Below are 288,358 nucleotides of genomic sequence, written 5' to 3'. Positions count from 1 at the left end.
ATTCTGAGACAGTCTACAAAACAACTGGCCTGCACTCTTCAAAAATGCCACCATATGGAAAAGTTAAAAAATTAAAAAATAAGTCACAGGGATTGTTCCAGACTAAAAGAGACAAAAGAGACACAATAACATACAACTATGAGGATACTTGGAGTAATTTGACTAGGGACTATATATATATTAGTTAAAATATATGCACTATATAATAATATATGTTACATAGTATATAGTAATGATATTGTGGTTATGTAAGAGAATGTCCTTGTTTTAGAAAATACAAGCTGAAATATTTAGGGATAAACTGTCGTGGTGTCTGTATCTCACACTCAAATGGTTCAGGGAAAAAAGTGTGTGTGTGTGTGTGTGTGTGTGTGTGTGTGTAAAGAGAGAGAAAGTATAAAGTAAGTGTGGCAAAATGTCAGCCACTGGTGAGTCCAGTGGAGAGCTATAAAAACTTTTGTTGTAGTATTCTATCCACTTTTCCGTGGGTCTGAAATTTTCTAAAATTAAAAGTTGGGATTAAAAAAACGTGTCAGGGCTACCCGGGTGGCACAGTGGTTAAAATCTGCCTACCAGTGCAGGGGACATGGGTTCGAGCCCTGGTCCGAGAAGATCCCACATGCCATGGAGCAACTAAGCCCGTGTGCCACAACTGCTGAGCCTGCACTCTAGAGCCTGCGAGCCACAACTACTGAGCTCACACACCACAACTACTGAAGTCCACGTGCCTAGAGCCTGTGCTCCACAACAGGAAAAGCCACCACAATGGGAAGCCCGTGCACCACAACAAAGAGTAGCCCCCGCTCGCTGCAACTAGAGAAAGCCTGTGCATAGCAACAAAGACCCAATGCAGGGCTTCCCTGGTGGCGCAGTGGTTGAGAATCCGCCTGCCAATGCAGGGGACACGGGTTCGTGCCCTGGTCCGGGAAGATCCCACATGCCGCGGAGCGGCTGGGCCCGTGAGCCATGGCCGTTGAGCCTGCGCGTCCGGAGCCTGTGCTCTGCAACGGGAGAGGCCACAACAGTGAGAGGCCCGCGTACTGCAAAAAAAAAAAAAAAGACCCAATGCAGCCAAAAAAAAAAAAAAAAAAAAGAAAGAAAACGTGTCAGACTTCCTCCCAGGGCCAGTGCCCTGAAAGAAGGGAAGAAACTGAGAGAAGGCAGGCAAGCCAGGGGGTGGGGAAAAAATGCTGTTTTCTCTGGGGGAGGCTGACATCTTGGGCACATGCACAAAGGAGAATGAGATCTTGGAGGCCAGGCTAGACAGATAAGAAGGCCAGAGGAAGACACTCCCAGGTTCCACTCTTCTTAGAGATGGGACTAGAAGAGAGGCTCCCTGGGACCCGAAGACTTCTGACAGAGAAAGAGAAGCCACATTTCCAATGCTGACCAGAGCAATGAGGAGTGAAGGACTCAGCACTCAGGAAAATACCGATAAGAACCTCTTAAAGCTTCAGGTGGTACCCATAACTGGAGCAATTGGGATATCATCTTAAAGACGGGGGAAGTTGTGGTACAAACTTCCAGTTACAAGATAAATAAGTAATGGGGATAGAATGTACAGCATGATGACTGAGTTAGCACTGCTGTAGGGTATATTTGAAAGTTGCTAGTCTTAGATCCCAAAAGCTCTCATCACAAGGAAAAAATATTTTGTAACTATATGAGGTAATGGATGTTAACTAAACTTACTATGGTAACCACTCAGCAATACATGTCTGTCAGGTCATTATGCTGTATACCTTCAACTTATACAGTGCTGTATGCCAGATATATCTCAATAAAACGGGAGAAAAAAATGTTTGGGGTTATGTGTTCCAAGAATGTAGAGAAAATCTGGACAGATTTGATCAGGAAAGTCCAGCAAGTTCCTTGCAGCCTGTTTGAAGCATCACTGGGTTCATTTTGAGATGACAAAGTTACCAAGAGGGTGGATTTGGGGGCATGTAGGTGGGTAGGATGCAGAGGGAAGACAAGAATCCAGCTAGGACAGACATAAGTAGAGTCCCGGCCAGTTTAGATGGTGGCCCAATGGGAATCCCTACCAGATGGGCTTATACACTTCAGCCTAGTAAGTGGAACAATGCGTGCTTTGGGCAGACCCAACAGTCCTTGACTTTGTATCTGTCGCTCTGGGGGCTTCCCTGAGAAGCGTGTTAGAGACAAAGGCTGAACCTAAAGATGTAGAACAGTAGTTCTCTCACATTAAATGAGCATTGGAATCACCTGGAGGGCTTTTTCAATCCCAGACTAATGGGCCCCACCCAAGAGTTTCTGATCCACAAAGTGTGGGGAGGGGCCCAAGGATTTGCATATTTAACAAATTCCCAAGTGATGCTGCTGGTCCTGGGACCACACTTTGAGAACTGCTGACACGACATAGAGCAAAGGAAAAGAAAGGAGCCAGCTGTGTGAGCCCCGTGCAAGATGGAGAAAGGAAAAGGGACCGACCTCTTCCTGAGCAGCCAAAGAACAGATTAAACGTTTAAAATCTCAGTTGAGTTTTTTTAAAAAGTTGCGGGAGGGCAGTGGAGCAACAAGGGAGGAGGGTGTTCCCTTGCTGCAGAAAGAGAAAGAAACATTGCTCGTGGGGTGGGATTGAAAAGTGAAGGAGGACAGCACAACGAAGAGCAGCCACTGAAGGACCAAGGCCCCTGGAGGCATGGGCTCCAGTTCAGGGACCCGCCAAGGGCAGCACCCCACAGACGCCAACAGGAAAGGCGACGGGTTTCCCAGGCCTGAGCTACGCCTACCTCCCTCAGCCAATGAGGCTGACCCCTGAAACCACACAGCCTGCTTCCTCAGGCCTTTCCTGACACCTGTCCCAGGTAAATAGCAGCTAAACAGCAGGTTAGTAAACTGGCTTATCACACTAAATCTTATTAAAATATGAGCTACCGTTGATTCATTGTTGAAGTTAATGGGACCCTCATTATCACACCGTGAACTGCATGATTACTCATATTACAAATAAGAAATCTGACACTTGGACAGGTTGAGTATCTTGCCCAAAGTTTCAGAGCAGGGATGAACTTAGATAATACTGCTTCATCACTTTTCCTCCTGGAGAGGAAGTTCCCCCTAGGAAACAGGAGGTATGCGGGCATAAACCTAGAGAGGAGAAGGAATGAAGTGCAGGAAGGAAAACAACAGCTGCCACTGCAAAAGGAAGGCTTCAGCGTTCATGCAAACCTGGCCGTTCCTTGTGAAATCAGCCTATGAGAAAATCTTGCATCCATAAACTGACCTATTTTCATTCTGCTCTTCAGAGTTAGAAATCCCTCATAATGTAAAGCAAATAAAGAAGAATGCCTGACTCATATTCCTCTTAAAACCTGCTGCCTAACCAAGGAGACTGTTTTCAGTTCAAGCCTGTTTTCAGCACACAATGCCCATAACTGGACCCCAAGCATATCACCAGCTGGTGATCCTGTGAAGGAACGAACACAGAGTATCTTCCGTGGATCTCACCGAGGGGCTGAGAGGTGTACTTGCTTGGGAGAGGCAGGCAGGCATCACAAACATGAATAAAAGCCTGCAGCATAGGCTTTAAAGAGCTTTGGTCTGTTTGTAAAGATGGTAAAAACAGCTCCACGGGAGCCAAAGCCAAGTCCAATACTGTAAAGGAACATTTACTAGAGAGCAACTTTCCTCCCAGGTATACATATTTGCATGAGGTGTAAAATTTCTGAACATCTGAAGAAGATAAAAGCTGGGAATCTTATGACTTAACTACGGTCACACTAATGCCCCAAGCCAAGTTTAAAACAAAAACAATGCCTTCAGCCTCAACCACTGCCCCAAGTATTGCTACAGTGAGAATTTGTCTTCTCTAGACCCTTGGTCACTATGAGCAAAAACAGAACCATATTTATATATCAACTGGGAAGGAAAATTTACTTCTTTCATGCTGTTTTTGATGACAGAAAGTCAAGCAGAAAGGCATTCCAACTTTTTACAAGTGAACGATAATATTTTATCTTGAATTCTTACCTTGTAAATGATTGGTTTCTTCTCAGGGCAGTGTTGTTCCTGGGGAAATAATGGGAAAATACTGAATAACTGTAAAGGGTTAATATCAATTGAGCTAACAAAGCATTGGGGTGCTTGCCCTGGAACGGGGCCCTTTAACTCTCCCAGTACTTTCTCAAAAAATAAATGTCATGAAAAGTGCTTCATCCATCATGCTGAGTTTCAGGGATAGCACGTTACCTCAAGAGAACCAGGAAGATACTGCTGGCCCCTAGCATTCAATGAAAATCAATAGGTAATGAGCTCAAAAGGAAAGCAAGTTTGATATTTTCTGTTCTATTTCGGTACCCTCTGCTATATTTAGTTTTATGGTTAAGACCTATGTGATGAGTCTATATAGTTTTATTCGTGGTAATTTCTATTTAGTCTATCACTTGATCACATGCCATGAGATTTGGAAGCAGGTAGTGGGCCCCAAATTGCTGCAAAAATGATGTCAAGCTCATGAGGTAAGAGGCTGAAGGAGAATGTCGTGAAAAAGAAGACCTACAATCATATTAATAAGGAGCACAACCCATTAGAAAGAGATCGTTGCTTCTTAAATATTTTGTTTTGCAGAGCAATAACTGGCAGACTGAGATACAGGTTTCTTAAAGCCATTAGTTAACTCACTGCATTCAAATCTTCTTCCAAGTCATTCAGTTAAGATATACCTTAGGGCTTCCCTGGTGGCGCAGTGGTTGAGAGTCCACCTGCTGATGCAGGGAACGCAGGTTTGTGCCCCGGTCCGGGAGGATCCCGCGTGCCGCGGAGCGGCTGGGCCCGTGAGCCATGGCCGCTGCGCGTGCGCGTCCGGAGCCTGTGCTCCACAACGGGAGAGGCCACAACAGTGAGAGGCCCGCGTACCGCAAAAAAAAAAAAGAAAAGGGCTTCCCTGGTGGCACAGTGGTTGAGAATCCGCCTGCCAATGCAGGGGACACGGGTTCATGCCCCGGTCCAGGAAGATCCCACATGCCGTGGAGCGGCTGGGCCCGTGAGCCATGGCCGCTGCGCCTGCGCGTCCGGAGCCTGTGCTCCACAACGGGAGAGGCCACAACAATGAGAGGCCCGCGTACCGCAAAAAAAAAAAAAAAAAAAAAAAGATATACCTTAGAGATCACTACTGGAATTTCCAGTGGGGGTAGCTGGGAACTTTCCATTCCCCAGCAGTGCCAGGTCCTGCTGCCCTCCGCTTACTGCTCCCAGGAGGTGACAGGTCTGCTGTGAGAGCTTGGGAGGAGAAACTGACCACGCCCAGCACTGTATTTAGCCTTTCGGGAGCAGCCCGTTCTCTGCTGGCTCCTACTTGGCCACTCTGTGTGCCCCCAGCCTGCCAGAGCGGGTGGGAATTATAATTCGAGTGAGGAAATGGTAAGAAGCCCACTGGGCAACAGATCTCCACTTGTTTACTCATCAGCATTACCTGTAAAAATGCAGATAGGGTTTTTTTTTTTTTTTTTGCAGTACGCGGGCCTCTCACTGTTGTGGCCTCTCCCGTTGCGGAGCACAGGCTCCGGACGCGCAGGCTCAGCGGCCATGGCTCACGGGCCCAGCCGCTCCGCGGCATGTGGGATCTTCCCGGACCAGGGCACGAACCCGTGTCCCCTGCATCGGCAGGCGGACTCTCAACTACTGCGCCACCAGGGAAGCCCAAGGCAGATAGTTTTCATCGAAGTCTCTCCCGCGGAGGACAGGTTGTCCACTGCCACAACTGCTAAGAAATACAAACACATCCTTTTCCTTTATAGGCAAAATGGTGCAATTTGATGTAACTGCTGTCACTACAGATGGGCCAGGACGTGGCCCACTGCACCTTACCCTTTGCTGAGAAAGGACATCCTGCTTGCTGAGGAACACATGTTAGTTCACACCCTGTATCCATGCCTGTGTCTTCCTGGGTCAACTTAAAACATTGCCCATGCTCAGGCCCCTGGCTTCCGCCCATTTCTGTTTGCCATTCAGCACAGAACTGTATATCATGCGCTCCTCTACTCTGCGGTCCCATGCAGAGCAGTGCCAAGCAGCCCTTCCCATAAGAGAGTTCAGTTGCATTTCAGGAACACAGCATGGGTTGAACCCCTTTGCAAGCCTAACTTGCCAAACTACTCCAGAGACTAGAAATGACATTGTTAACAGCCCCAAGCCTCGGTCATGCCTACTTCTTGGACACCTCAGTCTGTTAACTCACACTTTGGTCTTTATACCACACTACCTTCTGGGCTTTCAAAGACTGACATAATTCATATTAAATACATGAGAAACTAATGTGTATTTAATAATGTTTATGGAGTACCTATAATGCACCAGGTGGAAACATGGACCCTACATACAAGAAGTCCATAAGGAAAAAATAATATACAAACAAAAATACAATAATGTTTAAATGTCATAATAGAGGATGAGAGACATGAGCTGTGTGGCATTATTCCAGATCTCTGAGACAGGGTGGATATAATGATACCTCATCTCTCAGGTTTATTGAGGGGATAAAAAAAGAACATGGCATAGAGACAGTACGTATTATAGATCACTCTTTTTAGTCTCCTTATTGTTCCCACCACCTCTCCTACACCATAACTATGCCCAGATAGGATTAAACATTTACAAGAGATGACTGATTACTTGGTCTTCCCACTTTTGGTACCAGCATGTGTACTGCCATTGTCAACTGGAGTTTATCTGCCCAAGCCTTTGATTCAAGTAAGTAAGATTAAGTGTAAATTACTGAACCCACATTATGGATTAGAACCATATACAGGGAACTAATGTACAACCATGTATACCAATTTATAAATAGCATAGCTTAGAGCACCATTATTGCATGAAATTCCATTTTCCTTTCACCAGGAATTGCTGGAGCCATACCAGGTATGACTAAGGAAACTGTCCCTACTCTGATCTGGCCCAGACATCCTTCTTGCTCTTTCATCACCGGGATCCACAGATCCTCTTCTATGTGCCTATGCTGCCTTAGACCCAGGTAAAGGGCCCTGCCTTGGACTCGGAACTTTAGAAAAGCCCATCCTGTCCACCCCATGGGGCATATCTGGAGCTCAGGCCTCCTTCTAGGTCCCTCTGTCAGTATCCAGGACCCTGGAATCCCCTCCTAATAGCCCTGAGCCCACTTTCAAGCTGTAAAAACTTCTTTCTTGGGCGGTCTTCTCCACGGTAGGGCCTTGCTAATGGTGTGTGTGCAACCCCAATGCCAGTGGTGTGGTCAAGGGGTGTGGCCAAGTGGTGACTCTTGGCAGGGGATGTGGCTGGAGCTTGGATATGCAAGCTGGCCATGTGTATACAGGCGGGCTCCTGCTATGTGGGATGGAGACTGAGTAATAAGAAAAGGAAGTAGGTCATAGGCCTGAGGACAATGCGAAGTCTCGATTTGAACCTGACCTTCCTATTTATCAGAGTCGGGAGCTATAACATATTTTATTCATCAACTTGTAAACCTGATTAATAGTTTCAAAATATTTAGACATATAGTATGTGAGCTTCCCGTTGTACTCTTGTCTGGACCCTAGAAATGTTAGGAGGGAACCTGCCGTTCTGGCCCCTTCTGTGTACCTTGTGATTATTTCCTTGTATCAGACTCCTCTTTACTAACCCCAGAATATTCTCTGTGTCTGCAGCAGCTCACAGTTCAGATTTTATATATAGTCCTTATCAACTGTGTTTGCTTCCTCTAATGCCTCTAATAAACATCTGCTGCTTATCACTTGTGGCTTTTTATATACTCAGGGATTTAGAGCTTAGAGTTTAGTCTCTTTCTTGGTTCCTTCTATTTTCTACTCAGTCTTTTTAGTGGGAAATGCAGTTTCCAAATTGAGTCTGAGCCTCCAAAGTCAAGGGAACATGTTCTGGTGTCGCTAACGAATGCCCGTGTTGGCTGACGCAGTATGGGCTTCACAGTTAAACCATTTCACACCCCATCCCTGCCCTTCAGCTGCCCACATGCTGTGGGATGGCAGAGGAGGCCCTGTCTACCTGTGCCTAGGGATCCAGAAGGGAGGGAGAATTTAAGCTGAGACTTACAGGGATTTCCCTGTAAGGTGAGGAGTGCTAAGATTATATCTCCAATTTATGATGCACTAGATGGATTAATTATAAGCATAAAAGCAAAAAAGTCACATGCATATCTCCTGGGGAACTCCCACATACAGCCTAAGATTTTAATCCATGATACAGAGTTGAAAGCATTCTCTGAGTGCTGATTCCTACATAGCAGAGTGGGGATACTAATCAATAAAGCACTGAAAAAAACAAGAATTGATTCTAGCAAGCCCCCTGTGGCTCTGCCATACTCTTGGTCATAAAGCTAATTCACTAAGAGATTAAATTAGAGAGAAGACAATTGTGGAACAGGATTATTGTGGCATTCACAAGTTTTGCATCCCCCAGTCCCTCCATAACCCAGAAAGATGATAGTCGTTTCCGAATTTGTATGCAAATTTTTCCTCTGGTAGAAGTATCTGAAAGCAAAATTGGTCCATTGAGTTAATCACTAAACAGGGCACTTCAGTGTGCTCTAGTTCTGACATCTAATCAGCAATACAGCTGCATTTAAATACGGAAGATTTAAAGGATTTTGGCTTCTGAAGCAAGGGATTTTCTAGATAATCTTGCTTATAAGGTCCTTGACTTGTGCAGTCAAATGCTGCCAACTATGATCTGTAGGAAATTACAGTGCTGTACTTATATATGTTTTTCTCCTGTGTATATTGTTAGGAGTTTTTCATTATAATTAGCATTTGCTAGTGAGAAGCTTGTTTCTCAATTTCGCTGTTGACTTAATAGAAACCACATTTGCAAGTACACGTGCCCGCCCTCTCGGGCCCTCTGCAATTAACTCCAGTACCGGGCAGGGCACCGGGTGGCACGCAGCATAGCAGCCCTTAAAATGAAATCAGGAGGTTCTGCTGAAAAACTTCCTAGGCTGGAGCTCAGGCCAAGGTTTTGCTTCTTCTGTGATTGGAAAGAACCTAACAGAGGGCTTCCCTGGTGGCGCAGTGGTTAAGAATCTGCTTGCCTAATGCAGGAGGCATGGGTTCGAGCCCCAGTTTAGGAAGATCCCACATGCCGTGGAGCAACGGAGACAGTGCACCACAACTATGGAGCCTTGCTCTAGAGCCCGTGAGCCACAACTACTGAGCCCGCGTGCCACAGCTACTGAAGCCTGTGTGCTACAGCTACTGAAGCCCGAGCACCTAGAGCCCATGCTCCGCGATCAGAGAAGCCACCGCAGTGAGAAGCCCACACAACGCAACAAAGAGTAGCCCCTGCTCACTGCAACTAGAGAAAAGTCCACGTGCAGCAACAGACCCACTGCAGCCAAAAATTAATTAATTAATGCTAATTAATTAATTTTAAAAAAAGAATCTAACAGAGCAGAAACCAAAATTTTAAATTATGCTAAATAAAAATGCTTCTAGGTTACTGTGGTGTAGATTATGCAAAAAAGGATTCATTACAATAAGGCAATCAGTTTCCATTAAATAAGCCTAAAATAAGGAGCTGGGTGGGGGGAGGAGGAGGAAAAAAAAAATTAATAAATAAAAAAGAAGAAAAAAAAAGACACACTGAAACATTGCTTTCGGTGCCCCCTGCTGGATTGCTGGTAATTATGCTTGTTGGAATATTTAGCATAATTAGTCTTCAGCTGCCCATTTCAGTTTCGCTCAAGACATAAATGTCAAGTCAAAGTTATTAAAAACCATGTTCTTGAGAAATAGATACTCAGAAGGAGAATTGCCCAGGTAGCAAAGGCACTGCTGGAAATCACAAATGCCACTGAATATTTGTATTGTTGTGCTGGCTGGATGCACTAATTACCATAATTCTCTTACAGCATATAAACTCTGCACTGGTTGATAGCCACATAAAATTTATTTTTATGTTAATTCGTCTCTCATTCAAGTGAAAGCTAACCAAAGTCACGAACTCTGCCCTGCCCATCTTTTGTATGGGTTGTTTCCTCTCAAAAGATTGGCATGTGTGCCCTAGGTTAGTATCTCCTATTAAGTGGCAGGGTTCCTCTTGGCCTTGAGCTACTGTAAACCAGGCATATGATTTACTGTCCATCATCTCAGATAAAAATAGATTTTTTTTCACAGGCAGCTTGAGTATCACTGGCTAGAGTCAACAGAAAACACAGTCAGGTGTCACCAGCTGAGCAGAGGTCCCTTGTGCTAGTTTGCATTTATCATGGAAGGGAGCCCTGCCCCAGGCAGGGACAGGAAGAGGCTCCTGGGAGCAGGAAGTATACCAGGGGTAGGGCTCTGGAATTTATAGACTCCCAGAAGCTTAAATGGCCTTTCCTGGCTCCTCATTTTACAGGTAGGAAACTGAGATAGAGGACTAGGACTTTCCAAGAATTGATGACAAAGCTGATGTAATGTGTGTGTAAGGGCTCTTTTTATCACGTCCCAGTTCACAAAAGTAAGAAAGGATGAGGTCTCCTCTGACCAGTTGACAATCAAGGAAACATGCCTATTTGTTTAAAAAAAAAGAATAGTATTTTGAAAAATTTGCAAAAAGGAGCTTGGGAATAGGGTACAAATGTGAGCATGAATAAATGTGGCTCCGTAAGTAGAGGGAATGAAAATATGAGAACGGGAGGCCAGATGAGAAATCTGGCACCTTTTTCAAATAGAGCTCAACCTTTTGGCTGTCTAAAATTTCTTTCAGTTATTTGCTAGATTAAGTTCCACAAACCTTCTTTAACATATAGAGAATTTGACCACCTTCAGGCTTAGAAATAATGGGTGACTGAAGGTGGTGACTGAACATATAGGATGCATGCTTTCTAGAACTGCCAACGCGTACAGCCCAAGCTCTGTAAATGGGATCCAGGGTCCTTGTCTGGTCACAAACCAATTAAGTGCTACTGAAATTGCTTTTTATCATCTAGATAAGAGGCAGTTCACAAGTGGGATACAATACTTGACACATAGAAGCTTATTCATAAGCCTGGGCCTGGTGACTTAATAGTCCCACTAAGACCTATGTAACACATTTGTGAGTGGAAAGTGAATTGTTAAAGAATGGTAGCACTCTGGGGGATCACAGATATTAGAACTGTATAGTGGTTCCTCCTTCTCCATAAAATTCTTTAGAAACACCAACTGCAGCCCTCTAACAATTCCTTTGACGACCATGTCTGCTTGCATCAAAGGAACTGAATCCCATCTGAATGGCTGGGCTGGTGGAAAAGGTGCTGGGCCGCCTCCCATGGCAAGGTTCAGCCTTAGCCAAACTGAACAACAATATTGCCTCCAGCCTGGAACAACCAGCCGACTGTTGCTTTTTTCTAAAATCGCCATTTCCTCTGGGGAACTACTCCCACAGCCCTTGCCCACGTGGGCAACAGTTCTGGCTGGTTCCTTCAGTGTAGCATGGGACCGTGCTCCCCTGGCCATGCAGATAGGTTGTCATTCATTTTTCCAACATTTGTGGAACATTTCATTTGTGGGGGAGTGGGCTTAGCTGGGTTAGTGAGACAGCTACCAGCTACCAGCTTCACTAGGGACCATCCAGCCTTCAGACTGAGGTCACACTCTTCTCAGGTGGCCCCAGTCAATGACTGAGCAAGGCAGGGATAGCCATGCTCACATCCTTCTTGAGGTCCCAAGGTATGAGGGCCTAGCCCAGAAGTCCTCAAGCCTTCTCAGTTCATGGTATCCTCAGAGTCTCAGTAATCTTTTCATGGTACTCCCTAAGCCAAAAGAGATTGCCTCCCAGTTCCATTTATTAAATACTTAGGTCCAAACAAGGAATGAGTAGCAGTTTGTAGGGTATCTGACAGATGTTACTTTTTTTCCCTGGAAATTTAAAAATATTTAAAGTTGCAGGATACAAAATTAATGCACAGAAATCTCTTGCATTCCTATACACTAATGATGAAAACTCTGAAAGAGAAATTAAGGAAACACTCCCATTTACCACTGCAACAAAAAGAATAAAATACCTAAGAATAAACCTACCTAGGGAGACAAAAGACCTGTATGCAGAAAACTATAAGACACTGATGAAAGAAATTAAAGATGATACAAACAGACAGAGAGATATACCATGTTATTGGATTGGAAGAATCAATATTGTGAAAATGACTATACTACCCAAAGCAATCTACAGGTTCAATGCAATCCCTATAAAATACCAATGGCATTTTTTATGGAACTAGCACAAAAAAATCTTAAAATTTGTATCGAGACACAAAAGACCCCGAATAGCCAAAGCAATCTTGAGGGCAAAAAAAAAACAGAGCTGGAGGAATCAGACTCCCTGCCTTCAGACTATACTACAAAGCTATAGTAATCAAGACAATATGGTACTGTCACAAAAACAGAAACATAGATCAATGGACCAAGATAGAAAGCCCAGAGATAAACCCACGCACCTATGGTCAACTAATCTATGACAAAGGAGGCAAGGATATACAATGGAGAAAAGACAGTCTCTTCAATAAGTGGTGCTGGGAAAACTGGAGAGCTAAATGTAAAAGAATGAAATTAGAACACTCCCTAACACCATACACAAAAATAAACTCAAAATGGATTCGAGACCTAAATGTAAGACCGGACACTATAAAACTCTTAGAGGAAAACATAGGAAGAACACTCCTTGACATAAATCACAGCAAGATCTTTTTTGATCCACCACCTAGAGTAATGGAAATAAAAACAAAAATAAACAAATGGGACCTAATGAAACTTCAAAGATTTTGCACAGCAAAGGAAACCATAAACAAGATGAAAAGACAACCCTCAGAATGGGAGAAAATATTCACAAATGAATCAAAGGACAAAAGATTAATCTCCAAAATATATAAACAGCCAATGCAGCTCAATATTAAAGAAACAAACAACCCAATCCAAAAATGGGCAGAAGACCTATATAGACATTTCTCCAAAGAAGACATACAGATGGCCAAGAAGCACATGAAAAGCTGCTCAATATCACTAATTATTAGAGAAATGCAAATCAAAACTACAATGAGGTATCACCTCACACCAGTTAGAATGGGCATCATCAGAAAATCTACAAACAACAAATGCTGGAGAGGGTGTGGAGAAAAGGGAACCCTCTTGCACTGTTGGTGGGAATGTAAATTGATACAGCCACTATGGAGAACAGTATGGAGGTTCCTTACAAAACTAAAAATAGAATTACCATATGATCCAGCAATCCCACTACTGGGCATATACCCAGAGAAAACCATAATTCAAAAACACACATGCACCCCAAAGTTCATTGCAGCACTATTTACAATAGCCAGGTCATGGAAGCAACCTAAATGCCCATCGACAGACGAATGGATAAAGAAGATGTGGTACATATATACAATGGAATATTACTCAGCCATAAAAAAGAACGAAATTGAGTCATTTGTTGAGACATGGATGCATCTAGAGACTGTCATACAGAGTGAAATAAGTCAGAAAGAGAAAAACAAATATCATATATTAACACATGTATGTGGAACATAGAAAAATGGTACAGATGAACTGGTTTGCAGGGCAGAAATTGAGACACAGATGTAGAGAACAAACTTATGGACACCAAGGGGGGAAAACCGCGGGGGAGTGGGGATGGTGGTGTGCTGAATTGGGCGATTGGGATTGACATGTATACACTGATGTGTATAAAGTTGATGACTAAAAACAACAAAAAGAGTTCTACTGATCAATTATATTTTTCTCCCCCAAAGTATATCAGAAATTAGTAGCAAAATTTCTGACAGAAAATAAAAATTTGAGGGGAAAGCTATTTCTCTATTAGTTGAGTGTTTCATCATTGACCTAGAATGCAGCTGATCTCATCAGTAAGATTAATAATAAGTAGATTGGATATCTTTTAATGTGTAGGAAACCCAAGTGAATTTCACAACCCAATCATTAGTGGATGAAACCAAGCTTGAAAACACAACTAGACAAGAAGTTATTTCTGTGCTCTGTAGTATCTGTCCCCAGGCATCTTATTGCCATATTTAATATACATTACAATAAACACTTTAAAAGTCTAAGAAAAAGGACTTTTAATGAAGGTAAGCCCAACTTCGAACACATATCCGAAGAAAGAAGAGTGCTTAATTCTGTTTACCAGAGAAAGCTCTTGAAATATCCTTATTGTACGAGCAGGGATTTCTCTCAATCAGATTAGAAATACGAAAGGGATCGATTTGATTTGGATTTCCATATATACCAGTTTGCCCTCACCTTCCTGGCATTCCCTGTATCATCTAGAAGCAGCATGTATCTGAGAGTCCTCCTTATAAGTCAACCCAAACTGCACTTCTATGAATGTTAAATGCTCTTTTAAAACGAAAAGAAATACAATAGACAGAGCTTCAGGAGACTCAGCCCTATATCTCCCCTCCCTTCGTAGCCTTCCTAGAAGGCAGCAGGGGAGAGCTACCTGTACAATCATGGCCTTATTTAACACTTCAGTCATTCTTCACACTCTTCTAGAAGCAGGTCTGGTTTTCAGCTCAGGTGTATCGCCAGATGCCCTGGGACTTCACACCTGCTGTGATGAAAGACATAAACACAAGTCAATTAAGTCTATTGTTCAAACAGTTTGTTTCTCGCTGAGGTTGACTACTTCAGCACTTCAGCACAATTTGATTTCTAAGAGGTAGACTGCCACCTTCGCTCAGGTGTGAGGACCTCCTTCTTTAGGAATTCATTTCATTTCAGAGACTTCTAGGTCACTGGCAGAGTAACAGAAAAAAAAAAAAATATATCGCTAATGGATGACAAGCTGTTAAAAAACTAAGTGGTGCTGGTATTTTTTTTTTAATAGCCGTAAAGTTTTTCAGAGTAACATCACTAAGGTGAAACTGGAATGAGTCGAATGTTGGAGATTTAGTATTGTGTAGCATTCTTACTCAAAGTTGAGCCTGAAAACTGCTTTTGAAAGGCTTTCATAGTCTCTCTGGCAGAGTGAAGCATGGAAAATGAATGGAAGGTTTAGTCCAAGGAGGAAAATGTAGGCGAGAAACACATACATGGAGGGGGGTTTTAAAGCATGCTGCTTTGTTTTTATACAAAGGGATCAAAGGACATTTCTCACATTAATTGCTTCTAGTTTTGAATTGTATCCTCATTGTGCTTCCATTCCTCCTCTCTAACTGATGTTCTGGGAACTTTTTTTTGTCCTTGTTCCTCCCTGGCCACATGCCACATCATTTCTCTCTGGGATCACCTGTCCTCGCTCTCTCATTAGATCCTCTACGACAGTGCAGCAGCCACCCTTGTGGTGCCCTTCCCTGGGGTAGAGATGTTCCTGGGCAGCAGCTACCCAGCCTGGGACCTCATTTCCCAGCCTCCCTGGCACTAAGTTGAAGACAAGTGACTGAGTTCTTCTTATCTTGAATGTGAGAAGGATGCACTCTACTTCCAGACCTGCCCCATTACACCTTCTGTGCTCTCACTTTCTGCCTCAGCTGGCTGGATGTTGATGCCCTGGGCCCCTCCATAGTCCCCCCACCACTTATCATTCTTTCTCCCACCATTGACTTTTCCATAAGCAAAAATAAACTTTTTCTGTGTTGTGCCATTGAGATTTGGGAGATTACTATTGAAACAGATAGTGGTATCTTAACTAATGCATGAGATTAATGAAAATAACCAAAGCCGGCTACATATAATTATTCATTCTGCAATATTTATTGAGCACCTACTATATACCAGGCCCTGTACTAAATTTGGGGGCTATAAGATAAAGAAAACAGATCTAGCCCAACCTTCCCAGAGCTTACACAGAAGCCCCTTAATTTTCAAATCATCTTGTCTTCTTAATAGCATCTGTTCTGTTGAACGTCACCTGAAATCTCTGAAGTAGGAAAGCCATTTATGCCTATTTTACACACATTAAAAACTACAAGCCAAACATGACATGGCATTTAGGTAAGCCAAATCCAGATCTCTCTAATACAGCATCCCACACAGCAGATCTATGGAGCCACCAAGAAAAGTAGAACTGGCTTTTCCACAAGTCCTACCAAGTCAAGAATGGAACCAAACTCCTCAGCCACTAAACACATTAGACCTCTGCTGCTCACTCAGTGATACATTGTGGGTTTGAAGCAAAAGAGAATAAAAGTCAATGGATAGAGATAATTTTTTAAGATACAAGAGTCTGGGGTTTTTCTCTTTGCCATCTCTTTATATGACTTGAAGAAATAGTTCATTTTAGGAATCACCTGCATTTAGCCATTTGTTTTTGCAACTAAAAAAAAAATAGCCTATACAAAGAAAGGAGGCATAGCTAACCTAGACAAGGATGAATCCAGATTTGTAAGACCTGAAACAAACATTTTGGAGACTCCTTTTAAAGAAAATAATATAAAATTCCACAGGCAAATTTGGTACAGGGCCTAGATAGGGCTCTGGCAAATGAAGGACTGTAAAACTTAAGTTTCATTAGTTTTATAGCAAATCCACATGTAAGCCACATTTAAAAAATCAGTTGATTAATTGAAAGAAAGACTGCGAATTTTTAAGATATATTTCCACTTTGATCCCTAGCTCAGGTAATCACAAGTTGGTTGTCTGAAAACCATCAAATGTGTTTTTGAACTATTTTCTGAACTATATATCATGTTGCATGCTTCTGTTTTGATGTCTATTTCTATCTACTTACATAAGAGAAGACAACATGATTTTTTTAGTGTGAACACTAGTATGGATACTGGAACATAAAATAATGATGATGGAAGGCTTTTCATAAATTTAGGAAACTTATTTTAACCCTAGTTGAAGAAAACTGTTCTTCTCAGTGATCCTCAGACCAACGGCAAAACCACCATGCCATTGTGTATGTAAATCAGTCAAGTACTGTAATTAGAAAATAAGTTAACTTGGTCCCTGATTTCTACCCACTCCCAACAAGTAAGATTTCATTTTGAAAATGTCCCTTTCCCATCCTCTAAGAACTAATGACCTTATGCTTTGTTGACTTGGGAAACCTCAGTTACCAAATGAGAATTGTCTACCGTGAACTGTTGGCTTCTAGCTCTTTAGAATGTAACTCAGGGAGCAATTAAAAAGAACATATGCCCTGTCTTTGCCACCAGGGGTCTTGGGAAGCCCAGACCTGGAAGCCTTCAGCAGATAATTATATCACTATGAGTTAGCTTCAGGAGTAAATTTGTAACCTGGTTAGAAAGCACACACATTTCTGCAATTGCCAAGGTAAATGTTGTCCTGTTAAACCCCTAACTATCAGCCACAAACTTGAGTTGACATTAACAAAAAATTTTCTTCTAAGATCCTGAAAAGTAAAGGGCTACCAAAATCTTTATTTTGATTTTCAATTGAATTGAGGCAAAGCTATATATTTTACTAAATTATAAACTCTTACCATGACCAAAAGTTCAGAACAGTCTATTCTGTATGATCAATGTATAGGAAACCTCTGTTAGATGACCCCACCCCAAAGGACCTGACCCACAGTTTCTCTCAAAGAGTCAACACATGGTGAATATGATTTTCAATCTGCAAAAGACAGGCTACCTCACTTTAAAAGGTAGGCTACCTCTCAACATACCAGAAGGGCAGGTACCAGAAAGAACAACTGGGGCTTGGTGTAAAAGATTTGCAGCCTTCTCAATATCTGAAGAAAGATCATGTAAACTTTTAAAAAGAATGGTCTTCTTTGAGCCTAGAAGATTAGAAAAGAAAGAATTCCATGAATTAAATCACTTCTGTTCACACCATATATAAAAATTCACTTAAAATTGATCATAGACCTAAAAGTATGAGATAAAACTATAAAACTCTTTGAAGAAAACAAGTGTAAATTTTCATGACCTTGGATTGGGCAATAGTTTCTTAGATATAACCCCAAAGTACAAGCAACAGAAGAAAAACTTGATAAATTGGACATCATCAAAATTTAGAACTATTGTGCTTCAAAGGCTACCACCAGGAAGTAAAAAGATAATGCACAAAATGGGAAAAAATATTTGCAAATCATATATCTGATAAGGAACCTGTATACAGAATATATAAAGAACACTTACAGCTCAATAATAAAAAGACAAATAACGCAACTGAAAAATGGATAACGGACTTAATAGACATTCTTCCAAAAAGATACAAATGTCCAATAAGCACATGAATGCTCAACATAATTAGTCATCAGGGAAATGTAAATTAAAACCACAATGGATACAACTTCACAACCACTAGGATGGCTAAAATTAAAAAGATAGACAAAAATAAGTGTTAGAGAGTATGTGGAGAAATTGGAAGCTTCATACATTGCTGGTGGGGTTATAGGAATTTTCAGTCATTTTGGAAAATAGTCTAGTAGTTTCCTCAAAAAGTAAAACATAGTTACCATCTGATCCAATAATTCCCCATCAGATATACTCTCAAGAGAAATAAAAATGTATGTCCACACAAAAACTCATACATGAATGTTCATAGCAGTGTTATTTATAATAGGTGAAAAGTAGAAAAAACTCAGATGTCCAGCAACTAAAGAGTGGCTATGTTTATGCAATATATTCATATAATGGAATATTATATGGCAATCAAAAGGAATGAAGTACTGATTCATGCCACAAAATGGATGAACCTTGAATACATGGCTCTAAGTGAAAGAAGTCAGACAAAAAGGATCACATGTATCAATTCATTTATATGAAATGTCCAAAATAGGCACATCCATAGAGACAGAAAGTAGATTAGTAATTGCCTGAAGCTGAGGGGATTGGGGAATAGGAGTGACTGCTGATGAGTATGGGATTTCTTTTTCGAGTGATGAAAACATTCTAACATTAAATAATGGTGATGGCTACACAACTTTGTGAATATACTAAAATTTTACACTTTGAAGGGGTGAATTTTATAGCATGTAAATTATGTTTCTATAAAACTTCTTTTTTTCTATTTTCTGGCCACACTGCATGGCATGTAGGATCTTAATTCCCCGACCAGGGATCGAACCTGTGTCCCCTGCAGTGGAAGCATGGAGTCTTAACCACTGGACTGCCAGGAGAGTCCCTAAAACTTATTTTTTTAAAAAAAAACAAAAACTCACTTCTGTTCAGAGAAGAGGGTCATGATCCCTTTTAGCAGAAATAGTCTAGACAATGGAGACCATCATGGTGTGGTGCCACCAGTCAACAATGCCTCCCAAATAACTCTTTGCTCTGAATCTGAATGTAATTTGGCTTCCCATTTTCTCACAGAAAATAAACTTCTATCAGTGGAAGTGAGCATCTCACTCCCCTTTCATTCATGCATTTGACAAATATTTTTGAGCCAAGACTTATGTGCTGTGCACTAAAATATGCACATGGTACAGAACAGTGAGCAAGACAGATACGGTCCCTGCCCAGACAGTTCTCAAAGTCAGAGGCGCAGGGGGTATAAGTTAAAGAAGAAGGAAGTAAGTCAATAGTATTTTGTTTCATTATTTATTGTCTCACAACTATTTCTCTCCCTAACCAAACCTATTTATAGTCTTTATATCTCAGTATAATTACTATACTATACTTAAATCTGGGTCTGCCTTTATCCTCTCTTTGAACCCTACCCCTTAGGAGTGCCCCAAGTACATTCACCCTAAGCCTATTGTATTAGGTAGGACTCATTAAGATAATACCTGTAAACACTTAGATGTGCCAGGCACATAGTAAGTGCTCAGTGACCATTGGTACCTTCTGAAGCAATGTTTATGTTAATGGCATTGTACCAAATGAGCCTGAAGAGGCCTGGTCTCCCTGAAGGGAGTGGAGCCTCCTGGTGTCCATCATCACAGAAGGAGATTTCAGAGGAGACCAGGAGGAGATTTCAGAGGAGACCTCCACTCTCCGTTGACCTCATTCTTTCAGGCCTGGATTTCAAGGACTTTAGCTTGTGTTTCCACAATCTAGCTGATCTGAATACTTGGGGGAATTTTTTTAAAAGATTCTGGACTCGAACCTAGGGAGCTCCTGATACAGTAGGCCTGGGGTGGGTGTGCCCGGGGGACTCCTGAGTGGTAGGATACAAAGAGAGGATAGAGGCAGACCCAGATTTAAGCCACTCCACATCCTACTGGGGACACCAAGCTGAGGCGTCAGATACACAGTATCTGGCAAGCCACATTATCTGAATTATCCAACTCATATTCTCCACAGCATTGCTAAAGGACAGGCTCCCCACCTGCTCTGCCCAGAAGTACTGGGTGGGAAGTTACAGCAGTGGCAGGGAAGAAGCCAGGGACTGTCCAGGAGAGAAGGAAGATTCAATCTTTGGCAGGCCTGCCCCTTCCCAGACAGAGATTCATATCACATGGCCTATCAAGGGGTATGGGGAGCAGGAGGGAGTCACTGGACTGGGACTTCCCATTCACAAAGGAGATTATGGCTGTGTGATTTAAAGAAAATTACTTAGCCATTCTGAATGTCAGTTTCTTCATCTATAAAAATGGGAGTAATGATAGTATTGACATCAGGTAGTTGTTACGAGGACTAAATGAGGCATTTAAGACATTGAGCCTGGCACATGACTAACCCTTAATAAATGTTACTTAATAGTAGTAGTAGTAGTAGCAGCAGCAGTAATAGTAGTAATTTTTGAGATAGTAGTAACATCAGTGATTGAGCCACTTTATCCAGACTCTGAATCTGTCAAGCTTAGGGCCAGACCTCAAACCATAGTGACCTCACCATGCCATGCCAGTCAGAAGACTTCCCTCTTAAACATCTTTGATGACTCTCTCTCTAAAGCAGATTCCTTATTTACAAAAATTAAGCCATTAATATTAATTCCTTACAAATTTCAAGGTAATCTTTTTCCTCAGTATAAGATATAGATAGATCAGATATATGATAGACAGATGATAGATAGATACATAGATAGATAGGTAGGTAGATAGATAGATAGATAGATATAGACACTCAATGGTACAATGTTAAAAATATTATCATTTGGTTGCTTGGAATTTTACCATACCAACTTTCATGCATTCATTCCCTCCAACAAATATTTATTAAATGTTTGTTATATGTGAAATATTTTACTAGATGCAGGGGATTTGATAGTGAGCAAAGCCAAGCATGTTCCCTGCCCTCATGAGCCTCCAAAAAGGGAGTGCCCTGGATGTACCCAACAGGGCTGTGCTACATCTAAGCAGGTGATCTGTAAGATGCATTCCTTTCTAAATGTATAAATCCTTTTTATGTTACTGCAAGAAATAGCATCAAATGATTGTTATCCTAATTCTCCAGAATATAAATCACTCTAAGAGAAAACTCCTGTTTTGGAGATCGGGTTTTGCTGGGTATCATCCATCACTGCCCTATAGTGGGAAGTTTACAAAAGGACATTCTCAGTCACAAGTTCTTAGTGTCAACAATCACTTAAGAGGTCATCAGGTTCACCCTTGCTCCTGAGGAGGGAAGCTCCCATTGATATGTCTGAGAAGTGTTCTTCCAGCTTCAGGAAAATAGATTTATCTGCAAAACACATTGCTCCCAGAAAGTAGCTTTTCCCTGATGGCATCATGCTAATTACTTGGAATGACTAGCTTTTCGTGAACATATTGCAATAAAAAGATAAATTCCCGTAGGCAGACATTTATCATTAATCATTTCCTATATCTTGGTCATGGACCTCATTGAGCTTTGTCAGTCGACTCTACCAAACAAATGAAATTAGATTCATGACCTTTGAAAAAGCAACATGATAATAACCGTCATTCAGAAGAAAATGGGGGGAAAGACTGCTCAAAAAGATGAAAGGCAACAATAAAAAAAAAATTAAATCCACAAGTCCAGCTTCCAGCCGATTGAAAATATATTTATTTATTTTTAATTTTTAAAAAAAATTATTTATTTACTTACTTATTTTTGGCTGCATTGGGTCTTCTTTGCTTCACACAGGCTTTCTCTAGTTGTGGCAAGAGGGGGCTACTCTTCATTGTGGTGTGTGGGCTTCTCATTGCAGTGGCTTCTTTTGTTGCAGAGCATGGGCTCTAGGAGAGCAGGCTTCAGTAGTTGTGGCACACGGGCTCAGTAGTTGTGGTGCACAGGCTTAGTTGCTCCGTGGCATGTGGGATCTTCCCGGACCAGGGCTCGAACCTGTGTTCCCTGCATTGGCAGGCGGATTCTTAACCACTGCACCACCAGGGAAGCCTGAAAAGATATTTAAAATAAACTGAAACAAAGAGCATTTAGAAAGTTTTAACCCTGATTTCACTTCAAATTAAGGGACAGAAGATGTTGGGGGAAAAAAATGTTCAGTTAAAGCAATTGGGGGATATTTATTATATGTTTATATATATATTTATATTTATATATTATTCCTAAACAAGCACAAAGCCCTGATTGAGGCCTAATTGCTCCTCATGCCTGCACTAGATCATCACTAAATCCTTCTTTGTCAAAACCTCTAGGCAAAACAGTAGCGTCTTAAAGAGAAAATCTAGGAGAAGGGAAGGAAATGAAACAAACTATTGAGTACTGAGTGATTTTACTTTAAAAGAAATCTCCATGTGCACTCGAAAAGGTAGTCTAAATCCTATCATCACTAATGTGAGTTCTATAAGCCTTTAGTTTGTGTTTTTAGAAAGCGCTTAGTTTTCATCACGTTATTTGAATTTTTCATCCATTTACCTACAGTCTCAATAAGGCAGATAATTGTTAGACCAAACATAAAGATAAACGTACCTTCACAAGTGCAAGATTAACTTTTTGCATTCCATGTTGGGTTTTCATTTTAACGTGCAATGTAGACATTTAAACACCAGAGGACAGTCTGTGAATGAAAACAAAGTTCAATTACTATTCATCTAACTCAATTCATTCACTTAGTACATCAAAGTAAAATCTTAATTTTAAGTGCTTTTCCCCCAAAGACATTTTATGTCATTTCATGCTTCAGAAATTAAAAGTAGAGGTTGATAGAAATGTGAATCATGAGATCAACTAATCAAGTTAATTTGAATCATAATGGAAATTAGAAAGATTAATTTCATAAGCAATCGTTAATAATGGAAGCTCTCATGTACAAATAATCAAAGCTTTAAGTATTATATGGTAATTAATTCATTACTATGGGTTGCATATTTTAAAATAGCTCAAATCTCCCTTGCTTTTGATGTGCTTATTAATAGCAATCCTGAGGGAAGGAAAGCTAAAAGGTATCTTTAGAAAAGTTTTTTGTATGTGTCTTTAAATGGGCAAGAGAGAAACTTGAATTAAATGATAAACAGGTTTGTTCATTGGTAATTTGCCTTCAACCATGGAAGAAGTCAATTGTCAGCCCTTTGTGAAAGAGGGGAAAAATCTTGACAAAAAGACCAAAGGTGAAGGATTAATTGTATTATTTTCTTGTCCAATATGAAACGAATATTTTGTATATGTTTCATTTCATTTAAAAATGCATTTGATTTGGGGCTTGATTTGGAAAGTGGTCTGATATGCACTCATTATTTATCACAGCATATGCTTAAAAATTAGCTAGACAGTTCTATTTCTCATTTGTAATGCCCTGTAATTTTTCCATAATCAAATTCATACGCAAAACACTTGTTATATGAGTTATCCATGAAAAATCAAGGCATAAATGTACTTGGAATGTACTTTCAAACCTTATCTCATCTTATCTTTAGGAATATTTTAGTATTGTCATAAAAGAATTGTGAAAACTTATACAGCTTCTTAGGGATGCTGTGATCTTTGAAGTATAATATACCTACCATATGTTAAAATGATATTTTATGTATAATAACCTTCTTATATATAAATAGACCTGAGCTTGTTTTCTACATTTCCTTCCTCCATTTTGCTGAGTTTTCTAGGTGATGTGGATTTGCCCTGGTCTTGATGATACTTTGCTTACAATATTCGACTTCTTTAATGCTAACTGTATTCATTCCTTCAGCCAACAAGTATTTAGAGTGTCCACCACATCCTAGTCACCCTTTCTGGTACCGGACATATCAAGGCAAATAAGACAGATTAGATCTGGGGAAGGAGTCCTAGGCAGAGGCTTGCAAAGTCTCTGGTTTTCTGAGAGTCTAAAAGAAGACCATTATGACTGACTCGCTGAATAGTGAGTAGAGGAGAAATTGATAAATGCTGTCAGGTGCCGTAGGGTCCTGGCAGGCCAGATAAGGGGCTTGGAATTTGTTCTCACTGCAATGGGAAGCCACTGGAGGGTTTTGAGTGGGGATATGCTTTGACCTGATTTACCCTTTTAAAGTATCATTCTGTCAAGGAGGCAAGTTCAGAGGCCATTACAAAGATAGGATGGTGGTTGGACTAGGATTGAGCAGTGGGATTGATGGGAAGCAGACAGACTTAGAACATATTTGAGAGTTAGAGGCGACAGGGACTGCTGATGGATTGGCCACAGCATGTGAGGGAGAGAGCAGAGTCATGAAGGCTCCTGGGTTTTTGGCTGAGAAATCTAGTGATGGAGAAGCCTGAGTGAGAAGCAGGTTTTCTCGGAGGAGAGGGGAGTTGTTTTGGCCTTGACAAATTTGAGGTGATTATTAAATACTCAGGTAGAAAAACTGAGTTGAGGTAACCGAAGCTCAAAGAAGTAGTTAGGGCTAGATGGCTAGATATAGATACCCATGAAACTTAACAACTAATGGGAGGAGAGAAATATTATATTAAGCAAATAGTATAAGTAAGAGGTCTTCTGAAAAAGAGAGTGCAATAGGAGAATCATATGTAAATGAAAGATTCAAGACAGGCTCTTTGAGAGCTGAAGGCCCTGACTTCTTTAACAGCATCATATTAAAGATCTTACAAACAGGACCTTTACCTATAAAATGGTAATTGCTTAGGGAAATAGATCCATAATTACATGCACTTTCTAATTCATATCAGCACCGGAGACCGCTTTCCTACCAATTACAAAGATCATCCCTCATAAATATTATATGGAACATATGCTTCCACAATGGATTATGATCAAGAACTAAGCCCTTGTTGTCAGCTCTTTGATTTTTCTCATTTATAGTTTTTTTGTAGGAGAAAGAGGGGAGAAAACAGCTTCTAGGAAAAAGGAATGCTATATATTGACATAATCTGTATCATATATATGCTCAACCTCTCCCTCCCACACCTCTCAAAATTACAAGTTTTTTTTTTTCTACTTTGAGTACCCATTATTATTGTAAATTGAGGCCAATAGTTAAACCTCATTTTCCAATTGCTCTTTCTTTCTTCAGGAGCCTTAAGAAAAGCTCTTACTACAGTGGATGTCACCTTGGTCCCAGGTAACAGGGCTCTCGTGTGGCAGGAATTACAAAAGAGCAACTTGCTAAGCCTCACCTGCCACATGATTCATTATCAAAATTTTTATCGTTTTCCTCTGGAATAAGAAGTTGTACTTTAGGAAAAAAAAGAAAAAGAACATTCCAAATAATGGTTCATAATTTCCCTTTAAACTGTAACCTTTGCGAGGCCAAAACTGCCACTTTCAAATCAACTTACTCTACCAAAATCTCCTCCCCACTCAGAAATTAATGTATGAACACACACAAAAATACATAAACATACATACAAACAGACTAAATGGTATGTATGTATTTTTAAGTTTTAGTTTATGCTGTTCCTAGAAGCAGTCACAAAGGAACTAGTTGAACAATAAAAATATTGAGCATGTAGTTATACTTACTGAGTTGATTGAAGCAATTAGTATGTTGCCTCAGACTCTAACAAAGCTTCTTAGAGGCTTTCTAGCTGGTACTCACTTTTTTCATGAGTCTGTGAGTTTCTAAACCATAAAATTTGACTAGTCATAATTTTATTTTTCTTTTCTGTGTCTTTGGATTATACCCTCGCTCTGGACTGGATCCCTTCCCACTTAGCCCCTTTCTTACAACACCCTTCTGCTTACCCTGTAGCCTCCAGACCCTTCCTGATGCAATCTTTCCTGCAACTCCATCAGATTACTCTTCCTTAATTATCACTTTATGTCACTTCCCTGCTCGAACACGTCAGTGGTTCACCAATTCTCCATGAAGTCCAGACTTTTAAATATGACACCAGCTGACACCTCACTTCTCTTATACAGAGACCTTGCTAAGTCCAGCTAAGCCGAGTTATCCCCATTGCTGTGCCTTATTTGAAAAGAACTTTCTGTCCGCATCTTTACAAAAGTATTAGGCTTCCTTTAAGGTCCAACTCAAATGCATCTTCCAATGATTTTCCTAATCACCAATTCTTGAAAAATATCTTACGTTCTTTTTAGCTATTAGTAGACATCCCACATAGTGACAGCTGTTAGGTGTCACGTACCCTTGCATTATAGATCCTGTGTTTGCATAAGTTTTTTGTTTTTTTCATCTTTCCCACTAGACGTAAGGTTCTTGAAGGCAGCCTCTCATTCATCACGCTGTACCCAAACATACAGCAGGTGCTCAATAAATATTTGTTAACTAGGATTATCTAGATTGTCTGAAACTTTAGCAGTGATGTTAATCTTATCCTGATCCAAAGAACAACTGTTTTTAGACCGTTCACATGGAAATAATGATCCTATTTCCTCTCTCTTACTAACTGAAAGTTTTCTTGTGGCTGTACATTTTCATATTTGCTTGCTATTCTCATGCATTCCACAAGAATAAGCAGGCTGTTGGTTTTAATAAAAAAGAGAACCATGCTTGGGAGGTTTTTAGACAGACCCCCATCCTGCTCCCTGATAAATCAATGGTTAGGCAATAGGAACATAGAGATGTGCTTTTTAGGCTGTAAGCATTCTACCCACTCCAGGACTTAACTTGAGCCACAGGAGAAATTTACCTGTTTCCGAGTCTCTAGCTAATAATGTAATCTATGACGTCTTTTTAAAGCCTTAGATGTAAGAGACACAAATTAACTAGCATCCAATCATGTCAGTTTTGCAAAACAAAGTTAGTAGACCCATGGCAACCAAGCTTATAATGTTTACACCAGAGATTTCTCTCACCTGAGTGCCTTTTAGCCTCCCCACAAGGGGCTGCCAGTGCTACGTTTGGCCAAAGTGAAACCACAACTTGAGATTCTTGAGATTATCTAGGTTCTTCCACCTCTCCGTTTCTGTCTCTCTCACCAGTAACATACTGCCCCCACTCTGATTTGCATTTAACTATACATTACATCAATGCCCAGCAGGAGGCCAGGGTCAAACAGCTCTCCTGTACTCTTTATTTTTCTACAAAGATTGTAGGATGCATGTGGCAACAAAGGATGCTGAACTGGGCACCGATTTCAAATTTGAGAATTTTGAAAACAAAGAGATTAAAAAACAGTATTCACCAGAGGAAAAAAAATATTTCAGCTCTTTCCAGCCTTGCAAAAGAAGTAGCCATCGCTGTGGGGATTGTTGGGGAGCTCAACTCAAGGCAGCAAACAACCACAGGACATGAGGGAATGTGATAGGCTTTTAATCGAGTGAATACAATTTTTAGATTTTCAAGTCTTTTTTTTTTTAAGTGTGTCCATTAGCTTCTGAGAGATCAGCTCTTACTGACCCAGCTGCCACTTTGTTGTTGACACAGCTGCCAGGCTCTCCCTAAAGAAGGACTGAGGGGAGTCTTCTTGCAGCTCACCCCAGGCCCCTCCACCCATGCACCTTCATAAAACATTCAGATATTTCTCTGCTCGACTATCTGTGTATATTCCACTGTGCAGTTATCACTCTCCTAACCAGATGTTATCTCAAATAACCTCAATAGCACTATTGGAATAAGATATGGGGTTCAGCCAGGATTGCACAAGAAAATTTTGGCAATAGACCCTGTCCTGAAGCCAGGAGTGATTATTATTACTAATAATAGCTATCATTTATTAAATTCCCACCAGGTGCCAGCTGTTATATCTGAAATAATGATGAAAAGTAACATTTACTGAGTTGCCTGTTATGTGCTGGGTACTGTTATAGGTTCTTTACATATATTTACATGTAAATAGAATTTACATGTGTTTACATTTACATGTATTCTTTACATAAGAAAGTGCAAGATTAAGGTAGATACAGTGGACATATAAGGAAACTGAGGTTCAGACAGATTAAATAACATGCCGAGGTCACACAAGGAGTAAAAGCCAGAGCTGGGACATGATGTCTGGAAGCTCCAACAATCATACCCTTAACCATCTTATTTTATCTTCCCTGTTCAGCCACTTTTCATCCTTGTAAAAATTCTACTTTTATACCCAGTTAGCAGATGAGGAAACTGAGGTCCAGAGATGTTAATTAATACAGGTAGTAACTGGGGTCCTCCTCAGATCCCTTGGACTCCAAAGCCTTGGCTCCTGGGCATTGAACTGTTTTCCCAGAAATCTCAATGGGTGTCTGGCCTTGAAGTGTCTGCCTTGAAGTGGGTGTCTGAGGTTTTCTCGAAGAGCTGCCACCTTCTCTCTTTTCCATTCTCTATCCCCTTTCTGTCTCTGAACTCTCACTGCAGCCCACAAACCCCAAGGCATCATCATAAAACTGCCCCCTCCTTTGTCTCCTTGGGGGAGAGGCTTTATAAGGAAACTAATAATTTATTTATCCCATTCTAATTTTTCATGGTCTGAGGTAGCACTTTAGAGTGCTGAGTCTGCTGAAAATGCAAATCCCAGGCTCTGATGAGGTAGAACTGGGTGTGGTCCAGATATCCACATTGCCATATTGCCTTTCTAGTAAGCAACCTTGATTCAGACCCAGACAGCCCAGCTCCATTTACATTAGTCCAATATTTCATTATTTTTTGGCAACAGATTTGCACGGTAGAGAGGGATTTTCCAGTGGGAATTTCAGGCCAGGGTGGGTGAGATATTTTACATCAGAGAGGCCTTTGTTTTTTCTCCTGCTATCATATAGGTCACTCTTGGATACAGATTTTATTCATAGAGATATTAAAGCAAGGATCTTTAAAATATTCTTCTCATATCAAATTCAAAGAATAGGTCTTTTAAAAAAAAAGAACAAAAATAAAACCTCAGGTTTATTATCATGAAACTTACTAAATAACCATTTTTCCTTTTTGATCATTATATATCCATATATCATATATATGAAATAAACAGTATTGGAGTTCATCCTTCCTATTAATCACTCTTCTTTCCCCACTGCTCCAAAGGATGTATCCCGAGGAATAGTGTAGAACTTTTAAAGACACACTTTTTTCCCAATATCCTAAAAGTTATGTTTTGAAAGATTTGAGCATATATCTCTGTATTTTAATGCACTTTCTTTCAATAGTATTCAACACGAAAGAGCTAAAAACAGTGATGATAAGAAAAATTATATACAGTGGAGAAAATAAAGAATTAATTCTTAATGCTAATAGAAGTTTGAACATTAAGAATTTTGGACTGTTAGACATCATACAAAGGTTGAAGAGACCCATCCCAAGGAGATTTAACGGTTGACAAGGACAACCATAATATCATAAATAAATTAAGCTTGAATAAATACTAATGTATGCCCTACCTCCTCTGAGTGCAGAGCTTTCTCACAAAATTCTTATTCGTAATAAATTCCCTTTGCTACTACGGTGACCTTATAGTTTAAAATGCACAGTTATTTTTTCAGCCAACTTTGGACGTGTTCTGCAGGTTTTATCTGAACTTTTTTTTTCCCAGATACTCCTCTGTCTAACATTTGCATAGTCATTTGCATAATGTTATTCCCGATAAAGCCCTGGTTCTCTGAAGAAGAAAATTAGCAATTATTATTTTGCCACAGAATGAATTATACCACAGGATGTTAGCTACCAACCTCGTTTAAAAACTTTTGAAACAGGGCATAAAAATAATATGAAGACATGTACTATTAAAAAAATTACCATCTCATCACACATGGCACAGACTTCTCTTTCAGTGATTAATGGTGTCCACTGAAGGTCCGGGGGAGCTGGGGAAGGAGCAGAGCTGTCAGTTGCTAGAAAGGCAGGGAGAGCAGGCAAATTATTCTGAGCAAACCATTTAATGAGGGCTTTGTTAGCATGGAGGGCTGCCATGCTGTATGACAGCTGGCACTTAAGAGTCACGTTATTAAGGCAACATAATTCTGTCCATCTGCAATTCAGCAAAAGGGGCAGTAACGGCCCACAATAGCCCAGAGCAACACTTGGTTTTAATTACATTTTCCCTTATTGCAAAACACTATATACATACATGCTATACACACCCATATGCACATACATATTTGTTTAGAGATAAGGAAGATTTTTTTTATCATCGCAACACACCCTTTAAATGACTCCCCTTCTTCTCATGATCATCAGGGAAGGCCTCTGACCTCTCCTGTTCCCTGAGAAAGAAGTGCCCAGCTGTGCTTTCTCCCCAAGTAATGGTGACAGGCATCGTCACATCATTAGCAGGACTGCCACAGACAATGGGATGAGGGAGAGGGCTGCCAGCAAAAGCTAATTGACATTATCTCACATACCCTAAGTTAAACAACTTTAGGATTTCTAGTGGATTGAAAAGCCAATGGTCACCAACACTGTTTACTTACAGGACAACAGCAAACTCTTTAAGAAGAGGACCCTTAAAAATAAATTCAAATTTTCTCTTATAATTGAAGTTATAGAACATTAAAAAAATGCTGTAATTTCATTACCCAGAGATAAATAATAATAACCTTATAATGATATCTTTTTATTCTATATTTTATCTATCTGTCTATAATTTGTTAAATAGTAATGTCATACCATTATATTGGTTTACATCTTTCTTTTTTCCATATAATAATATTCTGCTAACATCTTTTCCTTGTCATTCAATATTTTATTCTACAATATGATTTTTAATGGCTGCCTAATATTCCATTTATAAGAACGTACCATCTTTTATTTAACCATCCCCCTAATGCTGGGCATTTAGGTTGTTTCCTTTTTTTTTTTTTTTTTTGCTATTATATAAAAAGAAATTATCGGATAGATACATGACAACAGTCATAGTATCTCACTGACTGAAAAAATTTCCAGAAACAAAAGGTGACTATTAATTTAGCTGTACTTTTCAATGAATTTGTATTATATTTCATTAATCACAATGGTAACTACACACACATTTAACAAGCTGTCATATATACACACAGGTTAAAAAAAAAACTATCCAATTCCTGTATGATTTTCTAATATCCTGTAAAATTACATAGGCTCATCAGGGGTCTCTGGCCCACAGGTGGGAAAGATTTGATTACAGCACTCATCTGAAAAGAATGTTCCAGAAATAGGCACAGAAAAGTGGCATTAACATTTCCTCAGATTTTAAAACCACAGTTTTATTAAGGTCCCTTAAAAGGCAGGCATTAATTTGCTGTCAGTGGTCTGTATTTGTTTTATGTAATATTTAAGAAAAGTCCTTAAACTTCAGGGCTAGGAATCATAACATAGCTTTCACGTATGCTATCAGAGGCTCCTGCATCCGTTTGTGTTAACAGCTGATATTCCAGGAAATATTTTGCTTTTTAAAAAAACTAAATAGTTTGTATCTACCAGGAAAATTTGTCTATATCCAGTAAGAAGAAAAAAAGGGTAAACTAGCCTCCTAGCATAAGGCAGACTCGTAACATGTGTCCCAACTCATAGCCAAAAGTTAAAGAATAATGTAGAAGTAGGAAGAAAATAGATTTTGAAGAAGAAACAACCACAATAAATCTGTTTTAATTGTTCACACCAATGAAAGTCAGTGTAACACATCTATTGATATTTTGAGGTTTTAGCATATTTTATGCAATTTTAGTATTTAAAATTCAAGGAGACACGTTACTTGCTATCTCAGCATTTAGTTATTTGTAGGTACACAACAAAAATTAAATACTTGTCCAAATCTACAAAAATGAATTTATAAGGACTGTACAAATATCTTCCACCATCCGTCTGTAATAGTGGGCCTATAAAATTTTATCTATTTTTGAATTGGAATAGGCTATAACTCATAATAAAATTTTTAAGAATTCAGATTTAAATAGGATATATTTTCAAAATGTAAATGTTTATGGAACATGGGTCGAGGGAGGACATAAAGCTATGTCCAGTGTCTTTGCAAATATTTTTCATTATATTGATGCAACCCAAGTGTCAGTTGACACTATCCTTCCTTTAAGATTTAAACAAAAATTTTCTTGCCTCCTTTCTAAATCCCAATTGGAGTTTGCGACCATCTCCAAAATCTCTGTGCGTTTTGGGGTTAACTTTCTGAGTCACCTGTGGTGCCAGGCTTCTGCTAAACTCTGGATCTCATGCAAACGTCACTGCTATGGCGTTTCTCTACCTTCCCCTGCACTGATCCAGATGTGGGATGCAGCCATTTTGATTTCCCCCAAAACACCCACACCAGGCATTAGGGTGTGAAGCAAGATGACACAGATTTGGGTGACCAAAGAGGATATATATAGCACACAAGTTCAAATGAAGTCTTACACATCCTTGCTCATAACAGTCCTGTGATCACCCTGCCATAGGAATTTTTCATTTCAGCCTGTAGCTTCCTGACTTGTTGCCCTGCTCACTTCTTATTTCCTCTTTCCTCCTCTCTTTTCTTTTCCCATAACTACACTTCTGATCATTTCACATGCAAGGCAATTTCACTGTCTCTTTGGCTATTTCCTTCTAAACATGCCCTGGAGCCTCATTTTCTGTATATGAGAGACTTATTAAGCACTTATCTTAAACAACTAAAACTACAATTTCATTCTACCTCTCTCTCTCTCTCTCCCCCTCCTCCTCCCCCACACACATGCACACACGTGCACACACAGGTAGTGTGGTAAATATTTAAAATATTTATTATATAAAATTACTTTTATAGTTAGAAAACATGAAGAAATAATGACTTCGTAGGCTTTCTTCTCTGTGTTGGTCTGGAAACTGCTGGCAGAGGTACTTGGGGAATGCCCACTGTCAGATTGAAATGTAAAGTAACAGTACTAAACACTGTTTTTCCTTTATAGTGCCCTCATGTCAAGAGAGTTGAACTCAGAAGGCCCCTTTTTTTCTTCCTTCCTTCCTTCCTTCCTTCTTTTCTTTAAATGGTGTTTTTACTCAAAGTTCCTATAGGTGTTGGGTGTGGTTATTTCTGCCAAGTTACATTCCAAATGGTTGAGATGGGGTCAGGACTATAAATAGGATCCTTAAATGATGTTCAAAAAAGAAAACATATGTATACATACTCACATATTCTAAACCATATGTAGCCAACCTTGGCTGCTAACACAACAGCCATCTCCCTTTCCTTTTCTTTATCATAGCAGGGCCCCTATTTCACTCCAGAGGTGAGTCCTCCCCCATGTGACTCAAGGATAAACCTTGATTGGTGTAAGCCAATCGTGAAACACAATTTATCTCGCCAGTGTTTGTTTTAAACATGGGCATGTGATCTAGTCCTGGACAACATATAATAATGGGCAAATATCTACTGGGGAATGTTTGGGAAGCATTCCCTTCACTCTTAAAGGAAAAAAAAAAAAAACTCAAGGAAGATATAATCTCTTATACTGGATGTTTTCATGTCTGCATATGATACCTGGAACTGCAGTCACCATCTTGTGACTCTGAGTACAGTAAGCTAGAAGATGAGTCTGACAGGATAAGATGGCAGAGTAAAAACACAGAAAGAACCTGAATCCTTGATGATATCATTTTACCTTTGAATTAACCAACCTTGGAGCTGCCTCAGCGTTTAATTTTTTCTGAGAAAAAATAAATTGCCCCCTTATTTATCCAGTTGAGTTAGTTGAGTTTGGGTTTTCTGGCCTCTAGCATGGAGAGCATCCCTGTACCCTGTGTTCAAGCCCATTGACTAAAATCAAACCCCTTTGAATACAATATTTACACCAAGTCAATGGGAGCTGCTATCGCAAGGACTGCCACTTTCATCTTCAGGTTTAAGGATGCTTGACCTCATTCACCACTCTCGAATTGCTCTGTGTTTATGTTGCCATCTTGGCAATTAATACCAGCTGTTCCTGGACAGAAACATGACTGTTGGACCCCCAGGTTTTGTTTTGTTTTTCCTTTTTTACCATAGGGTCTCAGGAAGGAGAAGGGTGCTGTTGAGGTGATAGGTTAGTTAGTTGCTCACAGCCAAATTTATGAGAAAAGGAATCACCAAGGCAATCAAGTTTCCATAATTAGATGGAAGCCACTAACAGCATCTATTTGTTCTGTCTCTTGTATGTAGACCTAAATTCAGTTCAAAGATAGCAGAAAGACGTGTCATAGACAAAGACACCATAGTGAATATTTAAAAGACTGACTTATTTCAAAAGAGCCTCTGTTACCCTACCCTTTCTTGCTGTCCAGCCCCAGGGGTTTCTGGCTCCGCAATGCAGCCTTGTCAGGTTGTGTTCTAGGTGGTTTGTAATCTCCGTCTCACACAATCAGGGGGGTGGGTGTGGCTGGATGGCAGGAGGCAGCCATCTCTACCTCCTGACATCTGGGTCTCAACCCCTCTTTGTGGCAGGAGTGCTGTTTCCCTATTATTAATCATAAGTATTCCATGTTTTAAAGTTTAATTTAACCATGCAAATATAAAATATGATCAACCTACATTATTTACAAGTCCACTATCCTTCAAAATATTTCAGAGGATGAAAAAAAAAACCCCTATGGATTATTCACATATCTTTCGGCTCATCTCCCAAAGACCAAAATCTGGAAGAGGGTTTAATGTGTGCTTCTGTTATTCTTCACTCCTCTGTCTCCATTTAGGATTATTGATATTAATCCAATTTAAACCTCAGCAAGGGCTGTGTGATTTTAAGCAAGTATTTAACCTCTTTAAGCCTCAGTTTCCTAGCAAAATTAGACTAATAATTTCATTGCCAAGAGTAGGCGATATAATTTAGGTCAAGTGCTTTGCCTAATGCTTGGCAAAAAGCAAATGATCAATAAATAAAATATTAAGTATCGCTGTATTGTGTCATTACTGCTAACAATTCTGCAAAGAACTTTAGTTTGGCCTAGGAGGCATAAATTTCGTTGTGTTATGGTTTTTCTTTTCCTTCCTTAACTATAAAATGGAGAAGAGATTCAGCCTAATATTGAAGGATTAAGTAATTTTAATCTGATGTTAAATCTTTAAGCATTAGATTTTACAGGCAGAATTTTTGCATTATAATGTGTTGATTAAAGTTTATTGCAAAACACTTATTATATTCAGAAAAGTAAACTCTTTCTTTGACAATTATAATGCTGCTTTTTCTTTTGCAAAGAAAGACAAGGCAACAAGAAGTCCCCAGTAAATTTCACTCTGATTTTATGACACATAGCACAACCAAGAGATAAGATTAAATCCACAAGAGGGAGACAGGTTCATGCTCAATTTCCTCAGGGAAAGTTAAAAAATAAAAAAAGAGAAAAACTATAATTCTGTTCAAGGACTTCTTGAAATTTCCAAAGGCATTTTACGTTTAGTCATTTTTTTAAGGGTGTAGTTTTCTATTCCATGAAGTAAAATAATATCTTAAAACAAGCTGGCAAACCTTTGAATGTGCGTACACACCTACACACTCAAATTTCTGTTGGGTGATTCAGTTTACAAAAGAAAAGAGGGTGAAAAAAGGAAAAAAAGAAGAAAGAGGAGGGGGGTGTTAAGAAGGAGAAGGTAAAAGTCCTTTAACAAACCCAGTCTGCAGGTTTGAGGAGCTGCAGTCCCAGGGCAGGCTTAGCCTGGCCCATTTCTGGCCCCATCTGGCAGTGAGCTATGCAAGCTCCTCCATTTAACTGGCTTGGCACTCAGGAGACACTAGACCTGTGTGTCCTCCCTTCCTCAACCTCATTTCCCTGGGCTAGTCTGCAGGGTCGCCCTTGCCTCCAGAACTGAAGTCCCCGCTGCTGGCCTGTCACCATCTGTTTCTACTCCCCAAAGGTTGAGACAGCTACCTCCGGGTCTGAGACAGCTCCTGGTTTTCTTTCTGGTCCTACACTTGAAACCCTCTGTGCGCTTTTCCCTTTACAGCTTACCTCTCAATTGGCCCTTAGAGAAAAGGGTCCTGTCTAGAGATGTAATGGAGCAGGACCATATGGGGCCTTCCCCATATCCTCTGCTGTGGCTCCTCTCTGAAGCACCTAGATAATAGCCTCATGCATATTTCCTGAGTTTTTCAGATGCTAAAAACCACCTCCAAATGGAAGAATTAAACTATCTGATGATTATGAGCACAAAGCCTCCAGACCTACGGGTGCCTAAGGCTTGATAATGTTAACCACCCTGTTATCTCAACATCAGCCATCAGAGAACTGTGCACAGGAGCTGATCACCTATCCTGGGACTCGCCTCCCTCATCTTACCTTTTTTTTTGTTTTTTTAACATCTTTATTGGAGTATAATTGCTTTACAGTGGTGTGTTAGGTTCTGCTTTATAACCAAGTGAATCAGTTATACATATACATATGTTCCCATATCTCTTCTCTCTTGCGTCTCCCTCCCTCTCACCCTCCCTATCCCAGCCCTCTAGGTGGTCACAAACCACCTAGCTGATCTCCCTGTGCTATGCGGCTGCTTCCCACTAGCTATCTATTTTACGGTAGTGTATATATGTCCATGCCACTCTCTCACTTTGTCACAGTTTACCCTTCCCCCTCCCTGTGTCCTCAAGTCCATTCTCTATTAGGTCTGCCTCTTTATCCTGTCTTACCCCTAGGTTCTTCATGACCTTTTTTTTCCCCTTAGATTCCATATATATGTGTTAGCATACGGTATTGGTTTTTCTCTTTCTGACTTACTTCACTCTGTATGACAGACTCTAGGTCCATCCACCTCACTACAAATAACTCAGTTTCATTCCTTTTTATGGCTGAGTAATATTCCATTGTATATATGTGCCACATCTTCTTTATCCATTCATCGGATGATGGACACTTACCTTTTAAAATGCTTTGCTGGGCTTCCCTGGTGGCGCAGTGGTTGAGAATCCGCCTGCCGATGCAGGGGACATGGGTTCGTGCCCCGGTCTGGGAAGATCCCACATGCCGCGGAGCGGCTGGGCCCGTGAGCCATGGCCGCTGAGCCTGCACGTCCGGAGCCTGTGCTCTGCAATGGGAGAGGCCACAACAGTGAGAGGCCCGCGTATCACCAAAAAAAAAAAAAAAAAAAAAAAAAAAATGCTTTGCTGAGGGACTTCCCTTGCGATCTAGTGGTTAGGATTTGGTGCTTTCAGTGCTGTGTCCCAGGTTTAATCTCTGGTCGGGAAACCTGCAAGCCACATGGTGAGGCTTCCCCCACCCCAGAAAAAATGCTTTGCTGAAACCCTTCAGGGAGTTTGGGGCTTTGGGGGTCACAAGCCACCCTTTCTCATTGCTGGGCTCTTTCTCTGCTCTAAACTCTGATATTTTGGTTTGTTTGGCCTCACTGTGCATCAGGCACATGAACTTGCATTCAGTAACAGAGAGACTTAAACTGAAACCTGGCTCCCAAGCAGAGCTTTTAACAAAAGCCACAGCCATCTCTCAACACGGCCTTTGCTCCTCCAGCTGGGCATGGGGCACCCCCATCCCACCAAGCCCCCTCGCACGCAGTTCCCTTGTCGCTCACTTTTTCCTGCTCTCCGGGGCTCTCCCCAGTACGCACGCACACTGCTGGCCCCTCCCCTTCCCCTTGGGCAAGAGCTCAGCACATGGGCACCTGGAGGGCTGGGAAGAGGAATTGAGGCTACTGCTGCTCTGCTATGTGTCATGTGTTTTCTGGATCTCCCTGCTGGAAGGGGCTGAGGAACCTGGAGATCAGGAACTGGAGGAAGAGAGACCTGAACGCAGGGAGATTCCCCAGGAGATAAGCAGAAATCCCAGTTCAGGCTCCACCCCTCTCAGCTTGGCCTGCTTCCGCAGCAGCTCTATTTCTGCGAGCCAGAGTGGGCTTCCCCTATCCGGGGGATGATTCATTTGGGGGAAGTCCCACAGTTCCCAGAAACTTCCACTCTTTAAGCTGCTGCAGTGTATGTGCCTCTGTTGAAAGGCAGTTCAAGTCTTGGGATGGAGACTTCCTAGCTCCATTACTTCCAGCCTGTGGGGTTTTGGCCTCAGTTTTACCATGTTACATGGGGATGATAACACTTAGTCTGCAGAGTATCATAACGGTGAAGTGAGGTCAGACAAGTCATGGATTTTCAAATCCCTCCCTGAGAAGCCCTAAGTGTCGGGAGGACATATCAAAGAGACCACTCTGGCAATATAGCGGGGGTCTGGCAATCAGATCTCACCCTCATATGCATGCACAGGCACACACACACACACACACACACACACACACACACACACACACTTTTACACACACTGCAACCAGAATATCTGGTTGGCCTGATGTACAAGCGTTTGACCCTCTCTGGATTAGAATCCTCTCCCTTCCTGTGTCCCTATATGCCAATAGGCTTTCAGACTGGAGTTTCTAGTCACTAGTCTTACGCACAGCTTCCCTGCAGCTACACTGGGGTTTGGATCCCCCAGATTCACAGCCACCCGACCCCCACCCCTTAACCAGAGCAGCTCCATTTTCATCTGTCCTATGTAACTTAAAGCAATTATGAGTAATACTGGTGAGGAGAAAACAGTCGAATGCTTTCAAACAGTCTGAGAACCCCCCCCCGGCAGATTGCATCTGGAACCACTCAGATGAGCTGTAGAGATGGGGTGTGATGTTCAAAAGGCATAGGGCTGTGAGCAAGAATTGGGTGGGTCCCGGTCTGCATCAACTGCAATCAGCTTGCTGGCACAGGAAGCTCAAAATACTTCTCAGTCCAAATACTTACCACTTGCCAATTGCCAGGGACTGTTTTCTTTTCTGGCTTGTGCCAGGTTTATTGAGAAGGAAGCTGTTTGGCTTGCAGCAGCTCCAGGAGGGGCAGTTGTAGAAGCCAGGGTTGCAGAGCACAGCCGCTGCCCACAGCCAGCCCTGCCTCTGATGGGGGAGACAGTCCACTGGTATGGACTGTCCATGCCACATGCCCTGTAAATGACAGAGGCTCCTTCTCAACTTGAAACATCACACACACACACACACACACACACACACACACACACCCCATTCGCACTGTGCCACGTGTTCCCATGAGCCTACCTAGATCAGTGAGTACGGACTTAGTGTGGTAAAAGTGTATCCCTGGGTATTCTTATTGAGTAAAAATTTGTTTTATTTTTACCTTCTCTATAACTTCCCGGTTATTTTAAAATTTTATTTTGATTTAAAGCGTTTATGTCACAATAGTCGAAAGGTGGAGGCAACCCAAGTATCTATCGAGGGATGAATGGTTAAATAAAATATGGTGTATACACACAATGGAATAGTATTCAGCCTTAAAAAGGAAGGACATTCTGACACATGCTATGGTGTGGATGAACCTTGAGGACATTATTTTAAGCCAGTCACAAAAGGACAGATACAATATGATTCCACCTATATGAGGTACTAGAACAGTCGAATTTATAAAGACAGAAAGCAGAATGGTGGTTGCCAGGAGCTGAGGGGAGGGAGAATGGGGAATTAGTGTTTAATGGCTAGAGTTTCAGTTTAGGAAGATGAAAAAAGTGCTGGAGATGGATGGTGGTGAGGGCTGTACAATGTGAATGTACTTACTACCACTGAACTGTACACTCAAAAATGATTAAATTGGTAACTTTTATGTTGTATATATTTTACCACAATAACATTTTTTAAATGTTTAACTATGAAATATGTCAAACATACAGAAAAGTACATATAACAGCCAATTGTGTTAAGCTCTTGGATTTAATAATTTTGCCCTGTTTGCTTCTTTTTTATTTCTAAGCAATAAATCATCACAGATGCAGCTAAATCACCCCTCTTCGCTCCATCTGTTTCATTCCTCTTTCTCCTCTACAGAAGTAACCACCTTCGCATGTATCCTTCCGTGTATACTTTAACATTTTACTACATAAGAACATATAATATTGTTTTGTGTGGTGTTTAAATTAGACAGAGGGATAATGTCTTTTGCAACTTGCTTTTTTACCCATCTTTTGGGGGAGATTTGTACACATTGGTCTATGGAGTCCATGCATTTTAAAGTCCTGAATATTATTGTGTTGCTGATGGACATTTAGCTTGCTTCCGCTTTTGTGCTATCATATCCTGCGCATGTTGCCCTGAGCACACATGTATGAAGTTTCTCTTGTGCACATTCCTAGCAGTTAAACTTTGTTTAAAGTTGTAGGGAATGTGCATTTTCCACTTTATTAGATGTTGTCAAGTTGATCTCCAAAGTGGTTGTACAACTGAATTCCCACCTTCATTGAAAAAAGACATTTTGTTTCGCCCATTGCCCTCACAAAACTTGGGTATCATTACTTTTTCTTCTCTTAATCTAATGGGTGTGAAGTTATATCTCATTGTGAGTTTAATTTGTATTTCCCCCATCAGTGAGATTGAGCAGGTTTTCAGAAGTTTCTGGACATTCTAGCTTCTTTTATAAACTGCTTGCTTCCTATACTGAAAATTCCATAAGGGCAAAGCAGTCTATTATTCATAGCAGAATACTCATCACCTAGCACAAAATAGGTAGTCATAATTATTTGCTGAATGAATGAATGAATGAATAAGCATTATGATAGATACTAGTAGAAGTTTGTTTTTGTTTTTTTAATTTTAATGACAGTTGGTGCTGTAATTACTCCTGAACTTGAGGTTCATGGAGGTTAAATGATTTGCCAATTCCACACAACTAATAAATGGTAGAACCTAGACTTACACCGTGGTCTCATGTCAGTGTTCACATCCTTAATATTTCAACATCCTGCCTCCCTTCAAAATTCAGCCAGGAAAACAGAAGAATAATGAACAAATATATTAAGGATCCTTAATTGTATTAAAAATTCTTTGTCTTAACTAAGGTACTTTACCTTGATTAAATCTCTCTCTCTCTCAAAAAAGAAAAAAATTGTTTTAATGTGTGAAAGTACATTTGCTTTTGGAAAGCATCAAAGGATTTTATTAATTTGGAGGCCTTGCACCAGGAGGGGGAAGAAAATCCTAAAACTCCCATTTAAAACAATAGCTGTTGCCAGCTGCTGCTTCCTCTAGAAACCATTTATATTTGTAACCCATACTTTTCACCTTAATTGTAGGCTTACACATCCAACTGCCTAGGAGATAACTTTTCTTGATGTCTAAAAGACATCTCAGACTTGTCTCTCCAAAACTAGGAGAAAACTTTTCTTGGTGTCTAAAAGACATCTCAGGCTTGCCTCTCCAAAACTAGGAGATAACTTTTCGTGATGCCTAAAAGACATCTCAGACTTGCCTCTCCAAAACTAGGAGATAACTTTCCTTGATGTCTAAAAGACATCCAGACTTGCCTCTCCAAAACTAGGAGACAACTTTTCTTGATGTCTAAAAGACATCTCAGACTTGCCTCTCCAAAACTAGGAGAAAACTTTTCTTGATGTCTAAAAGACATCTCAGACTTGCCTCTCCAAAACTAGGAGATAACTTTTCTTGGTGTCTAAAAGACATCTCAGACTTGCCTCTCCAAAACTAGGAGATAACTTTTCTTGATGTCTAAAAGACATCTCAGACTTGCCTCTCCAAAAGTGAACTTCTGATCCTCATACCCTGGCCCCCAATCCATTCCACCCACAGCCTTCCCATCCCAGTTGATGACAGCTCCATCCTTCTAGCTGCTCAGAGCAAAAACCTTGGAGTCATCTTTACTGTGCTCTTTCTTCACCATTTCACATCCTTTCCCCTCATTATATCACACTGGCTGGGTCTTAACAATACATGCCAGGCTGCACCACTGCTATGACCCTTCAGTGTAACACCCTGGTCCTATCACCCCATCTCTGCGTTAGTCTGTTAGGTACGCCTGCTATTCCCTTGCCTCCAATAGTCTGTTTTCAACACAGCAGTCAGGGTGATGCTCTTACAGCTCAGATCATGTTCCTCTTCTGCTCAAAAGCCTGCAATGGCTCTCCATTTCACTCAGTCTAGAAACCAGTCCTCAAAATGGCCCCACAAGATCTAGCTCCCCATTCCTTCCCCGAGCTCATCTCCTCTACTGCCCCCTCACTCGTCCCCTGGCTTTCCTTTGCACAGGCCAAGGGCACTCCTGCCTCAGGGCCTTTGCTCTTGCTCTTCTCTGCATCTGGATAACTGCTCCACACAGAGCCACAAGCCTCACTTCCTCTGCTCCTTCAGGTCTTTGCTGAGATCTTACCTTTTCAAGAAGTTTGTCCTAAGTCCTCCCTTCACCTCAGACTCCTATATTCCAAGTTCCCTGCTCTGCTCTGATTTTTCTCTTTTCCATATTACTTATCACATTCTAGCATGACATATATTAATACTCCATACTTAATAAATAATGCCTGTCTCCCCTCAACTAGAATGTAAGCTCCTCAAGGGCAGGAATACTTTTTGTCTTGATCACTGAGGCATCCAAGCAGCTAGAACAGTGTCAGCATGTACAGTAACTAGTGCCCAACTATTCGAAGGAATGAATATTGTTTGCCTGCCCAACAGCCTTTCCCCTCATCCCTTCCATACTAAGAATATACGTACCCTAAATAATGAATCACAGTCTCCTTGTCAATAACTGGTCTTGAGGTATGCATGTGGCCCCAGTTTTGTAAACCTGAAAAGTTACACTTCAAAGATGCTTTTGCAGTTAGAAGAGAGGCATATGATCTTGGTTTGACCAAGTAGATGTACTGGTGTTGGACTTGGATTGTGTAAGTGAGCACCATGGTTGATATTCTGGCCTCCAAGGGGATGAAAGTATCCAATTCTTATCAATCAGCTATGGTAGAGCTCGTTTTCATAGATGCTGCATGGCCGGGAGTCTACCTGCCTGTTCATCTACAGCAGCCCTAAGGTTTGGTAGGGCATTGTCCCCAGTTGTATTGTTCCTGGTTAGAAAACCTGTTTTTCTGGTTTCCAAGAAACTCTATGAACTATTTACTCTTCTTTAATACATCCTTTTCTGCTTACATTAACTAGAGTGGATTTTGATGTCTGCATCTAAGAAATGTGATTGATACAAGCTTTCTTTTTTCCTTTCTTGCCTTATTACTTTTCCTCCTTTGAACACTGTTTTGTAAGGATATAATATCCAGTGATGTGGCAGCTGTCTAGTAACTATGAGGTGATCTGCTTGAGGAAGAGAGTCAGACCCTGATGTTAGTGCTATTGAGGACATCATTAAGCCATCAAATTAACCCTGGGACTGATTACCTCCAGATTTCTTGCAATGTAATAATCAGCATGATAGTGATTTAATAGTTCCTATATTTTCTGGTACCTTCAGCTGAACACATACTATTGTAAGTTGTACACATTCTTTAGTTCTATGAAAGATCTTCATGTGTTCTTGTTTTGTTTTGTTTTTTGATTAAAAAAAAGTAAGGGCCCCTAAGCATGGCCTGGATGTGTGAGGATGGGACAGAAAAAGAGCTGGATTTCTCTGCCTAGTGAAATTAGGACTTGGTATTTCTGTTGAAAACTTGGAGTGAGAGAGAGGGGAAAACACTGGAAAGAAGTAAGAGATGTATGGAAGTTATGTAAAGAGAAAGAAGATGGCACTTCTATCTAGATTATAGAAGAGCATCACTCCCACCATAGTAACAAGAAAAAGCTGCATAGACTGCAAAATCATAATTCTCTAGAACCTATCAGAGAGCTGAATTCACAGCAAACCAGTTAACCTAAAATCTAAGAAAAACAGGCCCCTCCAAGGAGACAGGATGCAAGCACAGGCTCAAGCCAGAGTAAGGAAGAGACACTGGATGCCGCACATGCAGGTAAGATGAATTCAGCTAAGATGTTTAATGGATTACTAATTGCCAAGTGTGACTCCCAGGAATTCCACAGACACCAAGGAAGATTGCACCCACTCACCGGCTATTCTCCACACCCCTTCACCCTACCCCCACATACTATGGAGAAAGACTGGGGGCCTGACCACACCTCATTTGGTGGTGGACTTTGAGAGGAAAGGAGCGGCTGCCTGCCACAGTGGGAAAATCACAAACCCTGCCTGGACCATCTGCCTTATGGAACCAAAGTCATAAGCTGCTGGGGGAATAGAAGAAAGCCTGTCACTCCCAGAGCACAGATGACGACCCATGGGGATGGGGGAAGGGAAGAGACAAGCCCTCTCCCAGTGATGTATTCTGGGTCCAGAGCATTAGAGGCCTTCTATTACTGGTGGAGGGGCAGGTAACTCCTTCATAGTGCCCTCTCCAAAAATACAAGGTAGAGTTTGGGTGCCAGTGGGAGGACAGGAAGGAGCACTGAAAAATACTGACCCCCAAGATCCAGTGAGACACAGTTTACCTAATACTGAGGTTGGATCAAGGCAATAGAGGACCACACTCTGCTCCCCACCACCACCAGACTATCAACTGCCCAATAACAAGCAACAGCCGTTTACTGATGATGGAGGATAAGGGAATGGAGATGGAGAAAGACATAAGATGAGGGTGAAAAAAAGAGCATTGAGAGATACCCCCCAGCTACCCAATCTCCACCCTAAACACAGGGTAATGCTAAAGGAATTTAAAGTTGGTGGTATACTAAAGGTAACCACAGCAACAATATGATCCAACCCCAGTCAAACTCTGACTAGACTGCCTCAACTCCCCACATGAATGGCCTAGCAGAAGAGGCATGTTCATTTTCAGGGATGAATTCAATTTACCTCGGTCTCTCCTGTGCTATACTTTATATCTAGAATTCAAGCAGAAATTATAAAGGGGGGAAAAAGCAAAAGGAAACAAACCACAAGGCAAAGTAATCATCAAAGCCAGACTCAGAAATAACACAGAATATCAGATGGGGCATTTAAAATAACTGTGATTAATATCAAAGTGTCTAGTGGTAAAGATGGACAACATGAATAAACAGAACTTCAGTAGAGAGGAGAAATCTATTTGAAAGACTCAAATGGATATATTAGAAATAGAAAACGCAGTATCAAAAATGGAGAATAAATTTAATGGGCTATCAGTAGACTCAACACAACTAAGGAAATAATCAGTGAATTTGAAGAGAGGTCAACAGAAATTACCCAAATTGAAACACAAAAAGACTGAAAAAAAAAAGTACCAGAACATGTAAGAGTCATGGGCCAATCTAAATGGACATAAAAGCATGTCATTGGAATCCCAGGAGAAGAGAGTATAAACTAGGAAGAAGAAATACTTGAAGAGATTCAGGATAAGAATGTCTTAAAATAATAAAAGACATCAACCACAGATCTAAGAGCTTAGAGGACGCCAATAAATAACAACAACGAAAACCTATTCAAACTGCTAAAATCCAAAGGTAAAGAGGAAATCTTGAAGACAGGTATACAAGCCAGAAGAAAATTAAGTGACATTTTTAATGTTCTAAAAGAAAACTGTCAACATAGAATTTCACACTCGATAAAAAATGAAGGTGAAATAAAAACTTTTCAGACAAACAAGCTTAGAGAATTCATGACTAACAGCTCTGCCCACAAGAAAAGTCAAAGGAAAACAATAAAGAAAATCAATGAAATCAAAAGCTGGTTCTTTGAAAAGATCAACAAAGATCAAGAAAAAAAAGTAAACGCAATATATTAATATCTGGAACAAATTATGGGAACTTGCTACAGATCCTCCATATATTTTAAGGATAACTAGGAAATATTACCAACAATTTTGTACCCATAAATTTGACAATTTAGATGATATAGACCAAAGCTTGCTCAAAAAATTATAGATAACCTGAATAACTCTGCATCTATTAAAGAAATTGAATTCATAGTTAAGTACCTTCTACCAAAGATAACTTCAGGCCCATATGTCTTTTCTGTCAAGTTCTACCAAATATTTAAAGAAGAAATAATTCCAATAATTCCCAACTCTTCCAGAAAATAGAAGAGAATACTTCCCAAATAATTTTATGAGGCAAGCATTGCTTGATACCAAAACCAGACAGAAACATCATGAGCAAAGGAAGTTACAGACCAACATCCCACATGAATATTGGAACATGGATGTAAAAATCCTCATAACAATAAAAAAATTGAATCCAGCAGTAAGAATAAAACATCATACCAAATGGGGTTAATCCCAGGAATACATGGTGGCTACATATTTGAAAAACAATCATATAATTCACCATATTAAAAGACTAAGAAAGAAGAATTCTATGATCATTTCAACAGATTCAGAAAAAGCATTTGACAAAATTACTATTCTTGTTAAAACTCTCAGTGAGCTAGGAATAGAGGGGAACATCCTTAATTTGAGGAAGGACATCATTTAAAAACCTACAGCTAACATCGTACTTAATGGTGTCAGACTGATTGCTTTCCCCCTAAGATCAAGAAATAAGGTAAGCATATTTGCTCTCATTACTCCTACCAACATCTTTCTGGAGATTCCAGCCACTGTAATGAGGCAAGGAAAAAAGTGGCATATAGATTGGAAAGGAAGAAATAAAGCTATCTCTATTTGCAGACAGGATTGTCTACATAGAAAACTCCAAGAAGTCTCTATATATGTACTAGAAGTAATGAATGAGTTTAGCAAGGTTGCATGTTATACAAGGTTGGTATCAAAAAAAAAATCAATGTATTTGTATATACTAATAATAAACAATTGAAAATGGAGTTTTTTAAATGTACCATTTATAATAGCATTGAAAAACAAAAATACTTAGGTATAAATCTAAAAAAATATGTGGAATATTTATTTGTATAGTGGAAACTACAGAACATTGATGAAAGAAACCAAAGAATACCTAAATAAATGGAAAGGTTATTGCACTCACAGATTCAAAGACTCAATATTGTTAAGTTATTAATTGTCCCCAAATTTATCTAAAGATTCAACCTAAGCCAAAATCACAGCAGGATATTTTATAGAAATAGACAAGCTAATACTAAAATTTATATGGAAAAGCCAAGAAACTAGAAAAGCCAAAACAATTTTGAAAAAGAAGGACAAGATTGTAAGACCTTATACTATCTGCTTTTAAGAATTATTATAAAGCAATATGAATCAAGACTATGTGGTATTAGTGAAAGGAGAGATCAATGGAGCAGAATAGGGGGTTCAGATATGGAGCCAATATATATAGTCAATTGATTACTGGAAAGATTCCAAGGTAATTGGCTTGATTCACGTTTTGTGTTAACTTGACTGGACCACAGGATGTCCCGAAATCTCGTTAAACATTATTTCTAGGTGTGTCTGCGAGAGTATTTCTGGAAGAGATTAGAATTTGTATTGGCAGACTGAGTAGAGCAGATGGCCCTCCCCAATGCAGGTGGGCATCATCCAAACTATTGAGGGCGTGAATAAAACAAAAAGGCAGAGGAAGAGAGAATTTTCTCTCTCTTTGCCTGACTGCTTGAGTTAAAACATTGGTCTTCTGCTCTTGAACTGGGGCTTAAAACAGCTGTGTTCCTGGTTCTCAGGCCTTTGGACTTGGACTGGAATTACACCAGCAGCTTCCTTGGAGCTCCAGCTTGCAGATTGCAGATGATAGAACTTCTTAGCCTGCATAACTGCATTAGCCAATTCCTCATAATAAACAGTTATATGTATTTTGTATATAATATAAATACATATAACATTAATATAAAGATATATACATATCTTATTGGTTTTGTGTCTCTGGAGAACCCTAATACAGTAATTTAGTTGCGAAAGAATAGTGTTTTCAACAAATTGTGGTGGACTATTGGACATTTATATGGAAAAAAAAAAAAAACTTTGACCCATATTTTGCACTATATACAAAAATGAATCTAAACCTGAATGTTAAATCTAAAATTATACATTTCTTAGAAGAACACATAAGAGAAAATTTTTGTGACTTTGAGTTAGCCAAAACATTTTTATATACCACGCTAAAAGCATGATCCATAAAAGAAAAAAAAATTGATAAACTGGAATTAATCAAAATTTAAAACTTCTGCTCTTTGAGAGACACAATTAAGGAAGTTAATAGACACAAACCACTGACTGGGAGAAATATTTGTAAAACATGTTTGATGAAGCACTTATAAATTTATAAAGAACCTTAAAAATGCAATATTAAGAAAACAAACTTTCCAATTTTTAAAAATGGGCAGAAGATTTGAACAGACACTTCACCAAAAAAAGATATACGGGTGGCACACAAGGACATGAAAAGATGTGCAACATTATTAGTCATTAGGCAAATTAAAACTGCAATGAGATATCATTATACACTTATTAGAATTGCTGGAAGGAAACAATACCAAGTGCTGATGAAGATGCAGATACACTGGAAATTTATTCATTGCTGGTGGGAATGCAATATGACATACAGCCCCTTTTGAAAGCTGTCAGTTTCTTATAAAGTTAAACATATACTTACCCCATGATTCACTTATCTTTTTTCCCAAGAGAAATGAAGACTTATAGTCACATGAAAACCTGTATGCATATGTTTAGAGTGGTTTTACTAATAAACACCAAAAATGGGAAAGAGCTCAAATGTCTTTCAACTGACAAATTGATTTTTTAAAAAATATACACCCATACAATGGAGTACTACTCACCAGTAAGGATGAACAAACCGATGATTCATGGAAAAAATGTGAATAAATCTCAAATGCATTATGCTAAGTAAATAAAGCTATACACGGTGTGACTCCTTTTTGGCTCATTTTTTATGACATTCTTGAGAAGTCTAAGATATAGACAGAAAACAGATCAGTGGTGGCCGAGGGCTGGTGGTAAGGTGAGGGGTGACTAGAAAGGAGCACAAGGGAATTTTGGGGGGGCGGGGTAATGAAGATGCTCTATATCTTGATTATGGTGGTGGTCATACAACTGTAGCATTTGTCCAAAGTCATAAAACTGCTGTACACTAAACAGGGTGAATTTTATTTATTATATAAATTATACCTCCATATACTCGACTTTTAAAAGAATGAGAAATGGGGTGGGGAGGAGAGAGGGAGAAAGAAAAGAAGATACAGGTAATCCAGAGCATTGAGGAGGTTAGAAATTCACCATGATGAAATGGCTAAGGGATTTTAAGAGAGTAACATCTAAATTTCATTTCCATCCTCAGCTACTTTTACTTAAAAAAATAAACATTTTACCACCAACAGCATAGTGGGAAGTTCAGGAACAGAATGATGTAGGCAAATGTGTTTGCAGCCTTGCTCAGCTGAGGCCAACAGCATGAATCACAGCAGCATGATTATCGGGGGGGACAACAGAGTCCACGAGGACCAGGATTCAGGTAAATGGAGGGCTAAGTGGGAGCTGCAGCCAGAGCATAACAGAGAAGTGGGCTGGTTTGGACTGACCCTGGAGCAGAAATGAGACAAGCTTCCCTTTTCTCCAGAGGCACCAAAGAAGGTATTCCTTGAATGGACATAGGCAGACACTTGGATTATAATTCAAAAATCAATCCAGACTCAAATTTTTTCTTCTACTACATATCATCAAGTTGTATTGAATTAATCTTTTACAACAGGAGTATAAACACAGCCCTACATCAAGAATTTGCTTGTTTTTCTGCTTTGTGAATTATCACCACTATAACAGATACATTAAATATTTGTGCCACTTAAAGCTATAAAAACATCAAAATCCATCTTTGCATTGCTAACAAATATGATGTCAAGACTCTTAGTTCATTTTACGAAGAATGAATAGCATCTTTTAATTTTACTTTTTAAAATGATGCAGGGTTCAACTTTGACAAGAGTTCAGTGCTGCTCTTTAGAAATACTCTTTCTACAAATTAGTTAGGCTCAGGATTTTATTTGATTTAGGTCAGCTATTCACAAACAAATATCCTAAGGAAAAGTAGTTCTCCTCTATAAGCTTTACAAAAGAGAAAGGAAGAGGAAGAAGTGCGGTCAAATCAGTTGGGAAAATGTGGCACAGCATTTCCTCTTAGTATTCACAATGCACATTGGTCCTAAAGAATCTTCCAGGAAGCAAGTTTGTTTAACTGTGCTCGACCGGGTGTATTTTGCCCAGTGTCCAGCACAGCTCCTGAGACAAGGAGGCACTTTGTCTCTTTTATTGAATGAAGCCAGTACTTCCCATGCTTTAACCAGAAGCATGGTTATAACATCTTTCTTTTATAACATCTGTTCAACAACCTGCATATCAGTGTTTTCAGGAACTTCTGAGTTAGCTATTTTTAAAAATCAATGAAGAAATTTAAAAGGAAAATTTGCATTGCTCAATAAAGGAGAACAGAGGAAAATTTTTATTAAAAAATCACTTGATGCCCTACTGTCAGATATAGTCATGTCCTTCCTTTGCTGTTTAGAGTTTAGCTAAAATGTGGTGAGTTTAGCAGTTTTCTAATTTGGGGACTTTTTTTCTTAGGCCTCAGGAAGTTCAATCAAATGATATTCTGACTTTTTACCACTATCATGTCATGTTTTTAAATGACAGAGTGAAAAACAATAATGTGAGAAGCTACAAATTATGTATTTTGTAGGGGTTGGAAAAGTTCAGTTAATCATAATCCTTTTAAGATTGATTTTCACAACTTATCTCATCCCAGAAGGGTCTAGAAATAGGAATTGTCAAAATAGATTAAGAAAGCCAGTCTTCAGCTCTGTAGATCAGTTAGACAACCAAAAATCTCATAATACAGCTCAGTTCTTTGGGGGGAGGGGAGGAATGGGAGAGGTTAGAAGGTTGCAAACGCTTAGGAAAGGCTTTTGCCTGATGGAAGCACTGTCCCCATGGGAGGGTCCACTAGGATGTGTGGCTTTCAGCTTCCTCCATCCTCCTCGACAGTCCTTTGCTGACAGAGTCAGGGACCTTCTTTCTTCACCTGGGGAGTCTTACAGGGAGGTACTGACAACATATACTGGCCTGCACACAGTAAGAGCACTTCCTGCTTCCTCCTTTGCCACCTGGGTTTCCTGGTGGATTACCAAATGCAGGGAGAGGCAGGAGCCCTGGATGCCCCAGGCTTATCTTTCCTGGAGATCCAGCATGAATCAATCAGGGCTCAGTCAGAGAGGCGGAGTCCCTCTGTGTGTTACAGGATGAAGGACTTCTTACAGGAATTAGGCCTTACACAAGTGTGGGAGTTTCTCTCTATATAACTTGAGAAGATGGAGGAGATAATCCCTAAGGAAGTTTCTAGTTCTAAAATTCTACATCTATGGAAGCTTTATATCTGGAGAGGTGAGTCTGCCAGTTCATGCAGAGGATGAAAATCTGCCAGAGAAAACCTCCAGCTTATGGAAAAGAAAAAGCAGTAGTCATCATTTCTCTTTAGCAGCACCAGATTCCGCTACCTCAGCTGGATGCTGGTTAGTCACCCCCAGTAATAACCTCCACTCCCAGCTCCACGCTGCTGCCCAGGCCAAGGCTGAAGTCTGTGGCTATGAGTCACAAACTCTTAGATCCAGGGATCGAAACGAGACCACGAAAGGAAATTTGCCTTCCATTAACTGGTTTCCTAAGAACTGGTTTCTTCCCAAAAGAAAAAAATAGTATTTGTGGCTTATGAAATATCATGTCCTATTTCCTCCTAGACACATAGCTCCAGATATGAATTTTAATCTCCAATTGGAAAAACTGAGATTTTGGTTTCAGTTATCATTGTCGGTTGTTGGATCCAGAGCTCTTTCATGGGACGTTAGGTCACAGCAAATGCAATGCTTAACCGAACACAATCGTTGACACAATCTGCTCCTATCTGGGAAGTCTGATGAGGCTACTTGTTCTTTTGGCGTTTTCGCTTTACTGAATTTTAGGGCATGGGTTCAAAGCATGGCTTTGTGATAGCAGTGTCCTTCTAAGGCCATCCTGCCCACCCCCCTCCCCACAGGTATGCTCACCCGAGCTCCTTGCTGGGCTTCTACTAGGTATCTAAGAAATACTCACTGTCAGTCCTCTCCCTGCTGCTACGCTATGAGAAATAAGAAGGAGGAGGTGCCAGTCCTACTTTTAGAGTACCACATGCAGGGCAGCCTTCACTGCCTAATTTCAAAGTTTGCGAGGAAACAGGAAATGCAATTTGCAGACTATAAAAAGAGCCTTGGAGAGGATCAAAGGTTGGATAGAAATGGAAACCCAAGTGTCTTCTGCAGAGCTAGCACACTGGGCCCCAGGGAATGGTGGGGAGTGGCTGTGTGGACAGTGTTACTGCCAGAATTTGGCCAAGGGAGATAAAGGGCAAGGCTGAGGGTGGGAGTGTGATCCTGGGAATCCAGAATGAGTGCATGAGAGGATAGAAGCACAGACTACAAGGGAAGAGGCCGAGGAGAAGCGAGGAAGACCACAAAGAAGCAGTGCAGAATTTAAAGACCAAGAAAGATAATACAGGATTGGTGATCTTGCTTAAAACCCAAGACGTGCTGTTTCTTCTAAGACCTCCCATGGGAAGGGGAGAGGAGTGGGAAAGTTTTCCCAGAAGATCCATTTCCCTTCCAACTTCCAGGGGAGGTAACATCTGTGCTGGTCTTAAAGACTAGGTTGGAATGAGTTACTGATACTGCACAGACTAGGAAGCCAGACAGCTGGGCTCCATCCTGGCCCTACTGCATGCTAGTTGTGTCATCTTACTTAGCCTTAGCTGTGCCTCCGTTTTCTCATCTGTAAAGTTCATTCATTCAACAAGTCTTTGCTGAGCCCTACAGTGTACTAGGCAGCATTCTGGTGAATAAAACAGACAGAAATCCTTACTCCCTACAGCTTACCTTTTAATGGATGAGAATAATGATGGTAATAATAATAATACCCAGCTCAAGGGGTTGTCATGAAGATTAAGGAGCAAACACATATCAAGCACACAAAACAGTGACAGCATATGTAACAGATGCTCAACAATGTTATTATTATTATTATTTTAATTGTTAGGTGGGCAAGAAGGCGAGGGCATTCCAGTCAGAGGTGGGAAGCATGTGGTGAATATGGAAACAGCAAGAAGTTGATTATGGACACCTTGGTGGGTACCAGGGCTAAAGATAAAGTTGGAGAGTTGATTTAGGACTCCCTCCCTGCGCCCTTAGCACTTCCTACACATCTTCAGAGGCAGCAGTGTTCAGGCTCTAGAGTTTGAACCTCAGCTCAGTTGTTCACTAACTTGCTTACTGTGTGACCTTGGATAAGTAACTGGAGTTCTCTGTGCCTCTGTTTCCTCACTGTAAATTGCAGTAATGAGATCTATTTCACAAAGTCAATGGAGGATTAAGGGGCTTAATACTTGTTAGCTCTTAAGCAACTCGGGGAGCATCTAATAAATCTAAGCTGTAATTAGTCATTCTCATTATTATTATTTCTGTCATCTTCCTCAACTCTCTAGTTTACCCATAGGTGCTACAGTCATGTTTTATTCTTCTCATTGTTTTTCTTTCCTTCTATCTCCAACGTAACTTGCCAGGAAGCTCTGCCTCTTCCCTTCATTGAGTCTCTGGGATGCTTCCTTTTTCTCCTAGGGTTTCTTTTCTAGTCTAGGCCCTCACTGCTTTGTTCCAACAACAGAGCAGCAGTTTTCTAGTTGGCTTCTTTTTCTGCAGCCGTCCTTTATCCCAGTCTGTTTTTCACAGAGCTGCCAGAATAATCTTAAAGAGCATCGTCCACGTGTTTAAGAATCTATATTGTCTGTTGTACATGTTAGCCTTATCCTGGCATTCAGAATAATTTCATAAGCCCTGCCACCTCAACCATTACCACTACTATCCTACACCTCCCCTACCCCTCCAGGACGGCTAGCTCAGGTGCAAGGTAGAAAAAGGTACCCTGTCCTCAAGATATTTGACTTCCATCTGCAGCAAAATTCTTGTTATAAGCCAGGGTCTCATCAGGAAACAGATGGTACATTGGAACTGGATAATTTAGGTACATTTAATAAAAGGACTATTTACAAAGCTTTGGGTAGGATTTGGGGAAACAAATAATGGAGAGTGTAGTACCCCAGGGCTTGCAACAGTCTGGAGCCATTAATCATGCACTAGGCCTGGAGGGCAGGGTGTGGTTATCACAACCCAGAGAAAGGTAGCTGTATGGAAAGGGGTGATTGATCAAGAATTGTGACCTTCAGTATAGGGATGTGGGCAACTATGGTGACCCGGCAAAGAGAATCAGGGGAAGATATGCTCCCACCCTACGTTCCTTTTACCCTCTGATTTTCTCTGAATCCAACCAGAAGCCACTGAGATAGCTCATACAGGTCAATTTATTGGACACAGAGCAAGGTGAAAGAAGTGCAAAGAGTGGAACGGGAGGAGCAGATGGGAGAAGCTCAGCAGAATTATAATAACAAACATAAATCTATGATGACCGTACAGTTGCACAGTAAATAATCTGCCTAGCCAAATGCAGCAGCCCTGACACCACACTATGACCAGAACTACCTCCACCTCCAACCACACTCCCACCCCTTAACCTTCCCCACCAAGGCAGAGGCTTGGCCCGAGGGAGCCTCTGTACAAATTAGAAGAAGGTACCCCTTCCCCAAGACATTTGACTTTTATTTGATGGAAAGGTTTTGGAACATACTGAGCTGGTTAGAATAAGATGTCGTACAGTCATCTGTCAGAAAGTGTTTATTATTATAAAGATACAAGTCTGCAATGCGAATGAGGTCTACGACTTCGGGATGGTAGCACGAGGAGCCCCACAGACCCACTCCCCAGAGAAACAAGCAAAACTGGTGAAAAGCACATTTAAAGTCTCGGAAATTGTCCTAAGGGAATAAGGCAAATGAAGAAACGTTTTTTTCAAGAAAATCTACCAAAGTCAGAGAGATCCTGAGGCATTTGAACCACAACCCATTTCCTCCCTTCCCCCTGCTTCCCCTGCAGCTCATCGGCATGGAAATTCCACTCTAGGCAGGGGTAGCCACGAAACTGGGGCTTCCTTCCCCGCTTGGCTCCCTATCAATAGCTAGTGGGAAGCAGCCGCATGGCACAGGGAGATCAGCTAGGTGGTTTGTGACCACCTAGAGGGGCGGGATAGGGAGGGTGGGAGGGAGGGAGACGCAAGAGGGAAGAGATAGGGGAACATATGTATATGTATAACTGATTCCCTTTCTTGTAAAGCAGAAACTAACACACCATTGTAAAACAGTTATACTCCAATAAAGATGTTAAAAAAAAAAGACACCCCCCCCCAAAAAAAGGGGTGATTAAAATAGGGCATTGCTTCATGCAGCTTTCTCTTTAGACCATTTTTGAGAATGAATCTTTTTGTGTGAGACAATTCAAGAGAAATTAAAATGTTGATGGGCAAAAAAAAAAAAAAAGTTAATATACCTCAGCAGGGGAAGATGCCACCAGCATTCCTTACCCCTACAACTCTGAGTTAAAGAGGCTAAAGTCCTTGTGAATGTGGCTGAGAGGTTGGGAATCTCTTCTGCAACTCAGCTACCACTCATAAGAGGGGGCTCTGCCCCAGGCATGGAACAAGAATCCTGGAATGTGATCACTTTCACCTCAACTCACTGATAGGGTATAGGTTCTACCCTAGACGAGACAGGCTGAGAAGACGAGAGACTCTTGCCCTACGGAGCACCCAGAATAGTGGCTTAGAGATTTTGACCAGGGGGAGACAAAGTCCACAAGAAAAGGGAGCTCCAATGCTCTTCCTAAAAAAATTGACTTATTTATTTATTTATTTAATTTATTTCTCTTTGGCTGTGTTGGGTCTTCGTTGCTGTGCATGGGCTTTTCTCTAGTTGCGGTGAGTGGGGGCTACCCTTCGCCACGGTGCGGTGGCTTCTCTTGTTGTGGAGCACAGGTTCTAGGCATGCATGCTTCCGTAGTTGTGGCACGCGAGCTCAGTAGTTGCAGCTCGCAGGCTGTAGAGCACAGGCTCAGTAGTTGTGGCGCACAGGCTTAGTTGCTCCACGGCCTGTGGGATCTTCCCGGACCAGGGCTCGAACCCGTGTCCCCTGCATTGGCAAGTGGATTCTTAACCACTGCACCACCAGGGAAGTCCCAAAATTGACTTTATTTAAAACAAAGTGTGAAACGGAGTAGAACCCTGAGGGGCCCTCCTGAGTACAAGTCCCTTCTGTGTCCCCCATTTCTTGTTTGCAGGAAATAGGCTTCATTCAGCCTGCTAAAATCACTGTCATTCCAGGGTGGTGCTGTACACATCCAAGTTTCCACCCTCTGAGGAGCAACACTCCCAGAGGGTGAGACAGTGAGGGAAACAGCCTTCACTAAAATAGTCTAACCTAGTCACTAAATAAAAAAACAAGCAAACAGCACAAACTCCAGAGACAAGGGAGGGAAATTGGAATCCAGAGTTGCTACAATATGTTACCTAAAATACACAATTTTCAACAAAAAAATTACAAGACAGGCATAGAAGGAGGAAAGTGGGACCCATACATAGGGGGAAAAAAAAGAGCAGGCAACAAGAACTGCCTTGACAGGGCCCAGATGTTGGATTTCACAGACAAAGACTTCAAAGCAATCATTATAAAGATGTTCAAAGAACTAAAGGAAACCATACTTTAACAAGAAAAGGAAGATATGATGATAACGTCTCATCAAGTAGAAAATATTAATAAAGGGATAGAAATTATTTTTTTAAAAAGAACTAAATGGAAATTCTCAAGTTGAAAATACAATAACTGAAATGAAAAATTCACTAGAGGGGCTCAACAGTAAACGTGAGCTAGCAGAATAATGAATCAGCAAACCTGAAGATAGATGGATAGAGACTGTTCAATCTGAAGAAGAGAAAAAATGCAAAAAACTTGACAGAGCCTTAGAGAAATGTGACACACCTTTAAGTACAGCAACGTATGCATAACTGGAGTATCAGGAAGAGAGGAGAGAAAAAGGAGCAGAAGAAATAATGGCTGAAAACTTCCCGCTGCGAATGACAGCACTTTAGATGTGATGCTTTTCGTGTGACACACAAGTTGTGCAGCTGTACATGGCAGTCTGAATTTACCACCACAGTTAGCACCACCATCACATCGCTTCACCCCTTTTTCTTCTTCAAAAGAGCAATTCTGCTCTAGTCAGGTCAGTCTAAGCTGTTATTTGAACTTGTCTTAAGTCATTCTAGCACATGTCTTTTCCCTTGACATCTCTTATTCTTGGCTTACCCTTCTGGTTTCTTTTTATTAGTTACGAACCCATCATTTCTCCCAAGTTCCCAAGCCCATGTATTTTTTATCTAATTATATATATTGCTGACATGCTTTTTGTTGTTGTTCTAATATTTCATTTAGATATCTGACAAATATTAATTGAATGCCTATTATGTTTCAGGCATCTTACTTAGCACTAGCAAACAATAAGACAAAGACATTGCCTTCATTAGCCTACACACAAGTAAGCAAATAAATAGCATAATTTTAGATAGCAATAGGTGCTATGTGAATATAAAGCAGGGTGACAGAGTTTACCTGAGGGAGGAGAGCTATTTTAGATAGTGTCCAGAGAGGGCCTGGCTGATATTGAAGGCGAGGAGCCAGCCAGGTAAGAGCAAGGAGTGAGAGAGTGGCATGGACATATATACACTACCAAACGTAAAATAGACAGCTAGTGGGAAGCAGCCGCATAGCACGGGGAGATCAGCTCGGTGCTCTGTGACCACCTAGAGGGGTGGGATAGGGAGGGTGGGAGGGAGACGCAAGAGGGAGGGGATATGGAGACATATGTATATGTATAACTGATTCACTTTGTTGTAAAGCAGAAACTAACACACCATTGTAAAGCAATTATACTCCAATAACGATGTCCAAAAAAAGGCAGGGGAAACAGCAGGGGTGAAAGCCTTGAGGCATTCATGGTGGGTCTAGAGAAGAGCAAAAAGGACAGAGTGATAGGAGTCCAGTAAACCAGTAGGAAAAGAGTAGGAGGTTGGGTTGGAGGAGCAGGGGGAGGGAGCTCCGTTGTGTACGGCCATCCTGGTGTGCCCTGTCTCTCCTTGGGATGTCTGTCAGGGAGTACTTCATGAAATACCCAAGTCCTCCCTCATCCTCTACCCAGGCCCAACCTGTCCAGTGAAAGAAGGGCAATTTTTATATGCAGGCCTCAGAGTCCCTGTTCTTGAAACTGAGAACTGTTACAGTCAAGAGTGAGGGCCAGATTGACTGGGGAACAGGAGGCAGGGAGCCGAGGGTTAGAGATCAGTGATGGTCACTAACAATGGTAGGGCCCCAGCAAGTCGACAGATAGATTTATTGGAATATTACTTACTGTACACTTAATCTATGTCAAAGCCTTTGCATACACAATGCCATTTAAACTTGACCACAACCCTGTGACACAGGCATTATTATCCTATTTTACACAGAAGGAAACTGAGACACAAAAAGGTTAAGTAAGTTGTTCACTGTCACCCTGTTGGTGGTAAAGCTAGGATATTAATCTACATCTGTTTGGTCCCAAAGCCCAGACTTTTAACTAACCACTACACTACCCCTTAGAAGCTCAAAGATTTAACAGGAGGCCCACCAGAAAAACAGAAGGAAAAGAAGGAAAGCAGTGAAGGAATTTAACAGGAAGAATTCCTTAATTCCTATGACCTGAGAATGTTTTAAAAACATAAGTAAATATTACTGCTTATGGTCAATCTGTTCTTCTTATTTCACATAAGTAAGCAATCGAATGAGAATTGACTTGAGAGTACAGAGATGAAATCCTAGAGTTTTTATTGTAAAACGAGCAGCAAGCCTTTTGTTTTCCTCTTACAAAAATGTTGTGTGCTTTTTTGTTTGTTTAATTTAGAAAACACAGAGAAGAAAATAGAAAAAAACAAAAATCACCTAGAGAATACTCATTTAGCTTAAGTGCTGACATACCTGTCTAGAATCTTCTGGGTCCTCATTGTAAATTCTTAGGAGAATCTGATTGGTTCAGCATGGATCATATATGTTCTTCAATCCAATCACCTGTAGCCAGGAGGGTTAGGATTATACAGTGAGATTGGAGTTACAGAGTCCCACCCCTTTGGATTTTTAGAGAAGGTCATCAAGGACCCCAGAGGCTATGAAATCTGGTTGTGGAAGGCTCTCTCTGAAGGCAGTGTGGGGCAGGGGCAGGGTTGGGGTGCAACAGGACCAGAGACAGGGAGATGAATTGGGGGCTGTTGCAGTGATCTAGGCAAGAAAAAAAAGGCTCCTGAACTAAGTAGTGCCTATGGGATGGAGAGCTGAAGAAGGAACTCAGAAGAAATTAGGAGGGAGAACCAATTGCCTTTGGTGACTGATTTGATATGGGAGATGAGAGTGGGTTTAGGTAAGAGGATAAGAAAACTGGTTAACAAGATCATGATTTGGAGGTGCCTGTGGAATATCTAAGCAGATGTGTCCCATAGGCAGTTGTGACCAGTCAGAGCTTAGGAGAGTGATCTGGGTGGGAGTGAGGTGGCGGTTCCAGGCGGGGGTGAGGATAAGATAATCAGGGAGAACGTGTAGAGTGAGAAGAAGGCTGAGGACAGAACCCAGAGAAGGCTGTTAATTGATAAGGGGCAGGTCAACGAGGAGGCTGAGAAGGAGTGACCGAAGGGTGGGAGTACCAGCGTGGAGTGCTGTCATGGAAATCAGCAGAGAGTGTTGTCAGGAAAGCTGACAGGAAATGCTACAGACAGATCCAATGACACAGAGCCTCGAGAGAGCCTGTTCAACCTGGCAGCAAGGTGGGTTCAGTGTGGGGAGGGGTAGAGGGTGAAGCCAGGCTGCAGGAATGATCGCATAGTGAGAACAGAGACGATGTGTGAGGCCTTTCAGGAAGCTTGGCCATTAAGGGAAGAAGAGAGGGTAAGGGCAGAAGCCAGAATAAAAGAAATATGGACAGATGACTGTGTGTGTGTGTGTGTGTGTGTATAAGACAAAGAGAGACGAAGAGGGAAAGGGAGAGAAGAATGTGGCTAAGTGCATTTAGGAAGTCTAATAAAGAGTAAGATGCAGGAGACAGAAGGAACCCTGAGGACAAGAGAGAAAGATGTACCAGTGCCTTAGACAGAGAAGAGTGAGGGGTGAGTCTGGGTGGCGGGCAGTGTGTACATAGAGGAGCAGGGGGCTGAGAGATCTCTGCCTGGTGGCCTCCTTTTTTCTCAGTAACCAGACAGAACAGGTCATCTGCTGAGAAGGTGGGAGGAGGTGGGAGAGGGCTTGAGGAGCATGAACTTTCTGCCGTGTGAATTGGAAATATAATAGAGACATTTCCCGCTGATATCAGAATCCATGAGGCTGTGGGGACTTCTCTGTAAATCTCGGCAGCTGGGGCTGAAGAGAAAGAATGCTCACGGCTAGGCTGAGCTGGTTTGGGGTTTTGGCTGAAAGTGGGGGACAGAATGGCACAAGGGAAGGGCTGGTGGACATAGAGAAGATGGAGTAGGAAGTGGGAAAGGAGGCGTGGCAAGGGCCAAGGTGTGACAGCAGGAGCACAGCATTTTGTGATGAAAAATGATCTAGTTTCTCCACCCAGGTGGGATTTGTATGGCCACTGCTGACAAAGCCTTGACTCTCTTGTGTCTTTAATGTGGTCACTCTGTGTTAGGCTTAGACAGTCTGGCCCTTAGTCAAGGGCTTTCCTACCCACAGTGGTAATAACAAACTAATAATAAGCTAATAATAAACATTTCTGAGCTCTTCGGAACATTTGTGCTAGTGGCTTCTCATGTTTTACGTCATCTAATCCCACGACAATTTTGTCCTTAAGTCTGGTAGTACCCTCATTTACAGAGGACATTTGGATTCAGGGGCTAATCAACTCCAACAACACGTGAGCTTGGTTGATTTTTAAAAATAACCCCTTCCCCCAAATCAACTCCAAATAGGGTGTTAGCTTCATCTATTGAACATTCTACCAGAGTTCCTGACAGCCTCATATATATCCAGATAACCCAAAGTAGATCAAGAAATATCAAAGAATACTCTTTTTAATTTCCATAAACTGTAGGAATTGGAAGAGAAGTGGTCCTTAAGCCCATGGGGAAAGGGCAGGGGAAGCAGGGGAAGGGTCAGGATGATGGGGAGTACCATGAAAGTGCTGAGAATCCCCCAGAACTGCAGATTCTTAAATGAGGTCTATCTGGCAGGAAGCCCCAAAACACCTAAAATCTTGAACCCTTTGATCAGTGGCTTTTCTGAAAACTGTTTCTCCCTTGGCCTGCCCGACACGTGCAGGACTGAGAAATCTTATTAAAGGCCTTTCAAAAAAGCTCCATGTCGTGGAGCATCTGCTTCTGGTGTGCGGGAGATTATACATGCGTGATCTCTGCCAGAGGGACCCAGCCAGCTCTAGGCTCCGTCAGGGAGACAGGACTTCAAAAGAGACGCGCTCAATTAAGGAAACAGCCTTTCCTGGTCTTGGCTCTGAATCTCATTTCCAGCACAGGCTCATCTGGTTAATGATAAGAAGCCCAGGATAAGAGCCTGCTTGTCGCCTGAATGGCTTCCTTCCTGAGGGAGGAGAAGAAAAGGAGAGAAAAAGATTAGCACAGCCTCAGGCTCCTGATTTAGCTTTCTTTCTGAAAAAAAAAAAAAAAAAAATTTACAAAGAGCCCTTTACCATCTGAGGCTGTTTGGATTTCTCTTCTCGCACTGCCCCATTCAGATTGTGTCTTATTTTTTATAGTTGACCCTGTGCATTGTGGGGTATTGTGTCCTTTTTCTATGGAAGGCACTTAATGCATTAAATCTGAAAAGAGTCAATGGTAACCAGACATCCATTAGAGAGGACTATTTACACGCAGTCACTCCTGCAGTTTTTGAAAAGCACAGAATTAAAAGAAAAAATTGCTGGAAAATACAATCATTAGAGTCCTTTGTCCCTCTTGGATCCTCCTCTTCATACCCCTCCACCTGCTATGGGAGAGGGGAAGGCACCGAGTCACTTCCACGGGATTGAATTTGGGAGGGTGGGCGTGGCTTCTGGGGTGAAAAGGACAGTGAGGACCAATGAAGACTGTGAGACTCCTGGTTCTTACCGTTTTCTATTCTGCTGCTGCTGGATCTGAGGGTCTTTTCCTCCGGCGCTAGGGTCTTTTCCTCCGGCGCTCGTAGAAACTCTCTTGAACAATCTGATTCAGAGCAACATCTAAAATTCTTTACAAAAAAAAGCGAGACGGCCTGATTTGAAATTTCAGATTCAACCTTGTGCTTGTACTTTAAATCAATAGAGTCCTAGGCCAGAGAGGTACTGACAGGGAACTTTGAGAATTTTACATCTCCAGCTTCATTAGAGGATTTGCACCTTTGAGTCTTTCATTTAAAGGACTATGTTATTATTTTGTTTTGTTGTAACAATCTACACATTGAAGACCTCATTTTTGCTTTTCCTGTGCTTTGTGATCTTCACAGGGTTAGCACGGTTGTTAGCCGGGCACATCTTAACTCATTAATGGGGAAGGTTGGTAGCAAACGCCAGATTTATGTCTTTTCCAGGTCACATTCATTATGGATGCAGAAATGGGATCTTTGCCTGATTTAGAGAAAGTACCCAGATGAGAGGAAATGCAGAATCAACACACTCATCTGTTAAAAGATAAACTGAGGCATATCAACAATTTTAGGAGTTTGAGCAAAAATCAATTCAAATCAGGTAGCATCCAATTTAGCAGAAAGGAGCTCCAAGGAGCTATACAAAAGAGAGACTCTTAGAGCCAGAAGGGAGCAGGAACAAGGAAGTTATACTAGGCAAAAAAGTGGTTGGTTATTGCAAGGTCACTTTCCTTTAGGGGATGGCAGGGGTCTATCAGACAGATGACCTCACTAGTGCTGATCAGGTGATTCCTGACTGACTGGTTTAAGGTTCCAATTCTGGGAGAGCTGACACTGTAATTAAGACTCAGTTTGCGCTTGTTGTCTTGTTTTTTTTTAACATATCTCAAATCACTCTTTAAAGTAGAAAGGCTTAGGGGTTATAGAATTCATAACAATTCAAAAATCTTTTGTTAAGTTGTGTTGACAGCCTAAAGCAAAATGAAAATCAATTCAACAAATATTTATTGACTATGCTAGATGCTTCTGGGAGTCAAAGATAAATTTAACATGAATGAACGTCAAGTCCAACATTTAGGTTCAATCAATTACATAAACTCACAATACATGGTACATGGATGAATCAATTAGGACCTCCATGTGAAAAAGGCCTTGAACCTCTGATATGAATGGAAAACAGCTGGTGAAGACTTGGGCTGCTCCAATTGAGGTACAATACCTTTTTTTTTTTAAAATTGAAGTAGAGTTGGTGTATAATATTATATGTTACAGGTGTATAATACAGTGATTCACAATTTTTAAAGTTTATACTCCATTTACAGTTATTATAAAATATTGGCTCTATTCCCCGTGTTGTGAGATACGATACGTTTTACGATAGGTCAAAGTGGGCATTGCCTCAGAGCCTCCTCTCTGGTGGGACCATGTCTGGAATATTACATTTATTCTGGGCATTACATACACTACACTACATTTTAAAGTAAACATTGACAGAGCAGAATCCACGCAAAGGGAGGCACACGTGTGGTTTTCCAGCTTGGAAAACATATCATCTGAGGAACAGTTGACAGAATGGAGACTGTTGAACCTTGAGAAGATCCAATTTAGGAAAGAACTAGAATCACAGAACTGAGAATGACCTCCTCTACATCTTTTACGCTAATCTCTGTCTCTTACAGATGCAAAAACAGGCCCAGAAAAGGGAATGCCTTGCTCATCTCCATCTATAGTCTTGCCTAAACCTGGCAGTTTTATTCCTGTATCATCAGGTTACCTAATCCCAGTACTCACTATATAGCTCAGCTTATGCGTCTGGTTGTTTGGTTGATTCCAGTTGTCAGATGGATGGACCTTCCCTGCCCTCAAAGTAGTAGAAAGAAGAGGAGACCAGGAGTCTAATTCCTCTTCCATCCTTTGCCTGGCAAATTCCTACTCATCCTTCAAGACAGGTCCGATGTCCCCACTTGACTGAGTCCTCACGGTCCTCCACTGAAAATTAGTTACTCTCTCCTCTTAGGTGCCATGGCTCTCTGTTAATATCTCACTGTACCATCTTTCACACTGAATTGTAATTATGTACTGCAATTACGTGTATGTTCATCTTTCCACTAGATTCTTTTTTTTTTAACATCTTTATTGGAGTATAACTGCTTTACAATGGTGTGTTAGTTTCTGCTCTACAACAAAGTGAATCAGTTATACATATACATATGTTCCCATATCTCTTCCCTCTTGCATCTCCCTCCCTCCCACCCTCCCTATCCCACCCCTCTAGGTGGTCACAAACCACCGAGCTGACCTCCCTGTGCCATGCAGCTGCTTCCCACTAGCTATCTGTTTTACATTTGGTAGTGTATATATGTCCATGCCACTCTCTCACTTCGTCCCAGCTTACCCTTCCCCCTCCCCATATCCTCAAGTCCATGCTCTAGTAGGTCTGTGTTTTATTCCCGTCCTACCCCTAGTCTCTTCATGACATTTTTTTTTTTCTTAGATTCCATATATATGTGTTAGCATACGGTATTTGTTTTTCTCCTTCTCCACTAGATTCTAAGCATCTGGTCTAACATGACTCAAAGACTCAGCCTGGCTGACACTGTTGCCCAGCACCACATGTGACCTCTCCATTTGACCAGGGCTTCCCCACAGCACGACAGCCTCAGGGTAGTCAGGCTCCAAGAGCAAGTGTTCCAGTGAACAAGGCAGAAGCTGCATAACCTTTCATGACCTTGCTTCAGAAGTCACATGGTGTGATTCCCACCATGCCTGCCAAGATTCAAGGGGAAGGGCACAGACCCTACCTCTCTGTGAGAGAAATGTCAAAGAATTTGCAGTCATGCTTTAAAACTACCACAGGTTGACAGAAAATAAACTAATAAATATATAAAATACTCGATAATATGTCTAGTGGTGATAAATGTTACAAAGAAGAATAAAATTTTAAAGGGGGGATAGAAAGTACAGTGACTTGAGGAATTGGGGGTGAAGTTCTAGATAGGATGGTCAGAGAAGGCCTCACTGATAAGATGGCATTTGAGCAAATACTTTTCCCTACTTAATCTTTAATCCATATGTTCAGCTATCTTTCCATTCCTTCTGTGTGTTTAGGCCTTACTCTCATTGACTTCACAGCACTCAAAGTTGTTCCAGCCATGGACTTTTACACTTTTATTTTTATGGCGTTGTCTGTCAGAGCCTGCAATGTGGGTTCCCTCTGCATTGTGCTCAGGAGATATCACATATAAGCAATCCTTGTTTGCATGACACTGTAAATGGAAACTCCTGCATTTCAAAACTGTCCTTGGGACTTCCCTGGCAGTCCAGTGGTTAAGACTCTGCACTTCCACTGCAGGGGGTGCAGGTTCGTTCCCTGGCTGGAGAACTAAGATCCTGCATGCCTCGTGGTGTGGCCAAAAAAAAAAAAAAAAAAAAGAAGAAGAAACTGTGTCCTTGCTAAGAGGTGAGAGGTGTCATTTACTACGGAACCAGGAAAGGGAGCACACAGTCCCTTCCTATTTGCATGAGTTTCAGTTAACATGGTGCTGCGCAAAGCAAAGACTGCCTGTATTCTCTCATTTTTAAAAAACCCCACATTATTATTTCAAGCCTCTCCTCAGTACTTAAATACCTCTCCTTTGCATGCACTGCTTGGCATGTTTGATCCAGGGCACTTAAATGTTTGGGATGTTGAATGAGTGTTTTCTACTAGAGAAAAGTTCACAAAGGTGGAAGAATAGTCAAACACAACCTCGTGGGATAACACACAATTATCCCTCGTGGGATAACCAGAACTGAGGTAGCTGGTAGATACTGTGTGAGTGTCTGCATTTTGCGTGTTCCTGTGGGCGCACCTGCATGCCCTTTTCTGCATTCACCTAGTGTTTCTCACAAACAAAATGGCACATAAGCAAAGGCAAAATTAGTGTTATGCTCAAATTACTCCCTAATGCATCGATCATGTTAGAACAAATTCACAATTTCAAAATAAGTGTTATAGCAGAACTGACTATATTGTATTGAGCTTGAGATGCCTATCGTCAGGCAAGCGGAGCTGTTGAACAGGCATTTATCTAGAATTCAAGGAAGAGCCCAAAGCAGGATATATACATCAAGGAACCATGAGTTTATACATATACCTAAATCCACAAGATCATCCAGGGATTGAGTATAGATGGAGAAGGGAATCAGACTGAGGTATTCCAACATTTAGGGCTTAGAGAGATGAGGAGCAACTAGCAAGAGAGCCGAAGAAAGAGCAGCCTGTGATGTAGGAGTAAAACTAACGATTGTTCTAGAAAAAAAAGGGAAGAATGTATTCCAAGGAGAAGAGAACGATCAGCTTTGTTCAATTCTGCTGACAAATCAAACAAGATGACAACTGGAAGTTAATAACTGATGGAATGGTAGGAGCCAAAGCTTCACTGCAGAGGGTTCAGGAGAGAAAGGCAGGAGAGAAATTGGAGACAGTAAGTACAGGTACCTCCACCAAGAGTTATGCTCCATCAAGGAGAGCAGAGAATTTGTCCATAACTAGCATGAGATATGAGGTCAAAAGAGATTTTAGAGATTTTTTTCCCCAAAGATGGGAGGAATGGCAGTCTTGTATACTGATAGAAATGGGGAGGGGAAAAGGAAAAATGACTGATACCCTGGGGGAAGAAATAATTAAAGGAGAGAAGGCATTCTGCATGTGAGAGGGGATGGATGGCATTCAGTGCCCAAGTGGAGGGGTTGGCGGCAGATGGGGTGTGGACAGTTGATCTGTGGTAACAAGGGGGAAGGCAGAGAACATGGTACACATATAGGTAGGTGTGTACATGAGGTGGTGGGAATGGTTGTCATAGCTTCTTTTTCCTCAGTGAAATAAGAAGCAAGATTAGGGTTCATAAGATGATTAAGTAATAATCATATAAAGTGTTTGGAACAGTGCCTAGCACATCATCATGATTAAATCATTGGTAGCCATTTGTTCATCATCATCATCATCATCATCTCACACTCTTTACTCTTAAGAAACTTTAAGCAATCTTAAAAAGAGGGAAAAGGGATTTAATATTGAACATTTAATGTAACCTCCTTACAAGAATTTTCCATTACCATTGCCTACCACAAGGCCTTGCTTTTAACTAGACCAGGGTTTGTCTACCAATTTAGTCACTTACTCTAGGCTGCTGTGACAATTATACAGACAACTCTGGGAGTGTCATTCACTCCCAAATGTGACCCAAACTGAGCTATCATAGAACCCTATGTCTCTGGTAAGAGTAGCCCATTGCATGGTAGGCACATGACCCAGTCAGATTCTTTCCCTATATTGCTATATAGAGTTGAGAGAGAAAGAGAGAATTTTCTTTCTCTTGGGTTGCCTAAACTGGGAGACGCTCCATACTGTTGTCCAGTTGATGCCTTCAACTGATTGCTGGTGTGTCTCCGTTCCTTCTTTAGAACACACTGAATGATGCCCACAGCACTTTGAATACTCACTCACTGCTTCTAGGGGACGCTCGTGTTTTCTCATTTCTGCTCCCATTGGTTGAGTTATATACTTACCGAGAGTTGGTTGCATTTGTTCCCAAACCTATTTATAACACCTGTTCTTGACTATAAATGTCTAATGTAACATATACTGTATAAATCAATGATATCTATGTGTGTAAAAAGAGTTGTGCCTATGAAAACAAAGTCAAAGTCTTTGGAAAGACTTGAAAAAAGCAAAGCACTACACAGAATAAAGTTGCTGTCAATTTAAGTGTAGGCAAGAAAACTTTAAAAGATTGAAAGAATCATAAAAATTGAGATTTAAAAGCATCTTTAAGTTCTCCCTCCACAATAAAGAAAGCAAAAATAGAAATGATAAATAATACACAGCGGAATGGCTTATGCAAGAAAGGCCACTTAGAACTGTAATCGGAGAGAACTTGGCCCTTCATCAAAAAACTGATGAATAAATGCACATTAAAATGTTTTAGGTTAAAATAGAATGTTTAAGATAAATGAGTATCATTTTTTAAATTTTATACTGTAATCAATTTTTTAAAATTTACCTACCAACTCCCAGACCTGATGCTATAAGATAAGAATAATTCTGTAGCAGCTTTTCAAAGCTCTATGTTCCAAATTTACTAGGAGGCAAAATATAGACAGTAGAGGGTTCCATTAAATAAATGGCATGCAAGAGCAGGCACTGAATGGGGAAGGGGGGCTTGGGTCAAGGTCTGATCAGGAGTCCAGCTTAAATTGGTTTGGGGGCTGTTCCTTGATGCCCCCACAGATCTAAATGGAAAAGAAAACAGTTTATGGGAATTTAACTACAGCAGGAGGATAAGTGTTTCCAGGCACATATGGGGGGTTGATGAGAGAGGCAATCAGTCTAGAGGCAGGATTCACAAGTCATGCAAGCAAAGAGCAGGAGTGGAGGTGAGCATTGACCCTAAGGGAGAGGCTTTGGGCTTTCTGTACCACTTTATGCTGCTAATAGGGCCTGGTAATCCTGGGCCTCAAACTGCTATCCAGAGCCAGAAGGATGTCAAAGGGCCTCAAGGTGAATCTCAACCCAATTTGAGAAAGAGCTAGAGATGCTGAGATTAATTCACATTATGAAAGATTTTGACATTAATTTTTAGTGTGTAGGTTAGTCTTATTGAACAAAGTTATTTGAAGTAGGAAGGCAAAATACTTTCTATTTTGAAAAGATTATTCCAGGCATTACTCATGACTGAGATTTTTTTGTACTTAAAACAAGTTCCTATATCCTCAATGCCAGCAGGCCTAGGAAAGAATTTTAATTCCTCTTCAAATGCCATATCAAAAGAGCAAACCTCATGCACCCACCCTGCACTTAATCAGTTTCCACAGATAAACCAAATACAGTCACAGGTTTACGTCTTCATCACTTTTACTGAAAAGCCAAAGGCCCTTTTATGTATTTTGAGAACCATACTGTAAAGCTGGATTGATTACTGATACAACATAAAGTCTAACTTGAATTTTTTGCTATATTCAAGATTAATTCTCCAGAGTTTTATAAGGCTTTCTCAGAAGACAAGATGAAGACATCTTGCTGTGCATCAGAATTAAACAGTAACTGTATGATCTGAATTTCTTTTAGTTCAAACAACTCATCAATTACATATGTTTCATTTGCTTGGACAGATGGTAACCTGCTGAATCTCCTATGTTATCAATGCCTGTTTAGTACCCTGGCTAAAATTTATTTTAAGGCTCTGTAAAGTCAATTTCTCCATCTACAGAAGAAAGTATTCATCATAAATATGTGGAAGGATCTGGAGATGTAACAGACTAAGTCCCCCCAATGTATTTGGATTCAATTCTCAGTGGAAATCTGGCCACATAGGTCTGAGGTCAAGTGACAAATTCAATCCAAGGAAGTTTCATAATGATATTAAAACTGCAATTGAATGTTTCTGGAGCAGTCAAGTTGTAATCTTTCATTTGTTCATTAGTTTTCTTCCTTCACATTAAACATATCTGAAGGTTTTATGTGGAAAATGTAAAGATGAGATAGGACATGGTTATATGGAAACTTCAATGTTATTAACAGGTGCTCAGTAACATAAAAACCAAGTAGCAACAAGATAGTCCATTTCTAATTGCCAGTGAAGTGGTGTTGGACAATGCATGTTGTGAATTAAAAGGAGGAAGAAACCTTCATGAGTTAATGTGCAGGATGACATCCAGAACAAGCTAGGACTTGAGCAGGGTCCCGAAGGATACACTGGAAACAAGGAAATGAAATGCACAGGATGAACCAGGGAAAGGGGAGGGTGAGACACGGGCATGGAAATGACAGTGCTCCTTTAGCAGGATGGACTAGTCTACCTGCGGTAGCTGCCAAAATATTTTTTGTTGAGTTTCACTGATGGCGCATTGGAGGAGAGTTTTCAATGCTGGCCTACAGGTAAAGGAAAGCCTTTGAAGTTTCTTGAGCAGGGGCCTGGCAGGATGAAATTACAAAAGCAATTCCTGCTGTAGTTTAGGTATAATAAAACAAGGGCCTGGATTGGGTGCATGGGCCACAGTGATTGGTTCAGGAAAGTGAAAATATGTATCAAATTTATCCATTTAAAGTGAATCCTAACATTCTCGTGTGACATCTGGAAGACAAATAGGCCTCTGTTGTGATATAGTTCTGGACAATGAGATGTAAGTTGAAGTTTTGGAGAGGGGCTTCCAGGAAAACTCTTTTAAAGGTCAGATTCAATAAACGTGCACTATTTTGCCTTTTTTGCTTTTCCTTAATTCCTGAAAAGTGGAAGTGCTGACTAGAGCCACGAAAATAAAGGGCAAGAGGGGAATTCCTTGGCGGTCCAGCAGTTACGACTCGACTCGGTGCTTCCACTGCAGGGGGCATGGGTTGTATCCCTGGTCGGGGGACTAAGATCCCACATGCCTCGTGGTCGGCCAGAAAAAAAAAATTTAAAAAGGCAAGAGCCTTACTGAGATCTTGGCCTTGATGATTTTGAGCCACCCAATGAACATCAGCTGATAACTGCCCATTTCTTACTAGTTCCATGAGAAAAACAATTGCTTATCTTGTTTTAGCCACTGGTATTAGGGTTTTCTGCTATATACAGTCAATTTCACCTCTGCTAACTTCTCGTCCTTAATTTTCCAATTTTAAGTTTCTATTTTCCCCCATACTGTTTCCTTATCCTGCTCGTGTATTTTCTGCTCCAACAAGAGCAAAATACTTCCAGTTCTTTCAACAAGCCATGTCTTCTTACTTACAGGCCTTTCGTATGCTCTTTCTCTCTCTCCCTCAAACACTTCTCCTGGTTAATTCCTGTTCAACCTTATGTCTCCCCACAGTGGTACTTCCTCCTTGAAGGTGTCACTTTCCTGCCCCCTCCCACCATCGCTGACCCCTGTCCAGATTTTAAGCCTTTTTATGAATTCCAAAGCACACGTTGTTCTCTCCATAAGAAAAATAGCACATCAAAGTGGCTCTTTTTTTTTTTTTTTTTTTGCGGTATGCGGGCCTCTCACTGTTGTGGCCTCTCCCGTTGCGGAGCACAGGCTCCGGACGCACAGGCCCAGCGGCCATGGCTCACGCGCCCAGTCGCTCCGCGGCATGTGGGATCCTCCCGGACCAGGGCACGAACCCGTGTCTCCTGCATCGGCAGGCGGACTCTCAACCACTGCGCCACCAGGGAAGCCCCAAAGTGGCTCTTTTAAGAACATCATGCCTTTCAATATGCTCAACATACGGGAGAAACACAGTGAGGTAGCAAGGTTTACACATCCATGTTAACTGCCTAGCTTTGCTCTTTCCTAGAGGGCCTCTCTGCCTGACAGCCTGTCAAGAGATCTTGTCAAGTTCTGGATTGCTTTACTCCTGAGGGAAGAACTTTTACCCAACAGAGTAGAGACCAAAAAATGGAGCAATGTAGTTCATATCCTTTACCACACTGATCTGAGGGTCGATTCAAAACATAGGCAGGCTCAGCCTATCCTTTTTTGCTGGTAATTTAATACCTAGCTCACTTTACCATGCTATGATGTAAAAGATCCAACAGAGTCTGGCCTCAGTTTTACCATGGTTCCATCCTTTATAGCCGTTTATTTCCCATTAAAAAAAATAGTAATTGTGGGTGGATAATTTTCTCCACCTGTATTGTTTCCTTTTTCCTTCCTTCTATTCAAGGAGGTCAGGAAGTCAGCCCTGTTCTCATGGTCTCTGGGTAGGTTTGTAACAGGGATGGATCAGAAGTAGCTTAGAGAAAGATCTGGCTTTGTCTTACAAAAGCCTTCTCTCCTTTTCCTCTCTCTCCCCACAATCGAAGAGGATCTCTTGGCCTGCTTGTGGAGAGGAAGAGGAGAAAGTGAGAGAGAGAAAGCAAGTGACAATGAGAGATGGAGACAGGTGAGTTCTGAGAGAGAAAGCCACAAGCAGAGGGCACAAGTGTTGCTCTCTCCAGAAGCTCTGAGGGGAAATGACTGCATGGTGCATCTGGGGAAGGGACCACAGGCTTCTGAGCAAGCATCCCCATGCTCCACAGATGTAATGGAAAGAGTAGAGAGCCACCAGCCCTGCAGGCGATGTACAGATAAGAACGATGGATATCACAGTAGCAACGTGTGTGGACAACCAGAAGTTGCCTCCCTGCTCTCCCACCTCCCCACCCGAGGTCTTGGAAATTCAGAGTATCCAAGAACTCTGGCACCTACCCGGATGGGATGGGGGAGAAGCCCAGGCAAGACAGACAAAGGTTGTCAGGACTACTGCACATGCATGTGTTGGTGGCCAACACAAAAGTACCTGGCTGAGGGGTGCGGGTACAGGCTGGGTGAAACCTATGTGTTTCCTGTGCCCCAAGCTCTGTACCTAGAGGAAGAGGCTTTTTGTGACTTGCTCACGTAAGGTGTGTTTTGTGATTCTACTACCTGGAAGAGGTGTGTTTTGGAAACTGAGTGTTAGTGGAGCCCTGAAAGTTGACTTCCACCAACCCAGAGCCAGAAATTAATTAATTCTAGAGAGTTCTATTCTTCCACACCTGAACTGTGGGTGGGATCCATAGCCACTACATGTGTGCCAGGTCTACCTGATGGATGACTGCGCAAATCAAATGAGGTAATATATATGAAGAAAGTGTTTGAAAACTGGTGACATGCACACATGCTTGAGGTATTATAATATCAGCAGCTTTGTGCTGTGTGGCCAGAACACTTCTTTTTGTGTATAATCCATATAAAACATTAAATGTCTCTTAGATGCACTTTGGCAGTGAGAAGGGCTAAGCCTACAAAACTGCATGTTCACTTTACTCATGTCATTGAATTTGGCTTGTGGAATGGTCGTTCTAGGTCCTTAGATCATTTGTTTGTTTTACAAAGGCAATACATGTTCTGTGTACTATTTAAAAAAATTGCTGATTGTGACACTAAAATTAAAACTATAAAGGACCATGAAACTCAATTAAATTGTTCTCAAAGGACTCTGAAAAGCAAACTTTCACAGTGCCAAAATAATTTCTTCTGTTGGAATATCAGACCAGGTTTAAAATGAAAATATTGTGTGAACATAAAACGAAATTGTTTTGTCCTATATTGTCACAGTAAGAGTTGAACCCAGGGACTCTGTTTTGGAAACTGATTCCAATAAGACTTCTATTTTGGCTTCGTAAAGGCCTTTCTCTCTTTCCTATTCCTGTCTCATTTTACTTTTTAAGCTATAACTAAAATTACTTAGTAAAAAAATGTTTTGAGACACATGAATTCATTTATAAAGTAGTTCTGCTGTAAAATATCTTTTTGGCATCAATTTCAATGAGCTCACTCTCCCTCTTATTCTAATGTTTAAAAATGATAGAAACTGGTAGGAGGAAAAACTTGGTGGGGGGGGAATGGTTGGAGCCCTCAGGACTGCCTGTGATAGGAAGTCCCAAAGGAACAGCCCACGGTTACAGGAAGTGAGGGGCCTCTCTTCCCAGAGTCTTCTGCAGCTGTGTCCGCTGAGAAGGCCACATTCCTCCACTGACCTCCACTCAATTACTCTGATCAACAAAGCCCCAGACTTTGTCCTCAAAGTGGTGAGAGTGTGTCCTGATTTTACAAGTAGCTTTGACTGCTCACCTCTCCTAGGCCAGCCACTGCTGGGGCTCCACCCCCGGAAGTGCCTCGGGGCCTCCTCTTCTGGAGCAAACCATCTCCTGGGACTATTCCCAGGCACAAGGTACAAGAGCTGGGTGAAACCAAACAGCCTTGAAAGGAAGAATAGTAGACTGACAGTCTGTTGGATTTTACACATCCTCCATTTTCTCTTAGTAAAAGTGTAATATCTCAGGGGATTTCAACCAGATCTGAAGAAAATTTTTATTCATAATAAAAAAAATAGTAACTGGCTAGAGGAAACAGAAGTTATTGACCCAGAATCTGGAGTTATATATATGAGTCATTTTATAACATTTCTAATACCCTGGGCAGGAAAAAAAATGTCCCAGCAAGATCTGTTTCCTTTCTACCTTCAGAGGAGGAATGTGATTTCAAGCCTTTTCAATAGGTGAAATACCTTTAAGCAAAAAGAAATATGCTAAGTTGAGAGAGCAGAATTTTTTTCAGTGGTGGAAATGGGATGCTCTTAAAACTCTTGCTTTTGTTTCCCATTAGGGTCTTTGAGGAAGCCATAAGAACTCATCATTTAAAGGCACATTAGTTCTTCTATGTCACTGGGTGTCATTAAGTAAATTACTGGCCCCAAACATTTTAAGGTGCCTTTGGGGCCTGAAAGAATATGTGCTTTTCTCAAAGAAGGACTAGATCACTGATGGTTGGCCTGCCTGCTCTTCTTCCCAGGAAAATCAGTACCAATCCATCTTAAACTCATGTTTAATTTTAGGAGGTTGCTATATATCAATGCCAGGAACCAGCTTCTGCTGAACTGCAACTCTGTGCTTTGTATAAAGGCTTGATACACTGATTCTTCACCCTGAAACGTTCCCAACATCAGGCTAGTGTTTCTCAATGCTTTTTCCGTTATTGTTCTCATAAGGGTCCTTTTAAAACATTATTATTAATTGCTACCCCTCTTCCTGGAAAATTAAATACTAAGTAACTAAGGAATAAGATTTTGCCAGGTGGGGTTGAGCCATTATAACATGTAATTTACTGTCCTTGTTGAGAATATATGCATTAGACCAGGGCTTCTCAGCTTTGGCACTATTGACACCTAAGGCAAGATAATTCTTTGTTGTGGAGGCTCACCACACAGAGTAGAATGTTTATAGTAGGATGTTTAGAACATCTCTGGCTCCACCCACTAGATGCCAGTGGTACCCCACTCCCCTGCCCCAGTGTGACCACCAAAAATATCTCCAGACATTGCCCAATGTCCCCTGGGGGACAAAATTGCCCCCATTTGAGAACCACTGCTTTAGACATATAACCAAGTAGGAGGTATGTCAATGTGTAGCAAAAGTCAGAACAACATTTTTGACAAAATGCGGGAAAGACAACTTTTAAAGTAAGAACTCAAGGAAATCTAGGAACTAGAAGGTCGAATGCAGAAGACAATAGTGAGAAAAGCGAAGTGCAAAAGGCAATGCTAGGTGGGGGCATGGGAAAGGGAACGGTTGGGAAATCATACCTATTTATTATTTGTTCTGGAGGGCAGCTCACTGATCTCACTTTCCTCACCTGTTTTGGCCCCTCTGCCCTTGGGCTCCCAACACATTGAGGGCCTGATAGCAGCCTGTATGCTTATCTTTTATTTATAACTCTGTGGATCAGTTTTTTTGGTTTTTTGTTTGTTTGGTTTTTTTTCGGTACACGGGCCTCTCACTGTTGTGGCCTCTCCTGTTGAGGAGCACAGGCTCCAGACGCGCAGGCTCAGCGGCCATGGCTCACGGGCCCAGCCGCTCCGCGGCATGTGGGATCTTCACGGACCGGGGCACGAACCTGTGTCCTCTGCATCGGCAGGCGGACTCTCAACCACTGCACCACCAGGGAAGCCCCTGGATCAGTTTTTTGATATTTTAAATCATTAGTTCTGCTTCTTTTTGTGAAGTCTAGGGGAAGAGTTGGCAGGGCTTGTCCTGGATTGGGTTGAGTTGCTAGGCAACCAGGCCTCGGTTTATAACTAGAGTTACCAAAGTGAACAAGAATCTTGACTTCCTTGGGGCTTCCCTGGTGGCGCAGTGCTTAAAAATCTGCCTGCCAATGCAGGGGACATGGATTCGAGTCCTGGTCCGGGAAGATCCCACATGCGGCGGAGCAGCTACGCCTGTGTATCACAACTACTGAGCCTGTGCTCTAGAGCCTGCGAGCCACAACTACTGAGCCCACGTACCACAACTACCAAAGCCTGCGTACCTAGAGCCCATACTCCACAACAAGAGAAGCCACCTCAGTGAGAAGCCCGCACACTGCAACAAAGAGTAGCCCTCGCTGTCCACAACCAGAGAAAAGCCAGCGCACAGCAAGAAGACCCAATGCAGCCAAAAATAAAATAAATAAATTTATGGAAGAAAAAAAGAATCTTGACTTCCTTGACAAACCCCTTTTCATAATCAGTAGCACTCATCCTTTACTAATTGATTCTAAATGAGTTAAGAGATGATCTAGACCAGTAATTTGCCTATGGCCCCACCCTTGCTTCAATCAGTACAATTGTGCTTCAGTCTGTTTGGAGTGTATTCATAAGATCTTATTTGAAAAAAGAATTCTTCCACTTAAAAACATTGATCATTTAGAGGTGGTGAGCAACATCCTAGAACTTCATTTTACATAGAGTGCTGAGAAAAGAGCTAAAGGTATCAGAACAAACACAAATAAAATACTGTACCTCTGCCTTATTATATCTGATTCCAAGGAATTCTGAGGATCTGAGGGACACCCCTTGAAAACCAGAAATCGATATAGTTTTGTTGTTAAGGAACCCCTATAGTGATGACAGATCCAACCAAGGATGGGGCAACAGTGGCTTAACTTGACCTGGAATAGCCCTATTTAGATTGGTATGATTGGATTTCATCTCTACCTGTGAGAGTTGGAGAAGACTGAGAAGGCTTAGGGAAGTACAGCAGAAACGTGTAAGAAATTGTACACCTGAAATTAATGTAATATTGTAAATCAACTATACTTCAATTAAAAATAAGTGAATAAAGTAACTACTGATAAAGCAAAAAGCAAAAGAAAAAGTATGTAAGAAATAAGAACCAGAAGGAAAGGATTAAAGAATGTTCATTTTCTTGAAAGGGAGAGGCCAAGAGATGATTTAGTGCAGAAAAAAGGGGAAGGTAGTTTCTAGATATCATGAATCTTAGAGTCATTTAATCTTTACAATAAGCTAGAGTGTAATGCTACCATTTGCCCTGTAACATTCATTCTTTCCTTTTGCCATGGTAATAACATTTTCAAGTGGGCTGATAGCCTCCAAAATAAACACTACATTACATGCCGCAGAAGCTGGAACAGGAGCAACCACCTTGGGACTTCAGGTCAACTTGGTAATGTAGGCTGCTGTGGACAGAGACACAAGATGAAATGAGTCCCTAACAGCATGGAGTGCCATACCCACTCTGGACCAACCTCCAGATTTATATATGAGAGATAAATAAACTCCTATCTTGTGTGATCCTTTGTTATTTCAGATTTTTCTGTCACTCAAACTTACCCAATCTCAACTAATAAACCTAGGTAAAGGCCATTAACCTCCTTTCCAGATGAGGAAATTGAGGCTCAGAGGTGTTAAATAGCCCAAAGTTCGAAGTGCCCTTTGTCCAATGCCAAAGGCTATGTGCTTTGTATTATACTGCAGCTAAACTACCATATAAATTTAGACAGGTCTAGGTAGAATGAATCTTATTACTGCTGCTCTTCATATCTGGGACAGAAAGAATAGAGGTTTATCTTACAGTAAGAGTTTGGTAGACCTATTGTATTGCCTGATCCCTAATTAGGAGAAGTCAGACTTCATCACTGAATTTGTATCCATGGTTTAAGTATAGACCTGCCTGACAAAGAGGATGATACAAATTTATTCAATCTTCTGTGAACAAATGTCTAATGAGCATCTCTCAACTGCCAGGCACTGTTTTGACACTGAGGAGACAGCAATGAACAAAGAGATAAAAACTCTTGCCTTCATGGAGCTCATTTTTTCTAGTAGAAGTAGAAAATAAACAAAAGAGTAAAATGATAATATTTTAGATGGCAGTAGGTATTATGAAGAAAACTATATTAAGGAAAGGAGATAAGAAATGGGGAGGGGGAGGAGGAGAGGTTGCATTTTTAATAGAATGGTCAGGGAAGGCCTCACTGAGAAGGTGACATTTGAGCCAGACCTGAAGTAAGTGAAGGAGTGAGCAAGGTGGATACCTGAAGGAAGAGGATTTTAGGCAGGGGGAACAGCCAGAACTAATGCCCTGAGATAGGAGTATATCTACTGTGTGTTAGCACAGCAAGGAGGCAAGTATTCTTGGAGCAGAACATGAGATGTAGTTAGAGAGATAATGAGAGGCCAGGTGGCAGAGGGCCTTGTAACTCATTGCAAAGAATTTGGCTTTTACTCTAAATGAGGTGAGAAATAGAGGGTTCTGACCAGAAAAGTGAAACGATATGACTTTAATGCTAAAAGGATACTTTAGACTGCTGGGTAGAAAACTGAAAGGGCAAGAGTAGGAGCAAGGAGACCCATTAGGTGGCCACTGCTATACTCTAGGTAAGAAATGATGGTGGGTTCTGGTTCCGAGAATGGTAGAATAACATGTATCAATTAAACCTCTCACAAATAACAGTTATAAACTCTGAACAAAATGTTTTTAAAGAATTTTAAGGCACTGTCAAGTGATCAGAAGCAGGTAAAAACTGGAGAGAATTCAACCCTTGGAAGAAAGGAATCATGTTAAGTGAGATTGTGGGTTTTCACTGGATAGCAGGTTCCAGTCCATGTAACATGGGGCAGCTAGAACTCACTCAGAAAGCAGTCTTACCAGTTTGAAGAGACAGATAGAATTTAGAGGCCGTAAAAGCAGCTGGAAATTGAGCAAAGAAGTCTCAGAAAAAAAGATTCCACAGAGTGGGGATCCCAAAATTCTTCATGTAAATTCCATTCAACTCCTTGGTGGACCCCTGAACTGCAAACACCTGGGGTAAAAAAAGTCCAGGAGAAAACAATAGGAAGAAGACTGTAAGAACTGACCAGAAATTTTAACTGTTGCTCACAGAAGGGGAGGCAGAGTTTGGAGTTTAAATTCAGCCAAGTAAATTGTTTGCTAGAACAACTGGATAACAGAATCCAAGATTTTCCACAATATACCATCCACAATGCCCAGTTTGACATCCAAATTACTAGACATGTGAAGAAAGAGAAAAATGTGACCCATGGTCAAGAGAAAAAGCAATCAATAGAAGCTAAGCCCAAGGTGACCAGATAGCAGAATTAACAACAAGACCTTTAAAGCAGGTATTATAAATGTGTTCAATGACTTAAAGGAAAAGGTAGCCATAATTAATGATGGATCTCAACAGAAAAAATGGAAACTATGAGAAAGGTTAAAGTTCTAGAACTGAAAATTATAATACCACAAATGAAAAATTCACTAGATGGGCTTAACAACAGACTGGAAATAGCAGAAGGAGGAGTCTGTGACCTTCAAGATAGATCAATAGAAATGATCTAATCCACAGAATAGAAAGAAGAAAAGTTTTTTTAAAATAAATAGAGTTAAGTGACCTGTGGAACAATATCAACTAATGTATTATCTGTGTACTTGGAGTTCCAGCAGGGGAACAGAGAGAATATAGAATAGCAGACCTGTACTACTAAAATGACGAGAGAAGAACTGTTTTCAAAATGAATACAAAGGACATCAGATGGAAATACAGATCTACAGGAATGAATGAAGAGCACCAAAATGGCAAAAATTAAAGATCACATTTTTCCTCTCTTTATTTTAAAGATTGCTCACTTTTTAAAGCAAAGAATATAATATTATATTATTATATTATGAGATTTATAACATATGTAGATATAAAATACAGAAGAAGGATAATCCAATTGGATATAAAAATATATAATAAAAGTAATGGAATATAACACATTCAATAAAATGTGTCCCTGAGTTCATACTGAATAAACAAATATATAAATAAATGGGAGATGGAAAATCTCTTTTTTACAGAATAATGACAACTAATAAATTTAGAAGGAATGTTGGAATTTGAAAAGTATCAATGGAGCTAAAACTAGTGGTTGAAAATTTGATGAGGAATAGCATCTTTACTAATCTTAAAGTTAATTATAATTTAACACTGAAAAACCAGGTAGATACCACTTTAATCAAGTGACTAAAGTTCAGAATAAAATATATGTATGTTTGTGTGTGTGTACCTGTTTGTGTGTGTTACGTTTGTGTGTTTGGGAGAAGGAAGAAAAGAGAGATGAGTGAATGACAAAGAAATTGAAGAAAAATGTAAAACATTGGAAAATCTGGATAATGGGCATATGGGAGCTCTTTATACTATTTTGGTAACTTTTTTACATGTTTGAAATTGTATTGAAATAAAAGGAAATGATGGAAGCTTGAACCAGAGTGGTAGTGGTGCATGTCATAAGAAACAGACTTCTGTTTGAAAGTAGAGTTGGAAGGATTTGATGATGGGTTGGCTGTAGGGTGTGAAAGACGGAGGTACCAAGGATGACCCCAAGATTTGGGACTAAGGCAAGTGGAAGGAAGAAGTAGACATTTACTGAGATAGGAAAACTGTGAGTAGAGAAAGTCTGGGGAGGTGGAAGTCAGGAATTTGGTCGGGCACATAATAAGTTTGAGATGCCTATTAGTCAGCCAAGTGGAGCTGTCCAGTAGGGTATTAGAATATATACCCGGAGTTCAGGGGCGGGGTCTGGGCTGCAGATATACATTTGGGAGTCATCAGTTTATTTAAAGCCACAAGAGGATGTAGGAAATTAACATATCAATAGAAGGCAGAATTCTGGGATACTCCTGATGAAGACCTTCCTGCTTTAATCTGTAAACAGCATATAAGTCTACAGTCTAGATTTAGCTAGTTGCATACTCATGGTACAATTTAATATGTTCTTCTGTCTAATTTATTCACTGAAATTTTATAAAACAAGCATTTACTGAGTATCTTCAGTATGCAAGGCACTGTCTTGATGTGTCTATAGCACAAACATCAACATGTCTAAAAGATTCCACCTAATAATAGGACTTAGTAGACAGCATAAGTAAACAATCCAGAGTCATGTATCTTGTCATGCTGCCTAACTGATTCATAGAAATTTATTGCCCTGATAAATTTCAAACATGTTTTAGGTAATATCAAGCACACTTTTGCAAGAGAAAACACATAACTCTATTTTCTCACCACTTTTGGGAGAGCAAGGGACAAAGCTTATCACTGTTTTGTTTACTTATTTTTTAAAAATAAACCTGTTCATGAAAGATTACAGTAAATTGGAGGAAACTTAACCCAAACTCCTCTAGAAGTAAGTTTGCTATGTCAAATCAACTCATGACCTCTGTGAGACATTGCCTTCCCAAACTAACAGCTATGGAAAAATTCACTCAATTTTTTGGTGGTTTTATCTTCTTTCTTTTTCTTCATATCCTCTTTAATTTTACTGTAAAATCAAACACTAGTATAGAAAACTACATGAATTAAATGTATGGCTTACTGAATTACTATAAGGCAAATGTCTCCAAGGTCCTGAAATAGAACTTCACCAGTCACGCCAGAAGCCCTTCAATATGTCCCAACCCAACCACAAACCCTCCCTTCCCCATAAGTAACCACTATCCTGACTTAGTCTTCTGTTCTCTATATTTCCTGCAAACTAGAAGATGAATCCAGAGACAAGGTCAGACTCTGGTTCATCCCCTTGACAAATCTGTAGGTGGTATTATGAAGACTTTGGAGGCACATAACATTTGATTGTCATTCATTTTGTGTTTTTAGAAACTGCTGACACTTAATACCCAGCACAAATTGTGATATTCTAGTTCTATAAATTTTTAAAAATTTATTCATTAGAATACTTTCGTAAAGAAACACTCCCCCTCATCCATTATTTTGTTGTACCATGATACAGTTCATATAGGAAAGGAGGGATAAATATTTGGTTATTTAGCTCTACTTGCCAGTTTTCAAGATAATTATTTGATTTTCTATCATCTGCCAAAAGTAATAAATACTTTCCATATTTTTGTGAAATCATGGATTTAAAGATATTTGATGAATTTCAATCCATTGCAATTATCATTATTAACTCAAAATTTTCCATCATTGGCTAGTGAGAGCCTCCTCAGGTTGACTCCAGGGTCCTTTAAACACAACCCAAGCAGTGTTTGATAGCTTCTTTGCCATCTGGTGTGATGAGATGTTCCAGGGTCATCTTGTTCATTTCCTGCCTTATACCTAGAATCAGACATTTCTCCAAAGAGACCTGGTCCCTTGTAGTGACAAATGGTATTGTAAGACCACAATCTGGGTGCTAGAGATGCTCATTGCTATTGTGTAGCTTATTGTTTCTAGGTCTTTTCAGTGGCCATATCCAGGGATAAATTTAGATCAAGTACCTCATGGGTTTATATTGATAATTCCAGTTCAGTCATTAAATTACAGAGTTTTTACTTAACCTCTTCTCTACTACTTTAGTATCTCTTTTCTTCCATATCAAGAATCCTGGTTCTCAAGGAACCAGAGATGACAGAATTGTTCCCAGGGACAAAGGAGATGATAGATTTGAACATCTCATTATTATTTATTTGTTTTATATTATACACCTAATAGTCTCAGGATAGCAATTATAAGATGAACACCAATATGATTACTGAAAATATTCCCTCCTCCATGTTTAAACAGTTGTACAATATCTACACTATCAGAGGATATAGCTCAAAGCATTCTCTCTTACTATTCAGTTGTCTTAGTTCTAGGGGACCTCTGTACTTAATGTTCACCAACTGTCCTTAGGTCAATCAATATCGGTCTAGTTATTTTGTTGTCTGAAGCTCATTTTCTAGAAGATTTCACAGGAAGGAATCATGGGAGCAATATTTTCTGAGATCTGTGCCCATTACACTTGAAAGCTATGCTGGATAAAAAAAAAAAAAAAGAAATCTTTGATTCACACTTGTTTCCTTGAAGATCTTAAATTTGTTACTTCATATTTTTCTCATATAGAGCATTAGCATCAAAAAGTATAATAATCTAATTTTTCTTTTCCTTATAAATCATGTACTCGTTTTTCTGGATACTCAAGCGGTATCTTCTTTTTCTTTAGAGTTGAGTGACTTTGCTAGAATATGTCTTGGTATTGATCATCATGGGTCAGTATTCTCAGGGTAGATGTTCTTTAAATATTTAAGTTTCCAATGTTTAACTTCAGAAAGGTTCTCATATTATCCATATGTTCTATTTTCTTTGCCTGTCTTCAGTGTTTATTGTGTTCTCTCAAATCCTTTTATGTCTGTCTCCATTTCCTTTTTCTCTTTTATTTTTAAGCATTTTTTATGTAAAATTTTTTTCATTTTGAAATTTTAGACTGTCAATAAAAAGATGTAAAAATGGTACAAAGAATTCCTGTCTACTGTTCACCTAGTTTCTGTAAATGTTAACATCTTACATATCCAAAGCATGAGGATCAAAATCAGGAAATTAACACCAGTATAACTCTATTATCTATCTACAGACCTTACTTAAATTTCTTCAGTTGTTTCACCAATGTCTTTTTTCTCATTCGCAGTTCAGTACAGCATTACACATTGACCTTAGATGTCTGTCTCTTTAGTCTCCTTTAACTTTGAACAGTTCTTCCATCTCTCCTTATCTTTCATATTTTTGAAGAGTATTGGTCAGTTATTCTGTAGACTGTCCCCCAATGAGGGCTTATCTGATGTTTCCTCACAATTAAACTTAGGTCAGGGTTTCTCAATTTTGGCACCATGGACACTTTGGGCCTGATAATTCTTTGTTGTAGGAGGCTCTCCTCTGCATTGCTTTTATTGTATATTTAACAGCACCCTCAGGCTTAACCCAATCCATGCCAGTAGCACTCTTGACAATCAAAAATGTCTCCAGACATTTTTAAAGTCCCCTAAGTGTGAGAGGGAATCAATTCTAGCTGAGAACCAACTAATGTAGGTTATGTATTTTTAGCAAGGATACCACAGGGCAATGTGTCCTTCTTATAGCATTATACCAGGGGGGCACAATTTGTTCCATTACTGGTAATGTTAATTTTTGATCACTTCATTAAGGTGGTTCTGTCAGAACTCTCCACTCTAAATTTAATTTTTTCCCTTTATAATAATATGTGTCATGTAAGGTCGTACAACTAGAGTGTCTCTCATCATACTTTCACCTACTGATTTTGGCACTCATTGATGATTTTTGCCTGAAGCAATTATTACTGTAATTTTTGTCAACATTTCCTTCTTCATCGATTACTTATACTTCTATTTTAAGAAAGAGCTTTCCCTTTTGCTCCATTTATTTCTTCATTCAATTATTTATATCAGTATGGACTCACATTCTTTTTTTATTATGTAAGTTTCAGGTGTACAGCATTATAGTTCAACATATGTATACGCTACAGAGTGATCACCACCACAACTATAGTCGCCATCCACCACCATACAATGGACCCCCTTTACCCATTTCACCCACCCTCCTACTCTCTTCCCCTCTGATAATCACTAATCTGTTCTCTGTAGCTATGAACTTATTTTGTTTGCTCATTTTTTGGTTTTATTTTTAGATTCCACATATGAGTGAAATCATATGGTATTTGTCTTTCTCCATCTGACTTATTCCACTTAACATAATACCCTCAAGGTCAATCCATGTTTTATAGGGGTAAGTAGTATTCCATTTATCCATTCATCCATTGATGGACAAGGACTCATATATTCCTATTTTATAGATTATAATCCGTTACTATCATTATTCATTTTGTTGCTCAAATTGTCCCAGATATGGCCATTGGGAGTGCCTTGAAGTTGGCTTTTAAAAATACTTTGCTAATTTTATTGATGTATAAAAAGCAATCTGGGGAACTCCCCGGTGGTCCAATGGTTAAGAATCCATCTTGCAATGCAGGGGATGCCAGTTCGATCCCTGGTTGGGGAACTAAGATCCCACATGCCGCAGGGCAACTAAGCCTGCATGCCGCAACTACAGAGCCCACACACTCTGGAGCCTGCACGCTGCAACTACAGAGCCCACGTGCTCTGGAGTCCACGTGCCACAACTAGAGAGAAGCCTGCATGCCACAAGGAAAGATCCCGCCTGCCACAACTAAGACCCAACGCAACCAAAACATAATAAAATAAATAAATAAATAATTTTTTAAAAAGCAGTCTAAGTAAAAAAATAAGATAATTTTTCAATCTCCTTCATCATATTGCTGACCCCAAGTCTCTCCCATTTGGGCATTCCAGAGGTGTCCTGCTTCCAGGCTATGAGATTTGGACTTTATTCAGTAGGTGATAATGATGTGTCATTTGAAAGAAAGAAAGAAAAAAAAAAAAAGCCAGGAGCCAGCTGATCAGGACTGCAAATAATTAAACATGGTTCTGATATAGCCTGAAGTTTGGAGGCTGGAGGCAGGTAAGGCAACAACACTCTAGCAGGACCAGTGAAGACAGGGAGGGCAGGTTATTTTAAGAGAATGGAGGTGCTACTGCTCTGGTGCAAGGAAGAAAGATCTGTGATATCACGTAATACCCATAGGAAATGTGCATGGAGGGCTGACTATACGCCAGACGCCAGACGCTCTGCTAAGCATCCTCTCACCCTCTCTTCCTAAGAAACCTGTGAGGTCAGTACTATCAGCATCCTCACCAAGCATGGCCGCTTCTAATGTTTGGCCCGACACCCTGGACTTTATTTTTTTTTAGCTTATAAATTTATTTATTTATTTGGCTGTGTTGGGTCTTCATTTCTGTGCGAGGGCTTTCTCTAGTTGCGGCGAGCGGGGGCCACTCTTCATCGCGGTGCGCGGGCCTCTCACTGTCGCGACCTCTCTTGTTGCGGAGCACAGGCTCCAGACGCGCAGGCTCAGTAGCTGTGGCTCACGGGCCCATTTGCTCCGTGGCATGTGGGATCTTCCCAGACCAGGGCTCGACCCCATGTCCCCTGCATCGGCAGGCAGATTCTCAACCACTGTGCCACCAGGGAAGCCCCACCCTGGGCTTTAGAGCAGCAGATTCAGATAATCTCTAATGGACCTTGAGCCCTGCATCATTCCCCCAAGACCCAAAATTCCACAAGTGTCTTAGTCAGTGTGAAGGTCCCATGACCCAGGCAGGAAAAATATCTGCTGCTTTTAACTTCTGTGGTGGGCTCTGCCTCACTGCCATACTTGTATTCCCTTCTAAATAGAAAAGGTATTAGAGGCTGGGCAGCCAAAACAATGGGTGTATAATCCAAAATTATAGATAATGATGAAAGGAATATCTTAATGCTTCAGTTCTAGAATGCTTGGAATTGTTATGGCTTATAGTGTATATATTTATATACTCCCTTCCAAAGGATTGTACCAATTTCCACTTAGTCTTTGACACTGTGGATTGGTTGATCCAATAGTAAATTTCAATCTCTTCCCCTCTTGCAATTTTCTACTCAAGAGGCTGGAAAAAAAAGCACTCGGTTTTCCTGCCACCTTTGCGCTAGTAGTGACTTTGTGATACAATGTGATACAATAGAAGATTACAGGGGAGGATTCTGAAAGTTTTGTTTTTTTAACATCATCCAGTTTTTTCTTTCTTTTTTTTCTTTCCTTTCTTTCTTCCTCTCCCTTTCCCCCCTCCCTCCCTCTCTCCCTTCCTTCTTTCCTTCCTTCCTTCCTTCCTTCCCTCCTTCCCTCCTCCCTCTCTCCCTTCCTTGAATGCAGATGTGGTGTCTGGAGATGCAGCATCCATTTTGCAAAAATGTGGCAGTAAGCATGAGGGAAAGGCCAAGAAAATCAGAGACACTGCCATGACAGCAACAGGCTGCTGAACCAAAGTCAGCACCTATTTGTCTCCAGATACCTTCTTCTGTGACAAAATAAACCCTTCTTGGTTTAATTTACTATACAGAGAAACAGAACTAATAAGATGTGTCTATATATAGAAAGAGATTTATTTTAAGGAATTGGTTCACATGATTTATAGGGTTGGCAAGTCCAAAACTGCAGGGTGGGCCAGCGACTGAAGACCCAAGGAAAAGTTGATGCTGCAGTTCAAGTCCAAGGGTCATTTGCTGACAGATGCTTGGGGGAGGTCAGTCTTTGTTCTATTAAAGCCTTCAATTGATTGGATGAAGCCCACCCACATTAAGAAGGGCAATCTGCTTTACTCAAAGTCCACCGGTTTAAATGTTAACCTCATCCAAAAACACCCTCACAGAAGCATCCAGAATAATATTTGACCAAATGTCCGAGTACTATCGCCCAGCCAAGTTGACACATAAAATTAACCATCACAGTCACTGTAATTCAGTTTGTGTTACTTGCAGCCAAAAGCATTTCTGATACATAGTGCTATTTGAAATCTATGGGTTGGCCAAAAAGTTCGTTCGTGTTTTCCCATAAGACATTACGAACACCCAGACAAACTTTTTGGTAAAGCCAATATGAAACTACTTAGACAGTCCAAACTTTTCTCATTCTAGTTCACCTCAGTCATACCACACAAAGTATTTCCCTACTCTGTCTTTATGTATTCTTCATCTCCTACATTCTCAACCAAGATCTATACATCCATTGTACATGAAAGGCCCTAGGAAACACTGGTAAATATCTACATATTTTTAGATAGATAATTATTTTTTTCAAACTTTTATTCAAATGTTTGTTATGGTATAGACCTGTGACCTTTAATACAGTAGCCACTAGCTACATGTGGTAACTGAGCATTTGAAATGTGGGTGGTTTGAATTGAGCTGTGTGGTAAGTATAAAATATACATTGCATTTTGAAAATTTAATTCAATAAAAAGATATAAAATACCTCAATAACTTTTTTACATTGATTGCATGTGGAAATGATAAGATTTTTGGATATATGGGGTCAAATAAAATATACTAAATATATCATTAAAATTAATTTTGTTTCTTTTTACTTTTTTAATGTGACTACTAGAAAATTTTAAATTACATATGTGAACTGCATTTGTGGCTCACATTATATTTCTAATGGGCAGGGCTGGTGTATGTATAGAATTTTCTGAAAAATTTACGGTCATTTTGTAATTTATCAATATTGCATGTACATTTTACTTGGATTTAAAATTTTTATTCAACTATATAAGTTGACTTATTTGTTTTATTATTTTTTAAAAAGGCTAGCTGAAACAGTTCAGAAAAACAAAAATTATAATGAAAAAATCCTATGTGTAATGAAAGGGTTATAAGAACAGAGAATCAGCACTTTGTGTCCAGAAAGTTTAGTAATTTTCCCAGCTCACTGAATTGTGGGAACTCAGCTTTTCCAGGGAATAAATATGCTATTTTTAACATTTTTATTATACAATTTGTCACAGGCTGTCTCATGAGAGTATCAACAATCAGTTTCAAACAGAATCCAACCACAAATACTTCTCCACATGTGACTTGGAACATCTGTCCTGCTTGAGTACTGTCCATATCAGGCGAGAGCTGTTCTGCCTTTGATTCTTACTCTCCTAAAATCCTTTGTCCTACTTCCCACACTGGACATGAGATAGGGTGAAAACCATCTTCTCAAGAGCCAGGCTTAAGCAAGTCCTTCGCTTCCACTCACTGAAGTCTGCAGACCCTTTCTGATGGAGGCAAGTGCTGTACTCCAGGGATATCACTGACACAGTGATTTATGTGGCATTTTCCCTAATGAACCAAGATGAAAGCTTTGATCTAGAAAAAAAATCCAACCAGCACCTCTTAGCTGAGGAGTTCATCATACCTGTCCTGAGCAGAATGCTTTAAGCAGGAAGTGCACATTCTTAGGAGACTACACCCTCAGGTAATGAAGAAAAGGCTCATGACAGGAAAAATGAAAAAAGATAATGTGCTCATTCAGTTAGGGGTGCTGAAGCCAAAAGAGGGTGATCTAGTGGTATGTGGAGAATTATGTAAAGGGAACCCAGGAGTCTTACCTCCCCTTTCAACAATATCAATCTTTTTGAAGTTAGACACTCAGTATTAAAAACTCACTGATGTTGTTGGCTATCTAAATAAGTTCCATGGTGAGTGCTTTCCTAAAAGAAAAAAATCTTTGGTGAAGCAAAACTATCCCCAAGTTATGGTTTCCAAGTACAGATCTCTATACCAGTTTTTCTTGAAATGAGGGCACACATAGAAAATTCTAGTTCATAGGAAAGGTAGAGTCTTCGGAAAAGCACATATTTACAAGTAAATGCTTGTTTGACACTTCAGCTCACCCCTATGCAATAGGTAGACACACTACACCTCTCACTACTCCATGATTCACATGAGAAAATACACACTTAGTTGTTCTCAGCAACGATAACAAGACTCACAAGAAAGCATTTGCCTCAGCAGGAAACAGATTTCATTTTTAAGAAGGTTATTATCAAAGTAGTTGAAAATATTTAAGCAGACTTGATATGAAAGAAAATTTTACTGTAAGATGAAATATATTTGAATGAATATATGCCATTCCTTTTTTAATGTTATTAATATTAAATATTAGTATGCTTGTTCCTTTTTGCCATACTCATAATTGTATGAAATAAATGACAGAGAAGATAGCAAAAGATTCAACCTGAGTTAGACTCAAATTAAAGTCACTGCTACAATAACTTTTAAATTCAGTCTTTTAACTGCAATGACAATGTTACATGTAGCATATGTATATATTTTGCACATAGGGCACAATTTTTATTTCCAGACTTTTACAGGGAGTATTATATACTTTTTATGTCATTACATAGTCATCATAGTATTCATCTTTGTGAGTATTTAATGGATGAATGAATAAATGAATGAAAGGGAAGCAATAATGCAGGAAAATAAAAGAAATTCTGCAAAATCAATATAGTATTTTCATTGGGAGGATGTTCGCACAATATGCCTTTTAATTTTAATGTCTAATGAGAATTCATGTAACTTGTGGAAAAGGTTTACCACCTTATCTAGTTGGTGAATGGTCTTCCACATCAACAGTGGGACAGCCTCTCTTGTTTGACTTTTCCCTTTGGAAGAAGAAAAGTTTGAGTGACGGATAGATAGACCACAACCGGGGAAGGAGAACCAGCCCTAACACCTACATTGCAGGGCCATGATCAAGTTCTTCCTCTTAATAATGATGATATTGGAGCAATGAGTAGATAAAATATTTACAACTATTTTTAAAAAGCCAGGTTATTAACACTGTAATGCTTCCTCCAACATTTCACTGGGTTTTGCCCATGATGAAATCCCCTTTAAGCACACAGATGGCTGTATTCCAAGAGTTAATTAAGTTCATTGTTAGACACATGAATATCTTTTCCTTTTTTTTTTTTTTTTTTTTTTTTTTTTTGGCGGTACGCAGGCCTCTCACTGTTGTGGTCTCTCCCGTTGCGGAGCACAGGATCCGGACACACAGGCTCAGCAGCCATGGCTCACGGGCCCAGCTGCTCTACGGAACGTGGGATCTTCACGGACCGGGGCACGAACCCGTGTCCCCTGCATCAGCAGGCGGACTCTCAACCACTGCGCCACCAGGGAAGCCCCATCTTTTCCTTTAAAAGTTGTTCTAAAAGATAGTTGGGATCCTATGCTCATATCCAAAGCTTATTCATAGTATAATGTGGCTGGAACATTATGTTTGCAATGACATATAGTTGAAAATAATACTATATAATATTAGTCATTAAGAGAGAAAAATGACGAGGTAAAATAAAAAATATTTTCACTGGAAAGCAGCACTTAAGGAAAAGTTTTAACTAGAAAAAAATGAGATAGAATCTTATGTTTACTTTCAAGGATTTTAGAGCTTGAGCATACTGGTTTTTTTAATGATGTCTACTTTTTTTTTTTTTTTTTTCCAAATTGTTTATAGTAGCTTTATTCATAATAGCTAAAAACAGGAACCATCCCAAATATCCTTCAATGATTGTGCAACCTGTGGTACAATCATATCATGGAATACCACTCAACAACAACAATAAAAAAAAAAAAAGGAGTGTTGAAACATGCAACAGCCTGGATGAACTCCATAAAATTATGCTAAATCAAACCAGGTAATCACAAAAGGTTACATAATATATGATTCCATTTATAAAATATTCTTCAAATGACATAATTACAGATATGATTAATAGCTTAATAGTCACCAAGTATTATAGAAGAAGTGGTCCATGGCTTTAAAAGGCAACATGCCCCTCACCTCACCTAATGATGTCTACTTTCAGTTGCTTTTTCTTTTATTTAAATGAGGATAATTTGATGCATTTATTAATTGAACATAAGCTCCAGGAGTCTAGGGACTTGTCAATTTTATTTGTCATTATATCCCAGTACCTAGGGTAGTATCTGATATATAGTAGGTGCTCAATAAATAACGCATTCATTCATTCAATAGTTCAGCAAATATTTACTGAATGTCTGCCTTGTGCCTGCCACTATATAGAAGCTGGGAACATAATAAAAGAAGTCAGAAAAACCAAAGTCACCACCTTCATGAAGTTATTCTCCTGCAGGGGAGAGAGAAATTCACAAAAGAATAACACTAATGAATGTAAACATTCAAAGTTAGCCAAGTGCTCAAAAGGAAAGTGTTACTTTGCCATGACTAGCACACATTTCTTTGGCTCAAAAATGCCACGAAGATGAAGAAGAAATATAATTCTCCTGAGAAAACTGAGAGGCTAAAGGGCAAGAAGGAAGGAGATTATAAAGAGTATGTGTAAGCAGAAAAGAATAAACTTTCCATAGATGCAGTGAACCAAGCTGAGAGAACAGAAAGACAGAGATGAAGCACAGCACCCCTAGGAGAAGGTGGGGTAGAAGGAAGGAAGTGTGGGGAGGCGATGTCCTCCACGGGCAAGAAGTGATACTGTCCAGAGCAGGTCGATGGGAGTTGAGTCGTGGGGAGATGAGGGAGCTAAAATGCCACATCATTCAAATACACAAGATGTTTCGTCCCTAGAAAGTTCCTACGTTGTCTTTCTGACAAGTTAATTTTATGATTTAGATAAATAACTTGATTTAATGAGATTATCTTTATAACTGAGCTCTGGCAGACTAAGTGGCGGGAGAAGTGTTAAGGGTATAATAGACACTTTATTAGTTGGTAAGCCATCTAACTCGAACTGCCTCTACACACGGCCATGTTTCCTCCAGGCCAAACCTCCATTCTTAGCCCTGGTAGCTGTGCCTTGCCCGCTGCTCTGTTCACACTGCTTGGCTATATCCCTGTCTCCATGACGTCATCATCGGTCCTCCTATCTCTCTCACCCTTTTTCCCCACCAATCTGTCAGAATGGCCTAGAGCCAACACACTAGTCCACCCTGCAGAGAGAGATGGAGCATCTTCCTGATGGCATGAAGAGAAGCAACATTTTTCCAGTAGGGAAGGAATTAACAGTGGTATTTAGGGGTCTGGCACCTGGGACTTTGCATGGTGGAGCATGGTAGATACAGAGCACGGAATTCTATTTTGTTATTTTGCTTTTTCAAAATTTTAACCCAAGCATTATGGTCTTTGAGGGACAGGACATATTGTTTCCAAAGGAGGCAGAAAGATGCAGGATTATGTTGCAAAATAGTTACAAAAATATCTCCAGTACTTCCTGATGAGATGCATCACAGATAAGGAAATCTGCCTATTTGCAAGATGAGGTTAAAGTTCAAAGAAGCAAGCGCATAATGAGGTATTTTTCCTTTTTCTTTTCTTTCTTTTTTTATTTATTTTTTTGATGTCTACCCTTACGCACAGGCACGCGCACACACACCACCTTCAGAGCGGAGGATTCTGAACACCGTCTGTTTTGGAGAAAAATTTAGCCACAAGAGAGACTGAATCATATGGTTTCAAAGAATAACATATGTTTGATTATTTTAAATATCCATCTGTCAGTCACAAGCATATGGAAATCTTATGACTGTTAGGTCAAAGAGGCCCCATATCTAAAATTTAAATGCAAATAAGGCTCCCCATGTTGAATAAGTGACAGAAATAGAAGGAGGAAGAGTCTATATGTTAGCTTCTTAGTATATCATCCCCAAGGTTTTCAAGGGGAAAAGTAGTAAGCTATTCCCTACAAAACTTAAATGAAGCATAAATTAAACTATGCAGATATAATTATTTCTCGTTACGGTCCAAAGCACCAGCTGTGTAGATTCAAGAGCCACTTGGTTCTCAGGTGGCAGTTTGCCAGGCTGTCTCTTCTCTATTAGCTACCACTCACACCACGTGCTAAAGGACATGCTTAAGATGCTGAAACCACCACCCTATTACTCCGTACTTCAGTAGTTGAAAAAATACTTTCAAAACTGTAGTCATTTTTGCTTGTAATATACCTGATCATATTATTCGAATTTTCTTCAGTAACAGAATTAGTCTATTTGGGGGCCTAGAAAATAAGAGAGGCAACAGAAAAAGTAATAGCTTACTTTTTTTTTTAAAGAAACATGTGCTATACAGAATATACCCATGAACAACAAAATCTATCCCCAGTGGGATAATACAAATATGTCTTTCTTAGGCATATTCTGAAAAGCTTAGCATTTTTGTAAATTCTGTCTCTCATCATTTAACTTTTTACATTTCTTTCTGATAACTTGTTTTTGATTTTTCTCTGACTGGAAGTGGCTTCCAACATATCAACTCCCCAGAAGTGGAGAAGTGCCAGGCTGCCACATTGAAGCAGCATATGTAGCTCTGGGGCTGTGTCTTTGGAGGGCTGCTGACTACCTTGCATGCAGGGCTCCTAGGGCCAGGATAAGTACCATATGCAGGTGAAGAAAAGGAGGGTGTCAAACCTTTACTTTTTAAGTGAGGACCTGATGCTGCTGTCATTTTGAAGAGAGTAGACTTCTCCAGATCTGCTTCAGAGAACCAAGGTGGAGATCACAGTCACAGGCTTTATACAGGCGTTCTCTAATCATATCTTCATCTGGAACACAATTTACTGTGGGCCATTTTAACCTTCATCAATTTAATATCAATTTATCAAAAGCATTGATTTTGAGTTACTAATTTGTTAAGAGAAACTTGTGAGCAATCCTCCCCAGATATCTTCAGGGCCACACTCCAATGCCAATAATTTGGGCTCCTGCTTTGCACTTGTCCTGAGGAGGTTTCGAGATGGAGGGATTATAGAGATTGAGATAAGCAAGGAGAGTAACAGGGCAAAGTGAGCATTAGTGAAAGGTTTGTCCTTTAAAACAAATAAACATGAGCCCAGTGTATGCTACAGAAGCCCTGGGCTGTGTGTGTTTGTAAACCAGGATTAAGAACTAATGGAGTGGGACTTCCCTGGTGGCAACAGTGGTTAAGAATCCGCCTGCCAATGCAGGGAACACGGGTTTGATCCCTGGTCTGGGAAGATCCCACATGCTGTGGAGCAACTAAGGCTGTGCGCCACAACTACTGAGTCTGTGCTCTAGAGCTCATGCGCCACAACTACTGAGCCCATGTGCCACAACTACTGAAGCCGGCGTGCCTAGAGCCTGTGCTCCGCAACAAGAGAAGCCACTGCACCGCAACGAAGAGAGAAAACCCACGCACAGCAACAAAGACCCAATGCCGCCAAAAACAAAACAAAACAAACAAATGGAGCTGACCGACTGTAGAAGGAGCTTCCAATCTGCTCTAAAAGGCTCTTCCTAAAAGATGTCAGGGCCCCCAGAGTCTAAGCAGTGCAAATCTGTACGAACACCCATCATTACTTTGTTTATCTGAGGTTGCAGGCATTGGCTTACTGCAGCCTCATGGAACTCAATCTGTTTCCCTGATCCTTCCTATTAAATAAATGGTGTGTTGCAAGCAGCCACATTGTTCTAAAAAAAAAAAAAAAAAATGAAGTGCCGAGTCTCTTAATATTGTTACTTTACACATGGTCACTATCAAATAAACTTAAAGTAACAATTTCCCCTAAGAGATAAAATACCTAACTGCTCTATGTCGTCTCAGACAGCTGAGGGTATCTGTTCTCTCCTCTTTCCTTTGGGGAAATCAGAAGAGTCTACTATCGACTTGTCTGAAAGAGCCCTGAACTCAGGAAAGGATCATCTGAGTTAACCTCTGACTCTGCCTGGCACAAAGCACTCTTCCTTGGACAGCTCTATCAGCTCTTCTACAAAAAGCTAAGTCCAGTAGGATTCAAGTAACAATTTCACGGACGTAGGGAAGATGCAAATATATTTCTGAAATGGGTGTTCCTGCTGCAGGATAGTTGATACTTATACTAAAGATAAGATTTGTTTTTGGAATATACACCACCTTAATTCACTTAGAGATAGCTTCTATAATGCCAGAAAGAATGAATGAAGACCAGGGGAAGACTTATTTAATTATTCATATAAATGTTACTTTCCAGGATGGCAAGAGAGAAAATTTCTCTCTGAAACATTTGCCTGGGAATTTAGAACAATCGATTCTGCTTGTACCACTTCCTGCCAGTGGGATGGTCTCACAAAGTTATGATACAAAATTATTGATGGTGGGGAGAGTGGACAGAGGTGGGAGTTGAATTATTATAAATAAATATCTTTGGGAAAAGCAGGTTTGAACATTCAATTGTGTAAATTGAATGAACAAGGACAAGTGAAATCTTCACGTTTAAGGGAACTGGAACACTCGGGCAGGGTGGAGGTGGAGGGACAGAGGGTTAGAAATGCAGAAGTTGTGCTTCCATCTGCTGTATCTACTGAACAATTACCATGTGCTGGGCACTGCCAGTTTGGGCTTCCACATTGGGGTTCCATCTTTCCTGCATGTTTTTTATATTGTGGCATCTCCCATTAATACCCAGCACTATAAGTTCATAAATGAAAGTTCAGGAGTTTGATCATCCTTTTCTAATCCAACTAAGGGAGCCTGTGGTGGGGAGTAGAAAAACCAGGAGACATGAATTGCAATCTAGTTCTGCCGGAGACCATAAAAACTTGGACCAATCACTGCATCTCTCTGGGCCCTGATTTTTCTTATCTGTGATGTAAAGGAATTGGAAGATACAGATTGGCAATTCTCAAACTATGGAGTATTTGCAAGGGGTCCATGATTCCACATGAAGTTCTGTCTGTTGATTTTACTGATGACTGCAAACGTATGTAGCTCCTTTTTGCAAATGTGCTGAGATGTTCTATGATTAAGCAGATGCAAATTAAGTCATCAACTTAGAAAAATTATGTACCCATCCAATCAGAAGATGCTAGAAGCATGACCACCATCATGCAGGCAGTCATGAATAAATTAAGAAGGGGTCTTCATACTAGAAAACATTGGGATCCACCCAACTAGATGACAGACGTTCTCAATATTGTTTCATGGCTATTCTTGAAACTCCAATGTGTAAAGGAAAGATTCTCTTTTTAGGTAAGAGTTGAAAGTGCTTTTCCTTCACTAACACTTTTAATCCTCAGCATCCACATTCTAAATCAAGGTGGCAACCTGTGAGACACTCTCAATGTACCTTCACTTGAACAGCAGTGTCAGGTTTCTACCAAACAATCAGCTGGCATTTTTGTCTAGTGATACACATTTGGCAAGACTTGTTGAAGTGAAGTCTAAGATAAAGCAAAATGGCCCATTCAGGGATCTGATTTTGGTTTCAAGACATTTTATTAGCTTCATGAAAAGAACAAGTGGTAATGCAATTATTGAAAAATAAGTGACTCGGTCACATCAAAATAGGACTCAATGTCGAAACTGGAAGAATTTAAATTTTTTTTTTTTTTTTTTTGCGGTACGCGGGCCTCTCACTGCTGTGGCCTCTTCTCCCATTGCGGAGCACAGACTCCGGACGCGCAGGCCCAGCGGCCATGGCTCACGGGCCCAGCCGCTCCGCGGCATGTGGGTTCCTCCCGGACCGGGGCACGAACCCGCGTCCCCTGCATCGGCAGGCAGGCTCCCAACCACTGCGCCACCAGGGAAGCCCAAGAATTTAAATTTTTACACTCAACATAAAGCAGTTCCCATTACTAGAATGCACCATGTCTCAGCAGAAAATATAATTGACCCTTGAACAATGCGGGGGTTAGGGGAACCAATCCTCCGCACAGTCGAAAATCCACGTATAATTTATAGTTGGCTCTCCATATATGTGGTTCCTCCGTACCTGTGGTTCGGCACCCAAGGATTCAACTAACTGTTGATCATGTAGTACTACAGTATTTGCTGTTGAAAAAAAATCTACATGTAAGTGGACCTGCAAAGTTCAAACCCATGTTGTTCAAGGGTCAATGGTATAATGAAATCCTGAAGTGGTTGCCCCAAAGTATTCAAAGATGGGTTTGTTTGGGAGGTAAGTGGCAACCATGTGACTAACGATGACTTCTAAGCAATCCAGGATGAGTAGAGCAGACCTGTACCAATTTTCCTAATTAGCCACAAGTGCCCATCAGAAATGGTATCCTTAGACAGGGATATGAATGGTGTGTCTGCATCTGTACATATCAAACCACACTTGTGAAATAAATTGTTTCAAACAAACTTTGTGTGTCTGCTGTGGGCAGTTCAAGACACCACATGACATCTTCATCTGTGGGATTTCTTTTCTAGTGGAAGGAACAAATTGGGGGGTGGATTTCCTTCCCTTTTTATAATGTTTCAGTGACAGCTCCCAACTGCTTTTCCTTTAATGTTACCAGATCCCCCCTTTTTTTTTTCAGATCCAAGTCCAGCTTGTGCAAGGAAGTAAAGACAGCTGTTACCAAACAGCCTCCAAGATGATCAGAAAGACTAGGTTCCAACTACTGACGTTTCCTGAATCTCTACCTTAATTTGTGCCGAGTGAGTCCATCATACCCAGACACAAGAACTTTTTCCCCATTTATATTCAAAGCTATAGTAAAGTGACCATGTTTTCCAACAAAAAGACATCTATGAACATTTCTTTTTATTTTTGTTTATAGTCACCCAAATCCTACAAAACAATGACAGAAATAAGTTGTCTCCCCTCCTGAGTAAATGGTATGGCTGGGCAGCATTAAACTTGTCAAGCCCTTTTTGAACTTGAATCTCAAAAATGCCAGCTGGGGGCTTCCCTGGTGGCGCAGTGGTTGAGTCTGCCTGCCGATGCAGGGGACACGGGTTCGTGCCCCGGTCCGGGAAGATCCCACATGCCGTGGAGCGGCTGGGCCCGTGAGCCATGGCCGCTGAGCCTGTGCTCCACAACGGGAGAGGCCACAACAGTGAGAGGCCCACGTACTGCAAAAAAAAAAAAAAAAAGCCAGCTGGGACATCTGAATAGAAACTTACTGATTTTCCCCCATCAAAAAGTATTCGGTAGTTTCAATTGAATAAAATGGTGCTGAGTCCTATCTAATAGATACAGTTCTACCTTCCGTGAGCTTTATTCTAAAAGCAGTTTTCAAACTTTAGGAAATTCATTTCAGGTCATTTTTAGGGGCTATAACAAGGAGAATGAGTCATTATGATTACTCTGCTTAAATATAACACTATCCCCTTTCAGAAGATATAATATATTCTAAGAGACAATAGAACGGCAACATTACCATATACATTTTATTACTGAATAAACAATGAAGATGACCTTGTAGCTGAAGGACTACTTTCAGGTTTCTAAATGGAAGAAAGTTTTATTTTCTTCTATGCAGTGCCTCAACAACTCCATCCCTCTCCCTTCTGTGTATGAGCTAAGACCCATACAAACTTCTTCCTTATTTGACTTACAGATATGTGTACCTTTATGGGAAATTATTATTGTTGCATAAAAAATCGATATTAAACATGTTTTTGTTTGCCTACAATTTCCCCTCGTGGGGGGAAAAAAAAAAAAAGGATCCATATGCCTTTACTGCTCCATTCTGTCAATTAAAATCTCGACCTCAGGAAAGCTGAGTTTGTAGTGATCATTTTACAGAAGGCAATTCTGAATTTAACTAGCTCAGAACTGCACACAAGAGAATGGATTCGGTGATTACTAGGAAATGATTTAGAAAAATCATTTTTTTCTAATTAAAAAGTGTGGGAGTACCAGAGAAGCCAAAGATGCAGACTCCACCTGCAGCACCGCCTGGACTCATCTACAAACTATTATCACTGCACAATGTAAGCTGTTGTAAAAGACTGAAAAAATATTGTAGAAGATTGTTAAAGAAAACCCTCAGAGGTCTCTCATTATCTACCATCAGAGAACTTAATCGAAGAGGGAAACACCTAGAAACAAAAAAATACTCACATGCACTTACATGATAATTTTATGAAGACTTTGTGGAAAATTGTAAATGGGGATAATTAGTAATATGGATAGGAACCAATGAGTTAATGGAAAACCAAAATATCACATAAAATTAGAAGTTGTTAATTTACTTCAAGGAAACCTTGAATATTTTCCCCATATGAGCCCATTAGGAACTCCCATGCCTAATCCCTGTGGCTAGTGAAGGGCTAATTTTAGAAGTCCAAATTTTTAGAACTCTATCACTACTCAAAATACCTGAAAATGTGTATTTATTAGTTTTAATGCTTTTCCCCCTTTTATCACATGAACGTAGGACCTCTAAGAGTTATGAATTTCCCTTCTAAGTGACTATGCCAACATGTCACAAAGCTATAATAACTGACACTGTTTACTATTGACATAAAGATACATAATCAATGTAATAGAACAGAGAATAAACAGTGCAGTGGGGCAAGGATGACCTTTTCAATGAAAGGTACCAGGTCCACTGGGTATCCATGTGGAAAAAAAAATGAATCTCGACTCCCTACCTCACACCATTCAAAACCAAAAACAAACAAAAATTCCAGTAAACTAAAGAGCTAAATGTGAAAGGCAAAACAATAAAGCTTCTAAAAGAAATCATAGACAAATCTATTCATAACCTTGGGTAAACAAATATTTTGTAAACTGGAAACTAAAAAGTACCAACCATAAGGGAAAGAATCGGCAAACTGGACAACACTAAAATGGAATGTCTATTCATCAAGACACTGGTAAGAGAGTAGAAAGGAAACCAGACTGTGAGAAGATGCTGACCACACACATCCAATAAAGGTCTCATATCCAAAACACACGTGCAAATCAAAAACACAGACAACCCCAACAGAAAAAAATGGCAAAATACTTGAATAGCCACTTCACAAGAGATGACAAGCAAATGGCCAATATTGAAAAGGTACTTGAGCTCATTAGTCTCCAGGAAAATGCAAATTAAAGAGCCATCAGAAGGATCAAAATGAAAACGACTGACAATACCAGGTGTGGCAACTGCGACCCCCTACACTGCTGGGGCGAGTGTAAACTGGTACAGATTCTCTGGAAGTCAGTTTGATGGAATCTACTAAAGCTGAACATATCTCACCCTATGACCCAGCAGCTCTATCCCTAGGTGTATATCCAGCAGAGATGTGTACAGATATTCACCAAATGATGTGCACAAGAATGTTTGCAGCAGCACTATGCACAATAGCCAAATGCCCATCAACAGTAACGTGGATTACAAAAGTGCCATCTACTCACATGATGAAGTATTATGCAGCCAGTAGAACAAACTTTAGCTACATGCAATAATATGAATGAATTTCACAATTACAGATCTTCCTCAACTTACGATGGCGTTACGTTCCTGATAAACCCATTGTAAGTTGAACATATCACAAGTAGAAAATGTATTTAATACACCTAATCTATGGAACATCATAGTGTAGCTTGGACTACCTTAAACATGCTCAGAACACTTACATTAGCCTACAGTTGAGCAACATCACCTAACACAAAGCCTGTTTTATAATAAATGTTGAATATCTCATGTGATTTATTGAATACTATACTGCAAGTGAAAAACAGAAGGTTATATGGGTACAGAATGGTTGTAAGTGTATCAGCTGTTTCCCCTCGTGATCACGGAGCTGACTGGGAGCTGCGGCTGCAGCCACTACCTACCGTCACGAGAGTATCATATTGCTAGTCCAGGAAAAGATCAAAATCTAAAATTTGAAGTAGTTTGAATGAAAGAAGCCAGGAGGAGTATATATATACTGGATGATTCTATTTACAGGAAGTAAAAAAAATGGGCAACATTAATATTAGTGCTAGAAAACAAGAGAAAAGTTACTTTTATAAGGAATTATGTCTGGGATGGAGAAGGGGGCTCCTGGGTGCTATCTGTTGGGGTGCTTTTTTCGGTGCTAGTTACATGGATGTGTCCACTCTGTAAAAATTCTTTGATAGGTCCATTTCTGGTTTGTGTACATTTCTGATGTGTATGTCGTTCAACAAAAATATTTTAAAAGAGAATATGCCAGATCCATTAATCGGTGAGAGAAAGAAAGAAAGGAAAAGAAAAAAGAAAGTTGGGAATGAGTATAAGTGAAATGACCTAAGAGAGTACTCTTAAAAGTCCTCATCACAGGGCTTCCCTGGTGGCGCAGTGGTTGAGAGTCCGCCTGCCGATGCAGGGGACACGGGTTCGTGCCCCGGTCCGGGAAGATCCCACGTGCCGCGGAGCGGCTGGGCCCGTGAGCCACGGCCGCTGAGCCTGCGCGTCCGGAGCCTGTGCCCCGCAACGGGAGAGGCCACAACAGTGAGAGGCCCGCATAACACACACACACACACAAAAAAGTCCTCATCACAACAATTAACTATGAGAGGGGATGGATGTTAATTAAACTTATTGTGATAATCATTTCACAATAATACACACATAGCAAATCATTACGTTGTACACCTAAATGTCAATTATGTCTCAAAACTGGATTAAAAAAAACATTAAAAAACTAAGTGAAATGATAAGGTGAGCTGGCTGATCTATTGATATTTCTTTCTCTCAGTACTGCCAGGCCCATGGAATTAAATTCTGCTCCCAGTTTCCTCCTTAAACGCTGAGAAGCTGAGACTATTTTCCTTACAAACTTAGATTTTTGTTGAATTTTATGTAACTCAGCAAAGGTATCTGGCCACCATGCCAGCAAAAAAAAGTTAATGAGGAAGAGATTGTGGTTTACGCTGTACTGTGATTAACTCCAGATTTTGAAAATGATCTTCAAACCAAAGAGAACGAAGCAAATGATTCCAAGATTTGGAAGAAAACAACTGAAAAACTAATTTTCTACTGAGTGGCTATTGGAATAGAAGCTGATGAGACCAGAAAGCAAGTGCCAGCTGGTCAAGACCACAGCTTCCTAGGGTTTAGCTAAGCAAAGCCTGAGAATGAAAGCGCACAGAATGGGAATTGTTAAAATGATATCCAAAGAAAGAGCACCTCAGCTCCTCAACATTAAATCTTCAAACGGACAATGAAAACTCACAGCTGCTTTTCTTACCAGGAGGAAAGAAAAGCAGAACTACTGCCCTTTGTTCCACTGCACTTTTTTGTGAATTTGAGTACTGCAGTATTCATGGAAAAACAATGCCCAGCTTAAAAACAAAGGCTCTTACTACAATGCCTTTTGGCAAAAGCCTAATATAATGGACGATTACGGAATTTACCAGCAACATACACCATTTTAAAAAATGCTTCTTATCTGAATATCTTAGGGCCTAAATTACCTTACCTAGTACATGAAAAATAGCATATAAAAACAAACAAACAAAAAAGCTGTTGTCTGTTACATTTAGCCTCAAAGCATTTTAAACCATGGTGTAATTACAATTACACTCAATTACATGAACTTGAGAGTTGTCACTCAGCATATTATTGAAATGACATGATAATAAAACTGTTTATTCTCTTAGATTTCAGCCAAATCTTCAATACTAAGGCTGTCCCTGATTCTCAGAACCCTTGGCCCTGGTGCTTTGCCATTAAAGACATACCTGTAACCCCTGGGGTATGAGCAAAGGTACTCACTACAGCTGAAGGTCTTACATCTAAGTATTGGGTCCAAGTTACTGTTCCAAGAGTGTGAAATACAAAACTGTAACCAGTCTTTAAGACAGTAACTTTCCCATGTTCGTTTCTTGCCTTGTGGTAGATGGATGTCAAAGTCAAGGGTAACTGCATCAACAGCACTGCAAACTTGGAGACTACCATGGTCTGATGTTTGGTCCTCACTGCCTGGTTACTTTTTTCAAGCACAACATCTACAAGCCACTCCAGGGGCTGGGCAACTAAGTGGTGGTTGGGAACAAGTTAGGGCTGTGTCACTAAGGTACATAGGAAATCTGGAGCGCCACCAACACTTTAATTCTCCACTGCAGGACAGTGACAGAAATTCAAAGATACAGAAGCACTGGATGCTCACCCGCTGTAGTAGGCAACATTACAGCTTATCTGTAACCTCGTGTCAGGCATGGGGCTAGGTGGGCAGCACAGGCAGGTCTGGCCCACAAATGCTGTGCCCCTGTGAACTTCCATTCAGGAAACAAGCCAATGATGATCAGTAGGGGGCTGGATAAATACATTATAGTGCACCCATACAACGGGAGACTATACAGTACAAAGAATGAAGAGCAAAAACGGCAAAGTAAAGAACAATATCTATAATAGCTTTTGTCTACTAAAACAGGAGGAAGATAAGAATCTCTATTTTTATTTCTTCTTGTAAGCATATGCATAAAGTAAAACCAATTAAAAACAATGGTTAACTTTGCAGGCAGGCACAGGAACTGAGCAGATGGGTGACTGATGGGGTGGAGAATTTGTATTATATATCTTTTTACATTTATTTGTATGTTGAACAATGCGAATGTATTACATATTTTTTTAAAACATTTTATAATAAAACACCTCTCAATTCCAAATTTCTACTCACCTATTTCAGTAATCATCAATCTACCACTTTATATACATGTTGGAAAAGACTGAAAGAAAGTAATTATATCCTCTACCTGAGCCAATAAACACAAAGCCTTCTGAGAATTTCTTTATGGGAGCAACTTTTTAAAGTACAAAAGTTAAAAGAAAATCCCCAGAAAATACTTTCAATGAATGTTTCTGGTTTATAAAAGGTAAGTGAAATTCAATTACACAGAGAACACATAATGTTTGGATTGTAAAGCCTTTCTGTGCGACAATACATTGACATACAACATAAGAAAATAGCTTGAAATACAAAAATACAGTTGTGATCCAGAAAATGGCACCAAATTAGAACAGTTTTATTATTTAACATACCAATGTATATACATTATCCTCCCAAATGAGAAACGATTTGATTCCGAAGTTTAAAATGTAGTTTCCAAAATGAATCCTTATTGTGAATTTGGGGGGGAAAAATCCTGCAAATTAACACACACCATTTTGATCCTTGACTAAAATATGTACCCTGTACTAATCATCTCTCTCATACAAAATGTATATTATAAATAAAACTTTCAAAAAAGATCTCGGATGTTTATTGCACATCATATAGAATGCTTGCCACCATCTGAAAGGCTTTCAGCCTTTCACTGTAATTTGGGTGAAAACAACACTCTGCAGATATTAGCATATCTAGGATCATATATGATGTTTACCAGAAACAGGAAAATATAAGCTTACGGGACTGCTTCTGTCACTTTTTCTAAAGTAAGAATGACTCTTTTCTACCATTAAAAGAAATTACAAGAGATCTGAACACTTTAAAAGTCCTGTTCAAATGTCAGTTTTCTCTTTTCAAATAGAAACCACATGTAGAGGCAATTTTACCAAGTCACATATCAATATATCTACTTCCTAGGACCAGCCCTTCTTGAAGTATATATTGTTAAAGATCATACTACAGGGTTCCTAACAAATGCTGTCTCCATCATCAACAGTTACTGTTTTGGTCTCAACTTTTTCAAACTCTCTTAGCCCTGGTAAAGCCAGCACAAACCAGCCAGAATGCAATGGCCTTAAAACAAAATAAAAGGTTCCTAGTAAGTTTTCGTATCACCTAGTACAGTGCCTAGCACAGAGTAGGCATTCAATAAATAGTTGATGAACGGATGCACTATCTGTTAAGACCATTTCCTACACTTAGATGTATTAATGGTTCATGAGTAATATGTTGCTTTAGGGCACAAAGATCTAACATGGTGACTAAACAAGGAACACGCACGACATGGCATAGATATTGTTAGTTTCTACAATCCTGTCCCAGGACAGAATGTGTACTTTAAGGGTTAAAACTATTCCAATAGTAAAAATTGATTAGTCAAATATTTTTATTTTGCCAAGGGACTCTAACAGTATTAACCTTTGGCAATTCCCGAGCATACAATGAACCCCAAACAAAACAAAACCAAATTGCACTATTACAAAGAAACGAGTCCATGGAAGCAGAGGGGAGGCGCCAGTTAAGGAACAGCGACTTCAAGGAGACGGTTGTTTTTTCGCTTGCATGTTGGGACAGTCCCATTTTTCTGGTTGCCCTGAATAAACTTCACACATACTTTGTCTTGTCTGAACTGCACCAGGAACCTAGGAGGAAAGAATAAGACAAACTGAAGAAAAGTACACACTAAACAGCTGATGATTACACTGACACCAGCTTTTATTTTTTAATGGATATTTACCTTGACAAGTATTCCCTTTTCCATCAGCCCTTCTAGCCACAGGATCACACCAACAGGTATTACACACTGCATTTTGCTTCCAGTGGCCATTATTTAGCCCTAAGTAAACTCAAGTTCATTAGCTCATCATATTCCTATACCGTAAGAAGGGCTATGAATAATCATTTCCATGTTTCAGATGGAAAGATGAACGTGCTATTTTCCATTTTTCTCCATTTCTGCATAGCAAAAATATTAAATTATCAACAAATTGAGAAAATGCAATACAGAATTTCAGAAAAGGGGCCTAAGCCTTCCCGGGTGGTGCAGTGGTTGGGAATCCACCTGCCAATGCAGGGGACACGGGTTCAAGCCCTGGTCCGGGAAGATCCCACACGCCGCAGAGCAACTAAGCCTGTGCGCCACAACTACTGAGGCTGCCCTCTAGAGCTCGTGCTCCACAACGAGAGAAGCCACCGCGATGAGAAGCCCGCGCACCGCCACTAAGAGTAGACCCCGCTCTCCACAACTAGAGAAAGCCCACACACAGCAACGAAGACCCAATGCAGCCAAAAATAAATAAATTAAATAAGTAAATTTTAAAAAGGAAAAGAAAAGGGTCTAGAGACACTCCAGACTATGGTTTCCAAATGTTGGATATTTACATACATCCTACACATCTTTTTTCATATCTACACACTAAATAAATGTTTCAAAATAGCTGTGACCTACTGAATAAAAATGATGAAATCATGAGTCCGATCTGCCAGTTATATTTTTAATATCCACACATACATAAAAATCTATCAGTGTACACCTAAAGCCACCTCTTATGCTACCGGTGGTATATGTGGTACACTGTGGGAAACCATATTCTAGTTCAAATCTTTCCTTTCATGGATCATCAGCAGTCAAGTACCTGCCCACAAGATTATGTGTCACTCCTTCCTACAACAGACATATGACTGGCTTCCCCCTGGGCTGGGTGCTGTGAGGGACAGACATCCAGATGTATAAATTGAGGTCAAGGCCTTCCAGCTCAAGGCCTGTGCTCTTTTCTCTCCACCATCAGGATCAGTGTAATGTTACCATGCTTTCGGTTATGTTTCTCAGGGAACTGTTTTCTGAGTTACTGGCAAACAATTAAGTGAGTCACTCTAAAAACCATGTGATGGGTCACACGCTCACTAGCACCCACGACCACAGCTCTGCTCTGTACATGTTAGTCTCTGTTTCAAGGTCTAAAGAGGCCACATTTTGCAAACATTAGCTACTGGAGTGAAACGTGACACATAAGTTTATACTCATCGGTGGTACTTCTGAGCTTTCAAAGGGCTGTTTCTTTTCAACTTGAAAGCACTAAAAAAGGAGCTCTAGTTCCAAATTCGCCTGAGATCTCTCTCCAGCATGTATACTTATATCTATGTGCCTCAAAGGAAAAACAAAATCTTTCAAGTTTAACATAAATAATCAAATATTTTTACATTTTAATTTTTAAAGACCACTTGTAGTAATAAATGTACGGGGAGTTCTTTTCCCAATAACTTTAGCATATGCTGGCTGTCTCTGTGTTCGCAATTCATGACCTTGATTCACTCTAAAAATAACAGTAACTAAATTTTACTGAGTATTTACTACGGACCACACTGTTCTCAGTAAGTTACACATATTAACTTAACTTTAAAACAATCCTATGAGGTAAGTACCATTATTTATCTCTATTTCATAGAAGAGAAAACTGAAGCCTGGCCTACAGTAAGGACAGAGAATCAGAGAATCATCCTACAGCAAATAATCATGTCAGATGCATGATTTCACAGCACCAATAACAGAACTTCACAGTAAAAGGAACACAGATTAGTTGTTTGGATTTAAAATATTCAGAAAAACAACTGTATAACTTAAATAATATGTGTATGTGTGTATTACATGTATGTGTGTATATGTGTATGCATATACACATGTATATTTAAAATACTGAATAGAGAAATTCACTTTAGTTTCTATTACTATAGATTCATTTTTAGAAATACTATAGATCTTATTTAAGGTTATCCTTAAAATGCAATCTATTGGGTTTTCCTGGTGGCGCAGTAGTTGAGAATCTGCCTGCTACTTCAGGGGACACAGGTTCTAGCCCTGGTCCGGGAAGATCCCACATGCCGCGGAGCAACTGGGCCCGTGAGCCACAACTACTGAGCCTGCGTGTCTGGAGCCTGCGCTCCGCAACAAGAGAGGCTGCAATGGAGAGAGGCCCGCACACCGCGATGAAGAGTGGCCCCCCGCTTGCCACAACCAGAGAAAGCCCTCACGCAGAAATGAAGACCCAACACAGCAAAAATAAATAAATTAATTAATAAACTCCTACCCCCAACATCTTCTTAAAAAAATAAAATTAAAAAAAATGCAATCTATTTACAGATTGAATAGTTTGGGAGTTTAAGGACTGGGGATTATAAGGCAGTTGAGTCTCTCACTGAATTCAATTCTCACTTCTACATGTGCAGGTTAAAACTGCTCTAAGGAAGTAACAGGCCTTTGACTTTCCTCCTGTAAACTGACATATAGGGATTGTGGAGACTGGGTTTGTTAGAGTAACTACTTCTACTTCTGAAAAGGATCTACTGAGGAAGGTCCTGGTCACTGAACAGTATGCTGTTTACAACACTGGTCTGTATAGTCTGCAAAAATACATCATGGGCACCCCTCCCCATGACTCTGTAAAATTTTGTTTAAAATGCAAAATTTTGTTCAAAATGCTCTCCCAAAAGGAGTATAATCCCTGCTTAAGAGCTCCGAGAGGTTGTGAATCAGAGGCTACGTGGGAGCCTTGCTCTGCCACGTGGCTTCCTGCACTGCCCAGGAAGGGACCACGGTGCTAGGCAAGCTTCCATCAGCTATTTTATTTTTATGAGACCAACCAATAATTAGGAATAGGGGAAGGAAAGGTGTTCTGGACTGGTTTATAATGCTACCAAATGTGTTTTCTTCACGTGGCCACACAGAATCTTCACACAGTCAAGCATGTTTATTGAAAGCTTACATAGCTAGAACATCACACCCCTCTTCTGTGACAAGCAGGGTCCCTGCCGCCCTGAAGCGAACTGTACCCATCAGTGTTCCGAGATCACGTGCCTTGAACAGAAATTGTGAGAGCCACTGGAGGGGTTCTGTGGTTGATACAGCACATGGAACCCCCCCAGAGCCCCTCAGGAGAGTCACAATGTGCAACAAGACTGCAGAGGCTCTGGGAGGTGCTGTAGTGAAGAAGGACTGTACATTTCTTCAGAGCACATCACTACTAACATCCTGCAAAGGCAGTGTTCTCAGAATGTCAGTTTGGGAAGTGCTTAAAAGCAGCAATCCTTTGTGGTCTGGATGGTGGTATGATTTTCTCTGCAAAGATGGCCTTATTAATGTAGCAGACCAAATGCGAGGCTGCTTCATCCATATATCAAGGACCTTCTCCATCTGAACACACAGAATCTTTCCACAATGAGTGGGAATGACCAGTCCCACCAAAACAGAAGTGTAGCTTCCTGAGTTATGAAAAATTTCAACTAAAGAGAGTTTAAAGACCTAACAGCCCTCACAGGTTAAAACCTTAATTGACTGGAACCCAACAAGCCCTTATCTTTTTTCCTAATTTCTTTGTTTTATGAGAAAGGACTCAATCATAAGGAAAGTTATTTTGTGTAAATTGCATTTTCCAATATAGAGTATACATAAAGGCCAATATCTCCATACCCCCGCTCCCCATCTATACACCATTCTTAGAACATACAACGAACCTAAAGTTCTGTCAATCCTAACACATCAAGGAGAGTTGGTTTGGTTTACAAGGGGACAGGAATGGGTATGAATTTATTTTAGAGAGACTTTTTATAAAGACTTGAGATAGACTAGGCTGGCAAAATCTTCATTAGTAAATAAAATCATTTCCTGAGAGATATGGTGATGCAAATTTTTACTCTGCGTGCAAGGAAGTAGATGCACAGATAGTAAACAATCTATTAAAAAGTAATCAAGTAAGTGTCAATCCACATAGTAACTAAAATTCATGTCAATGATCTCATATTGACAGATTTAATAAATGGAGGGATGCTCCAATCTGCAGACAAATCACGTCTCTATAATCAGAGCCCTAATGTGAAGCAAAAAAAGCAAATTACAAATTCATAGCCGTCTTGACACTAGTGAACTGTTGTCAACATGGAACACTTACTCTATAACTCTCGTTTATATGTGAGAAAAGGTACCTCAAGTACCTAACACATCCCAAACCGGCACTCCTGACTCCCCACACCTCAGCCACCCCTAAACCCCTCTTTCTTCAGTGTCAGCTATTGCAGTAAATGGTACCATGCAGGCTCAGGCCCAAAACCTAACACCCAGTCTGTTAGTAAGTTCTCGTTTTCCTTCAAATCACACTCACATCCTGACTACTTCTCACTACCTCCTACTCACACCCTAGCCTAAGCCTCATCATCCTTACCCTCAACAGCTCACAGAAGCTCCCAACTATTTTCTCTGCTTTCACTCTTGCCTGCCTAACAGTCATTCCCCACGCTGCAGCCAGAGAGCTCTTCAAAAATCATAAATCGGATCACGCCACATTCTTGCCCACAACCCACAGTGACTTTTCATCAGCAGCAAAATCTCAATCCCTGACCTCAGCTCCCAGGCTCTACGCAGCCGGGTCCCACTGCCTCTTGCTCCAGGGTCTTTCCCCCTCATTTCACTCTGCCACCATGTCCACTCCTGCTTCAGGGCCTTTGCACCTGCTGCCTCCCCCGGAAGGCATCTCCCTAGAGTCCAGTTTCGATTCAAATGTCACTGCATCAAAGAGGCCTCCCTGATCTCCATATCAAAATTAACACCATCTGACCTTTAACCTGCCTTTTTTTCTCCACAAGCACTTGACATTAACCAAAGTCACACCACCTATGTACTATTTCATCTCTGCATACTCGTCTCCTCCACTAGGATGTCAGGTACGTGAAAGTGGGGACTTGGTCAGTGTCACTCGCTGCCCATCCATTATCTAGAACACACGTCAGACACATACTCGGTACTTAATAAGTAGTAGTTGTAAAAATGAATGAGACCAGGTCGCTCAACTAAAACAATAAAGTTAAAAGTGAAAAGGCATATTCAAACAATTCATGAACATACTCATCAGAAATTTCAATGTTGAGCTTCTGTTTGGTTTGGCTGAGAGTCGTCCGATAGAGCTTGGTGGCCATTTCAATCAGGTGTTCACTGCTGAAGAGAAAGTCTCCTTTACTAGCTGCTTCCGAGCCCTGAAAGGACAAACCAAGAGTCAGGTTATCATAATTAAAGACAGCTCGGGAGGTACATGTTTACAGGTTTGGCTGAAAACACATTTACAGTCTCTTTAAAACATCAGCTCCTGGAGTCCATCCTCCCAAATAAACAATAATGACAAAAGCAGTGTTTCTTCCAAGTTGCTCCAAGCACTTTAGTAAGGTTACCTAACCCCTTGCCACCCCAAGTTGGTCGATGGGCCAGAAGCACCATCCACATCACCTGGGAGCTTGTTAGAAAAGCAGACGCTCAGGCCTGACTGCAGGCCCACTGCAGATGATTCCACAAGAAGACCCCTGGGTGATCTGTTTGCCCACTCAGGTTCGAGAAGCACTGACCTAACCTATAACTCATTCTGAAAGGGCTGTTCTAAAAGCTCCTCCATGATTTGGTTAAAAAAATAAGAACAACAACAACAACAGAAAGACTTCCAACAAATACCCTCAGGCAGTGGCTTTCAGCCTTAGCTGCACAAGGGACTCACCTGGAGAGCTTTCAAAATACAGGATGCTTTTGCCCCATTCCAAGAAACTCTGATTCGGTTGGACTCGGGAAATGGCCTGGGGACCAGCATATTTTAATATATAATTGAGGCTCGGAATCACTGATTTAATATGCTCCTTTAGGCTAAAATCCATAGTGGAGAAAACAGGCTGAACGAAGCTTATGGGATTTTCTTATGCTTAGAATCAGCTAGATAGGTTACTATCTATTAGCTAGGTATATGTACCTATATATGATTAATAATTGCTGACATCTGTTTATTCAGTGACTATTTGTTATGTGACAGGCACTATGCTAAAAGCACGTTACATAGTTTCTTTTAACCCTTAGAACAACACTATGAAGTAGGTACTAATATTTTCCCTATTTTAAGAAAAGGAAAATTAGGTAGGCATATTAAAGTTAAATGACTTGGCCAAGGTCACTGTAAAGTTAGTGACACCAATACCAGAGCCTACACTCTTAACCACTCAGTTCAAGCCAGTAGGTCTTAGTTAAGCTGACATTAAAAAATCTTTAGGTCAAAATTACTAGGCAGTTGTTTTATTATAGTTGCATCCTTTAATTAAAACCCCCCAAATTAATGATGAACAAGAAGACATTTACTAATAGATAGAAGAAACAACAGAAGGAAGTATAATTTTGAATGTCTTGATATTTCTAGAAATTAGTCTCAAAATAAGGCACATCATGGTGGGTGTAAACAAAAAGCTACTCAGTGAAATGAGAACTCAAGTGAACGAGTCAAAAAGAGTCATTAATCTTATTCAGTTACTGAAAAACCAAGGCTGAGATTTTACATGAGGGAATATAGACCAAATTTTCAGGTCGGTTAGAAGAATATATAAACTTCAAGTAATAGGATTATTCACAGGTGGAAAATTTTAGATCAGTGTCTAAGAGTTTGGACCAATGCAGAAATCTTTCAGTCAAATCAATAGTTAAAGCTTTACCTCTTTGAGGTGGATGGCAAAGAAGCCATCATTTTGTGAGCTCATCGATACTTTGGTTACATCCACCAGGGGAACCTCTGACTTGATCTGTCCAGACTTTTGATCAGCAAGAAGGAGATTATTATTTGTTAAGAGGAAAATCCGGGATGTACTCTACAAGAAACCAAAACAAAAAAGGATGTAAAACCAATGATCAAAAATCCCCCCAAAGAGTTCATGAGTTTAAAGCATTGTTACTTGTAGAAATGTAGAAAATATTATTCTAATATTTTGCAGCATGCACACCTACGTAAACGAGAACACACTAAAGAACACAGATAATCTATTTTAACTCACAAAAATTTCAGAGAACAAGCAAAATTCCACCTAAGCCTAAAGGTAAGAGAAAACAGCTCCATTCACAGTACTCTGTGGAGTATATGAAATGCAAATTGTTTTGAAGTGTAGTTGATTTACAATGTTGTATCAGTTTCAGCATACAGCAAAGTGATTCAGTTATACATACACACACACACACACACACACATATATATATTTTAGATTCTTTTCTGTTATAGATTATCACAAGATACTGAATATAGTTCCCTGAGCTATACAGTAGGACCTTATTGTTTATCTATTTTACATTTAATAGTGTGTATCTGTTAACCCCAAATTCCTAATTTACCCCTCCCCACTCCTTTCCCTTTTGGTAACCATAAATTTGTTTTCTATGTCTGTGAGTCTATTTCCGAAATGCAAATTTTAACATTCAGAAAACTGTCCCAACTGAAAACATTTCTTACAGGTATTCAGGGTTAGCGTTTTTACCTTCCCATTAGCACGGTTAATTTTGTTCACCACTTCAGCAATGATAATCTTTTCTTCAATGGCATCTTTGAGTTTCTTATACTTGGGATTCTTGTTGATTTCTAGGTAAGGCCCTTGGAATGGCTGCCCAACACTAAAGGAAAAAAGTTCCTCACGTAAGAAATGGTTTCACATGGAAGTACTACTAGAAAAAGGTAACAGGTCAGTTGATTTTGAAATTCAAATTTCAAATATATATATATATATATTTTTTTCTTTTTTTAAACATCTTTATTGGAGTATAATTGCTTTACAATGTTGTGTTAGTTTCAAGTGAATCAGCTATATGTATACATATATCCGTATATCCCCCCCTCTTGCATCTCCCTACCACCCTCCTTATCCCACTGCTCTAGATGGTCACAAAGCACCGAGCTGATCTCCCCATGCGATGCAGCTGCTTCCCACTAACTATCTATTTTACATTTGGTGGTGTGTCTATGTCAATGCTACTCTCTCACTTCGTCCCAGTTTACCCTGCCCCCTCCCTGTGTCCTGAAGTCCGTTCTCTACGTCTGTGTCTTTATTCCTGTCCTGCCCCTAGGTTCATCAGAACCAATTTTTTTTTTTGTTGTTTTGGATTCCATATGTGTTAGCATACGGTATTTTTCTCTTTCTGACTTACTTCACTCTGTATAACAGACTCTAGGTCCATCTACCTCACTACGAATAATTCAGTTTCATTCCTTTTTATGGCTGAGTAATATTCCATTGTATATATGTACCACATCTTCTTTATCCATTCATCTGTCGATGGGACACTTAGGTTGCTTCCATGTTTTGGCTATTGTAAACAGTGTTGCAATGAACATTGTGGTACATGACTCTTTTTGAATGATGGTTTTCTCAGGGTATATGCCCAGTAGTGGGATTGCTGGGTCGTATGGTAGTTCTATTTTTAGTTTTTTAAGAAAACTCCATACTGTTCTCCAGAGTGGTTGTATCCATTTACATCCCCACCAACAGTGCAAGAGGGTTCCCTTTTTTCCACACCCTCTCCAGCATTAGAGAAATGCAAATCAAAACTACAATGAGGAATCACCTCAAATATATTTTCGATGTGATCATGGCATTGGTTGTTAAGACTTTGATAAAAATCTTACCACATGCAACAACCAAGAAAGAAACCACTCACAAGTAGGACAGCCAAGACCTGTGTGCATGGACTCACAGGAAAGAATAGGTCATTCCTTTTAATCTGTTATTATAAGGTTAACAGCTGCCTACACAGGATTCATTCATATCTTTAAACAATAGGTAGCAATGGTAAAAAGGGCACAAATCATTACGATCACCTGCTCCAGAGAAAATATTCACTTTCTCACAGAGAGTAAGGAAATCAGTAGGCCTTCTGGGGAAGAACAGATCCAGAGCAACCACTTGAGAAGAAAACTGCAGAGCACTTAATATTACCATGTAACTCTGGCTCTAAGTAGGCCATATATGAAAGAAAAATCGGGCCTTTCCTCTTAGGCTATGCCCCTAAATGGACAGAGGTGGCCAAGGTAAACATTCAGAATCAGAGCAGTTTTCTTCCAAACTACTTCTTGCAAGAGGCATAATCATGCACACAGCACCAAGGTGGCTTTCCCTAGAGACCTGTGGGGTGACAGGGAGGCTTCTTCAAAGATGTCAAGGAAAAACCACGGCTTCATTTTTTTTTTTTTTTTTTTTTTTTTGTGGTACGCGGGCCTCTCACTGTTGTGGCCTCTCCCATTGCGGAGCGCAGGCTCCGGACGCGCAGGCTCAGAGGCCATGGCTCACGGGTCCAGCTGCTCTGCAGCATGTGGGATCTTCCCGGACCGGGGCACGAACCCGTGTCCCCTGCATCGGCAGGCGGATTCTCAACCACTGCGCCACCAGGGAAGCCCCTACGGCTTCATTTTGAGCTATAAAGTTCTGGCAATTTGCAAATACAACTTTAAATGCTTGTGTTGTGTGTGGAGGATCAGGGAAGAAAATCCACGTAGGTGGTCAGTGTTTCACAGCTCCCAGGACAGCAAAGGGCTGCCACTTCACACAGCGGTGGGAGGGTAAACGATTCGACCTCTCTCAATGCTAGAGGGTAAGCACGCTACCATCCCTGAAAACTAATAAAACTACCCAAGAGGACTTGGCTTGATATTAACATTTTTTGGTTGTTGTTCATATTCAAACACATTTTTAATAATACAAAGTGCTAACAGTCTTTGAATTTGTTTCTTCAAAAATGCGTATTTTCTCCTTCCAGTTTCTAAAGAGTCATCCACGGGGAATGTTAATTAAGAAGGTCATTCTAAAATTTAAAGACATATAAAGAAAAAGTTGAATGAATTAAGTTGGTGGAGAAAGAATATAGACAATCTACCTGTTCGAATATGCTTTACAGAGCAGGCACTTTGAATAATGTTGGATGTAGACGCTGTGTTTGATTGAGGGGAGTGTACACCCCCCCAAGCAGCCAAGTCAGCTGACCAAGGAAGCTGTGCCATTTAAAATATCTGAAGCAGGGGCTTCCCTGGTGGCGCAGTGGTTGGGAATCCGCCTGCCGATGCAGGGGATATGGGTTCGTGCCCCGGTCCGGGAAGATCCCACATGCCGCGGAGCGGCTGGGCCCGTGAGCCACGGCTGCTGAGCCTGCGCGTCCGGAGCCTGTGCCCCGCAACGGGAGAGGCCACAACAGTGAGAGGCCCGCGTACCACAAAAAAAAAAAAAAAAAAAAAAAATATATATATATCTGAAGCAAATGAGTTTGGCAACTTACGTTCATTTAATCCTTTAAGAAGAAGAGCTTTCAAATACGTGTAGACGTAGAGAATACACACACACCACATGCGGTACGTGTGAATATACTTAGCATATAATGTATTTTTATTTCTAAGACATTCTTTGGGAAAAGCTAAAAGTTGTTACAGATTTGGCTTGAAATTGTACAATATACTTTTTTAGAAACACCAGATGTAAAGGGGATAGGAACTCTAGGGGGGAAATGATGAACTTGGGAGATGTTAAGAATATTCTGATAAGCAGTTTTTACCAAGAACTTCACTTGGCAAACTTGCAGTTGGTGTTCCTTCTTTTACTGAGTACTTGGCGTCTACAATAAAGGAACTGAACTTGCTGCAGAGGCCAGTGAACTCACGGCCAATAAGTTAGCCCACCAAAGGGCCACCGCAGGCCAGTGCCTAGGCAACACTCAGAAAGCGACAGACCGGGTGGTTCTTCATTTATCTTACAAATGAGATTCTGACCCAGCTTGTTAAAGCAGGAAGATTGGAATGGTGATTACAGTAGATTGCCATCAGAAACCAGCTAGTGTCCAAAAACTATAGAAAACGAATGGGAATTTACAATGTGAATTTATCTTAACAGCCTAGACAATTTTTATTTTAAATGACAACTTCTAATTATTTAGGAAGTGTTCAGGTAATGCCAATAGAGTAAAACCAACAAATGTGATCTCATTTCTCTAAGTATACTATGGAAGCCCTTGCTCAAATGTGTTACATTCATATCCAGCTGATCCTAAAATAATTCATGAAATTAAAAATCTGTGTATTACCAAAATCAAAACCCACTAGAAAATGCCTATGAATATATTTGAGAAACTTTTTAAAAAAATATTGACTTTTATGGGTAAAGCAAAGCCATAATACCTAGATGGGTATAAAGCCTTCTTGTCTTTGAAGAGTTCACTGGCTTCTAATTTCTCTTCATAAATAAGTTTCTGTTGGTCTGTGAATTGGTCCCTGTATTTTTTACACTGTGAGATATGAAAAGAAGAAAAAAAAAAAAAGGACATCACTTATATAAATAAATCATTACTCATCCTTAAATATGCTAAGCCAATTTAACAGCAGTAAGAATAATCGTAAATGTATATGAAATATTCATTTAAGAGGCCAAGAGAAATTTTTCCTTCCTGAGCTTTAAAAGGTTGGTCTTGGAAAATGTCATAAAAACTACTGTTTGTATGGCAGAACTTGCGATGCTATTTCAAAACATCTGGCCTGGGTCCCCCGGGAGTACCGTTTCCTTCCACTATGACGTCAGCCCTTGGACTTCCACAGTCCTGAGCTATCGTACTCTTTCAGAGACTCACAGTAAGGAAAACATGGTACATCACAACCCAGTGCACGTATTTATAGACACACATATAGACAACTTACACAAAACCTTCACAAAACAATACTTATCCTTTCTACGATGTCGTATATCCTGTTATTTTCTATTGTACTTTATTTCATTTTAAAATGCTGGTAGTAATCAACTAAATTGATGTCATGACCCACAAATATGCTATCACCTACAGTTGGAAAAGCACTGTTCTGAATCCTCCATTACCATTTTATAACGTGGACACGGGACCTGAGAAATCTTCCCTTCGCTCGATTCTGAGATTGCACTGAAAGGAGATGGGGGTGGTGGGAGGGGCAGGGCCAGGTTCTTTAGATGAACTCTCTAAGAGATTCAGTTCAGGGGTGGTTGAGAACCACCCACATAATCATATAAAGGAATGTTAGCATTGCTGCCCACACTTGGTGGTAACAATTAAGAATTAATTGTTAATTATTTCTCATCCCTCTCACTCTCCACCCGCAGTTCAACGGAGGTAAAGGCAAGGCTCAGGAGCTGGGGGAAAGGACAGGCAGAGCAGACCCCCAGCATGAGAAGCTCCCCATCATTACTTCTGAAAATAGTTTCTATATCAGACTCAAAGGGGGGAGATGAACATTGACGACATTGGCGAATCTTGCCAAATTGACTCACTAAGTTAGGGAACAGAACTCAGAATCCAGTTCTATATGCTGTGCTGGTATCACTGATCAGTGATAATGTCTCTCTATACATAATTGATTCAGTTAAGAAGAAGTCCATAGTACTGGGCAGGAAAGTTTCCCAGAAGACGTATCCATCAATCGTTCACTTAACTAAATACAAGCCCTTCAACCTAATGATTTCATTCTATCTGAATGACATATATTTAGCATTCCATATATCAACTAAGTTATGGTAATGAAGTCAACCTCTGTACAAGTACCCCATGTATTCCACACAGAGCACCACCTAAATTACATGTTATGCTCTCATATAAAACTAAGTGAGCCGAAATAGAAGGCCAAATCAAGTAGATTTTCAGCTTTCCTTTCACTCAGGTAGGGAAATTTTAATCTCTTTAATGTCCCCTTTGGGTGACTTTAGAGCTTCTTCCCCTCAGTCCGTTAAAATGTGTGTGTTCTCATGTGCGTCTATGTATGTCTACGTAGAAAGTAAACTCATACAATTTTCGAGACTTTACTACTCACATGAAGATGTTCGAATTTTATTACTTCTACCTCCAGCAAATATTTCTTCAACTAAAGATGAAAACAAACATGAAAACAAAAAACTCAACTACTTGAAAGCAACTGGAATCTGGACGGGGAAAGACAATGCAGCCCTGCTCTTTCCTTCCCAACCGCGGATGAGAGACGATGCCACAGGGGCACCTGGGGTCTAGGAATTCTCACAGAAAGCCAAGCACGCTGCCCGCTTCAAAAACACCAACTTCCTCAACTAATTCTCCTTGAGGCTAGAGGAAAATTCTGCTTTTACGTAACACTCCTCAAACACTCGAAATATATGATAAGAAGTCTCTGAAAAAACATAGCAAGACATTTTTTACCCTCCACAAGTGGAAAATCCTTTTTAGCTCCTTGTGAGTAGAATCCAAGAATAGGTAAGGTCTTGATGGCCAATTCTTATCTATCGGAGATAAGGAAGGCACCTTATTTTTCATTTCCAAGAAGTATTTTTGCACCTGTGTTGGGTTTGACAGAAAATACCAGATGAGTAAAATACACCAGAAAAAAACACTGTTTGACATAAACCAGACTCAAAGAAACCAGTCTTTAGTGGAATTTACCAAGTTTTAGTCCATAAGACTTTGTAACTCTTCTGGAAAGTCTCTATTCCACTCTTCGCATTGGTTGGAGAAATCTGAGCTCCACCAAATGGTTAAGAGAAAAGAAGAATACTAACGTGCATACTAATTTTAATATTAACATTAATACTAAAACCAGTCAACACTAGAGAGCTGCAGTGTTTAACGGGTAGCCACTAGGCACAGGTGGCTATTTATACTTAAATTTTACGTAATTAAAAAAACTAAAACTCCAGTTCATCAGTCACATTAGTTACATTTCAAGTGCTCACTAGCCACACGTGGCTAGCGGCTACTCTACTGAACAGCAAAGGTACAGAACATTTTTGTCACCGCAGAAAGTTCTACTGGACAGCACTGCTCTAGAGCAGCAGTCCCCAACCTGTTTGGCACCAGGGACTGGTTTTGTGGAAGACTGTTTTTCCACAGAGGAGGGGGATGGTTCAGGCAGTAATGCAAGCCATGGGGGGCGGCAGGTGAAGCTTTGCTCCTTTGCTTGCTGCTCACCTGCTGTGCAGCTCGGTTCCTAACAGGCCTCAGACCAGTACCAGTCGGCGGCCTGGGGGTTGGGGACCCCTGCTCTAGAGCACTTAATATGGGCCAGGCACTGTGGGAGCTTTACAGTGTTACTTCATCTTAATCCTTACCATACCTCTACAAGTTTAATGCTATTCTTATCCCCATTCTATAGATGACAAAATGAGGCTCGCAAATCTGTGAGTGGTGGAGTAAGCTGTCTCCAGAGTTTGCGCTCTTCACCACTACATCTACTCCTTGGAAAGATGGAAGGGAACTTTAGAATCCATCCCGGGAGAGGGGCATAGCCTTGCGCTCCCTCACCCCTCCACCCACTAGCTTGTTTGCCAACCTTACTTTGTGGCGGGGCGTGGCAGTTTAGCAGGGCAAGCTCTTGGCATTCCCCTCAAATTCCTATGCTGAAACCCTAACCCCCAAAGGGATAGTGTTAGGAGGTGGGGCCTTGGAGAGATAATGAGGATGAGAGGAGGTCATAAGGGCAGAGCTTCCTAGATGGGATTAGTGCCCTTATAAGAAGAGACAGGAAAAGAGTTTGCTTCTCTTTCTCTTTGTCATGTGAGGAGACCAGGAAGAGGCCCTCACCAGAACCAGTCCATGCTAGCACCCTGATCTTGGGCTGTCCAGCCTCCAGTACTGTGAGAAATAAATGTTTATTGTTTAAGGCACACAGTCTATGGCATTTTTGTTATAGCAGCCTGAACTAAGACACCTGGCTTTCTTGGGTTCACTTTCCCCGAAGTATGTTCTCTCTGTCAAAGAAGAAGAATATTTGATTAATCACGTACAGGCCTCTTTCTGACACAATTCTACTTGAATTTTAGAACCGATGATAAAAAAGGTCATAAACTCTCAGTGGCACAGTTATGATTTGTTACCAAATAAGTCACATATTACTGAGTTGGTGCTATTAACTAGTTAATGCAATAATGCTAATTAGCCATATGTAAAGTATAAACTTACAATTCTCTGAAGTGTAAATTCATAAATTTTCTTTCCAGCATTGGCTCTGAAGAATTTCCTGTACTCCCTGCGGACCTTTAAAAAGAAGCAGCAGAATACAGAGGTTAATGCGCGGCCAGCAGATGCCCATAAAGGTGATACACCTCTACTAAAATCGAACATAGATGGAACAAGTAAATTTATGAGTGTCTTTCTGGATACAGTAAAATAATTAAGGCATACTGAGACAGTGGGTTTTAAATTGGAGAAAAAGAAATTCAGAGATGCAAGATAATACCAGAATGTTCTGATGTTTTTAATCCTCTTAACTAGTTTTTAAAGAGCCTGACAATCTGATGAGAAACGCTTTATAGGCATAGCTGCAAACCCATCACAAATCAAAATACATTCCAGAAAAAATTATATAAGGTAATTTTCACTTCACATTGTTCTTAGAAGGCAAAAAAATGCCTGAAGAAATATATGGCAGTTTCCAAAAGCCTTGCATATGAAGACAGGACTTTAGTGCTGCATACTGAGAAGTGAATGTGACTAAAAATTAAGAATTTAAAAGGAAGCTTTTGAATGATCATTATCTCCCATTTAATTGCATTACATTTTTTCTTACCCCTACTCTCATCAAACTGTCTACTAATACTAATCACAGCACTTAAGACATCATTACAGTTTTAGTTTACCATTTCTTCCTTGCTATATTGTCGTATTTACCTTGTAACTAGCGTCTAACAAATAAAATAACTGAGGTGTTTGTTAAATGAATGAATGATAGCTAAATTTGGAAACTGAGGGGGAAAACATTTAAAATGTTTATCAACATTCAGTTATAAATGGGAGAGTTAGAATTTAGCAAAATATTAGCCTACTTGAATAATTCAGACATCATATATGTTTTTCTTATATCTTTAGCTTTCTGGGTTCAATTGCACACGTTCAAAATATTTCTACGTTAGGGGGGGTAAACTAGCAAACTAGTAACCAAATTGTTTGTCGAAAAATGTTTTATATGTACATTTTAAAATTAAGAACTTCACACAGGAATTCAGGCTGCAGGGTTCTCTTACAATTTTATAAGATCTAGCAACAGTGAGTCCTATTCCCAAGTGACAAGGACTGAGTGGACCAGAGCAGCAGTTGCTGCCTTTGGAAGAGAGCTGTACCCTCTAAACCGCAGGAGGCCCGCCCTTCCTACCCTACCTTCCATCTGCTACTTCCCTCGTCCATGTGACCTGCCTGGTACCTCTGGGCATTTGAGCACCAGACCTATTCTCTACACCTGTGGATTCTTAAGGTTTAAAAATTCTCCCATACACCACATAGGCAGTTCCTTCCTTTAATTCATATCTTATGTTACTGATTATCATTTCTCTTTTAGCCATGGAGTTGTCTATAACTATTTCAAATCTCAATTACAAGGTTAGAAGGAACAAGAAGAAAAATGATACCTATTAATTAGCTCCTGAAATTTTAAGAGTGTACAAAAGCAGAGAAGTTAAAGTGAGTTTCATGAAAATGAATCCTTAGAAATATACTAGAAGTCCTATATTTACTTGAATTTCATTGTAACTGAGCTCAATGCAACATTCTTTTTGATACTCACAGGACAGGCCCTTTCTCCTGAAAAACAGCTACACACAGAAGAGGCCTGGTGACAACATGCTGGCATATAGAATGGGTTCCCTTCATGGGCCCCGGGGTCTTAAAAAGGGTCCACTGAACTTTGTAATCAATTCCACAAGAATCAAATCATTTAAAAGGGCAAAATTACTGTTCATATCAACATACTTCTTTTAAAAAAAATACAAAATTATTACATTCTTGGACTTCAAAGCTGTTTAATCTTATAAAAATAATGGTAACATATTAAGGTACTCCTGTTTTGTGGAAAGTGGAAAAAAAAAAGGACAGTTATGTCTCTAGAGTAAGCCCAGTTAACTTCAGCTAAAACAGTATTCACCTGTGAACTGAATTTGGTTTATAGGATGCTAGCATACACTCTAACATAAAAGTACTTCTAAAATCATACGCAATTAGTTAAATCCAGAAAACTGAAGATAAGCATGATGTTGCTGGTAGAAATCATTATAGAGAGTAAAAATCCTGACTCAATGCTGTTTGTTCCTTCCTTTTATGAAAATTAGAATGTGAATAAAATGGGAAATAAAATCCTCCGTTTTAACTTTAAAAAAGTAGTAACAGAACTTGTTCAGAATTCTTGAAATAGAACATCTTAAATTCATATTTAAGTTACTTATTTACCTCAAAAATTACTTGATGAATATTCATTATAATAAAAGTTAATTTACTAAAAGTTTATAGGCTAAACTTTCAGGGAAAAATGCAGATTGTTCAAAGCAGAGTTTACAGATACTGCTAAAACAGTTCAGGTTCAGAGTCAATGGTTTCCTGGAGAATATTCAAATATTCAGAAAAAATGAATTATTATAGTATTATAGTAAAAATAACAAAGAGGAAATGTCAAAAAAGGGCCCAATTATCCCAAAATGACAATATGGCTGGCTCCCTACAGTGAGGAGTTACTGAATATTAGGAAGACAAAATCCTTATATTGCCTAAAGGTCATTCTCAAGGTTTTCCAGAGCTCAGAGTCATATTAACTAACATGCAAGCTTACCTCAAGTAGGAAGTATTGCTTTAAAATAAACCCGGCCCTAAACTAGAGGGCATTTGAATCTAAAGTTCTCTTTAACCTGAATGATCTACTGCTGGTCTTATTTGTCAAAATCTGTACATTTATGCAAAACTCTTCCGTTTCTATGCTAAACAATTAGAACAATGGGCACTTTGAAGAAAGCTCTGCTCCAGGAGCCTTCAATGGGACAGAATAGATGGGTAAAGGGAAACAAAAGCCCAATATCCCCAGGCTGGTCACTGCAATGGTAGGTCAGCTTTTCAGCTCAACTGCTGTAACTCTCTCTCATAAATGAAAAAAAAAAATCTTCATCCTCATAAAGAGAACATTAAACAGAACTTGGATAACAAAGAATAAAATATGCTACATTACAACTTAAAGTAATAGGTTATTACTTTAAACTTATTATTTAAAGGAAGACAATGCAATAAAATCAGACAATTTTAGTGTACAGGTTTGTTCTCAAAAGGAAACCAAATTAGACAAGATGACATTGTAAAAGACTGTGCAGACCATCAGCAAGCATAATCAATCGTTTGGTCAGAGTTAGTAGGTGCTAGGCTTCACTGAGTTCACCGTGGACAGAAAGAAGAGGTTGAGGAAGTACCTTCAGTCCAAGCCAGTAAGCCCAAATGACAGCAACTGCATGCTTACGCCTAGCCTCCTCCTTCAAGCGTTTCAATTCCCTTCGAGCCTAGAATGTTTTAGATGGTAAATAAAAGAGACAGCCCAATGCAGACAGCACAAATGACCAGAAAAAGACACCCCACCAAACAGAAGAGCCAATTTATGTATCAGGATTTCAGAATGAAAGAGAAATGGTGCACCATCATTTAAACCCAAAGCATCAGTGTCAGGCTAGCATAGTCCCTTGTATTTTCAGCGCATTGAGACTCTGCCCCAGAGGAGGGTACCTGAGGGAAGCACTCCCCTGCCCTCCCCCTTACTTCCATTCTGTTCCTTTTCTCTCCCCCACTCTCTCTCCCTCTTCACTCCCTTCTCCACACTCTCTCACTCCCCTCCCTCATCAAAGCCTTAGATCTGTGACTGGCACCTAATGATTTGCATAGACTTCCCTTTGCTGCCAGCCCAGGGGGCTAAAGAGGCTGTGAATTCCTGAGTTCATTCATTTGGACTTATAAAAAGACAACTCTTGTGAACAACCATTTAGAAAACTGGAAGGAATAAAGGCTGCTTCTCTGAAGTTTCAAACAAAAACAACAAAACCCCCAATTTTTTCCAGTTGGAAAATTGGAAGTAGCATGTATCAAAAGTCAATATCAGGGAAGGCCCTAAACAGTGAAATATGTGGAAGCAAGATAAAAAAGTGAAATAACTCATAGGTTTAAAAATTAATCTTAGGGAAAAATCAATCTGAGGCATGCTATTTTAAAAGACAGGAACAGACAGGCACTAACGTTTCATTACATTACAGTACTCAGACTGGGAAACGGATTTCTCTCATTCAGTGGAGAAATCCCAGAGTAATTGTCTAGGAGTCCCTCTGCGTCTGCTAAGACAGTTCCCTCAGTTTATAAAAGGGAACTCATTTGTTCCATGCAGATTTTTCAGGGGAGAACACAAATGAACAACTTTGGTTAGTTTGTGGCAAGTTAACATCTTTATGCAGGCAAGTGTTGACTTTTCTCATTTTTCTCACAAGACGGGTTTATAATGTTGACAAGGTAGACTTAAAAACACAGGACTAACGATATTTGAGGTTCTAACTGGGATACACATGTTTAGCAGAGATGATCTTTGATTTTCTAAGTAACAAAAACATCTAAAATGCTCCCTCCCTTGGGATATGTGAAACATTCGTTCACAGAGCCCACGACTCTGCCTGGGGATTAGTCAGAGTATTTCAGGAGGCCTTTGTTTCTGAACACAAACAGCTGATGCCGAAATTCCTGGGATTCTTCAGGGGCAATTACAGCTAGCTTTGCATGAACATAGCTTTCTGCTAAATCACAGATGATACTTCTTTGCACATATAATATTTTGCTTATAATAATCAACAGCTGCCACAGTGAGCCTAAAAAACAATTTCATTCATGGATTAATATCTTTGTCGAGCATGCGTTAAAGGTGTTTCTATTATTAACATGTTGCAGAAGACCAATTGAAACCCAAACTTTAACATTCCCATCATGCCCCTGTCGCGCACAAAAACACCTTCAGAAAACTGCCAGGATACATTAGGGGGGTAAAAAAAACAAACAAAAGACCCCCCAAAATGAAACATGCATGTTACTCGAGAGTTTAAAAAAAAGGGCAACTATGCTAGTACCTCATTAGTAAGCAATTAATTAGTCTGTTTTGCCTACGCATGCTTAAGCTTTCTAATGTGCTCTCTTGGCACGAACATCTCCAGGGTTATTAAATCTGGCTACTAGGACATGCGCCAGTGTGAGCCACTGTTAACTATGGGTCTTCATCCCCTGAGATGCTAGAGATATGGATTGATTATTGCGGATTCCAGGATGGGAGTGATGGGATGTGCATTTCAAGTACCTTAGATCCAAGCCAGTAAGCCCAAATAACTGCAATAGCATGTTTATTCCTAGCCTCCGCCTTCAGCCGGCTCAGTTCCCTTCGCGCCTGTGATGCATTTGAAAAGGAGTTACAGAAAAGTTTAAGGCAAGAAAGGTTACTGCTGATTCCCAACGGAGAAAGAGGAAGAGAGACACCAGTCACCATCAAACAGTAAACACAAAAGCGTGTGCCACCACCCCACACCGAAACGTTGGAAAGAGCAAGAGGCAAACACGTGCTCAGGAGCTTAAGCCAGTGAATCCCGAATGGGAGGGTCCGCTGCTCCACACATCACTCCTGACCCGCTGCCTTCCTGGGCGTCTCTGGCCTACCTGGGTGCCATGCCAATACGCTGCAATGGTGGTGGCTGCTTCCTCACAGCGCTTCTGATGCTTCAGTTCCCGCAGGATTTTTCGGGCCTAAAGCACAGAATGACCCAGAAAGATAGAAAATTAACACCAAAAAACTACATCCATAGTGACTTGAAAAAAACTACCTGAAGAGATAGTCATAATCCCCCTTCTCAAGGGAAGAATCAAGAGCTTAAAGAAAAGAAAAGGGAAGGTTGCTTTATTAGCCCGAAATGGACCATGAGAAGTGGTAAATGAAGACATTATCAAGCATGACAGTGTAGCCCCACTCAGATAGACAGCAGCCTCCCACACCCTGATACGTGACAGGAAAAAATCTGACCACAGCAATACAAACTGGACACGGCAGATGGAAGGAACAATTCTCAGAAGGTGGTCAGTGGATCTCCAATGATCTACCAAAATCCACTTGATCACTTTTATTATTATTGTCTGGAAGTAACTGTAGCTATACTTTTTTTTTCCAAAAGAGATGGCTAAAAACTTGCTATAAAATAAAATTATCTCACTGGTTCAGTACTACTGGTTTCTTTCCAGTAGTTGCTTGAGACTGATTTAGTGGGGGCCAGGAGGACAGCCGGTTTGGAGGTGAACCCTGAGTCCTGCCTCTGAAGTCTCTATACTGGACGCCTGGACCCAGGACTCGGTAGTAGGTCAAAGAAAAACCTGTAGGCAGCAATTTCACTTACTCTGTGTGCTCAGACTTGTATTTGGCAATTGCCACAGGACAACTACTAAGCACCCGGGCTGCCCACAGGCCTAGACAAAGGGCGATGGAAGCCGCAGGACTCTTGAACCAAGATTTGGCTTGTGGGCTATAGTGTGCTGACACCAAATCACACTTTGGCAGGGAGGACCCAGGACCAGGTGGTGGGTGCACTAGGCCAGCCAGCGATTAGGATCTTTCAATCAAGATGAGGCAGCCTGCAAGATGGTCACAGGGAAGGTATGGAAGGCATTGTGCTGGGGTGCTGAGGCATGGCAGGGCTCACAGGTATGGAGGCAACAGTGTGAGACAGTCTTTTGCACTACAGCTTCCCTCGCAAACAGGGGGCAAGAGGATATTGAAATCATGTACGGTATTATTTCAAGGACTTCCTGCTCAGAGAACAAAGCTCTTGAAAAGAAAGCAGGAAGCAGCCAAGACATGGTGTAGGGCCTGAGCTTGGCCCATAATATTTATTTTTTCCATCTGACTGTTTACAGGGTAGGCAGGAGATGAGGAGCCCTCCCCTGCAGGGTGAGCCCAGAGACATCATCCTTTGTCAAGAACATGAAAACCTCACATAAATAAGGATCACTTCTTTTAAACTCACCTTCCAACCCCGGATGTAAGACTGAATTACCAAGGTAGAGCTCTTTATCTGTTGATACCTCTTTTGTTGCTGTAGGATGAAAGGGGAAGATATCAGCAATTCTGTTTACATATCCATAACATGCACACTGAGAAAGAGAATTTGCTCACTTAGTGCAATGAACTCTTCATCACCCATATTCTTTCTGGGAATCAGTAAGTACAGAAATCAAAATATCCAACAATCCAAAATTATTATGATTAATCCAAAGTTTGCTTCAAGGATGGTAAATATAATTCATTTCTAAATGACTCAGGACCCACCATTATTAACATCTGTTCTTTGTGTCATGTTGTTATAATACAGCGTCGAGCACACAGCAGATACCCAGTGAACACACATGAATGAATACACACTGAGTTCTGCATCTGTTCCTAAGCCTTTTCTCTTCTTGGTGCCATTTCTTAGCGTGCTACTCACTGGGTCAGCCTCTAACATCCCCAGTTCTTTTTAGGTTTGCTGCTTTTACTGTCTCAAGCTGGGAAATCAGCTAACAAATTTAAGTCAACTCCTATCAATCGACTGAACTTTATTTATTGAGCTCCTACTCGCCATAGAGCCCTTCAATAGAACCGTGAGGATGTTCAGCTGCAGCAGAGGTTATTTCTAGGTGGGGAAGGTTAAGGAAGACCCAGTGAGATCTTCCCAAGAGTCGGCTCGGCAGGCTTGATGCCCAGAGGCCCTTACTTCCAGGGCCAATGCCTTGGAGAGTGGAGGCTGCTAGAACACTATCCCCAGAGAAGTGAGCATTTACTGTATTTAGTGGGGAATATTCACTACAACGTGGGCATTTGTGATGAAATTTCACAGCTTTTCGAACAAAATACTGAAGGCAGGCTGTGACTCAGACCCTGGAAATGGCAGACCGCCTAGCTCCCTTTCTCTGAGGGGGAACAGATGCTCCCAGGACTCTAGGCTATGTTCTGGAAGCTCAGAGAAAATGAGCTGCAGAACAAAACAGGATGCCAGAGAGAAAGGCAAAGAGAACCCTGGGACCCTGTACAAGTCACTACCTTCTTGGGGCCTCAGTCTCTTCATCAGTCAACTGAGGAGCTAGAAAATCTCTAAGATTCCACACAGAGTGACAGTCCATGGCTGTAGGGTCTAAACTGTACCTACAATATCTGACCATCACTTCTGACCTTCATTTGGTACCTCCATGTCTTCTTTTAAAATTCCTACATGGCTTGAAAATAACTGTCTTTAAAATTCACCTCAAGGAGCCATGAAATATCACAGAATATGGATTTTAAGATAAATAGTAACTGGAAATGGTCATTCGGAAAATCTTTGGGTTATTTGGTCAAGGGAAAATCACTGGCTTGGATAACTGTAGTTAACTGGTGGAGGTATTTACAAGCATACCTTGTTTTATTGTACTTTGCAGATATTGCGGGGTTTGTTTTGTTTTACAAATTGAAGGTTTGTGGCAACCCTGCATTGTCAAATGATGGTTAGCATTTTTTAGCAATGAAATATTTTTAAATTAAGGTATGTACATTTTTTTAAAGATATAATGTTATTGCACACCTAATGGATTACAGTATAGCGTAAACATAACTTTCATGTGCACTGGGAAACCAAAAGATTTGTGTGACTCGCTTTATTGCAATGGTCGCTTTATTGGAGAGGTCTAGGACCAAACCCACAAAGTCTCTGAGGTTTGCGTGTAGTTCAAAGTCTGAAACAGAAATAACACTAGAGCAAAATTAATACTTCCTCTAAAGTTTGGGCTATTATTTGTTATCATTCTAACTCTCAGAATCACAAATTAATGATACATATGGTGACTTTTTTAAAATCTGGAGATAAATTCATTTTGTAAGAACGCAATGCCAAGTTCAAGCTAGCCTAGAGGTAAACCTTCAGGTTTCCCTCAAACCTGTTACGCCTCCAATGAAACATCTATAATTGAGTGAGAAAGAAAATTCCCAAAAGAAATTCCATATCAATTAAACAAACATACTTTATTTTTGAGTCTTTTCCCAAAGGGCCAGATATCTGAGGACTAAAGGAGATCCAACCCTTTAACCCAAACCCAGAATTCTACTAAAATGTGGCATTAGCTTTCTGGAATTAAAGCCATTTTCAGTGTTCCTACAATAAATGGAAAACAGCCAATTATTTGGGAAAACTGACCCTACTATACTCAAAGGGTTAAATGACATTATCTCTTCCAATCTGATAACCAAATTCAAGATGTAGATCTCCCACTACATGTATCTCCATCAGTGGAAGACAGCAGGATAAACTAAACTTGAGCTCTGATGTTGTCCTGGATTCAAACCCCATCTCTGCCTCATAGTAGCTGTTACTTAACAGCTCAATGACTTACTTTTCTAAGTCAGGGACCAGAAAAGCACTCATTTCACGAGGTCATTCGGAGGATGAAGTATGTAAAAAAATACCTACGCAGTTAAGTACGTAACAAATATTTGCAAAAAAAAGCATCGTGATTACAGCTCAAAAATGTCGGGGGCTCTCACCGCGTATCTCCTGTACCAGGCAGCAATCACGATTTGGCTTTTTCTCATCAGCAGGAAGTGTGTGCGACATTTCCACCCCCGATAAATCTTCTGAATGAGAGTGGCCAGGTCCTCAAGACGCTGCTTCCTCAGGTCTTCTAATTTGAATAACTAGTAAATAATAGATGGATTTATCAAAACTCCACCAAAAACTCGTCGCATATGTGAACATCATTCTCAGGAAATAAAATGTCATGATGTTGGAGTGAACCACATGGAGGAAAAAAAACACCTTAATTACAGATATTATGAATAGTAGTCTAGAAGAAAATTATTGGGATGAATTCACGCAAGATACACAATATAGAGTATAGTGTTTTATAATTTATGACGAATCATGTAAGAGCTGAACTGAGCTCTAGATATACCTTCACACTATCTGTGAGGATGAAATTATTGGAAGGGAGGTGATGGCAAGGTCTGTCTCAGACGATTTGAACACTTTCCTAATTCTCCAAATTTCTAATAAACTGCTATGGAAATTATACTTCATGCTAGTCTATTCAGTTATAAAAAGGCTCCAATGGAGTTCTTCACTAAGTAGAATTTTAAGTGTTCTTTTTAACTTAAAAAATTTTTTAATTTGGGTGCCTTCCTGTACCTCTGAATAGCAGGGCTGACTTTCCTAAAATTACTATATAATTCAGATATTACAAATACAGACTGAAGTAACCTCCAATTTTTATGAATTAGGGAGGTTTTATTGTATTACCAGTTTCTTTATGATTTCTTAAATGCTGTACAATCTATCTGCTCAAAAATTTTGGTGTTTCATAAAAAATACAAATGTTCTTCCATCCATTATCCCTTATTAAGCCATCCCTTTGGACATTTGCAGAAAAACACAAAAATGTGACATTCTTGGTAGCATCTTGGGTAACATTATAAAGTTAAACATCCTTTAAGAATTTGCCCATATATGATTGTAACACAAATCGATTTACATAACACATATGATTATAACACAAATTCAGAGTGTAACGTTTCGATTACATACTGTCCTTGGGTTTCGAATGAATATCTTTGATCTACCAAAGGAGTACTCTTCCACAGGAATCTCCAATTCATTAAACAAAACCTCCACACCAGCTCTATAAAAATAAATAAAAACAACAAATTTTCTGAGTTACGAAAATAGGTTATCTTATCTTAAAACATGGTATCACGTTCTCAGCAGTAATCAAAAAATAGCTTCATTTCCAAGTATAAATGCTCTTTCAGTAAGCATCCTTCCATCAAAGAATTTCCAGAGTGAATTCCACAAATTTAACCAAATCTAGTAAATGCTCAAAAAGCATTTTGGGTTTAGAACTACGTATTCTAAGAAAATATGGCATTAAAGACGATTTCTTGATTTCATTAGCAGAGGGGATCAAACATACTTGTAACAATGGACCAACCAGGGCCAGAAGGGTATGCAAGAAACTCACATCTATTTTGAACCCACTCAGTTACTTCTTGCAAACATTTTAAACACTGCTCCTGCTACTCAGATTGTGGGCAGGTCCCAAGAGTGCTAAGTGCCAGGCTAATGGGATGCAAAAGAACACAGGGTGGGAGCAAGGCCTGGACTTGACTCTGACATCTCCATCCTGGACCGTGGATTTAACGTCAGTCTTTAGTACTAAACTTCGTCCCACCAACATGTGGACTGGATGCCAGGCTGGGAGTGAATCCTTGTTCTGTGTATTATAGTAGATGCTGACCATAATACCCTGGAAATTAGCAGTGGGAAATGAAATAGTACCCAGACCCTGCATTATTTGGGTATTGAATTATGCATCAGTGACCACACCATATTCTGGAGTTTATCTTCTTGTAATACAGGGTGAGTGTCTAATCCTACTGATGTTCCTGTGAAAGGCCAGGTCCAGCGACAATGTGGAGTCAACACCAGTACAGTGAAAAAAAAATCCCCATAAAACAGGCACGTCTGTCCTGCTGTAGTAGTTGGGAGAGCTTCTGTGGCCTGCAGAAAAGGGGCAACTTCTGGGGCTGGTGAGAGCACAAGAAAGGTCACTGCACAGACAAGGCCTGGTTGCTCTTCAGCAGCCCCCCTGCCAGCACACAAGTTCTCTCTGCATGTGAAGAGCTCACAGGGGCTGCTCCATGGGATGAGTCTGCAGTGGTCCAGCACTCTGTCTGTGACTGGATGGATGAATGCAATTTAGGGCAGATGAGCTGAAAGCCACATGGCCCCAAGTTCTGCTATATTCTCCAATCCAGCTTTACTCACAATAACACTGACACTGTGAACCCTATCTGCTCCTGTATCTATTTCTCAGTTGGTACAGACTTGGTCCAAGAGTAGGACCCTCACCCTTCACTCACTCTCTCTGGGGTCAATTCCCCAGAAAAAAAACCCCGAGGAGCTGAGAGCAGTGATCCAAGATGCCTCTAGCTCTACCCTTGTATGAGTCTACACAAATATACCTATCAATTACAAATTCTCCTCCTGCTAACTTGCCACGGCATATTTTAGAAGTTTTATCGACATACAAGTTCCAAATGTGGATTTGATAAGCCGTGTTTAAACCTTAAAGAAAACCAAGACTTCTATAATTAATAAGAATTAGCACAAAGTGGTATCCTGCTGGAAGACGGTCCAAAACAGACGTTACAGCCAACTTTTCATAGAATTGTTTTGCCTAAACAGCATGTGAAGAAAACAACATGGTATCTGTATGCTTTAAAACTTCATAATTAAATATGATCAATGAATGTCTTACCTTGCTGGTCCTTTCCAATGAGGCCATGTTTGTTTACAAAGCATTTTGTATCTTTCTAAGCAAGGTTCATAGGCCTGCCTGAAGGCGTAGCCTGCTCTCCTCACGCGGACATTCTCCAACAGACCCAGATACCTGACCTGATGACATACTAGACCCTCGTTGAAGATGTGTGCTGCCTTTTTATCATTCGGTTTGATACACCTAAAAGATTACACAAATTTTAGGTTTTAAACTTCTCTTACGGATTTATCTGTCCATGTTTTACAAAGCATCATATATAATTATTTCATGGTGAGATAATTATTTATTATTCTTGGAAAACCTAGTCATTTCTTTTGAAATTATTTCAAATCGTTTTACAAAAACCTTAAGATAACTACACTGCAGATACAGCAATAAAAAAGAATAATATGTACAATAACATGGGTAAATATCACTGACATTCTGTTTAATGAAAGAACTCTGATGTAAAAGAGTACATATTTTATGATTCCATTTATATGAAGTTCTAGAAAAACTAATTCCTAGTGAGAACTCAGTATTGCTTTACCTCTGGGGAGAGGCAGGGTTGGAGATCGACAGGGAAAGGGCACAAGGGAACCTTCTGGGTTGACAGACATGTTTTATATCTTGGCTTGGATGAGGCTATACAGGTGTATACATAGGTAATTCAACAACCTGTACAATTACGATTTATATACTGTATTGTATTGTACATACATTACATGCCTCAATGAAAAGGTTAAAAACACTGCTGTCTCACTAAATCCCTATTATCTCCCTCCTTTTCAATAGGGCACTTTGCTGCCCAAGGAAAGACTACATTTCCCAGCTTCCTTTGCGAGTAGGTGTGGCTATGTGACCAAAATTCTAGCCAGAGCATAAGTAATGTTTGCTACTTCCAGTGTGTCCTTAGAAGGAAGGGACTTGTTCTCCCTTTGCTCTTCTGCTAAATGCTGGCAGGAATGTTGATGTGGTGGAGAGCTATCTTTGACTATATAGATAAGATGAAATACCCTGGCAACTGCAGAGCCACAACATAGAAGGCGTTGCTCTATTAGCCCTGGAGTCTATACACTTAGAAGTACATAAGAAATAAATGTCAACCTTGTTTAAGCCCCTATTATTTCCAGATCTTGTTGGAGCAATCTCTATATCCTAATTAATATATTGTTTAACATTTACGGTTATGTCTGTCTCACTTCAACTGTCAAATTCCACACATACATGTAATATATGGACAACTAAATCTTACCTAGTTTGACCTTGGTGTTTTTATGGTTTTCCTTTTACATTTATAAAAGTAATGTCTACTTTTTGGCTTAAGGACAAACAGATCAATGGAACAAACTAGTGAGTCTGGATCTAGACTCCTACACATACATTCAATTGATTTTCGATAAAGGCATCAGGGTAAATGAATGAAAATAGAGATTTTTTTCTTTTCAATATGTAGTGTCAAAACAACAGGATAACTATATGTAAAAAATAGACCTTAAAATAAATCTGAAACTATGAAGACTCTAAAAATATATATATAATAATATATTCACAACTTTGGAGTTTATTAATTAAGACTTCTTAGAGATACATTAAAACCACTGAAAGGGAAGGGGAATAAAGGAACTTTCTGGGGTGACGGGAACGTTCCATGTTTTGACCTGAGTGGTGGTTACCAAAGTGTATACAATGGCAAAAAAACAATGGAGCCATTCACCTAGGATCTGTACATATCACTCCATGCAAATTATACCTCAGTAAAACAGAATCTTAAGGTTAAAAAAAAAAAGTTTACTCAAATGAGAATAACAAAAGCAACTGATCACACAAAGTTTCTTGGTTAATTTTTTTTGAAACTAGGATCCTTAAGCTAATACATGTTCTAACCTGTTTGCAATCAAACCAGGGGATTTCACCTATTTATATTTGTTATGAATATAAATATTAGATCAACCAAGTTAAACACAAAAATGTTCTTCACTCTAACTTCCTCATAACTGAATTTTCAAAGACAACTGTAGAAGGTATGTGTGGATGTGCACCTGCCACATGAAATCTGACCCATCAGACACATACCTTCTATTACCTAGTTCACCAAATATAAACATCACAAACTCTAATCCTAGTTGGTCTTTACTGAATTTTGAAAACTAAGATGCCCTAGAAGCAAAAAAAAAAAAAAAAAACTTTCTCTGGGCCAAGAACTCTCACAGGGAAGAAAGAGGCACATACTTCCTCACACCAGACCTGCAACTGAAGCCCCAGTTGCTCCAATGCTCCAAGTCAATATAACAAGAATCCAAAATGAATCCACCAAAACAGTTTATGCAAAACGCTTACCAGAAAAAAATTTACATTTTGTTTCTTAACTTGTCATTAAAAAAAACCCCCCAAAAAACCAGAAAGTTGAGAACTCCTATGTGCCAACAACCCAATTTCATTAAGTATCTATTCCCAACCCCCACCACAATTCTTTCTTTTCCCTTTTTAAAATTCCCTATTTTGGGGCCACTGGAGTATTTTTTAAGCAAACCCAAGACACCATATTATTTGATCCCTAAGTACTTTAGTTATCCCTCTCCTTGGGTTACGCTCAGATTTAAGCAAACAGGTAAATGATCTTCCTTGAGAGTGCCTTCATAATCGAATGGTCAAAGAATTTTATGTGCCAGAAATACCTAATGTAGTTTGGATTCTTGGTCTGTAGGTTTTTCATCAGAGTGGCCACCGATGCCTTGAACTGTGAGCCAGCTGTAGGAGGCCTTTTTAGGTTGATCTTGGCAGGGTTCCCTTCGGGGAACAAAGACTTGATGAGGGCATGGCCGGCCTTCCACATGGCTTGGGACAGGTCTCTATAGAGAAGGTCGTTGTTCTTATCCACAAATCCTTCTACTTGGTACAGCACCTATGAGCAGCAGCACATGGGACTCAGTGGCTGACACACTGCACGCTAGAACACCAAACAACTGTTAAAAATATCCTGAGACTATCTATACTGCAGCCTCTTCTTTCTCCATCAAAAAATCTCCAACAAGTTAGTCACACTCTAATACCAAATTAGCCTCCAAGTTAAAATTCCATCTGTCTAAATCACAGAAGAGTTCAAAATAAATTCTATTACCCTTCAGGATTTGCAAGAATAAACTCCAAAAATGTTATTATAACATTTTCAAAGGACTTTAGGGTTTTTTTGGTGTTCAAGCGTATTTTTGAGGTTTTACTTGTATTTTTTAGTTTACATGTGCCAATTCTAGTGTGTTTAAAAGGAGACGGGGAAATTGAGATAACACAGATATTTTCATAGACATCCTAAACCAGCAGAGAAATTGACCAGGAAAGTATCTTTTAATAATATGGGCTAGTGAAAAAAAATGAAGTACCAAGTTCCAGCATTTTGAAATTAAAGGAAATTTAGATACTATATACTTCATTTTTACTAAAGCCATAATCAGATTTTTTCCCCTTTGAAGTTTGCAAGCTTATTTATAAGAAAGGAGGTATTAACTCCGATCAATAATCATTCAGGACTCCAAAAATCAATCTATTGTCCCAATTGTTTTTAATATTATCTTTAGTATAGTTGATGACATAAAGCTAATTACCCCAAATACTAACCAAATTAATAAATGCTTTTCTTAAAAAAAAAAAAAAGTAGATGTTTTCTCCAGTGTCGTTTCAAAATTCAATCTAAGAATTCATTATTTTGCTAAATGGTTGGTGCTTTTAAAACCTTACTGTAAGTCTTTTTTAAAAACATCTTTATAGGAGTATAATTGCTTTACAATTATACTGTAAGTTACAATTGTTACTGTAAGTCTTTAGTGAATGCTAATTTTTTACTGGCAAATCTTTTATCAGTGTCGATAGATCTTTTTAATAGGCTAGCTTTCAGAGCTTGAAAAAAATAAAATCGATTTTTAGTATACACTTGAACTCTTTCATTAAGTCCACTGGCTTTCCTTTCAGCTCTCAGTATTAGTAAGATTTTGCTCAACATGGTCCAGATTCTATTCCCACTGAACATTTATTGACTCTGTGTGCCAGCTCCACTTATGCTCTGGAGCTGGCGCTGGTCAGAACGCCATCTCTGAGGCTGAGGCTCGGGGTCCTCCAGGGGGGCCCGGGCTCCCGCACCTTGCCGGCATAATGCTGGATCCTAAAGCAGCTGTGAGGCAGGGACGTGTCGTTGAGGAACCGGGAACACTTGCTCATCCTGCTCTCAAAGTGCTGGTGGGTGGCGCACACTTGGTTCAGCTTTTCCAAGAAGGTCTCATCGGTGACCGTGCCCGGCCTCAGGCACTCCTCATCCAGCATGGCCAGGATTCCATTTGTGTTCTGTGCGAAAGGAGATAAAAGGGTTTCCTTCCTTCCTCGCCGTATTAATAATTATTCCTAATTATGCCATTAAACACAATTGACTTAGTCACAAGAAAATTCCGTTCAGGCACAACAAAGAGCAGAGAATCAAAACAAGTAATAAAACGCCCCCCACAGAAATCAGCCCTCTTCCAGCGGGGTCCCAGGTGCGCTGGAGGGGGTGGGGAGGGAGGGAGTGTCTGCATGAGTCTCCCCCCACAGCCCACGATACCTCCCCGACGGCGGAACAGGACTTACGTGTCACCTCAGTCACCTTAGCGGGCTGATAACTGAAATTCATGTTGTTTAGCAAAAGGCAAGTCAGACCTCAAAGATTCAAAAACAAATCTAAAAGTCAGAAACTAATGTGACAATACTGTCTCCTTATATAACGTGGTCATAAATCACAAAGCATAGTCTCTTAAGGCCATTATTTGATTCACAGCTTGAGGAGAAATTGGTTTCAGATGTTTCCAAATTGTTCCTGTGTTCAAAATAAAGTTTATTTTCTCGGGGAAAGAAAGTGGTGTGATTCGGGAGGCTGCTTTTAACGATCAATGCAATCAAGCTGTGTTTCAAGAATATCTGTTTAGAATAAAATTCTCCTTCCATATAAAATTTCAAAATGGATGTTAAACACGGGTGAGAATTCGTTTGTTGGGTATCCAGACCCTGAGATCATATTTATCCCAAGAGCAGACAGCCCAGCTAAAGTGAATCAAAAATCAGGAATCTTCTACTTTGCTAAATAAAGGCTGTTGTTCCTTTGATTGCCCCTACAGGCCCACACATCTCCATTCCACAGAGAACAATCCACTGACCATGAGCCCCACCCACTTCCGCCAGGGCAAAGTCTGCCCCCCCCACCCTTCTCCTTACAAGGCCATGACATCCTCTGACCAGCACTTATTCATTCCACACAAAATCTGGGGGAAGTGTGAATTCTCAGGAGTCAAGTGTGTTCATAACATCCCTGGAGTAAACATTATTGTTAGGCGATGCTGGAAGGAAACATTTCCTTTATGTATCCAGGCTCCTACGTGAACTTGAGTTTCTTCAATCATATATGCAAGGGGATTTTTGGCTGAGATAATCTAGTTAAATTAAGTGTATTACCACTGTTTTGTTTTTTTTTCTCCCTTCTTAAAGGTAGATAATTAAGTGCAATGTTACATTTATGAAGAAAAATGTGATAGTCACAACTTCTGAAAGTTAAAACTCTCCCATCAAACTACTTTGGTCACAAAATTTACCAGAAAAAATTTTCAGGAAATCCACTGATTTTCTAAATTTCAGACTAGAGTTTTAAATTGCTTAGGTGGAATATTAGTGTTCACAATCCAACACTGTTTACATTTTTCAAAACAAAGTTTATTTTTTAGTTGAAAAATAGTAATGCTTCAGAATATTTTTTTTAAAGTACAATTTAATCAAAGATGCGGCTTTCAAGAATATCTTGAATACTGAGGGATAAGATACTTGCTAATTAATACTATCCAAAACGTCTTGTTAAAGATGAAGAGAAAATGATTTGCTGGACATTTGGAGCCTGTGATTCTATTGCTGAAGCACAGCACTCACCTACACTGATAGCTAAAAAGACTGTAGAAAATAAAGTTTATGCATTGTTTCAAATTACTTTGTTATTAAGGCCAGGAAGATTTAGTAAGCCTAAGCTTTCACACACAAATCAGTCTTCTTGCAATCAATTCGTTCATGATAAACTACATGATAAATATGATATAAAAACAATAATCTTAGATTCAGAAAGGTTATTAAAAATTATGCAGCAATTTTTCACACTTTAAGCCTTTTCACGTACATAATTTGTAACCTGAAAAATCTCACGGCCCTTGGCACCTGTCAAGTCACACACACACCATCTCTCACATACCTGAAGCAATCTATGGTCCATACCAGCCACCCCTGGGATCCTACTTAATTTGGCTCCCAAGATGGTTCCTTTATCCTCCTTTATTTTTACTTGAACAGCATGGAGTTCTGTTGTTGTTGTTACTTTTTTTTTTTTTTGCGTTATGCGGGCCTCTCACTGTTGTGGCCTCTCCCATTGAGGAGCACAGGCTCCGGACGCACAGGCTCAGCGGCCATGGCTCACAGGCCTAGCCGCTCCGCGGCATGTGGGATCTTCCCGGACTGGGGCATGAACCCGTGTCCCCTGCATCGGCAGGCGGACTCTCAACCACTGCGCCACCAGGGAAGCCCTCGTTGTTACTTTTTAAGAAAAATTTTCCAGCTTTACTGAGATATAATTGACATAAAATACTGTGCAAGTTTAAGGTATATAACATGTTGATTTAATATACTACCACAGTGTTAGTTACCTCTATCACATCACGTAATTACCATTTCTTTTTTGTGGTGAGAATATTTAAGACCTACCTCTTAACCACTTTCAAGTATATAACACAGTATTGCTAACTATAATCTCCACACTGTACATTAAAGCCCAGAACTCATTCATCTTACAAGTGGAAGTTTGTACCCTTTGGCCTACATCTCCCCATTTCCCCCAAACTTTAGCCCCTGGCAACCACTATTCATTTTCTTCTGTTTCTGAGTTTGTTTTTTTTTAGATTCTACATATAAGTGATATCATACAGTATTTGTCTTTCTCTGACATATTTCACTTAACATAATGCCCTCAAAGTCCATCTTTGTTGTCACAAATGGCAGGATTTCCTTCCTTCTCATGGCTGAACAATATTCCATTGTATATATACATCACATCTTCTTTACCCATTCATCTGTAGATGGACGCTTAGGTGGTTTCCCTATCTTGGTTATTGTGAATAAAGCTGCAGTGAACGTGGGAGTGAAGATATCTCTTTGAGATCCTGATTCTGTTTCTTTTGGATATATACTCAGGAGTGGGACTGTTGGGTCACATAACAGTTCTAATTTTAATTTTTTATAGGAACCTCTATACTGTTTTCTTTTTTTTTTTTTTCTATACCGATTTCTACAGCAATTGCACCAATTTACATTCCTACCATCAGTACACAAGGGTTACCATTTCCCCACATCCTCACGAACAATTATCTTTTTGATAGTAAGCACTGAATACTATGTTCAGAGGTCACTAGAATTTTAGAAATGAAATGGATATTTTGACTTGGCAAACACCTTTTTTTTTTTTGAGTCTCCTCTGATCAGTGCTCATATTTCCAGGAGCTGTGGATTGGACCTGGGTTCCCAGCACACAAGAAAGAATGCTGCACCTAAGGGCATGGCATCTGAGCATCACGAATGGGCTCTGTGATACGGCAACAGGATGAGCATGGGGGAACCTGGCTACGTATCAAAAAGTCCAGCTGTCTATGTATGTGTTCGAGAATCATGTGTGATTTCTTAAGGTTGTGATAAAGTTTCCAGAACTCTGTATTTCTCTGAAGTGTTGAAATAGTGAAAATACGAAAGCTTAACACTGAAGGCAGTGAGATCGTTCGTAAGTAGTGAATTACACTACCAAGAACTTCTTTGGGAAACTGTATCTAATACTCACATTTTCTATTAGGTCACAAATGATAGCATTATTGAAGTACTCAATGTGAGTCCATTCTATGTCCTGAAAAAGAAAACAGAACATAATCAAATCCCATATGATGATGCTACAACACTACCATCTCTAACATAAGACTCTGCTCATCTTACTATACTCCACTTCCTCTCTGAAAATTTCCTTTATAAAAACCAGTGCTGCAAATGTCATCTTCCAGTTCCCAAAACTTTCATAATGCAGCAGTCTAGCACTGACATGATCCACTGAAACAACCACCCTTGACCTGTGCTGAGGCTGCCTCCCCTTCCACCCTCCCATCTGTGGCAATTTCCCATGCACTTCGCTGGCTCCGGGCCATTTATTCAACAGGCCCTTGGGTCGATATTGCTTTTTGTATATTTACAATGTTTACAAGGAAATAAGTCAGAACTTGATCCCCAGAATGTAAGGCATAGATTTTTCTGTTCTTAATTTGTAATCACAAGGAAGAAATTAATTTTAGAGTCAACCCCATATTGTAGGGCCGTTAACTATTTCAAATGTAAAAACAGAACAGTGCTAAGAAAAGTATTTTCAACATAAGGAAAGACATGAAAACCTATCCACTGGTTCTAACACTAGCTACAAAGCCAAATCTGGGAGGCCAAATGTAATCATTCTGTATCTGCTTACACTCTGTCCATAAGTGTAAACATTTATTTTTCTTCTAAGGGGAAGAAAGTTAATTCATACGGCAAGCTAAGGATCCTCCTATATACTCTTAGAAGTGTTTTAGACAATCTGTACAAACTGTTTTAAGTTACAGATCAAAGTTTGGGCATTCTCTTTATGATGAGAAGACAGGAAGAGAATGAATCTGGCTTTTAGGATGTTTATGTTATAAAAGGTGCCATTCAAGTATAAAATGTTTCTAAAGCATGATAATCATTCCAAATGAAACATGAAATATTCATGATTTAGTTTTTGAGTAGATGAGTTATTTTACTAAGTCACTAGGAATAATAATCACATTAGAAAAATCTAATACTGAGAGGCCAAAAAATCTAATTTAATACTGAGAGGCCAAAAAAAGAGGATTCTGTGTCCTTAATGACTTAAAATGACACTATAGAAAATGAAGAAAAGGAAGTAATATTACTAAAATATTAAAGCAAATAAATGAAAGGGAAACAAAAATATAATACTATATATACAATAAAATTTCTCCTTTTTGTCTGATATAAATAAATTTATACTTAGAAAAACACTGGCTATTTAAAAAATGAAAGGGTGAAAACCAAGTATGTGTTTTACAATTAAGGATGAAAGGACTCTAAATATTACTTCTGATTATTTTCCAACTACATTCAGTGAGATAATCCATCCACAGCACTAGTATAATACCTGGCATATAGTAAGCACTCAACAAATGTTACCTGTTTTTATTATAAAATTTTTAAAAATCAATGCTTTTTAAGACTGAACAAAATATTAAATATTAAAATATTGTTAAATACTGAAATAGTAAAGTATTTTCAAATTTATATACGGTGATAATTGACTTCTTTGGTATACAGTTCTCTTAAGTTTTGGCAAATGCGTAGCATCAGGTAACCACCACCACAGCCAGCCTCCAAAATCCCCTTGTGCTGCCCCTTTGCAGTCACACTCCTATCCTCTGGCCGCTATTGACTATTAGACACTTTGCCTCAATAGCTTTGACTTTTGTATCATGACATATAAATTGACTCATACATATGTAGCCTTTTGAGTCTGGCTCCTTTCATTTAGCAAAATGCATCTGAGATTTCTTCATGCTATTGTGTGTATCAGCTGTTTATTCCTTCTTATTGCTGAGTACTAGAACCTTGTATGGATGTACCGCTGTTTTTTTGTCCATTCATCTCAGACTAGTTTTTTAACAGGGTACTATTTTACTTCACTCTACTGGAATCCAGTGAGACTCAAGTCGGTCAGCTGATGTTCACTGAGCACCTACTATATGCTGAGTACTGTCCTGGGCACTAGCAGTAAAGAAAATCCCAGTTAGCTTAGATGTCATACCAAACAAATTTTTAAAAGGTACAATATGGCTAAACTTTGATAAATCTGATTTTAGGGTTATGTTTGTAGTCTTCTGAATCCAGAATTTGTATTATGAATAAAAAAGGAATACTTAAAACTTTTTTTCAACATTACCTCCCGTATATATTCCTCCTGCTCTTCTTTAAGCGTCAGCTCAATGAAGATTTGTTGCAGCTTTTCATTACAATAATTAATAATGAATTGCTCAAAGCTGTTGTCCTATATGGAGAAAAATGAAGACAGTCTTATAAAGCAAGCCATCAGCGCTCCCATGACAATGCCACTCTAACATCTCACTCCACAAGAAACGCCACATACGGTCTTGCAGACTTAACCGCGGCCCAGCACACAGCCAGAGGCTGGCACATCGCAGGCACCCAAGAAACGATTCATGAGTCAAGTGAATGAAGGATACACAAGTTACACACTATTTGGAGAATGAAGAATTTTAGTTGACAAATAAGCAGCCCACAAACATGGTAAAAAAATGAGAAAGAAATACATTTCCCCCTAGAGGATCAGCAAAGAAACAGTGAGATTCATCATGTCTGTCACACAAGTTCTCAATCTTCCATTCTCAACTCTGGAGCTCAAGAAAGTCTTTCTGACCTGACCTCTTACTCCCCTACTCAGGGTCAGATCCCTCATTCTGACACTTACATACCAGCACTTTTGAAAAATCATGCTATGTGTATACATGTGTGTACATGTGCATTCACATGTATTGATTAGTGTCATATTTATCTGTCTCTCTAGATTGTACATTTCTTAAGGGCAAGGTTGACCATACATCTCTTGTTCCCCAGTGGAAGCCCATGCCTGCAGCACCTTGCACCTAGCAAGCACTCAGCATGTACTGGCTGACTGAATGAAGTGCCCACAAAATACAGACTCAAGGGAATCAGCACATCAAAACCATCTCCTAGCTAGAAACTCTCTCCTCTCAGAAGGGTCACACATTATCACTCTTATGATTCTCAGCAGTGTCTTCTTCGTATCAGTTATTGCCTGTGAAGATCCATGCCTACATCATTTCTGAACGATCTGCAGAGCTTAACGTATTGCTGTACATATTGAGGGCACAAATGCAGGTCTGCTGGATGAATATACTTCACCAAGAACCACACCATCCAAAAAGAGGTAGATCTAGCAATAAAACTTGTTTTCACCTCTATCCCCCTCTTTGCAGGGAGAGGAGATGGTGGCAATGGGAGTGAGACATGGTGACCCCACCATTGATAAACCAGACTCTTTTCCCACTGAGGTGGCCAGTCCTGGCCTAACTGGCTATGAGGGTTCACCTGTAACAGCAGAAGCTCGCCACTCCCTGTGAACACAGAGCAGCTGCCTTCAAATCTTTCCATAAATGATGAAATCAAAAGTCAAAGACTTTTTTGAAAGTTGACCTTTCAAAATCAAGTTTGATGCAACCAGGACAAATTGTAAAATGATACCTAGGATGCAGCATCTCACCACACGCCTTCCTGGAAGGTGGCTAAGGATTTCTAATCACTAGTGAACTAATTAATCCGGGGAAATTTTAAACTCAAAACCATAAATGACACATAAAATACATTATCACTGACTAATCTTTTAATGTTAAATGTAGTCCAAGATAAAAGTTTCTTTCTTTCTTTTTTTTTTTTTTTTTTTTTTTTTGCGGTACGCGGGCCTCTCACTGCTGTGGCCTCTCCCGTTGTGGAGCACAGGCTCCGGACACGCAGGCTCAGCGGCCATGGCTCACGGGCCCAGCTGCTCCACGGCATGTGGGATCCTCCCAGACCGGGGCACGAGCCCGTGTCCCCTGCATTGGCAGGCGGACTCTCAACCACTGCGCCACCAGGGAAGCCCAAAAGTTTCTTTTTTTGTTTTAAATCCTGAAGGTTTTTACTTAAAAGGCACACATTTATCACCAAAATGTTCAACAAATATAGTCCTGGACACAAAGGTCATTCCCCAGTCCTCATTTTCATGCTACGTTTTAAAAACCATGTGTTCCAAATCCTCAGAGCTTAACAATTTTGACCAGAAGCTGAAGTCAGTCTGATATAGATGCCTTATAATCAGTATAAGGCCATTTCTTTATGAGAAAGTCTGGCTTTCTCAGTTTGGTAAAATATATCCCTATATAGTGCTACTACCCCAAATTAAAACTTATAAATAAAATTAAAATTTTAGTGACTTATAGGAGATCTTTGGTTTTTTTTAGAAAACAAATTCATGGAGTAAATCCTTTCTCTTATTTAACAGGTCTGTGCCTATGGAGCTATTTAGACAAAATTATGCTAAATTTTCAAATGGCAACTAATGAGGAGAAGGGAGGGGAGAATAACTGGTGTCTCTGACACAGTATATGGCTGTGAATAGCTGGAGCTATGCTTCCAGAACAGGACTATGAAAAACACACAAGCAGATTAGAAACCGGAGGCAAAGCTTCACAATTACAACACAACCTAAGGAGTAAGTCTGAGCTAAAGTAAATTTCCCCTCAATTTTTATAAGTTCTTGTATGAATTCTATATTTCATATCCACACACAGTTAATCAATGGTCATTTACTGCAAACTTCACACAGTTGGAGAAGCTATTAACACAGGAGCATGCAACAGACCGGCACTGCAAACAGTCCATACTTACTGCATTCTGGTGCACAAAGGGACAGATTATATAAAATGCAGTCAGTTCTCAATTTGCAATAAACTTCTAAAAGTAAACACTCATTGACAGTTATCCATTGGTGCAAATGACAGATTTTATCATCCAGGCTGTATTTCTTTTTTAAATTTTTTTGGCTACGCCCCACAGCTTGTGGGATCGTAGTTCCTCAACCAGAGATTGAACCCAGGTCCTCGGCAGTGAAAGTGTGGAGTCCTAACCGCTGGACCACCAGGTAATTCCCCAGGCTATATTTCTGACTGGCACAAAACTTTAGAACAAGACACGTGTCCCATCATCTCAAAAGACAGGACCACGATACCTATGTGTGGTATCTGAATTGGGGTTATGCTAGGTGAGAGCTATTCAGGATAAAAACAGTCTGACTGAAATAATATACCATATAACTCGCTGGAAGTCCTAAGGCTTCAGAATCTAATACTTCTAATGCTAAATTATCAGGAAAAATAAAACGTGTCTGACACATCCACCCAAAGACTCGGGGACAAAGGCAGTTGGCAGGTCACTGAAAGACTGAAGAGATTCAGCAAGATCCAGGGCATCCCCCCTTTCCCACCACAGCGACCCACCCCTGTGCTGCATGGGCTGTATCCCCACTTCAAACACAAACAAAAGGGAAATGAGAGTGTTCTGAACACAGCCTGAGAACAAAAACTTGACTCTCTGACCTGATCCTGCTGCTTAAAGAACAAAAACCAAAATCAACAGCACAGTCATTAAGGCCAAAACCAGCTGACTTCCCCACAGAAATACCTTAGTCTCTACTGCAAACCTACCTCACAGCCCCCAAACATGTCATGAATCGTCAGAGCGATTCATTGCTGCTGAAAGTGAAGGCAATCACATTTCCTCTGATTAATGGTTAAGTTGTTGATAGTGTCCAAATGTTTGGGAAATGAGACTTCACAAATCATTAAAAATAAATTGCAAAAATTTATAATTTGCAGAAAATTAAGGAAATGTCTGGTAACAGTCCATATAGCTGCAACCTGCACAGGTCCAATTTCTTCATTTATACAGGTATTAAATATCACCCGGTTTTCCCACTCCCCTTTATAAAATAGCTAAACTGGGTCTAGGAACCACCACTTGACTATGAAGGCACCAAAGCAACTTGATATTTGGATGCTTTTTTGGTTTGTCAAGAACTCTGTGGGTGGCTAGCAATTCCCAAGCCGGGCTCTCGCTCTTGCACACGGCAGCGCCATGAATCAGTCTCCAGAGGGGGAAGTAGGCAGGAGCTGAGTGCTCCCATGAACGCCTCACCTCCTCTCCCTCCAGTCTGCTACCCATGCTCCGTGCATGGAATTTTTCTCCATTGTCTAAAGCATATTCATCCCTCAAGACTGAGGGATAAACTCATTCTCCCAATAAAGTTCATAACTAGTTTATACCCATAAGTGTCAACCATGAGCTTTCCACTTGGAGTGATTTTGAAAGAGGGATCAAAAGTACTGGCCTGTTACCATATTTGTATATCCTCAGCAAAGGAGGCTAATGATGTCTTACACTCTTTAAAAGAGATATTTAAACCTTATACTCTTTAAAAATAATGTATATTGAAAGGAAGATGTAAAATAAAGGAGGCAGCTCCATCACTGCCGTCATTAGGATGGTGGATGGGAAGGGATTTGCAGGTGAATATCATGTAGGAAATGGGTGGGGTGGGGTGTGGCAGTTCAAACACTAAGATCGTGACTTATTTCAGCAAAAAGTACTATTAATTACATATTTAACTGATGTTTCTCATAGCTCAACACTTTCGTCTGAGGTCAAACTTTGGATATAACAAGTTGGGTTGGGAGGGTTCAATATTTTACATATAATGTAAAATACATAATATTTTGTTTAATATATTATGTCTCTAAATGAAATGGTACATTTATCCAAAAGTTATAAAACTTTGTAACAGCACTGTTTTAGAGGAGTTGGGCTATATTATTGCTTTAAAATGTGTTGTTGGTCTTAGCAAAGATTTACTTGGTGGAAAACCCTTGGGCAGTCCCCATCTATAATGCTGTTCCTACAGAAAAATACAGTGCAATTCAAAATCCATTTAAAAAAATCACAATTTCAAGAAATGGGCCCCAAAACAGGAACCACTTTTTTTTCAAGAAAGCAAACTTGAAAAAAAATCCTCAAAATCAGAGAAAAACATTTAATATTAAATATTTTACTTTTAAGACATTCACAAAATTGAATGACTGGCTGAAGTTACAGAAAACTTCCCTTTAAACATGTAACATTTTTCTTCTAGGTACATACTCAATTATGGTCAATTTTAGAAATATATCAATAGCGTTATAGTGCTTTTAAATATTTTTAAATAGGCTTTGATTTAAAAAGTTAAAGCAACAATACTGATGAACGAGCATATACATATTCTGAACCATATAAATTCTCACCATTTTCGTTCTAAAATCTACTTTAAATTGCCTCCTTTCTCTTCAACTACAAGTTCTCTAGCACATAAAGGACAAAATTAAAGGCAAAAAACTGGAAAAAGTATTGCCTGTAACTAGAATCAATTTTCTTTAAAAAAAATATTTTAGGAAACGAATCTTATAATCATGAGACGAACCTACCAGTTGGTCTTACAGTGATGCTTCCCCAACTATTAGATTGTGTTATTTGAAACAATCATTGCACCTTGCCTATCACACCCTCACTGTATATGGCCACTTTCAACGAGGTTGTAAGGGCAAGATGAATAAGAGTGCCTGAATCCAAATAACTAGCATTTGGCCTGTACAAAACTAGCTCGATCATATGAAAAGTGAAATACTCAGCCACTGCTGTCCTGCTTTGGTCTACAGGACACTAATAGATTTCCCCAGTAAACTACCTATCCATTCTAAGACCTATCAGATAAGTACTCAGAAAAACAGTTGAATCAATTTAGATTGCTCAACACCATTTTGAATTTAATTTCACTTTTTAAAAGAATAACACTTGTTATTTTATGGAGATGCTATAAATATTCCTCAGAGATCTAAGGCCACGTTTTCAGTTGTAACAATATCCAACCTGAATTGTGTAGAATTGGAGTATCTGGATTATAATTCTCTTCCTTTGCAAAACTGGGTATGTTCTACCAGGATTCATAGCTAGATTTTTCTCCTCAATGAACTTTAATTCACTTCACCTAATTTTCAGTATCAATGTTCCACTCTAATCTGTTTTCCAAACTGACATCAGATTACATGCGGCCAGCAAGGCAGAGCTATTCACCCAGCTGGCACTGGAATGTTTTGCAGTCAAATGCATGTGTCATCATCCCATGGTTTAATGCATCAGTTTCCCTCTTCCGTTTAGAGACAGACGAAAGTAAATGAAAGGTTTCCACCAGCTCAGCTGAAAAACGTTCTCATGGGAACTGTCAGTAGGGTCAAGAGGCAGAATTAGAAACATTCAAAAAAATTTCTTTTAGTGTCCTGTCCAATTTTTAAAGTGATGCCCAGGGCTCTCCAAAAGGCATGATCTTAATTCCTGCAGTCAATTTTCACTGAAGAAGAAAGGCAGAATTTTCTCTATAATCTATCAGTTAATTTTCACTTGAGTGGACAATATCATAGAAATTTTCATTTTTGCACTGATGTGGATTCTGAATACTTCCTCTTGAGTCATACTCTGAGCCCTTGTACTTCAGCTTATGGTACTTTTAAGTCCTTAATTATACGGGTTCCTAGTGTTCAACCCTATGAGCTTTGACATTTCCATGTGTTCCAATTTTGCTGAGAATCCAGGAAAATGTATGATAGCATCTGGGATATTTATGTGAATAAATTAAAAGAAAAAAACCCTTTCTACTTCTGTATCAAAAAGCAGGTAAAAGTATCTTAAAAGTACCCAACCAAATCTCTACTCTGCCTTCCCCCCAAATAAGTTTATTTATAAAATAAATAATACATAAATAGATCATTGAAAATCAAGATGTTTGGAAAATTAACTGAGAAGTTTTAGACAGGAAAATGGAGAGAACAATTAACTGTCATGAAAAACAAATCCGAATTCTCGCAAGAAACTGGGGGGAAAAAACCCCCAAGCATTTATTGCATGGAGAAGGAAAACTAACTTCTAAAGATTTTATGGCCATCATAAGATTTGCTGTAGACATATGACTGGTTGGATTTGGCCTTGGCTGAAATGTCTGCTTAAAAAGAGTAAAAATGTAACCTGCTTGGTTTTAGGAATATTATATATACACAGATTAGGTTTAGGTTAAAATGAACTGTGGGTGATGTAGTGTGTTTTACAAGGGCATCTCATGCAGAGGTCAAACGGCAAGAACACCACATATGTTTGGAATTTACAGTTCACGCTGAAGATTCCCATTTACAAGAGCAGTTGGTCTCAAGCTTGACGGCACACTGGAACGACCTGGGAGCTTTAAAATACTGCTGCTCTTGGGCCGCACACCCTGAGGTTCGGATTTATTGGTCTGGGGTGTGGCCCAGACAGCTGGATTTTCGCAAGTTCCCCAGGTGATTCCAACATGCAGCTAAGTTTGAGAAGTACTGAACTGGAGTGTATTCTTCTGAAGAAAGGAAGAAGACTATTTAGAAACATAATGCAAGCATTTTCATGAAGTCCATAACTATAACAATGTTGAGAAAAATGGTGATATAACTTGCAGAAGGAAAGGATGTTCAGAGAGACAGACTTGTAGAGAAACTTGAATTAACCATAAGTGAAAAATATTCCTGGATTGCTAAAGGGTGTTTCGCTTAGTGCCAGGTTACAGGATGTTTCCACTTGGAACATTTAAATTCTGTTCTGATTAGGTCTGTAGAAAACACTTTTAAAAAGTAATCTAGTTTCCTGATTAGAGCTTCCTACCAAATAGGATGTGTCTTCAGCTGGCAATAGAAGCACCATCTTAGGGCCAAGACCATAAGCTCCATGCAGGCAAGGAACATCTTTGCCTTGCTTACCACTGGCATCTGGCTCATACTAGGCACTGAATAAATACTCCGGAAATGACTCCCTCGCTTATATATGGTCAAATTGTTCATGAGGTTTAACTCAGTTCCCTGAGGGCTGTGGGTGTCTCTTTTCCCATGGCTAATTAGATCTTACTGGAAGATAAAGCCAAGCCAATGTCCCATCATGACCCCATTATCCTATTAAAAAAAAAAGTTTCCATGTATTGTGACATGATATTAAGCACCTGCCCATTGACAAGGATCAACAAATTTTTTTCTGGCAAAATAAAAATAAAATCAGTTTCTTTGATTTTAGAAATATCATTGAATACATCTCCCCCCACCCCCTAACTTTCTAGTGAGATCTCTGCTTTTGCCCTATTCATGAAACACCTAAATAAAGATCAGCAATGTGCCAGGTAAGAAATCTCTTTCCCTGCCAACTGTAAAGAATGACTGTAGCATTTAGTACCCATTTAGTGACAGTAACCTGAGGTCTTGCTAGAAAGAAACTAATTTTAGCAGCATGACTTCTGAGTCTACTCCAGCAATCATCCTAACTCACAAATCTCAAATTCTTCCTCTTACCAAGGGACTGGAAGCTTTCCTTTCCAGAGTCTGCTAAAGGGACACCCATATAAGCAGACATTGTGCCAAAGGGGAGTTTTCCAGTGTAGCACGAAGCACAAGTGTCCCGCACACTCTGCTACCAGCGCACAGATGAACTCCGGGAAGGCTCCCCACGCTGCCCAGGAGCTTAGAATGGTGCCAACGGCGCAGAAATAGGGTGCATCAGAGACTTAAAGCATTTGGTTTCTTCCCTTATTTCCAGATACTGGGAACCATGTGAGTTTGGGGAGAAAAGTGAGGAAAAGCCCTGTAGAAGGCCTTTTATTATTTATCAAGGAGGCCTAAGATTTAGATCCTGAGTCTGACATTTAGTAGCCATGTAATCTTGAGATAGTTACTTGACCTTCAAAGCCTCACTTCTATAAAATAAAAATAATAATAGCAGCTACTTCATGAGACTGTGATGGCAATTAAATCAGACAACATACATAACATCACAATCCTTGCATACAGTCAGCCCTCAATAATTACTTACCACTAGCTATTAACTATGGGACATGATAAAGCAAGGAGCAGGCGCTATCCCCAAAATAAATGATATAAGAAAAAGGCATTTACTAGAAAGGCCTGGCTGAGCTGCAGGAAATGGGCTGATGTTTTTTCTATGACTCTGTGAACCTGACAACTTGAAACATGTCAATTCTTTGGGTGGTCATTCTGAGTAGGGCCTGGTTGTTTAAAGGAATTCACAAATTACTTATGGGGAGAGTTAAGAAAGGAGAAGCCTGATCTACTCATTATTTTCCTGAACCAAACTGAAGCACCACTGCTAAAAGCGAGAATAAGAGTTTTAAAAGCTCCTTAAAACAGCTTCTAAATGTCAGAGTTAGCAAGGGGGTGAACAGGAAATTCTAATATAAGTCTATAATGTTTAAATATTTAACTTGAAATAAGCATGGAGTCTTTTTAAAAATTTCATTATGAACTTCAGCAGAAATTTTTTTTCAACCTTTGCAGCAGAACTCAAGATCACAGTTATATGACATCTGGATAAGACCCAACAAATCCTCTAACACAGAACCTCTCTGCCTGAGTCCAACAGAGATGAAGTGACCAGCTCTGGCCAGGCCATGAGCTCTGGCTCTCCCAACTCCCAGCTTTTTTTTCATGGCACCATCCTACTTCACTTTCAAGCAACCTACAAATGAACAAATGACTACAGACATAATGTCCGTATACCTTGTTGGAAATTTCACAGTAAGAATTTTGAATCTGCATTCCAAAAGTCAAGTACTAATACAAGGAAGTCTTTTTAAATAGCACTGTCTCCAATATGCTGGATCTCAGCACTTAAAACACACACACACACACACACACACACACACACTATTAACATCTTTACAAAAGTTATTTGTAGATTCAAACATTTAATTACATTAAATGTTGTCTATAGAATGCATGATTTAATCTCCAAACTGTTCTACAGTAACAAAGATAATACAAAAGAAAAAAAAAAGCAGCTCACCTCAAAAATTTCGAAGCCATAAATGTCCAAAACACCCATGACCTTCTTTCTCACTTTTGTTTGTGCCTTAAAAATAGTTTCAAATTGAAGGATTAACTTAAGCATGAAATATAACACTAAAAGCATACCAAGGAATACAGACATTATATTACAAGTTAATTGTGTTTCAGACCTAGAAGAATATAATTTAGTTGTTTTTAAATGTATGAGAGAGGATGCTGGTATGGAATCGTACAGAAATTTTAATAATAGATGACTTATTTAAAGAAGGCATGACTATGCCTTCTTTATTAGATACTTAATTATAAAAAAGAGATCACTGAATCTTCCAACAGGTAGGGTCTTTCAAAATCCCCTAGTCCAATACCCTCATTTTACTGAAGAACATATTGGTAGCTAGAGAGGTCAAGTGACCTCTTCAGCCAAGTGTGTACAACTAGTTAGTAGATCAGTCACAACCAAGACCTGGGATGCTGTCTCTCACAGTTACTCTGCAAATACCATTAAACTATTCACCAGTGAGATTTCTTGTAACACACATGGCAAAACAAAATAGGTAGAATCACTGACAAATTTCAATCCTAAACAAGGTAAATTCTTTTCAAGGAACAATCTCTGTAAGTGGTAATCAATTACCTGATTATAAAATTAAAGTATCTTTAATGTGTATACTCTGAATACCATTTATTACAACTGAGTTATTTGTTTATAGAGATTCAGTACCTTAATGCTTTCATTGATTCGATTTACCAACCATGAAAACAACCTGCTGTAGAGGTTTTTAGCCAGAGCATCACGGGCATAATAAGCCTATTAAAAAGAAAAAGAAAAACGCAATACCCGTAATTACCACAATGCTTAATTTCAATAAAATAATGAAGTTTTTAAAAAGATATTGAAAGCTCTTTTATTTCAAATTTCTTTTCAAGAGCGTTTTTATTGTACTGTGGATGAACAGTCAAGCCATTAAGAAAATTGGGCAAATTGTTTATACCCAGTTATTATACTTTTTCACATCCTAGGAAATTAATTTTAAATATTGCAAAAGCTTTCACCACAAAGATATTAATCTCAATGTTATGGAACAGAGAAAAATCACAGGCAATTTAGAAGTTCAACAACAGGGGCAGAGTAAAATAAATAAATAAGCACCTATTGGACGGGAAGTTACACAGTCACCACAGAATGATAGTTATAAAAATTAGATAATGAAATGAAAAATCCTTGTTATGTTTTGTGACAATAAAAAATTATATATTTATTATAATAACAACTATTTTCTTTAAGCTACTACATGTAGGAAACTCAAAAGGATATACACTAAAATGGTTTTGACTGATGGGATCTATAAATATTTTTTGTCATTCAATCTTTTGAGCATTCAAAAAAAATCTTTTGTAATAAGCAGTAAAACAATACATTGTTGGATAATACTTTGTATAATAAAAATAAAGCCCTTTTACTTGCTTATTTGTTTGTTTGAAAGCTGTTCAAAGCTACTTGACAAAGAAGAGATAGAAGATATATATGTCTCTCTGACCTTGACTTAGAATGCAAAGGCTGGAGAAAAGTTGGGTTTGGTCAGGAGAACCTAATAGCCCTTAAACATATTGGGTGCCGAGCGTGTGCAGGAAGTACTAAGTATATGTATGAAACCAGGGCTCCGGGGGAGGCCTGGAGATGGGCAGCAGCAGCCCAAGAAGTAACGGGCCCCAGGGGAGGAAAGAAGAGGTTTTGCTGCTGTTTTCAACACTGGACATATGTGTGTGTTTCATTGCTTATAAGTAGAAAGTTGGGCATTACAGTTAAAGTAAACCATTATATTTTTATTTTATAAAGAACACAATTTATTGGATTATGTGAAAATTCTTTCTCTGCAATTCTTCCTAAATGAAGTGTAACAATTTTTAAAACAGACTCACTCCCCTGTTGCAGGCAATGTACTGCAGCTGGAAAGAGAGTATCTTTTTCCCTTCATCTGATACTTCCGTGCTAATCCCAAACCTTGCTCGCTAAGTCTCAGGCAGCTACTCCAATGAAGGTTAGAAAATCCACCCAGAAGTTGGTAAAAAATAGAGCCTGACTGTCCAATGCTATACATGGACATGGAGGGGGGTGGGAGGCTGGGTAAATAATTCCACAGCAGAAAATGTATGTAAAATGCTGACACAAAGAAAGAAGCCTTAATTAAGATGGATACCCTTTCTCCAATACCCTTTCTTCTAGTTTTTATTTTCTTGAAAGATAATTTAAGTGCCTAGAGCAGTGCCTGGCACATAGTAAGTCTACAGGTATGTTTATAATTATGATTTTTGAAGTATCCTCATTCTCTACTACTGCCTCATGGGCCTAAATAATTCTTTCTTAATCCTTTCCCCTTTCTTCTTGTAAATTCAAGTTATCTCCAAACACTACTTATTTGTAAACAGACCCTATTTCATCATCACGTCATCCAGCCTTCTTACTTGTATGCCATCTGCTTCCAACAAACCACCATTTCAGTATGCAACTGAACTAATAGTGACGACTTATTCTGGTAAACGGCTTTATAATTTTTAAAGTGTATCCACAGCCAATATTAATCTTCCTTGCTTCCTTCAAATACTTATTCCAGAAGTCTCAAACTCAGATGCTTTCAGGGACTGAACAATAGAAATGAACGGGAAATAGTGGGATCTTTGGGGGCTGAAGACTGCATTCCAGGTTAAAGGCACTCAAATTCAGAATTTAAAAAGCCAGCTAACAAAACAGAAGAACCAAAAAACTACCCTTTCCTCAAATATTCATCAAATAAAATATGCCTACTGAGCTAAATCTGGCCGCAGGGGCTGTCACTTGGCTACCTGTAACTTCTTGAGTCTAATTCATGCCACCTCATCTCCACAATAATATCCTCCAAAGTAAGGGCAGGAAGGGTTACTCCCATTTAAGGATCACAAATAAGGTGTGTTGAAATGAGGGAAGACACCAAGGATGCTGACTTGCCATCTCAGATTCTAAGCACAAATGAAAAGACTGAGTTTCTGCAGCTGATGAAGCTCTTAGAGAAAGATCCCAGGTGGAATTGCTTCCGTAATGACCACTATCAGGCATGGCCCAGGTCAATATGGCAACTGGAGACACAGAGATGCACAGATGTGGGGTCCGCCCTCCGGGAGCTTACAGCAGAATGCGGGAGGGTCAAACCAAGGAGTCAAACGATCAAAGGGCAGGTTCCAAGGGAGTTTGCAGGAGAAAAAGGAGTTCAGAGAAGGAAGACTCTGGAGCCTATGTGATCAAGGAAGGCTTTCTGGATGAGGTGCAATTAAAGGACCATTTGGACAGCAGAAGGAATTAGCAATGACATGAGCATGGGGATAAGCCGGAGCAAAGGGTTAGGGCTAGGTAAAATAAGGTAAAAATAAGCATGGCATTTAGAGAACCAGCAGGCAATCAACTGAGACAAGTCATTCTGGGTCAGATGACAGAGGACCTTGGAAGCCAAGGAGGGAGTATGTGGTAGAAGCTGAATAGTAACTCGGCCTTGAGTTTCTGTTATTTCAATATTAGTCATCCTATCTGGGGAAAGATCTAAATGCCTTGAGGAAAATGAGGCATGGGGCAATAAAGATGATAATGGGGCCCAAGAATTGAAGCTATGAGGAAAAGTTAATAGAACAAATCACATCTCATAAGAATCAAATCTTCTAGGCAATAAGATCGGTAGAAACAAATACTCTGAACACCCTACATTAAAAAAAAAAAAAACTTGAAAAAGGAGCTGAATAATCAAAGATCTGAAGCCAAACTCTTTCATGCCAAAGGTTAAAAGAATGTGGAAAAGTTTTACCGAGTGATGCAAGGTGACTCAAGCTTATAAAAAGAGGCACCTGGCCTGGTTTCTGTAGAGGATGATTAAAAAGCAAGAGTAAAACACACAATAAAAATAGACAAAAATATATCCATATACATATCTCATATATATCCACATATATTCCATATATATATGAAATATTCCTAAAGGGCCTCTTAGATGTTTTCTCATTGCATCACTATGTACTTCACAGTCCCCACTCTGGCTACTGAAAATGTTCTCAAAATGTGACTTCTGGATGGACCACGGTGGCAGCAGCATCACCTCTGAACTCGTTAGAAATGCAAATTCTTCGGTCCTACCACAAACCTACTGACCCAAACACTGGGGGTATGGCCTGCAAACCCTGTTTAAGAAGCCCTCCAGGAGATTCCGACGTACCCTCAAGTTTGAGAACCACTGCTGCAGATGCGCCACTCGGACACCAAACGTAACCTTTCCAGCCACGTTGCTTTGAATCCTCTTCACATATCTAAAGCCATAGCCAAGCCTGATCAACCCTTTTCCTGAGACGTACTCCAAACCTGGCTCCTCTCAGTGTTTTCTTTTTGAAATGCCATTTCACCCATTATTTATACATCTAAATCCTTCAAAGTCTGGCTCAGAAACTATCTTCTCCGAAAGTCCTTTTTAATCCCTTATGTCCCTAATAACAGTCTACGCGGGGGCTTGTGCTGTGCAGGCTCTCAACAAACTTTTCTTGATGAGGTAAGTGACTCACCATCTGACTTTGAATGAGTGAGGGGGACGGGGACAGAAGTGACGGCAGTAGTAGTAACTTAGGAAGAAGGACACACAACAGTTACAGCTAGAAACTTTATGGATACATCAAACTTACATATGCATAAAGGTACAGTATTTCCATAACCAAAACCCCTCACCTAAAATAAGAAATCAAAGTTGAAAGGAAGTTAAACGCGTGTAGGCATTCTTGGGTTAGTAGGAAAGACTAGGCCAGAGCAGCAGAGAGAAAGATTAAACCCACTCTACTGTCTTAAGCTTAAGGCTACTTGCAAGGAGGATGAGAATACAGTTGGACAAAACAGGCGTGAGTGAGAAGAGTCCTGAATTAGTCCTTTAATTCTAGCCCAGATCAGCCTGACTGGTGGGACAACGTCTAAGCCATAGAACAAAGGGTTTACACTGAAAGGGTCTCCACAAGCTCCTAAGTATATATACATGCACGCATGTAAACATCTGTTCATCCATTCTGAACCAAAGGAGAGAAGACATAAGCAACTCAGATTTGTGTCTTAGAAAGATTTCATTGGCCTAAGTGTGGAGGCTGGAGGGGGAACAGTCAGAAAGGCAGCGAGGCCGGTTTGGCCTCTTGACCACAGCCAGCATCCCCCACTGCCTTCTGCAAATCAATAAAGTGGCAATTCCATTTTCCCAGTTGCTTGGGCCAAAAATGTTGAGGGTCATCCTTGACTCTTCTCTTTCTTTCATATCACACATATCAAGGCATCAGCCAAGTCCTGTTGTCTCCACTTTCAAAACATATCCACCTTATTTCCACTGCCACCACCTGGTTCAAAAGCCACCATCATTTCTGGGTTAGCACACAACTGTGTGCTCCCCTGTGCTATGAATGTCTGTGTCCTCTCACCCCCAAACCCATGTTGTTGAAGCCCTACTCCCTAATGCAGTGGTAGTTGGAGGTGGGGCCTTTAGATTTAGATTAGATTTAGATGTGGTCATGAGGGTGGAGTCCCCATGATGGGACTGGTACCCTTATAAGGGGATGAAGACATCAAAGCTCACTTGCTTGCTCTCTCTCTCTGCCATGTGAGGACACAGTAAGAAGGTAGCTATCTGTAAATCAAGAAGATGGCCCTTACCAAGAATTCAACGCTGTTGGCACCCTGAGCCCAGGCTTCTAGCCTCCAGAACTGAGAGAAATAAATGTTTTTTTGCTTAAGCCACCCAGTCTACGGTACGCTGTTAGAGCAGCCAAAGTGACTAAGACCCCCGTCTGTCCCCTACACGCTGCTCTCTACATTGCAGTCAGAATGACTCCTTAAAATACAAGGCAGATCATACCACCTATGCTCAAAACTCTCCAGCCACTTCTCAGCTCACTCAACTTCTGTGCCCCCAACACTACGGATCTCCCCTGCTCTGCTCTACTTTTTTCTCTTTGTCTCCTGCACTTACCACCTGCTAGCTTGCTAAATAAATTTATTTAGTAGGTCTACTGCTTTGTCTGGTTCCTTCTGCCAAAATTTTAAGCTCCATATAGGTAGGGATCTTTATCTGTTTAGTTTACCCTGTGTCCCTAGTGCCTAGAACGATGCCTAGAAAACAGCATGACAGTTAAGATAATAGCCTAAAAAATAAAATTTTTGTTCCCACTTATATAAAAAAAACCACAGACTTTAAAAACTCCCTTGCAGACATTATGTTTCACCCACCTGAGCCACGTTCAGTGTAGTTGAAACTTTCTCTTGCTTGGCCTCAACTGTTCGGAAACTGAAGGCTCGTTCTAGGACTGACTGGTCAATGCCGGTCAGCTCGCAAATTTCTTTTAACTCTGTTGTGCGGGAATGGACAAAGAGTGACTGCATATCTGCTGCTCAGAATCACTTTCAAGGTTTACACTGTTCTTTCTAAATCGTTTTCAAACCCAACAGTGTAAAATATATAAATCAAAAGACTTCAGACTGAGCTGTAATTATGTTTCTGCTCGATTTCACTAGAAAGCTTTTCAACTCACTGAAAAGCAAGTTTTACTTTCTATATTAAAAACTGGGCAGAAGTTCAAAGCCAGTTTTGCTAAACAGGGTCTGTCCTCTGCTGACTTACCGTTTTTATCTTTGATCTTGCTTTCATCTAAGCCATTCACTCGTGATTCGGGCTTGAACTCGATGTTCCCCAGCTTCAACACCGCGGCCACCACCTCCAACACAGACTCAACTTCGTGGTCCATGAAACCCACAATCTGCATGGCATTCTGGGGAGGGGGGAAAGCACCTGTTTTCTTTCTGTAGCTCTTTATTATTTTTTAAAAATAAATCATATAACAGATTCGTCTCTGAAAAAAAACAAAAATAACAACAACAACAAAAAGACAAAGTGTCCTGGAATAAACTTTCCAAAAGACAAACCTATTAAGAGACCTGAAATAGCACCAATGTGGGGCTCTATCTTGTTCAGTGGCTTCAAGCTCGGATTCAAGGAGCCCTGGGGTACTTCACGGGCTGTGGCAAAGGGGGCATGTAAAGAGGAAGATAGAGGGAGAGAAGGCTGAGAGCTGAGCCCTGGGTTCCCACTCTGACTCCAAACAAACAGCTTTCATAAACCCCTACAAAAAAAACCTCTTCGTTTATTTCACAGACGAGAAAAACTGTGGTTTGCAAAGGTGAAGTGCCTGATTACACGAACTATGGATAACACAGAACATTCGTCCAGTCATAAATTTTTATTGAGTGCCAATGATTTGCCAGGCAAAGCAGTTATGGAACTGGTCCTGAACTCATCTTAAAATCATGTCCAGAAGTCAACAGGTTTCCGTAAAAGGATGTTGAGACAATTTTAAAAAATGATACTTGGGGGCTTCCCTGGTGGCGCAGTGGTTGAGAATCTGCCTGCCGATGCAGGGGTCACGGGTTCGTGCCCTGGTCCGGGAAGATCCCACATGCCGCGGAGCAACTAAGCCCGTGAGCCATGGCCGCTAGGCCTGCGCGTCCGGAGCCTGTGCTCCGCAACGGGAGAGGCCACAGCAGTGAGAGGCCCGCATACCACAAAAAAAAAAAAAAAAAAAAAAAGATACTTGGGCTTCCCTGGTGGTGGAGAATCCGCCTGCCGATGCAGGGGACATGGGTTCGTGCCCGGGTCCGGGAAGATCCCACATGCCGCGGAGCGGCTGGGCCCGTGAGCCATGGCCGCTGAGCCTGCGCGTCCGGAGCCTGTGCTCCGCAACAGGAGAGGCCACAACAGTGAGAGGCCCACGTACCACAAAAAATAAATTAAAAAAAAAATGATACTCTTAAGAAACGCTTTCTTGTTAAGAATAGCCCAGCTTGCTTGCTTCCTTATTTATCTCTCTCTCTATCTACCTATCTGTCTATTTATAGTGACTAGGTTACATAGTAATGGGAGTGCTGTAAGATTTTTTGTTCTAGAAAATTTCAAACATATATAAAAGTCTAAAGAGCAGGAAAAGAACCCCATGTTATTTTCACTCACCCCCAAAGATGAACTGATTCCAGTCTTGTTTTACCTATAATCTAACCTATCCCCCCATCACCACTATCACAGCTCTCTCATCTGGAAGTAAATAACAGTTATCAGATCATGTCCTAATAGAAGTAATTTTTCAAGTGTCTCATAAACATAGAATGTAGAATGTAATTTAAAATAATTTATTTTCTAATGAACACAAATGCTAGTTATTCTGGTTTATGCATTATTTTTTGAAAACTGTAGAAAAACATGACTTTCTGTCTGAAAAATAGATTTGACTTAACATGACTGTAGGACAGGTTTACATGTGGAATTTAACTACTGAGTTTGTCTATAAAGACATTTGGAATTTCAGTACAATATTAAAAGTTAAACCCCAAGATAATATAATAAGAAAGCTCCTTTTGACAAACAGTAAAACTATGTGCTCTAGTAAAGCATGGCCTTCTCGATATCGTAGGATTTTTGAGCTAGTAAAATGGAATCTAAGAAAAAAAAATGTCATGAAGAGACTACGGGTAGGACGGGAATAAAACACAGACCTACTAGAGCATGGACTTGAGGATATGGGGAGGGGGAAGGGTAAGCTGGGACGAAGTGAGAGAGTGGCATGGACATATATACACTACCAAACGTAGGGTGGATAGCTAGTGGGAAGCAGCCGCATGGCACAGGAAGATCAGCTCAGTGCTTTGTGACCACCTAGAGGGCTGGGATAGGGAGGGTGGGAGGGAGGGAGACACAAGAGGGAAGAAATAGGGGAACATACGTATATGTATAACTGATTCACTTTGTTATAAAGCAGAAACTAACACACCATTGTAAAGCAGTTATACTCCAATAAAGATGTTAAAAAAAATCAAACTAATAAAAATAAAATAAATTCTTCTATAATTCTAAAACCTTAGGGAGCATGAGTTATACATCAAAGAAAAGTCAGAATTATTACCAATTCTGATTGAGCAATATAGTGTTACCCATTTTAAAGAGTAATAAGAGGGTTACATCTTACCCTAACAGTTCTGAAATTTGCTGCGTCATCCACTCCATTAACTTTGGCAGAGTCCAGACTCAGGTAATTATATCTGCTGAAATCCCGCTCAAGTTTAAGCTTATCTATTGAGTCACACACACAAGTTTATAAGTTACTTCAACAAATCTAATCATCTTTAATATCTCATCCCCTTAACGCTTCAGATAAAAAGATTTCACACTATGCATTCAAGCAACAGAACAAAAATTAATACCCAAAGATCAGTAATAGTATTTTTCTAAAATCACCTTTATCACCATTGTACATATTTCAAACTCTGCTTTTTTTTTTAACATGTATTCTTATCGAGACAGGTTCTTTCCAAGCTTTGATAATATAAAGTATCTTCAATGTACTATTTCCTTATAATGTATGACGTCTGCCTAGTGATTCCCCCACTGTTGGACATTTGGATTTTCTCCAGTTTATAATAATAAATAAAGGACAGTGATAAATGTCTTCACACAAAATGTTTTTTTGGATTCTTTTGAATGATTTCATTGGGTATATTCCAAAAAGTGGTGAACCTGGGCGGTAGGCTCTGATCACTTTATGACTTATTCTGCTTTGCCAATTAGTCCCCCAGGAAGAAGTCCTCACTTTGAAGTGACACCCACAAGCTCTAAGCAGATCAGTACCTGACAACTCTGCCAGCTTTATACTCTTTAATAACTTTTGCTAATATACGTGTGGTGAATACTTCAGTGCTGTTTCAATTTACATTTGTCGATAATTAATAAGGATGAATTTTTCCCCCAAGTGTGTTGACTTTCCATACCTCTTCTTTGAACTACTTGCTCAAAACTTTTCATCACTTAGCTACTGCCTAACCTGATGGACTTATATTAATTCTCTAAAATATCCAAAGGTCAGACTTTTATCTCTTGTATCAGTTGCAAATGTCTTCCCACTATTTTTAAATCGTCACTGAGCAATTTGTTTTCACAGAATTGTATTCATCTACTGCTCCCTGCTAATTTTTTCTCCCCAAATGGCAGAATAATTATATTCTTCCATTTTATTTTTTAAATTGATGATGAGCCCCTTCCTCAACTTTTAGCCCTTTTAGCAAACCATCTGAGACATGTCCCAGTACCTGGTGAGGTACTCCAGGGACAGATATCAAACAAAGACTGCAAGGTGGCAGAAGCCAACACACACATCGTTTTCTTCCCTTCAGCCAGAATCATGGGAAAATTTTAAGAAGGAAGAGGAAAAGCATATGGAATGCTGCTGCTTTGGAAAATGTTGCAAGAGTAAAACTTAAAACATAGAAACAGGGACTGGGGCTTCCCCAGTGGCACAGTGGTTAAGAATCCGCCTGCCAATGCAGGGGAGACAGGTTACGGCCCTGGTCTAGGAAGATCTCACAGGCCGCGGAGCAACTAAGCCTGTGAGCCACAACTACTGAACCCGCGTGCCTAGAATCCATGCTCTGCAACAAGAGAAGCCACCACAATGAGAAGCCTGCACACCGCAACAAAGACCCAATGCAGCCAAAAATAAATAAAATAAAATAAAATTCTTGAAAAAAAAAAAAAAAGAAACAGGGACTTACTGAGGAGCTCTTCAGAGGCACCAGAAAGCAGCTGATAGAACACGTGGAAGTTTCTTTCACCTCTTGGCTGCTTAACAACACGAGATTTCTCTAAAAGATCTAAAGAGAAAAAGAATCAAATTCACAGTACAGTATTAGTTTCACTTTCAAATACACCATGCTTCTTTCTTTTCCCCCTCACTTTCTTTTGCATTTTCTGTTTTGTATTAATAAAATAATAACAGAAGCTACATTTTCGGTTCTACTTTCAGGAAGAAGCACAGCTCTAACTAAAACCTCCAAATTAAAGAAACCAGGTTCTTTTTGAACCATAGTGAATATGCAAAATAAGTTTAACAATACATTCGACAAGCTGATTAAAGACAATACAGCTTTTATAATAATATTCTCTTGATTTTATGTAACATATGATGACATTATGTTCTTCAATATGTAGTATTACAAATCTAAGCAAGGAAATGCACCCATTCAGTTAAGAATGCACTTAAGGGTTACAATGATAACAAGTTAACATTTTTGATATCTTATTTTATGCTAAGAGCTTTATAGACATTATTTCATTGAATCCTCCCCACCATTTTTGTAAGGTATGATTTTACAGATGAAAAAAATAACAGTCCAAGAGTTTAAGATGGATTTGAAATCAGGCTCTCTGACCCAAGTGCACACCCCACCATATCCACATGCCCTGCTACCTGGCGTACGTGAACCAGACTTTCTTGATCTCTTGAAGTCTTAAAGAATGAAAGGTGGTTTTCATTTAATGGAATCTGCAGTTATTTGACAGTGTACTTTCATTGATTCCAGATGATTTTTCATCCTGTAAATCTGATGCCTTATCAAGTTTTCAAGCTTTCAGGAAGGGATGAATCCATCAAGCAAGGGAACCAGAAAGGTGCCACTGTGGCACTAACAGGGGGTGGCAAAGTACAATAGCAGAGAATATTCCTGCCTGGAGTCCTATTTATCACTGACCAGTGATATAAAAGAGGGTCTGGATTCTGTGAGCAAAGGCCAGATTTAGTTACAAAATTATGAATCAGTGATCCTATTATTGAGCACTAATTCTACAGAACAGACACATTTGATTTCCCATCAGATTGATATCTAAACATAATTCAAAAAATGAGTAAGGGAGAGAATGATGTACAATTTCATGGGGACTTGTCCTTGAACTTCTTAATTTGTATTTCTGGAATCTACATTAGCACGTGAGGAGGAGTCTAGGTAGAGTTAAAGAGTGTAGATTTGATGAATGAGAAGCCCTAGGGTGCTCCAAACACACAAGGCCATCTGTAAGAATGAAGAGATGGGCTGTAAGGACACATAAAATAAACTTGACAGAAAGAGAACAAAAATATATAAACACAAAAATTATTAGGAACGGGATGCTGCAGAGTTTTCATTTTCAGCTCCAGCTCTAACTTGACCTGGATGACTGCCAATGCCCTCAAGTCATAGATGGAGACTAATGAAGACTTCATATTTAGCCAAAAAAAGAAAAGGATTGTGTAATAGTCATCATCTCTAAGGACTGGACGTTTCAATCAACTTATAAATATTGACATCCAGGGCAGAAGACAGAATAAACAGGTAAGGATAAAAGCGCAGTATGACTGCACTTATCATGGACCAAGCTCCTTTGGGGTCCTAAGAGTAAAGCACAGTTTTAGAAGAAAGACCTCCCAGTGCATGGGCAGAGTCTTCATTGAGAAGCTATCCCTTACAGGAAATTCCTCGAGCCTAGAAGACAGTAACTTGACTACGTGAAAAATATAAACAAATGCTCCAGTTTACTTTATCCATTCATGCACAAATCCCTTCAATCAACTCACTGCTCACCCACTATGTGCCAGCACGACCTGGGAATGAGCCTGGCACTGACTGCAAACCTGAAGACCTTCTTCCTCTTGACCTACAACTGTCACACACACATGCTCTTGATTACACCCACCACCCAGACCAAGAGCAGCAGCTCTGTCCAAGGTGGGCTGGCAACACCTTTAAGAGAGAGCAGGAGATGGGGGTGAGAAAAGAGAATGACCATGTGTCTTTCACCTGTCAAAGCCCGCAAACCCCAGGCTCCCCCGATAGCACCAAGAATCCCGCCATGCCTCACCAGCCTCACCTCACAGGGGCACCTTAATGATGACAAACAACTATTCTATGGCACTCACCCAGTCACACTCCACAAGCAAACTGTGGTATTTCAAGACAGGACATCAGAGCACCTGAAAGGGCCACACTGTGCAACAGCAACATGGCCAGCCTTATGTTTGGCACTTTTTGAACAAATGCTCACACACAATGGAGAGTTTAGAAAGGGCAATGGCTATAAGATTCAGCAGATAACAGTCACCAAGTTAAAGGATAATATTCGCCTGTGCAGGGTGGAAGGGAATGTTGGCCAATATACTCCTTGCACCACACATGCTGATATTATCAGTGATCACTATCATAGTCAAATCTGAAACATAATACAACGGGCTTTTAAAAGGAAAAGTGCAGGAGGGGAAGTGCAAGGGAACTTGCACTGACCTTCCACTCTGCATTCAGCACTTTTCATTTGTTATCATATTCAACCCTGAACACCTCCTCTGAGGTTGGTTTTATAATCCCCATTTTGTAGATGAGAAAACGAGGCTCACATCACATTGTTACTGAGCAACAAAGCCAGAATGCAAAGCTTTAGGAGACTAAGGTATCGTGCTTATGCTCTTTGTAATTTTCCAGCAAAAAGAATGCTAAATCCACAAACACTTGAAAAGGCTGAGGCTGTTCTTTACATAAAATATATGACTTCACCTAAGCACCTCAATCACAAAATGAGGAACCTTTTATTACAAAGCAGTTGAGGGTTTTACCACCTAAAATGCTTTGTCGATTACCCCAGAGCCTCCTATTTCTTTATGACATTTCTTATAAGTTACAAGCTTCTAGGCAGAACAGTAATCAGGGAAAATGTTTGCTCCCAAATAATTTACTAGTGCTTAAAACCATTCCCTAGTCTATTTAAAAAACAAACAAACAAAAAACCCAACATAATCTAACAGCATGAAGCCATATCAAAAAATTACTCAAGGTACAGAACATAAATTCAATTCACTATAAGGACCTGCCACCTGAACATTTTAAAGTGCCCCTGAATTAAGGCAAAGCAAAACACTGGCACAGCCTTCTCTTCTGCTTTAGATGCTTCTGCTACCACTGACTGTGCCTCTACTAACAAGACTTAATAAAAAGGAGTATAGGATATGCCAGATATTTAGTAGAGAAGAGAGTATAAGAGCCTCCATATATTCCAATGCAGCTACATTCCTGAACCCTCAAGATATAAATTTAAGTTCATATCAAATTTTATATAAATTTAAGTTTTAAGGGAAGAGATACACCTATTAAGCCATTCTAAAGGGGAAAAGCAATGGGTAGGGACAGAGAAACTCTGGAATCAGAACTTTCCCACCAACTCCACCATGACACTGCCACCTGACTATTAACAGAATCAGACCATCACTGATGGGTTTTCTTAGTTTTGACTAATTACCAGCTAGTCCACAGCATATACATGTTCCTGGGCACTGGGACAGGTAACCTCCCTATGGCATAAGATATGAAAGAAGTAAAATGTCCATGTTTGCACCTGCTGGAGATGGAAGTCTTTTAATAAGCCAAGGAATAAAAGAACAAGTAGTGGTTTGGAAGGGGAAAAAAATAACATTACTTTGGAACATAACAGGTGAAGGATTAGATAGCATGATCAAAGTTTCTTTACTCTATGTATAATCTCCCTTCCTGAAAAAGAAGAAATGGTCCAAGTTCTTCATTAAGGCTTACGGAAGAATTTGCTTTGTCTCAGTTTTGCCAGTAAGGCCAGAATGATAATGAAAGCCCAAGACGCAGACACAACCGACCCTGCTCCTCTCCAACTGCTCAAAGATACACATTATGAAAAAAGTGTTTGAGTGGCACTGAAGGCTCTTCCAACGGATCTGTGTCCCTTTAATAAAGTGAAATGATACAGTTAGCAACAGTGAAGGGCCTGCAATCTAAGCAACAACAATTTATCTCCCTTTGGACTCCGCTGTCTTGAAGAAGAAAAAATGTCAAATAACCAGTGAGTTACTGGGCATAACTGATGGTAATTTCAGTGGAAAACTTGGATTATGAACAAATGTTTGCTCTTATATTGGGGTATATATTCTAAAATCAACTCTATACTTTTTCTGGAAATACACAACATAACCCTCAAGATTGAGAATTAAGAAGGTTCACTAAAGACAAGCTTTCAAGTAAAAAAAGATGGGGCAAATGTCTTCTTACAAATCATTCACTGTGCACGTGTGTTACAGAAAGCAGAGGTGGGTGTTCACCCCAGGGCTCTCTCTCAGCCCGGGTCTCACACAGACCTTTGTCTATCTGCAGGTTACAGGCTTTGAGAGACCTCAAACATCTGGTGCGCCATGACAGGACAGTGTTTCCCCTACCTCCACCCTCCATGCAGCATTTTCATTTCTAAGAAAGCACCTTAAAGTTTTAAATCAAAAGTCAGAGTCCTGAAGTTATAAATCAGCACCAGTGATAGCTGGACATGTTACATGACAAGTTGTGAGAAGGTTCCCAGTGTCTGCACATGAAAAATCAACTTGGGCTTTAAAACGCTAAGAAAATTTGCCTTACTATCTACCTAATTAAATGCTATTTAAAAAATCAGGATCCAGTTGCATACATATAGCATTTATGCAGTTTCACAACAGACTTTTTTCTAATACAAATTTAAAGTTTATCTAATAATTGGAAAGTAACTTATGTGTGTATGTATCTGAATCTACAATTTGATACCCAACTCTGAAATAAAATTAATGAAATATCTAGTCCATAATATCTTATCATTATACATACTATTCTAATAAACCTTGATTCATTTCTTAATCTGAGGTTAATTTAGATGTATTTGAACACCTGATTTCTTCTATAGTATTGGTATATAGTCTTGTTTCATGATAAAACATGTAGTCTTTTTTCATGGTAAACATATTTTTGTATAAGAAAGAACACCAAAATAAAATTGAGACAAAGGAAAGCACCTATTTTTTATATAAAGCCATCCATTACAGAGTAACAGAATTACTCTTTGAAATTTCAGTTTTATTGCTACAGATACTTCACAACTGATGGTTGATTATTTGTCTTCTTTAGGGGTATTAAATGTCAAAGTGCTAAAAAAGCCCAGCCTTGTATTACAAACTAGGTAAATTATCTCAGTTTTTGATGAATTTTGACCCCCAAAGAAGACAGCTACTGTTTACTGATGAATAGTCACTAGCTGTTGAGAACTGACTCATGTACAGGTAAGTCCCCAATTCCATATATACATTTCACATACACATAGTCCCAGAAAAAAAGCAGATCAGAGTTTCCTTTAGGAAGTGTTCCAACAGATAGTTTTGCTCCCAGTCACCCACTCATCATCACTTAAACCAAAGGTATGATATAAAAGGAAGAACAAAGCTATAAATCTCAAACAATTTAAAAGGGTAACCTTATACTCCATATGCTACAAAATGGCAGGAATGTGCCATACATAAGGATTAAACAACATGCCCTGAGATAGTCAGCACATAAATTAATTGCATCGTAAATTCAAAAGAAATGTAAAAGAAAAAGAATTCAGAGCAATTTGTTCTACCCTCCACCTTCCCTGTGAGTAAGGTAGACATTTCTTCCTGCTTTATGATTCCATGTGGGAGGATTTCATGAGATGAACGCCCCAGCTTCTCAGCCCCTTACTCCTCTCCTCAGCAGGAGGAAAGGCTCCTCTTGAGCAGCGAAGTTTGGAAGAAGAAATGGGCATGCCTGTACAGCTCAGCCCGCTCATTCCCCACACTCTGCACAAATGCAGCCCTACTCCCAGGCTGTAAGACAGATGGGGCAACAAGCACAAGGAGAGGCCAGGGGTTGCTCGGTGCCGTCAATGCCTGCCAACCTGCCAAAGGACTACTAGCACACGGTCTTGGGTGATAAACCGAAAGCCGCTTTCTTCAACCTTGCCTCTACAGTAATAGAGCTGCTTCCTCTCCAGCTGATTTCCTGTGCCTATTTCTCATGTGTTTCCAAACTGGGTGGGGAAGGGATATTACCTATTAGACCTCTGTCTCAAGTTATTTTCTGCTGCATAACAAATGGCCCCCAAACTTACCAGCTTAGACCAATACCATTTATTAGCTCATGAGTCTGAGAGTCAGATTTGCAGTTCTCTGATCTAAGCCAGCTTGGCTGATCTCTGCTGGCTGGTTGGCTGGCAGATCTAAGATGCCCTCACTCACACGCCTGCTGGTTCATTCCATGGGCCTCTCATCACCCAGCAGACTAGCCCAGGTTCACGCACATGGTGGTAATGAGTTCCCCAGAGAAGCAAGAGAGGGTAAGCCCCAGTAGAGAACCAACTTTCGAGTCTCTCACTGTGCCATGTTTGCAAATTGTTCCATTGACCAAAACAAATCTCATGGCCAAGCCTTAAGTCATTGAGAGAGGGGACTACTGAAGCATGTGGACACAAGCTAAGAAACTATTGTGGTCATTCCTGAAAACAATCTATCAGCTTTAGGTTATTTAAAATAAAATGGTCACGAATTCTTTTCCCACTCTTCCCACTGAGAGGAGGAATCTACATTCCCCAGCACTGAGACTGAGCAAGCTTGTGTCCACATGGACTTAACAGAGTCAGTGATGCTGTACGATGTCCCAGGTTACTCAGGCTTCTTCTTGGTTCTCTTGGAACACTTGCTGTCGGGATGTTCCCTCTTGGAACACTCCCTCTCAGAATCTAGCCACCTTGCTGTGAGAAGCCCAAATCACACGAGGCCACACAGAGATGGCTCTAGTTAACATTCTAGCTGAGCTCACCCCTTGAATCATCCCAGGCCAGGAGCCTGACACATGAGTGACAAAGCCTCCAGAGGACTCCAACCCCCCCCCCCCCCAATGCATGCAAGTTGCCCCCAGTCACTGGAGTTTTCCCAGCTGAGGTCCCATATGTCATGGAGACAAGCCAACCCTGCTGAGCTCCATCTGAATTCTTGACCCACAGAATCCAAGAGCATATAACAGGGCTGTTGTTTTACTCCACTAAGTCTGGGGTGGTTTATTGGGCAGTTAATAATAACTGGACCACACACCAATGTCAACGTTTGCTTTCCTTCATAACCACAGGACTGGGTTACTTCTTTGAAGCTGAACAGAGGCATCAGTAACAGATGGTGCTTGATTACCAATAACTTTGTTTGCCTTTGTGGGATTTAGAAAAAGTATTTTTAAATGATTAACATAGAATATTCAGATAAACTTACCCAATACAGAAGAAGCTTTATTCCTCAATAAATTTCTCCATGTCAAACTGTGCTTACTGTACATTAGGTACTTATGTGATTATTAATTAGTTAATTCAACAAATATATATTAGATGTTAGACACTATTTTAGTTGCTATCATTTAGCAATGAACCATACAAACTGAGTCTCTGTCATTATAGGGTATATATTTGGCTAGGAGCTAGACACAATCAACAAATAAATATACAATAATGAAAAGAAGCAAACATTTATTGAGTGCTTACTACGTGCCAGGCACTGTTACAAGTGCTTTAGATGTTAACAAATTATTTACAACTCATCACAACCCTATGAGATCAGTACTATTATCCTCATTTCAAAGAGAAAGAAATGGAGGCACAGAGAATTAAGTAACTTGTTGTCTTTTAGACATTGGCAACCACATGATAAATCACTGACAACTGCGTATGTAGGCTCATGGATATGTCCCAAATAATAAAGCAGGAAAATGTAGAGCCTGCCTATATTTAACCAATTCCATCCTCATCTCCAGCACTTACTGAGCACCTGCTGTGTGTCAGGTATCACCCTAGGCTCTTGATACACTACCGTGAACAGGACAGCCGTGTCTCCCATCCTTACAGTTTACGCAGGTATATGCACATTTGAAATCTTAAGGCTTCTTCTTAGTATATCTCTATGCTATTCTTCTTTTAGGAGATAATATCTCTTGAGTGATACTTGTACCACATTTTCTCCAGTCTAAATTTTCATTTAGTGCCACAACTATAAAAAGTATCTGTGACTATTAATAAAAGCAACAGGTTTCCAAACATTTCAAGTTCATAACACTAGATCCAAAATCCTCAAATGTAAATGTATAAATTTTATGAGACCCACAATCATTAACAAAGTAGGAACACTAGTACCTCACATCAGCCAAACATCTGGATGTGTTTCCATATTTTATCTTCTGTACTTAAGTAAATGTTTGACATTTTCTATTTTTGTAACACTTCTCTCCAATGATACTAACCTCAGAGATACCGTAGCTTTCAAAACTCTCCTAATGATACTAACATCAGAAAATACGTAGCTTTCAAATGAGTTCAAGACTTAGGTTTTACAGCATACCTCTCTTAGAAAGAGAGGAAGAGAGAGTAAGTTATTGGGCTTTTTTTCCCCCACTTCCTGGGTACACAACTGGCTCAAATGATCCTGTGACTTTTTCAAGGTAATAATTACAGCCAACTATGACCTATGCTTTTTACTAGGCGGCTGCTGGAAAAAGAAGCAAAATAGATGACCTACAAAATGGCAAATCTTGTCTCCTTTTCTGGGTACAAGAAGCTAACTTTTGGCAGCTTGCAGAGAACAAGAGTGGGTTTACCCATTGCTTTATACCCCCCTTAAGCCAGCAGGCAGCAGCTCCCCGTGGCCACCGTATAGAAAGAGTCAGTCCTCTCTTTATACGGGGTGAAATTTCCTGCTCTCACCACTAATGTATCCCTTTCCTTTCCAAAGCAAAGGATACTCTAAAATACCAGGGTGTTCCCACTACCACAAATTTCAATATAATTTCATTGTGGGAACAAATGGTAACAAAAACCATATGACGTTCATTCATGATGGTTTTTAATCTTCATTGGGAATGAACTGGGTGTTTACTATTTATTCTCCATGGATACTCCAAGAATTAGAGACAGGAAGACATTTCTGTTTGAAACTTGAAACTTCAAAATGTAAAACCCAAGTTATTTTCTAATACTTAGAATAAAGGCATCCTTAAATATTTTCCTACAGTCCTCAAGAGTAATACTGGTTCAATCATTCTAGAATGTTCTATAACAAAAAGTTAATGTAGCTTCATTTTTTAAAGTGTATTACTCAATTAATAACTAAATTTAATTTGTCTTATAAAATGCAAGTGTTATAAATATCTTTCAGAATAAAAGCTAATCTTTCCTTAAAATGGTGGTCTTAAAACTGAGGTATACCTTTTCCTATCCCTATACAGCTCTCATCAGCTGCCACATACTGTGAAGGAAGCTTGTGTAACAAACTTGGCAGGGTTATAATCACTTGCTTTTAGTGGTATTATATATATGATTTGCATGAATATTTCTGTTTCCTTATTTTACAGTTAAAACCATTTAACATAAGTAGTACCATCCTAGCCAATTTCATCTCAGATTAAAACTTCCTCTTCAAGACGTTTTTCCAACAATAATACATTTTTACAAATACTTATAATCCCAACAATGCACGGCACACACGCTAAAATAATAAATTAAACTACTTTGGGACTTCCCTAGTGGTGCAATGGTTAAGAATCCACCTGCCATACTTCCCAGGTGGTGCAGTGGTTAAGAATCTGCCTGCCAGGGCTTCCCTGGTGGCGCAGTGGTTGAGAATCCGCCTGTGGATGCAGGGGATACAGGTTCGTGCACCGGTCCAGGAGGATCCCACATGCTGCGGAGCGGCTGGGCCCGTGAGCCATGGCCACTGAGTCTGTGCGTCCGGAGCCTGTGCTCCACAACGGGAGAGGCCACAACGGTGAGAGGCCCGTGTACCACAAAAAACAAAAACAAAACAAACAAACAAAAAAAGAATCTGCCTGCCAATGCAGGGGACACGGGTTCGAGCCCTGGTCCAGGAAGATCCCACATGCCACAGAGCAACTAAGCCCGTGCGCCACAACTACTAAGCCTGCACTCTACAGCTCGTGAGCCAAAACCACTGAGCCTGCACGCCCAGAGCCCGTGCTCTGCAACAAGAGAAGCCACCGCAGTGAGAAGCCTGCGCACTGCAACGAAGAGTAGACCCCGCTCGCCACAACTAGAGAAAGCCCACGTGCAGCAACAAAGACCCAACGCAGCCAAAATAATAAATAAACTATTTAAAAACTACAAATGGTAGAAATGGGAAGAACCATGGAATTCATCCAGTTCAATCCTATAGTTTCCAAGATAAAGAAACTCTAGACCTAGAAGTTTACTCTACGAACTATGATTTAAAAAATTTTTTTAAAAATTCAGCTGCATGGTTTGCCCAAATTCTAAAAATATTCACTTTCAAATGGCATCCCTCTGGTTCTAGAGTTTCTCTGGAAGATCACAGGGGCCACCTGGGGGTCTAGGGGTTCTGGCTGCTCATCTCCTCTTTAACCAGATCAGGCCTCGTTTCATCTGTTTCATATTTGGAATAAAATTTCATTTGGAGAAAGAATGTCACTGCTATGGCAAAAAGCAGTGCTGTGGATACCTGAGCCAATTATTATTTTTTAATCTAGTACAAACTTAGATTTTTTTCATTCCAACAATCCGAACAGCATCTTAGGGTGGTGAAAAGGCCAGATGAAGCAGGGTGGCGGGGGTGGGGGGGTCAACAGTGTGGCCCTCAAAAAAAACAAGAGAATAACCAGGCTGCAGCTTCCCCTGGAGGTGCACTAACCCTGAGTGGTCATCATATCCTTGCCAAACGAATCAGCTACAGAATCAACAGGGGCAGAGACATCAGGGCTGTGCCACATGCACTGAAACTCCAAAGCATGGATGAAGGGGCCTTACCTACAACAGATACCAACCACTGTGTCCACCTGAGAAAACTCTGGACCTGGGGCTGTTAAGTAGACCTCACCCGATTTTGTTCATTTTTTCACCTTTGCCAGAGAACATTTCACTTCTATAATCACAAATCATGACGAAAGAAAGCTAATAAATTTGTCTCTACCTAACAGGTGTACCACATTTCAATTATTTAAACACACTGAAGACAAAATTCTCACAGTAAAATTTGAAGTACAGGTTTACCTCAATTATCGGGTAACTGTTACCCCAAAAGTCATTAAATTAAAATCGATTATTATTTATATTCTGTCCTTAACCATAGAGTAATTTTGTTAAAGAAAATAATGGTTGGAGAACTTTTATTACTGGATTGGCTTGAAGACCTATAGGATATAAAATACAGTTGGGCTAATATTTATTTCTTTAGCAGACTTCTAAAAAGTTTTTCAAAGGCAAAGACTTTAAGTGATCTTTTAAAAAGATTTAGAAATTAAATATTATAAAACAATCTGAAATGCATAGGTTAAAAATTTAAGTATAAGAAAAGGAAATGTATTCTTAAACCTATCTCTTCAAGACCCAAGTATCTAAAATATTGTTATAAATATGTTTTCCTATTCTGAACTTCTTTAAAATACTCACAGTTACTTATCACTCCTCCCAGTGGATCACCTTTAAAATCGAATTCAATATCCATATATTTGCCCTGCCAAAGAAAGACTTTGTGAGTTTTCAAGTTCACCTCAAAATATTCAGTGTATCTTAAAGCATAGCATAATAAGCCCTTTATGCATTTGTTTAAATGTAATTAAGAAAGACACAGTTTATGTAACCATGATGCAAAACAATGTGCCTCCAAAATTAATTCACACTAAATACCCCATTAGCTCAAAGTGAGCATATCTCGTTGCTAATTTAAGAATAGATCTTTTCAGCCATCATAAGACTTTTGGATACGTTTCAAACTTCTCAAGGACGTGTGTATTCAATTCAAGAATAAAAACTGAGAAAGTTAGCATTCCTTGAATATGCACTAGCAGGCAATATAAATTATTTCATTTTTATAGGCAAAGTATGTTTTAAGCCATGGCTAGACATTCCAAACGTACTGGACAGTGGATAAAATGGAAGACTTCAAGTTCTGTTTTTACATCTACTCAAATCAAATGTACGATCATGTGGGGTGACCAACTCAGAATCCAAGGCTGATCATTGTTACTTTCTTTGGCTTTTAATCTAGATTATACAGAAATATATAACCCATGTTCATCTTACACCTTATAGATGGTACCTTAAACACACAGAAACACACATGGAGTCTCACACTGTGATTTTTAGAGAATGGGTCTGGATTGTGTGGTTAAAGAGTAGCAAGTATATCAGAATAACCCTGAGGGCTGTTTTTTGTTTGGAAAAGGGTGTGTTGATCTAATAAGTAGTCTTTGGTTTTGTTTCATGTTCTACCTTAGTCAGATCCATGGTTTGTAAATAATTCTCCCAGAGAATTACTTTAATTCTGTTTTCAAAATAATGGTAAGGGAGGAGAAACATGATCACATGGCACACAATCAACGATGTAATTTGTGATTTTTTATTAGCTCGTGCATGCTTCCCCCACCTTCTCCTTCTTCATTGTCATGGGTCATCTGGCCTTTTTAAGTCTTCACTTGCTCATTAAGCAAATGTTTATCAAGCATTTCCTGGACACTAACGTAGGCACAAGGGAAAGCAAGGCATCACTCCTGCCCTCAAGGAATTTACAGTCTGGGGGGGAACTGAAACATAAATAGGACATAACCGTGTACAGGGATACATCCTACAGTGGGATCATGGCGCTGTGAGCAAAGAACAGGGGACAGAGGGGGAGCAGGAGATCTGCCCTAGCTTCAAGGCGAAGCAGCAGGAGAAGTCAGGCAGGCAAGGAGGCAAGGGATCAGGAAGGAGCAGGCATAAGCACTGGCATCCGTGAGGATGGTGAGGGAAGTCAGAGCACATCATGACACCGACATTTTCTCCTGACAGCAAAGTTATGTCATTAAACGTTCCTCAACAAGGACACCATGATCAGACTTGCCTCTTTACAAGATCACTCTGGCTGGTGTGGAATGGACTGGAAAGGATCTATCAGATGTAGCTGACAGAGATGGCTGCAATTAGGGGAGAAACACTGGTGGCTTTCCGCCAGAGTAGAAAAAGAGGAAAGTAAACAGAGTTGAGAGCTAGCCAGAGAGTCACGATGACTGGTCATGGTTGGATGGAGAAGGTAAGAAAGGAGGGTGTTCAAGAATTTAAAAGTCCAGGAATGTGGCCCAGGCAACTGAGTGGATAGCGACACTCTCTAGTATGCGAGGGGACACTGGAGGCAAAGCAGACATGAAGGAGGGAGAAAAGAGTAACTTCACAAGAGAGTCAGAGGAGGACCGTAGGAGAGGGGATGATTCTGATGGCAGGTGGTCCCTGGGCAAAGGAGGCAACAGATCTAGAGTACAGGTGCAGAGATAAGTGTGAGAAAGGAGCATGTATACATGGATGTATGGATGGATGTATACATGGAGCATGTACACATGGAGACAGGGGAGGTGCCAAGGAGCAGGGCTAATTTGGTTTGAGAGCTTGGAAGAGGATGATTTCTGTGAAGCAGGCATAATAGCATCAGTTGAGAGTAAAGGATAGAAGGTTTGAAGAGAGTAGAGCAAACACTGTGGAGAAAGGAAAAGGAAGCTGACCAGGGCTAAACTCCTGCACAACACGGAGAACTCAGCTGAGGCCCACACTGATGACTCCCCAAAGGCTTGGTTCTGACCCTGTCACTAGACTACTCACCAATAACCAGCGGCTTCCCACCACCTACGAAATAAAGTCTGAGACCCTGACCCTGCTACTCCAGGCCCTCCAGTTGGGGCCCGGATGCACCTTCCCAGCCCTCTGGCCCACGGCTCCATTCACAGACTCCCTGGTCTGGCCATTAACTCTGGCAAATGAAGGTCCACACTGGTTTCTCTCCTCAGTTTCTCATGCTGTACTGCCAGCTCCTCCTGCTTGCCACCCCATTTTGGCTTCTTTAAATCTTGTGGACCCACTCAGGACCATCCCCTGCCCCGGACTCCTCCAGCTTCTCTACTCTGAGCTTCCATAACACTTCATCTATACTTTTCATGGGGAACTTACTAGTTTATGTGTTGTGTTATAATTCTTTTCAGCCATGTCCATTTTTCCTGACTAGTTGATAAACTTCTTAAAAATAGGTATTCAGGGCTTCCCTGGTGGCGCAGTGGTTGAGAGTCCGCCTGCTGATGCAGGGGACATGGGTTCGTGCCCCGGTCCGGGAAGATCCCATGTGCCGCGGAGCGGCTGGGCCCGTGAGCCATGGCCGCTGGGCCTGCGCGTCTGGAGCCTGTGCTCCGCAACGGGAGAGGCCACAGCAGTGAGGGGCCCGCGTATTGGGGAAAAAAAAAAAGGTATTCATTCATCAATAAATCGATGTTTTCTGAGCATCCACTATGGCACCGGCCCTGCTCTAGCTCCTGGGGCCACATCAGTGAACAAGAGGCCGAGGTGCTCGCTTCCTCTGCTCCTACTCTCCAGGCCCAATGATGATGTAAACGGGGGAAGGAAGCACAGTGACTCCAGAGACTGCTGAATGCCTAAAAACATGAAAATGGGATGAAGTCACAGAGTCTACAGATGGCATCATGGAAGTGACATCTGAGATAAGACCTAAATGATACAAGACGCCAGCCATACAAAGATCTGGGGACAGAATGCATGGTGTAGAAGGACTAGCAACAGCAAAGGCCCAAGTCCAGGAAGCACCCGGCACACCTGCCAGTCACGAAGGCCTGTGTGACTGAGGCCCAGGGAGCCGGGCAAGGCTGGGCCGGCCCACCTTGCATGGGGAGGCTTGGGGGAGCCCGGGCTATATTCTAGGTGCAAGCGGACCGCAGAGGCTGTCAGCCAGCAGGGGACGGCAGCTTGTAAAGATCACTCCGGTTACTGGTGGGGAAAAGACTGCAGGCTGCAAGAGGATATGCAGGGAGACCTAAGTTTAACTATGTTTAAAAGAAAACCCGGAGGTTTCAAACAAATGAATGAATTGTGTGTGTGTGTTTCTATTCTTACTGAATGACAGGAGTGGTAATGAGATTTTCCGGACCCTAGAGCACTCTCTCCCACACTCTCCAGTGCCCCACTCAGCTCCCGGCACACCATAGACGCTCAACAAAATCCCCCTCCAAAGTCCTTAGTCGAGAACAGTGATGTTCGAAGCCTTAAACGGTTTTTTCTTTTTTCCCCAAAGCAATGAGTCTCTCTTACTAGAAGCTCAATATGCCAAGTTAAAGTGCTAGGGTAAGGGTCACTGTGAGGCACCTCCATGGGAACAGTGGTCCACACTGTCAACTACAGAGAGGTGCAGGGTCTCCCAGATTTCTCAGCAAAGAGATCAAAAAATTTATTCAGAGTTAACCCGTCAAACACAGTTGAAGGAAATGTAATTTCCCTGGAGTCATAAACCTCTGTTATATATACAATAGTAATTTTAAATATAGTAGAGCCCTACTATAATATTATAACATAGACTTGAGTATACTACTGGTCAAAGTCATACCCACAAAGCAGAGAAATTACTAAAAACTAGGCATGAAATGATTTAGCCTATAATCAAGTATTAATCCCATATCCTAATACCCGTGTTATGGTAGGATTTCTCTGAAGTTACTTAACAAGCCAAATCACCTGCCAAGCCTTTCGCTAGATTTTCCGATGTCTCTAAGTACCAGTGACTCTTTAGGCAATACAGTTTTCTGCATTTTTACGGCCTACAGACTAAATATATTTGCAAGTATTTTTTTTAAAGTGTGTGTAGATGAGATTTGCCAATAGCAAAAATAAAATCTCTATCCTATAAAGAAGCTTGATCTATTGGAATTACTTCTATCTGCCCACACTTTGCGTCTAATTCTATTTATGTAATGAGATTAGTCATGTTACCACAACAGGAAAAGGCATGGCTCACATCAGTTTTAACAACTTAAGGGGCTAATCCAATGGAAAAAATTCACTGCCTTGGAATTAGGAACCTTAGCCTTCCACTTTCCAATCTATCAAAACTATCTCCACCTGAGGTCATTTGCATGCCTTAAGCACAGGATAACGCCGATGAGAAAAAAGCAAAAAGGGGTCTAAAAGAAGCTGGGGAGTTGGAGGTGTAGGGATGCAGGAAGGGTCTCTGGCAGCGAAGCACAGACGACCATCAATAATGGTCCCAAGTAATGTATATGCAAAAACAGCTTATAAAGCAAATGATCTTTTATTATGAAATTTATAAAACTGGCTCAACTATAGAAAAAAAGCCATCGATTTCAAAATGCCACCATCACACTCAACATATTTCCCCCAGCTGCCTCCAGGCAGTGTGTGTCCCTGTAAAGACCAGAGGCAGGAAAGAAGGCAGCACAGATGGGGAGACCCAGGGGCTGATGTGCCAGAGTGCACAATGCAGAGGTGGGAGATGAGGCTGGAAAGGTTTCTACTATGGGAATTAGCATTTTCCAACTCAGCCAGACTCAAAACATCAATTAGCTTCCGTTTTTACTATTCAGGCCTCCCCACACCCCCTATTAGCTGCCAAACTTATTGATTTTACCTCTATAAAGTTTTAGAATACACCTCCATCCTTTCTGGCCCCACTGAAGAACGGACAAGAGCTGTAGAGTATACAAACTTGACACCTAGTTTACCCTTCTTTCTATGGAATTTCTGAGTCTTAATTATGATTTCTAAATACCAAAACTCACATTAGTAAAGAGTTACTCTAAACAGCCTCATTTATATTGCTCATGGAATTTTATGATAGATGAAAAAAAAGATAGCTTGTCACTCCAAGAAGAATTAAAAAGGAAAATTCCAGAAAGAAAAATAGTCCTTATAGAACTTTTACCCTATGTCTCAATATGGTGTTTATTTTTTAAATGTGTGTATTAAGAAATATTAAACATCTACTGGTTGTTTAAACACACATGAGCTAAACTAAATATTAGTGTTAACACTTATGCTTCTACAAATACTTACAAATCTAGAGGAGTTGTCATTCCTTACAGTCTTGGCATTTCCAAATGCTGGTAGGAAAGAAACAGATGTGTGGTCAAGTGACAGAAAAATAATTTCAAACCAAAAAATAAAACAAATGTAATATTTGACATCCATACATCTTAGAAATGCAACTTGTAGCAATGACATTTCTGTCCAGAAAATTTCCACAGAAACTACTTAACACGAGTCTTAATAAGCTGCTAAAGCTTCCAAGTCTTTTTATAAGTTCATAGAAAGAGTCATTCCTACGATTCGCAGAATTTTTTTCAAGTACTACTGTAAACCGAATCCTGTCTAATTCAACACATTTTAACTGTTTTGATAGTAGTCAGCTGAATGGCGAGCATGCAGGGCTTCTGTGCTCTTCTCCCAATATTAACAATGAATAAGGTTATTTTAGAGATGACTACTTAACATTAAGAAAGCTTTTATGGGGCTTCCCTGGTGGCGCAGTGGTTGAGAATCCGCCTGCCGATGCAGGGGACACGGGTTCGTGCCCCGGTCCGGGAAGATCCCACGTGCCGCGGAGCGGCTGGGCCCGTGAGCCACGGCCGCTGAGCCTGCGCGTCCGGAGCCTGTGCTCCGCAACGGGAGAGGCCACAACAGTGAGAGGCCCGCGTACCACACACACAAAAATAAAAAAGGTTTTATGAAACTCAATTGATGAGGTTTTCAGGTGGAAAAAGGCATGAGGAACTTTAAATTGTTTAACTTCAAAATAAAAGGTATTTAAACGTGATGAAATATATAACTGAAATACAGAAAGAGTAAGAGACTTGGAAACTAACATCATTTCCAATAGGCTAAGAATACCATATAGTTTCATTAGTTTATGTCCATCAGACCTAAGTGAAACTTTCCAGAAAAAAAAAAAAAATCAGCCCACAATGCAAAAATCCACGTTTGTCCCAATCCTAGCTGCTTGGAGGAGCTAGAATATCCCACAGGACGCCCTTTCAAATGAAAGCACATAAGAACCACAGGGATGACACTGCCCCAGGCAAAGGATGCTCCTGCTTGACAAAGGTATCTCAGTGTCATGAGGTACAATGACTGCTTCATCAAGCTTGTGCACAAGATAGAAGCAAATTAATCTGGGCCTTGGTAGTAGCGGATTTAAGTGGAATAAATTTAAGTTGTGTAAGAAGAGGGGATCCCTGTTTGATGCTCTGAAGCCTAGCAGTGCACCTCAAACTTTAACGGGTAAACCAATCACCTGAGGATCTTGTTCAAGTGCACACTTTGGTTCAATGAGTCAAGGGATGGGCACGAAATTCTGCTTCTCTACCAATACCCTCCCACCCCACCCCGAGGCTGTTACTGGGATCCGTGGGCCACACGGCAGGCAGCAAGGACTGCAGAGTGACGCACGATGATGCGGCAAACAGAAATGAATCTTTAAATTAAGAGGGCGGGCCTCAAATCCCTGGAAGCCTCCACAACTTCATTAAATTAAGATTAGCGTAACAAGAGCTCACATGATTAACAATGGCTAAAAGCTGGTCCAAGTTTTGAAAGCAATCACCTGATCAAGATGTGTAATGCTCACTGTGGATATTCAGTAGCCAAACCTGCTGTGTTATATTTCAGGTTAGCTAGTATTTTTATGTTTTTGATTGTAAAAAAAAAAAAAAAAAATAGTTGGCTCCTGCTAGTTAAGACAAAATTTAAAGTCAACACAGGGCAAGTTCTTTGATTCAGATTCCACTTGGAATGGGTATGGTTTTGTAGGTGCCTGACACCAAATTCTGTCTTCAACAGAAAATAAGCTGAGACGTTATATTAAGTAAGGAAACCTGCACATGGGAAACACTCAAAAAAGGATGCTGAAGAGGTTCACATCCTTATCCTACGTCCACCACCAGCTAAAGGATTTTAATAAATGCAACCTTGATAATGGTGAGTGTTGACCTAGTCATCATGAAGACCACGACATTTTTCGTGTTTTCATAGGCTAGATCTTTGTGGTGGGTGTCAACACGCAGGGATGCCAAATTAACTAATTTGCACAGCCCCGAAGTCCAGCACGAGATGCTGACACATAAAGGAGAGTTTATTGTGGCTTGAAGGTCAAGGGCAAGTGAAGGAATTGCTTCAAAAAAACTTTATTCAGGGTGCCATTTGCAAGCCATAAACCATCTTTTCATCAAACAAATCTGAGTTGCACATTACTAAACACAGCTCTAAACACTAAAGTCTTTTACTGTGAGCCACAGAATCAAAAACAAGTGTTCCATTATAGAACACTTGAGACACATTCCTCAATTGTTTTTTTTAAGTTCATTGTTCTAAATGTTCATTTACAGTAGCAGCTCCAGTTAAAAAGTAAAGCATTCCCACAAAAGATAATACATGCCCATAGTAGACATTTCTTCCAGTTCCTGCACTGGGGCCTAGTTTCAAATACCATTGAATAAAGGGCCAGATTCTAATCACAGATGCAAGCTATAGCATTCCACAGTGTTTCTCCTTTAGATCACAGCATTCTTAAAATAAGCATCTATAGAAATATAACACATGTATAGCATCCTAACTAAAAGCAAAAGACAGTAAGCAAAAAGTAAAAGACTGGAATAATAAGATAAAGATAAAACACTTTCTACAATAGCTTCTTTATTTGTTAAGGTCCTGAAGGGGAAGAAAGATCAATAACAATGTAACAGGTGTTCTGGCCTTTGCTTCTCACAAGCAAAGTATTCTCATGAGTTTTATTTCACTGTCTGGAGGATAAAGATGCATGGTGCCTCCTTGTAATAAAGTGGAAGGAGGGACTAGGCCTGAGTATCAAAGACAATGGGCAGGGTTCTGTTCCTCCGTACTGGGGCGGGGAGGGGGTGGTCTCTCCCCACAGAGCAGTTCTGCTTTAATCCATGTTAAATCTTGACCTTCCGTGACTTCGAACAAAGGGCTGAACCAAACTACTCTTCTAGACCAGAGATTCTGATCAAGGTGGTCTTGATCCCCACAGGGGACATCTGGCACTGTCTGGAGACATTTTCAATGGTAACTCCTAGAGGCAGGGGTGCTATTGGCACCCAGTGGTTAGAGGCCAGGGATACTGCTAAACATCCTACACTTCACAGGACAGAACCCCACAGCAAAGACTTATCCAGTCCAAAATGTCAACAGCACCAAGGTTGAGAAACCTACGCTACCCCGACAACTGTGTTAAATGACAACACTGGCATGCTTACAATATAAAGCAAGGCAAAGGGCTTTCCAGCAATAGGAAGAGGCTTTGAGTTACTGTTTCCAACGTAAGGATGGTTTATACTGATGGTTTATGCCAACCTCCACGGCAGAAGGGGACTTATCTCTGGCTTTGTTTTCTGATGGTATTATGAACTAAATGTTGGTGTCCCTACCCAACCCCACCCCCCAATTCATATTTTGAAGCTCTAACCCCGCAATGTAATGGTATTTGGAGATGGGGCCTCTGGGAGGTAATTAGATGAGGCCAGGAGCCAGCACCCACCTGCCCGTCATCCCCCCCTCCCCCTCCCACATACACACACAAAGAAGAGGTCATGTGAGCACACAGCAAGATGGCAGCTGCCTGCAAGCCAAGGCTTCAGAAGAAAACCTACCTTGCCAGCAGGTGATCTTAGACTTCTGAGCCTCCAGAAGTGTGAGAAAATAGATTTCTGTTGTTTAAGCCACCCAATCTATGGTACTTTGTTACGGCAGCCCCAGCTGACTAACAGACACAGATGGCCAGCCACAGAATTTGGGCTCTAAAGTCAGGTTTAGGCTTTTTGTAACCCTGAGAAAACTGGTCCTTAATTATTTCTCTGGCATAGCCTTGGTTTCCCTGACAACACAAATCACCAGCCATGGGTGTTATCCTGAATGATAAAATAGCACTGCCCTCACATGGCTCTTTTCCACCAATTTTTTTCCCAGCTGTCAAGTCAAATACAAATATCAGTTGATTATTATTAAGCAAAATGTAAGTAATTCAAATAACAATTAAAAGGGAGAAAAATGATTGCAAGTGGGAGAGCTCCTTTTACATGAGTAAAGCGTTCCCTCCTTCAACTGCGTGAAGCCAGGAGTTCCCAGGATGCCGCTACCTTTTGCTCCGCAGGTCTGGGCCTGACTCTCCCCCTCCCAGCCCACCTCCCAGCACACCAGGTGTCAGAAGTGCACTGAAAACTGGATTTACCGTTCGAGTCACACTGACCCAATGTACACAGAAAATCCTACCTTCCAGGACTGGGTTGGACTGTAAAAGCTGTTCTTTGACTTGATTAACTTCTGCTCCTTTTCCACAAACAGCTGCTACGTAGGACATAACAAGCTTGCTGGCCTCTGTGGATGAAAACAAGCCATATTAATAAATTAAGCAGAAAATTTTTTTTCAGCTTTCAGGGGAAAAGATTTGGGAGAGAAGGCCCACTAACAGTGTTTGCAAATGATTTCACTCCTGGGAGCAAAGAATGTTTTGGAAACCTTTTAAAATATTCATGCTTTGTATTCAGACATGTCATTGATTCAGATATAACAGGAATTGTGCTTAAAGGTTATCACTGGGTTGCTAAAAAACTGGCTGAGTAAACATAGCCAACAAAATCTGAGGAGGACTATCTTCTTAAAGCAATTCTTTCTTAAAAAACTAAAAATAGAGGGCTTCCCTGGTGGCGCAGTGGTTGAGAGTCCGCCTGCCGATGCAGGAGACACGGGTTCGTGCCCTGGTCCGGGAAGATCCCACATGCCGCGGAGTGACTGGGCCCGTGAGCCATGGCCGCGGAGCCTGTGCGTCCGGAGCCTGTGCTCCGCAGCGGGAGAGGCCAACAGCAGTGAGAGGCCCGCATACCGCAAAAAAAAAAAAAAAAAAAAACAAAAAAACTAAAAATAGAGCTACTATATGATCCAGCAATCCCACTCCTGGGCATATATCTGGAGAAAATCATAATTCGAAAAGATAACATGTTCACTGCAGCACTATTTACAATAGCCAAGACATGGAAGTAACCTAAGTGTCCATCGACAGATGAATGCACAAAGAAGATGTGGTACATACAAACAACAGAGTACTACTCAGCTATAAAAGAATGAAATAATGCCATCTGCAGCAACATGGATGGACCTAGAGATTATCATACTAAGTGAAGTAAGTCAGACAAAGACAAATATCATATGATATCACTTACATGTGGAATCTTAAAAAATGACACAAATGAACTTATTTACAAAACAGAAACAGACTCACACATATAGAAAACAAACTATGGTTACCAAAGGGGAAAGGAGGGGAGGGATAAATTAGGAATTTGGGAGCAACAGATACACACTATTATATATAAAATAAACAACAAGGACCTACTGTATAGTACTGGGAGCCATACTCAATATTTTATAATAACCTGTATGGGAAAGAATCTGAAAAAGAATATATGTATGTATGTGTGTGTATATGTATGTATATATAAGTGAATCACTTTGCTGTACACCTGAAACTAACATAACGTTGTAAATTAAATATACTTCAATAAAAATAATTTTTTTAAAAAAGCAATCATTTATATACAATTACTATATTATACATAGGTGATTCAAGTCAGAATTAACTTGATAACCTGGATGTCTTTATCAGATGTATTTTTTAAATTTAAAAGAACTGGCCTTCCTCAAAAATAGTTTCTAAATCAAACTGGTTTGCTTATAATCAGATTTAATTAATTACTCTTCAAATTGATTAAAAAATGAAGCAGCTAATCGTAAGGATTTGAATACAAGAAATACAGACCTTCCAGAGCATCTTCCAGTTGTTTTTCACTTGTAGAACAAGTTCCCTGCTAAAAGAAGCAGGCCACTGGAGGCATATGAAGAATTCTTAGCTCAAATTGGTAAGGTGGGCCAAATTTGGTTTTATCCTTCTCCTATTAGTACATGTCTCCTCTCAGCACCTGTTTCCAAGAACCTGATCCTTTTAATACTGAGTTCCAAGGAAAGATAACAGATATTCAGGGGAAATGAAGTCTAAAGTCAAATGAATTTGGGGCCACAGTAAGTTAGATGAAGTGAAATAGGTTTCCTTTTTAAATGGCTTCTTAAAGGAGAATGTGCATTGTGGAACTCTGGAAAAAGAGGGAGAATGCACCATCTCCCAAACTTATTTGCCATAGAATCTGCTTCTCATTCAACTGTCCTAGTTCTAATGTTCCATAATCAGGATCTGGGAAATACTCAACTATTAAATGTCAGTAGAATAAAACATGGGCCCAGGTCCAGGCAATCAAGGCAAGAAAAACCAATCTCCCCAAATCTTGCTTTCCTGCAAGTTCTTTGCTCTGGTGCCACTGTCTGAGGGCAGGAAAGCCTTCCCCAAGTGTGAGTGGCAGTACCCCTACCTATGGGTGTAAGGGGACAAATCTCAACGCTGGTCTTTCTCACAGGGAGACCTGCAGGTGACTTCCAGCCCATTTCCCACCACTGAAGAAATAATAAATGAACAGTTGGAATGCGACCTTGGGCGCCTTGCCCGACGTGTGCTTCAGGGCCTATATACAACCCCAAAGCATCAACGAATAACAGGAGCCACAGAGCACCAAAGAATCTATGCAGGTCCCATAAAGTTCTCAAGGGAGTGGTAGCAAATATGGTACAGAGGAAGCAGACGATCTCATGGAGCTGAGGACTGTGGTAGGATGCTGGGTACTTCTTCAAAGGTTGGAGTTAAATCTCCCTCCCGTTTGCTTTCTGGGTAATGAGAATGGGTCCAAGTGGACTCTCTGGTGGTCTGTGATGGCGGATTTCTGCAGTCTCCTTTTAAAGACTGTAACTGAGAAACATGAGTCTTTTCATCTTTGCAATACCCTCCCTCCAAAGGGCATAGTCCCTTAACACATCCTCCATTGTGTAAAGTTCCTGAGCTACGTTTTCCAACGTTCTCAGGGTTTAACTATCTAAAGGCCGGTGAACTGTAGGGACACATTTCTGCTGCTCCATCAGGCTGAACTGGCCTCAGTCGTGAACAAAGAGTTGATATACTATTACATTTCATTTCACTTCTTGGTGCTACATTCCCCTCTACCCACAAGTTCACACTGGAACTCTTCTTCTGTCACTTTGGGATACTTTGTTTCTAGGCTCCCTGGCTTTCAAAGTCAGGTGAGGCTGCCCTCCCAGCAAATTCCTGACATCTTGTGCTACCTGGTCTCAAACTGTGGGCCAACTCTCCTGTATTGCCCACACATTCCAACACTACAGTCTGGTCTCTGAAACAACTCACCTCCAGGCTTTCTCATCAACCTGCTTTCTCAGCAGCATTCTTTGCTCCCCATCCCCACCTACACTCTCACATGTATTATGTATATTCTTCCTTGACTTGAATTTCTAGCCTTCCTACCCATTACACTATTAGAAGAGTGGAAGCATTTATGGGCAAAATAACTGCTCCAGATAGTGGCAAACACACACACACAAATACATATGTACATATTTTAGATGAAAAGCTAAGTTTTCTTTTAGGTAAACTGGCAAGAAATAGTACAAGTCCAGGCCAGCCTATATTGCTTATTCCAGTGAATATGAACCTCACTGCAGCCAAACCTCAAACCTCAGATACATGGCTACAACCAGTTCTCTGGAAATCCTGTTCTGGTCCAGGATGGACACCATGCACAAACTGCTTTGTGTGTATGTGTGTGGGAGCAGACGGAGTGGGGGTGATCAACCAAGAATGAGAACTCTTTGGTGGCTGCTAGAATTGATTTGACCTCTCAGAGACTTTTTTTTTTTTTTTTTTTTTTTTTTTTTTGTGGTACGCGGGCCTCTCACCATTGTGGTCTCCCCGGTTGCGGAGCACAGGCTCCGGACGGGCTGGCTCAGCGGCCATGGCTCATGGGCCTAGCCGCTCCGCGGCATGTGGGATCTTCCCGGACCGGGGCACGAACCCGTGTCCCCTGCATTGGCAGGCGGACTCTCAACCACTGCGCCACCAGGGAAGCCCTCAGAGACCTTTTAATGGCCTGAACTAAATGGCATCAAATTCTCTCAGGGTCAAATCTATTTTAAAATGGCGCCAGGAGCAGAGCTATTGGAATCTGGATTGGACCTACATCATATGGCTGTTAAATTGTACATAAACCCACAATATCTACTGAGATGTAAAGATGGGTTAACTTAAATTGAAACTAGGAATCAGTTTTATTAACTTTAAAATCTATTTAAGTAATTCAAATATCATTTTTAAATATATTTGAAGATCCTTCTTTCTAAATTGTTAAAAAGATTTTATGCTCAGGTTCTTAACTATCTTCAGGAATTCTATTACTGTGCTCATTTTAATAATTCATTTTTGGAAGCTGAGATTAAGGGTAATTTTCTCCAAAGTCTTATTGTCTAAAAGAGACAACTCATTATTTTTTTCCTGACATAATACTTGATCTTTAACTCAAGTAGTTCATGAGATAGTCACTACTTTAGAAAAAATAAGTAAACCTGTACGGACAAGTTGCAAGGGCCAATGTAGTTTAGAGGACTGTTTTCATTATATTTCACCATGCTGCAAACAGGAAGTAACAGTTATCTCATGAGGTTTTCTGCTTCATTTCCTTTGGCTCTTCTGTGCTAAAGTTCAAATAAATTTGGATCTTTATTCAAATGTTTACATATTTATCCAAATCAAAACTCTATGTAATAACCTCTATGAATGAAAAATATTGTATTTCTGAGGAGAATCAAGAATTAAATTATCATCCTCCTCCATACTGCAAAGCCTAGTTCTTGAATCATGTTGACTGTCATAGGAACCAACTAAACATGACCTTGGCAAGCACAGCATAAAATCTTAAGCATTTTCCAAGGCAATAATTTTGAGTGGACCAAATACATTTAGTCTAGTAATCATACTCTCAGTGACAATGTCTTGCATGTTTGCTGTAAAAATATAAAAGGATTCTATTGAGGACAAAAAGGTGTATTCTTCACGTGTACTCAAAATACTGAAAAGCACTGCCATTCTAGATATAAGAACACTGGCATTTAAAATTGGCAAATCATAACAGCATTGCTTAGAACTCATTCTTAGTTCATCATTTTCTCTAACTCACAGATACTTTACCTATGGAGATTTATGCACATATATATGTTTGAATGTTGAATTTTAAAATGCATTGAGTTGGACAAACAAAATATGAAGTCTTCAGAGTCAAAATATCTTCTCACCAGAAAACAGTAGAACATCTAAGGTTATCAGATATCCTGCACTAATGAACAAATGGCCTATAACAAAACATTTCTAGATCAAAATATTTAGACCAGAATTCATTTCTATAAAGAATGAAAAGGGGTTATAGATGATCATTTATGATTGTGGGAATTTTACATTCCTGTTAAGGTAAGAATGATAACTAATTTAACTCTGTATACTCTGGTACTTTGCACTGGGTTGTGAATAGTATCTACTATATGTTATTATATAATTATGTAATATGTAATCATATAAATTCATATACTATAATATTCTTTATGTAAGAAAACATTGTGAAATAGCAATCAGTGAATGAGAAAGGGAAATCAATGAAAGACATTTGTAACCATGAGGACAAAAGGATGGGAATCTCATGGGTGAGTACGAAAACCTATGCATGGAATCGAGCAGGCTCCACATAGATACTGTGTCAGGAAAAAAAGGTAGGGATACAAGCATTTGCTTATTCTGAGGGTTTTTTTCAGAGTGAATAAATTTATCCATGAGTTAACAAATACCGATGCATGCATTCATAGATACAAGTAATATCATAGGTCACATACATATCATATAAACTATGTCATATATGTCATATAGCATAGAGAAAGCCATACATTTATACACACACAAATACTGACATATTTATCTACTTCTATACCTCTCTATCTCCTTGGTTAAGACACCCAAGTTTTTCTAGGGACTACATGCTTACAAAGGTCTGGTGGTCCAGTGACCTAAAGAGTATGACTGCCTAAATCAAGCAAGCCATGTTTGTATACAATGAAACAAGGACTCTGTAACATAGAAGGACACCCTTTTTTCAGCAGTCCTGAGTCTGCAGTGCTGCAAAATCACCCAGCTGCAGCACATCCAAACTGACCCGACAGGCAGCTGGGAACTGCCCCAATCACTGTACCAAAAACATGGGTCTTGCAATGAGAAACACAGCCTCTGCTCCAAGAGGAATCATGACTGGCAATGTTTTTTATTGAAATACAACTATATGTAAGTTGCTTTGCTTCTGAAAGTTGGCCACAGAATCTGATAATTCATGTAAAACACATGAGTCAAGAGAGACCTCTCCCACATGAGGAAGAAACAAAACAAAGCTCATGACATTTTGGCCTTGAGCTTGCTTAGCTATTCTGCTTCCAGGTGGAGATATTCAGCATTGTAAAACGCACATGGGTGTTTAGGCTACAGTCAGTCAGTCACATCTCTGTCACTGACCGAGTCAGAAAACTATCACAGATGTAAAGCAGTACAAGGTCATTTGGGGTTCAGAACCAAGGGTCTTAATGAGCAAGGCAGGCTTCGTAAGTCTTTTAGCAGATGGCTGCAGAGTTCCTAGAAACTGATGTAACTGTAAAATTAGAAATCAAATAATTTATAATGCTTTCTTGTATCAGGATCATCTTCTCAGGCCCATAGTTTACTCTGATGTCCTTGGAAAAATGCAGTTATGATGGTTCCCTCATGTTCTGCCTCCCTGCCCCCATCAGGGCTTGAATGATTTTCCACAAACTATTTGTATTCATGATAGTGAGTTGTGAGTTCACTGCCTAGAAATAGTTGGGCACTTTTATGAGGCATGATGAATTTTTTATTTAGCACAGCAGTAATGAATTAAATAGGACCCCAAAGGATTCAAAATGTTCACATCTCTCCCTGAGTGCCCACATAATACAACCCTACAGTGTAAGAGTGTCTCCAGTGTTTAAGACCAATAACATCATCATCTGCCAAGGGGGGTTTACAAGCTCATTAACTTAATTACTTCTTATAAAATGAGCCCTCTGATACTACATGGTGGTTCTGTATATGTTATTAAGCAAAAACTCTCACTGAAAAGAGATACTATATGTGAGCACACAGTACATTCCAGGCCCTCAATAAATGTTAGTTCTCGTCTTCTTTCATTCATTCACTAACACAAAAATGCTAATAGCTACATGTATTCAAAAAAATTTTGGTGACTAAGATAATGTGACATTTCAAAAATGGCCTGGCATTCCTCTTCCCCACAGAATTGAGATTAAACCCCTTCTTGAAATTCCTCACACACTGTACTGCAATCTCTGTATTATTTTCCATCATTTCATTTTCCCGTAAGTAATCTCCATGAAACAGAGACATTAAACAACAAAAAATCTATGCTTTACTCAAAACTATAGTCTGATGACAATTAAAACCTTAATACAATTTGAAACAATTTCTGTACCCCTGCTTTCAGAAAGAAAGAAAAGTAGAAAAAGATGGGAATCCATAAGCAAAACACTAAATGTCTCTATGGAAATGGAGAGGTAGGAGATGCTACTGGGATCTATAAATGAAAAGGGCTGAGCAGCTACCAAAGAGTATAGCTGAGTAGATATTTAAAAACAGCAGCTCTCAGGACTAGTGTCCACTGCCCAGCACCAGGATTTTAGTGATAACGGACAAGTGAAACATCACCAGATCTAAAAAGCACAGTAGCTCAAAAACAAGACAAATGCTTCGTGTGACTTCTGGACAGTGCTACTCAAAGTACAGCCTGAGGGCCAGCAGTACTCAAAAGCTGGTTGGCCCATGGACTGCTACTGGTCTATCTACACATAAGAGTAGGCGTTGAGAAGTGTTTGTAGCAATTTGGTAGTTTATTTTGTCTGTGGAAACTAAAACCAGAAATTGGGGCCTGAATTTTCTGTCTTCTTTTATTTTATTTTTCTGGTATTGGTCAGCAGCAGACTGCAAGAGAAGGGAACGTAGTGCTTCCCAGTGGAAGGTTTGAGACGTACTGCTCCAGGGTGTCTGTGGTACCCTCTCCAGCCTCTTGCTGAAGCAGCACCTGTAAACAGAGCTTCCTACAAGAGGAGGATGTGATGACCCTGTGAAGCAGCTGTCCATTCTTCAGCTTATGACAAAGGGCAAAGGGGTCCTAGAAAGGACTAAATCCAGGGAAAACGATAGGATTTCAAGTGGTGAATGGGATACTGAAACAAAGAGGACAAGTTATTGACTAGAAAAATAGAAAAGAGAAGAGAAAAATATAGAAAAGAAGAATGAACTCCATGTGCCACTAGATTTCCACCAGAGGAATAAGGTGTTTTGGTTTTTCTCAGAAAAGAATGAATGCCCTCCCTGTGAAAACAGTAACAGCAACCTCCACTCAGTTTCTCAATAAAGAAGGTACACGAGTCTACCAGGAGATGGAATTTTGCTCCAGGAGAAAGCAGTATGGTTTACAACTCTCTGAGAAGGAGGAGGTCATATACTAACATGGCTCATGAGTGGATGTGCTGTCTTCTTGGAACACATGTTCCAGAGGAGATGAAGAACTGGCCAATACCAAACAAACCAGTGACCACAACCCACGTCTGATGACTCACTCAGGAACAAACTGAAACAATCAGATACTCAAAGAAATCTTTAGACATGATGAAGAATGAGTAAAAATCTAAAAAAGTTAATAGGCTTAGGAATATTTTCATGTCTTCCTCCCTTATGCTTTAAAAAAGGAAACATGTGAAATGAATAGGCTTGTAGATAGAGTCAAAGGGTGGCTGTATCTACAGCCATCTCATGTAGGTGGCATGAGATACGTCACCAATACAAATGACTTCTGTCAAGGGACACAGTTTTTAACTTGCCTTGCCACCATTTTCACTGGTTAACCTGGAAGCAAACAAGAAGCTGTATTGCTTCTAAGAATTAAATTCTGTTTCACAAGGAAAGAACTGGTTAGTGACACGGAAGGAGCAAAAACTTTCCCCCAAGATACCAATGTCCTCTTAAAGTTCTTACTGGAAAGAAAGAGTTCTAAACAACCAAAGATATCACAAATTTCTGAGTAAACAGTGGTAAGAGCCTTTACCCAGAGTTCAAATGAACGATCTAAAAAGGGGTGGGAAACTCTATATAATGACACTGGCTACATACAATAAACAGCAAGCCTTTTATTGAAAAGTAACATGAGCTGCCTTAGAAGGGGGGAAAGCATGAGGGGAAGGTGAAGAACACAGTCGAGGCTAGATCAAGCAGAATCTTGTGTAACAGGCACACGGGGTTTGGCTTGTATTTTGGTGCAATGGAAACTATTAAATATTTTTATGTAAAAAAAATCTTGAGGCAAACAAACATGGAAAAACAATATACCAAAACTGATGAGTTGCAGCAAGAGTGTTCCAAGAGGAAATGTTATAGCTATAAATGCATAAATCAAGAATAAAAGAAAGATCTTAAAAAGAACCCCTAACATTATACCTCAAAAAATTAGAAAAACAAGAACCAAGCCCAACCTTAGCAGAAGATACAGCTTTTTTGAGGAAATTATGAAGATTAGAGCAGAAATAAATGAAACAGAGAATAGGAAAGCGGTAGAAAAGATTAACAAAATTAAAAGTTGGTTCTTTGAAAAAATAAACCAAATTGGCAAACTAACCAAGAAAAAAAGAAAAAGGGCTCAAATAAATAAAATTATAAGTGAAAAAGGAGACATTCAACAGATACCACAGAAATAAAGGAACATAAGAGATTACTATGAACAATTATATGCCAACAAATTAGACAACCTAGAAGAAATGGATAAGTTCCTAGAATCATGAAGAAATAGAAAATCTGAACAGACCGATTACTACTAAGATTGAATCAGTAATTGAAAACCTCCCGAAAAGAAAAGCCCAGAACCAGAACTATCTCAAACTCTTGCAATACAAAGAAGAGGGAACACTTCCAAACCCAGCTTTACCCTTATACCAAAGCCAGATAAGGATACTACAAGAAAAGAAAACTATAGGTCAATATCCTTAATGAATATAAGGACCAAAATTCACAACAAAATACTAGCAAACTGAATCCAACAGCACATTAAAAGGACCATATACCATGATCAAGTGGAATTCATCCTTGGGATGCAAGGATGGTCCAACACATGCAAATCAATAAATGTGATACCTCACAGTTAACACATACATCACATTTTAATAGAATAAAAGAATAAAATCATATGATCATCTCAATAGATCCAGGAAAAGCATGTGACAAAATTCAACATCCTCTCATGATAAAAACTGTCAACAAATTACATAAAGAAGGACTATACATCAACATAATAAAGACCACACAGGACAAGCATGTAACTAACATCATACTCAATGGTGAAAGGCTGAAAGCTTTTCCTCTAAGATCAGGAACAAGACAATCCTCCCCACTCCTATTCAACATAGTACTGAAAGTCCCAGGCAGAGCAATTAGGCAAGAAAAAAGAAATAAAAGGCATCAGAAAAAGAAAGGAAGAAGTAAAATAGTCTGTTTACAGATGACAGGATCTTATGTACACAAGTTCCAAAAGACTCCACCAAAAAGACTGTAAGAACTAATAAACTAATTTAGTAAAGTTGTAGGATACAAAATCAACATACAGAAATCAGTAGCATTTCTTTATACTAACAATAAACAATTTTAAAAAGAAATAAAGAAAATGATCCCATTTCCAATAGCAACAAAAACAATAAAATACTTAGGAATAAATTTAAGCAAGAGGTGAAAGATCTGTATACTGAAAATGATAAGACATTGGTGAAAGAAATTTAAGTGACACAAGCAAATGGAAAGCTATTTCACATTCATGAACAGAAAGAATTAATATTGTTAAAACATCTGTACTGTCCAAAGCTATCTATAGATTCAATACAATCCCTATCAAAATTCCAATGGCATTTTTCACAGAAATAGAACAAACAATCCTAAAATTCATATGGAAGCACAAAAGACCCCAAATAGCCAAAGCAGTATTCAGAAAGAAGAACAAAGCTAGAGGCATCATACTCCCTGATTTCAAATTATACTACAAAGCTATAGTAATCAAAATAGTATGATACTGGCATAAAAACAGACACACAGATGAATGAAACAGAATCAAGAGACCAGAAATAAACCCATGCATAAGCAGTCAACTAATATTTGACAAAGGAACCAAGAATATTCAATGGAAAAAAGGCAGTCTTTTTAATAAATGGTGTTGGGAAAACTGGATATACACACATGTAAGAGAATGGAACTGACAAAAATTAACTACCACCCACAAAAATTAACTCAAAATGGATTAAAGACTTAAATGTAAGACCTGAAACTGTGAAACTTCTAAAAGAAAACATAGGGGAAAACTCTTAGACACTGGTCTTGGCAATGATTTTTTGGATATGACACCCAAAGCACAAACAACAAAAGCAAAAATAAACAAGTGGGATTACATCAGACTAAAAAGCTTCTGCACAGCAAAAGAAATGATTAACAAATGGAAAGGCAACCTACTGAATGGGAGAAAATATCTGCAAATAATATGACCAATAAGGGGTTAATATCCAAAATACATAAATAGTTCATACAACTCAACCAAAAAAACCCCAAACAATCCGATTAAAAAATGGGCAGAAGACCTGAATAGACATTTTTCCAAAGAAGACATACAGATGGTCAATAGGCACATGAAAAGATGCTCAACATCATTAATCATCAGAGAAATGCAAATCAAAACCACAATGAGATACCACCTCACACTTGTCAGAATGGCTAATATCAAAAAAACACAAGAAGTAAGTGTTGGAGAGGATGTGGAGAAAAGGGAATTCTTATGCACTCTTGGTGGGAATATAAATTGGTGCAGCCACTATGGAAAACAGTATGGAAGTTCCTCAAAAAATTAAAAATAGAACTACCATATGATCCAGCAATACCACTCCTGGGTATATATTCAAAGTAAAAAAAATTACTATGTTGAAGCGATATCTGCATTCCCATGTTCATTGCAGCATTATTTACAATAGTCAAAATGGAAACAAGTAAGTGTCTGTCTATGGACGAATGAATAGAGAAAAATGTGGGGTGTGTGTGTGTATATATATACACACACAGGTGAATATTGTTCAGTCAAAAAAAAAAAAAAAAAAAAAAAAGGAAATCCTGCCATTTGTCACAACATGGATGACCGTGAAGGCATTATACTAACTGAAATAAGTCAGAGAAAGACAAATACTGTATGATCTCACTTATATATGGAATCTAAAAAAAAAAAAAGACAAATTCTTAGAAACAAAGAGAAGAGTAGATTGTTGGTTTGGGAAGGAAAAGGGAGAAACGGAGATGGGTGAAAGGTGGTCAGAAAGTACAAACTTCCAGTTATAAGATGAAATTCTAGGGATCTAATGTACATCAGGGCAACTACAGTTAACACTGTATTGTATACTTAAAAGTTGCTCAGAGGAAATCCCTGGCGGTCCAGTGGTTAGGACTCTGCACTTCCACTGCAGGGAGCACGGGTTCGATCCCTGGTGGGGGAACTAAGATCTTGCATGCCATGCAGTGAGGCTAAATAAAGAAGTTGCTAAGAGAGTAGATCTTAAAAGTTCTCACCACACACACACACACACACACACAGAGGTAACTCGAAACAAAATTTTTTAACAGGCCAAGGGTTTGATCCAGTTTTCAGTTTTACAGATCATTCTGGAGTCTGTGAAAAAAAACTGTAGGCAAGCATGGAGGAAAAGAAGAGACCTGTTAGATATTGCTACAAACAGTCCTCAAAGGAAGTAATGGTTGGTGGCTTGGTCTAACCAAAAAGGAAGAAAGAACTTGGCATGAGATATATTTTAGAGGTAGGGTTGACAGGATTAGAAAATGGGATTCATGTGGAAGATACAGGAAAGGAAAATATCAAGGATGACTGTTACATCTCTAGCTTGAGAAACGAGGCTGATGGGTGGTCCCATTTATTGACACCAGGAAGTTTGTGTAGGAGGGTAAAATCAAAAGTTCGGTTTAGGGCATGCTTAGTTTGAGATGCCTTTGAAAGACCACATAGACTTGTCAAGCAGGTACTGGATGTGTAAGCTGGGAGACAAAGTAAGAGGTACTGAGTGGAGTGTACCGTTTAGGAGGCAAAAACATAGTCTGAGACTAGTTGTGACCCCCCTAAAGAGAATATAGAAAGATAGGGAAAAATGATCCAGAACTAATCAACACAACAACTTTTTCTTTTTCTTTTTGGCCGTGCCACGAGGCTTATGGGATTTTAGTTCCCCGACCAGGGATCAAACCTGGGCCCTCGGCAGTGAGAGCTCAGAGTCGTGACCACTGGACTGCCAGGGAACTCCCCCAAATTAACTCTTAATGAATTAACTATATTTCAATTTTCATTTGTCAGGATCAGTCTTTGTCCTGGTCCAATTCAGTATTTTTGTCAATTTCTTAAATTAAGACACAGAAGGAGGCTCGGGTTGGAGGATGGCATTTATTCAATCATTCAAACATGTAGCGATTGCCTAAATGGGTCCCAGGCATTAAGTCAGGCTATAGGGACACAGAGATGAAGAAAACATAATCCCTGCCTTAAAGAGACACTGGAGGCTAGTTTAAAAAAAAAAAAAAAATTACCAACAAGGGCAATGGGTTTAATGGCACTCAAAAAGAATCATGTTCAAAGTATGAAGATACAGTTTAGCATAGTGGATAAAAATGGTGCTATGGATTAAATGTTTGTGTCCCCCTGAAATTCATACGTTGAAACCTTAACCTCCAAGATGGGGCCTTCGGGAGGTAATTAGGTTTAGATGAGGACATGAGGGTAGGACCTCGGTGATGGGATTAATGTCCTTATAAGAGGAAGAAGACCAGAGCCGGCTCAGGCGCACTTTTAAACTCTCTCCTCCCATGTGAGGACACAGAGAGAAGTCCTCACCAGGCACCCTGACTGGACTTCCCAGCTTCCAGAACTATGAGAAGTGAATGTCTGTTGTTTAAATCACTCAGTCTCTGGTATTATGTTACAGCAGCCTGAGCTAAGACAAGTGGGGTCTCAAGGGCTATACATCTACCTACGTTCAAGATCCCAGCTCTGCTACTTACTCACTGTGTAAGTTTAAGCAAGTTGTTTAACCTTTCTGTGGCTCAATTTCCCCATCATAAAAATGGGGATAAGAAGAATACTTATCTCATACGTGAAATATGCTAACCGCAATGCCCAACACATGGTAAGTGCTCATGTATGTTAGCTACTATTATTATTTCCCAATGGCATGGTAGTGGTTCTATGGGAGGGGACAGAATCATAAACAAAAGATTCTACATGTAGGCTTAAAATAATTTTGTTGAACAATACCCAACTGAGAAAATCTGACCAAACAGGAGTTAATATACAAGAAACCTATCACATCTTTCTCGATGAAAAGACCAATATGAGTCAATACATGTACCACATTAATAGAAGTCTAGTATCCACATTAAGAGGGCAATAGTTTCACAATAACCAGGAGCAACTTTGAATTCTGTTTACTTCTTGGGATGCAATTTTATAAAGCATATTGACAAACTGGGAAGATTCTGGAATAATATGACCATGACAGTAAGGAAACTGGGAATGAGATTCAATCCTCCTGTTACATGTTCACATAAGCAACCTTACAAGTGTACACCTCACTTCACTACACTCAATGTTTTGTATATACATTGTATGTATACATGTATACCTTTAGATGTATGTACATATATAGTGTAGAGCTATTGTTTATCTCCTGTACTGCACTATAAACTTGACAAGGACAGGAATGGTGTCTGGCTCACCGATGTATCACTAGTACCTACTATAGTACCTTTCACCTAGTAGGTACTCAGGAATTATTTCCTAGATGAATGAATAAATGAATGTGTATCACATGAGAAATTTTTAAAGGAAAGGGATTTTTAGCCCTAGGAAGATATGATGGATGACTTCAAAGAATTAAGTGATTGTCCTGTAGGAGAGAAAGTAGACTAATTTGGTAAGGTCCCAGACTGCAGAGTTAAGACGAATACATAGAGGCAGAATTCACCTCTAGGTAAGGAAGAACTTTTGTTATCAAACCTGTGTGATGAAGTCCATAGGCCGCTTTACAAAGCAGTGAGCCCTGCATCACTACAAAAGGAGTTTGGCTGTCCCTGGGGAGGACCCTACACTAGATGGTCTATAACTAAGATCCCTTCCAATTATATGAGTCTGTGCTCTCTGGTACCTTAGATTCTTACATGCCACTCTTTTCCCTTCCATTTCTGCCCATCCAGAGCCTAGAACCTGCACAACCTTGCAAAGAAACAGTGCACTATGTCTCCAAAGGCTCCGGGAAGGGAGCTGGACACATCTTATCTAGCCATTCTTTCTCCAGCTACTTTGAGGGGTAGGGAAGAGGTACTCCTTAAGAAATTGGAGGAAGAAATAGGTATAGAAAGAAAAGCCATTTCAGGGGAGACAGAGAGACTTTAAAGGCACAAATCTAACTAAAGGCTAATGAACAAAATAGACTCAGTCAGTTGACTGAAATATCCACGGGGGATTTTCTTCTCTTGAGCATCAGGAAATCAAAGTTATTAATCTGATAATTAAATAGCCAAGTAAAGTTGAAGCATTTAAATCCCACTTTGGCAAACTAGCAGAAATTACCAATGATCAGAGTCTTATCTATAAAACAAGAACATCTTACAGATGAACCAGTTATGAAAATACTATCCTCCTCCTTTATGGACTCATCAGTTCCATCAAAGAAACCTAATGACAACAGCGGTTCTAACCTGTCCAAGTTTGGACTCAGAGATCACAGCTCTTTTGAACGTTTTCCAGGTAGCTGGGCCTTGTGTAAAATCACTTTCTCACTCAAGACAATCACACAGATTGCTTTTATTAAAAGCACAAGGGAAAAAAAAGCACACTCCCTCCCCATTTGAGGGGTTGTTTTATGGGGAGGTTGCCAGCCTGTCTAAAAATGTGTACAAAAATCTCAATTCTTCAGGCTTCAGAGGAAGACTTTTCTACAGTGAAATCCAGCATTTTCCCGGTGCCCTCCCTCACTTTTTAGCAGAGATAGTCTGTGGTTGTGGGATCTCCAAACCCAAACAGCCTGGCATTCCTTAGGGAAGTGGTGAGACCTTGCACTAGACCTTGGTGTCTTGGAGGGAAGGTAAAAGACCTTGAAGTACGCAGGAACTGCAACCGAAAGGTCTAGAATCCAGAGACTCCCACATTGGTTGGAACCTTTTAGATAGGTGCCTGCTCCTTCATGTGAGAGATGAGGCAAGTCCTTCCTGGAGGAGAACATTCCAGGATCCTAATCACTAGCCTTCCCAGCATGAGCCCTGTAAGCTTCATGCTAATGAGGCTGCACCCACCCGCTCTGCCATCGTCATTCTGTGCAGTGTTTACCCTACTATAGTAGAAAGTAAGGTTGTCCAGTGGCCTTACCTGTTTTTCCTGCTCCGCTTTCCCCAGTAATCAGAATACACTGGTCTTTATCTTGATCTCTTAAGGATCTGTATGCTTCATCTGACAGGGCAAAGCTGCAGGGGATAATGGGAAAAAAGTCCTTAAAATTCAGCTCATTATTATGTGTTTATCAGATATAACTAACTACAGGCTCTTTAAAGGGTCACTGATACGCTTTAGATAGAAAGCTGAGATATCACATTTTATTTCCTTCAAATTCTTAAATAAATAAATAAAGCTATCCATTCTTTGTGGCCCGTGTTACCTTCTCCTATGCATTCTCTCTTAACTGAAACGGTACTGATGTATTGTACTCTAAAGATATAGAGTACATGTCCACATGTCCACAACTGGATAATGTTGCTATTTCCAGGACAATACACTGGAGTTTCGAAACAATGAGAAAAAAATTTGTTCAAACATTAGAAAAATGTTATCAAATACCAAATAGCTGATATTACCATCACTAAGCTAAACAGAGAACTACTGCCTTCACAAACAAGATGGTTGAAACTGTAAGGTCCACCAGAGGCAGGTGGTACTATAGGTTTGCCATGGTTCTTGTCCAGTCCTGTGTGCTCTAGGATGACAAAGGGCCCCCCTATCAAGAAAGTCCTCATGTTGACCTTCCCCTCCTCAAAATTTACTAACAAGGTAAATTTTGCTCCCTCTAACTAACTGAAAAATAATTTTGACAATAAGATACTGTACTTAAAATAGAAAAGCTCCTCTTCTAATTCATTTATCAACAAGTACTTATTGAGTCTACCTTATGTGAAGAACACGCTAGCTAGGAATGCAGGGGAGAGAGATACAAAATAGAAAATAGGTTAAGTGCAAGGAAAAAGATATATGTAAAACATTGCAGAACCAGACAGGGCCCTCAAGGGGGTAGGCCTGTGGAGTAGGAGTATCTTAAGAGGTAGAAAAACAGCCCTAAAGAATGCATTAGCAAGACAAAGGGCTTTTAGGCAAAAACAAAGGCCAAATATCCTAGGAGGTGGGGTAAAGGGTTTAAGCAGTTGCGAGCTGCTGAAAGGCAAAGCCTGAGGAGTGATGCGCTTAGAGAGATGGGCAGGTTCCAAATCAGGAGGATAGAGGTGATCGGGAGCCACCCAGAGGGAATGTAAGCAAGAGAGGGACAGGATCACATAGTAATCAGAGAGTAACTAGAGCTAAAAATAGCAGCATTTACCCTGGACCAGCACGGTTCCCAGGCTCTTCATATTTAATCATTTTAAATCTCACAACAAAACTACTACGAACAAATTACTATCAATCCCGTTTTCAGATGATGAAATTGTGGCAAAAAGTGAAGACAGAACTTGCCAAGGTCACGCTGGCAGTGTGCTCTCCACCACTGGGACACACCACCTCCGCGTTCCGGACAGAGATCACAGGGCCACAGAATGGCCCTGGGATACAGGAAGAGTGTCAATTCAGCCAACCAGACTTTGGCTTCTCTTCAGGAAATGTGTGGCGCCATTAATAATGACAATGTACGGAGCACCTTCAATGTGCCAGGACCTGAATGAAGTGTTCTCCTCTTCATAATCAGATTTCATCCTTACAGTAGCTCTGTGAAGTGAATGCTACTTGCATCCTTACAGAAAAAGGATCCAATGAGACTGAGCGGTGACATGACATGTACAAGACCAGGACAGTCGTAACTTGAACCCAGAAATCCTGTGTATCACATTCTTCCCCTCTCCTCACATCCTCTTACGATTATCGGTGACCTTATCCTCTGGCTGGACCAATGTGAGGCCCCCAGAGAGTCACCACAAGCCTTATTTGTAACTGTCACATTAATGACTCCATCCAAAGCCTTGCACGTAAATATACTCATTTGTTGAATGAACATATAAAGAAAAGGAAAGAAAGGGACTTTTTCGAGTAACATGTTGCTTTAGCTTGCTTATGTGAACAATATACAGTGATCTCTTTCCGTCCAGCGTGTCTTCCTCACCCTCAAATCCCTTCAGCCATCCCCCTAAGTAACCAGTGCCTTGCTGTGTGCCAAGGTCGACCAGTGCCAAGGTCGCTCAGTGGCCTCCTCCTTCTCTAGTGTTCTCCGAATCCCCGAAGGAGGAAGCAAGCATCCCCCCTCTGCGCCACTGCATACTGGGACAGCAGACCAAACAGTGAATCCCAGAGGCAGACGCATCGTGGATGGACAGGGTTCCCTGGGCCCCAGACCCTCAACTTAACACCTACAGGACCCCGAGCAAGTCACTCACCCTGGCTGAGTTTTCTTCAGGTTCAAAATTTTAAATGTAGCCACGGACTTCCACTTAGAGGATTAAGTATACCTGTATGAAAGCACTTTAAAAGTGATCAAGTCCTGAGTAAATGTCCAATGTCCTTCTGTATCATAATTAGTTATGCAGACATCTTCTGATCCCTTACCAGAGTGTAAGCTCCTGGGGGCACAGCCTTTCTGTGTAATTAATCTTTGTGCATCCCACAGAGCTATGAACATAAGACATCGTCTATACAAAAATACAAATGAATGAATGAGTGGATCCTCTCAAGTATCGACAAAGCCCCTACTGGACTGCACTCCGTAAAGGGTGGTGCACAGGAAAGCCATGTCTTCTATGACCTTCACAAGGGGAAGGAGAGCTTTACCTGGATTCCTTATTAGCCTTCCTCCCTCCCACTTCTCCCACCTCCAGACAATAGCTCAGTGATGCCACTGTCATTTTCATCATTGGCAAGAAACAGAGGAAAGCATGTTACGGCAAATATACAAATGAACTTTTCCAACCGTACACATTTGCTGACCTCTTCATGGGTTAACACAGGCCTTTCCCCATGCTCCTAAGACTGCAAGTTAGCTTTATATATTACACTGTTTTTTTTTTTTTTAATTTTTAATTTTTAATTTTTTTTTTTTTTTTTTTTTTTTTTGGTGGTACACGGGCCTCACTGTAGTGGCCTCTCCCGTTGCGGAGCACAGCCTCCAGACACGTAGACCCAGGGGCCATGGCTCACGGGCGGCATGTGGGATCTTCCCAGACCGGGGCACGAACCCGTGTCCCCTGCATCGGCAGGAGGATTCTCAACCACTGCGCCACCAGGGAAGCCCTATATATTACACTATTACTAGATCCCAAAGGATGCAAAATGACTTCTAATGTGAATAACCACGTATGATTGTGCGTGCACTTATATATGTGTACACACACACACACGACGGTTCAGAAGATCACCAAATGACCCTGGCATGGGTTTATTTCAAGTCAGAAAAACACCTAGCTTGAACACTTACTTTCCTCTTGTCCATCTAGACAGAATACTTAACTGCTGTTCCCCAAACCGGGCTTGATTCATCTAACAAGGAGTATATTTTAATTTAAGATAAAGGCTAAAAGGGATAGTTATTCTGTCAGGACTCTGGAGAGTCCCTCATTTCAAACTGCCATGAAAATTTACCAATTAAAGTAGTTAAGCACTGGGAAAATTGGCCCAGACTACTAGCACACGCATCTCAAGCAGAGCACGTCATCACACTTATTTCGTATAAACACAAAAGATCTTGACTTCGCTTAAAAATGACAAAGGGGCAGGCAGGTCCTGAAGGACACCAGCTCCCCTCCCGATCTTGTTCTCTTTCTCTCTGGCGATGTTAGCATTTGCCCATCACCACGGCCCACATTTATAACTAAACTGAAACCACATGCCAGTCTTCCCAACCACTCTATAATTAAGGAACTTAAATAAATCTTTAGAGAAGTTTCTACTTAAAAACAGTTGTGACCCATATGCTTCGCATTATTTTGTGAGCGTGTCATCATTGTGATTTACCACACACAAAAATGAATGGTTTATTGAACTATGATGATGATAACAACAGGCAAACATGGTTTTCATCTCACCACATCAAGAGCGGGGTTTTATCCACTCTGTCTGTCCTCTAGTTGAGCTCTAAGAATAGCGACAGGCTGACGTTTGAGTGTAAGTCACCCCTTCATTTCCAGATCAGCTAAACGGCTGTTCATCGAGAGCCAAACTTTCCCCAACACCAAGCATGTTTGCTGCACGTCTGCAAACAGCTGTATCTATCGTTTTTAGGTTTTGGGAGCTTGGTTTGGGGCTCATCTGTTATGTTCTGTCAGAGCAGAAGGTTGGGTTTCATGTTCAAAATTATCTAGTAGTTAGTGTTAATGTTCCTTTTCCACCTTATTTCTGTCCAGAATGTTAATCTCCACCATGGCCCTGCTTTCGTGGGCATCAAGGGTGATGGCAGGGCTTCTTTCCCCCAAACTCCAAGCTCTCCACCCTGCCATTTCCTTTCTAGGTTTCTTTCACCTACTGTACGAAGCAGAAAAGATGATGTGACACCCAACACATCGCCCGCCACCGCCTAAAGCTTATGCTTATGTTCTCCCAAGCAGCCCCCTACTTTTCAGTCCCTCTGGCTATCTTCTAAAGAGGCGCTTGAGGAATCACTCTCCAAAACGGTCAAATCCGTTTGAGGACTTTTAGTTTGTCATCTCCATTAGCCAAAGTGCTTAACAGAACAAACTTGGTCTCAGGAAACTCTCCTGAACTTAGATAACTGTTTCTACCTTTCTGTTTCTGTCTTTTTCTTTAAGAGCTCTCTCAAAATGGTGTTCCCTTTCATTCAATCCTGAATCCTGGAATACTTTCAAATCACACTAGGGAAATTCTGCTTCTGAATTTAACCCTCTTAAAATAGCTCTGTCTCAAAATTCTCATCTACACCGAGATCTACAAATCTCAACTATTTCTCTCCTTTCTAGCTCTGGTTCGGCCCTAAAAACTGTGGGTTTTTAAAATTAAGCAACAAAAAGTTAAGTGTTTTTAAAAAAAATTCCTAACCTCTAAGTGAGCCACCAATTCCTAATTTCATACTAAACCCGATTAAGGGCTAAGATAGTCCACAGCAAGGACGTGGAAGAGAAGGAAAAGGAGAAAGGGAATTGTGTGTGGTGTGTTTTGCACAGTAACCTTGAGGTCTGTTTGTTTATTTGCTTGTTTGTTTTTAAAGGAGAGGCACAATGCTGGACTTCCTTGTAAAATACTATTGCAGGTATCTGTACATCTATAAATGTCTCATATTCTCAATTCAGAAACATTCACTCGCTTGAAAAATATCACCCTGTTAAATTAGTGTTATGCCCTTCCGTGAAACATTCATCCTATCGTATCTTAAGGGAAAACGTCAGGGAAAATAAGTCTTTATACTTCTTTGTTACAAGTAACTATAACTTTTTTTATCCTGGAAAGCTTTATTACATTCTTGTCCTATGCCAGTACAGGCATACCTCATTTTAATATGCTTCATTTTATTGCACTTCCCAGATACTGTGTTCTTTACAAATAGAAGGTTTGTGGCAACCTTGAATCAAGCAAGTCTATTGGCACCATTTTTCCAACAGCATTTGCTCACTTTCACGTTTCTTGGTTGGTCCCATTTTGGCAATTCTCACAATTATTTCAAACTTTTTCATTATTATTACATTTGTTACAGTGACCTGTGATTCCTGATCTTTGATGTTACTATTATAACTGTCTTGTTGTTTTGCATTTTTTATTTAATGTATGTACACTTTTCTTAAAGATATAATGCTGTTGCACACTTTATTGATAGACTACCACACAGTGTAAACATAACCTTTACATGCACTGGGATACCAGATAATTCTTGTGACTTGCCTTATTGAGATATTCACTTTATTGAGGTGGTCTGGAACTGAACCCACAATGCCTCTGAGGTGTGACTGTGCAAACATGGTTAATTAACATATTTACAACAATACAGTTATTCCTACACAGCCACAACACTGGTAAGCATTCCTAACAATCCAAGCCTCAGAGCAAGAGAAGACAGACAACAAAAGTAAGCCTCTCTTCAAGACAGACAGCAATAGGGGACTTCCCTGGTAGAGCAGTGGTTAAGAATCCGCCTGCCAATGCAGGCGACATGGTGTTCAAGCCCTGGTCCGGGAAGATCCCACGTGCCCCGGAGCAACTAAGCCCGTGCGCCACAACTACTGAGCCTGCGCTCCAGAGTCCGTAAGCCACAACTACTAAGCCCGCCTGCCTAGAGACCGTGCTCCACAAGAGAAGCCGCAGCAACGAGAAACCCACGCACCGCAACAAAGAGCAGTCCTCACTCGCTGCAACTAGAGAAAGCCCGTGCACAGCAACAAAGACCCAACGCAGGCAAAAATTTAAAAAAATTTTCAATGTTAAAAAAAATATATAGATAGCAATGGGCATATGTACACCATGAAGTTAAAAAGAAAGATTATGAAAACAAACATAAAGAACAGAATTAGAGGGAGATGGATGGTAAATGGACCTAAATGGTTGCAAGGTTTCTGCATTTTACATAAAGTGGTACAGTATTAATTCTATATGGATCTTGAAAACTCAAGGATGTATATTATACCATGAACAACCACAAAATAAAACACAAAGAGGTACAAAATAACAAAATAATTAAAATGGAATTCTAAAAATATTTCAAATTATCCAAAAGAAGGCAAGAAAAAAAAAACAAAAACAGAGGGGAGAAATAGAAAGTAAGTTATTGAATGGTAAACCTAAATTCAACCATATCAATAATCACACTAAATGTTAATGGACAAAACACTCCAATTAAAAGTCAGAATATGTTAAAATGGATATAAAGGCAAAACCCAATTACATGCTTCCTATAGGAGTCATACTTAAAATATGAAGACATAGATAGGCCAAAAGGACATAAGATGGAAAAATACATACCATGCCAAAACAACTGGTCAAAAAAAAAGAGAGAAGTGCATTGCACTTTCTTTTCTCTTTATACATCTAAACTCAAAGAGGTCCCTAGTTGTCATCTCAATGAAAAGAAGGATGCTATGCCATGCCATGGCATATGACAGAGTAAAGGTGAGACTTAATTATCTCTAAAAATTATCTACAATCATTTTTCTAGGAATATTTTATCAATACTTACTTTTCTAAGTTCATACGCATTCTTATATCCTAAACATAACTAGTTACATTGCTTGTTTTAGCTACATAATTGGAAAAGGCTTGTTTCTATTAGGTACAAAACAGAAATCTCATCAGGGATGAATCATTTTAAGATGACATCTGTTCTGAAGTGAGAACAGTTAAGGCATCAGATAAAGCTCAAAAGTCAGGTTTTAAAATAAGACATGACAAACAGGCACAAAAAGTTTCTTCTTCCTCTAGAATTATACCCGCTTCCAAAAAACAGACTCCACAGTATTTTCGGGAAATTTCATAGACTGCCTGAGTCAACGTCAATGTACACTAGGGTCTCTCATTGTTTTTTAATGGGTCACTCAAAAATATTTTCTGGACAGTCAAATATAACCACTAAAGGGACAAAAACCACAGAATTTGAATGTTTTGTGTGTATAAAATGGTTCACATGTGTTAAAACGTTTTAAGGAATAACAGAATTCCCTGTGTAATTAGACAAGAAATTCTTCTCCTTCAGTATTAGAATTTACAAACAAAGCTCTTTATCTCACTGATTCACTTGCTAGTTATGCAATATTATCCAAAACAAACAGTAAAGAGCACTTCAGGGGTAGTCTTCTTTCAAGATTTCAGAAATTCTATTTACAATCCTCTTGTGATGAAGAAGCTTTGGGGCACACTCACATTCTTTGACCCCACGGGCCGACCATTATCAAAATCATAATGGAGCTCCTCAGGTCTACCCCGGCCAAGGCCAGCTGGCTAAGTGTCCCTCAAACACCTTCCTTCTCCTGGAGACGATGTGAAGGTGGACTGGGCCAAGGGATGACTCCTTTTCAAAGGTGGAATGCAAAAGCCAGGTATTGAAGACATGCATTAGGAAGTAGATAAGAGGTTTAAAAAAGACTAAATTATGTCAGGAAGGAAAAGGACTGGACTTAAGATATGAAGGCACTGAGGAGGAAACATCTGCCTTCAGGGCCTGGAAGCCGCTCTTTGGAATTTAGCGGTAATCCCTTTGCTGCTGAGGACTTCCTTCTGCAAATGGTGCCCTGAGCATGAGAGGCCACAGGGGAAAGCCCTCCACAGGGCCAGCATCCTGCTTGGGGCTTGGCAGGCAGTTAAAAGCACAGATTCCAGCTTATCAGTCTGCTGCTGCAGGCCTTATCTCACAAATTAATGAAGTGTGGGTGGTTTCTACTGTCTTGAATCAGTCCCCTAATAACTAAAATGGAAGAGTATGGTAGGCTAGCGGGAACATTCACCAGCGTGAGGTTCCCAGGCACCCGTGAGCTGAGAGGCATTGTGCTCATTCACTGTGAGGGTTCTGGGAATGAAGAGAATCTGTCCTCCACAAGCTTAAAGTCGAACAGGGAAGACACTAAGTCCCCCCAAAAAGAAGTGTGGGAGAAGGTAAGAAACACATGAGCAATCTCCTAAAAACATTCAAATTGGGGAAAAAATGACTTTTACTGACAAAGGCATGTCATGGAAAACTGTAAAATCTTAACCCCAAGGCATATGGCAAGGACAGAGGCTGGGAGAATGCAGAGAGTAAGGAGGAAATTATGTTATTTCCCCTGTCCAGAAATTAACAAAACACACCTGATCTGGGGAAAAGAACAAACAGACAACTGGGCTCTTAATTCAAATTCAAAAAGCCATTAAAAGTATTTTTAGAATCCCTTTTAACAAAGGAATACTAACAATCATCTTTTATTACCCAACTCTCATAAAAGTAACTACCCAGTTAACTGTCTACAAGAATAGCCTCTCCTAAACAAGGTAAATACAACTGAACAAATTCCCAACACAACGTTTCTTAGCTTTGCGCAAAATAGCTTATTTCAACCAATTTCATAGTTTTTATGACTTTATTACAGGAAACTCAATCCTGGGGGTGGGGGAGAAATCTATCCCAAGAGAAGTTATTCCAACAATCGTCCTAATTATCCTTAGGACTTAATGTTTTATTCATTAAAGTAAACAGAATGATTTCAAGTTCTCAAAAATGCTAACTGATTTTTCAGATAGGTGTTCCCTACTGATTTGAAGCATAAAAATGTGCCACCTTGTATGCCATTCTGTGTGTCTTTGTGTAACACTGAAACACACATTCTGATCTAAGGCACTTCACATCCACAAACCAAACAGTTACGACTGTTCAGTAAAATCAACCTTTCATGTTTACAACGTTCAAATGTCAAGCACTCTGCACCATCTAACTTTGATAGCCCCCGCGAGTGCCTGCCAGGCACACAGGATACGAGGACATGAGGTGGAGTCCCAGTTTCCCTCCAGTAAGAGAAAGAGAGACACAAGGACATTCGTCTGCAATAGACGATGCTGCACTGGGCATCTTGCATGGCACCACGTACTGAAGAAGTGCAGAGAAATCTGGCTTCAGTTATCATGGAAGGCATTGAGTGGAGATGGTATCTGAATAGGAACTCCAAGTACACATTGCTGTAGTTTATTTATTTAAAAAAAAAAAAAAAAAAAAAAAGCACAGAGGAGAGGGAGTGGGCAGTAGGGAACGCTAACAACTTCTTCAAGCTTCGGTTTATGCATCCAGCCTTACAGAGCTGTGCAGAAGATGTCCCTTGCACAGTGTCTGCAACGGAGCAGGAGCTGAATAAACGACTGAAAGGCCAGATCGGTCTAAGTTTGCATGTTATGGAATCAAGGTCATAAATATATTCACATCTGAAGAACGAGATCTACCACCATTTCATAGAGTGGATACAAAATTCAATGAAATCAACAAATATTAATAAGATGCCTGATTATAAACAGATAATGCACATACATACACACACACATAGACCACAGGGTATATACAATGGAATGCCTGAGTTTGCATATATTATTGTGGAGAAAGGAAAGTGAATTGGCAAAATGATAATAATAATGAGATTTCCTGAAATTAGCTAAATTCATATCATGATATTGTAAGGGAAGAAACATCCTGGAAATAATTTTAGAATTTAGTACTTATTAATTCAATAAACATTCTATGTGCCATGGAGAGTGTCAGGCAGAGGAATACAAATGATGTCACCCCTATTCTCAGGTGCTCAGTTTACAGAAATCATATATTATCTAACTAGATAATAACTCAGTCATTCGCAGACAGACAAGTCATTTGGTCTACGTGGCTCACTTAAAAACCAACAACAAAAACCTCTCTCTAAAGCATGAAGGATACCAGTACCAGAAAAAAATTTTTTTGAATTAAAATTTTACTTGACTCCTTCATCCAGGTACCCAATACCCTTAAATCTTCCCCTTTCTCTCCTCTCCATCACTGTTTTTTACTGCCTTAGACAAGTTCCTCATTTCTGGTCTGAGCATCAGTAATTCTTTAAGGGATTTTCTATATCCAAGCAAGGCACTTTCACAAGCCACCATGATACAACGCTGTCAAAATACAATGTCATTTTTCATTAACAAGACTTTCTCCCCTGTCCTCACTGCAGCCAGATTTAACTTCTTGCTTTTATGTGTTTCTGTAAGAAAGCTTTTTCCACCAAGTTTGTTAAACTCAAAGCAAGGTTATATCATTCCTGTCCCCCCAAATTATGATTCTATGGAGTACTCTGATTTTAAGTACAATGCTTTTATTTTGCTTTGGCACCAGACAGAAGTACTGGACACATGTTTGAGAATTTCATAGCCGTCTGAACTGAACTGGAGTGATCCTAAGAGGCTCTCCTCCCCAGCAGGGTTTAATATGTACCTATTCCAATAAGGTCTACAAATTCAGGACAAAGACAAAATGCAGAAATCTTTCCTCTGTGTTTCCAAACAGAAAAAAACAGGAAAAAAAAATATTACACAGCCAAATCCATGTCTCAATTTTAAAAAGCAACTCAGTGACTAAAGGGAGGAAATCAGAAGATTACTGATCAGACCACAGAGACAGAAGCGCCCTCAGAGAATTAGCAGGCTCCGGGTTTGGGGTGAATGAGAGCCCTCTCTGAGAGGTGGACCTAAGATGACCACTCCTCACTTGGGTGTGGCTCCCAGATGGTTCTCACTCCTACTCCCTCCTTACCCCAGTCCTGGGGAAGAGGTTTCAACAATAAGGTAAGGTGGGGGGGTGGGGGTGGAGGTGGGGGGCGGATGAAGAAGCAACAATGCTTTGAGCTACCCCTGGAGGAAGATTTAGTGCTGATACACAGAAAGTGCCCTGACACTGACAAAGGGGTCTGAAACTACTCTGTATCACTCCAGCACACAGAAAGCACAGCTCCAAAATGGACTTAAATACAGAGCATGCAAGTTTTTTAAGCCAGGTCACAATGTCTGCAAAGTGGCCACAAGTAAATGGCTGCCTTGAAATGTCACACACACACAGATCACACATATATTTGAGAGAAAGACTCAGATCTGCAAGCAGACACTTAGTATTATTACCACACATTTGCAGGGGGAAAAAGTCATTTGACAAAGACTTTGTGCTCAAAGACCAAACTTTGAGAAACTAAGAATGAAGTCCTGGAAGCCAGCAAAAATCCTCCCTGATCAGCAGGGTAGGGGCAAGAGATCCCAGATGAGAAAAGACCATGCCCTGAGGCGCTCTGGATACCAATATTAGGTCCCGGAAAGCTATGCACAGTGCCAGTATATGTTTTTATTATAGAATATAAACTCAAGACAAATTTCTATCTTCAACACAAAATCTTAAACTTAAAAACTTCCTTCATGGATATCCTGACCAGTTTCTGGCCAGAGGGGTCAAAATCAGGCAGGCCAACTCACCCAGAATCCAGTCTCTAAGAGCCTTATTTCTAACAGATTAATCTGTGCCACAGATTACAAACCAAGCAAGGCTCTTCCGAGGAACAAGGCTAGCTCTCTCTCCTGGCTTATTACCCTATTGGCTCCTCCTCTGCTCCACTGTCCCCACCAAACACCCTCTTCTCTTGGAAGTCCTCAATGATTCCCCTTGTTCTAAGAGATCCTTGCCTATATACCTATAAAAAAAATCCCATTTATAAATCTACTGTATCCTTAACATGTGGTTTAAATTTCTGGAAACCATTTTGCTTAGTTTCCCTCCCTTGAGGACAGAAATTATTACTCATCATCTCAGTGGCTCACACACAGTGTATGGTCCGAATAAATTTGTGAAATGAATCCTAAGATAGTCTTTTCTACGAATCAGGTAAGAAATTGACAAAATTAATGTATGGCATTTTCAAACTCTAAGTTTACCAACTATTTGTAAATAGTTGGTATATATATACCAAGTAAGGGAGAAATTAAAAGATATGTTATTCAAGTATGCCTATGTAAGTGCACGTTCATATCTTTACAAAAAAAGAGCCTTACAAATTTAACATACTCAAAGAAGAAAGTTGAAGAGAAATGGGACTGTATTTTTTTTAATTAATTAATTAATTAATTTTTGGCTGCATTGGGTCTTTGTTGCTGCACGTCGGCTTTCTCTAGTTGTGGCGAGCGGGGGCTACTCTTCATTGCAGTGCATGGGCTTCTCATTGGGGTGCCTTCTCCTGTTGCAGAGCACAGGCTCTAGGTGCGCAGGCTTCAGTAGTTGTGGCACGTGGGCTCAGTAGTTGTGGCTCGTGGGCTCTAGCGCGTAGGCTCAGTAGCTGTGGTGCACAGGTTTAGTTGCTCCACTGCATGTGGGATCTTCCCAGACCAGGGATCGAACCTATGTCCCCTGCACTGGCAGGGGGATTCTTAACCACTGTGCTACCAGGGAAGTCCCTGGGACTCTATTTTACACTTTCTAGCTGAAATTCTTCATTTAGGTTATTTCTTATTATCTAGCAATTCTCTCTAAACTAATCTATATAGATTCTGTTTAAAGACAAAGGCAGGGCTTCCTTGGTGGCGCAGTGGTTGAGAGTCCGCCTGCCGATGCAGGGAACACGGGTTCGTGCCCGGGTCCGGGAAGATCCCACATGCCGCGGAGCGGCTGGGCCCGTGAGCCATGGCCGCCGAGCCTGTGCATCCGGAGCCTGTGCTCTGCAACGGGAGAGGCCGCAACAGTGAGAGGCCTAAGTGCAGAAAAAAAAAAAAAAAAAAAAAAAAAAAAGACAAAGGCAAATTGTCATCTATAATCTTCTGCTTTAGAAAGGCATGGTATGATTATATTTGCACTGGTAACACTCTAGGACCTTGCTAGTTCTTGAACTAAGTGGCAAAAGCAATTAAAGTCATTTCCAGAACTGGTTGATGAGAAGATCCTGCTCTTACTGATTCTTAAAGCCCCCAGTTGATAGCACTCTCCTCTCCAAAATATGTAGTCACTTCGCAAGGTCCCTCTAAGCAAATCATCATGTTTATCCTAACTTGCTGCTTGAGTTCTGCGGCCAATATCTATCAAGTGCCTACAATCCACCAGGAACTGTACACCCAGCGTTAAAGGACATGAAGATAAAAAAGAGGCTTGTCCCTACCCTCCAGACCATCAAGTTCAAGGCTCTCCCTCCACCACGGCCTGTTGAGAGTCACTCATAACAGTCCCATTCTGCTCCCCCAGCAAAAGACCCACCCCCAAAGAAGGAATGGAGTTTCACTGTTCTGGAATTTATGTTCTTCAGAGCAGAGATTCTACACCAAGAAAATCACTGGGAGAGACAGAGGTGGGGCACTCAAAATTTTTGTTACATGAATAAACCAATAAATCTTCAAAGACTCCACACATTAAATCTTTGTAACTTAAACTGGTTAAAAGACTGCTTAGACAAGCCTTTGAGATCTGACATGCCGTGGAATCCAACCAATTTAGTGACATGTCCTAGAATAATACCAAATGACCCTCAACGGAGCTTTCTATATGCCAATAGCAGGCTTAGCGACAGAGGGAAATCTACAAAGATTTGGAACAAAGCCACATTTCTCAGGAGGTTTCAAAACTGTGACACTTATTGGAGGAAGACTTCTCCACAATTTTTATAAAGTCATTCAAATATGGAATCCCAATTCCTAAAAGTATTCTATAGTCCCTAACCTTATTGCTTAAGGTTAAAAAAAAAAAAAAGAAAACACACACACACTCACACTCACAAACACATATACGACTGCCCTCTCCAGATATGAGTACTTCAAATACCTACTAATTGAGGAAATACCAATCTCTGCAATAACTCTCCAGACCCAAAGACTGGGACCATCCTGATACCCTACATGGTTGCCTAATCACCACCATAAACTAGGTGCAGTCTAGAGAATCTTCTATTTGTCATGTCTATGGTCCGTAACTCTACGGAGAGCAGGGGGCCATCTATTCAAATGAGTCTTGGTTTGCTCCCTCAATTTTCATAAAATGATGACAACCTTATTTTAAAATAAAGGCTCTATCTTTTTATTGACAACAGAGCATGTGGACACTGGGCCCTTTCCAGAGAATACAACCTCTAATGGTCTGCAGACCACCATTAATTCAAAGCCTAGTTATAAAAAAAGAAAACAAATAAAGGAACATACAAAACTGTCACAGCATCACTTGAGGGAGAAACTGCAATCTATCTGTTCCTTGTATTTCTGAATCAAACCAAACCATCAATAACCTAGGTACTTGTACTGGTGGGTCTCAACCTTGGACGCACATTGGAATCAACTGGGGAGCGGATGCCTCACCGCCCCTCCCCCACGCTCCACAGATTTGATGGAATTCTGTGGTGGTCCTGTTGAGCAGCCCAGGATGACAATGTGTCTTATAGACTTGCTTTTCCTAAACTGTGCTATGATGTTATGTCCTCTGCTTCTTCTTAGTGAGGTGGCATAAAAAGCAGCCATATAAAATTCACTACTTTATTTTCTGCAAGGAAATTTTGGGAGGTGTTGCTCAAGATGACATCCTTCATCTCATAAGTCCCATAAGACTTTAAAATCACTTTTAAACCTAACTGGTAAAAAGAACTTTTCTTCTCTTTAGTAACTCAAGTGCTTTGATCTTATGTGCAAAAAGAAGTTTGTAACGGATCATATTTCCCTTTTTGTTTTGGCCACCAGGAAATGAAAAATCCAAGTTCAATAACCATAGAGGACATCATGGGATTAACTTTTGCTTAGGTCTCATTTCTTCTTTTCCCTTTGCTCTGACTTTTTTTTCGGAACACAGAAAGGTTTATTACAGGGCCAACCAAGCAGGGAGAACAGGTGGCTTCTGCTCAAAAAAAGCCCCAACCTGCTCTGACTTTTTTAGCTATTTATTTTATAATACTGACTATAAAACAGTAAGCTGCCTTCAGTTAGTTTTCAATATGAGGAGATATGACAATTAGCTCCCATTCATATTCCTCACATATCTTTGAACTATAAATGATCACATACTGAAATTGGTGTGATTAAAATCCATGGATACATGTACAGTTCTTCTTTGTTTTTGGGGGGGTGTGCAGGGGGGTGAGGATAGATGGAGGGATAGGTAGGTAGGTAGATAGATAGACCTCCCTCAAAATATATGAGCCTCCTTATAAGCATAGCTAGGAATGGCAATTTCCCAAAAAAATGTTCATTTATTCACTTAAAACTGTTACATTCTAAATTCACAAATCCAGAAAAACCTTCAGTGTGCAATCGGATAGACACAGGTTTACCAGAATAAAAAGACTACAGTTTAAAAATTACAGCAACACGTTGTCAAAAGAAACCTCAAAAGGCTATCGCCCCGGGGCTTCCCTGGTGGCGCAGCGGTTGAGAGTTCGCCTGCCAATGCAGGGGACGCAGGTTCGTGCCCCGGTCCGGGAGGATCCCACGTGCCGCGGAGCGGCTGGGCCCGTGAGCCGTGGCCGCTGAGCCTGCGCGTCCGGAGCCTGTGCTCTGCGATGGGAGAGGCCACAGCAGTGAGAGGCCCGCGTACCACAAAAAAAAAAAAAAAAAAAAAAAAAAAAAAGGCTATCGCCCCACCTCATGTTATGGAAATAGAAACTCTGAATGCACTACTGTTGGCATGGATTCTATATCTATTCATTCCTAAATCTAGGCTTTCTCCTAACCCATCACCCAATCACCTCAAAACTCCCCACCTCTTCTGAAAATCTCCAATGTTCTTCTCCTTCCTTGCCAATTCCAAGAGGACTCTTTCCTTACATGCTTTTTTGGAGGTACTGAAAAAAGGCATGTGCTTATGAAATTGTACAGTTCCATTCACTACTATCTCTGGAGTAAATTAACCAAATCTTGGTCACCAGCAGCTCAAAACCTCTATAAACAGAATTGGAAAATATCTGCCTTCTTTTCCATGCAAATAAGACCTTGCAGGTACATCTCCATGCTGATAAAGCAGAATTTCTGTCACAAGTGCCCAGTTGACAATAAGTTGGAAAAGGGCAAAACCAGGCTTTAACTCTAGATATGTTAACTAATCTTCAATTTCTCTAATTTAGACTGTGACCTCAGAAACTCTAAAGAATGAAATGGCCCCGACTACCTAGTTATTCTAGACAACTGAAGCAAACAGGTTATTCACTAACATTAAAAAAAAATTTTAATGTATTTTTTCCTAAAATACATCACACATTTCTTAAACAGGAGGATCATATACTCATAGGGTTTTAGAGTTGAAAGGAACCTTAGAATTAAATATTTTCCATTCACAAATTCTTTGCTGGCATTCACAACTCAAAACCACCACCAGTAAGTCTGTTGACAGCACAAGTTTACCTGTGAAAATTTAGCTGTAATATTATCATTATTACATTCACATCTCATACTTGAATAACTTTACTGTTTTCTATTCTCTACTATGAATACTTAAAGAAGGTGGTTCCTAAATTTAAAAAATTATATCACACCATTTGAAAATTTCCCCCCTCCCTTTTTTTTTTCAGAAGTCACTAAATATCAAGCTAAGATATCCAAGCAAAGTCCTTACAGTCTGGCTTCATCTTCTGATATGAATTCCTAGAACATCAGAAATTTCTGAACATGTGATTAAAGGTTTATCTAATCTATTTAACTGATATTACAGACTGCTTAATATGTGCCAGCCACTGTTCTAGGCACTGGGAATACAGAAGTGAACATGGACCTGACCTCCTGTAGGTGAGGTGGAGGGCAAGGCAGGCAATAAAGAAAATAAGTAAAGTATAATGTGCTGGAAGTTGGTAAGAGAGAGAAATAAAGCAAGGGAGGGATGGCGAATGCTGGGACAGGGCAGAAAAGGGGAGCAGGATGAAATTGTTAGAAAAGATAACAATGGAAGGACCCGCTGAGAAGGTGGCATGTGAGCAAAAACTTGCAAGAGGTGAGGGAGGAGAACTAGTGAAGACAGACAGACAGACAGACAGACAGACACACACACACACACACACACACACACGCAGATTGTGGAGGCTGAGGCATTCCAAGCAGGGAGAAGAGTAGAAAACCCCCAATATACAAGTGTGCATCTAGTTTAATGGTTAAGCAGAATCCTATTTTAACTATATGATAGTTTAATGTTCTATTTAATGTCATCAAAGAGTTGATTGACAATGATTTTTAATCATACCTTTGGGTACATCAGCCTACAAATATTAACAGTGAAAATGAGCAAGATACTTGATTTGGTACTCTTATACCATTCAAAGAAAATAGAAAACTTAGTCTATTCCTAAAAGGAGATACAGTGTTGTATGAAAAAAAAAGATAAATATACATACGAAGATAATTAGCTAATTAATAAACGCATGGATATGTATAAACTGGAACTTGTTTTTTATATCCAATGAAACTGTTTACCAAAAAACAAGTATATTTTTCCAGATTAAGAGGATGCAAGAAAAGTATGTAAAGGATGTACTGTAAGCATTTTTGCAAAGCACTTGATCATGGCCAAAATTAACAAGAGAATGACTGGTATAAGTTGGAAGTAAAATTAAAAAGTAATATATCGGGCTTCCCTGGTGGTGCAGTGGTTGCAAGTCCGCCTGCCGATGCAGGGGACGTGGGTTCGTGCCCCGGTCTGGGAGGATCGCACATGCCGCGGAGCGGCTGGGCCCGTAAGCCATGGCCGCTGAGCCTGTGCGTCCGGAGCCTGTGCTCCGCAACGGGAGAGACCACAACAGTGAGAGGCCCGTATACCACAAAAAAAAAAAAAAAAAAAAAGTAATATATCATCTACATTATATAAGATGAAAATACAGAGTGATATTATTTACTGGGAGTGAAGGGTTGTTTTTGGTTTTCTCACCATGAAAATTAGTATTATAGCTTTAAAATGAAAATTTATCAGTCAGAAGTAATATTAATATTCTTCTGCAGTCATCTCTAAAATTTTAATACTTCTTCACCTTCCATCTTTGACTACATTCATATTTGGAAAAAGAATTTAACTAACATTGTCCTTAAACACAACTTAAACTTCTCAGTGTGGGGCTTCCCTGGTGGCGCAGTGGTTGAGAGTCCGCCTGCCGATGCAGGGGACACGAGTCCGTGCCCCGGTGCGGGAAAATCCCACATGCCACGGAGCGGCTGGGCCCATGAGCCATGGCCGCTGAACCTGCACATCTGGAGTCTGTGCTCTGCAACGGGAGAGGCCACAGCAGTGAGAGGCCCGCGTACCGCAAAAAAAGAAAAAAAATAATAAACTTCTCAGTGTAAGGGAAACTGATTCTTATTCATTCATTCTCAAAAAGAGTTGAATCCAAAAAAATTAACATTGCACTGGCTTAAGCTTCAAAGCTGGTTAAAACCATTTTGCCACAATTCCCAGTAGATGAATATCTGAATTAATATAGATGAGATCAGCATCTAATTTTCTAAAACTCTCAATAAACATATTGGTTCCAAGAAAATTGGTAATATAGGAATTGGAGCAAAGACAGATCTACTGGCATATACTATTAAAGCATTTAGATAATATTTATTTAGATAACTACTTCTATGAACAACTGCAATGAAATGTGACACTATTAAAAACCTTTGTTCATAATAAACCAATAAGCCACTAGTCTCTGCTGATTAGCAGCATGAAAAAAAAAGGAATAACAACAGAAACATGAAAAATGAATGAAGTTTTACTTTTGTAGTTTAAAATGTATTCAAATAAGATTCAAATGGAAATGTGAAAATGCACGGTGATTACAGTCATTACAAGGAAAAAATATTTGAAAGTGCTCTAAGAGGACTTATTTTCTTTCTAAATTATATTACTGAACTCGTGTTTAAATTCATACAGAAGCTTGCTTTACATGGTAACTCATGAGTTGAATTATCAAACAGTAACAACCCTAATGAAATGAACAGATGATCCTAGTAAACAGGAGGCCATGTCACATGTTGACTAAATCCCATTCCATTTTCCCCTTCCTGGGTGCACTTCCCAGCTTCCTTTGTAGGAGGTTGGGCCCATGTGACTGCACACCAGCCAATGAGGAAGAGCTGACTATGCTCTCTCTTCACCTCCCACAGCAACCTTAAAAGCCATGTGTTCCAGCTGCTACAACTACAGCTTGAATATGAGTCACCACTTAGAGGACAGCCTCTGAGGAACACCATCTGACCCACATCAGACTGCATGGTCAGTGACAAGCAAACCTTCAGTGTGTTGTGCCTTGAGCTGTGAAGCCTTGTTGTCCAAGCATAACCTACCTATTCTAATACATCTCTGATATTCTAATACATCCCTGATATAGATGTCAGACATATTTAAACTACTGCCTTGAGTTCTATTTTGGACAGGTAGAAAATCTGTTAACAACCAGCAGAAAATAGCTGAAGGCTAAAAATAAATACTTCCTGAGTCCCTAACATGTCCCTAACACTAGGTCTCCAAAGTGAGGTGTGTGCACCTCAAGGTATGCCCACAATGAGCCACTGGAATACGGATATAAAATATTATAACTTCTACTTACAGATCTTTATCATTTTTTAAAGTTCCTGTTCTTGTGGAAGTTTTATAATGTACATAATACATTAGGATGGTACGACTTGAGGTTAACTATAGATAAACAAACATACTGGATGGATTTTAAGACCAACGATCCTGAGGCAAGAAAATAATTATAATTGCATAGTCCCTGCTCAAAAGATGCTTCCTCTTGTCCAACCCTTAAATAGGAAACAATTAATGAAATATATAAGGTAGTATGCAACAAAGTCCATATAACTGTGACATAACGCATGCTATGGAAAATACGTATTAGGGCTACCAAGTGGCATTTTTGGGAAGAGGCTTCAAAATGCAGGTGTACCCTGGACGCATCTTGAAAGATGAGCAGGATTTGAATATGTGGAGAAGAGTGAAGTGAGTGTAACAATACAAGACCAGGGTGCCTGGAAAGAAGAAGAAACAAAAGCAACAGTGGGACAGGCAAGAAGAGGCCAAGAGAAGGAGAGCTTACAACTAACTGATCCCTAGCCACAAATTTACTCAAACTCAACCTCTCTATTTTCACAGTCAAAGTTTTCTCTTAGGACTGATTTTAATTTTCTAAGTTCTGTTCAAGATCAATGCTAGATATATGCAAACACCAAAGAAAAATCTTTAAATATAGAAAATGACAAAGATTTTCAAGTTCTAAGACTCATTTATGCTACCTTATCTATGCCTGCAAGACAAAGTACAGCACATACAATCATAGATGGGATACTGTTATAATGACAATTCTATTACATTATGAAAAGGAAGCAAATGTTCAAAGCATTATACACCATTTTCTATTTGTTTTAGGAGCAATGTCCATGAAACACCCATACACATTTCCACACTTCTTCCTTATACCCATGTTCCAGGTAATGAATAACTAGACAGCAATGACTCACCCATATTGGGTAATCTTAAATAGCTACATGGGTGCATTTTATAATTTATGTCCTAACTCCTTTACACTTCAGTAACATTCTCTTTAATACATTTCTCTGATCATGGATGGATTCTGCCTTTTAACATCCTTGTTTTTATCCATAATGCTATTCACACGAGAAAATTATGTATAAGCTTTTGCCATTTAACAATGGCCAAGGCAATTATAAATATAGAGAAAAGCATCAGCTACACTGTAGGACGGATTGTGAGGTAGGGTATATGAGGGTGAGAATATGTCTTTTGAAAGTAATCAAAGCAGTGGCTTAAAAACTAGCAAGTCCTAAAGAAACATTCAAGAGCCCTTAGCAACCCACGCTTCATGAAAATATAGATGGTAAAAGTGGAGATGGACCCCTCCCCTCCGGTGGCAGTCTAGGCCTTAAGTAGGCAACCCTAAGAGGATGCCTGCTTGTGTTTCCCAAAAATAAAGGTCCATGGTGCAAACCAGCCAAATCTTCCCTCCGTCCAGGTGCTTTCTAATGTTGTGCTGTTGAGGTGGACTAAAGGACAAAGATTAGTAGAAAATGTACGCATTCTAGCTTACTCCTCTACTGCTAACTTCTTGTGAAATTAGACTAAACCATCTATTACGTTATGTCTCTAACGTAATTGGGCATATTCTTTTCAGACCTCAAGCTGACGGCCCACGCATTCAGACAATGAACACAAATATCCCAAGGGGAGGGTTCCCTATCCAAAGGAGAGCATATCCTTCGCGTAAGTCAATGAGGAGTGAAAATCAGGACTGGTGTATATCAAATGTTCTTCCTCCTGAATAACATTATGACTCATCACCAATAGCAACTAGAGGTTTTGTCTAAAACAGAATGAACTAACATCTGTTTATACTTATAAAATTCATTTCAACATTCAGTCATTTACCACTCATTCATTAAAACACTGCATTTATACACGCACACGCAGGCATATTTAACAAGTCTGAATTTTTTTTTCCAGTTGGTGACTGAAAATGCAAGATGGCAATTTTTCCCAACGCACAAGCTTGTAATTTTAAGTAATGCCCTCATCCCAAACTCTCCTCCTATTACTTTAGAATAAACATAATCCTTCAATCCTCCCAATGATTAAAGTAGACTGGTATTTGAATGTTTTATTTTTTTAAAGAAGTTCTACGTGTAACTATCATCTCAACTCAAATACCTTTTACCTTCCTCAAATACCTTCTTATCATCCTGGTTCACTGTGCCTTAGCCAAACTGGTCCGTCCTTTGCTTTATCTTCTATGTAGATCATTATAACACTTTACAGTGGCCACCTATTTCTAGAATTCCTTCTTGAAGACTCAACATAGGTGGCACCTTCAGAATCTCTGAACCCACCAATTTTGTGTGCTTCTACCTTATTCCCTGTCATTGCAAGAACACTATTATATTAAATGACCTGCTTATGTAGACATTCCCCTCTCCTCCCAACTAGCCTGAGATTCGTGAAGACAAAGACCACATGTATCTTCTATACATAGTTTCTAACAAAAAGTAGGCTCCCCATATCCATTAATTCAGTCACTCACTCAACAAATACTTATGGAGTAGCTGCTACAGGACAGACATTATTCTAATTGCCATGGATTCTAATTGCTATGTGAAATAAACAAAGCCCCCGTTCTCCTAAAGATGACACTCAAATATAGGAGACAAATAATAAAGACGCAACAAACACCTAGTGAAATGTCAGATGATAAACGAATAAAAGCAAAGTAGTCTAAGGGGACAGTGAATGGCTGGGGCAGGGGTTGCTATTTTATGTATTTTAGGAAATCAGTGACGATTAAGGTGTTCCCTAACTGAAGTGAGAGAACAAACAAGTTGGTCCCTTGAAGGGAGAGAGTGACGCAGAGTGGGTGGCATGTGAGAGGAGCAGTGAGGAACCGGCATGGCTGCAGCAAGGGGATGGGAAGTTCACAAGTGCAGGCAGGTGGCCAGTGCCCACATCAAGTGGAGCTCTGCAGGTCACGCACGAGCCACTGCAGGTTTCCAAAGCAAAGAAAAAGAATCCAATGGGCATCTTTAAGAAAGAGGGGGGCTTCCCTGGTGGCACAGTGGTTGAGAATCCGCCTGCCGATGTAGGGGACACGGGTTCGTGCCCCCGTCTGGGAAGATCCCACATGCTGCGGAGCGGCTGGGCCCATGAGCCATGGCCGCTGAGCCTGCGCGTCCGGAGCCTGTGCTCCACAATGGGAGAGGCCACAACAGTGAGAGGCCCGTGTACCACACACACACACACACAAAAAAAAAAAAAAAAAAAAAAAAGAGGACTTCAGCCCGCAGCCACCACATTTTTGGGGAAAAGATGGCCAGGGGATCAAGGTGTGGGAGAAGGCGACAACGGGAGAGTTGAAACAGAAAGATCCATTAGGAGGCTACCACAATAATCTAAGTGAAAAAGGATGGCAGCTCAGACGAGCACGGTGGCAGTGGTGGCGAGACTGGGATATGTACAGGCAGCACCCATAAGACCCGATAGTGGATTGAATGTGGAGTGGGAGAGAAAAGGAAGAAAAGGTTTGTGGTGTGAGTAGCCGAAGGATGGTACTGCCGCTGCCCGAGAAGACAGAAAGGATGGGGACGGGGGTGCCCTCCAGTCTGAAGCATGCGAAGTTCCAGGTGCCTCTTAGACGGCCCAGGAGATACTGAAGGGTTGAATGTAGCTGAGTCACCAGGAGCTCCGGGGTGAGGTCCAGCTGGAGACCTAAATCTGGGGGCATCAGGACATGCTTAAAGCCCAAATGGGCTCATCTAAGTGCCTACAGAGGAGAAGGAAAAGGCCCCAAAGCCAAACCCCTGGACATACCAGCATTCAGAGGTAGAGAGGAAGAGGCACATCCAGCCTTCCACCCAGGAGATGGAACAGCCAGTGTGCTGGAGGAAAACAGGAAAATGTGGAGGCCAGAAAGTCAAATTTTAAAAAGGGTTTCAGGAAGGAATTGGTCACACTGTCAAATATTACTGATAATTAAAGGAAGAAGAAGATTCAAAATTGACTACTGGAGTTGACGACATGGAGGTCATAGATGATCTTGAAAAGAACAGCTTTCATGGAGAAGAGAGATAAAAGTTGGACTAGAGTGAATTTAATAAAGAAAAGAAGATAAATTGGAGACAAGTATATGCAACTTTTTCAAAAAGTAATAAACGGAATCAAACAGTGTGATAGCTAGGTGACATGGAATCAAGAGAAATATTATAGCATGTACATTGGTAGAAACGGAATAGGGAGAAGAAAAAGTTGATAATACAGTGGAGAGGGGAAATAATCACAGAGTAATGTCCTTAGGGGTATAAGAGGAGCTGGATGGAGTCCAGGGCCCATGTAGAGGGGGTGCCTGAGAGGGGACTGGACAGCTGAGTCTTTATAACATTCAATGTTTACGGAACTGAACTACCCTTAGGTTGAACTACCCTTAAGATATTTCTTGTAAAAAGAAGGCCCACTGGGCTTCCCTGGTGGCGCAGTCGTTGAGAGTCCGCCTGCCGATGCAGGGGACACGGGTTCGTGCCCCAGTCCGGGAAGATCCCACATGCCGCGGAGCGGCTAGGCCCGTGGGCCATGGCCACGGAGAGGCCATAGCAGTGAGAGGCCTGTGTACCGCAAAAAAAAAAAAAAAAAAAAAAAGGCCCACTATTTCAGGTTTCTAGAACACCATACAGGAACTCCGACATTAACCTGGCTTCAGAGGGCTAACACTCAAGTATTTCAGGACAAGCTTTCTATGCTTCTTAAGAAGGATGTATCCATATGTGCATGCATATCTGTGGTACAATAAGAAATATATTTCGTCTGTGTCTCTGGTTCCCCGCACAGAGCTCCTAAAACCCTTGGCATTTTCTGAGTAATAGGACTGCCTTTTGTTATTCATAACAAGCCCCTTCTGCCCACACCTGAGTTTACACTAATGAAGTGACTCATGGTGGGACCCCTAAGTAGCTTCAGGCTGGGGACTGGTCACCAGAAAGACCAAACACATGATCAGAGGGTGGGTACTTTCAGCTCCACCTCCCCAGCTCCAGGAAGGGGATGGGGGCTGCAGATTGGGTTATAAAGACTCTTCAACAAGGAGATTCCGGAGCTTCTGGGTTGAAGGCAGATGTGCTGGGAAGCTGGCCTGCCCAGAGAGGGCAAGGAAACTCTGCACCCCTCTTCCCCTATACTTTGCCCTATGTATCTCTTCCATTTGGCTGTTCCTGAGTTGCATCCTTTACAATAAACCAGTAAATATAAGTGTTTTCCTGAGTTCTATGAATCATTCCAGCGAAGTACTGAACCTGAGGGGGCAGTGGAAACCCCCAAATTTTTAGTCAGCTGGGTAGAAGTGTGGGTGGCCTGGGCACTCCATTTTTCACTGGCATCTGAAGTGGGGGCTGTCTCGTGGGGCTGAGCCCTTGACCTCTGGGACCTGCAATAACTCTGGGCAGTTAGCACCAGAATTGAATTGTATCGTTAGACACCCAGCTGGCATTGGAGAATTGGTATTGGAAATAACCATACCTCTGGTATCAGAAAACACACAACATCTGCTCTTGGACCATAAGGGAATAAAACAAACAGGTGATAAGGGACCATGGGAATTGATGAGAGCAGCGAATGTCTCAATGCTGAAATTTCAAGCCATCAGGTTTAAGGAGTAAGAAAATAAGACTACAAAACTGCACTCTCTTAAAAATATACACAGCTAACCACAGACCCAAAAAGTAGAAAACATGGGAGAGGGGAGTTCACACACAGCAAAAGCGGGTCTGTTTGCTTCCCCAAAATCTTAATCACCTGAGGAGAAAGATCAAAGCAACGTAGAGCCAAGGAGTTAAGAGGCATAAACAACTGAACACAGAACAAATAATTACCTTAAAAATAAAACAACTACATGGTAAATTCATACACTAATGAGGGATTACTCAAATTTTACTTAAAACCGTTCAGAAGCACATTTATAAAAGAGAAATGCTCCGTGACTGAGCATGAGTGCAAAGGAAATGCAGGTCTACCCACGTTCTCTTCCCTAACTTCAGACAGGCCACTCCGTCCCCGTGCTTGGATGGGGGAACATGAAGGTGCAGGGAGGAAGCCCCCTCTTCCATGTTCATGCCAACCCCCAGTGCCCACTGCTGCTTTACAAGGCCGTCTCCAGACTAGTTCAGCTTTTTCGGGAATTGCTTGGCATCCACACCCGCAGCTCAGCCAGGAGTCATGACTGGCCTCTGAGCCTCCCTCCCACCCCGCATCACTCTTCAAGTCACTCCCACTGGGTTCTATAGGTTTGCCTCTGAAATGTCCCCCCATTTCCAGATGAGACTCTGCCCTCTTCCCTTCTAGTCTGGATTATTGCCAAAGCCGACCAGATCCCTAAACTTTACTGTCCTTGAGTTCCTCTTCCCCTGGGGCTCCAGAACAGTTCAAATCTCAAGGCTGACCTTATCTCTCCTGCCTGCTTAAAATGGCAAATCCTTAGCACACAAGTCATTTGTGACCCAGATCTGCTCTTCCTCTTCTACCATATATCCCCCTTCCCAGCTTGCATCCTGCATTCCAGCCTCTGGGAACCACAGGAATTGAGATCACGGATGGGCCACGTCGTATCTCTGGATCTCCACTTTGTTCTCTTTTTTTCTTGTTTTTTTTTTTTGTGGTACGCGGGCCTCTCACTGTTGCAGCCTCTCCCATTGCGGAGCACAGGCTCCGGACGCGCAGGCTCAGCGGCCATGGCTTACGGGCCCAGCCGCTCCGCGGCACGTGGTTTCCTCCCGGACCGGGGCACGAACCCGCATCCCCTGCCTCGGCAGGCGGACTCTCAACCACTGCGCCACCAGGGAAGCCCTCCCCTTCATTCTTGGCACGCGCTGTTCCCTTGGCCCAGAACACTCCTCCCTCCGCACTTCACACGGCTCACCCCCTCACCCCCCAGGACACGACTGGAGTATCACCATCTCAGTGAGGCATCCCACCCTCACACCGTCCTTCTGTGCACTAGTCACCATCTACAACACCATTTAGTTGATTTCCTTCTCTGGTTTATGGTCTCTCCCCGCTGCTAGGATGTAAGCTCAAAAGGGCCAAGATATTTGCCCAGTACCTGCACTCATGCCTGGCACTTGACAGGCACTCAAATAACAACTGCAGAATCACTGGATCAACACTATTCCCCCTGCTGGGAAAATTATCTCCTGGGCCTAAATCCTATTCCTTATCTATGTGGCAAATTCATCCTTCAAGACTCCCACTGTCCCATCCCCCAGCTTCTCAGGCAGAGCTGAACGCCCTCTCCCTGGCACACCCACAGCACCTTATCCACGGGGACCACACTCAGACACCTGTGAGGACAGGGGGCACTACTGATAATTATGCTGATACAACAGGAGTGACGGACTGTCCAGGGCAGGCCTGAACACGTGGTCACTCTGATCTCCCACCTTTTTCACGGCAGTTCTCTCTTCTCTAGTTATTTGCTCACTGGTCTGTTTCCCACACTAGGCTGTGAATCTTAAGGGATGAATCATTTTTGTATCCCCAACACCTCACACATACTGTAGACGCTTAATAATGTTGATTGAATGAACAATCACTTCTCCTTGGGGATTTGGATCCCTGAGACAGACTGGAGCAGGTGGAAAGTACACCTAGACAGTGAGGACAGCAGCAAGCCCCCTTTCCTGGGGCTGGTCCTCCAGGGCCTTGCTTCCCTTGCATGGATTTCTGTCCCATGACAGCCCCAGTGCCCACTCTTGGTTCCCCAGTCTCACAAGGATGGGCCCCCTAAGTGCCTTACTGCACCCTGTTTCTATTACTCCTGGCTTTGTTGGTTTCCCCAGACTGGAACAGGACCAGTATTTGCCAGCCCTTGTTTAGACAAACTCCCACACAGTTCCCTTAGACCCACCCATCCAGTCCTACTGCCACACAAGTCCCAGCACCAGACCACAGCAGTAAGTCTTATTTCAACAACAAAGGGGGCACCCCTCCCCTGAACACACCCCCTCTAGACAGCACTCCTCACGTGGGTTCCAAGTGCAGATGAAGTGTTAGGCTAACGCTTTTCAGGGCTGAGGCCTCAGTGCCACTCCTTTGGATGAAATTGATCTCTTCCAGAAGGCTGCAGAATTTCTCAGGGCCTGTGAAAGTCTTGTAACGTTCTGGCAGGAAGCGACCTATTTTGTTAAGAATCAATTTTTTCCCTTTAATATTATACACCAATGAAATAATCATGTATGCTGCTATGAACGTGTGCTCAGCTTTATGAATTGCCTTTTCAAAATAAACTTTCAAGTCTGAGATGTGAATTTTCTGAGAAGTGATAAAAATTCTAATTAGGGATCTAGAAATTAGGATTCTGAGACTTCTCAGACATTCAAAAACACTTTTCATTAATAAATGTATTCTTCTATCACAATGATTTTCATGGTAAAAACATTATAGTAGTATAGAACCAACCTTCCAACTTTAATTTTTAAAGTTCATAATCTGAAAGAGAAATCAGCTGAGGTCCCTTTCTGCCAAGAGTATATATTCTGAAAGACACTGTTTTGAAAATAACTCCCATAAAGCAACAGACTGAGAATAAAAGTTTGAGAGTTAAAGGCAGGAAGTTCAGTTCATGGAGCTTCGTAAAATCTGATTCAGGGCTTCCCTGGTGGCGCAGTGGTTGAGAATCCGCCTGCCGATGCAGGAGACACAGGTTCGTGCCCTGGTCCGGGAAGATCCCACATGCCGCGGAGCAGCTAAGCCCGTGAGCCATGGCCGCTAGGCCTGCGCGTCCAGAGCCTGTGCTCCGCAATGGGCGAGGCCACAACAGTGAGAGGCCCGCATACCGCAAAAAAAAAAAAAAAAAAAAAAAATCTGATTCAGTGCGAAGCCCAGACGTGTCTCTCAGCGTGGACCCAGCCTCAGGAAGCTTCAATTTAACACCTATCCTTCACTACCACATTGCATCGCACTGCTAACAGGAATCAATCTCTCTACATCAAGAAGTCTTCTCCTCCACATTTGTCCAGAATCCAACAAGTATCTGCCAAGACAGCTGACTGACTGCCTTCTGCTTATTCTGACCCATGACAGTCGTGCAGAAAGGGAAAGGGGCAATTTGAACTCTTTTTGAGATGGTGGCATTCCACATGAGATGTTAACTTAAGGTATCCCAACTAAAGAGTAAGACAGAGCTCAGATTCCCCCCTGCACAAGTTACTCATGTGGATGAGACACGTACACAGATGCAGACCCTTCCAGATTACAACCTATGGGCTGTTGACTTAAACTACCTGAGAGAACATGGCTTAGAGGTGCTTTATAAGAATACTATTTAAATTCATTTTGTTTTTCACAAAAGCTTCCCTCTCTTTGCTCTACCCTTTTCCCCCCTAACCAATGGTTTGAACAATCTTGGTTTCTGTATACTCAAGTTTGAGGATTGTCTCCCTCACGAAGACAGGAATTTTATCTGCTTTGTTCAACTGCTGTATGTCAGTGCCTAAAACACAGTCTGGCATATGGTAAGCTCTCGAAAAATGAGTAACTTTCCTAAAGCAAAAAGTAGAAAGAATGCTAGATGGGAAAGCATAAAACCCTTTTCTGCAAGTGGTTTTCTGGGAGGGAATGAATCAATGGGAGGCTCCACTATTCCAAAAAGGAAATGAGGGAAATAATACAAAAGTCTCAGTGACATCACATCCACACACACACACACACACACACACACACACACACACACACACACACACACACTCCTTCTCACTTTCCTTGAGAAAGTACTTTAGCACCCAGTTGTACAAGCAACCTCTATGAGAATTCAGAATCTAGCTGTCATAAAAGTTCTCAAAACAATTAAAATTTTACTCACAGAATTTCAACTCCACTATAGAGGAAAATACTGATAACAAGAAAAGAGACAACACCTGGGGCTTCTGCCCTAAACCCTTATCCTAAGCTCTGGACACCCAACCACAGCACTGGCACATTTTGAGATATAGTCAGAAATGTTTTTTATAACATGTATCTGGTTCACCCTGAATGGAGTAAAATAACACAATTAACAAGGACTCAAAACACACAAGCTTTCTAGCAATGTCATTCTCTGGGCACTAGTATCTGGTCCTGCAAAATCAACTGTCATAAAACTAGGGGTCGGAGGCTCCCTAGAGACAGGGGGCTCACAGCTGGACAGCTGACAGGAACATATTCCAAACCCTCCCATTAATCACTTGTCCATTTTTAGGTAAGAGTAGCCAGAAATTTTTCAAGGCCTTAAGACATTTTTCTCAGTTTTTAGAATTTGTTGCAAGGCTTTTCCTGTACTGAAATGGAAAGACAGTTTGCTTCAAATAGTGCTTGTAATGCCTACGTAATATGGCCACCACACCATGTCTCAATCTGGGAAGGACACATTTCAGCTCACTCCTGGGTCGTGACTACCGGAAAGGATTGGTGGTGGGGCACTTTTCCTTTTAGCGGCATGTTCCCTTCGCTAGACACTGCATATAATTAGATGGTAAGTGATCTGCATCAGGAATAAATTGAACCTGAACACTCAGTGTTGAAGAGCACTATAATACTTTAGTCTACTTTTCTATAAAAATGAGAAAAAAATTCTCATACCGCATGAAGTTTTGAATAAACCCAGCAAATAGCATGCCAAGAATAGTTTGATTTCCTTGAATTGTCAGAGATGAGATGGTACAAGTAAAATGTAATATTATTTAAAACCTCTTTTGTTCTCTTGTTATTGAGCTCTTAAGAGAAAAGCACTGAAAGCACCACAGAGGTGCACAGGATACAGTTCCTGGTCTATAGAAGCTTCTTACCTCATTAAAGAAGATGACACTGAAACACAATTAACCACAGTAAGAAAGGTGGTGTGCCAGATCACATGAGTGGTTCTGAGAACTCAGAGGCAGGAAAAGTCACTGGTGGGTTAGGCTGGAGCTGATCAAGCCTTTAAGACAGAACCTAGGAGACAGGCAGGATGTTAAGAGTAGAGTTGGGGTATGAGGTGGGAGAGGCAGAAAGGAAAAGACATGGAAAACTGCGACTCAAAAGGAGGTTCCATGAAGGCGTGAAGTGGTGTTTGGGCTGGAGAGGAGGACAAAGGCTGGGCTGCCAAGAGCCTGAACAGTAAGCCAAGGAACTTGGAGTTCACTCAAATAGTAACGGGGAGCCCAGGAAGGTTTCTGGGAATAGCATGATCTGGTTGTAGGAAGATCCATCTGAGGGTGATAAACTCTATCTAGTGCTGCACGGTGAAAAGGCAATCACCCAAGGGAAGGCCAGTGGATTTGGTAACTAAAATATCAGGTGTTTGTGCTATTCTGAGTGGAGGGAGAGTAAATAGTTCAGTTATCTCCCTTATCTCTCCCCTATCATTCTTTCCCATCCCTGACGTTTGGCCTCTGAGGCAGTTCTCCATGAACACAGTTACTGAGTGGTCTGAAATGTACCAAGTCCTCACTGGGATATTTAAGAAAAATTCCTGATGTGCAAAATATTTAAAAATCATGCTGGAAAGACACAGCTTACACAGTTAGAAAGGTAAACAGTATCACCTATGCTGCCCAGCGGGGCCCTCATTTCTCTGGGCAAGCCACCCAATGTTAACACACTCAAGGTGTAGCTCCCAACACACAGGGGATAGGAATCCAGAGAAGGGAATAGAAGAGGTATGACAACAGAAAACCATTTTTGAAAAGGAACATAGATAAGAAGCCACTGTTTATCTTCATTTTATTCATTTATACATTTCTGCTCTCTGAGTCACATACTTATGTAGAATGTAAATATTTTTCAATTGTCTGAAATCTAAAGAAAGATAATATCTGGACACCTTCAAAAACACATGAGTTATGAGGGAAATATCTGGATGGTTTTGCAGACTAACAGTGAACAACAGGTCAAATGAAATTCCAAATGTAATCTGGGGCAAATTAATCAGCAATTTTCAAGGTACTCGGTTTGAGCAGCTGCTTAAGTTCTTTTCTATTCAAATTGGAACCAAATTCCTGAAGAGTTATGATTAGAATGCATCAAAAGCTTGAAGTCACCTTATCCTATTATATCACAAAGATCCTATGAGAGAAGGTCAGGTTGGGTTTTGGTAGGGAACCTAGCTAGCACTGACCCTGTTTCAGATTCTGTTCAAAGATGGACACTCACAAAGAATAATGCAGGAAAATGCATTAAAGGAAGTGGAAATGTCCCACCGTGGAGGACAAAGTGGTAAGGAAGAGCCTGTTAAAATGTCAGAAATGTGTCCCACATATCTCATTATTACATTAATTATTGTATTTATCACTGTTAATAGCAGCAGCTGTCCATAACGACAGATTCCCTGCTAAACACTTTACTTATATCAGATAATTATATTTTCTAAATATCTACTAGAGAGTTATCCCTTACAAAAATCCTATGAGTTAATAATTATTTTCCCATTGTACACAACAAATTACTTAATTTCTGAGTTGAAGTTTTTTCAATTGCTCAAGATGACATGGTTTGTAAATGGAAAAGCTGGGACTCAAACCAAGTCCTGTTCAATATATTTTGAACACTTACTTTCAGGTGCTAAGAATATTATGGTGAGCAAAAGCTGGCATGGCAGGTGAAGCTGACATGAATCAAATAATCCCATAAAGAAACGTTTAACTGTAACTGTGACAAGAGCAATTGATCTGACCTTGGCAAGGAGGGGTGAGGGATGGACATTTCTTCCTTGAGGTCTAATGCAATCTAAGATCTAAAGGAAGAACAGGAGTTGCCTTGGGGAAAAGGGAGGGAAAAGCATTCCAGGCAGAAGGCACAGAATGTGCAAAGATGATGTGGTGGGAAGGAGTGTGCTGAGGACTGAAAGAACAAAGTGAGGTGGGGAGGGAGCTTTGATATGAATCTAGGGAATTCAGATTTATTAGGTGAGATTGTACCTTTCACCCCATACACAATGTTTTATAGATCATGGTAAAAAGATTCTGTCTTTACCTTAAGCACACTGGGAATTTATTTTATTGCTGGTGTGGTTTTTTTCCCTTGGAGGGTAAGGGGTGAACTTGGGTAGCAGTGCTAAGCAGCCTCTTATAGGAATCTTTCAGGAACAGGGATAAAAGTGGATATTCCACAGCATGAATTTCTATGTTCTAGAATGGGCATCTATTACATATCTAAACAACCCCAAAGTGGAGATTTAAGCTGCAAATGGAAGAATGGCATGCAGTCTCTGGAAGCAAACTGAGGCACAGCTAAGCTATCCTGGAGGGTCCAGGATGCAGGAACACAGGCAACCCAAGGGTAGCAGAATAAAACTGCACAGTAAGAAGAAAACGGTGGAACCCATTTCCAGCTGAGAGGCACAGCAGATGACTGTTTTCACATCCCTGCTCCCAACCCATGAGCTTTGATAAATGACTTACTTCTCTGAGACAATTTCCCCATTTGTAATAGTACCTACTTCACAGGATTATTTTGAGAATGACGTGAGTTATAATACATGGAAAGTATGTAGAGAAGTACCTGCACATAGTAAATATTCAGTAAATACAAGCCATTACTATTACTATTATCATTAATGCTATTATTGTAAAAGATCATAATTTGCGGTAAGCAGTTAAGGAAGGGAAAACATTTGTAAATATATCTCTGAGACAACATGTTCTCAAACTTGCACATACATATGAATCACCTGGAAAGCTTGTGAAAAATGTAGATTCCTGGCTTGTTAGAGGTAAGGCCTAGGAAACTAGGTTTTCCCTAAGCTCCTGGGGTATTCTGACATAGCTAATCTAAGCATTTGAGATGCATGGCTTCAAGGCCTAGAATTTAAAATAAATATTAAGGTATCAAATAAGGTATTTCATTGCAGGGACTTTATAGGGGTAACCTTATCAAACAAATTTCAGATTTTTTTTTTTGAATTTTAGAATTTTATTTTTTCATACAGCAGGTTCTAATTAGTTATCCGTTTTATACATATTAGTGTATATATGTCAATCCCAATAGATTTTATTTTTGTTAAGGCAAAATGAAACAAGTTCACTTGCAAAACCTACTTCAAGGAGAAAACTGAATAATCAGAATCTGCTTGATTGGTAAAATACAGTGTTTAATTTTTAATAACCACTTTTACAAATTATTTAAATTTTTTGTTCCAAACAGTCCAAAAATGTCACTGTATGCTCCACTATCAAAAGAAACTAAAATAAACATCTGGACAATGGTATGTATATTCTTTAATTATTAGATTTATTTTCTAGCAAAAATAAGAGAGCCCATCTTCAATCATATAGAGAAAATTCTTTTCTGCTAGGACACAACTAAAACTCTGCAGATTCTTTCACTTTAGTTCAGGGTTTCTCAACCTCAGCACTGTGCAATTATTGTAGATTATTATTTACAGGAGTTATTTACAATAACAAGTGACCTCAGAAAAATCAAACAAGTGACTAACTTCAGGGAGGGTGAAATCATTGGCTTAATGTACACATCTGGTGAACAATGTCCATGAAGATTATAAACTAAAGGGATTACTTATTCCTTTTCCTCAAAAACTATTACACAACCCAACACTTGGGATCTTTCTTGACCCAACAAGAGCATGAAAATGCTGCTTGGGCTCTTTATAATAACAAACAATGCACATTCCTGTTTTATTTGAAAAAGTAATTAGCAGCAGCTGCTACTTACACAGAATTTTTAACAGAAGATACTTTACATACTGAACCCAAATATTTCAGAACTTAAAGAGCCTGAGGCCAAATGAAATATTCTGCCTTTTTTTTTTTTTTTTTTTTTAGTTTAAAATAAGGCATAACAATTAACTTTCACATTCCTTCATCTAATTTTTAAAAATGACTAAAACATTTTCCTGAGACTCAAAGGAAACAGCTGGACACATCTGTCAACTAGACAGCTCTGGAGTGAAAGAGAAACTTAATGCTTTAATACCATACTTACATGTGCGGGCTCAGTTCATAAAAATTTCTGTTCCTGTAATCTTCCACTTTCTCTGGTGAATAAATGGGCAATGACCGGTATGGGTTAACAGATATAACCACACTTCCAATGTATGTCTGCAAAAGAAAGAATAAAATATACCCATTTTAACATCTTAAGTCTTAATGTTGCATGGTTTCATCCTTTTAAAAACACTAGTTCTACTGCCTGACCATTCATTTTATACTTTTCAAGAATATTCCTAAAGATAGATGGTCAATAATGTTTATTCATTTTGCTGATAAATGGAGAGCACAGATTTATACATTGAAAATACCTTTCAAAATAAATCTCTAGATTAATTCATGACCCTGGATAAGAGTCCTCCAAAGCCCTGTCATTCTTGCCAAAAATTTTGTCACCAACCACGGCTAATCATAAGCAAGAGCTATGCTTTCCCCGATTCCGACCAGAACTGGTGTTTCCCTCTCTCATCTTTTGTGGTATGCGGGCCTCTCACTGCTGTGGTCTCTCCCATTGCGGAGCACAGGCTCCGGACGCACAGGCCCAGCGGCCATGGCTCACGGGCCCAGCCGCTCCGCGGCACGTGGGATCCTCCCGGACCGGGGCACGAACCCGCGTCCTCTGCATCGGCAGGCGGGCTCTCAACCACTGCGCCACCAGGGAAGCCCCCCCTCTCTCATCTTTATCCTCCTATTTCAGTCTACAGTAACCCAGGCTTCCCCTCCTCCCTACCCATACCCATACCTATCCAATGGGGCCTTGACTTTGGCACTGTCCTTACACAGCCTGTCCATCTCTACAATGGGCTCCAACCACATACAATTCAATATTAGATTCACAGTTATCCCTTGGGTATTCAAACAAAATCATTTCATGTTATATCTAGTGGACTTTAATATCAGAATTTAAATGTACTTGCTGAAAGACAGTACATTTCATGTTGAATTTAAATTTAATGTAGAATTTAAATGTACTCTCAAAGGGATCAATGCTCCTGTTTTAACAGACAGTAACTCTCTCACACTGCAAACCAGAACACTAGTTATCTTCCTTTCCATTTCCATCTTACATTCCCGGCAGCAAGAGCGGTGTTTGTTGGTTTAGGTCATTTTGTACAAAGACTAGCGCAATGCCACAAGCAAAAATCACTTAACTGTAACTCATCTTAGCTCCATTTTTCCTTTCAGTTTCAACATTATAAAGATGGCTGGTGGGGGGGGGGATGCTAACGAACATATGTCAGTGATAAAAAGTTTTTTTAATAAAAAGGTGGAAAAAAAGAAAGGAAAGAAGAAAGAAAAAAGTCACTTCCAACTTCCCTGCCTTTCCAGGGTCATGCAACAAAAGGTGACATTTTTAGAGCAACAAGTTCTTCCAGTATTGTCACCACTGGATTCAAGGAGATTGTCAGATCAAACAGAATAGAAAACAGAACAGTAGAAATGTTCTGATTTTTTTTTTTCAAAACATGGGTCACAATTATTTTTATTATAAAATACTTTTTCCCCCAACCTGGAAAACTGAACAGGTCATTTTTATACCTATTTTCATCCTATAAGAATACAATCTTAGCAAGAGTACATAAGACTGCTGCTGTAAAGAAAAACTCTCAGCTCCCATGCAATTAGGGTATCCATTTCTGACACCCTAGCACTAGGGTGCCTGACCTGCAACGAGTTCAAGTGTCTTAACTTATTCCATTTAGATAAGACTCTTCCAAAAAGGTTTCTTCACAGTCCAACCCACCTGGGCAAGTAGATGAGAGATGCTAGAGACTAAATAACTGTCTGAACAGCTTATAACTAATAGACTAGAATTACTTAGATTGGTAGATATGAGAATACAATAATTGATTTATTCCTTTAATATCTGTTGATTGAAAGATCAGAAAAGTACATGAATCTCCCTTTTTAAGGTAGCTTCTTGAATACAATAATTAAAATACATATTTGCTGTTAGCAGAGAAACCAGTTACCAAGTTGCTCTTTAAAACCAAATTTCACGGCGGTTAAATTCTTGATAAAAATCTGCCTGGGGCTTCCCTCGTGGCGCAGTGGTTGAGAGTCCACCTGCAGATGCAGGGGACACGGGTTCGTGTCCCAGTCCGGGAAGATCCCACATGCCGTGGAGCGGCTGGGCCCGTGAGCCATGGCCGCTGAGCCTGTGCGTCCGGAGCCTGTGCTCCGCAACGGGAGACGCCACAACAGTGAGAGGCCCGCGAACGGCAAAAAGAAAAAAAAAAATCTGCCTGTGTGGCATTCTTGCATGGAGAACAAACAGCTGCCTCAAATCCAAAATCAAAAGCCACACTACTAAGTTTTAAATTTTTCTTTGTTACTTGTGACTTTTATACATACTGAATTGTGTGTGCTTTTCCCCCCAGCTGTTTTCCGATCACCTAGAACAGGGCTGGCCAATGAATAATGTCCCTTAAATATTTAACTGCATGACTATTATGCACAGAATCCATTCATCATTGAGAACATGGATGGTACAAACCACTTTCACACAAGTATTCTTCTGTTGAAATATAATACCGAGTACACTGCCATACAGTGCCTAATATTTTAGTAAACCTATATGCCACGTGTAACCACCGAACAAACCCTTCAACTATATCCTTCCCGCCTCGGGTTCCTTGTCCGACTGTGGTAGACTGTTTGCAAAGATGGTTGGGAACAATTCCTACCACCACCCCTTTAGGCAAAACCTTTGAAATGTGACTCTGCCACTCCTTCTATCAAGAGACAGAGTTTATCCTCCACCCCTTCAATCTGGACTTGTCTAAGTGACTGATTTGACCAAAGGGACAGTATACGATGAGATACAAGCAAAGGCTTGAGCATTTGTGTATGAGGATGTTGCCCCTCCCCCGCCCTTATGACTGACGCTAGAAGCCATGATGCAAATGAACTTGAGCTAACCTGTTGGAGAGGTCACACAGAAAGACAAGGGCCTGAACTACACAGCCTGACAACCATCAGACACATGAGTGAGGCCATTCTAAACGATCCAGCCCCTGTTAGGCCACCAAATGCCTAAAGCCACATTCACAATCCCAGGTGAGACCAGAAGTCATACCAAGCTGAACTCAGCCTCTATTGCTATCCCAGAAAACTGTGTGCAAATAGATGGTCGCTGTTTTATGCAATTAACTGAGGGTGGGGGTTACACAGCGACAATTACCTTACCAACACACCAACACGGCTCAACAAGTAGGAGAAAGGGCCAAGCAGGACAAGCTTTTATCAATCTGAATAAGCAAAGAGTAAAGGAAACTGTGCTCTCCCTCTCCATTCCACTTTATATGTTTCAGATATGCATCCTCTAATCTTGAACTCCAATAGGTTTGTTCTGTACTGTGATACATGCCCTTGCTGTTTATGGGTTTCTTCCTTGAAGGTTCCATGTGCATTAGTCAAAGATTAAATAGTCCCACACCTGCCAACAGAATAACTCCAATGTTCATAGTCACAAACCTTTCTCTAAGACACAAAAGATAAACCTGGAAGCAGCTGATAGGCTGGGTGGAGCTTACCATCCTATTCCAGTTTTAGGCAGCTATCTACTCTACATTCAAGTAACTGCAATAACAAATTAAACCTCCTTTCCAGGGAGCAGAACAATAGTGACCAGACAGTTCATTTTTACATCAATTAACATTTGAGCTTATAAGTGATATACATTTGTCCCTCAGTATCCCTGGGGGATTGGTTCCAAGACCTCCTGCAGAGACTGACCAAAGTCCAAGGACGCTCAAACAAGGATGCCTTCTATAAAACAGCATAGTATTTGCATGTAATCTACACACATCCTCCCTCCAGTGTACTTTAAATCATCTCTAGACTACTTATAATACCTTATACAATGTAAATGCTATGTAAATAATTGTTGGCTCATGGCAAATTCAAGTTTTGCTTTTGGGAACTCTCTGGAATATTTCCCATGAATATTTTTGATTTGTGGTTGATTGGATCTGTGGGTGAGGAACCCAGAGACCAAGGGCTGACCGTTCTTCATTATTTTTTTAACAAGAAACTGTATACAATTCAAAGTCAGTATTTTCTTATTGCATCATGCTCTAAAAAAGATCCTAAACTAAATCATTAAGTAACCACTGGAATAAAGAAGTTGGAGGTAAGACACAGTTTCTTAAACTTAAGTATGTGCATAAAAGAGCTGGGCATTATGTGTCCTTTTTATTCTGAGTATGCCAAGGAGAATAAAAACCAAAAAACAAAAGAAAGAAAAGCATTGTAAACCTTTACAAAAGGGAGCAGCAAAGAGGATCTGCCTCCTGCCCTCTAGAATTCCACTCACTCACTCGACTGTTAATAAGAGGTAGGTATGTACTGGGTCCAGCACCAACGAGCTACTGCGGACTTGGATGGTGCCAGTGAGAGAGCTCACAAAAGGCCTCCAGCAGCTTAGCTCATTCCCACCAGACCACTTCTGGGCTGCGCTCACATTCCACCTGGTCCCTATGTCCCAAATGGCTCACAGAGCGACTCCTACTGGAATCCAGAGGCTGCTCTTCTATTAGGCTGATCACACCCAAAAGGACTCCTTTCTCATAATGGCAAAGACTACTTACCAATTAGGTTCTATCTACCTTCTCCAACAGAGACAAGTCTGGCTCTCATGACCCTCGATGGATGGATGGATGAACTCAATCAATGTACTTATTTACTCAGTGGAAACAACCTCCTAGCCATCCCCGGCCATCCTAGTTCACAACCTCCATGCTCTGGGTCCCCAGCACCCCAAGTCCTGAAGCGTGCACACCACCCTGACAACAGAAGGCCGCCTCCAATCTCACCACCCTGCGGAACCATCCTCTGACATCTAGGAGGGGAAAGGGAAGGGGAGAGGAGGGGAGGGGAGGGGAGGGGAGGGGACAAGAAGAGAAAAGGAAAAGGGAAGAGGGAAAGGAAAGGCTCTACCCATCTACAAATGGCATATTCAATTAACAAGTTTATCTTTCACTTCTCAAGGGCAGACATTAAACCAAGAATGTACAAACACTCCTAAGTCAAAACAATCCCTGTCTTCATATTTCAGATATCTCTAGAATTCCAGAACAGATGCCTTGTGAATAACCAAATAATATTCGAGTGCTCCTACTGTGATTACAGTGAAAACTGAAGACTTTTTTGGAGGATGGTCATCCAGCAACCGCCAGTCTCCAGACCACAATCCAGAAGCCAGAGGAAAGGTCCCTGACAGATAGATAACCCAAGGACCACGCATTTCATTCTATAGGAAAGTTCTTCCAGAACCCCATCCTCAGAGATTCTATTTCAATGGTCGGAAGAAGGGCCTGGCATCTGCACCTCGTACAGTCTCCCCAGAAAAAGAAACGTGTAACCAGAGTTAAAAACCACTGCTTGTGGCCTTCACCCTCAGGGCTCACAGGACCAAGTTTTACTTTCAAATGCAGCAACCATGCTAGTGTTGCTGTTGGCCTATCTTCTATTTTACCTTCCCCTTTAAATTGTCCTATGTAATTAATTCTGTGAACATTTCAAAAACAAAAGAAAATTCTTCTAGCTACTCTTTCATTTCAGCCACATTTATAATAAACTTGGCATATGGCATCTCAGCACACTACAGAGAAACAGTGGCAACATCTGTAAATTGGGGCCTTCTCATGGCAGTATGTTTCAAATGTTTGACTATGACTCACTGTAAAAAATAAAATTTGCATCACAACCAAGTATGTGTGTTTGAGTGTATATTTACATACACATATGTGTATACATATGTATGAAATAAGTTTCACAAAATCATAAATATCCTGGTCATGTGCAATGTACTGATATCCTTTGTTCAATTCTATTCATTACAAAATGTTTTAAAACTGCTGGTCCAAACCCACTAAATAGTTTTAAAACTGCTGGTCCTAACCCACTAAATAGTTTTTAATAAGCTTAATGGCTGAAGCTTGCAGTTTAAAAGATACTGCCACAGAGCACTTCTCAATCTTTTTCTAGTTGTTGATGGCTTTGAGAGGCCAATGAAAGCTATGAACCTTCTCCCCCCAAAAAACACACATATAATATGCACATAAAAGTTTGCATACAGTTGATATACCAGGTTAAAAGCTCCCACCCTAAGCAAAGAAACTATGGCCACTAATAGAAAGAGAGACAGAAAAAGGATAAAAAAGAGAGACAGGGAAGCAAAGAAAGGAGTAAGAAGCGATCAAAATAATTCTAAAAGTATAAAAATGAAGAGTTGTTCAGAATAAGAGCCAACAGCTCAGCTCAGTGGGCCCTGAGTGCCTTATTACAGCACTGAGTCAGAACACAGCCTAACAATCAAGGGCCCAAATGAGGGAGACAGTATTCTGTTTTCGACGACAAGGACATATGCAAGAAATACATTTTGGAAAGATATCCAACCAAAAACACTTTTTTCAAGTTAAATAGTGAAGCACAGTTTTAATATTTTGTGCATCTCCATTATGCAGTAGTGTACACACATTCCTCCACGATGCCAGGTCAACGAAACGTTAGTACACAACAGAAAAGTCAGAAGATTTTCACATCTTTCATATCATAGTTCTTCCTAGGGCAACATTAAGATCTTAAGAAGCCCTAACCCTGAAAGTTTATGTTTCAACAAAATTGAAAGTAAAATTATAACTAAACCATAAAATACACGTAAGGAAATCCTATAATGACTTCTTTTCACCATGATGAGTACTTGAAGGCTTCTCTCCAAATATCAAATTCTTCCAAAATATTATTAAAGCCCCTGCTCTGTTGAGACTATAACTAGGCATCCCATCTGCCTATCTACCAGCTTCTTATTTTCTTCATTCAAAGGAATGACTTTTGGCGATTTGTTTACAAATCGTCACTGCAGTTTCCTGAAAACTCATCCAAAGAGTTATTAAAGTTCTGATATATAAAATACACTGAAGCACCTTTTTACTAAACTCTTCCTAAATCCCCATGAGATAGAAATGAAGTCTCCATTTCAATGTCCATAACAATGGAGCACAAAGAAGTTAAGTGGTATGACCACATTATCTAACAAAAGTGGAATCAGGACAAGGAGCCAAGAATCTGTTCTCTTTTCATTAGAGCACACAAGTCATGCTGTCAGGCCTGGAAAGCTTTGGCAAAGAGTGGCCAAGAACACCTCATCACAGCAACTTGTGTTGTACAACGCCTTACACGGGCGTCTTCGCCTTTGTATAATAGAGAGCTACTCTTGGGCAGAAGCCTCCCTTTTGACTATCTGCAGAATGCTGAAATCCTTACACCACCAGGAATAAACAAAAAAGAAAGGGGGAGAAAAGACCTTCTAGTTACAGGGAAATTTTTTTATCTCAACAGAAAAGAATTTTTTTTTCAATGTTTATCCCAGCACATAAAGTTGAGCCTACCTCTTGAAGAAATGCAAGATGTTGTGTCACAATCATCCTTTAACTTCAGAGAAATGAATCAGGAAGGTGGCAATGCAACAGGTAATGTTTATTTAAATACCTTACTTAATGCTAATTATTTAGTCTAAAATGTCATCAAAAAATATTCAAGAGTATGTTGGAGTTCTCCAAGTCCCAGTCTCCAAGCCACGTTTCTTTCACCTCTAAAGTAATAATAGTTCAAATCCAGGATGGATCAGGACTCAGGTAAAAATAACCCTACACAACCGCATTGATTTCCTTGACTGAATTTAGGCTACAACCATTTAACAAGCAAGCAACAAATTTATCGAGAGCCTTCTTTATGCATGTTAGGCATAGTGAAAATACAGGACACTCCTGTGGCCTGTGCCCCTGGGAGATTATAATAGAGCTTAGGAGGTGAGACTTTTATATCATAAAACATAAAACTTAAGGGTTAACCACCGTAGGCACAAAAACAAATGCAACAGGATTTAAGTGATTCTTAGCTAAATGAGTGCATTAGTCTTCTTTCTTTTCTTACTGCCTGAAGGAGTGCTTTGGGTTTAAATGAAGGAAAGGTCACTGTCATCTGCAGAGGTCCAAGAATGCTCCAGAGAAGTCACAGGATTTGGGCAGGTCTAAAAGGATGGGCAAGATTCGGATAAAGTAACATTCCACCGAAGAGCAGCATATGAGATTCTGGTTTTTAGGTCATAGTTGAAGCCGGCCCTTTAAAAAAAATTTTTGCTAGGGTAGATGTATTCTTCAAAATGTATTTTTTTTAAGTATGAATTGCTACAGACTCAAAGCAGATATCTGTACACCCAGGTTCGACTGTAGCACTGTTCACAACTGCCAAAAGGTAGCAGTAACCCAAGTGCCCACTGACGGATGAATGGGTAAACAAAGTATGGTGTACAGATACAATGGAATATTATTCAGCCTTAAAAAAAGAAGGAAATTCTACACCGGCTATAACATGGATTAAAACATGGATAGCAGCCTAACGGCCCACCCAACCACATTTCAGACACGGGATGAAACAGCTTGCCTCAAGCAAAAGACCTCCTGTGAGTAATAGCTTAGAAGGTAAGACTGGAATCAAATTTCAGACAGCCTCAAATGTCAGGGTGAGGAGTGTGAGCTTCAGTCTGAGAGCAGTTTTGAAGTAAAAGTCAGTGTGTGGGGTGAGGGGGTTAGATGATGTAAGTGACTGAACTTGAACCCAAGTCATCCTGACTTAAGTGTTTTTGAGCTCTTTGCTCAGATTCTATGTCATACAGTATGACAAGGCTTCAAATGTATTTGAAATACTGTGTAAACCTTAGCTCCAAGTTATCTGGCAAAGTTTTTCAGTTTTGTGTGAACCTGGGCACATTACTGGACCTCTCCAAATCCCAGTTTCATCATCTGGACAAGGAGGACGATACTGGTTCCTCCTGTCTAATCTGAGGATTAAATGAGACTGTGTGTTAAAGCACGAACCACCTGACACATAGCAAGCATCTCATAAATATTACCTACTGTGAGTTTGGCTCTACTGGAATTTTTGGCCACAGTAAATAGCCAAATCAGGACTCAAAAGCCTACAATACACGTTAGTATCTCAGCTAAATTCATGGAGGAGTCCTAGGATGCTGAAGTCTTACCAAATGCTCTTTGTATACGGGGAATGGAAGAGTTATCAGAGGGGCACATGAGGTACGTACGGTCTTAATGAAGCTAGTAGGAAAATGCTGGGATGCTGAGAAAACGGCTATACAAGACAAGCTGGTGGAATCTTCAGAAATGACAACATGCTATTCATTTCACACAGAGGAATTTACCCTCGTCTTGGGTCTCGAATCCTGGGCATCTGATCACAAGACATCAAGACATTATGTGTCACAGCATGTTTAATTTAGACATCTGTAAGATTTCCCAAATTTCCCTGAAGAGGGCTTTTGTCTTAATTGGTTTTTTTAAAGACACAGTTTGGTCGACCATATGCTCTGGTTGGTTTTTCAGACATAGTTCAAAATTGTGAAAAACTGCCTAAGTGAAAAATTACAAACATAAGGTCAATAACTGATTTAGGCCTCTATCTGGGTCTTAAATCTAAAACAGTGGAATCCAGACCCCCCACCTCACAGCCCCATCTAAGAACAGATTTGTGATACATATAACCAATAATGACAGCCTAGGGGCTTCCCTGGTGGCGCAGTGGTTGAGAGTCCGCCTGTCGATGCAGGGGACACGGGTTCGTGCCCCGGTCTGGGAAGATCCCACATGCCGCGGAGCGGCTGGGCTCGTGAGCCATGACCGCTGAGCCTGCGCGTCCGGAGCCTGTGCTCCGCAATGGGAGAGGCCACAACAGTGAGAGGCCCGTGTACCACAAAAAAAAAAAAAAAAAAAAAAAATAATGACAGCCTAATTTTCACAGAGGAAGAAACTAAAGGCATTAGAAGGTTTTAAAGACTTGCCCAAGGTCTCACAAGGAGTGGCAGGGGCAGTCTCACGCCAAAGCTCTACACCAAGGTCTGTGATGCAAGAATAGAGAAGTATGATTTGTCAGGCTCTGTCAGCTGCTGGGCACAGAGATGCCCTCAAGTTACATCAAGTACTGAAGGTTTTACTGTGATAATCACATATCCAGGAACCCCCCGAGGAACCCATTACCAAGCTACAAGAAAAGCTGGGACCCAAAAGTGAGTATGGATGGCTGTGAGGCCACATTATGGAACAAAGCAACACAAGTTTGTGAAGACTTCCTCTCCAGTCCCACTATCAATGTCCTCATCCCCTGCTCACGTTTCTGCTTCCTCTGGGTCTGCTACCGACTGGTCTTCTCACTGTCTACTCCAAAGCTGGTCTGTTGCAAAGACTCTTATTCACAGTCTCTGCCTACACATGGCCCATCATGGCCTCACCACGTCATGACTGCTGGCATCTGCTTCTGTTGATTTTTTTTTTTTTTTTTCAGTATTTCTCAACTCAAAGTTTGAGGAGAGATTCAAGCCCTGTTCATCTTTTTATCTAATGCTGTGCTAAATCACTGGCCTTAGATCAGGCAAGCTTGTCAGGCACGGTCCCTGTCAGTCTGGTCTGAGACATGCATATTATAATCCTTTGTTTCTGTGCTGCCAGTCATTTCAGACTATGAATTAAAGAACTATATATGAGTTCTATGCCACGCCGAAATACCGGCTAAAAATATCACTCCGGGCAGCCTTTATTTCAGAGCAGGATAACACAATACTACCTTATCTTCGTTGCTCTGTAAGGAACAAGTATTTTCCAAATATGTATCATTCTCTAGACCTAATAAGAGTCTCTTAACTAAGGTACAGAGTGGTCCTGTGTTACAGCTACGCTACCAGCTACAAGTCTTGAAAATAATATTATGTGGCTAACTGAAAGCAGTAATCCAACAAAAATGAAATCTGTGTAATGAATACCAAAGTAGGAGAGGGCAGGGAAAAGGGGAGGGAGGGGAGAGGCAATGAGAGAGTCAGGGAAGGGGAGAGAGAGAAAATTCTAATTATAAGAAAAGCTCAGGGTCTGAAATCTTGAAGAAAAGTCATGCTGGGTTTCCAAGTTTTTCAGATGGTCATGTGGTCAGGTACTCCATTTCAACTATATGTCAAGCACCGGGCTAAAATGCCCCTTAATCGCCAAAACAACTCAACAAGATAAGCATCATGACGCCTATTTTACAGATGAGAAAACTGACCCTCAATTACTTCAATGGTCACAGTGGTTGTGAGTGACCAAGATACAACCTTGGTCTGTCTGCCAAAGGCCCATGCCTTGCCCAATATGCCACAACAGAGTTGGATGCACAAAACAGCCTCTCTTTAGAAATTAGGAATATCATTAATACTTATCTGTACTATAGATGTAAGAGCAGAAAGAGATGTGTGTGTAGAGGGGAGGGCTGAATCAGCCGCATGAATGAGCCACATGGCTCTTCTGGTGAATTGCTTCCTCCTCCTCTACTCTGTGCTTTTTTTTTTTTTCCGGCTGTGCCCTTTTAGTTCCCCGACCACGGATCAAACCTGTACCCCCTGCAGTGGAAGTGTGGAGTCTTAACCAATGGACCACCTGGGAGGAAGTCCCTCTACTATGTACTCTTAAAGGTAAAGGACCTTGTGCAGCTATCAATCACCTGCCATCCAGTGAACAGGATGAAAACCGATCTCCTCCCAAGATCGTCTCCCACCTTCCAGAGAGGAACACACCATCCTAACGGTTGCTATCACTTTTCTTTGACTAGAGAGCACCTAGGACTTTAGAACTGAATGCACTTGTTCCCTGTCACACTAGTTCACGTCACTGCACTGTTGAATGCTAACTCAACACGTGGCAGGAATACGGATTATCACTTCAATTATTTGCCTGGGTTGTTGAGGCTGCCTTGCTCCAAAACCTATACACTCTTCAATAGCGTACTCAGTTATGTTGAACAGCACTTTGTAAGCTGAGAATGCTTCCCTATTAGTGGTATCACTGATGCACATGGTAACTGCATAACCTTAGCAGGACCATTATTAAGAGCATGAACTACAGAGCCAGACTTCCTGGATATGAATCCCAGCTCCATCACCTACTCGCTGTGTGACCTTGGACAGGTTACTTAGCCTTTCTGAGCCTCAGTTTCCTCATATGTAAAATGAAGATAATTTGAAAACCTTCAGTGCCTAGGACTGTAGTAAAACTTAAATAAACAAGTACATGTAAAGTGCTCAGAATAGCATATTGTACCAATAAGGACTTAATACGTGTTAACTGTCACTGTTTATCATTTTACCAATAAGAAAACAGTCTCCTAGGAGTTCAAGTACTTGTTCCAGGTCTCACAGATGGTAAGTAACGGAGCCAGGACTGGAGCTCAGGTCTTTGCTTCCTAGTACCCATCACACTGCCACCAAAAGATGACACCTCTGCAGACCTGAAGTTGGGCCTTAATTTCCTCCAAATCGAACTTCAAGTATGGCTTCAACCAGAACATTTAAATTAATATATTATAAATATTATTCAAATATATCAAGTACTATATAGTGCCTGCATGAACTCCCTAAGCTTGGCAGATAACCAATAAACTTGTGCCATTTTGCAAGTTCTAAGAGGAAGAATTTTTCCAATCACCAAAGGTTTTAAGGGAGCTTGGACAGGTTGAAACTGGCAAGCTTTTACCAAAAATGATTGTCTTGAAAAGTATTACAAAACTGTCCAAGAGACAGACTGTGCTCCGAAACTAGACACAACAGCCTCATGATCTGCTGTTGTTCCCCAGCTCTATCTAGCCCCCTAATACTGTGACTCCATTCCAAAAACCAAAGCTACACTCTTGAAAACACACACAATTTATTCTCCATGTTTCCTTAATTGTCTACCTTTTCAACGAGCCGCGCAGGCTGAGTCTGCATTTGGTGAACCCCTCATACACAGTCAAGTCTAGGCATTTCATTTCACCAGCTCAGGAGTCCGTCTTCCTTTCCCTACTTGGTCAAGGTGGGAGGGGAAGTGGTATTGAAGAAGGTTCTTGTTTCACTCAAATTTGCTGGGCCTGGGTTCTCTGGGTAAAGGCCCATCCACCTAGATGAAGGAGAACCTTCTACTTCCAACTCTAAAACCAAAAAAATTTTAATTTTTAATCAAACTTACATTATCTGGAAGATGACCCACCCAACTACCATTATTTCTGGAAATGGGACTGGGGTACTGAGACAAGAAAGATTACATTTTTATGTTATGTATCCCTACGCTATCTCATTTTTTTTTCCAAAAGCATTTACTTGTGTAATTTTTTTAAGGCTGTTTAAAGGAAATTTTAAAAAGAAAAAAATTTAGAGAACATCTGGGTAAGAATAACACTAAGCTGGACGTATGAACTCCAGCCCTGCTCTCTGCCAACAGCCCCGTGAGCTTGGAAAAGGGCCGAGTCCCTAACAAGACTGCAGTCCTGGCTGACACTTTGATGACAGCCTGGTGAGACCCCAAAAAGAGGACCCAGCTAAGCCATGCCCGAATGCCTGTCCCACAGAAAGAGTCAGATAATACATGTATGTTGTTTTAAGTCACTAAGTTTGGGGCAATCTATTCTGCGGCAAGAGAAAACTAATACACCATTTATACTAAATTCTCAGGAATAATGTTCTCCCCCAAAGGTAGGAATTTTCATGTATACAAATGAAAAGTGGTTTTGACACTTCAAATAAATATATAAATGTTAACTAGTATTTTTTGTTTATGTTTACCCCATTTATTGTGCTCAGCCAGCACCCTTAAATTTAATTTTGTGGCTGACTTGGGTGCATAAAAAATTTACATATTTTACTCATAAACTCATTGGTTGTTTCAAACAGTATCCAAATTATTTTTTCCTGTGTTTCCGCAATATAACTGTTTATTCTAAAAGAACCTCTAAAGGGTCACAAAACTTATTGAATCTTCAGCTCAGAAGGGCTATTCCTAGCAGTACTAGTTGCCCTCTCAGCGTTTCATATAAAATTCTCAGTAGGAAAAGACAGAGCCCAAAGACCACCTCCAGCCCCGACCAAGGAACTCTTTCCTGCCTGTCCCCGAGTTAAGGCAGATAAGAGAAACAAAGCAGGGACCCTTGGTCTACTCTCTACCTTTTATCTAAGGATATCAATATAAGCACCTTCCTTTTCTATTATTAGTCAAATAAATGTTAACTAGTATTATTTTCATTTACTTTCCAATATTCTAAACCAAATATATTGTACTTACATTTGAATATTTTTCATAAGGGTATTGGATCCCATCCTTTTGGAGATCCTAATTCTACTACCAACTTCTAAAAATTAAGACAATTTTTATTAGACTTTCAAAGCAGTCACTCTTACATCTACAAGTAGTTTAACTTAAGATCCTATAATTGGACTATTCAGACCTCTATATCTGGATGATCCCCACCTGACAATTCAGATAGAAAACAAATGAAATCTACTTCTTAGTATCAAAAATACTTCCTGTCAGAGAATGGACACCTTGGTTCTTTAGTTTCCAAATTTGCCCTGGGCCTTGTTCTTGCTTAAATTGCAGCTTTCCTGTTCCTGAACAGAACCACAGTCCTGACCAGTCACCCTAAAAACAGAATCACGTCTGGCTGGGTCTCCTGCATACCAAGTTCACATGAAATCCTGCCACCATCCCATCTGGCTGTGGCCGGGGGTGGGGAGGCCAGAAGAAGCTCTGACAAAGGACAGAAAGAATACAGAAGAGCAGCGCTTAGGAATGTCACAACCAGCATTTCCCACCACTGACCCCACAGAGACTGCTGGAGCACATCCTGCAGCTGGGCCCAGCCTGCACGGCGCTCGGCCAAGAGTGAGGAATCAAAGCAAACAGTCTCTGACCCTGCGTGTTACCCCACTGGGCGGCCAACATTCCCTCTATCTATTCTTACCTGATCCTCCTCCATCTCCAATGGAACAGCCTTCCCGCAAGGACCACGTCAACATCTGGAACTGTCTCAGATTTAGAGACTCTGCCCGGCTACAGACAGGGCGTTGAACCAACTCTGGGCTTTTTAAACAACTGTGTGAATCCACCTCAAAGCAAATAAGACATAATCCTGAAGCATGCACTTTACTATCTTTCGTAAAAGTACTGGATCCTGTTTTTATGGGGATCCTAATTCTAGTACCAACTTCTAAAAATCAAGACAATTTTTACTAGACTTTCAAAGCAGTCCTCTTACAACTACAAGCAGTCTAACATAAGATCCTAAAATTGGACTGATTCAGACCTCTTATATCTAGATGATCCCCCAACCTGACAATTCAGATAGAAAACAAACTACAACTACTTGTCAGCGCCAAAAATACTTCTTATTCAAAGAAGGGTTGCAAAGAGTAGAGTAGATTAAAACAAAACCATATGATATGCATTACAGAATAGAATAAAACTCTGAGTGACTTTGGAAACAAAGATTTCCACAGTATTTCCCTAAAGTGGACAGACTTCAACTACGCACCCCAGGGCCCTGTTTACTCTTCTTTTTTTTTGGCCACGCCATGCAGTATACGGGATCTTAGCTCCTTGACCAAGGATTGAACCTGTGCCCCCTGCAATGGAAGCGTGGCGTCTTAACCACTGGACCGCCAGGGAAGTCCCTACTCTTCTCTACCATAAGGAGTTCTCCAGGAGAAAAGTCTTGAGAAGTGTGCCTTTGGGTGCACCTGAAGCTTAGAATTCCAATCATAAATGCTTCTCATGGAACATATCCTTCTGCATGGTAGCAACACCAATAAAACCACTTCACTATAGAATTTCCTACCAAGCCTGTGACGGGGTTACAGCAGAGGGCTTCATCAGCATCCACTCCCCTTCCCTCTTCCTAACACGCTGATAGAGATATTCAGTAGAGTATTCAACCTACTTACACACAACCCATCTACTTTGGAAAAAACTGACCCGCCCCCAATCCTAGGAGTAGACATCATTTTCTTAAGCCATTCAGCACATTCTGGTTACCTGGCCACAGTCAGTAGTAGTTTGAGGAGTACGTGTGAATCACTGGCCTACCCAGAGCTTCAGGTTTAGTATGACAGGATCACCAGGGATTCCACTTCCAGATTCAGCTGGCTAGAGATCCAGAGGATCACTAGGGGTTATAAATACTCTAGAGAGTTGATAACTCTTCTCTTGTAAGAACTCTGTGAAGGCAGGGACTATTTCTTACCTCTAGATATGGTGGTGAAAGTGGGGGTGTGGGGGGCAGGTGGGAAGAACAGGGTCCCCTGACCTAGAGCTGGCTCACACAAGAGGCTGCAAAAGCTCTGGGTACAGCCAGAGTTCTAAAGCCTGAGCCAAGCGTCCCTCTGTTCACAGGCCCCCTTATCAACCATGGCTTCTGAACATACAAATGACTGTTCAGTATGTCTGCATGATGGATCACTCGAGACCACCACACAATTTTAGAGGAAAAGGAAAGCTATGAGACTACAACAGAGACTAAATAATAAAAATTTTTTTTTAACTGTACCTTCTCTCCCTGGGAAAGAATTAAAAAACAAAGTGAAATACAAGATAGTAAAATATTGTATGTCATTAACTTGGCCTTTGGCATCAGCTGAACAATTTTCAGCAACCCAAGAAGAAAAGCAAAGCAGGAAGATTATCAGAATAAGGGCCAGGGCTTCCCTGGTGGCGCAGTGGTTGAGAATCCGCCTGCCGATGCAAGAGACACGGGTTCGTGCCCTGGTCCGGGAAGATCCCACATGCCGCGGAGCGGCTGGGCCCGTGAGCCATGGCCGCTGAGCCTGCGCGTCCGGAGCCTGTGCTCCGCAACGGGAGAGACCACAGCAGTGAGAGGCCCGCGTACCGCAAAAAAAAAAAAAAAAAAAAGAATAAGGGCCAGAAACAGATTTCCCAAGCGTAGTATATACATCATGTGGGGTTACAAAGATGGGGTAATCAAATTTATTGTACAGTATTTTTTAAAAATTACAAAACCAATACAAACTTGACTTAACAAGTCCTATAATACTGAGGTCTAGAAGAGTAATAACTAACTCTTCCCCGTCCCCATATCCCAACCCACCCCACTAAAGTTAGCATGGTACTAAAGTTAGCATGGCTTTCTCTATGTTCATACAAATATACAAACATATGTACACATCCATAAACCCCCATTAAAAAAAAATAAGATCATACTACACACATTACCCTATAAGCTGGTTTTTTTTTTTTTTTGCTTTTTTGCTTAAAATAGACAATGTCCAATCCTCCAATATGACGTGTGTTTAAAGTTACAAAATGAAGGCACACATCTCATGGAAATGATAGTCCCAAAGTATTGTGGAAAATATTAATTATATGAATATCTGGAAGCAGAAAGCAATTTTCTGCTTTTGTTTCATACCAGAAAGAACATTCCTAAAATAGTCAGAAAATAAAATCATGTAAGGCTGAAACCCAGAGAGTTCATCTGCTAAAGACTCATGAATGTTAACACTTGACATTTTGTTAAAAAGGAGATTCTTTTATTTTTAGTGGGCACAGCAAATCAGGTATTTGAATGCATGTAATGTTCTACTCTCCATCCTATTCTCAATTCAGCTGAAAGTGAATTGTGCCTCTTAGAGCCAGAAAGAAAAATGATCAGCCAACGTCGGTTAGGATATATCTGATGCCTCCTATCTCCATCTCAAAGACCAATGTTTAAAGCCTGTCTTTTATTTGCTATCAGACCACATTTTCAATTAAAGCTGCAGAACCCTGATGTTTTCCCACCTGAAAACTGAACTGCTACACTTGGAGGAAAGGTGACACGGGGCCTCACTGCCAAACCAAACAACACCTCTCACCTACTCTACAGCAATGGCACTTTATACCTCTTCCATCTGAATCAGCAGTTTACATAACTACATCTCTCAGTTAGTTCAGTAGCCAGTTCCCAAATTAATATTCCAAAGCAGTATCCATATATCTCAGGTTACTGTCAACCTCCCCCTACCTCCAACAATCAAATCAAGAAAGACTGAAAGTTCAGTTCCCAGATGGTGACTCCTATTTCATTAAGAAATTAATTATCTGGGCTTCCCTGGTGGCGCAGTGGTTAAGAATTCACCTGACAATGCAGGGGACACGGGTTCGAGCCCTGGTCTGGGAAGGTCCCACATGCCACAGAACAACTAAGCCCGTGCACCACAACTACTGAGCCTGCACTCTAGAGCCCGCGGGCCACAACTACTGAGCCTGCGTGTCTAGAGCCCGTGCTCTGCAACAAGAGAAGCCACCGCAATGAGAAGCCCATGCACCACAATGAAGAATAGGCCCCGCTCGCCTCAACTAGAGAAAAGCCTGCACGCAGCAACAAAGACCCAGTGCAGCCAAAAATAAAATAAATAAATTTTTTTAAAAAGAATTAATTATCCAAAATTATCCTTGAAAGATGATTCCCTATCTGGAAAGGAAAGCTATAGGCAACATAAAATATAGCTTCACATATAATTTTTAAAAGTATGTTAGTTCCACAAAGTTATAATCAGTTACGTTCTCTCGTTTTATTTACTTATATTTCCTCCTCCTGTCCGCACACTGATAGACAGAAGAACATGAAGCATGGCCCCAATAATCCAATTCACATCTAGACACAGATACACTACAAAATGGGGGAAAAAGAACTCAGAAGCGAGTCAGAAGCTATTAAAACTACTTCCACCCAATCCATCCGTTTCCTTCTCAGCTGCTGGTACAGGGAATCAATGCTTCATCTCCTTGGTTTCGTTAACATGTCTCTACCTGAACAGATGAAAATTTCTGTGCTTTATGTAAATTCCTGAAAAGCTATATATAAAAGCATTTTTTACTCATGTTTTAAATATATTTAACAAAGTTGATAGAGTAACACTATGAAATCCTTTATAAAGAATTTTTACAACATAAAATTTCTAGTACTGTATATATTTATATGTTTTCATTTTGGTGTCTAACATGATACTTTTGTATAACAGGACACAACTATTCCCAAATCTCCAGGGACCAAACACATATTCATATCTGGTAATCTGCTCCTGTCTCTACTAACTACAAATGTTAAGAAGGTTTATGTCTTTTTTGACCATTCACTGCCTTGCATCTTAATGAGTAGCTTCTCAAAGGTCAGGCTGCTAATCTTATGAAGGTATCCAAGAAGACGCCTGTGGATTTCAAACTTCCTCCTGAATACACGTTCCTCCGAGGGCAGAACTAAGCCTTCCACTTGTTTTAGAACACCCCCAACATCCAGTGCAACACTCTGCACAGTCAGCCCTCTACAAACACGGTGTGGAAAGCAGACTCACTCGACTCTAATGTGATATTACTCACGTGCCAAATGAGCAAACCCAAAACTCTTTCTGAGGGTTAAACAAATACCTCTGGACTCCAATAAACAAACAGAAAAAAGAGAGAAGAGTCTAAAGAAGAAAAGCCAGCTCTGTGCCACAAAATGCAAAGTCTAACCCCCCAGATGACTTCCCGTGCACACTCACATATATCTCATTGTGGTCAAAGCGTTTCTTGAGGTTGTTGATGACGGTCTCCTCATTGAGAGGTTCTAAAAGAACCATATCTCCAACTCCAATCATATTGTCCAGAAGTGATGTTTTCACCTCCATTTTGGCCATAGTCTCTTGCTGTAAGAAAGAGGGAAAGGGGGACAATATAAATGAGCAAGACAATTTCAGATGGGTTCTTAGCACCAATGGAGAAATGAAACACTGCTAGTTCCAAATGGCCCTCACCTGCCTCATCAATGTTGTAACCCGCCCCCACCCCCAAAACCTACGTCAGAAGCCTCTGCGGGAGCTGCAGTCACTGCCAAGTTGCTAGAAACCCCACTTGCCAACCTGCTGCCACAAACAAACCTCCCTCCCAGTCATCAACCCAAGCAAAGTCCATCTACAGAAAGAGCCACTAGGAAGCCAGGGTTGCCCTTTTCTTCTTTAGACCATCTCCTCTTCCCAACCAGAAGTTGCAAAGCTCTAGCAAGAGAACCCAACCCACTCCTTTCCACTAGCCCTTGCCTACCAATGTCAGACTTGAACCCACAGGAACCTGCTGCCCGAAGACGGCATCCCCCAGTATTCCATGATGAAATGCAAAACGCCATTTCCCAGGAAATAATGTTTAAAAAATGATGCTAACATTTACTGAGTACTTTTGCCACATATCAGATGCTGTATCAAGAACTTTCCATGTGTTAATTAATTTAATCCTCACAACTCTATGAAGTAGGCTGTTATCATTATCCCCATTTTAAGATAAGGAAGCTCAGAGAGATTAAGAAATCCTGCTTATGGTTAATTAGGAGTGTGTTACATTTTGTGCTAAAAGAACTTAAATCACCACTTATAACACTACATCTATGGGGAGAAATTTCATTTGAGGAGTCAACACTGACTTATACAGAAAATAATACACCCCACTGAAAATCAGAGGTTGCCTATATGATATAACCTGCCAAGAGTGACCTCAATATTCTCAATGCTCATTCCGACAGACACACCGCTAGAACAGCAAAATCGAATTAACATGCAATAAATAGACCAGAAATACTAGTTTCCTTTTAGCTCAATGTGAAAGCCTACCAAGTGGAAAACACAGGCACACTGCAAAGGCAGCACTGGACTCCCACTCTAAAGTGCATGGTGCCACCCAAGAGCAGAATGTTAAATGCCCAAGACTTCAAATCTGATCACTGTCAAGAGTACTAAAATTCTTTCAACCATCTGAATTTAGGAGAGTGGGTGTGGTGTGGTGTGGCGAGGTGTGTGTGTGTGTGTGTGTGTGTGTGTGTGTGTGTGTGTGTGTGTGTGTTATGTTGCTTTCTCTAATATCAGGATGTAGAACTAAATTCATCTGGGCCATTCCCTCTAAATGCTTCCAACACAGAAGTCAATTTTGTTTAACTTCAGTATACTAATACTAAATAATATTTCAGGATACTAATAAATACTCACATATATTCATGCCCCTAATACTGAGAGGGGAGTACATTTAATTCTTTCCATGAAGGAGTCACTCAAGCATCCTATATCTTATAAAGGTCAGTCTTCTTGCTTAAGACTTAGCAATTTAAATAAATGTACTCTATTCTAGTCTAGAATATCTAGTAGGTCTCGTAGAGGCAAAAGAAACTACATTTAGTTGGGCTATTTTAAAGAGAACTGGGAAAGATCGGGAATTACATAATTCTTTACTATTAATTATTAATGATTTCTATGAATCCAAACACATTCTTTATTTCTGACCCATTAAAAAAAAATATCTTTTCAAGTGTGCACTGAAAAGCCAAAAAAAGAAACCAAGAAGAAGCAGCAAGATTCTCTCATAAACGAAAGCAACCAATAAAGAAGTATTTAATATTCAAAAGAAGAAAACCAGGGTTAACTTTTTGTTAATATGTCTTTTAAAATTTCATACCAAGTACACCTGGAATAAATAGCCCCAGGTATCGCTAAAACCCAACAATAGTTGTACCAAGAATGGTTTCAACGCACTTTGAACTAGGCCAAATCTTTCCAAATAAACCAGGTGGAGGTAGGGGTACTTGCCACCCTCTAGAGATGGATGCAGCAGAATCCAGGGAGACAGCTGGTCCCATGCCAAGTCCGTGGAAAGAATTGTACAGGAATAGGAACATGAGTACCCAACCTTTGTCACAATAAATTAACATTTAAATCAAATTTCAAGTTCTCAGACTTGAGAAATGCCAGAAGCACTCTAGCTGCGATGCATTACATATAATTTGGCAGATGAGGGAAGAAGGCTTAGGGATTAAGGGGGAAGTCAACCTGAGAAGAGTTTCAAAAATAACCACCTCAAAACAGCAATTTAAATTAAGCAAAGAGGCAGAATGGGAACTCTTTGCCCTGGGGTAGATTCCTATATATAATAAAGTCTATTTATGGAAACAGCTGCAGAAAGACAACAGCTTCCTGCAGGTAAGAGTAATTAAGCAGCCAGTCTTTCTCTGTAATTAAACCTGCTTCACCATTTTTTTCAAATACAAGTTTCAAGCAAGAATATGGGTTCTAATTTTTACAATTCTATTCCAACTTTATAATCTGAAGGGCGGAAGAGAGCAAAACAAATGCTGAGTTACAGGCAGTGGGTAAACCTGAAAAACTCTGAAAATACAACTTTTGCAAATCAAAATACAGCAATAAAGTAAACCAACTGAAAAGGTGATAGCAACGTCCACTTACTCATGCCAGCACAGTTTTGTTTCCTAGCATTTTACTGTTTTAGCATCTAGGCACTTAGGGGGGAGGAAACAGTGACATCCTTCCCTTCATTTTCATTCTCGTGGTGAAACTGGGACACTGAGAAAATGACACAGAGATACTTCCTATCTTCGCACAAATGGACTGATTTATTTCCCCTTACCATGACTACTATCTCCAGGCCTGGTTGGTTCACTTCGACATCTCAACGAAATTAGTCGGAATATTTTGTTCAGCCAAAAGAAACTGATTTGTTTTTTCTCTGAAAGAGCAACACTGACTACAGGAACAAATTTCAGAATCACTTGACTCAAGGTTTCCATAAACTATCAGAAGAATTCATATGGGAACGTACATAGAGCGCTTAAGAATACTATTTTTTTTTTTTTTTTGCGGTACGCAGGCCTCTCACTGTTGTGGCCTCTCCCGTTGCAGAGCACAGGCTCCGGACGCGCAGGCTCAGCGGCCACGGTTCACGGGCCCAGCCGCTCTGTGGCATGTGGGATCTTCTCGGATCAGGGCACGAACCCGTGGTCCCCGGCATCGGCAGGCGGACTCTCAACCACTGCGCCACCAGGGAAGCCCCAAGGATACTTTTTGTTTGACACATAGATGTGCACCTGCACCCTTCCCAAGACCCACAGGGTAATCCACATTGTTCCACGCAAGCCAATTTTATCCCATGCTCCAGGAACGTAGCGTGTGATCTACACTAAGGCGATCAACACATTTCCGCCTCCCAGCCACTGTAATGGATTCAGGGCTGGTCGTATAACTGAGCCTGAGGCTTTGGCTTGGAATATGAGGACAAAGGTTCCATCTACCTCTGGGTGGCATGATTTACAGATGTGATACTTGGAACTTCTGTGACCATGCCTGCTTTCATGAGGGGCCTAGTTTGAGGAAGAAGACAATACATGGAGGAGGGCAGGGAAAGAAAATAACCTGATAACATCACAAACCTCTGGATCAAATTACACCTGAAGCCCATCCCACAGCTCTCAAGTTTTCAGTCACAGAAGCCAATTAATTCTCTTTATTATTTAAGCTGTTTGAGTTGGATTTTCTATTATTTGCCACAGAAAGCATCTTACCCAATAAGAGAAGCTGGCATGAGGAAATGGAGCCCTGTCAGTAACACACTAAAGAGCATGGACTGGCTGAGCCTAGGCCACAGAGTGGAGGCATGAGGGCCTACTTACTATCTTAGACTGGCAAGATCACCTTTGATACTTAATAGAGACACAGCTGATTAAACCATGGCCTGTTGTGCCTTACGACACGGACCTGTGCCTGCAACTTTCGAGAAATCGAGGGAAAAAAACAGATGCCACAGTATGTGTTGGCGGATCTATGAGAAAAAGACATGCTTGCTGTGAAACTGGTCTGTCTGAAAGCCAGAGAGGAGAACATATGATGCTACCAAGTTGAGTCATTCTGGCTGGGGGCAGAGGACACGGAGGAGAAGTCCTCCATCCCAAGCACCAACTGTTTCATCTCTACAGCCTGCAAAAGGGATAGCACTCCCACCATGAAGATGGAGCACAGGGGAGGTATCACCTGCTCTACTGCTTCTTAAGCCTCTTAACTGTTCCCAGGTGGATTCCATTAACCAAGCGCTAAAGCACTCAGCAGAGCAACAAGGCCAGGTCCAATCGCCCAGAGACAAGTTCTCAGACCAAGTTCTAGGTTCAAAACCTGAGGTTGGTAGTATATCTGGTTTTAGTTAGTAGTCCATGGAAGCAGATAAACCTTGAAAGCCAACAACATTTTTAAGGGATCTACACTGCCAAAGAAGTACAGCTGACAGTGACTTACAAGTGGCTTGACTCTTCAGACAATCAACCCCAAGACCTCCAACTCGTAAAACAAAAAACAACTGCTAAAGCATGACAAAGCCATCATCCCCAATGCTCCACTTAGATGGGGCCACAGAAGACAATGGACAGAGGAGGTTTTCTTGAGAACCTCTGGGGAGGAGGTGGCTATGTTTTCAGCCATACAGGGAAGAGGTGCATTATGTTGGCTGGGGCATTTTATTTTCGCAAGCCTAAGTACGGAAAGAAAGGCTTATTTGAATGTTAGGCAGCCAAAGGGGGAGCATAGTAAACATCTGTCTTTTATTTTAAAGGGGACACCATGCAGTATACAATCCTATTCCTATTTGCACCTAATCTCCCTTTCAGGGGGCCCGGTGACCTTGCGACAAGTAATCCAGTGAGAAGCAATACCCAGTTCCCATTACAGAATTCAAAGGAGACAGATCTGCTCTCTCTCCACCCCAAGGAACATGGCTTATACACAGCCAATGACATCCTCCTGTGACTTGGAGTCCCGGGTCATGAGGACAGCTGGTCGTTACACTCATTATTCTCTGCGGCAATAGCAGCATCATGAAGACCAGGTGCTTCCTGTGCCATGGTTTCTGCTATGGATCCTGCTGCCCAGCCCTCCAGTCTCTCTTAAGTTCCTTCCTAGCTTCTAAGCCCGTATCCTTCCTGGTCCTCTAAACTCTCTGCAGTTCTGTGAGTCTCTACATCGTTCCTGCATTGCAAGCAACCAAGATCCCTAATCGATATGAACACTGAGTACTGTGCCCAACATATAATATTAAACCACGGTTACATCTTCAATATTACAGGTACCTAATCTTTTTCCTCCAACCTTGGTGAAAGCCATCTACAAAATACAATCATGGGCGGAGCCCCTCCGAGGAACCACAGAGGAGCCTGGAAGTAGAGCCTCTACCTAAGAGTGCTGATTTAGCCCAACCACCAAGCACACCAACTGATACCCAGTGACTCCATGGCTGCCCCAGCTCTTTCCATCTGTTTGTCCATCCAAGAAAAACAAAATATATGATCACAACCACTCCTTTCCCCACCCACTCTCATCTCAAAAACTTCCAAAATTACTACCTATATTTCAGTGTACACCGATTCACTTACTGGCATCTTTTGCAGTATAAAAATACCATTTAAAATATTGAAAGCATCATTTCAAAAATTCCTCAAAATCCAACACAGAATGAAGCATAAACATCCTAGAGCATCTTAAAATGCCACCTGTAACCTAACATTTAAATATGAGTAGTCTATTCAGTCCCAACCTTAAATGACCAGCCACCTACCATGTTAACGTCATCTATGCTCGGAAGGTCAAGACCAGCACTCCCCAAGCCAACAGCCCTACACAGACATGACCGAACTTCATGGCACACCCTTACGAAGGCCATGGCCATTCTACTACTGATGTCAAAGCAGCAACACTGAACAGCTGTTGCAAAGTGATCGATAATTTAATAACGACTAAGAAGAGATGCAGTTTAAGTTGAAATATAGCATCTGGTGGTCTCCCACGTTATTCGAAGGTCTCAGAGTACCACAGATAAGAACCAATATTTTTAAGTTGAAAGAGTTTTACTATAGAGTTTGAAAGAACACTCACAAATCAGAGCTTAGGGTGCAATGGTTACTTAACAGGGATTAATATTAAGTCATGAACACGATTTTAAATTTGAAGAAACTTTGGGCTACAAACTACTATTACATAAAAAAGATAAACAAGGTCTTACTGTATAGCACAGGAAACTATATTCAATATCCTGTAATAAACCATAAAGAAAAAGAATATATATATATATAAAACTGAATCACTTTGCTGTACACCAGAAACTAACACAGCATTGTAAATCAACTATACTTCAATTTAAAAAAATAATAAATAATGGGAATTCCCTGGAGGTCCAGTGGTTAGGACTCAATGCTTTCACTGCCATGGGTCTGGGTTCAATCCCTGGTCAGGGAACTAAGATCCCACAAGCCTCACAGCACCACAAAAAAAAATAAATTAATTAAATAGATAAAAATAAATAAATAAAATAAATAAACAAATTTGAAGGAACTTTTCAAGCAAAGCCATAAAAGCCACATGCAGGAAAACTTAATGAAAGCACATTATCTACTGCTTTGGTAATTGTAAATGGGGACAGTTGAAACAAGTCTATTATAATGTCATTAATAACACACATCAGAGGCAGCACCTTCAGGGCGTCTTCTTAGCATAGTAACAATTGTTCTTATTTGACTGGAGTTCCCCTCATTAACCTGCTTGTAGGGTGGTCATGTCTGCATCCTAGACCCTTTTCTGGAGAATCAGCTCCTTGGTGTCAAGAGTCACCCTTATTCATCTTTCTCTCCCCAAAGGCACAGTGCAGAGCCTCTGGCATATGGCAGGCATTCACAGAAACACAAAAGGAGAACAAGTATGCAGATTTACAGTTGACAACTGATTCATTCAATAAGGCACATTCTCACAGCTGCCACCCTTGGTTGCTTGGTTCTGTCAAAGCAGACCAGAAGGCAAAATAATGACTGCAGCTTCAAGCCACTTTGATCCATTCCTCTAAAAACATATTACTATCAACAAAGGACAGGAAACAGAATTGAGCTATTTGGCTCCCAAAGACTTTGCTAATGCTTTTAAGAATAACATGAGAAACACATTTAAGTAAGAAAACAAGGCCAATGTGGCAAGACTTCATGAACAAAATAAGACTCAGCAAATCCTGATGGCAAAACAAAGGCAAAAGAGGGACCAAGTCTATAGGACGTGGTTCCGTACATAATGTAACAGGCTAAGTGACTGAGAAACACTGGAATTTCCAGATCTTTCAGAATAGCATGGAATCTTATCTCTGAGAAAAGTTTGATTAAATTTCCATTCAATTCCGTTCAACCACCATTTACAGTATTGAGCCCTGTTGGTCTCTGGCATTGTGTTAAGTGCTAGGGACACACTGTGAATAATCATGGTAATTCCTCCTCTTATACACCCCCCCAGGAGCTCACAGTCCAGTAAGAGGGTCAAGACAAGAAAATAGGCCACTTTTGAAATTTCAAATGACCCTTTTAATGATTAAGAGCAATACATGTTCACTATAGGAAAAAAAAATCAGAAAATGTAGATGAGCAAAAAGAATATAAGACAAATCCAACACTCTCATTCTTTAGTTTAAATCCTTTTGGATTCATTAGAAACCTTACAAAACCAGATTTTTTTTTAATTATTTATTTTTGGCTGCATTGGGTCTTCGTTGCTGCACACGGGCTTTCTCAGTCGTGGCGAGCTTCTCATTGCTATGGCTTCTCTTGTTGCGGAGCACAGGCTCTAGGCGTGTGGGCTTTAGTAGTTGTGGCACACGGGCTCAGTAGTTGTGGCTCACAGGCTCTAGAGCGCAGGCTCAGTAGTTGTGGCGCATGGGCTTAGTTGTTCCGCAGGCACGTGGGATCTTCCAGTACCAGGGATCGAACCTATGTCCCCTGCATTGGCAGGCGGATTCTTAACCACTGTGCCACCAGCAAAGTCCCAAAACCTGATTTTTATAACCAATGAACTGGCCATCATTTCTGGTGTTACAAATTTTGAAATATATAAATATTTCTGCCTCAGGTAGGAATGTGAAATAGATCCATAGGAGCTATGAAACTGTGGAGCTACACCAATAATATCCCCAACACTTTTAAATTCAGCCAAATTGCATAGCCATCTGCCCCTTTGTTCTTTACCTTCTCCCCCTCCCCCAAATTAGCAACCTATATTATCAACAGCCTACCCACCAATCATCTCTACCACTTGGCTGTGTCTAACATCTCAGTACACAAAGATGTACACAGTACATCCAAAATTTGTCTCTTGTATCATCACACACCAAAATACAAGAAAACAAAAACAAAACAAAACCCTTCCACTCCCCCTAAATTCCACAGTCACAACTGATTCAGTTTCTCATCCTTGGCCTCTCCCTGTCTCTTCCTTCCCTCACAGCCAACCTATCTCCTTGATTATATCAGCTTAATCACTCCCACTCCATCCCTTACCCGCCCTTCCCCACTGTGACTGCCCCAGCTCAGCCTTCATCATTTCTCACGCTGAAGGCAACAGCCTCCTAAGTGGTCTCCCCGACAGCCTCTGCCAGCCCTCTTCTTGCCCCATCCGTCGGCCACACCACCGAAGTTGCCTTTCTAAATCACAGTCCGATCAGGTAAGTCCTGCTTTAAATCCTTCAATAACTCTCCAGTGTCTTTAAGCTAGTATTCAAATACCTTAGCAGACGCTCAAACAGATGAAACAGAGAACTGCCATAGGACCCAGCAATTCTACTGCAGGGTATGAAAGGAGAGACTCAAACGCCCACATTCAAAGCAGCATTATTCACAAAACAAAATGTGACATATATACACAACAGAATATTATTCAGCCTTAAGAAAAGAAGCAAATTCTGACGCATGCTACAGCACAGATGAAACTTAAGGACATTACGCTAACTGAAGCCAGTCACAAAAGGACAAGTACTGTAGGACTCCACTTATATGAGGTCCTAGAGCAGTCAAATTCATGAAGACGAAACTGGGATGGTGGTTACCAGGGGCTGAGGGGGGAGGGAACGGGCAGTTGCTGTTTAACAGGTACATGGTTGCACAATAATGTGAACGTACTTAATGCCACTGAACTGCACACTTAAAAAGGTTAAAACGGTCGACGTTACATTATGTATGTTTTACCTCAATAAAAAAATTCCTTATCAGAGATGACACTACTGCACAGCCCCAGCCATCCTCCTCCGTCTCATCTCTCCCCAACCAAGTTCCCCCGCCCCCTAAGGCAAACCTCACAAGAAGGACCACCTGAGACAGACAGAAGAGCTGCTTTAGATCCTGACAGTGGTTCAGCTGAGCTGCTTGTCTTAAATAAATCCCCCGACTTCAACCAGTGTCAGCAGCGCTGCCCCATAGGCAGCATGCTCTGAGCAAGCCCTACTCCTCCAGCACAGCTGTTAGCTTGCTGGTCTCCCCCGGCCCTTGGAGAAGGCCTGAGCTCCCCACGTGCAAAGACCCCGCTGCCTGGCCGAGGGGGCTGGCTCACAGGGCACTGGGGTGCGGAGCAGGTAGACGATGTGTGTGAGAGGGGACACCGCGCGCTCTTCCTTCCAGGGCTGTTTCCATCATCTCTTCCCTTCCCGTCAGACAGCCTCGCGTGGTTCCCCAAGAACAGGAAAGATCATGAGAGACTCGGGTTAGAAACCGAACGGCAAGACACTTTCTCAGTATTTACGAAGCTAAGGGCAAGCCGAATGAAAATTGCATTCTTTAGGACAATTAACTCAAGCAGCATGGTTCTCAAAGGAGAAGGGGTTAGTGGGCCACGCAGAACCACTCGGGGTGCTTTGCAGGGCTCCCCAGAGATTGAGAAAGTGGGCCGTGACATGCTTTTGCGAAAAGGCTTAGGGGATGCCAATTCTCACTCCTATCAACACACTTCCTTAGAGAACCTTAGACAGGGTATATCGATTCATGGCATTTACTTCACATAGTTATCTGATTTTCCAATCCTGTATTCCACTGTTAAAACTACACACTGAGGTTTTACCCACTTTTCTCTAAAGCTTTTTGTTAAGAATGTATAATAGACTGCTAGTAGGAGGGCTTTTGTTACAATCTTGGATTTAGGGAAAAACAGGCACAACTACTGGGCAGTTTCCATACAATAACTATTGTCTTGAGTTCAAACTATGGGTAATATAAAGGACATTAAATTATCAGGCAATGATAAAATGGAATAGATTTGAACTGGGAATGAAAATAAACAGCTAAAAGCATACGGAAGCCCATAAGCCATAAAGCCAGACTCAAATCTTAAAAAGCTCTGTGAATGGGAAAGGCAATTAATGCAACATTCTGGGTACCTAAGAGTTCACACCCCAGAGGGTTCCTCTGAATAGGCAGAGACGGGCCAGGACCACTCAGTGTCAGGGTCAAGGTTTGTTTCTGTCTGGGTAGAGAAAGGCTAGCCATATCAACCAAAGCCATCAACCAGGAGCTGGGCTATCTCAACCCCGGGCACAGTCCAGTTATTAAGGATTTGAAAGACAGCATCTAGATAGAACTTTACAATTCATAAAGTGACAGGTTAAAAAAAAGTTTTTTTCTAACAGTGGAAATGAAAAATGTATTATCTAGACTAATTGGAAAGATTTTTGAGTCAAAAATAACTGGCTGCCATGACAACACTGAAGGTTTTGGATTACTACAAACTATCTCTTCTGATGTATGAGCAAAATTTCTTAGGATCCCAGGCAAAACCTTCTCTTAAGAGACAGAAATGGACCCATCAGGTGTTGCACATCTGGTTTCTGGAAGAGCCAGGGTGAGGAAGCTTTCCTATCTGTTCTGAGAGTAGGCTTTCACACTTATTATATTAATATTACACACACCCTTCAATCTAATTCCTAAGTCACCAAAGGTCAGAATATTCCACGGTTTTTAAAGAGAAGCTTTACTTGGGAAAGAGTAACTTTCTACAAGTGTAGTAGCAAGAGTTTTCCAGGACTGAGAATTCCCTTTTGATCCACCCCAACATGGAACGGCACAGGCTTTGAATCACTGACCCAAGCTTGAATCCAAGGGAGTTCATCTATGGAATTCAAGTTTCTGATCTAAAAATTCAGGGATGACAACATCCACTCCACTTTCTCTTTTGAGAAAGCAAAGCCTGACTCCCGAGAGGCTCTCACCAGATGCTAGTTCCCTCCCTTCGCAATGCCCATTCCTCCTGATCCTGAAGAGCTCCCTACTCTTTCCTGCTGTCTTCTGGCAGGTGTGTCCATGCAAATAACCTCAAGCACTGCCTCATTTGAAACAGACACCCCATGGAGTTCAGTACCCTGAGGAAGAACGCGGCCAACATCACTGTCCCCACCATCACTTCCTGGAGGAAGCTCTGCAGAGTCATGGCAGGAACAACTGCTGAAGGGCAGGGCGACTTCAGAGAATGACACCCACCCCCAACCCTCCCTCTCCACCCCCTCCCCCAGCATGGTACCCTCACCAGCCGAAATCCTAGAAGGTCAAGAACGTAGGGCAAGCCGTCCTGGCTTTAGGGGGAACTTATGGTCATGCTGTCCTATACTGGATGTTACAAGAACTCATGAGCTAACGTCTGAAAAGGCCTATGAGTTCCTGTGGGAAAAGTAGCCAAAAACTATAAACCACTGTTATAGCCAGAAACATAAACTCAGCTGCACTGGGATGTGCTAATTATAACCCACAGTCCTCTCAATTTGCTCCCTCATGCAGATTAAAAAATATTCCAAGAAGGCCAACGTGTTTAGTTTGGCAAACCTGACACCCTGGAACCCCTAGGTGAACGTAAAACAGCTCACATGTAATTGGAACACCTGACAGCTCTGACTGGTTCCTGGCCGGTGTGTGGATCCCAAATACAACCAGTGGTCATTAAATAGAATACAGTCACCTGGGGAAAACCAAGTTTCCTTCCAAATGAATTGCCTTGTTAATCAGAGGGTCCCAGTCTAGTCCCACATGTTAATGCGCTCACCCAAGTGCTCCTGTCCTTGCCCCCTCCCCCACTGCTTACATCGTTTGTAGAGTGATTCTTTCTGCTCTCTTCATACTTGATCAGACCATCCAAGCACTCAAGATGCTCCCTTATAATTCAAAGTACGGTGAATTGCACCTAGGAGCCACCCAAGTAGGGTTTCTTGTAGCCATCAGTTTGGGGGTCCCTATAAATCAATTTTTTAAGACATTTGGCTAAACAAAGACGCACATAAAATAGCCTGGGGTAAACCAGAGCAAAACTACCTTCTTTCAAAAAGGCACCTTTCAGTCAGTCATTCAGGCTCTTTTCAGTGACAATGGAGGGAAAAGTATTGAATTTAGTGCACTCTTTGGGGTAAGGAAGCGAGTTATCTCTCCGGGAATTGTCAGCTGTTGCATTTTGCAACAGACCAGAGGCTGGAATGACCACCACAGTGGCTCCAGAAAAAACCCCACAAGTTCCATGTTGCAGACTCTGCTCTGCAGCTAGTGCATAGTGTTATACTGGGCACACTGTCAACTCTGGGCCTCAGTTTCCCCACAAAGGGGTCGAATACATCATCTCCTAAGATCCTGTCCCAGCTTCCATCATTACTGATTCAACCAAAAAAAAGCTCAACCCTGGAAAGACTGACTTCCTTCATTTTGGGGTGAGCAAGCCTCCTGGGTCTGGTTACAAAGAATGTTAAAAACCAAAAATGCTAGTCCACAAGAAACTTTCCCAGTGACATCTACACAGAAGTAAAGGAAAGCAGCTCTCTTTATTCTGACCTCACCAGCAAAAAAAAAGTATTAAGGGTCTAACCATACACAGCACAGAAGGAAATGCACAAAATCAACAGAATCACCATCAGCAAAGGCATCAAGGTACATGTGAATGTGTTCTCTCTATGTTTACAACTACATGGTTAGCTGCAAAATGGCACTGGCTTTTTTAAAAATGCATCTACTTAAGAAAGCAAAAAGGGATCTAAAATTACAAATTTAAAAATCTATATAAAAGCAACTATACTCCAATAAAACTTTTTAAAAAGAATTCTATATAGTAAAAGAAAAATGTGCATCACTCAAGAGTACATCTTCAGTAATGCCTCTGTGCTTGTGGTTAAGAAAAAGTACTTTTGGAATAATAAAAATTCAGAAGCTTCCTCAAGCAGTTATCCACTAAAATAAAGTCTAATACACTACATAATCAAAGAGAGATGTTTATATATTTACGTTCGGGCTTCATGAATGTTTATTAGTTCAGACTCAATCAAACAAAAAATAGCTGTTACCAAAATGACACTGATAATGTAAATTGAGAAGGCAAAACAACTTTGTCACTGAAACAGAATTTTCAGAAAAAATAGCTAAATTGCAGTGGGTTACTTCACCTAAGCTGATTAAAATCAGCAATCAGATTCGAATTTGGAAGTATTTTCTCGGTTAATTTTTTTCTAGTTTTTCTCATTTGGAATTTAAAGCACCATAATTTTTCCATATCTCTAAACACATTCTAAATTATTTATGAAGAACTAAAAAATACACAATTCAGCAAAGCAACTTACAAGACATGCCATAACTAAATAACCCTTTTTAAGTCACAAATTAAAATGTTTAACAAAATCTATGTTTACTAAATTTAAATTGATAAATGTTAACTAAATTTTAATAATAGTTCTGTTAATTTCCAAAAGTTCTGTAGGATGCAGCAATTATTTCATATATTTACATAAGGATACATATATACAAATGCCCCCCAACACATAAACACATATTTTTTCCCTTGAATAGAGCACACACTTAACCTGTAAAGCTATACAGAAATCAATTGTTAATCCGATTGACCAAATATAGAACCATACAATAAATTTTCCCAGAGGAAGTTTTGGTAAGAAATAAATATTTAATAGTGAACTACCTTGTATAGGGCTGATTAAGTTCATTTCCTTCTACAAGTAATTTATGAAAAAAAGATTTTCAAAATACCACATTGTTATATTGGAAAGCATCAAATCAAAAGGCTTAAAAACTTAAAATTTACACTCTACCCTTAATCATGTCTCTCAATAGGTAGGTAGGAAGGTAGATAGATATAAAAACTAGTGACCACATAGAGGGGTGGGATAGGGAGGGTGGGAGGGACCCAGACGCAAGAGGAAAGAGATATGGGAACACATGTATATGAATAACTGATTCACTTTGTTGTAAAGCAGAAACTAACACACCATTGTAAAACAGTTATACTCCAATAAAGATGCTAAAAAAAAAAACAACTACACAGCGTTCTCTTTAAATGACATAATTATAAGGTTTAGAAATTAAAACTACTTACCAACTTTTCTTCTCCATTGTTTTTTCCACTGATTTAACTAGCACTTTAGCATTTAGTACATATGAAAGGGAAAGACAAACATTCGTTGTGACAGGGAGAACACACCATGTTCAACAAATATTTTGCAAACAGATAAGGAGGGAAAAGTAGGTCAATATCCTGGGGCTAGGAAGAAGCGTGTCAGCTTCCATCCAGAACTGAGTTATATGATTAACCAGGCACAGCTTACTCCTCTGACCTATGCATCTAGGATGCACAGGCACTGGGAGAAGAAAGAATCAGAGACACATCAACTGCTCCGCAGGCATTAGCAAACTAGTTGGGGAAAAAAATTCTTAAGAGCAATATAACGAATAAAACAAGTGCTCACATAGGGCAGATGATTCACCACAAAAAGAAGAAGACAGAGCCTACCATCTGTGCTTAGAGGTGAACTATTATCATGGTCTAGGAGGATTGGAGAAGGATGGCTGAAGAGGTGAAACTTGACCTTGAGGGTCCTTTTTGAGGATGAGTAGGATGTGATTAAGCGGAAAAGAACTTGAAAGCAAGAGGTACAAGACATATTCAGAAGATGGCGTCTAGACAGAATGGCAGCAGAAGACAGCTGGTGTCGTACCCTGCTGGGCCATGAAGCTGGAAGGACAGGTAAGCTGAGGCAAGTCTGAGAGTACGGGCTGAGGGGGTGGGAACGGGTGGGAGAGGAGAGGGAAGCATCACACAGCCTGCCTCGTATGTCTACACTGCTGTCATTACTGACATCAGTGCATCCAGAAGGCAACAAGTGTGATCCACAGTCACTGGTGATGGTCTGATGGAAAATAAAGTTGAGGACAGCCATTATAGATGATTGGGAGTCATCAAAAATTTTTGAGCTGGCATAGGGACAACAAAAATGTTAAGGAGATTTGAGCAGGGAATAGTCTGAATTAGTTGGGAGAGTGACTAGAAGCAGGGAGTAGGATTGCTCTGTGCAGTTGTTCAGTTTGTGCACTGCATAAAAATGGGCCAGCCAAGAGGGAATATGGGGACTGACATCAAGTCAAGCTCCTGAGGGACTGTATTTGCCCTAAGGGACACCTTTTTCTACTTGCATAAATGCACTGTACAAGCTAGCAGTAGGGAATTCAGTTGGGGCACGGATCTAGAAGTTCAGGAATAAGAACGAGGGTAGAACTAATAGAAATGAAATGAGGATAAGTGCAAGAGAACTAACAGACAAATCTATCATAAAAGGTGGGAAACTAATCTGATGGAGGGCGCAAGAGAGAGAGGAGGACTTAAGACTCATGTAGAGGCTCTCTCATCCAAATGCTTAATGACAGTTTGGCTGGTTGTTCTTTTTAAAGGTCAGTTAACGTTGGAAGTCATAAGTAAATGATACATACCTAAACCTATTACTTTAAATAAACCCTATAAAAATATACATTTATTTTCCAATCTTTTCCTGTAGCGCTGAGGCCTTTTGAGTGTATGTCCACTGACTCCAGTACCCAGTGGTCTCTTGTAAAACATCCTCATGGCCTCATCCTCCAAGTCTAATTTCTTTAAAGACTAGTGAGGCTGTAAAGACACCTGGGACGCAGTGCAGGGTGGACTGCACTACTCCTGACAAATGCTCGATACTCCCCTCTGTGGGAAGACCATCTATCCCTGCATTGCTGAATTCAGGCGTGTGGCCATAAAGGTTTCACATCCGCCCTTCCCTCTGCCACAGGGATCAGCAATGTTCCAGAGGGCACAGCTCCAACAGACTATGCGCTAGAATGAGGACCAGGGCAACATGGGGCAGACTCCCACCTGACCTACAATGGCCACCCAGTGTGAGTGTGCATTATCGTTTGAGTCACTAAGATTCCCAGGTTTTACATAATCACAAATTAATCTACCTATCCTGAATAACTAACAATATTAGTGGGAATACTTTTATTTTATGATCCTCCAAATCCTTTAGTTATTTCAGTTACTCCTAAATCAGCTGTAATCATTTTGAGAAACTTATTAGGTGGTTTATAAAACATTCAAATGAATTTTTTCATAGAAACAATTCTTTTTGCACATATATTTTAAATCATTATATAAAATATAATAATAAGTACAATTGGCATAAACAGGCTTGGGAATAAACACAGTTGAGTTCACATAAGCATAGACTGGTAGGAACAAAAACTCAAGAGCACGCTACAGGGTAGCCCTCTGACTTTGCGCGTTTACTGTGTCATGGGCATCAGTTGATACATTTGACAAAGGAAATGAACACCCACTAATCCAACAAATCTGGAGGTCCCTAAGAGCTCACAGAGTTTTCTAAAGCCATGAGCCTCTAGACAATTATAAGAATGAATAGTACTATCGTATTACCAGGTTAAAAATCTGATTGGTTTTTCAAAACCATATCCAACTACCATATTTATTCTGTCCCAAATGTACAATCAGAAGTGCCTAAGTCATTTAAGAAAGCACAAAAATAACACTTCAAACCCACAACCAGACATAGAGTCAAGAGTACAAGGTCACATGTCATTCCAATAACCTGCCTCTTAAAGACAGAAAGAATAAACACATAAGTTACTATTAAAAACTAAATTTGAGTTTCATACTTTAAAATTATATACTTCTTTTAAAACTGTCGACAGAGATAAATGTTCCTCTCAAGGTTGCCCAGCAAAATCTGGGTGCTATTTTAGGTGGCCAAACAGTAAATCTATCCGTAATTTACATACTTTTAGAAATCTGATAGCCTTCTCAATAAAAATATGAACTTTTACATAGAAATCATACTGCTATATTTCAATAGACTATTGAGAGAAACACTATGTAAACACATGTACACCAGAAACCCCAGTGCAACCAACCACAGTTTAAATAACATATACCCACAATTTAACCCCAACTCCCTCATCAACACTATGCATGTAAAGCCTCCCTCCTCAGCATCAAATAGGATAATCTTAACTTCTATATAGTTTTAATTCCAAAAAAAAAAAAAAAGAAAACCCACATCTGAAGGAAAAAAGGCAGTAATACCATACCTACCCAAATAATTCTGCCCCCAGGTACTACTGGGATAGCTACCCACTCAGTCTTATTTTAACCAAGATAGGCTCTTGGGAAAAAAAGGAATCCAAAACCAAACTCAAGGGGCTAAAACAACAACAACAATATTAATTTGTAAATTATATATGAGATAAACTCAAATATCAATTTTGACTGAACCTTGACCTAAATTAATGTTCCCACTGTTGTGTTGTTTTTTTGTTGTTTTTTTTGTGGTACGCGGGCCTCTCACTGTTGCGGCCTCTCCCGTTGTGGAGCACAGGCTCCGGACGCGCAGGCTCAGCGGCCATGGCTCACGGGCCCAGCAGCTCCGCGGCATGTGCGATCCTCCCGGACCGGGGCACGAACCCGTCTCCCCTGCATCAGCAGGCGGACTCTCAACCACTGTGCCACCAGGGAAGCCCCTGTTGTTGTTTTTTAACTGTGAAATAAGCAGCCACGGGGACAAGATTAAAAAATGGTTTAGTCTTACCATCAAATAAAATGTACTACAGGGTTAACCTGACACAACTTTTATAGCTGAGAGAATTAATACTTTGCTACCTGAGACTGAGTTATAGTTGAGAAGGAGCTGAAGACACATAAATGAACTTGATTCTAGCAGGAGAGGAAAGCCAAGGCCCAAACCCTACCGAACCTGGACACCAAGGGACCGGGGGGAGATGAGAAGGGAGCATGGGTCACCAAAGCCAAAAGACAAGAGTACGATGAGGAGCATCAGAGGGTCAACAGCGTGTGTGTGTGTTTGGGGGGGAGGGGGTAGGGGGTGTTGAGGGGAGGAAGGGAGGAAGGAGAAAGGATAAGTGTGTCATCAGGCCTAGAGTCCATCTGTTAGGAGATGAACTGTGTACCCCCTCCCCAAATTCCTATGTTGAAGCCCTAACCCCCAGTACCTCAGAATGGGGCTGTACTTGGACATAGGGCCTTCAGAGAGGTAATTAAGTTAAAATGAGGCCATAAGGGTGGGCCCTAACTCAACATGACTGGTGTCCTTATAAAAGGAGAAGACAGGGACACAGCCAACACAGACTGAGGGATGTGCATACAAGGCCCGGTGAGAAGGTGGCCATCTGCAAGCCAAGGAGAGAGGCCTCAAAGAAACCAAACCTGCTGACACCTTGATCTTGGACTTCCAGCCTCCACAATGGTGAGAAAATGTATTTCTGTTGCTTACGATACCCAGTCGTGGCATTTTGTCATGGCAGCCCACTCAGGCTAATATACCGTCCTACAAGCCCTAGTAAGACTGGCTACTTCTCTCTTCCTCCACTGCTAAGCTTTTGACACAGCCTACCTTTTGACGTGTGCCACCCTTCCTAAGCACCCACAGCTCACTAGACATGTGCCACTGAAACATCTTCAAGTAGAATGTCACCACCTGTTTGCTGCCCACGCACTCCTTCCTTAAAACTCTCTCCTGCCCTGGCTTCCCTTCTCCCTGGCTCTTTACTTCCCACCCCACCACTCCTTATTCTCCTTAGTGGCTTCTCTTTCCTCCACTTGTCACAAAATAATGTCTCCCAGACTTCTATCACCCACCTTCCCCGCCCTCTATGTGATCCTCACAACATCCACAGCTTCGACTACATCAAGATGCTGGTAGTCGCTCCATCCAGACCTCAGGCCCTGGCTTGTCCCTGAGCCCCAGCGTCTGCTGAACCTCCCTCTCTGCCTGGAGGCCCCACATCCCCAATGGAACCCACCCCCTTCAGCCTGTCTGTGACGACCATACCCAACATCACAGAGGCCAGAAACCTGGCAGTCATCGCAGACCACCACTTCCCCTGCCCCCTCCAATCCAGTCACTACATCCACCCCACTGCTTAAAGAGGGGTACATCGCAACAGTCACCACAATCGTTGACCCAATCAGCTCATTCTCAACAGCTACTGTCAGAAAATAACCCAAAATAGGGAAGAGGTCATATGCACAAAAACGTTCATCACAGTATTATTATCTACAGCAGCAAAGTGGTGGAAGCAACCCAAATGCCCAATAAAAAAGAGGTCTTTCAGGAAATTACGGTACTCAGTGGAATACACAACTATAAAATTTATCTCTAAACTCGCAGCAGTACAGAAAATATATGAACTCTATGATTACAATCATTCCAAAATATACACATAGAAATACTATGTGTATAGAATACTCAGAAATGACCATAGTTGATATTTTAAGAGTTAGTTAACTCAAGAAGAGTCTTTTCTAATTCCACTTTCCAAACTTCCTGTAATGTTTGTTCTTAAGATGATTTTTTAGTACAAAATATCCAAAAGTGAGTGTTAGTAATCTTGGACTTTCTCAGTTGCCTTGTTTCAGGATAAATGGGAATTTTACTACAGGATTCCCTTCAGCTGCCATGCTATCTTCATGTTACATCTGTTGCAACATCCAAAACTAACTCCCACAAAATAACGTTTCCCCCTAAATCCTATTATACTTGTAGCCCTCAGCGTGAGATCCCCAAAATTAATTCTTTCAAGAAGTCCAGCTGGACACATAAACAGCTGCAAGACTGAAGAAGTGGGCTCCCAGCATCTGCCATGGTCATTAACTGTTCTCGTAAGAAAAGATCACCACACGCGAGCTGCTGCCAAGAGGGCAAGTGCAAAGCGGGAAGCGGAATCACAGAAGGTGAAGCCCCCGCTGCACCCAGGGTCTGAGAGGCTCGCTGACTGTCAGGTAAGGAAGAGGCACTTTCCCATCCAAGGAGAGAACTTGTCAACTCTTCCATCCCAGAGTCCATGAGATACGAAACAGTCACCCCCAAGGATGTAAAACGGCACATGTTTCCTGTAGCAGTTTTCCTATACTTTTCTGTTTCTTTTTTCAATTGCAACAAACAGCAAGTATTAAGGTTGGGCTGACAGTTTTACCATTATTTCTCAACACCTGTAGCATGCATGTGTCAGCTAAACCCAACAGATTTCTCTTCCTCCATGTATTGGGGTATATGAAGTGAAACAGACAAGATGCAAGATCACATCTGTACCTAGTGGGCTTGTGATAATACACACCTTTTACAACTGCTGCCTTACTCAACAGTGGTATAAATGTTGCTTCTAATTTAAAGTACTCCTCTGATGAATCCTTTCGAATAGTGAATACTAAATCCTAGTTATACCCATCCTATAAATCCAGATTTTACCCTAACTAAACTAGACTTCCTTACAGCAGAGGGAGAATGCACATAAATATTTATGTTCAAATTAGGCATTTGTGGTTGGAGATGAAAAACACTACAAACTATGGAATAAGTTATAGGAAGGTATCCCTTAATTTAAATCCCCTCTACTAGATTTTACATTCAACTGTGAAATCTCACTGAAATTAGCAGTATTTCTCAAGTAAATAGCTATTCTGTTGAGTAGCAACATGCTGTCATACCTTCTTTGAAATCCATGTCGGTATAATTTTGAGATACTTACAGAAAGCCACTGCTTAAAAATAAATTCCTGTAGATAAAACAAACTTAGCAGGAAAGGCCATTTCTCCACTCACAATTATTCAAGAAGAGGCACATGAAAGGAAAACTGGAAAGCTCACTGAACTTTTTAAAAAGTAATTGAAATCAATGGGCTTTTAAGGAAATGTGTCAAATTTGGCAAAGTTCTCTTTCTAAAAAATGTATTTTGGTAATTTTCCAGAATTCGGTTCTTTCAGTTTGGAAAACTTTAAAAATTCTGAGACATAACTAAATGGTAGCCACACAGATGACCCTCAGCAAAATAAGGAAAGAGAAAAAATTCAACTTCAGCATCCCCTCAATCTCCCCTTCCTTTCAGTCTCCCAAGTCCCCTAAGATTCCCTGGTGCTTTTAGGAAATCACAGACTCCCCCAGACTTTAGTGAGTTAGTAAGTTAATTAATTAATTCTAGGTATGAGTAAACAAAAGGCAACTTAATGTAGATTTTTGAGGGTGAAAAGTTACATTTATTTTTACGATTAAAAATAAGAAATAAAATTTAGTCTTTACTTGGAATTGTAGAAATGTGTGCATCATTTCCATGTTGACAAGCAAGTAAAGGAGAAAGATGGGGTATTGAAAGGAGTGGTTTTCAAAGGGAGGGGAGTAAGAGGAGACCAAAGAGAGTAACAGATGGCCAGAGGCACTCTCAGGGAGCAGAGCGAGAGACAAAAAAGGGAAAATAATGACAGAAAAAGTAACATTCAAAGAAAGAAGAGTTTCACAAGGATCCACATCCCCATCTTCTAACTTCCTGGGATACTTCTGCTGAAGACTTTTAAATACTGTTGCGTTCCTGCAACTATAAGTATAAATGGGAAACTACACCACCTGCGAATACAGAGCAGGCAGACCCCAGGCGTGCCACCCTCTTCGGCTCCACTTTAGTGAACCGCTTTGGCAACTGCAGCCTGAGCTTTTTCATAAGATTTTTTTGTATTAGTTCAGAGGTAACATAACCAGATTACAGAAAATGCAGAAAATAAAGAGGGTTGTAAAAGGAAGTCATCCCGGGCTTCCCTAGTGGCACAGTGGTTGAGAATCCGCCTGCCGATGCAGAGGACATGGGTTCGTGCCCCGGTCCGGGAAGATCCCACATGCCGCGGAGCTGCTGGGCCCGTGAGCCACGGCCGCTGAGCCTGCGCGTCCGGAGCCTGTGCTCCGCAACGGGAAAAGCCACAACAGTGAGAGGCCCGCGTACCACAAAAAAAAAAAAAAAAAAAAGTAAGTCATTCCTATCTACTACACTAACACAATCACTGTTAACATTTTGGTTTCTTTGCCATCTTTCTTCCTATATATTTTTCAGAGGAGAAACTAGAGCCCTGTATCAAATCACAAATTATATGCCCTGCTTGGAATCAAACAGATCTGAATATCTGGTGGGGGAAGAGGAGGAAGAACTCCAGGAATCCATTTTCAGAAAAGACTGAGGAGTAGCAACTAACATTTATACTGCGTGCTTGCTCTGTGCCTGACACTATTTATTCTATGGACATACGTGTGTTTACTCATTTAATCCTTACTACAACCCAAGGAAGAAGGCTCTACTATTACCCAAATACTGCAGGTGAGAAAACAGAGGCAGAGACAGATTAAGCTATGTGCCCAAGGACACGGGCTGCTAAACAGAGTCAGGTTTCAAACCCAATACTTTTCCCCAGAGCACAGGCCAGCACCATTGCACCACACTGCTTCCCACCGAGCGAGGACTCACTGCCACATAAGAGAACCAGGCTCTGATGCGCTTGCCCCAGGTGCAAAGCCTCGATGATGACCGATGCAATGAGTTGTGCATAACTCAGACCAGACCACTCCTCCCACCCCACCCTTTTCACATCAGAGCCCTCAGTGTGTCTCTAGAGAAGGTGCCAGAGGGAAAGGGGAGAGAGAGGGCTGAGACACTGAAAGGGCCAAAGGTGGCCCTGATCAAGAGCCCTCCCGGGAGGAGAGAAAGGGCTTCTCCAGACCTCAGAGCAAGACCCAGTCCAATAGTGCAGAACCCAGGACGTTGGTGTGCCCAGCAGCCACCAGTACTCAGGGCAATGGCAGCTCTCAAGGGGTAGAGGGAGGGTTGGGGGGTGGGGCAGTAGCCCCACTCAAGCCCCGTCACAGAGGCAGCACACTCTTTACTTGGGCAGTTTCATTTGAGGAGGAAGGCGAACATACTGGCCAAAAATTAACATTTTCATGTCATCATACTTAAACACTACTAAATACCACTATTATGATGATTTACTAAGAAGTACCGCTTTTTAAGTCACTAATTACTAAAATTTCCATCAATCTATCATTAAGAGCAGAACTGCACCCCAGGGCTTCTGGGCCAGTTCTTCACTGCTTGGAAAGCTCTACCATCCTTCTCTTCCTGCAGCAGTACCAACTCACCCTTCAGGCAGCTGCATGAATGCCTGTTTCTTCAGACAGGCTCTCCCTCTACCGCCAGTCCAAAGTCTCCCCTCCCCATCTTTCTTATTCTCACAGAATCCTGTCCTATCCCTTCATAGCAAATATCACAATTCATAAATATGTCATAAATATCTATGTTCACTTCCGCAATGTCTCTCTCCCCTCACATTCCATGAAGACAGAAACACAATTGCTCTGCTCACCATTAAAGACTCAGTGCCTGGCACACATGAGGCACCCCAACATTTGATGAATGACTACATGAATGCATTACCCTCCTCCCCTTACTTCTAAAAGTATCATATATAATTTTTAAATTATGGTAAGTTATGACATTTCCATTACAGGTCTGTTATTTCACACTCTTAGAAACGCCACCCAACTCCAGGCTCCTATAGCAAACACAAGTTGAAATGTGATCAACCAAGAACCCATCAATAAACAAATACAAAATCAATCCCATTCTTGTATACTAGCAACACCAGTCAGAAATGTGTTAAACAATTCCACTCACAATGACCATAAAAACCATAAAGCACCATGGCACAAGTCTAACAAGATGTGAAAGAGTTTTTACACATAAAATTTTTAAATTTCATTGAAGGACATAAAAGACCTAAATCAATACAGAGGTATATCAGGTTGCAGACCAGAAGCCACGAGACCATAAAGATCTCAATTCTCTCTAAATTTTTATATAAAGGGAATGCAATTCCAATAACACAAAATTTTTGAAAAATAAACAAGCCACATGCTTGGAGAATATATGTGCAAGTTAACCTGTGTGGAGGGAGCGAGAAGAATGTGATGTGCGTTTGACTCATCAACTGACACAAATATGGAAAATGGCATTTTGTGTGAATTCCAGTAATTTAACTATTACGGGTAAGCAATGTTACTTCCAATGTTTTGACTCTTTCAAATATTTTCTCTATTTTAAGTTGTGAAACAGTAAATGCTACAAGTTCAGAAAAGCTGGGTTGTGAGAGATGTATAGGCGTAATAGGTAGAGAGGGGCTTCCAGGGTGAAGGAAAGATCCAGGAAAAAAATAAGGTAAAAAAGCAGAAGACATGTTTGAGAGAGAACCAAGTATGGCTCACAGAGAACACATATTCCCATAGAAAGCCAGACAGTGATGGGTCTACAAACAGTACAATGAAGTGACTACAGCAGTGTTATCTACACAATGATCCTGCCAAAAAGTGGGACACCGGTCACATAAGTTGGGACATGCGCATACCCTATCTCCCTCTTGGAGATCCACAGTGCACGGTCACAAATAAAAGTCTGTGATAAGGCCTTCTGTAAAGAAGAAACTTATTTTTTTCCGTTTATTTAAAGAAACTTGTTTAAAATGTTGTTTAACCAACACCTACTTGCCCGAGGAACACTTTTTTACAGTAACATTTACAAACTTTTCATGGAACAACCCACTTTGGGAAATGCTGTATTCTAGTAAACAGCCTTTTAAAGGTCTGAACCAGATTAGAGGTTTAAGGATTTTAAAATAAAAGGCAACAATCAACCAAACACTGTAACTGATTGGATCGATGTAAGAGTCACAGAAAATAGAGAAATCGGTGCTGCTTCTGAAATCCAAAGTCAAGATGATGATAAGAATGCTATTAGCACAGTTACGTCAAAGACGATCAACTATTAGGTAATGGGCACTAAGCGTGATTTTGATGGGTTTGGAGAGACAGTGAGATATTCCCCTAGAAAGAAAACTGAGCAAGAAGTTAAAAGCCTTGGAGTCCAGTGCCAGATCTGACCCTGGTTAACCTTTTGAGCCTGAGCAGTTCCCAGATACAAGTAAGTGGTTACGGTGGTGGCCTAAAGGCCCTTTCAACTTCATCACTCTACCATTCCAAAAGTTAAACATTTGAAGTCAAAATACCAATACAGTCAAGTTCTACCTTTAAAGGAGGTGTGAAATGTTTAAATATAGGATACAAATAAACAATTCAAGAATCTGAATATATGAGTTTAAATATATGGATGAGAGGTTTTTAAGAGATTATGCAATTATAGATGTTGAAGAGAGAGCCCCCAAACCTACTAAAGCTATAAAGTCTAACTCTGGCCCCCTCCTCCAATGTCACAGAATACTTAGTATTCTGCTTCTGCAGAAAGCAGATTCCTGAATCTGACCCAACGTGGCAGTTCATATATTTTTATGAATACCACTCAACACCCTGAAGAGTTCAAGCAAGTGAGAACTCTTTGCTAGACAGCTCACCACATCAGGGGTAAATCAAAACTGTAGTCAACTTATTACAACTGTAAGCAGACTGCATGAGGACTGCAAAAAAACGAGCCATGCAAATTGGCCTAGGCCCAATGTTTATAAAAATTAAACTTTTCCTAAAAGCATTTAGGCAGGGACTCTAAAATGAATAAAATAGTGATGATCCCTTTGAAGCACTTTCAAAGGAAAGAATGAGCAGCTAGGAACTGGGCCTATCTGCAATCTGAACATTGCAAACAGCACTTCAGAGTCTAATAATATAGAATTTAAAAGGAAGCAGCACTGAGGGAGGAGAGAGAAGGTGCACAGTGGCAAAAGTAAGTGGGGCCAGAAGGAGTTTTTCAATCAAGGGTTTTGGTTTGTTTTTAATTTTCTGGTTGAAGTGTGCAGAAAATGCTTTCACGAAACCAGTGAAAATGAGCAGGCAAATAATATGCACACACACAATAATGAAACCAATAACGAATAACCTGGTCCGTTCCATGGTCCTTTCAATGCAATTTTCTTAAGTCTCTTCAAGGATGCTGAATTCTTTTTTTTTTACGAGTTTAAAAACTTGTACAATTTTGAATTGTATTTTCATTTTAACACAGCAAAATGAAGCCATCTGTGTAACTTCAAAGCATCTTGAGTCCACGCAGGATTGATGAGAAAGTCCCTGGAAAGCAGAGACCTGGTCTCCTCCTGCCTCTCCAAGCTATCTAGGAAAGCCAGGCACCTGGTATTTTTAGAAGCTCAGCGGTTGTTGTTTATCTGATAAGCAAAGGAAGAATGTCAATTTTCATTGATCTCCAGACCTCAGTTTCAAAAACTGCCTATCTTGGACGAATATAAATTCTATACCAATTCTTTTCTTCCTTGCCTTGTCCAAAGTCTTATCCCCTAAGTTCCAGCTCTGCAATGGTGCTCCCACCAATTCATCCACATGCATCAGACTCTGAGCTCTGCCTGGATGCCCAGCAGCATACTGTGCTTGGAAAGACTGAAGACCAGAGATCAGACAAACCCCCTGAAAATCCCCACAAGGCCAGCAGATTCCCACAGAGAAGGCAGTTACCAGGAGAGGGTGAGAAAGACAACCGGGCAGGGCTGGCTCCTTGGTCTCTCACCAGCAGGTTGAATCTTGTTTCACCAAGTCCCCCTCCCTTGGGGGAGGAGAATAATGCAGGGTTGCCAAGCACAAGACCCAGAACAAAAAGAGCAACTCAGAGGCAATTGAACCAGATCCTCAGCCCTGGTCCAACCAAGGACACACGCAGGAACCCTGACTCCAGGGGACAAAGGAAGAGAGAGACTGTCAGGGTGGACTCGCTCTCTAACTCTGTAATAAAGTGGCCCAGAGCTTCCAAGAACACTGTCCCATGAGGCAGCACGTTGTTCTGTAAAGCACACAGTCTTGGGCTTGATCTCTACTAGCCTTGGGCACATTACCCAACTCTCCCAACTACAGACATCTCCTACTGAAGGAGAGCAATGAGGATTAAATGAAACAGGCTATAGAGAGCACCCAGGACACAGCCTGACACAGCGCAGCACCCGCTACTTAATGACAGCAGAGTGAATGTCATGTAACAAAGTATAATTCTTTGGGGATTTGGCATTTCTTGTCCACTATGCAAGTATGCCTGAAGTCTATGAACAGCCTTACTGGGGTTGAATCAACAGCCATGCTGAACCAGGATGAGGAAGGTTGGAACGCTGGCAGGTGGGGAGGGAAGAAAGCAGGACACCAAGGATTTGCTGTATACCAGGGCCAACCATGTAATTCAACACCTTCTCCCATGGAATGGTACTTTATACACCCTCAGGGTCCAAAAAAGGATCCTCTCCCCTCTCCTCCCGCAACAAATTCACCAGAAAGAGGCTTCCTAACATCCCAACCAATCCAGCCTTCAGAGGCAGGTGTTCAGAGACCCAACCCCTTTGGCACCATCAGAGACTGGGGGAAATAAAACCAAGGACAAAGAAGGAACAGGCAGTGTTTGGGTTCCTCCCATTCTCATGCTTTTGTCTCAGTAGCATGTGTTGGCGAGGACTTGGTCACCACAGCTGTGACAGTCATCTCACCAACATCCACTCTCTGGGCACACTGCGCTGCCCTGCTACATCCTTTGATACACAGCTGATGTCCTTTGCTGCTTTTTAATGCATAGCCTTGCATCAACTGTGTGCTTAATTACAATACAAATTGATGAAGACACTGGCAGCTGAAAAGAAACTTACGACAGGTTATAAGAGCATCCTTCATCCTTCTCAGCTGGTAAGTTGGAAAGTGCTCCATTAGAACTCAGCAGACCACGTGTGTGTATCCCCTCTAAATATCCAATGGATGAGAATCTAATGGCCTCAGGAGACAAAAGTTACTGCACCTATACTACAGTCTCTGAAGACCGCAAATGATGTCTTAGCTTGAAATAATTACAAAAGTAAAGGTAGAACTTTCAGTCTTTGTAGTCTTATCTTAGGAACAAAAAAAAAAACAATATTGACTTTTCCATTTGCCCGGGAGCATTCTGAGAAATCCATAAATAATGGATGACGCCAAGTGTTCGAATCCACTCTGCTCCTGCACTCGGCGGTCACCCCTGGGTCAAGGTCAGGTGACTCCTGCCTGGCACCATACTCCATTCCACCCCAAGGACGGATATCACTTCCATCCCACTTTCACGTGGATGCCTAAGCTTGTTCACTTCCCCTGTAGGGAAAAGATGAGCACAGAAATCCTGTGGAATGTGTGTTCCCACAGAGCTCAGAAATGTGATGATCTCAGAGGATATTGTAAAGAAAGACCCTTGACACTTCCCTAAGGAAGAATGTCTTCTGTAAAAGGCGACTGCCAGGACAAAAAGCATGTGCTGGGAAAATCTACGGCCTGCTGCTGTGTATGACTCCAATTCTGATGTCCCACTTCCTCTTTATAAACACATTCCTTCCCTCCTTATTCCTCTTCTAAAAAGACACTCTGGCATTGGGTCTCAGTAAAGAAGCAAAGTGCAGTGTTCTAATAAAGGCTGGGAGATAAAAAGGGCTAAAATAGATTTCAATAAATATCAAAGGACTATAAGTCTACTCCATTCCACCACTTTTTAATGTCCCCTCCCCCCCAAAAAAAAACCTTATTTTTAAACATTGACAGCCTAACTTTTTAGTTTCATTCACTTAAAGTTCATTCACACAGGCCATCAAAAAGCAAAGCTTTTGAACAATACAGTTTCAAAAGTTGCAATGTCACTAATCTAGCCTTCTAAACCTATCTCACAGTGGTTTTTGAAAGAATCAATTATGATAATATATGTGAAAGTGATTTGAAATCTGCAAAGGGCTAATCACATAATCAAAATGCTGGTTTGATTATTATTATTACTAGGAATCAAATTCCTAGTATTAAAAGATATCATACCATACAGTGTGGACCTTGGAATCAGAGATTGGAATTCAAATCTCACCCCCACCCCTTACTAGTTACCTACACAGCCAGGCAAATTACCAAACTCCCTGGGCCTCAGTTTCAACTGTAAAATGGAGATAATACCCACTTTACCAAGTTGTTGTGAGGATTAATAAAATAATGTATGTAAAATCCTTTTCACACAGTAAATACTAAATGACAGTTTTAACTACTGTTAGGCTGTTTAATTAAAATCCAAAGGTCTAGCTATTGAAAATAGCAGAAGGAAGGGGGACGAAAGAAGAATCTCACCCAAAAGGAGGACAAATGTTAAAAACCTTTAACATCCTACATTCTGAGGATTCCCCTCTTGGCCCACTCCTACACCCCACTCCTTCCCCACTGTTGTCGGAAGCTCCTCGTTGCTTTGCATAACCTCGAAGCAACCGGGGAGAGTCAGTCTTTAACTCCAGGCTTGACAAAGTGATGATTCATCCCATCCTGTGAAGGGGGTGCAGCTTGCAGCCAGCCTCATCACACATGGGGAATCCATCGGACGGCCTGCAGCCAGAGACCAACTATTTAAGAGGCTTCCCCATCCGTGTCTTTGGTAGCAGTAATCTTATGCTTTGCATTCTGTTAATGTATATATATATTCCAATGAGTGCTTGGGAGGAATCCAATTGTGCTGTATTTTACAAAACAATTCACAACATAAACGAAAAGTCCAAAATGGCAAGACAACGATAACGAAGGAAGTCTCCCTCTGTTTGCTGCCCATGGCACAATGTTTTGCCAGGCAGTGTGTTAGTTATAATGACAAACAGCTTGTCGGTTGGACAACATCCCACCTCAACTGCACATCATAATGGCTCTGGAGGACAAATCCCACTGCTTTCCAGCCTGGCCTGAAAATCTGACCACATCCTCCAAGAAAAAGACAAACCCTCACGGTAGCTGGTACAGCTCTTTTCCATTACCACTTAGAGGGCAGGAAACATTTTTTTCCCCCAAGAGTAAGCTCTTCATTCCCCTTCTAAGGTTAAGAGACTTTCAAACTTGGTTCTCTTAGAATGAATTAGCCAATGCGGTGGTTTACCTGTGGGCCCTCAGACTTGTCAAAGAAGCAGCTCTAGGTCATTTCCCAGCCCTGCCTCAGCCAGACTACTATAGCTAAATGTCTCCTCAACTATCACCACAGTAATTCTAACCTTCAGTCCAGCTTTGGGATCCTTCCACCAGTGTCCCATAGGCACAAACCATGAATGCCTGGAAATGTCAGCCTCCTCCCAAAACGGTTTTGCTTGGAATACTCCATTCAAAAAACACTCATCATTCAATCCACCCTGGCTCCCTCCTGAGGTCAACCAATCCTCCTGGGCTTCTTGATTCCAATCTAGAAAAGGGTCACTTAACATATGCCCAACACATTACTTTCAGTTCTACATCCCCCTAAAACTAATTCCCATTCACCATAGTGGTAACTGTTCTCTTTCCTAGTCCAGATGACCCACATTAGGGGAGTGAAAGCACAGAAGTCATGACTCCTCAACTGAAAACCCAAAGGGTGGTGTGTATGATGTGTTTTCTGGGAAAGACTGTAAAGGGTTTTTCAATTCAGTGTTACCTAATCTGATTCATTTATTTAGCAATGTCTAATTTTCTAGTGGTTTCTCCCCAGACGTTCTTGGAAAATTGTTTTACTATATTACAACGGAGAAAATTATTCTATGTCAAAATCAATGCTATAAAATTTGCTTCCTACCCATTCAAGCCAATATCTACTAGCTACAAACACGGATCCACAGGCACATACATACACACAAATACCCTGATTCATAGCCAAAAAAAAAAAAAAAAGTCTTCTTCCATTGTAATTAAGAAGATTTGATTTCAGCAAACTAACACTGGGAGTGCCTAGAAGTCAGGGAAGTACACAACTTGTTGAAGCAATAAACGCCCGGCCGCAGCCTGAACAAAGCATTACAAATAAGCTCCAGAAAACCACACAGCAAGCCCCTGGACAAAATGCTGTGTTTTTGTAATCAACTCTCCAGTGCACTCACATCACCCACTCCCCAACCCTCTGCCCCGGCCCAGCAAGAACCCTCCAGGACTCTCGTTCCTAATCTGGTTTCCATTCCAGCCCCGCCCCCTCCCCTTCCCTCTCTAGGACCGTGAATCAATCCCATCCCGGGCAGGAAACGAGACCCAAGGCAGCCCCCTCCTATGCGCCGGAACAAAGGAGCATAGCTCAGCTGCAAGCGCAGGATGCCCCGTCGGGTCCTGGGCCCCTTCTCCCCCGCCGCCGAGGCACGCCGCACCTGAACCCCACACCCCAGGACGCCCCATTGTTCTCCCTCCGCTTTCCTTCCCGGAGGAGGCCACCCCGTGTCCTTCCATAGAACCAGGGGGCCAGGAAACAGCTGTGGGCCAGAGAGATGGAGGGGTGTGGGTGAACACCAGGAAGACCTGGATTCCACTTTGCCCACAGGTACGAAGGGGATGGGGCAAAGTAAGAACAACTTAGTTTAGCGCCCTCTACTCTCCCACCCGCCCACGAAGCAACTGCGGAGTCGCTACCACCCTGCCCGACCTCCAGCGTGCGCGGTTCTCGCCGCAACGCCGCCTGGCCCCGAGGAGAAACCGCAGACCCCGCTGACCCGTGTCCCGCGGGCTGCGGCGGCGCCACGGGAACCCCGGGCACAAAGGACCGAGCGGGCAGGGCAGGGGAGAGAGGGAAAGCGCTCGCGCTACCTCGCCGGGCGCCACTCCGCCTCCTTTTCGTCCTCTCTCTCCGGCGCGCTCCGGGACGCTGGCCCTCCGCGAGGTTGCGGGGCTCCCGCGCAGTTGCTCCGCAGACGCTGATGGCAGACGCTGCTGGCGGACGCTGCCGGCGGACGCTGCCCAGCGGCTGCCGGCCCCTCGCGCCCGCGCTCCCACACCACCGCGACGCGCGGCGGCCGGCTCTCCAGTGCGCGCCCGGCTGCAGAGTGCGCTGCCGCCGCAGAGTGCTGCGCTGCGACGGGAGGCGCCCGGCCACTCCCCTCTACCCCGAGGGCGGAGGGGCCGGCCGAGGGGCGGGGGCGGCGACCTCGCAGCCTGGGATTCGCCCCTCTGAGCGCCGGCAGGACCGGGAGCCACCGCCTCCCAGCCGACTCACCTCCGGCCGCCCGGTGCCGGCGGCACAGCGCCCCCAGGTGAGCGCGGGTGCAGCCTCCGCCCCCGGGGCCAGCCTGGATGGGGCAAGGGGTGGAAAAGAGGAGGAAGGAGAGGCGTCCCTCCCAGCCCCACGGAAGGCACGGCCCTTCTACCTTTCTCACTCTCGGATTTATTAACATCAAACGACAAATACAATAACTGGAGAGGCAAGCCAGGGGGAGCGGGCCGGGGCGGAGGGGGTGAGGAGGGGGGCCGCGGGGAATAACAACTGGAAGCCAACCTGTGGGCAGATGTCGGCAGAGAGTGGGAGTGTTCTCCATTGTTCCTTCTCCCTTAGACAAAAAAAAAGTTTGGATACCCAAGAATATCGGAAAATATTAATTTGACCGAAAGGGAAAAGAGTGTACTGAGTGGCAAAGTGTGCTTTTATTTACAAGATTTTTAAATATCTATTAACTCACTTAATTTCACATGATGCTAAGTAGACACTGGCCAATTCTCTGTTACAGAAATTAAAAGATAATTTAAAAAGAAATTTCAACTATATGTGTATATATATATGAAAATATATAAATGAATATTGCGTATTAACTGGCACTGGGTAATGATCAACGATAGGGTGTTAATCTGCATATTATTTAGGCATGCTGGAGGGAGCCAGAGAATCAGGCCCTCCAGCTTCTCACTCCAGCTGGCTTCGTGCCTCTTTGTACAGTAGAATTTAGAGCAAACCACTTGACCCTTGTCCTGGTTTCCTCATCCCGGAGGAGGGAAGAGCGCTCATCCAACCTTACTCACTGGGTGAGGTGAGGATTACTTGGCTAAGGTGTTAAAAGAAATGTAGGCACAGTAATTATTACTCATGGTTCTAACTACTTTGTCCAATAATGAAATAAATTGCCATAAATGGAGCCAGGTTTAAAGGGACTGACCTATATCTGGAAACTATCGCTAAAATGAGGTGAACCAAGAATTCAGACCATATATAGTAATTCTTTTCCCACAGGCATAAGAACCACAGGCACTGGTATTTGTCAAATGCTACAAGTAGAGTTTGAAAAGGTAACAGTTCCCCAGACAGTATCTGCTTTGGACCTACACCATCATTGATGGCACCATCAGCAGCATCACTTCTGATCCACATAAGACATGGTGATGTTCTAAGCTTAAACATATTGAGTACCATTCTTTTCCTGTTTAACCTTTGCAGAAACCTGGGAGGAAAGTTACTCTCTTTGTCCTTGTTTTACAAACCAGAAAAGCCAAGAACAGAGAGTTCTTCCAGCTAATAAGTGGCTGTACTAGTTTGAAGGCATGTCCACAAATTCTTTTACACTCCTCCCATTAAGGAATGGAGTCTAACTGTCTTCCTCTTGCACATAGGCTAGGCTTAGAGATGTGATCCTAACGAATAGAATACAGCAGAAATGATGTAGGTGACTTCTGATTCTAGGCTGTAAAAGGAGCTACAGCTTTCACCTGCCCTTCTCCTGGGCCAATCACCCTTGGAACTCAGCAGCCATGCTGTGAGGAAGCTCTAGCCACGTGGTAGGTCATGTATAGGTGGTGTTTCTGCTGATGATGCCAGCTGAGGACCCAGCCTACAGCCAGCTGAACTGCCAGGCATGTGAGTTAGTAAGCCTTTGAGATGACTCCAGCCCGTCACTGACTGAGAGATCTAGAAAGAAACCCTAACTGAGCCTAGTCAGTGCCCAGAAACAGAAGGTAGCGATAATACGAAATGGGCTTCAGGGTGGTCATTGTATAGCAGTAGGCACCTGGAACAGTGGCAGAGCTGGAATTTGAACCCAAGCCTTCTGACTCCACAGTCTCCGCCACAATCCAGTACACTACCTCAGACCTTGATAGCCTAGCCTAATGAACACCCTGAAGATCCCTGTCTTCGCAACAGCCAACATATGGACCTGCTACCTGATGACACGTGTAGCCTCCCTTCTCGATTTTGCCCATCTGACTTTAGATTCCAAAGTGACTGCTTATAGCAGTTTGGCAGTAAGGGAGCCTCTGACCTCTGCTGTCCAGTCCAGCTTTTCAAAAATCACAGAAATTCAAATGGCAGCTTCACAAGTACAAAATGTAAACAGATGGTTTGAAAGAGTGGGGGAAATTCTGTAATCTTTTGATCTTGGAAAAAGGCCAAGTTTTAGTAAAAAGTAGGTTTAAGACAAGTATTTGCTGAGTAGGACAATTAAGAGAACTTCTCTTAGGAAGGATTTGGAGCTCCTGCCCCAAGAAAGAAATTGGGAACATAGTTATGTAGGAACAATTTTGCCTCTAGAAGGATCTAGCAGAGTGGGGACACTTGAGGCTTTCTCCCTGTTTTTTAGCAGGTTCGGGAAAGA

General features: G+C 40.7%; 1 protein-coding gene across 3 annotated transcripts; it reads right to left on the bottom strand.

Annotated features, from left to right (window-relative positions):
• Window positions 1-102,886: 102,886 nt before the first annotated feature.
• MYO1B (myosin IB) lies at window positions 102,887-285,956 on the bottom strand. 3 transcript variants are annotated; one of them, XM_059052026.2, is made up of 31 exons: window positions 285,591-285,851; window positions 253,814-253,957; window positions 234,425-234,540; window positions 199,732-199,826; window positions 183,497-183,601; window positions 179,270-179,316; window positions 173,843-173,906; window positions 162,304-162,402; window positions 160,725-160,828; window positions 158,333-158,480; window positions 157,942-158,060; window positions 152,398-152,484; window positions 151,675-151,740; window positions 142,094-142,198; window positions 139,919-139,981; window positions 136,174-136,374; window positions 134,718-134,944; window positions 132,040-132,240; window positions 130,308-130,401; window positions 129,272-129,421; window positions 126,747-126,815; window positions 125,392-125,478; window positions 125,039-125,125; window positions 123,132-123,218; window positions 119,875-119,949; window positions 118,120-118,254; window positions 116,111-116,217; window positions 112,437-112,569; window positions 111,627-111,779; window positions 110,017-110,144; window positions 102,887-104,767 (listed from the first exon to the last, which is right to left on the bottom strand). In XM_059052026.2, exons 2-31 carry the CDS (start codon window positions 253,946-253,948, stop codon window positions 104,644-104,646), a joined length of 3,411 nt encoding a protein of 1,136 aa, XP_058908009.1. In that variant the 5' UTR covers window positions 253,949-253,957; window positions 285,591-285,851; the 3' UTR covers window positions 102,887-104,643. The 3 variants fall into 3 exon arrangements, with proteins under 3 accessions (XP_058908009.1, XP_058908010.1, XP_058908011.1); XM_059052027.2 differs by lacking the exon at window positions 125,039-125,125 and having other exon boundaries at window positions 285,591-285,876; XM_059052028.2 differs by lacking the exons at window positions 123,132-123,218; window positions 125,039-125,125 and having other exon boundaries at window positions 285,591-285,956.
• Between the last annotated feature and the right edge of the window lie 2,402 nt (window positions 285,957-288,358).

This window comes from Kogia breviceps, chromosome 2 (genome assembly GCF_026419965.1).
Source record: "Kogia breviceps isolate mKogBre1 chromosome 2, mKogBre1 haplotype 1, whole genome shotgun sequence".
Classification (NCBI taxonomy): domain Eukaryota; kingdom Metazoa; phylum Chordata; class Mammalia; order Artiodactyla; family Physeteridae; genus Kogia; species Kogia breviceps.
Note: the sequence above shows the minus strand (reverse complement) of the source record. Positions and strands in the feature narration are given on the sequence as shown.

What these genes read in the sequence shown, in the direction of transcription:
- MYO1B (XM_059052026.2), bottom strand. Translation starts at nt 253,948, where the DNA reads ATGGCCAAAATGGAGGTGAAAACATCACTTCTGGACAATATGATTGGA. An exon ending in CTTACATCCGGGGTTGGAAG is followed by an intron (nt 125,479 to 126,746) that starts GTGAGTTTAAAA and finishes TCTGTGCTTTAG; the next exon opens with GCCCGAAAAATCCTGCGGGA. An exon ending in AATTTACACTTCAGAGAATT is followed by an intron (nt 118,255 to 119,874) that starts GTAAGTTTATAC and finishes AACCCAACACAG; the next exon opens with GTGCAAAAATACTTCTTGGA.